The 285285-nt window shown below is 39.2% G+C and overlaps 2 protein-coding genes across 2 annotated transcripts; both read right to left on the bottom strand.

The window, feature by feature from the left end:
• Positions 1 to 37496: 37496 nt before the first annotated feature.
• SP5 (Sp5 transcription factor) lies at positions 37497 to 39171 on the bottom strand (the record flags this gene model as incomplete). Its single annotated transcript, XM_082484157.1, has 2 exons — positions 37497 to 38549; positions 39121 to 39171. The coding sequence occupies 2 exons, from the start codon at positions 39169 to 39171 to the stop codon at positions 37497 to 37499; spliced, it is 1104 nt and encodes a 367-aa protein (XP_082340283.1).
• A 23873-nt stretch (positions 39172 to 63044) lies between these two features.
• MYO3B (myosin IIIB) lies at positions 63045 to 277535 on the bottom strand (the record flags this gene model as incomplete). The annotated part of the gene is made up of 37 exons (XM_082483458.1): positions 63045 to 63180; positions 64489 to 64535; positions 64910 to 65016; positions 105172 to 105310; positions 106193 to 106256; positions 115882 to 116002; positions 125976 to 126056; positions 126773 to 126935; positions 127874 to 127985; positions 137479 to 137684; positions 139602 to 139679; positions 140706 to 140726; positions 143858 to 143937; positions 158884 to 159013; positions 160521 to 160609; positions 162573 to 162726; positions 162967 to 163114; positions 164213 to 164423; positions 164571 to 164697; positions 165091 to 165205; positions 165830 to 165928; positions 166305 to 166507; positions 167134 to 167217; positions 169653 to 169757; positions 170618 to 170734; positions 171610 to 171706; positions 183172 to 183327; positions 196641 to 196706; positions 226057 to 226202; positions 239376 to 239452; positions 243099 to 243198; positions 243461 to 243565; positions 246928 to 247062; positions 248566 to 248749; positions 271364 to 271559; positions 275071 to 275205; positions 277169 to 277535. The coding sequence occupies 37 exons, from the start codon at positions 277533 to 277535 to the stop codon at positions 63045 to 63047; spliced, it is 4701 nt and encodes a 1566-aa protein (XP_082339584.1).
• Positions 277536 to 285285: the final 7750 nt, after the last annotated feature.

Genomic DNA, 285285 nt, shown 5'->3' with positions numbered 1-285285 from the left:
ATTCCCCTTGTAAAGAAAATGAAGGTCGCGGTAACGAACGAGCGCTTTCTTTGTTAGCCGCTTTTTTCAAGTCGGTAGCTACCGATTCATTTCCACTGCCGGGCGGGTTTACGCCCGCGTGTAAACGTAACGGATCAATGATTTCAATGGAAAACGGGTATTTCGCATTTTTTAAGAGGAAAAATAAAACAACTACAAAGCAGAAGAGATTCTCTAGACAAAGCCTGGAAGTGAAGTAACAGGTTAACACAATGTCTAAGACGCTGGCTGTCTCAAAATACCCGTTATCCCTCTATAGGTGCGACAACGACCAAAACCGATTTTAGGGGGAGAAAAAGCTCCAGATCCTGAAGGAGGTTTCCAAAGGTTTTTGGGGAAAAAAGGATGCTGTTTAGAGGACACTTACCGAGGGGGTGAGCGGACCACTCAGTGCCGGAGTCCAGGCAGGCACGGCGACTCCAGCCTGGGAGCGACCCGCCGCTTATAAACTCCGCCAGAAACGACGTCGGAATACCAATCGCGCCGCGGAATTTAATGCGAGATGACCTTTTTTTCCAGAAGTGCTCGGATTTGCTTTTTTAAAAGCGTGAATCGCCGGTTGATCTGCTTCGACGCAGGCATGAGTCACAGGGCTGCCGCCACCCCCTCCGCGCCGCTCCGCACGGGGGCTGGGGACCGCCGGGGCGGCCGGCTGGGGCGGGGAGGGGCGGCCCGCCCGGTCCCGGCTGCCTCCACCGGTCCGCTTCGCCCCGGGGCGGCGGGGCTGGCTCCCGCGGCGGGTGGGGCTGCCCGGCAGCGGCGGGGGCGGCAGCCCAGGCAGGGGTTTCTGCCTTGCGAGTCCCCCGTTGAGTCCCTTGTGCGGGCGGCGCCGGAGGCTTTCCCTAGAGAGCACTGCCTTGACCCGAGGTGGCGGACTGTGCTAACAGGCGGCGGAGCACCGCACACAGCAGCCTACCGGCAGAGGCAACGGGGCCGAACTCCCGCTCGGACCGTCCCCGGCACTCCCCCGCGCACGGTGCGGACCACGAATGAGCCGGGCCGGGTCCGTGTGAGCTGTAGCTTAGTAAAACCAGTCCCCCCTCCCCGCGCTGTGCCAGGGTTCGTTGCGCCCCGCTGGCGCACTCCCGGCCCCCGCGGCCAGCGCCGGTAGCGCCCGCAGCCCCGCTCCCCGCCAGAGGGTGACAGAGGCACAGGCACCGCCGCGCCTTCTGTCCTCCCGGTCACAGGGGAACACCTGGATTTCTGCGACCTGCCGTCAGTGTTGCCGTTAGATTACGGTTTCATACCAGACATCCTTTTGCTAAAACGAGAGATACTAAGACAACATTATTTTTGTACCCCCGACAACCCCAAATCTGTGTTTCTCCACCCCACACTCCACCACTTTGCGGTGGTGACCGTGGTGCTACATTTCAGCACGTCGTCGTAGCTACGCAGATGTCTAAACCAAACCCTTCTCACAAAGATGGCACGTAAGGGGCTGGGAGGAATCTGCAATGAGACGGGAGGAGGGGAAACAGCCCGATGGAGCCTGAGAATTTCATCCCGTGCGGGGGGTGCTGGGCAGCGCAACGAGCAGCAGGGACGTGTCCTTCTTGAAGGACTCAGGGGAAGAGCAAAAACTTACAAGCCCTTTCTGGAAAGGAGACCGGCCGACTCACAGCATTAAGTAGCCAAGAGGATTGCTTTGCCAAGCACACCTACTGTCTAGGAACTGGAGGCGTAACAAAAATACCGACAGCACAAAAGCCAGCTTTTAAACATAGTTTTAAAGGAACTAACAGCCGTAGCTGACATGACCTTTTGCCATCCATTCCTGGCTATGGTTTTAAAGGTGGTTTCAACCAACCGGACAAAATGTTTGCTCAGCGCAGAGCGTGAGAAATAATAATATAACTGTAGCTAATTGTCTCTATAAACGTAAACAAACATTGATAGGAAATCGTGGCAGGATTGCAGTGCAAAGAGTCAACGAAAGACCACGCAAAGATCTCCCAAGCCATCAGTCACTGCAAGGCGCGACCCGGCTGGGTCTGTGCCCGGCAGGCACACAGCGTGCGCGCTCATTCCTTCCCCTCTGGCCTTCCAGAAGTGCGTGTGCTTGGAGTAAATAGACATGTTTTAACATAAACATTTACATCCTCGGAGAGGCTGAGGCCCGTCAGGGGAAGGAGCCAGACAGCGAAGGCCAGCAGGCTTTCCGTGCCACGCTGCAAACAGGAGCACTCTGGCACCTCGGTTCCGCCCCCTCCATTGCCCGGGCCCGGCCCCCGCCGCTCCGCTCAGCACCGCGGACAGCGCCCGCACCTCCCCGCCCGTCGCGGCGCAGTGCCCCGGCAAGGTCAGCGGCACGGCACGGCACGGAACGGCACGGGGGGAGGCGGCGGGGACGGCAGCCCCGTACGGCCCCAGGTGGGTCTGCAACCCCCCCTCGCTCCCGGACTGGCAGGAAAATGTCGAAACCAAACGCCGCCGAGCCCGGCACCGCCCCCCCCCGCCCCAGCCCCACGTTCCCTCTAGGTGGTGCTGTATCTCAAGCCCAGACGCGCAGCAAAGCCGGCCTGCACAGAGCGCGCCCGGCAGCGGCTGCGGCTGCTCGGAGCCTGCGCTGACGAGGGTCTCTTCGTCCTGACCCCGCAGGCGACAGGAGGAACGGGAGGCGGCAAACCCCGGGGGCTCCGCGGGTCTTCGCCTCGCTCCGCCCGCTCGTCTACAGCGCTGCTGTACACCACGCAAGGAAACGCTTCGTAACTCTCGTTTGCAACGGACCCCCTTAAAAAGTCCGACCTAAACCTAAACCACTCCAGCTCCAGAGGCTTCGTTCAGTGCTCGCCACGGCAGCTGAGACCTTTGAAACACCCTTGCCCAGGCGGGGCCACTCAGGTGGTACCGGTTTCAGCGAGAGAGTTCAAAGCCTTCCCTCCAGCTGTGCTGCCCCAGCTTTTTGCTCAACCCCTCTCTGCTCTTTTCTCTCTCCATGTGTCAGTCCCTTCCCTATAACTATTACTCGAGTGCACTGTAGGCACAGGTCACAGAGAATCTCTTTGCAGGCTGGAGCTCCAGAAGACTTGGGTTTTGCTTTGAACTCTGACATTTACTGAGGATGTGAAACACAGGAAAAACCACTGACCCACAGTATCAGCAAGGCAGCAGGACAAAGATGTATAATTCCCTTAGCTGAAGCTTGCAACCAGCACATCAGTTAGAACTCACATAAAAAAGCCAGACCGTGGGCCCTCTTTCAGCTCACCCCCATCCACTAACTGGACATGCTAAAATCTGAATCTTGAGTTCCCCTGGTGTGCACAGGAATGAAGGTGATGCAATAAATATGTTTGGCAACAAAGACCAGTCAATGATTATACAGTGTTTATAACTGTGGGCATACAAAAAATGCCTGTTAAGCAGAGGAAAATTACTTATTATTTGTATTGCAGCCTGTGGGTTTGAAGAGCCATTGTGCCAGGGGCTGCATACAATGTTTTAAGAGACAGGAGTGCCTCCTGCTACCTTGTGATGAGTTCACAATGTAACTGCATGCCAATGGGAAAGAAAATAGGGGACAGGCACTGTGCCATAATGTTTCTTGTTTCTTCATATGACTATGGTTCAGAATGTTATATATGCATTTATCTGCAGACAGGGAAGTGAATTTGCCTTCTGGTGATTATGATGATTGTTGTTTTTTCCTCCAGGAGTATTCACTCTCTGTTGCCTCCTAATTGTTGTTTTGTTTGGATTGTGAATATTTTAGTTGGTTGAGATCAGGCACGCTCTTTCCTTAAAAATTTATACAACAGTATGTACACTGAACATCTGTGATATTTGTGAAATTATGGTTTTGTATTTTCATCTTTGCAGCATGGGATTTTTTTTTTAAATCACAGTTATAATTATTTGTAACCCAGTACATTATTACAAAATATATTCATTGCATCAGGTAACTGTTTCTTTTCCCACCATTTCTGGTACACAATCATGTCTCATTTACCTGTATCTTTGATAGAATAGTATAATTTAAATGACAAATTTCCTTATCTCTTGGCAAAGAAAAAATGCAAACTGTTCAAAACTAAGTATTTCAGAACTTTTCTGGCTATCACCTGCAGTGCTAAAAAATACAGATATAAACTACTATATATTTGTAATAAAAAAATTATTAACATGCCAAGAGAAAATAACAAACTATTACTCTAATTATTGGCACTGTCCAGAAAATTCTACAAATGGAAATTTGGTGAAGACTACGGATTTATACTCCTATTCTACAGATAAATTTTGCTGATTTATGGCACTTGATAAAAATGTATTGAAGGCAAGCAGTATGTTTGCTTTGGGTTTTATGATCAGTCAGTCACCGATGTACCCAACTGTCCCATATTTAAGAATCATGTCCATCACTCAAATTTCAAAGACAGCTCAAGATGAGCTGCCAGCTAGAACATTTGGCACTGCTGTGATGAAGGGCATTCAGAAAAGTCTAATCTGAAGCACATTGTTTTTACATACTTTGTGGCTTCTTGCTGCAGGATGTCCCCTTCCTGATCCATGCTGGCACGTGTTGCTGTCCGTTTTGATCTGCTTCATCTGAAAAACATCCCAAAGAACAACCCACATCCTGAAACAACAGCACCAGCAAATCCCAACTCTCAATACCCCCAAGCAAACATGGAAGTAAGCAAAGAACCCCCTTATTCCAAACTGTAACAAAATAAAACCCAATGGAAAACCTTATTTATCTAGATGGATCAAACAAAATTACTTAAGTTGGGGAACTGTGATTGTAGCATGAAAAAATGATAACAAAAGTGATAGTACACCCACTAAGTCTGCTCTCTACCAGTTTTAGGGAATTGCAACTGTTTAGCATGTGTTTGAAATAAAATTTATTGCCTGCCTCCCCCAATAATCCTGTAGAGGCAAGACAGCTAATGCCTGGATTTTCCCCTTGTGATATGTTGTTATAATTGTTACACGTCTCACTGAATTATATCTTTTTATCCCATAGGAGGGCATCAGTTTACAATGAGAACATTCAGTAATTTCAGTAACACTGCTGTAGGAGAAAATGCAGTTTGGCTCTCCCATCTCCGAATGAATTTGGAGAGTTGGACTCTGGGAATTTTCATACATGATTTATTTAAATCAAGCATATTTCATAAAGAATCCCCAGGAAACAAGAAACATGGACTTTTTGGCTACTTTTAAAATCACTTCTCAAATCATAACTCAGTCTTAGGCATGGGCTTTCCTAAGTTTCAAAAGTTTTCAGGACCATTATAGTTGTGAGCTTAACTAGTTTGTTGTGGGTTTGTTTGTTTTTTGGTTTTTTTTTTGTTTGTTTTTTTTGTTGTTTTTTTTTTTTTCCTCTTTTCTCTGTGGTGGATAGGTCAGGTTTTCCCTTGATAAGTTTGTCAGTTCACTCGGAATAGTCATCAGTACCAGTGAAATAGCAGGCCTTCTGCCTTAAACCCTTCAGCCTTCTGGTATCTTTTAGCTACTATCTTATAGAAATTGAAATAAAAACTTTTCCAAAAAGGAAGGTTAGTACACCTGATTGAAATAAAAGTGGTTTAAGCAGAAAACCAATACCTACATTTTATAACAAGGCGCAAATGTAGCACAGAAACACAACCAGGATGATATGAACAGCTACAAAAATGGACAGCCGGCACACTGTACTCTGAGAAGTTATATACCAAGTTTGTCTGCCAGATAATAGAGATGGGCAGGCAAGAAAAAACAACTTTCTGTTTGACTGAGTGGTTCATGTTCCCTAATCTGAGCGGATTTCATTAGCACTCTCACAATAAACAGATTCTTATTCTGAGGTAACAGAGGAGCGCATGAGCTTTAATCAAAGCCATCAGCTGTTACACATGCCTCTCTTTTCAGTATTAGTATGGAAAATTATGAGAGCATTGAGGGTCAATTTTAAGGAAAAAACACTTCTCCCAGATCAATAGAGTGATCAAGTGGTGATTCAAACTGAGGACATCGGCTCCCATGCAGAAAATCAGATTAGAGCTGTCATGTTACAGACACATATTCAAATCTACGTAACAAATTCGTGTCCTCTACTTTGGCCCTTCAAAACTTCTCTGCAAGCCCACATTTACCAAACGCTCTTGCCTCCTCTTGCTGGCATTTTGATAGCTGCACCAGAAGAAGATGACCACAGAAAAAAGCAGAGCTGCTGTCATCTTGAGGGGTGTTAGCAACTCAGCACTAGAACAAGAGACACAACCTAGCCACTCTATCTTTAACAGCTCATATTCAGCCACAACAAAGTTTTTTAAAGTTTATGCACATCACATAAAGAGCAGCACTGCTCTGAACAATTAATTGAGCATAACCTCTCTCTGTAATCTTCAGGGATACTTAATGGTTGCAAGGGTTTAAAGCAAGTGTCTGGGAAGGGATTCAAGAGAGTACAGTGGACAGTGCTCTGATTTCCGACAGCCCTGTTTTCTACAGGACAGGTAACAGGACTACTTGCACTCCTCTCCAACTACAATGGGAGAACACTAACCCGGGACTTCACTCCTCAGCATTCTTCTAACAGTCATCTTTTCACTTCAGAGATTAATAACCTCTTTAAACAGAAGTCTAAACTAAACTACACTGACAGTAAGGTGAGCTAGCAAAAATTCTGAAAGATTTGACAGATGTTCAGGCTCACACTATTCATGCCATACAGAAAATCTTAAAGTTAGAGATGTAGTTCCACTGGCCTCTTCCTTCACAGAAAATTCTGTACAAAGGCTTTAGGGACCTGAAGACTGCAAAAAGACCAACACATAGCTTTTCTAGGATGTAAAAGAGTCCAGAATTTGCCCCTCTGGTATCTGAAATGTTAGACCTGGAATTTGGCTTGTGTATTGGTGTAAGTCAGCCCTTAGTGCCTTCAGATATTAGCGTGTCCATTTCTTGCTAGAAGCAGGCTATATAAAGCACTGCAACAGATTGCACTCTGCAGTAAGAAAGACTGGTACGACTGCATTCTGGTTACTGTTTTTTAACATGTTAAAACAATTACTGTGTTTACTTGTAAGTGAATAGGATCTTCTTCAAGACATATACAGCATGGAATCTAGATGAGTGACGGGTAACTGGAAGAGCTGTATGAAATTCTTTTTCAAGTGAAGGCATTACAGATTGATCTGCTACTTTAAAATGTTTGTTGGTCAAGTGCCAGTTTGAAAATGCAAATTTTAAACCAAAAACCCCACACAAGACGCAAAGCCCTTTCAGAAACTATTAGACCAATTCCAACCACTCAAAAGATTAAGAAACAAATGTTTACTAATGAGGTTTAAAAAATTCCCACATTCAGCAAAGACTGAAAATTAATTTTATGTTTTACAGTTATATTTATAACTTGTGTCATTAGACATAAGAAATGAGATTCGAGATATTTAATTGAATACATTTCCTTAAAAATGTAGGTAAAGACAAACTGTTTTTTTAAAAAAAAGTCTACTCCCCAGACAGAGAGGCCCTGCAGAGCATCATTAAATGCCTTCAACGCTTTCAGCCGAGGAGGTAAAAATCTCTTTACTATGCTTTGCAGTTTGAGTTACTCAAAATAATCTCTATCGTGATCAGAGTCACTAGGTTGATCCTCCCTACAGGTTCCTAATTTTGATTAACCGGAGAGGATTAGTTTCAGTAAAAGTTCAGAGCCCTTCAGAGACTCTCCGTATTAGTCCATCTGTCTTTACTCATGCTTTTCTGTCCAATTCCTCAGTAACAGTATGTGAGTTTCTCCTAATCTCATTTATGGACATTGTATGAAGATAATAACAAAACAGTTACGGCATTCATCCAAACTTCAGAGCACCTTAAGCACTCCCCATTCCCAGAGGGCCACCTCCTGAGTACTGACACGTACCTTGTTTTCTTTATAAGCAGGGAGCTATGAAAGCAGATGACATGCCCATTTTGCAAGTAATTAAAAAAAAAACCCACCACAATTATCCTTCTCTTTCACTTTGCAGTAATTCTCTACAAGAAACATGAAGAACAAGAATATGCTGCTAATGACAGGGACTCCAGGAATGACCTTTGGATGCTACTGAGATACAGAGACATTGTACCTTGTACCACGATGAAGTACTGGAGAACTGCAAAAGCACCTCTGCAACACAGGAAGATCTCTTCAAGTAAAATAAATTAAGTCAAAGATCTGTGGTTTCATGTCCTTTATGCTGCTGGGATTAAACGAAGAAACAGACACCGCAAAGCTAAGCCCTGTTAAGCATCTTCTCTGTCATATTTACCCAAACAGATCTGCATCAGGAATCACTGAAAGAAAAATAACACAACACAGAGATACCACAGCAGCTAAAGGCAATAAGAAACCAATGAAAGTTTTCTTATATAGGCATAATCTATCTAAGCATGAGAATATTAACCAATTATTTCTCCAAGACTTACAAACTTAGATAGCCTTAGATAGTTGAGCATTTATTTTTCATATGAAAAAGAACACACAAAGCATTTATTCAATAACATTTAGACACATCATTGGTAAACATAGTTTTTTCTTACACTGAGGTAAAAGGGAACTATAACCTTAAAATTATAGCATGAAATGGCTACTATATAGTCTTAAACATTAAGTATAAATATCAGGCCTTAGAATTTCTATAGTGAAAAGCAATACTAAACTTTAATGTACTCATATGTTTAATAAAATACAATAAAAGTATCTTTTCTTCTGCCTACCCCAGAACAGTATGTTAGCTATGTTTGGTTTTCATTAGTTGACTTTACTGAATGTGATTACACTCAGTCAAATTCTCCATCCCCATATAACTTATGGTGTTGTACAACAGAATTTTTTCTATTTTTAAAAAATAAACTGTAAATACAGTAAGAGTTGGGTACATGTCTTACCTGTAGTAGCACAGCTTAATCAAAGTATTTTTTTGTCATTTTAAAGCAAGAGAATTGCACCATCCGTCGAGTTAGATGCACACCTTTTTACAAACACGCAAGCCAATTTATATCCAAACTTTTAAAAGCACTTAATGTATTATCTATTTCTTTCAGCATTGTAACATGGTTCATTTAGTCCCCACCATGTGGACACCAACTGATTTGAGATAAAACATATGGCAGACATCCCACATAGATGTCTGCGTTAAAAATGGCAGAAGATATTAACACAAAATGGAAACCATCTTGAGTTTATATATCCGATCTATTCTTGATATACTCTGCTAAAAGGGAATTTGACTTTCAAGAGCTTATCTGAATCATTTTAAAGTTTTAATGCCAGTCCAGAAAAATCAGCATATTTATAAAGTAGGAAGAATGTCTATGATTTTTCCCTGTCATTTTTAAAAGCATGACTATGAATTCATTTAGGTCTTGAGCAAATATCTCCAAATTGAAAAACAAGCAATAGGAGCTGAATAATGTGGACACTAAAACGAACATTAGTAATTCAGGAATCACAACCTCAAAGAGGTTTATCATTTTCATTCCTTTCAATTTAAGTGAGAAGAGAGGTGCTCCACTTCTCTCTGGAAAGCAGCTGGCTTACTTATCTTCTATCCATTTCTAGAAACTACACTTTTGTTCTTTCTGCAGCCTAGCTGCGGCCAGAGAAATAGCTGAATATCTGCGGTAAATTTACTCAAGAGTTTCAATCCTATAATCTCTTTATGCAGACCAAACTCACCAGGAGTGTGAATTGAAACTCCCCCAGTTGAGGATGAATATTTTACACCACAGTGGCACCTACCATCACTACTGTGGTTTGTGCCATTTCAGTCTATAACTTTCATAAATGTTAACAATAACTGAATACTAAATTGGTACAAGTCACAATCTTATCAGTTATGTAGATTTTCTGATTGGTTTTAAAACTGGCACTTATTCAACAGTGCTATAGGGTTTATCTCCAAATACGGACAGGAGACTTTCGCTGAAGCTATACATTTTTACAAAGACCTCAGGTAAGGCTTTTCAGCTGAAACATTCTTAACTACAAAAATCACAATAATTTTGAGCAAGCAGTGTTTTTTATTTTAAGGCAGCATTTCTGTCACTCAAAACTACATCACCATTTTTGCAGAATAGGTAGTTTCATATAATCATGCTGGAAGATTCATTTTCCCCTGTTCAACCGGTACAAAGGAATGTAGCAAGTCTGATACTCCTAAAATACTACGTTTTGCTCAACTGATAATCTGTATCACAGTTTCCATGTGACTTGCTGTTCCAGTGGGAAAATACTTTATCAATTACTTCTGTATACATCAAGTTCGTAAGTGTTATCAAGTTATAGAACAAGGTAATTTTTGCAGGAATAAGTTTGAATCTATTACAAGGACTACAAAAATTCTAACATCTGATATTAATGTTATTTAAGGCTACTGAAATTTGTAAGAAAAATTATGATCAAACATTATACTTCAACACGGGTTGGTCTCTTCTTCCAAGTAACAAACAATAGGACATGAGGAAATGGCCTCAAGTTGCACCAGGGAAGGTTTAGATTGAAAATTAGGAAAAATTTATTCACTGAAAGGGTTATCAAGCATTGGAACAGGCTGCCCAGGGAAGCAGTTGAGTCACCATCCCTGGAGGTATTTAAAAGAGGGGTAGATGTGGTGCTGAGGGATATGGCTTAGTGGTGACTTGGCAGTGTTAACAGTTGGACTTGGTGATATTAAAGGTTTCTTCCAACCAAAATCTTTCTATTATTCTATGCCTGTTGGAGAATCAAAATCACCAACTGAAATACTGTAGAATCTGCAAACTAATTTTCCTTGGAATCATCAGAACTTTCTTCATTTTCTTCATTGTCGCTATTTGAACAGCTGGTACTTGTGTTGCTGTCATTGCTTTCATCACTTGTTTCTTCATCATCTTCACTCTCTCCACTGGCAAGTTTCTGTGTTTCTTCTGCCATAAAAATACACAAGATCGATCATTGCTACACTGCATTTTGTATTAAAAAGAAGTTAAAAAGAAGCAAGCAGGGGAATTAGTTTCACCTATTTTCAACTAAATCATTAAGTACTGATTAATCCTTTTTAGCAAGTAAAGAAAGTCCTGTAATGATTGTGTGGCAGACTGCAGGGTTAAAACTATGAAGCCAGCCTGTATCCTGAAATGTGGTGTGACCACTCCGCACTTGGAATTGGCTCAACATAGCTCTAAAGCCAGCACAGCTGGTCACCAGAAAATCACTCATTTATAGGAGAATGCGCAGATGAATTAAGCCACTGTTTAAACTTGTTTGCTGTTCCTGTTTCCTGTAGCTACACCGCGGCAAGAGAATGGAAGGTTCCTCCCCCTCTCTACCCCCTGCCCCAGGTATCTTTGTATCCTAATTGATGCAGGACTAGAAAGTCTTGATCACAAATAAGCAGTGTTAAGCTAAAGTTAATATGCAAAAGAAGAAAACGTACATCTAAACCGGGCTCGGGAGTATCCAAAGATGGATTAAACTAGTGTTTTTAATTCTTCCCTTCTCATTATTTCTTTCTGACAGAATTCAGAGGAACTTCATGAAGGTTAACATCCTTCAGCCCGATAGCCATTTCATGACAAACACAGCTTACATTTTGGCACAATTCGATTGCCTTGATCACAGGTAACATCTCAGAGCATTATCAGATGTCTTTTTGTGAATCTATCTGGGTTAGTTTAAAAAACAATTTCCTTTACTAATTTTACATGTTCTCTGCTGGAGGTTGCCTGCCCAAATACTAAAAGTTTTCTTGAGCATTCCTCTTCCACTTCAGTGCAGATTGAGCCAGATTAGTTTAAGGTCTTTATTGATGCTTTGGAGTAAGCTAGTTGATATTATATTGAGACAGAAGATGGGAGCTCGCCTGGCCCATTCTGTGTTCTGAGTTTAGAAGACTGTTTCTAAATTTGTAAGATCTTTTCTTCCTCCCATAATACACTGTGAAATGAATACTTAAAATTGAACATTAACAACCAGATAACGTTTACTCTGACATTTTATAGACCAAGGCAGCCTATTTAAGATGTAGGAAATCCAGACATAACATAAGTATGTTCTCCATTACTTGCTTTCTAAACACCAAGTGAGGTTCCTATTGGTACAGTAATTCTCAGTGTTTAACAGTGAAAGGCATGAATGCCTCTACAATAAACATTGTAGTTGCAATTCTCAAACTTACCCTTCAACACCTTTTCTTCAAGAAGTGGAAAAAACTGCTTGGCCTCAGTATTTTCTGGTTCATAGATCAGAACTGCAATCTGACAACATAATACATTACAAACATATACATGATGACAAAATAAACAAACCAGAAATAAGTCTCCCACTTATGGTTCATGAAAATGCAATTATACCAATGAAAAACTTTACATATACACATATCAAAAATGGATGTTCATAACTTGAAGAATATCAAGCTTGCTGTTACAACCTGTGCTCTTGGGTAGTATCACAATTTTAAGTAAGTGTCTGCAATGCAAAAAAAAAAGATTTCTCAGCTTATGGCATTGATAATTTCAGGTAAAACTTCAATTCTAGAATTAGGATGGAAAGAAGACAGATGACATTTAAAAGCAATAAGATCATAAAGATCTTAAATAAAGATCTTAATTGATATAATCATTATATCATAACTAAGAATAACAAACACAGAAAAATCAGATACCAGGTTAAACCTGAAAGAAACCCAAAACTAGTAAGACATGAAAAAGCTTTAATATTATTTTGCATACCACATGCACACATGCATCATAAAGTGAGCAAAAACAATCAAAATCAAAAATTGCACATGGAAGAATAATTTTGAGGTGAAAACCCTCAAGATTCAGTTAGACAGTATCTGCACAATTGTAATTTTTCACAAGATAGTACAAAATTCACTGCTCTTGTTATGGCAAAGTGCCCAGTATTTTGTGTTTTGCCACCCTGCCTTCCCTTATCAACCTTCCTTCCATTGCATTTTCTACAAAAAACAATTAAATCCGTTGAAATGAAGGTTCCATTCTCCATCCTAAAGAACACTGCATGCAGGAACTTGTGACCAACTAACAAACAGGAAGCCAGCAGAAATCAGCTGAGGTCACTTGGAGACAACAACAGCACCAGAGATCCAAGAATATAATACTGAAGCCAACTACCCAATTAACTGCAGGCAAGAGAGAAATAATTGTAACCCAAACAACGATGTGTCTGAGGCCTCCAAAGCTGTGCTGCCTGGCAAACATAGCAAAACATATAAATATATTTCTCATCAGGAGTTGTTGCTGAGAAATCATGGTAATAACTGACGCAATGTATCATTTTCATCAATGAGTATTTTTCACTATAAGCCAAAGTCACATGTACACCTAGACCTGGGAATGAAAGGTTGGGTAACTAGGTAATTAATACTGCTAACAAGTCTTGACAAGAATTAAGAAGTATTCACTGCAGAATTGGTGCCCAAGCTTACCTGAGTCCATAACACTTACTCATGCTGTTAATTCGTTATTTTAATAAAGGAAAATTGCCACTCCCAACAATTCTGTGCTGTAAGTTTTCCCTCTTCATTTTCACTTTGTTCATTGCTACTTTTTCCATTATCATCTGATATTTCTCCCAGTGGCTCATCATTATTTTGGTTTTCAATAGTATTGGGCTCAATGTCAGCATCAAGTTTCAGCACATCAACTGGGTGCTTTCTTTCATAGATTCTTTTTCATCTGAATTAAAAAAAAAGTAGAATAACATATTAATGACAACAATAGTACTTGCAGAGCATTTTATATGTTCAGACATACTCCCAAATATTCTTCACTAATGGTGATCACTGATAAGGTCAGACAAAAATAATCTTTTACTGCAAGAATGCAATGGGACTGAGACAGTACCTCCCACTAGTAAGAATTCAAAATGCTAGGTAAGAATTCAAAATGCTAGCTGTCTAAACCTCTCTTGCCTATACACCCATCTGACTTTAAATGCAATCCTACTGTTGACAAATAGGACAAAAAGCTGAATGAATATGTTCATCAATTATTAAGTTTTTTAGTTTAAAAATCATTCTTAGGCTACAAACAGAGTCACATTGGACTTGACTTTGTCTCAGTGATACTAATTTTACTAGCTTTGCCCCATAAGATTCAGTTGCAAAGAAATTTTTGTAAAAGTAGGTATGTAAGAATATAGTAGCAAGAAGTAAAGAAAATTTTAAATTTTATATGATACGAAAAAGTCAAAGAACTGATGTAGACCAGAACCTCTTTATGGAAACATCAGTTGCACTTCCAGTGAACAATGAGTTATACAGATGTAAAGGAGTGAATTGACATCTTTAATTTAGATGAAAACCACACATATTGTTCACAAATAACTTTTTTCAATCATACAATTCATTTCCAGAACACGTAAAAATATATTGACCAATTCAGAAGATAATGCTAAGGTGAAAACAGATCACAAGAAACTAAACACGTACTTAAGACTTTCTTTGTTCCTAAGATAACAATGTATGTTTTTTCAGACTTCCAAGATAGCTTGAATTCACTGAAATCTTGTGGAAAATTCCGTATTTCTTTCTTTTCTTTTTAAGAATTCAATCTGCTTGTTATTTTTCACAATAAAGAGTTTTGTCTTTTGTAGACTGCATACAGCCAAACCCTTTTCTTTGAAATTGGTTGTCCTCTAGCCTTGTTCTCAATGGAAAGTCACGAGCTAAATTCTGCTGTTTTCCCAAGGAGCTTCTTTTCAAGAAAGTTTGGCCTCTCGTTCCTTGGAAACTATAGTGAAAGGGAGCGTCTGCTGTCAATTTTTAAAGACAGTAATTTCTCAAAAATTTCTCTGAATATTTTGGGGACAAACAAGATGGTATTTCATGTAAGAAACCCAAAGCAAAGTCAAGGCAATGAGTCAGTAGTATGTATTTTAGGCCTATCCAACTGGTAAGGCACTAGGAAAGAAAGAACTAAAATATGTGATTTTGTACAAGCTTGCACACGTGTGCAGAGGTCCATGCAGACAAGGGAAGGCATATAGGAATGAAGAAAATAAGAAAAGGGGGCATATGCTCAGAGGGGATTATGCAAGAACAAGATTGGATGGAATTAGAATTGGAGGGAGAAATCTGATGCATTTTCCTCAGGAGCTAACCACCTTACTCTCCCATCTATCCCCTTAATTAATACCCCTTCTATTTCAAAAGTACCAACTATCTTTTCTCTTGCAGTCTAACTAACAGATATCAATTTAAACTCGGACCACCGTAGTCTTAACTTACACTTAGCTTTGAAGTCTTCTGTTCCAATATTAGACCTGAAGATGTGCTTCTCTGTCCAGTAGTTATCTACTTGTCCTCAGATACACAAATTGATCCAACAAAACACATCACGTCTGTCCTCACACCTCGCCTGTGTTTAGCTCACTGCAAATATAAAATTGCTGTCACAGAAGCCATTCTCACACTTGTTCTTCCCTTGCTGGCACAACAAATATTTAATAATATCATGGGAAAAGGAATAATTTCAGAAAAAAATGTCCAACACAGCCCCTCTCCATAATGGCCTACAATTTGGTTGTGGTGGGTTTTTTTGTTTGTTTGTTTGTTTTTGTTTTGTTTCCTGGGGAGAGGGAATTGATATTTAAATCCCCGTGCACAAAACGAACTGAGTTTCAAAAAACCTCAGCGTTTTCAGGAAGAGGGAGAATAGCATTCTCCCTCCCTCTTTTCCTCTGTGCTGGGAGATAGTATGGGTGCCTAACTCTTGGAAAAGGCTCAGGATGGAAACTCTGCTGAGGAGACTTAAACTCCTTATTTCCAATTTACTGGCTTGAGAGGCTTCTCAGCTCAGCACGTTGAATTACAGGCATCCCTCCTTGGGCATCTAACCTTTTCCTATAGTGGCTATTTATTCATCATTAATGCCAAAAAGGAAAAATTTGAAAAAAATGGAAAAGAGAACTCTGCAAAAGACATTTGCATGGAGGAGTAACAACAATTCAGAGTACATTTCACTTCAAACATTCATGTCGAACTTCCCTGATTTTTGATTTCTAGATACAAATAATATAAATAAGGTTTTAATAACTGATCACGGTATTACTTAAAAAAAAAAAGTAATTTATTTCTATAGTCTGTTCAGATATAAAATAAATTTTTCACTGAACTCTTCTGTAGAATTCCTTTACAGTGGCCAAATCTTCATGTCTGCCACACAAAGTTATCGATACAATCAGAACTTTAGACTCTCCAGCTCCAGAAACTACAAACTTTATTTCGGAGCATTTATTCTGTAGTCTGCCTGCCATCAGGTGTTAGTTCCATGTCAATCTAGCTAGAGGGCATCCACCATGTATTTATTAAACTCTGTAACACAATGGTAAGAGCCAAATGTTTTCTTTTTGTTACTACATAAAAGACTATTCTCTACAGAGCTATATACAGGAGATAACAGAACTAAAAAACATGTTCCCCATAGCCTGAAGTATGTTTACAGGCAAATGCTTTACAGAGATAAGCACTCATCCCACGGGTGAAACCTGCTCCATAAAGCCAGATAAAAACAGGTGCCAAGACAGCATATTCAGACCTGAGGGAAAAAAAAAATTCTTTTGCACAACTGAGCTGCACAACTACAAGTGGCTTATAACATCTACTATAAATCAACCCATCGTGTCTCCGTTGAACAGTCGCACCTGCAAACCATAGGTAACTTTAAGTAAATACAACTTGTACCTCTATTTTCTTATATATCCTGGGGAAGAATGCTGGAGGAATTCTTATTTTTTCACACTTTTGGATGAAACATCTTACATATATATTGCAAGAAATTTTCCAGTAGTGGGGAAGAAAAAAAAAGAAAAAAAAAAAAAACAAACCCCAAGCACATAAATATGATAAATACTAAAAATTGCATAGTTATTCACCAAACTGATCTCTAATGAGGTTTTACAGCAAAATAATATTTTGATTTGTGATAATCCTATACTAAATTCTAATTCTCTACAGAAAAATGGGTTGATTGAAAAATGAACATATGTGAAAAAGAAGGACAAAATAGTTGAGATATAATATAATATGATGCATTAGTACGTCACTCTTGAAGCTGAAAATTCCTCATTTATTAAAGTATCAGAAAAGATCAGTCATTTAGCTTGCTACCTTTCTCCTTTCCTGCTTTCCACAAAAAAAGAAGAGATTTTATCTCACATTTTAACAAGCCTTCTATTATCCAAGTTTTTTAAGAAGTATGATGAATAATGAATTTTTTCTTTGCAATTAATTTCAAGGCAACCCAGATCAAAGTTAGGTTCACTGGCAAAAAATAAGGTTTTACAATAGCTCCAAATTTTAGAATATATTTATTTTTAGGTCATGTCCAGCAGACAAAACCACGCAGCTCAAACCTTGTTTTCTCTGGCTGCCTGAGAGGCTGTTTTTCTCCCCTCTGTTTGTGTTCACCCTAGGCAATGGCAGATCATGCTGACTGCAGCTGCCTCGTCTGTGCCATCAGCTTCTTCAGGACATCTACTGTGTATCATAAAAAGAAGCAGGGATAAAAAATATATAGTTCCCAGCCCATCTTGCTAACCTGCAGTTCAAGCCCGTGGTCATGAACAGGTAAAGGGAGGAGCCCCAGAGGTCGGTGTGGCAAGATTCCTTCCTGAGCGTTTCCTCCCAATGGCCATCAGCCACCTCCTGTTGACAGACCTCCCACTGACCAACCATTAAAAGAACTGGATACTACCTAAATTTGGATTCTACCTAAATTGTTCAGAGGATTTAACACCTATTAACACTCCACCCCCCTGGTAATATTTACATAGCACCTATTAATCAAAAGTAGATAAAGGGGTGAAATCAGACCTATTTTTCAACAGATATTTTAGAGATTTGTTTTGCAGGGGAGACACCATTCCAGTCTGTACCATAGCAAAAAAAAGGTTGTGATTTGAACATGAGTCCCAAGAAAAGTTTCTTTTGCATGTTTATTTTTCACTTAAATATAATTTGTGACACAGAGAGCTCCCACACAGAAAGTACTCATCTGGGGTTGACAGCATCATTGTGTTCTTTGACACATACTAAATGATGGCAACAGTGGAAGTCATATTTATTGACTCTGCGGTCTCTCAGCAGTTCCATTCACTTACTCGAACTTTTTTGTTTACAACCTACAGATATTTGCCTCCCCTTTTTAATGGTTCTTTGAGAATGACACCGAAAACCTATTTAAGCAACTGAAAGTGCCTCGGTGAGTGTTTGAAGTAACTATGTTAAAGCATAAGGAAAGCTTATTTCTGCTTATTGGATCTAAAAATCCCCTCAATTATTTGTCATTGGAAGTCTTACAAATAGATCAATAGTATCAGTAATCTCCAAAATCACACAGTATTTTTGTTGTTGGTTATAAGGGTGGTGAAAATAGTTCTCCAAGAAATGAACCCAGAGACAGAAGATTCAAATGTTCATGCTACAGCAACAGAGTATTTATCTAGTGTTCTACAAGGTTTCCCTTCATCTTTCAAATTCAAACCAACAATTTTAAAAGTTCAATTAAAATAGTATAGGGACATCACAGAAACAAGTTTCTTTAAACAGAGTTTAATAACCACCCTCAGAGTTTCTGCATAATGGTGCCCACTCCAGAAGTTTATACTACTTCCAAACGACACAAACAAACATTTGAATCACCATTTATGTCCAGAAGAGGTATTGCCTGAGCAGTTATCAGCCTCTTTCAGTGTCACATGCAGCCCCAAGCAGAGCTGGGAGCTGCTACTACTTTTGCCTCTGCATGGGAGAAAGCAGCAGGACTGGAGGTTCACCTTCTCCTGGACACGTTCCTGGTGCTGCTTGGTTACACATTTAATGTGGCACCCGAGCAAACTCAAGCTGAGGAACCCTTAAGCAGTGCAAGGTAGCAGGGGTCATGAATAGAAAGGCAGTAGTCATTACGTGTCACAACTTTAGTAAACTGCACATATCGTTTCACATTACACTACAGGCAAACTCTGGGTTTTTTTAGTCCAGAACATGCTTGTCTAGAGCAAGTATTCTTTTCAAGATAATCCAGCTGGAAAGCCATACAAATATAATAAGCAATGCTAGGTCTGTAGTCTTAAGGGATACAGAAGTTCCTTGACTTGGCAAACAATTTTAAGCTTCAGCAAAAATACAGAGGTAATGTGTATAAATGGAAAATACAATTTTTAAGAGAGTCACAGACCAAGAAGGAGAAGAATACAATGTTTTCAGGTTATTTGAAGCAAGACAACACATATTACAGTTGATTAGATATTTAGGTTAAATATCAGGAAAAAAACCCCACACATGATCATTATGAGGGTAGTCAAACACTGTAATAGGTGGCTCAGTGAGGCTGTGAAATCTCCATCCTTGGAGATACTTGTTTCTTTACTGGATGAAGCCCTGAGCAACATAAGTTGGCCCTGCTTTGAGTAGGACATTGGACCAGATGACTTCCAAAAGTCTCTTGCAACATACATTATTCCCCAATTCATACACCTCTTCTCAAGAATACAAAAATCTGAGCCAGGGTTTGCTATGCATGCAAGTTCAGTGCAGAAATTCTAGAAATTAGGTCTCAGTACACTTTCCGTATTAAAATTTTGTTTACTCTGCCTCTCCCAGGGAGGACCAGAATCTTGTCAGGAAGTGGTCTGATGCACTGAAATAACAGGATATCATGACTTCAAGAGTAGAAGCATAAAAAAAAGCACAGGATCTGGTTTATTTTGGCATGCCCATAGCTTTCTCTTAGCTTTATAAGAACTTTAGCTTCAGTGCTTAAGTTTTTCAAAGCTGTTGAAGATAATATAGAGCAGAAGGCTGCACACATGAATGCCCTTGATAAAGTTTCTGTTGATGTTGGGGTACAGAATCAGCCATGGAGAAGAATTTTCACAAAGATTTTTTCAATTATTGTTTCTAATTGTAATGAATCTACATATTCTATACAAAACAAAAACAAGTTAAAATTATTTATCCATATGTTTATCTATAGTAATAGTAAAAATATTTTTAAAAATTAAATAAGTCACAGAACATGAAGATGTTGAGTTCCTATGATGTAGCTTACCCAATACTAATAATTTTTTTTTATATGATCTAAATAACAATGGTGCCAAGTGAACCACAGGTTAAAGAGTTCATCCATGTATTTCCAGTCTTTCAAAATTAATTGGGTGACAAATGATTGCATTATCGAGCTTTAATTGCTTAAAAAAAATGTAATAGATCAGCTGCAAAACCAAAGAAATCTTCTTACCATGGTACTGCTTGAATTGATTCAATAGCCACTTTGAACAGCAAATACAAAACATCTGTTCCATATTTTGGTTCACCTGATGCAAATTTTCTTCCTCAACTCTAAGATTTCTTTAACTTGAAGCTGTACGGTGATCTTTTTAAAAGTTCCACTTCAAATATACACTACCGAATTGCTCAACCCCATGCTTACTTAGATCGCCTCGATTAAGTAACAAGTATTTTAAAGCAAGTACCGTTTTAAAAGTTAGCAACTGTCAAATAATTTTTTTGCCCCCCAAACCCATAATTTTTCATTTTGTCTGTTTTCTCCCAAAATATAACAGTAACTTTAAAAAGCGTTAATTTTCTATTCAGGGTATTTCTAAATTCCTGAGGCAGTAAAAATTTTCAGCAATTTCAACACAAATCCACACAAAGATACAAACTGAAACTGTGACATCATTTCATCTACAGCATGAATATTCACAGCAATGGAATTTAAGACACCATTCAACAGAATAACTAAATAAGAAATGAAACTAATCTATTGCCATAAAGGCAATATATATTTAAGTTCTGGAGTAAGCTGAATGCTTACCTTCTTGATCTCTGTCCTTTTTAAACAACTGTACCTAGTAGAAAATAAAAAAAATAAATTGAAAATCTGTGTATTTCTTTTTCCCTTTTCTACAGTAGACTACTGTCTAAATAGACACACACCATCAAAACAAACAGAACACCTTTTTTTTTTTTTTTAATCTTGGGACAGCATGTTTTACTTAGCTTCAGTTACTGAAGCAATTAATTCATATCGACTTAACATCTAACTCAAAAAAAAAGGAAAAAACCCAAACAAAACAAACAAAACCAATCAGGACTTTCCCAGTGTTTTTTACATGGTCTTAAGGCGGGCTTCTTCCCTGGGGTTTCTATCTCTGTTAGAAGAGATCTATACAGCAAATCACTGATGCGCGTGCTCACGCTCTACCTAATTATGTAAACAATCACAGTACGTTCCTAAGTCCTATTGAGATCACCAAAACTTAAATGTGTGCTTAAATGAATTTCTCTGTGGATTCCTTAGTAAGCAAACCACATGAATGCTGCTATTATTCTCTTTAGCATTTATGAGGTGCTAGAATTTGTAATTATCATTTCCAATGGCCTTGATTTTCCACTGTTGGCAAACCTTCATCAGTACAGACTGATTATATAGTACTGGTGGATCATGACGACACAGCAATATAGAACAAATGTATAAAGATTTTAAAAATGTGTCTAATGTATACTCTTTGTCATTAGAGAAGCAAAAAATTCAATCTTCTATGTTATAACTTCCACCTATCTTACTCTAGAGCTTTGCTACATCTTATTAAAATTATGTTTGAGCCTACGACAGTTACTTCGCACCTTGCAGAAGACAGGTATCTTGGACCATCCCTTGGATAACAGCAGTTTAAAACTTACCTGGGAGAGAACAGACAGTATACAGCCTCTCCCGATTCACTGAGCTATTGTTGGCATTCAAGGAGAGCAAGTGGGAACAAGAGAGCTCTAGAAACAAAGTAAAGCTGTAGGCCACCCAGTCCCTTTTCCGCTGTCTAGCGGATCCCAAACCAGGTAACTAGGAAGGGTTGATTAACATTTTATGACTGTAATATGGTGAAGTTTTTCAGCATGAGAACCAACAGCAGTATCTAGAGTTGTACAGCAGACAGAGACCCAGAAATTACAGTGTATTCAAAGTGACAACAATTTATTGCACTTTCACAAGGACCTGACATAAAAAAGCCTCCAGTAGCTACAAAAACCCTACCTTTCCCCTCAACTGCAGCTACAGCATCACTTACATAACTAAATAAAGTCAAAATACAAAATTTGAATGTAGAAGTTTGAATAAATGTTTATGAAAAAAGCCTAAAATTTGACACATCACAAAAATGATGCCAAGTGCAGGAAGTACGATACTTAACCTACTTTGCCCTTCAGAATGTGCACTTTTTATTATAATTCTAATTTGGTCCACTGGGTGGATTGCTCCTCTTTTATCCACTAGGCTTGATCAAATCAGTGCAATAGAACTGCTGATGCATGAAATGATAGGTCAATGTAACCTTGTCATGGAGTAATATCCCTGCAAATCACAGTAAACAAATAATTCATTTTATATGCTCTAGGTATTAGGCATAAATTACCAAAACAAAGCAGGAACATTTTTACTTCAAATATAAGATACTGCTGCATACTACTATATGAAAAACTCATTTAAATAACTTAACACACAATAAGGGGAAAAACATTTACAAATAAATGATGGTGGTAGCGGCCATTACCAAGTCCCCTTCATCCACCACCAGACTTTCCCAGATCAGTATAACTGATTTCTTCTTATGGCCTTCACACAATGAAGGCTTTCTAAAAAGTTTTGCCATCAAGATGTATCTGTCTTTTCTTGCCTTGTCTATTAGAGATGTCTCTAGAGTAAGTTCATCTAAACAGCAGGCAGAGTACATTTAGCACAATTTTTACATATAAAAGTTCCTTTTTGTTGCAATTGTATTTTTTTTCATTTTTAATTAGTTTACCACAACAAAGTTAGCATTAGACTGCTAATGTTTCCATGTACTTAAAAAGAGATTTGTCTTTGAGATGGTTCATGATCATATAAGAAAATACTTTGTAAGACAAGTGTAAAGGTAGTAAAAAACTGAACTATCACCCCAGTAGTCACATGCTAAGACATCATCCTTTAAACTATATTAGAAATAAAATGTGTGATTTTATTCTTAACAGTGTTAGATGTTCTATAATGATCTCTGCTGTGCATTACTATTAATACAAAATCTTTGTTTAAAACTTTTAGAATAAGCTATGTACACGTTTGTGTGAGCACATACGCACATTTGTACAGACTAGGGTTGGTAAATACAACTTACAGGAGCTTACAAGGCTGGTGGTGTGTAATTCTGAGAGTATATGCTCATGTTGTTTTCATGTAGCGACAGTAAAACGTAACTTAAAATTTAAACAGTATTTCTAACTGGAGTCTCTAATCTTGAAGGGTTTGCTCTATGTAACAACAGTATAGAGGATAAATTATGTGTACTGTGTATCTAATATGTGCTGAACTTCTGAGGTGAGTGGGGTTTTTTTTCTTTCCAAAAATATCCTAGGTAGTCATAGGGATACTTTTCTTAATTAAAAAGTGTTTAATTTTATAAACAAACACAGAGAAACTATTTTAAACTTTAGGGATTGGTAAGTGGAAAAAAACTTATATGATTATTTTATGTTAGACAATAAATTAAAATATGCGTGTTATACATAACTGCATAGTTTAACATAAAAAAATCATGCAAACCAATTTTTAAATCTGAAATATATTTTTTACAGTTATACATTTAACATGCAAAAGGGGTGTTGGAAACAGGTGTTGAAAAGATTTCACTTTTCATTTGGGACATGAGAGGGAATACACACGTGTTCTCATGATAGATGTCTCAAGTAGGGTACTCTTGTCAGAGTGAGTTTTCAGAAAGTGCACGTGTCAACTACACAGCAAAACCAAAAGACTACGCTACAATGCTATTACTAGTTTTAATCAGGGTCTGCCTGGCCACACGAAAGACAAGATACAAATGTTAATAATTTCTTTAAAACATGAACAAAAATTTCAAAATAAAAATATTATCTATTAAAATACAGTATTTATGCTTTCTTTATTAGCTTAATAACAAACACACTTTCCAACGTTTTAAGAAAAGACTTAGAAATTAGAAACCCTTCACTTAAAAAAACCTTCCGCATTATCTGTAGTCACAGATAGCTCATAAGAAAAATACCTCTGGACTAATCACTTCTGGGCTTCCAAAATCGTGAAAAATAAAATATAATTTTTAAGCAAATTTGGTGACCATATCCACTATAAAATGTAGTAGTTATCTGAAGGCTCCTATAAACAGAATCAGCTGGTTTTCCTTTAATCTTAGGCTGAAAGGGCCTATGACACAGTAGCCATATGCCAAAAAATATATTAAGAACATTCAACAAAAAGATCTGCAACTTCTCTGGGTCAAAAATAAAACTATCTATTTTGTGGTCAGTCTTAAGGATAAGTACATTTTCCTATAGCATACAGATCAGCAGCTCAGAAGCTCAAAACCAAAAAGCAGAATTCCTCAAGACGCAGTAGCTGTGCATCCTTGAAAGCACCAGAGCAATGTCTCTCTGCTCTCCTCGCCAGCACTGACATTTATAAACGTTTTCCCCTTGCCACTATCTCACTTTGAAGCAGCCAAAGCAAGCTGTATTCTGTTGCTGGGTTTTGGCCTCCCCTCACAGAAGGCACACAGCTGTCAGGGAAGCATGATGTTTTATGTCTGAATTCCATTGAAGGGCCAGACCCTGCTCCCTTAAAAGTCAGAGAAAGTTTTTCCTTTGACTTAATTAGGAGCAGAAAGAGGTCTCGAGTAGCAAGTTTCTTCAGTAATGTGTGTATTTCAATGGAATAAAGTGATAGGCATAAAAAAGTGTTGCCACCTGAGGAAGTAGCAGAAATTCAGACATCTCATCGACACCCCAGATCCTACTTACCCTACTGATGCTGTATGGGAAAGGCCACTGAGATAACCACAGCAGCACAGCATAGATGATTAGCAGGCTTCCTTATGGCTGCCTGTAACTATGCCTATACTTCAGAGTTGCTCCACATACTACCAGACCTCTCCCAGAGCCCCAAGAGCAGGCAGCACTACCGCATGGCTGCTGCTCTTACTCTTGCCTCATTCCTACCTGCTGTTACTTTTTGTGCCCTGGGAACTGATGAGACCCAGTCCTCCCTCCCCCTCCCCCAGGTAGGTTATTTTTCAGTTGGGTTTACCAGCTGGGTCTCGTTCAAAGACACATTGCAGGGGCTGGTTCAAGAGCAGGAACGAACAGCTCAAGCAGGAGGAGGGAAGAAAAAAAAGAGCAGCAACTACTTTGCCTGGCCGAAGTAGCACAGACTCTGAATCTTGAACCATGTCTCTTGTGACAAACATCCATCAGCTGAAGCATACAGGAAACTCACCAAATATTGTACCTTGTCTTGAGAATATATATGTAAGACTATAAAAACGCATTAGGAAATTTATCCTGAGAGAGATAAAGTATCAGAAGGGCTATCACTTTTCAGGTGTTAACATCTTAACCATTTTCATCTTTTTGTACAATGCAATAAAGGGACAAGATAAAAGTCAGGACTATCTGCTTGTCAAATCACATTTTATTCTTTAAATTAAATCAGCTTTCATGTTATACAGGCATACAAAAAGATTTAGAAAGCAGTATGTTTTAACCCACTCCTTTAACTCCCCAGTTTTTCACCAATGGGAGAAAAGCTTCCCTGGAGTTGGCATACCACACTTCAGCCTACAGTGACGTTTTACAGCCCAGGGACAAGCTGTGGGGAGCACAGCTCTGAATGGAAATGCCGGCGTGTATCTGACCTTTGGAAATGACAATGGCAACACAAGAGCTTACACCACTACAGTGAAATTTGAACAAGCCACTGTACAGAAATAAAAGCTAGGAGTCTCGATACCCAGTCACTTTTTTTTTGAAAAAAATGTTGAGGGACACGGCCCTACAGTTCTCCAAAATTAGTTTCAATTTGCCGCAAAAAGGTCAGAAATATGCCTAACATTCCCGTCAGGTTTATTTTCTCATGTCCCCACAGCACCCTCCTGCAGTGGAATGTCGCCTGTGGAACAGGGTGAGCCCACCTGAGGGAATGGTGCCCGGCAACCGCTGCCCTGACACCAACCCCATGGCGGGTGAATTACTCTGCCGACAAGTGCTGTGCAAACGGCCGGGCGAGCCATACCTCAAGCACCCGCCTCTCACCTGAGGGCAGTAAGGGGTGGCCGTATCAAAGGGGCCTGGGCCCTGGAGGATGGTGGGCTGGCAGCACCCCCAGGCACAGGGCCTGCACCTGCCACTGGCAGGGGGGAAACCTCCTGCTGCAGGGCCAGGGGTAGGGGATGGGTGCCGGGGGGCTCGGTGCCCCCAGGGCTTGGTGGCCCATGGCTGCCCCAGGCTTGGGTCAGAGGCGAGGCCCCGTGGCTGCTGCAGCCCGTGGCTGCGCCAGGCGGTTGTGCACCCGAGGAGCACGGTACTGGTCTGGTACCAGTCTGTGGGGTTCGGAATGGTCTGGAGAGTGGGGAGAGGCACCCCTGTGCACCATTCCTCAGTGTTAAGGGGGATCCAGGGAAAACTGCAATGGGTACAAAGCCATCATGCTCTTTTGTTTCATATAGGCCATAATCCAGCTGCACAAATGACTATTGAAAGACGTTGATGCTCCATAAAGCGTAAATCCAGTCACAAAGGGATGAGACAAATCAGTGATGGATCGGCCTATCTGTGGCTATTAAAGACAACAAACGAAATGCGATTCCAGCTCAGGAAGTTTCTGAAGCACTGTTCCCCAGAAGCTGAGAGGCCATGCCAAGGGGAATATCTGTTTTATATATGCCTTGTTTTTAATCCACTTTCCTTAAGCATCTGTTACTAGAAAACAGGCTCCTAGGTTAAACAGACCTTTGGTCTGGCTCATGATAGTTATGCGTCTCCATTATGTTTACCATTTCCCCTGAGAAAACCATTTCAAGCTTCTCTGTTCCTGCTTGCCAAAGGAAGCCACGTGTAGCAGGGACTCTTCCTGCATTCTGGGACTCTCTAATGACTGTTTGGTCAGCTCCTGGGGCATGTGCAGTTCTGCAGCTTCCTTAAGGTCTTACACACACACACACACACACCCAAAGGCACTGAAATGATTTTAAACAGATGTAGCTGGGATACTGTTAAGTCTTTCCCGAGATCATTACAGTGACGTGGGTAAAACACTCAGACCCCAGAGGCATGAATCAGAGCCCTCCGAAGAAGCTAGAAAAAGCTGCATCTTGGTGGTAGAGGTGTTACTAAAAACCTGATCACTGAGGCCTGAAAGCTGAAAGTGGCAAGACAGGATCCTAACTACACTGTTGTGTTGCCACAGGCCACAAAAACTTACGGGCATTATCTGTGTTAGCTAACATGCCACCTACCCCTGGGCAGTTCTTTAGGGCTGACCCAATCTTTTTGCAAACCTTTTGAGCTGAAGTGTTGCTTATTGCATTCTGGTTCAAAGTGATGCCCTAATGACTTATTTTAAAAGAAAATAAGTTTGATAAAAGTTAAAATGTGAGAAGTGTGACTTTACACACATAAATGTTAGAATTTATTTGTAGAATTCAAATTGCAAAAATCATTGGTATCAATCATCATTAATATCACTCCAAATGCATCCCACACTAGTAGGCATTACTGATATATTCAAATTACTGGGTTAGGATTAATAGAGGACTGGCTTTCTGATCAGCAATTAAAAAAATGTTGCACCTCTCTAAAACCAAGTACTCCTTTGTGTCAGCCGAGATGCTGAAGACAAATCTTTTCTTTTTAAAAATTCTAATTTTGATCCTGGATTGTAACCTTTGCATAAGAAACTTCTATACACGGAAAAGGAGAACAGAAAGTCAGGATGGCCACTTAGTTTGTCTCTGACTGATGTAAGACTTCATGGCTTAACCAATGAGAAGGACATCTCCTGCAGGCAAAAATCAGATGAGATTATTTTATGCTTTTGATTTACTTTTTTAAATAAACGATGATAGATAAAAGTGATATCACTATAAAAAAGTGCTTTGGAATCAGCAGCAAGTCAAGAGGTTTGGTTGCTTTGATTAAGGTTTTTCATGTGGCACTGAGATGGTAGGAACTCAGTCATTTCTGCAGCAAGATTTCATGAGAATGCTCTTACTGCTTTTGAGATCAAGAGCAATACATTCAAGACACATTAAGGATGGTATATTACATACTCTATTAGTTTTAAAGGGGTGAGGCATGTCTATAACTGGAAATAATCTTAGTTGGATCATTTATTTTATTCTATTTTATAAAACGTGCTTTGCTGTATGCTGTGCTTTCCTCATACCTTTTAAACAGGAAGAAATGTTTTCTGAACCGAAATAACAAATAATTAACGCATAATTGGCATACGCTCCATAGGTAGAGGCTCTGCTATGATTTAACAGTCTGACCATGGGAGCAGGATGAGGACTGCAGCACCCCTAGAATACTGCTTCCCCAGCAGGAATTGCACAGTGAGGAACAACTCCGTACCCAGAAGCAATGGATAACTGCAGCAATTCCCTTGAAGGGTTAAGCCCCTGCTGTCAGAGTACCCACTCAGCTCAGGGAAAACAGAGCTGTGTCCCAGAGCATCCCACCTGCTCTGGGGTCGCTCATGTCCCCATAGGTCGCACAAGTTCTGCAGCTGTTTCCAGACCTTGTGCAGAGAAGGAAAATTCCACGTGCCCATACGTGTCTTGCATATCTGTACAAAAACCATGGGGAGTCTAAGCATACATCATCATTCTAATTGTTTTTACCAATATCTCAGTTTTGCATCTTTGATAGTGTGTGTATCTTAATTAGGAGCTGGTTCTCAAGTGTATTGAAAGCAACAGAACAACCCAAATAATTGTATAATTCTCATACATCATTCTGAGTATTCAAAATATCTAATTGCTGTAGCTTATTAAAAACAGGCCTAAACTTACCCTCCTCCTTCCCCTTTCTTGAGCATGCTCAGTAAGTTACAGAGGTTCTAACATCTAGATCAGAATCCAAATCTGAGTATTATAGCTGATACCTGACACCTATTTTAAATTAAGTCTACAATGAATGAATGCATATAATAAAAAGACAAATGAGGTTCTATGTACTTTAGGCACTTTATAAAGAATTATTTTAATGTAACATACTATTCTGATTTACTGGCTGTTTAATATTTAATATTTCTTAGCTGATTAAAACTGTGGTTCTAATGAGAAAAATAATTGAATGGTTGAACTAGAAGGTAATTCCCACATTTAAGTCTCAGTGATTTCAGCACTCTGCAATCACCGAATTTACCTTAGGAAATTTTCTTCCTCGTGCCTACTAAAGTATTTCAAAATAGCATAATTATGCACAATGATTTGGTTTTTTGGGGGCAGGAGAGAGAGCAAACTCCACGAAGGCAATGCAATAGCTGCATACCGGAACAGCCTACTACTCAGGGGCTGTACCACAAACTCTCATGAACCATGTGGGGAAACTGGGGGGAGTGACTCAGCTAAAGGCTTCTAAAAATTCTTGGGTTGCATGTGTCCCCTCCGCATTCAGGGAGTATAGAAGGGAACTAGGACTCTTTCTTAGTGTTGATATTTGTGAGCATAAAGCAAATGCAGCTCGTGAAAAGGAAAGGTTCCCTAGCTGCTTTGTCTCTGCCTCACCCTCCTGACTGATAGAAGAGTAATAATCTTCAGATCCATCAACCTCTTTTTTCCCCTTGTGGGAAAAACTTTTACAAGCCCTTCCTCTGATGAGAAAAAAAAACACTTCCCTGTAGACTGCCGGGATGCGCTGACCGTGTTTAGTGTTGTAGTTCTTTGTATATTCAAGATCCCATTGGGGTAGCAGAGTTACAGTTCCAGTGTTTATGTGCATTTGCTGAGCTGCTCTGGCCAGTTTCAAATAGTATTACAGAGAACCTATTTCCTCTAACAAGATTGCTCACGGTTCTGGTCTCTCTAACTTAACTATTCAAGCACCCAACATAGCCTTGATTACAGTACTTTGCAAGTAGCTTCTCAGCGTCATTATACAATTTATTCAAGCATTTTATTAAGAAGCTCAGACATAGCCTTAGGTCTCATGTAGGCACGTAAGAAGATTTGGTTAATATTCTGGAAAATATAAAAGTGTAATCTTTGCCTGCTTAAAACTATTTCTTTCAGTTCTTTCAGAGCAAATTAACAGAAAGAAGTCAGTGGAGCCACACTGCTGAAGGATCAGGTAATGCTGAGAAGAATGGGCCTCCTATTTTGGGCTACTAAGGTGAAAAAGCAATGTTTTATAACACGTAAAGTAAGCAGGTGTCAAGTGTTTGGCTGTTTTTTTCCAAGGCTCAGCAAAAGCAAAGCACTACCAGTATTCTTGGTCAGAAGGAAAGCAAATTATTTAGATGTGAGGGGCAGAAATTAAGCTGTTTCCACACTCCTTTGGGATTAACATACGGTAGCTGAGAACACCTGACATTCTCAGGCTGTGTTATCTTTCCTATCTAATCTTTACTAAGTGAATAGTGCACATTTTCCTTTCTCTTCTTCACATGTGCATCATGGACTTGGGGAGAGCTGTCGAAAATAAGAGGGAATGTGGCAGCGTGACTGACATCTCCCTTCCATACAGATGAGAGATCTGCATGTGGAGATCACAGGCACACCATCTGATCCTGAATAAAGCATGTGGCGTATGACCCCAAGTGAAGATATAGGCTTTGGTCTAATAAAATTTCTTTTAACCTGCTTTGTAATTAGAGCCTGTTTTGGAAGTGTTCTCTGTGATGGTTGGTTCATCTTAAAAAGGAAAATGAAAAATGGTTTTGAGGAGTATATAGATTAACACTGGAACTTTGTTTAAACAGCTCAGTATTGCTGCAAGAACAGGAACTTACAGATAAGAGGAATACTTTGTTTTCGCAGACAACCCTACCTTTGATAAATACAAAAACATAGGCAGACACTACTGTTTCTGATGAAGCTGGTGACATGGGTATTTGTAAACAGAGCATTTACCTTGTGAAAAATACCAGTTTATGGCATTTGAGCATTATTTTTCATTTCAAAGATAAGCACCTCCTAAAAAAAAAAAAGTGTTTTTCTTGTATTTCATTTTCCCCCTTGTGGTTCATTGTTCCTCCATACTAAATGCTATGGTGATGTAACACTCAGTTCAGGACATCTCAGTCACTGTCATGGTAAAAGTCTGTGATTCAGTGTCAACAGGAGATCATAAATATAAAAAAAGACCACCTTTTATGATGGGACAGGTTGATGGGAAGGGCAAATTATGATGTTGCCTAAAGTGAGTTACTTGCGCAGTACTGGTATCAATGGCCAGCAGAAGCCAGTGACCAATATCCTAGAGAAGGAGGATTAAGATAAGCTAGATGGGGCACCCTACCTTAAGGCAGAGGTTATATTATATTGTTGGGCTAGAGAGAACAATTGAATCCAAAGCATAAAAAGTCTGTGCTCCCTTGAGGACGAGGTAAACCAGGCTTCGACCATGTGCTGCTGCAGGCACGACTATGCCAATTATGGGGGAGAAAAAGAAGTAACCCTAACTGAGACATCTGCACCAGCAGAAGGCTCTACTGTCCAGCAGGACAGACAAGACAGCACTTTTGCTGCTACGGTTTCTTTTTCACTCTGGAGGAGGGGAGGCAAAAGTGCAGCAGAGGAAGGGTCGCTAGAGTGATGTACGCATTAAAATGGCTTCTAGTCTACAATATTCCTCCACTGGTAAACTGTTTCTTGCTTAAGCAGAGCTACAGGGGATCAGGTATCATAAAGTGGATTATTATTTCTTTGGTAGTTCAATTAGATGAAAGGGAATTCTAGCCTTACTACCGCTAATGGAGAAATCTGAGCCTATACAGAGACTCTGTGCAAGGCCTCTGCACCATTCAAGGGTGCACTTAAATCGTTCAGCAAGTAGAGACTCAGTTCACACCTCAGTACAAACTCATCACTTCTTCAAGAGTTCCTGGCCACTAACTTCAGTACATCACAGCATGGGACTCACCGCACAGCTGCCTGCAGAGAAGGTGGACCCCTACTATATACCTACGTGCCCTTGAGTGGATATCCCTAACCCTTCTCAGTGAGCACATGGGATTTGTACGCAGCCTCTGGCTGGGCTGCCTTTAACATGGCTAAGCAGTGATGTAATCACCAGACCTGGGTCAGGGACACGCTGGGATTTTGTGCGTACTTAAGTAAACGTGTACGGCAAAGAAATTAAGAGATGATGAAAAGAAAAACAGGACTGATGGTCTCCAGGTTAAAGGCCAAGTCTCACTATCCATAATCTCCCACTGACTTGTCACAGTCACAAGGTCAAAAAACATGTTTTCTTTGGTTTTCATTATCCATAATGAAACACCTATTTGACTTCAAATCTGTTGGGAGTAAACACTAACAGGGAATAAAAACAATAAACTTATTTGAAAGACCCTTTGAATTACACACACTTCTGCTGCTTTTCTCTGATTAAGACTACTCATTCAACCAGCCCAGGCCTTGGATCCTTCTTCTCTATGCTGCATGTTAACACTTACCTGACAATTGTGAGCCTTGCTGGTTGCTGAACACTTCCAGGTCCTCGGTGTCTTGGATGCTGTTTACCTGCAAAGTTATTGAAGACACCTGCTAGGCAATTCCTTTGGAGGAAAGCTTTGCTTTCAAGCTCAGTAGTCTCGAAGACTTAGGGAGCCTGTCCGGTAAGTATTTTTAAAAAATTTGGCAGGAATATCCAAGACGTCTTTTGAGTTGTGCCAGAGCAGCAGACCCCACATCTCTACCAGAGAACTCACAAGAATCTCATAAAAAGTGTAAAATAATTGGAGAAACTAAAAAAGAGAAAAAAAGGTTCTATGGCAAACCATAAGATCTGACAACAAGCTAGGCATTACACTTTTGTTTCTCATCACTCAGTACAGGGATAAGCTGACAAGATCTATCAAATGTTACAAGGCTCATTTAAAAGTGCCTAGATAATTGTGCAACTACTTGCACAGAGATACACATTTACCCTTTTTATGAACTTCTGAGTGGTCTGCTAAAATCCTTGAATATCACTGAACAGTAAAACACATCTTGCGTCTAAGAGTTTCAAGACATCAGCATTTTACATTCCCTATTTCTTCAGTGTGCAAGACTAACATTAGATATAGGTGAGAACTTACAAACCGAAATAGTCAAGTTGTAGTTACTTACATAAAACTTAATGCAATCTCTCAAACTCTGCAAATAATTTAAGATTAAATAATTCTTTCAAAAATTACATCCATAATTTAGTATGGAAGGAAGAATTACACGGTGATGGTTTTAGGATGTCTCCCAATACAGTTTAAAAAAACCTTTATCCTACTTTTTCTATAATAGTAGTTGAGGAGGTATGAAACATAACTTTATAAATCTGTTGGATTATTGCAGTGAGAATCTGGTCAGTCAGGACCAAAAGCTGAATCCTGCAACCTTCTCCCGGGTGAAAATTTTATTCAAATCAGTATGAAAGCTTTGTTGTGATAAAGCCCCAAATTCAGATTATGTGATTTGACCCTTAACTAAAAACAATTTGATTAACAACACATTAAAAATAAAACCCCAAACTACCTGAATAACAATGTTGGTCATTTTGCCTTTGTTTTTTTTTTTTAAATATCCTCTGCTTAAAAGTTTGTGCAAGTGTGAAAGTCACTTTTCAACACAGAAAACATGCCCGATCTCAAGTTTTTAAACCATATTCTGATTTTTGGTAGGGATTAATTAATTTGAATTAACTACAAAATAAATCAGTTTATATGATGTGTCTATTATACCAATCACATTTAAGTTTTAAAATTCAGAAATGAATTGACCTTGAGCAGCATATGTACTCAAAATGTATAATTAAAAAGAATATTAATCATTTAATTTTATAAAATGAACAGCTGTTCTAGTTGATTGGAAACAGCTAAAAGTGTAAAATGTATTTTGTGAATGCAAAATTAAAAGTTAATTTTATTATAGCGTGCAATTTGCCAACTAGAAATAAATTCTTGAGATGTAAGCAATATATTTTTGTAACGCTCTACCCATACATCAGAAAGGTCACATGTATATTTAAATGCCATATTACTATAAAAGTTTAACGATTTCAATTGAAAAGCTATCATATGATTTAGCTATTTAGAGATGAATATGAAACAGTTATGATGGCTATGCCCTTTTTTTCCAACTATTTAAAAGCTTTAGAGAGAAATAACTTTTCATTAAATATTTTTTATATTCTAAACTTTTACTTTTACTTACCTTGTGTCATGAATCCCCAATTTTCTGCCTTTTTATTTTGTACTATTCTCACAGATTAAGATTTTAATTAGCATTTGACATCATGGGTTTTTACTTAAATGCACCTCTCTCATAACAGGCATTTAACTAATTTTGTCTGTACATATTTTTAACCTGTGCACTTTCATGCTTTAAATGTGGTCATTATACAAGGTCCATAGGCTACAACATGCCACTGGGTTTTTTTTGGTTTGTTTGTTGGTTTGCTGTTTGGTGGTTGTTTTTTTTGTTTGTTTTTTTTTTTTTTTTAATTAGATACCACCATCCCCTTGACATGGTGCTGGCACTGCCTGGGCTACAAACTTTTGCTTAAAACGTAAATTACTTGCAGGCTCATGCTTAAGTAAGTGGTAAAACTTTCAGTATTTCAGTACAAGTTGTGTCTTGAGGACTGAGTAAACCAAAATAGCCTGGCTAGACCAGACGACATAGATACCGGGTAAATTCAGTTTGTCATCCAACTGGAGAAAAATCTTCCATAACGGTCCAGCTTAGAAACCATCATGTCTATGCTTATCGGGCTATTTTCTGCTAGTTACATCTGCTCTAATAGGAACGGTTCTCTAGTTCTTAGTCAGGCTAAACTGGTGCCAGAAACCATCTAATACATTGCTTCAGCTCGCATTAATACTGCATCTTGATCTTGGCACTTACTTAGCAGGCAAGAGCCATTACCGTGTGGCAACATCCAGGTCCATTATTCTATCCTGTAAGTGGACCTTTCGTACCCTGGGGTACTGTCGTTTCTCCTCTGCTGCTACCAACAAAAGCACTTTCCGTTACTGTCCATTTTATGTAGGTCTGATCCGAACACAGAAGTGAAAGACTATTTAATGAAACAAACCCTCTTTTAAAGCAGTTCTGAATTCAGTAACACTATGTTCTTAATGAAACTTAATATCAAAGAAAGGAAGCAGGTTGCCACTGTGTGCCATGAAACGTTTTAAAAAGCAGAAACATTATGTTACTCCTGATGACATATTTAAATCATATGGCAGTAGCAAGTGGGATGTGCTTTTGTCTCCGACTTTTTTGACTAAGGACTTCTGGATCAGGTCCACCAGTTATTTCCTCCATTGCTGTCGCTCATTCTCTTCTACTTAATATCCTTCAACACCACCCTTCTGGAGCCTAAATCTTAGGTAAAAGAATGCTAGCCAATGAAGCTAAACATATTTTTCACAAGGCTTCCTATAATAGGACAGGTTATAGAAGATTCTTCAGTAGTAAAGAAGATAACTGCTTGGTTATTAATTTAATAAGTTGACACTAAGAATATGGTGTGGGAAATTAATTCAGAATGATAAACATTAAAATATTGTTGAGGAGCTGTACCATGGTAACTCTCCATTAACTTCTCATTATTTCAGATGTGAGGGTTCTGGTGGTATTGTCTCATCTCATTATTTCCTGAGAGAATAGATTCTTTGCAGTATTTGACACACGTACAAACACATCCGTTTTACACGTTCTGTCATTATAAACATTTATCGAGCTGCTGCTTTTCTTGATTCAGCAGTCCATGGCAAAGCATATCTATATCATTATGGTTGTGCCAAAGCTTGTTTGACAACTGCCACCAGAGGAACCATCTGAGGCTGAATGGTTCCAGATTAGTCCCAGTGAAGTCTTGATGGCACTTTTTATTTGGCTCTCATTAGGTAACCAGAAAATAAAGCTGACTTTGTAAAAACATAAGGAGCAAATAACCTATTCTCAATGTTAAAATGCAAAATTTAGCAAATGACTAATCAGGTTCCCCATTTGTTTGTTCTATGCAAATTTCAGTTAAAAAAAGAAACGGAGAACTTGCTACAGAAAAAAAAAGGTCATTATTTCAAAAGAAATTTGCCAAAATGAATGTATGCCTGAACTCATACTTACGTGATGCCCAGTGAGACGTAAGGAACCTACAAGCTGTCACCAAGACCATTTAAAGACAGTTTTGTGCCAAATATGTTCCCCTGTGCAGGGCTGTGACTGCCATTTCCTCACACTTGGGAGGATAACAAGCATCTCACTTTTAAATTCTGCAATTTTACAGAAAGTTAACATATAGGAAGCACGTTTTGGCTGTGCCATGCCACTGACACCAGCAGGCCGGGGATGGCTGGTTGTCGCAGGCCCTGTGGCCTGGACCTCTCTGAGAAGGGGCGTAATTACCTGGTGACTGACTGCCCACCTCTGCTCAAACGCATATCCCAGTCTGTAGGACTCCACCTGTACGTTCACTCCTGGTACAGGCACTGTGCCTTTCTCTTTCCCCTCACGGATTCGGGTGGAGCAAACAAAATCATGACAATAATTAAAAAAAAATATCAAAAAAACCCACAGACCCCAAACAAAAAACAAACCCAAAAAACCAAACCCAAACCGACAGGCCAACACCAGTCCAAAGAAGGGATTTTAAAGGTGTTTACCATGAGCAGCTGCCAGGTCACCGTGCGCTGAGCTCCGCTTGACCGCGGCGATGAGGCGGGACCCGGCCCGGCGCCTCCGCGGGAAATGGCGGGAAGGCGGCGGCGCGCGGCGGGGCCCGGCGGGCAGGGGTGTGCGTGTGTGTGGGGAGAGCCCGGGGGCCGATCAAATGAAACCGACGCGGCGGGACCTTCCCTGCGCCGACCCCAGTGTTAACGTGTTTATTTCACGCTGCAGTCGCGGGTCGCTTTACAGAAACATCTCATGCTGGAGCCCCGCAGGGGGCCGAGGAGGAGGAGAGAAACACTTGTATTCAAACAGAACTATTAAATAAACTGTACACAAAACTTCAGTCTTTTCCCCTGAAAGCACCGAGGGCCGGGCCCCGGCATGGCCGCACCGGCGATACCGCCCCACCCCCGGGCGCCCACAAGCCCCGACCCCCGCGGCGGCGGCGGGGGCCGGGGCGGCCCCGCTCCCGCCCCAAGGGTCGCGGCCTCCCCTCAGGCGGGGAAGGGCGCCTGTCCCGGGGCGAAGGAGCGCGGCGGCGGCGCCGAGGTCCCCCACCAGCGTCCAGTCCCGGGCCTGAAGGTCCGCGGGGGCCGTGGCTCCTCCCGGCGCCGCCCCCAGCCGAGCTCCCGCTCGCAGGGCCCGACGCGAGTCCGAGAGCCGGCCGCCCTCTCCCCCGCCGCCCTGCCCCCGGCTGCGGAGCGGCCTCAGCCCGGGTCCCCACCGCCGCGCGGCTCAGCTCGGCCCGCAGGTGCGGCGGTGGCGGCCGCCGCCGGTCCCGGGGCGGTCCCACCCCGCCGCCCGGCGGTCACAGGTCGCGGCCGTCCTCCCGCTTGACGCCGTCCGCCGCCGCCTTCAGCTTCTTGTTCTGGTGGGTCTTGACGTGCTTGGCCAGGTGGTCGCTGCGCATGAAGCGCTTCCCGCACTCGGGGCAGACGAAGCGCTTCTCGCCCGTGTGAGTCCGCAGGTGCCGCTGCAGCTCGTCGGAGCGGGTGAAGCTCTTCCCGCAGAAGAGCCAGTTGCAGACGAAGGGCCGCTCGCCCGTGTGCCAGCGCAGGTGCGCCTTCAGGTGCGAGGTCTTGCCGTAGACCTTGCCGCAGCCGGGGATGTGGCAGATGTGCTGCTTCTTCTTGCCCGGCTCCGCCTCCGGCGCGCTGCCCGCGGCCGACTGGCAGTTGGGGCAGCGGCAGCGGCGGCACCTCCTGGCCGTGGCCGCCAGGGGAGACTTGGTCTGCAGCAGGGCGGCGATCTGCGTCTGGTACTGGGCGAAGTCCGAGTGGCCCAGCACCAGGCTCCGCGGCAGCGCCGCGGCCGCGGGGAAGCGGTGGCCGCAGCCCCCCGGGGCGCCGGCCTGCTGGATGCTCCACCAGGGGATGTCCTCGGGCGGCGGGTTGGGCGAGAGCTGCCGGCAGGGCTGGGCGGGCGGCAGCAGGTTGGAGTAGCCGGGCGGCAGGGCGGCCTGGGCGGCGTAGGGGACGTAGGCGGGGGGGCAGCTGGACGGCAGGGCGGCCATGGAGGAGGGCAGCATCTTGACGGGGGAAAACTCGTAGGGGTAGGAGGGGTCCGCCGGGGGGGTGAGGGGCAGTTCGTGCGCCCCCCCGAAGGAGGGCTGCAGGTGGTTCTTCTGAGGCGTCAGCCCCAGGCTGGGGTGGGGCGGCGGCAGCCCCCCCGGGGAGTGCGCCGGCATCTCGCCGCTCCACGGGTGGAAGATCCTGGAGGGGGATCCCAGCGTCGGGTCGTAGGAGACCTGCAGGAAATCCGAGGGCGCTGCGCCCGGCTGTCCGATCCGGCTACAGGTGGCGGCCAGAAGAGCCAGGGGCGAGTGCTTGGCCAAGTCTGGGGAGGCGCTGGGGGTGCGGTCCTGCGCGGGAGCGGGGGGGGGGGGAGGGAGGGAGGGAGGAGAGCGCGTTACTCGCCGCCCGCCGCCGCGCGGCCCGCGGGAAACTTTCTGCGCCTCGCGCTGCCCGCCCGCCGCCCGCGCGCTGCCGCCGGCGACCCGCCGCTGCCACCCGGCCCCGCGAACTTCCCGAAAACGGCGCGCGCCAAACGGGCAGGGCGGGCCCGCCCCCCCTCCACACCCCCGCCCCGCCCGGAGACCGGCCCCGCCGCCTCTCCTGGGCCGGGGGCGCCGGGGAAGCGGCCGCTGCGGGCAGTCGGCAGCCCCCGCCCCGCGTCCGTCCGTCCGGTGTCCCCCCGCCCCCGGGACGCTGCCCGGAGTTCCCGCCGGGAGAGGGAAGCTGCCGGCCCGAGGAGCCCGAGCCCGGCTCTTCGCCCCCGCCGGGGGACCCTACCCACCTCTCCCGGGCCGCCGCGGGGGTGAAGCCTCGGGAAGGAGGCGGCAGGCGCCGGTTGCCCCCGCGCAAGGCGGGTGGCGGCTCCGCCGCTCCGTGGGACGCGGCGCCCTGCCAGCAGCCCCGGGCGCGGGTACTGACCTGGAGGAAAGCCTGGAGGGAGTCGTTGCGGAGGACGGCCACCGCGGCCATGGCTACTGCGCCCGGGGCGAGGGGAAGGCGCCGGGGCACCGCCGAGGCATGGATACGCCGAGGGGAAGACGAGGAGCTGCCCAGTTTCCTTCCCTCTCCCTCTCCCTCTCTCTCTCTCGCCTTCCCTCTGATCTCTTCGCCTCTGTGCCTGTCCCACCCCCCCCGCGCTGCGCGATCTCCGCGGACTGTCTGACTGCACCAGGATCACCTCCAAGAATTTGATAAGGACTTTGCTGGGCCGCCAGCCAGTCAGAGGGAAGATTTATGGCTTTGAAGTTTGCCGCTACCCAATCATCAAAGAATAGCGGCTCTTTCAGAAGCGAAAGCAAATCCTTTGAATCCACAAAGCTCCTATGGTGTGTTTGTTGGTCTGGATAAAAGAACTGATTATTAGGGGGGATGGGAAGGGAGGAGATAAAGGCGGGACAATTAATGAAGTAATCACTATGTGGGAAATGTATATACACAAATAATTGGATTTTCTTGATCAAAGGACCCCTTACCGCCTGGAGACCCTCGCATTGGATGTGCAAGACACTGGATTCCCCCCCACCCTTTTTCTTTTTTTTTTTTTTTTTTTTTTTTTGCAATTAAGGATTTGTAGCAGAGCCCTAAAGTGACAATGTGCCTTTGTTATCGCCCGAGAAATCTGCCTCCGGATTCCGCTGATAGTGTTTGATGACTCGAAGGAACAGGAGCACAGCGAGTTCACCTGATCGGGGCCGGTCGATCCCCGTCGTAAAACTTCCCTGGAGTAATTGTCGGTGGTTCCTCCCCGCTCCCTCCCTCCGCCCGCCCTTCCCCCGAGGCTGAGGGATATGCCCTCGGTGTGACTCCGCAAACAACCGCACATTTTCCCCCCGGTAGCCGGGTTTGATTTCGCTCCGATCAGCCGGCGCTAACCCTGCCTTATGCGGAGTCCCCGCCCGGCCGGGCTGGGAGGAGGGACGGTGGGGTGCCACCGGCAGCGAGCGCTCCCGCAGACGGACAGACACACCGACAAACCGAACGGAAAAGTTTCCTCTTCCCTAGCGGGAGCCGGGTGTAAAAGACGTTAATTTCTTTAAATGAAGACAGGAGTCTCTCTCGGCGGCGTTCCATCCAGATGGCGGGATGCGCGACCGCGGCGGGCGGGCTGCGCCCGGCGGCCCTGCGGAGCCTGCTTGGCCCGGCCCGGGGGCGGCAGCGGGTCCGGGGGGCTCCGCGGGAGCGCGGGGCCTATTACCGGCTCTGTGCCGCCACCCTCTCGCCCACCTCCTGCCACAGAGCCAGACTCGGCCCCGAGGGCTCTGCTCCCTCACCCCTCACCTTTCGGCCTGCATATGCATACACATATAGTTACGGTGTGTGTATGGAGTCTAACCTGCTTTTCTTTCGCCCATGTGCGAGGCTATTTCCCCGGTAACCACCACCACCACCAGCCACATCTGGGGCACGGCTTAACGCCACCGCCCGCTGCTGCGCTCGGCGGGCGGCGGAGCTGCCGGCACCCCTCCTCCGCGCCCCTCCGCTGAGCACCGCGCTCCGCCGGGGCCCTGGAAGCGCGCTCCTCTCCTATCCCATTCCCCATCTGCTCCGAGGCCGTCACAAAGGTGTAAGCCGGCCTGTTTGGCCGGGTAACAACCGAGGACGTTCAGCTCTGTGTTGGGGCGGGGGGTGCCCCTTTCGGGCAGTTGCCGGCCGGCTCTGGCCCTCCGGAGCTGCTCGCCCAGGTAACTCGATCCTCCCCGCAGTCGCTGGGTTCAATTGTATTCACACCGCCCCTGAAGTCTCTTTAAACGCCAGCACACAGAGATCTTTATCTGGCTTTCCTGTGGAAACAATCACTGTCCGCTCAAAGACTTCCAAGAGTTGTAGGGCTTGAATTAGATCGGTTTCTTTGAAGGGATTAAAGTGCCAAGTCCTCTCCCACGGCTCCATATTGAATCCTGGGGAGAAGTAAAAGCTCGACCCCGTGTAACACTGATCCCCTACGCAGCAGCCACTTCAAGCTCTTCCCCTGTGCCAGGTAACCGCCTCACCAGGTCGGTAACGGGGATAAGCGCCCCGCACCCAGCGCTTTTACCACGCACTGATGTATCGCCGCAGGGCTCGCAGCAGCCCGGGGCCCGGCAGCAGCCCCCGGCAGGGCGTGAGGCTGCGGGCGGCGGGGTTCCCCGTCTGCCTGCGAGGGTGCAGGGCCCGCGGGGTCCCGCACCTCCATCCACCGCACACAAACGCCCCCCCAGCACCGCCGGTGCGCGATCCGGCGGAGGCTGCCCGGCTCCACGCGGGACACGGCGAGGGCCGGGAAACGGCAGGGAGCCCCGGGGCCGGCAGCGCAGCCGGGAGGGCGCGCACACCCCCGCACACCCTCGCCGGGGGCCCCGGGCTCACTGTCCAAGCTCCAGCCGCGCCACTGGAGCCCCATCGGGGCAGGAGCGCACCCGCCTTCCCCTCGCGTCTGGGCTGCGTCCAGGGCAGCCGGAGCCGAGGGGGGACCCCGACCCGCCCCTCTGGTCCCCGGAGGAGCAACAACCCGCCAGACAAGCCAAACCGCGGCGCTAGCACTTGCGTCGTCCCTAAATTTCTACATCCTCAAACTTGTGCCAACCCCGGACTCTTACGAGGTGCCCGATTTAATTCCTACCTCGGTTTTTGATAATTCGTTTTATCAAATAATTGCTAGGAGAATAGTCTGAACAATATTTATAAACGAAATGAGAGTCGATAGGTAGTTCAGGAGACCCTGAACATCTCGAGGTTCCCCCCAACCTTTAAGGTACGTTATTTCCCCGGCTATCTCGATGAACCACAATGATTTGTCACGTTACAAAAGAGTTAGTGGAAAGTTGGGTAAGTTTCTATATAGATGCCACACTACAAATGCCATAAATCTGCATCCAAGAAAGCACATTACTTAAAAATCGAGAATAATTTCTCATTTCTGGAAGAAACCAATGGGCTGAATAATGAAACGTTGCAGTCATAATTTTCTGTACAAATAATTAGTGTTCAAACTCGGAGCATTTCAGCCTGCTGAAATGTATTCTTAATGAAGTGATGTTCAGAGCTGTCATTAAAAATGCAGGGCTGGAAGATCAAAGTACAATATTTATTTTAGAAATTTGTTTCAGTTATCAGGAGATACAGGTATCAAGGCCAAATGTCAATTCAGTTACACAAAGCACTGTTTCCGTGAGAAATGGGCTGCCGCTTACACGCCACTGTAAAGCAAAGAGACGCCGGAGCAGCGCGGGAGGCGGCGCAGCGCCCGCGGAGGGGGCTGCGGGGGGCGCAGCCGGGGCCCGGGGTCGCTCCTCCCCGGCCAGGGCCAACGAGGCCGGGGCGGGGGGGCACGACGGCGGCGGCCTGGATGCAAGAAGAAGAGCTGGAGCCTGGAGAGCCCCAGCCGCGGGGCTGAGGCGCGGGGGGAAGGGGCTTCCCCAGCCCCGCTGCCTGCGGGGGCCCTCCCTGCTGCGGCGGGAGGGGGTGTGGGGGTGCGGGCGCTACCTCCGCCACTGCCTCCGCCACGGAAAGCAACCTGCAGCCACGGGGGCAGCGAGGCTCAGACGGCGCTGGGCTGGATGGTAACTGGTGATTTAAAGACAGCGGACATAAAATGTGAGCCACCATCGTCACGGACAGGTGTCTTCAAACTCTGGATTTTTCAGATTCAGGTATCCCTGAGTGGCTGTCCGGCTGTGCAAGGCTCTTTAGGCCCTGGTTTGAATGCACGTAGCATTCAATGGTACTTGGGAATAACAGCTGCTTGGGTGCCAGTGGTCCCCTCCATGGTCTCCGCTGTGCCTCTGCCTCCTGGTCCCTAAGCACCCCATCCCGGAGCCTACCCCAGAGCCTGTCCCAATGACAGCTCACATTGCCACAGCCTCCCACGAACCCCCCACCCAGGACCTCTCACGACACCCCCAGTCCCTCCCAAGACCTTTGCGGTTCCCTGCCATGAACCCCCTAGTCCCTCCTATGACCCCCCAGCTTTTCCAGCACAGCCATGAATGACCCTGGGAGCCTGGAGGGGCTCTGCCCACCTGCCTGCCCCCAGCTCGGGGATCTGGCGCTGCCTTAAACAAAACACTGTTCTTAAACAATTGTGACAAAGAATCAGAAACACGAGCATTTTTAAGTGAACAGCTGCGTTAACATTCAGCAAAGCCTCCTAGTCAAGTTCTCCATGAGAGTATGGCGGGCTTTAAGCCTGAACAGGCTTTAAATAAGCTTGCTCCAAAAGGCAGTGTCTTCACACCATCCTTCATCCAGACCACAACTGTCTGGTTTAAAGCCTTACTAAAAGAAACCATCTATCCACAACAGCAAGAAGTTTCACCAGAAGTAAGGTAAATTAATCTATGTATATAGCTGCAAGCATGTGTGGATACAATGCCAACTGTTGAGTTATGTGCCATTAGTATTATTATTATCTACTTCAGCATATTGAAATTTTTATGCTAGGCAACATGACTGGCATAAGAGGAGTCACCAGTTCATATTTTTAACATGCTAGTGTATATACTTTGTCTATTGGCCTCAGATGACCAACAAACAGTCTTAACACAATTATATCTCCTAAGTTTTAACAGAGCTTAATTTGAACATCAGTAGATGAAAATAAAAGAAAGATTAAAAACTGCTATGGCACCTCCTGCATTTTTCTGTGCATAAAGGAAAAACACAACCCCCTCGATGAGATTGGCACACGCAAAGGCATATTTAGGATTTAAAGGCTTGCCTCAACATTTCCCAGTCTAGGTGTGGATTTCAAAGATTAATAGAGGATTTCCCAAACTTCTGAAAGCTGAGCTGCCCTTTAAGAAAAGAAGAACAAATTTTATGCCTCACTACAGTTTTACTGCCTGTTGTTAAAGGTTTAAATATCTTAATGTATTCATCTTCTGCTCCTTCCTTGGCTGGCCCTTTGTGACTCCTCCTCCTGCCTTAGGGAACATTGGTGAACATCTTTGGATATACTTCCTCCCCTTGCTTCCATACTTTAAAAAGGACTTTCCATACTTTAAAAAGGACTCTTAAGTATATCAATATTGAAAGTGTTATTCTTGGCTCCACGTGGAATGCCTGGGACACCTTTCAGTTCAAAACGATCGTTTCAAACTCTCTGGCATACATGGCTGCGTTTTCTTCACCACTCTAATAGCTAGAAACGGACTTTTATAAAATGGAAAGCAAGCCAAGACTCTGGTGAGCAGCTGAAAAGGATCTGCTGTGTGCACCCTTCTTGTCCTCTCATTTTGGGAAACATTAGGTAAAAAAAGCCTGTGTATTTTTGGTGGAATGCATTGTTTGGGGAACACTGGATGGAAACCTTTTATTTTATGAGTACAGATACATATAGTCACTCTTTTCTTGCACTATAATTATTCAGTATGGAATGAAAAGGTAATTAAACTATTATTTCCCTTCTTTGAACTACAGAGAGTATATTATCTAAAAACTGGGTCTCATGGTAATTGATTTTAGTTACTTAGTATATTTATTGACAAATTAAACAGCTGTCTGTGTCTATAGTGTGTTAAAACTGGAAACAGCACAAAGTTTAGACAGAAAGATCATTGTTCAACCTACATATAAATATTGGATGATCATATGGCTGCCACATTGCTATTGATTTGGCTGAATGGATTAATCCAACACTGTAAAAATACAACTGTTACTTAATGAACTTGTGTTGTAATCTTAGAACATTTCGGTACAGAAAAGATTAAGTATTTTCTAACGGCAATATTTTTCAATATTTTAAGAATCCCTTTTGAAATAACCCATTCTTCAAGGACTACTGAACAAGAGTGTCTAAAAAAATCCATAATCTTCCTTACGAAGTGCAAGTGCTCTACACAAAGTCTTCAACAACTCCAATTTAGCTGGGGGAGGGGAGAGGGGGAAGAGACAGGAGGAAAAAGCCCAATAGTGGGAATGTGAGGGTCAAAACAGGGACACAGATATGGGGCATGACTATGGGATTGAAGGTGTTTTGGGTAAGAGATACTGTCTTCACACCAAGCGAAACAATCTGAGGACCCTTTCTACAGCTCCTCTGCGTACAATGCTTTTAAGGTACCTTGTTCCAGTAATACACACACATTAGTGAAAGGCAGTCAATGCCTTCTTGTGCCTATCAACTACAACGCAGGCCAGTGCCCCCCAACATGGGGAGAGTTTTTGAGAGGTACCTAGAAAAGCCAAATTTCCAAATTAAGAAAGGATTTTTTAAAAAAACACCAGTCGCCTTGGCTGCCACCACAGGCCTGGAATCCTCAGGAAGATTAGGGAAAACTTCAATTACAATTTTGAGATGACTTATCTCTCCTTAGCTGAACATAAAGACTTAAAAACGCTGCCCTCGTAGACTGACAGAAAAGTCTTTTTAGGAACGCAGCGCATGCTGTGTTTCTGTGTCACTCATACCTCGATGCCTTAAGCGATGCAGAATAACAGATAAATAGGTAAATGCATAAATTATGTGAACTATTCAAACGCAATTTTGCCCCTCTCCAATTCTGAAAATAAAAATACCATCAATAAAATTATTTCAAATGTATACAACGTTTGTATTATGCTTTCCATCCGCACAGACATAGAGAAATGTGAAGTCATTCTCTCCATACTCTTATGCAGCATAGTCAGCTTCCTTCCCCTTCTTTACGAAGAGAACAACTGTGGCCACACAGACAACTGCTCCAGGCTTGGAAAGAGGAGCTCCTTGCCTCAGTCCTGCACATAGATCACCAGACTGCTCATAGATTACCAGACTGCACATAGAGACTGCTCCTCACCAAATACTTAAACAAATTACTCCAGCTCAGCTCAACCCTCAGGAGCACTGGCCGAGGCAGGTACCTCCTGCCGGCTGGCCATGCCATGACAAACCAAAGCAAACAATCCTAATCTGGGAATAAATTACATTTCACTTCACTGTTCAAGCAGCCCCTCAGCTGTTTGAGAACCCAGGACAAGAAGAGGAGAAAGGATAGTGCCCCCAAAGACAAGGGTGTCAGCACGGCCGTGACTCCTGCTCCAGTCTAATGAACAGCGTCATTTTTCTCACATTTCTGGAACCTGTGAGATGGAGGGCAAAAAGAAATGACCTTCAAATGGGTACACTTTTTGGCTTCTCTCCCTCAGTAATTCTCACAACCCTATTTTTCCTACTACATGCAGGAAGCCCCCATATTCTACTAGAATTGAGCTGAGAGAATCGTATAGTACATATGAAAGAGAGAATGGTCCATGGTGAAGGACAGATAATGCAATACAATGGAAATGTATCCTTAGTCTAAATTATCTGTTTCTTATGCCAGTGAAAGAGAGAGAGACTACGATGCTGCAGTGCTGGGACTCCAGTGCCCAAATGATGCAGCTCTATCACATGAGCTACTTTTAAACCCTAGGAAGTGGATTCAGGAGAAATCTGTGATTGACAACCACTGACTGCTTCTCAGAAAGCCACACTTAACCACGAAGAACCATTTTTCCAAATTTTTCATCTTAAAATAAGAAAGTCTGGAGAAAAAACAAGTGCAAAGTCATGCAATTTCTTCAGCGTCATCAGACTAACTTTATAAAATGCTGTCATCCTTATCAATGCACTAGAGTATGGGGTCAAAAAATAATATTATTTTTTCTGTCAAAATTCTTACAGAAGTCAGTGGAATAGATGCCCATAAAAACTGAGCCGGGCTCCCGATTTGCTACTTTTTTTTCACTTCCATCGCTACACACGCTAAGCGTACTTGGCACATGGAGTGATTCAGAAAGAAGCTGCTCTATAGTGCCAGTGATTCTCTTTAATGAGATATAGTTATCAGTTGATTTATGAATTTCTCCTGCCTGTTCTCATTTACTTAGCTCTAAATTAAGGATAAGATCATTTGCATTCTAGAAGTAAAACAGTGTTTATAAGAGAACAGAGTAATCAAAATCCCTCTTAAATCAAGTTTTAGAAATGTACACAGTGAGGTTAGAGCTAGTTCTGGTGATGTGCACAGCCTTATCCATTAAACTCTACAGCAAAGACTCAAGAGAAAGCATTGCATTTCCAGTTCTATCTAGTTTTCCATATTAGTATAGCAATCCCTTATCTCAAGAATTTAATGTAGGGAGAGACAAAAGGAACTTTCTGCCTCAGCTTTCTGATACCCTGATGACCTCCTCCTGGGAGATCCTATGCTCTCTGTTAATTTAGATACCATATGCCTCGCTGGTCATCAATTCAGTTGCTGCTCTCTATTTTATAGCCCTCACAGGGATTTTGATCACACTATCTATAAAACTAATCACTTCCTCTGTTTACTGTTGCTTTACCAGTCAGACAAGCCCCAGCTGATCAGTATTTTCTTATACATACTTACAAATAGCACAATCTAAACAGCTTTGCTCTTTCCTTAGGTATATGTTGCTCCACCATCATTTATATGCTATTTGCAGTGCTCCAAGTAAAGCATTAAAAACTGGAAAGCAGCAGAGAAGGGATGTAGGAAAGAGGAAACAGGACTACGCAGACTCTGAACTAAGACTACTGGTCAGACATCTGGAATTGGGAGGGAGTAGCCTGGAGACCAGGACTTTCTTGTTACGTTACAGCAGAACTTTATCTCCACTGACATTCCTGCAGTCCCTTGATTGACCAGGATCTGAGCTCTTACTTGTGTGTGTTACAGGGTGGATATGTTTGATCTCCATTTCCTGTGCAAGCCAGCATTTTGGGAGGGGTGAGAACCGAAAGACTAACCCTCTAGGTGGAGAGGCTGAAAAGGTAACCTCCAAGAAGGCAACACGTTAGTGCTGAGAATGGCTGGAGAAGCTAAGAATGAGTGTGGACTCACCCACGCTGATGCTGGGGTCACTGGTAATGAGAATACCAAGATGAATGGAGCAGTTCACTGTGCTCTGAGTGATTGATTGAAGCTGTTTTCATCTCTGTGGGGTGTTCTTTTTTGGCTAAAATAACATTTCACTCAGAAGTCTCCTACACAGGCATATACAGCCTCCTCTGACACTCAACCCAGATAGATATTCAACCTAGATAAGGGGTCGAAACTTTATGTCTCCACTTCCCTGTTCCCTCCTGCCACCAGCCAGTAGCGCAATTATTTTTCACAGTTCACCTTTCTTCATCTTTTTTAAACTTTTTTAAACTTGCCAAGTTTACCAGTGACAGGTGTCGTGGTATAACCCCAGTCAGCAACTAGGACCACACAGCCGCTCGCTCACTCCCCCCATTTGCAATGGAGGAGAGAATCAGAAGAGTAAAAGCGAGGAAAAACTTGGGGGTTGAGATAAAAGTCAGTTTAATAGGATGTACGGCTTTGCACACGCAGGCAAAGCAAAACAAGGAATTCATCCACTGCTTCCCATCGGCAGGCAGGTGTTCAGCCATGCCCAGGAAAACAGGGCTCCACCATGGGTAACAGTTATTTGGGCAGACAAACACCATAACTCCAAACTTGCCCCTCTTCCTTTTTCTTCCCCCAGCTTTATATATTGAGTGTGACGTCATATGGCATGGAATAACCCTTTGGTCAGGGTCAGCTGTCCCAGCTGTGTCCCCTCCCAACTTTTTGTGCACCCCCAGACTACTCACTGGTGGGGCGATGTGAGGAGCAGAAAAGGCCTGGACTGCTTAGCAACAACCAAACCCACCAGTGTGCTATCAACACTATTTCTCATCCCAAATCCAAAACATAGGCCCGCACCAGCTGCTAGCAAGAAAGTCAACTCCATCCCAGCTGAAACCACGACAGGGTACGTAGGGAAGGAGAATAGCACCCAAGTGTCCGGGGCACATTCAGGATATTTTTCTGAGTAACAGGAGTGCAGCTATGCAGCTGGGGGGAAATATGGGAATTAGATCAACATCTTGGGACAGCCCTGAGTAAGAAGAAGGTCAATCTGTGCAGTGAGTGTATTGGGAGGAGCTTTAGTCAATGTGAGCACGTTGTCTTTAAACCATGTATCTTCACAACTTCTCTATAAAGAAGTAGTACATTTATTCCATTCTTATCAAAGGAAACACATACCTTGTCCTATGTCACATGTTAACCCTACTGAAGGGCAGGGAGTTGGACTGAACAGCTCTACTGAAGAGCAGAGGCACACAACTTGGGACCTATATATAGTAAGATGTTCCACCTCATTTCCCTTACAAAATCCAAACTCTTTTTTAAATAGCTTCCCCCCCCCGATTTCATGTCAGTCTCTTCTGACACTTGTACACTCTCTCAGCAACTCTGAATTATGAGCAGATATTGATCTTTCTGTGGGAAAGACAGCCGAGGAGTAAAGCCCAGATAACCTAGGGCAGGTAGAGAGGCAAAAACAAGACTGTGTGAAGGCAGTTAGGAGACAAACATGCAGCCTATGCAACTACAGCAATAAGCCAACATGACCACAACCCATATATTTCTACTTTTCCTGGTGTACAGTGATTAGAGCATATGTAAAAAGACAGAGCATAACACCTTTGCTTTACAAAGACAAAATATATATTAGGTGGGCTGTACTGAACAGACAAGTGTGCCTCTATAACTCCAACACCAAACATCTGAACACTGAGCAGAAATAACTAGATACTTGCTAACTTTTACAGCCCATTCTTTCCCTGCTTTAGCAAACTCTTCATCTTCACTACAGGATTCTGTCCAAGGCTCTAGTTTCATTTGTCAATCATCAAAACAACTGCTCTCAGTGGTGACAACCTCCCCTGCAGAAAGACGTGCAAGCTTTGCTACTGACACAACTTCTGGAATTCAGTAACGCTACCATCTAAATTTCCTAGATCTCTCACACAGGAGCAGTCAGAAGAGCTAATTTTCCTCCACCTCAAGTAGATCCTCTCTCTATGCCAGCTTTCTTCTCACCTCAGACAGTGTTGTACCAACCTTTTCCAGTGAATCCTTCTGCCATCGTGTATATCAATCACAGTGAATCTACAGCACGTGGTTATCTCCAGTACCTACTGCTGACTGCAGAACAGCTGAGCTGTTCTGTATATTGTTACATACAATGCTACCACAGCATTGTACGTAACACAGATTTCAGGGTTGGATTTAAAAAAAAAAAGTAATAGCTTTGTGGTCATCTATCTGTTTCCTGACAATCAAGAATCCTGGCTATCAAGAATCCTCTGCAAATGCATGAAGCATCAACGTACAGCCATATTGCTCTATCAGCCAAGTTTGGGGGACATTGTTTTTTTCCCTTACCAGCTCCTTGTTGATCCATGTTTGGCTGGTTCCCTCTAACAGTTTTACAGGCATTATTTATGACGTAACTGGCACGTTCACATCATTGAAGTCTGGAGAGTTCAAAAGAGCAATAAAACTTTGGGGTACTTTTAATTCTTGGCCATTCAGAAAATTCAGAGGAAGCAGAAAATTATTTCTATCTACCCCTCGTTCAGCACCCTTCCTGCATGTCCTAAGTTTCAATCCAGGTTTTGTTGTCATTTACAGCCATACATTGATATACAAAGAGCTAAATGAAGACTCATAGGATATTGAGAACAATCTCGTAATCCTGCCTCTCGGAGTGTTATGTGAGCTATTGTTAAACACGATTTTCCAGCGACTGATTAATTATTTTGTCAAAAACAAAACCAGTGTGATTTTAATGAAAGTACCCAGATTTAGTCTGGCTGAGCAGACAGATTATGTATTTAATTGTAAACGGGCTGTAAACATCTGAGATCTTTACGTATGGAGAAAATAATAGTATCTATATTTAGATATTTGAATGAAGCTTGGGTTTTTACAGGATTGAGCTGGAAAAATCAAAGTGATATATTTTTATCTCTTGGTATTTTTGTGATATCTCTTGATCAGCTTAATTTGAAGGTGAAAACACAAATGTATGTTAGAGATATCCAGAGACATCCATCTCTGCACAATTTGTCTGAAAAAACAAATAATTTTTTGCAACATAATGAACCCCGGAAAAATAAGGGGAAAATAAGTTTTTTTTAAGACTATATCATTCATACAGAAGAAAACAATCGTCCTCAGATGAAGGATTACGACTATTTTTGCTACAATATGCTTATAAATCCGAAGGACAAATGACAGCAAAACTATTTACATCAAGCCATCTAATAGCATATTTATGGCTGTTTGTTTGGAGAAGTATTTGCTAATTAAATATACTATTTATCACCTACCTGTGATTTTCATCACCTACCCAGTAGGCCATCTTTCTGCAGTTCCAACTACTAGATTTCTAGCATACAGAACAATTAGTATTTTTGAAAATGAATAATCCCAGATTTTATTTTTCTATCCTTGTGCTGATATTTTCTGTAAACTTATGACAGGAAAGATTATTTCCAAAGCTTATAGTAGATTTATAAAAAATAATGGGTTTAATGGTTTAAAAACCTGATTCCTTGCAGTACTGCAGGCCTAGAAAATAATTTTTACTTTGAACCATCAAAAAGTGAAGGTTTCTTGTGATTTTCGAAAGGAAAACCAGATCCCAAGACGTTGATTTTAATATCATGGCAATTTCCTACTGTAGAAATGCTAGGAATTTTATACCTGATACATTTTATTTGTCTTTGCTTTTGGAATTCCAGTTACTAGTCCATTTGCAATTTTGTATTCTAAAAAAAATTTACTTGGAGTCACGGTAACTATAGCACTAGACTTCTCAAGGACCTTCCAAAGAATCTCAAAGTGGTTTTCTATCGCAGGTGTTACATGCATCTTAAGATGCTCTGCAAGGTGATTTAATGCTTTATTACAGTACATGACGAGGATAATCTTAAACATTTACTAAAGGTTGCCTCTTCCATGAAACCTAATGGTTTGTATCTTTTTTTTTTCCCCTCTCTCAAGTACCTTCCCCTCTTCTAGGTCTCCCTCATCATAGTTTTCTACTCCATTGTCCTCAAGTCCATTAATTTTTCCCTTCATCAAAGATCATTAATACTTCTCTCTTCATGTCCATCCTTTAAAATCCTTCTTCCAAGCGTCACCCAGAAATTGGATACAGCAGAGGAAGCCACAGGGTAAAACAGGAAGGCTTTGCCCTCTCAGAAATAACAAATTACGTGCTCTCCGTTTGGTTCTGTGCAGCAGTTGGAAGAAGCAGTGAAGCTGGCACCTTGTCACTGTAGTGTGGCAGAGACAATGAAGAATCAGCCTCTAATTCTTTTTGACACAAAAGAAGACAGGAGAGAGAAAAACCACGACCACCTCGGTCTTCAGTTCCCCCTTCCTGGGAGAGAAGGATGACAGCGATGTTTCCTGCATGTTGTGGCTGAGCAGAAGAAAAGTTAGGGGTATCTGAAATACCAAACATTCCCAAGAAAATACCTAATAGTCCTCAGAGTATTGTCCATAGCTCAAAGATGCCTTAAAAGAAAGAAAAGTAGCCTTTAACCCAGACGAATCAATACCTGTCATAAACACTACATTTCCTTTGAAAGTTTATATCACTGTACTTTTGGCTTGTCAGCAACATTTCCAAGTACTAAGTGTACTTCTCTTATTATCAAAGCAAAGAAATACATATATCCTCAGGACTTCCATCTGGAAATTAAAAAAAAAAAAGAATTTAAAAAATGTAAACTATAAATGAAACAGTGACTGGAATTTCTTTCTGAAAGCACTGTATTGAGTTGCTAACGAGTTTCTAATAGAGAAAGTTCTTTCAAATTACTTATAACTACTGGTTTAATGATGGGTAGGCTTACCTTCTTGAATTTTACTGTTGCACAGGGAGTCCAGAGTGTTGTCCCTTTTGCACTTTACCTCCTCTTTTCTTCACAACTTGCAGATATACTCTAAAAATCATCGGGAATTTCCAGCTTAAGTGAAAAAACATGCAGATCTAAGTTCAACAAAGGTAGCTGTTCCTAACAATCTCTAGCAAACACAACACAGCTGACAGCTGAATGTTACAAATGGGGCCTCATAAACAGGGCTTAACAATTTTGTTTAAGATCACAAGTTCCCAACCAACACTTGAGCCACAGAAGAATGTCCATTAGCTGCTATAAAAGCAAAATTGGTAGGGCTTTGTGATTCAGTGGAGGGCCTGAAAGGCACACACAAGCAGACACACACCAACACACTGGAGAGTAGTATAAATTCTTCAATTTGAATAATTTCCCACTCTTTTTTCTTCCTCTCACTAATAAGAAATCACGTTTCGTTTCAGTTAAAAACATTTTTCTGCTCTACATTTTAATCGTGGTCACACTTCTTTCCGGTTTAGCTTCCACCGGTCTCTTTACGTAGCATCCAGTATGATTTTATATTGTGAAGAAAAAAAAAAAATCTGTAGCTAGAGCTGTTTTGTCCCACTGTTGCTTTCTTTAATCTTTTGTTCGATGCATGGAAAGATGCTAACCTTTCCGTGCTATCTTAACAGCAGTGATCTGGGAGTAAAGCAAATGAGATTTAGTAGATATGTTTCTGTTGTCATTATTAAACTTCATATGCTTTGCTATGTAGGCAACGTGTTTTATTTCTCTTAACTTGAAAGAGGTTTCTGTCTTATTGTTGCAATTTATTAAGGGCAAACAATCTAGGGCTTATAATAGGCCTGTAGGCAGAACAAAGCCCTTGTCAAATGGAAGGGTTGGCTGCTCAGCTGGGTAGCATGTAAATGCGCAAAAAGAACTGTTCTGTTCAAAGACACTAGACATGCTTTTTAAATAAAACATCTCATATAATTGAGAGTTGCCATTTAAGTGTTGTGTTGGAAATGTTAATTTTAAAAAAATTAATTTAACTGAAGAAATAGAGTTGCAGTGTATTTTTTTGTAAACTCTCATAATAAGCAAAATCCCACGTATCACTAACATTTTTCTTAGAGCCCGAACACTGTATGTTTCTAAAATGGCAGTTTATTTTATAACACGGTGTTATGCAAGGCAGGATTTGACTGCTGTGTTCACCTGGGCAGACCGTGTAAACTTGATCTTACCCAAGGCATGTTTTGGGGTTTGTTTTTGATATGAGACCACTCTGCCTGTTACTTGGACATAGTGTCATGTCTCAAAAAGTAAGACAGTTTCTCATTCTGCAGCTCATTTAAAATTTCTCATTATGTGCCTCCTTTGCAAGAGCTGAAATTAAAATGACAGATAAAGATAACAACATAATAGGCATTTTTTCCACGCACTGGTCCACTTGGGCACAGGCAGTTCCTTTTTTCCTCTTCTGTTGAAACGGATAATCAGGACAGTATCATCAATTAGATTTTTCACTTTAACTTTTCATAATGTTTCCAGACTTCGCTATTTGGCAAAGACAATTGGGACAGATTTCTTTATTTTTTCCTCTGGCCTAAAACTCAAAACCCCCCACTTCCCAAACTGTTACCACCGAAGAGTTTATTAAATGGCTGAAAAAGACAGCTGGTCCCACCATCTGTTAAAAATTTTCAGGGGCCAAATGAAACAGGTTACACCTTTAGCCATGCCAAGTCTTCCAATACCCCCTCCCTCTCACAGCCTGTGGAGGGCTAATCTGAATTTCACGCTCTGATTTTGCTATTGCTAATGTCTGAGCTTCTTATGTGTGCTTCTTGTAGTTGCTTATATTAGTTCTCTAGCAGTAACAAAAGCTCCCCTCTCCTTTCAACCCAGCTCATTTGCAATCAACGGAATCCTGGGTCTACAGTCTCCTTCACAATAAGATACTGTACCTTGAAGGAAACCCACAGAGAACCTAATATCTGACTTTTTGGAGCAACAGAGAAAACCAGGGGTACATTTCTGTTGTTTTGCAGCCACTTTTCTATAAATGCTAATGGAAGTAATTCAGATGTGCCAACAAAGACAGAATCTGCAACACACTGCAGGTGTGAGGGGGCTGAAACAAAAGGGATGCTAACCCTAATGGTATTTCTTGTCATTAACAATTCTTTGATGTTCATACTCGAGGCTCTCTTTTATCTTGTAGTTTTTCAGCCATCTTTGTTAACATGCAGTGCAACTAAATCTTTTTTCCCCTAACCTTTAAAGACATCTGCAAAATGTTTATGCTAAGTTAGTTTCCATAGCCTCTTTCTGTAACACACATTGAAGTAAAATGAGATAAAGCTTGCAAGGTTATTATTAAAACATCAGTAAGTTCCTATCATTAAGTGAAAGGAGCAGATCAATAAAAAGAAGCTCTTAATGTTACTTTAATAAGGATGAGTTTCTTGCAACGGGGCTGGGGATTAACTTCAGTGTAACAGAAGCGGTGTTTATAATATAACAGCTCTGTTGATAAGCAGCAGTTTGTTTTACTTGTAATAGTTTAAAAAAGAATTACAAATATCAGTAAGTTCCTATATTGAAGAGCCTTTCACAATATCACATATTTAAGGACCTTCTAATTTTCTAGAAGGGGTTTCTCTACCACTAAGTGGGCAATGGCATTCAGTCAAGGCACTGTAGGTGGAGTTTCTCCGTATCCATCTGTCTTTCCATGACTTACAGATGGAAAAACGCTGTGTCTTTTAAAATGTTCAACTCAGTAGGATGACAGTAAAATGAAATGAACAATCAAAGCACATACGATGCCAATCCGAACTACTGCACAGCACTACCAGCAGACCCAGCGTTTTGCTCTCATCCCATCGGTCACGTCCTGTTAGATCACATCCCATTTTATCACAGTCTGTTGCATTATTGTTGCAGCATGCTGGAATGTTGAATGAGCAACATAATCAATCAATACCAATTTCCAATTTGAATTCAGCTGTAAATCTGCACTGAGTTAAAAATGCTGGAGATTGCAATACAAATTATCAAAACATACAGTTTTATGAAGCCTCCCATTTTGTTTTTCTTTCAAAATTTCATTTCTAACAGATCAAGTTAATCAAATAAATTAAGTCTGTGCCTGCAGTAAGTACTTATCTTTGAATTTGGATGTGAACTTCCACCATACTAATCCTACAGAAAAAGAACACAAAGAACAGTGGTTACATTCATACTTTTCTTCTTTTACAGCTTACTTCCACCTTGAGGCATAAAGGCAAACTAGGAGCAGTGTAGTTAGTATAGTGTCTTGTCCCAGGTTTCAGCTGTACAGATTGATGGACTGGGCTGCTTCTCTTGTTTCATCTACAGCATTCTGCAGTCTTAGAAATGCGTATGGGAATTGGGGATCTTAGATCATTGACAATTATATGACATTAACAGATTGTTTTTAATTATTTTTCTTGCAACAACACTGAAGAGTGCTCATTCCTGGGGTGACAGAATTTACAAAACTAAAAGTTTCTGTTTCAAAGATTTTGCAATCTCAGTAAGAGCCATTCTGCCATAGAAGCCTTTACGTAATCTCTCCCATTGCATTAATTTGTTGCTCATAACAGGGAGCAGCAGCAAGAACACAAACCACCGAATAAACTATGTCACGCAATTTTGTGGAAGTACCTCCTCTGCATTCCTCTCCCTTTGCTAAAGGCTCCCATGTAGCACCTCCATATCGTTATTTCCCAGCTATACAGCAATGCCATACTCCAGCACCCAGCTTTCAGAGGATCCCTTCCACCAGCATCACAAGACCCTGTTACCCCCATCCTGGCCTCACCCATCCCCACCAGTGCCTTAACCAGCATGGCACACCAGTTCTGCTATTCCAGTTTTAGATAGGTCTTCATCAGAGACTTGCCATGATCAGTAGCACAACAATTTTTGGAAACAGCCCTGACAGGCCTCCCCTCCCTCCCTCCCTCCCTCCCTCCTCCCAGCACTGTACTCCAGCCCAAGGGAGGGCATCCAGTCTTTTTTGTGGTGATACTACTTTCACTGAGAGATCAAGATGAGACTTTCAAGCCTACTTTTCACTGGCGATGGGTCAGATATTGGGACTTGGGTCTTTTGCAGCAAAACACAAACATGTTGGTCTACCTACTTGCTATCTCGATTTGCCAACTATCTTATGAAATACTATTTAAATTATTGAAAAAATAGTGTGTCTCTGCAATTTCATTAAAAAAATAGGCCTGCCAAACAAAAGCAAGGAATTTAATCTATTATTGGCCTGATCAATAATATGTAATCTAGTTTCTGGAAACATTACTCCAAGATGTGTTTTTCACTCATCTGCTCCTATGTCCTCTAGCATCACCGCACATGACTACTACAATAATCACTCCCCCCATAACACAATGTATATATTTACTGTTCTGACTGATACTGGATTTATGTATGTAATAAAATAATTTCCAATAATTCTTGAGAAATCCATTAGGACGAGCCAGGGCATCAGCCTGTGTTTAAAGATACAGCGCGCTAGTATTACAAATTGTCAGCCTCCTCCCTTACCAGTTCCAGTGACCAGCACGAAGGAGACACAAAGCCTCTCACTGAATTCTGTAACCTTTAGCTCTGCTCCCCGGCCTTTGGTTTTCATAGCATCCTGTGCTACTTTTGTCAGTCGCGGAGTCATGCCTTGCTGTCAAGCAGAAACATTTTCCGTTCACTAAGCATTCTGTGAATGTTAGTGAACTCCTAGTGAACTAGTGAACTCCTCCCAGGGTGAACAGTCTTAAAGGAAAGGCACATTAACGAAATGTATTTCTAATGTTAACAACAAAACTGACATTATTTCTCATATTTTGTTGTCAGAGTTAAAAGCAGGATGGATAAGTTTATTACATGCCATGTCTTGTGCATATATCGGTACTAAAACTACTTACCTGTTTCTTATAGGATGTTACTTTTGTGCCATATGGCTTTCATTTTTAATTGTATGTACTATATGTATCTGGCTAACCATAAGACATTTAAAAATGCCAGAGCTGCATGTCTCTCAAAATTCTCCTTCCATTTTGAGAAAAAAAAAAAAAAGGAATGAGAAATAAGAGTATGGTAGACTTCAGTTATTTATCTCATTGCTAACTATTTGACAATAAAAAAGCAATAACCCAATACAATCACAATTCTTACAAAAGGAGGGAACAAATTATTCAATTCTAACATTACTTTAAAAAAATTAAAAAAGTGAAAATTTTAAATTGCGACTTAAATCCCATTTTACATCAATTTAAATTTGTTGTAAAATAGCTAGTATCACCACCCAGACATCTTGACCTCCAGCCATTTGCTTCCACCACAAAACTACTTTCTTAGTGCCTCTCCATTAAATCATATAACTTTTTCCCAAATTAGGCATTTCCTAATTTCACTGTGAAGAAAGTCTACTTACAGTGATGGACCCGAGTTCTAAAACTTGAGATTTGATCATTTGTCCTCATACGCATGAAATCAAGCAAAGATAAATGGATACTGAAAAAAGACCATTGTGTATTAAAACTGCACGCTTTAGGCATACATGGCTTGCACTATCAGACAACCACATAACAAAGTATATAAAACTCATCCTGTTTTCCTAGTGTTTATTGAGCTCAACATCAAATAAGAATAGACCTAAAGACACGATATATCTTCAATTTCTTATTTATTTTAAGTTTTTAATATCTTCTGTATTTAAAACCATACCCATTTTTCCATGATTAAAGAAGATATAAATAAAAAATATTATTTCACAATAATGTATGTTGGTTATGACAACGAAGGTTAGAGATTATTCAATCAAGACCACCTTGAAATAAAGTATAGTAAATATTGAAGGGATCTAAATATAGAAAATAGCAACACTAGAAGATTCCTTACAAATCTGCATAGTGTGCAACCATTTATATTGACTGAGAAGCACACCAGGGGTATGTAAAAAGTCGTGTAAAGAAAGTAAATTGGTAGCTCCCTTTTACCCTCTGACAGCAAAAGTCAGAAGGTCTCCGACTCAATTAAAATTTTTTAATTTACATTACATTACAAATTTTTTAGTTTACATACATTCCTTTTACTTAAAACTGAAACAAAAAATCCACTTTGTGTTTGTGTGCATGTGTGTGCCGTGTATAGCATTTAGTACCACAGTGTACCAGAAGTCAGGAACTTAGTGGAATTAAAACACAATGAGACAATTGGTTGGAAGTATAAACATTCACAGTTATACAAAATACAGAAAAATATCATATAAGTATATAATTATATAAGCATTATGCTTACATTAGCAACTATGCTAAATGACATAAGGTAATCAGTAGTTGCCTACCGTTAGGAAGAAATTTTCCTTCCAGGAAGATGACTTTGTAATTGTCCAGCGTGGGTTACTTTCCGTACCTACCTGAAAATTTGGGTTTTGATTGCTACCACCAAAAGGAAAATCAACTTTTAATGTGATTGGACTCAGCAAAGTCTTTAGCTTTACACTATTTATAGCCATATTTTATAAGCTTCTAAGTAACAACAGCTCCTTGGATGGCCTGATAGGGGCCACTTAAAAGACCTTCAGTGGACAAAAGCCCTTTCCACCACTCTTACAGTGTATGGGTGAGGGAGGTCACAGTGGGGGCAAATTTAAGATGGCTGCAATTTACTCCTATTCTAAGGTCTCTTTATGTTACCAAAGTGATGTAAATGTTTAAGTGAGAAGCACGTTTAAAATTACCAAATGAAAGGGGCTAATCTCCAAAAGCTCCCTGCCCGATTTTTGTTGGCACAGAGAGAAGTTTTTAAGCTGCCATAACTGAAACTGAAAGGCAGAAATTGTCCTCAGCAAGAACCGGTTTCTAGTGCCATTGAGGTCTACAGAAGAAATCTACTGAAATCCCTTGTTGAGCTTCACCCTTTTCTCTCCCGTCTGCTGAAAACTGTTTAATATATTACACACTTCTAAGAAATTTTCTTCTTTCTAATAGGATTTAAACTCTTCACTTTTATAAAATATTAAGAACAGGATATGTTATGAACTGTTAAGCAAGATACAATGATATTTCAGGATAATACACGTGAAAGGAAATAAATCAGAACAATGCTTTAATGGTATCAAAACCAAATGAGAAAACCTAAGCGATTCACGTTGATACGCTCCCACTGACCACAATCATCACACTGACATGTCTCCTGTACTCCTTTTGACGCACAAATCAATCAACCCAAGCGCACCCGTCTATCAGTGTGGGAACAAAAGTTCAACTCTTTGGCCAGTGTTAATGCAACTGCATGGCTCTAGAGCAAGCTGAAGATTGGGCTTTTAATAATCTAAAGGCATATGTGTGCTCTAAAAAGAGGATGAGAAAAGACCACCTCACAGGGTGGTGAGGGTAAAGTGAATTGATCAAAAACAAATGAGGAAAGGGGGATAAGTTATGAAATAATAAAATGCACAGACCGGCATTGTGCACAGTTTTTAGCCAAGAAGGAGCAATAATGAAAACATGATGAAAATAATAATAATGAAAACAGCACTCAACAGCAGCTTTTAGATAGCAACTTCAGTATAAAAAATATTAGTGATATTAAACTAATTTGAAAAATGATAGCACATGTAGACAGTGGCATTCCATATAACAAGGAAAATACTGTATTTTAGCCTTTCCATGCAATGAAAGACTGCTCAGAATCTCTTTAAAGTCCATTTCCGATGTCTGAGATTGATCGAAGCTTAACAATTGGGAAGAAAAAAGAAGAAACCTAAGGAATGTACTTAGGGAGTGTTTGCATTTTGCTTGAGCTTTACTGTTTAAGGTTTGAAGCTGCACTTGTTAAATCAGGCCCCCATTCAGCAAAGTACTTAATCACGTGCTGAAATTTCATTGATTTAGTGGGACTTAGGCTTTGGCTTAAGCGCTCCACTGAATTATATATCATTTTTCTCTTTCCCTTGCTTCTTTTTGAAATTAATAGAACTACTCAAAGTGATGTACTACTCAGTGTAAAGTAAACTGTTGGTTTTTAGACAGGTAACACAATACCTAACTGGAAACCTCACTACCATTTAACTAAAACAATTGATAAACTGTAACTACGCATAATAATGATGTGAACTGCAGTAATAAGAAAACTTTATTTTCCCAAATAATTTTCAAAAAGGAAGGATGAAATCACAAAGCCTTGATACTGCTGAAACTCTGTGTGATCTATGCCAACATAAGAACAGAGGAAGTCATTTAACTCTTTTAAAATAATGTTATTTTCCATCCAGATACGTCACAAATTAATGGAGAAGTTATACATTGCGTAGGAAAAGAAAAGTTATATGTTATTTTTCATGAGGTATCATAACAAATACTCATTCTTTTACATTTTGATAAAATGTAAAGCAACTGATCTGCACATATGCATTCAGACTAGTTGCCATTCATATTTGCACTGCATTTTTGAATATCATTAATTCATCTGCAGCTACTCACCAATTCTCCATTGTTTAAGGAGTCCCTAAATTTTAAGGACTCTAAATTGCCTTTAAAGTACATCTACCCAGATGTACAGCAGAGGAGAATGAGGAGTGAACTGCAGAACTTCAGTCTTTGGCAAGATTTTAACTTTTAGTTTCAACTTTCTGTCACATTTTGGGTGAAGAATGAGTGAAGGATTCCTGTTCCTGGAACAACCGAATCCTTCTCTCATCCTCATCTGCCCTGCCTGACTTAATTTCTGTTTATTAGGAGGGGCAAAGCTTTTGCTGAACTATCTATTCCATTACCTTTTCTCCTTTCAAACCCTATTTTGGCTTAGGGATTCCCTGACTGTACTTTGGTCTCATTTCCCACACCATCTTTCCTTGTCCTGTGGTCAAATATATGGTGCCACTGAACCCTGATAGTAAGAAATTCTGTAGCTTAAGGAACAGACGTGAACTGTACCTCCACAAGAAGAAGGTTTGTTAGCACAGATCAGGGTCAATCCGTTGGAGGGGAGATAAAAACAAGCATTATCATTAGATCTATGTAACACATGGTCACATTTAATCAGCATGGCTTCTCAAAAAAACCAAAAATTTTGAGCAAATTTGTAAGGCGGTACACATGTGAACATTTTATTTCCAGAAGTTTTGACAGGAGCTCGTATGGAAAAGAAGCAAAGGATTGTCACAGATCAAAACTGTCGCTCAGAAACAGAAAGTAAAGAGTAAGATGAAATAGTCAGCTTCTGTCACAAAAATGGTTACCAGCAAAACATCTCAGCGTTCCATAGAAAGATACATATTGTTTCATTAAGGATTTGGAAAGAAAGTGAAAAGCAAGTAGAAAAAATTGCAGGTGACTTTTTTTTTTCCTGCTACATACAAGAGGGCTGTAGAAATGTAGGAATCACTGGAGCCCAGAGATACAGATTAAGAAAGAAATTAAATACTTGCATGGATAACAAGAATAACAAGCCAGAATGATGGTTCCAGTCACAAGGGCTATATGAAGCAGTGTTCACTTTGAAACTGTTTTACTTGTATTTGAAAGAATTCTTCAAGTTAAACTTATGGTAAACTAATACTTTAGAAGAAAAATATTTATGAGGTAAATCGAGACACATTATTTTAGATGATTTTACCCTGTACATTTTTGTAGCATTAAAAGTCAGCATAGAAAGTTATAAAGGATAATGTTTAATATCAGTCTAATGAAAACCAAAACATTTTCACCCCAAATGAAAGATATCAGTACAGAGGTCTTTTAATCCAGTTCAGTTCCTTGATCTTATTTTTCACACAGCTCTACCAGCAGTTGTGCCAGCACAACAGAAGGGATGGCACAGGGTGGGAACAGCAGCTGAGGGGAGCAGGGAAGAAGGGGTCGAAACTGTCTAAACGACCCTTGCTGCTAAAGAAACGTGTCGGTTACCAACATCAACACATACAGGTAGCGCTGCTCCCCTTTACTGCAATTGCTTATAGAAATAGAGCTAAATGGGACAATTTACAGCTGCACAACCAGGTCTAAAATAGTGAAAGTAAGTTACTAGCTGAAATTGTATTTTTAATATATTATATAAACTCGCACGCACAAAGTTAATTGGATGAGATTACCAGCATGAAGATACTCTTACCAGTATTAGTTAATAGAGTAAGTGAGGTTCAGCTTTGAGCAAAAGACACACTTCTTGAAGAAGGAGGAGATGGGGAACTGAGAAAGCTGTCATCTTCAGGGATAGATTCAACAGCTGACAATGATTTGTAATACTCATCCTCCCCGTCAAGCACTTTGATTTGGCTTGAAAGAAAACAAACAACATTTATTAATTTAAAAAATGATTTCTGCCAATATCTTCAGAAATAGAAACTTCTCTGTGGATATGAAAATGAAAAGTGCTAATACAAGAAAGGAAAAAAAAAAGATGGGATGATTTGATGAGAAAGACATAGCTTTTATACATACTTTTACTTTGCTATTACTTTTTTATGATTATACTCTGAACTGTTCTGAGGATCAGTGAAATGCGATATAGTCTCTCAGTTTGGGTGTACAGAATGATACACCAACTATTTGTATCAAATGGGCACTTCATTTGAGCAATGTGACTTTTTTGTCTGTATATGTTCCACAAGTAGGGTATGATTTTGATAACGTATTTCAGCTGATGGTTTGCTGTGAATATGAGTCAAAGGGCACATCACCAGTTTTGGGGGAAAGCCCTATTGACATCAAGGGGCTTTCATTTTCCTGTGATGTATGATGAGCGCTGCAGTCCCATGTTAGTGTTTTTATTCCCTGAACAGGAATACAGACTTTTTTAAACTAGGGGAGGGAGAACAAACAAAACAAATCTTGCACAGTCATGCAAAATTTTGAGGTTTAATCTTGACTCAAAGACCTCCTATTCATACAGTTATATTCAGAAGGTTAATTAAAACCAGAGGAAATAATACAGAAAGTTCTTGTATATTTTTGGAGTAGATGCATTTGCAAGACCAGCTCTCTCTGGCCCATGTGACCAGTCAATGAAATATTTTGGCAACTGTATAGTAGCCAGCCTGGCTTTCGTTAATTGTTTTCAGAGATTTCTACCTATTGTCAGGTGATAACCGCTCATGTGACAATGACAACTGACGTGGTTCAACAGAGAAGGAGCAAGTTCCTTTTGGGCTGAGTGGCCTCTCCGTTGGTTCTTAAAATGTGCTCCCCCAGGAGGGCTGAAGCCCATTGCGAGTGTGGTGCTGCAAAGCTGGCAGGGCTTCTGTCCCTGTTCTAGGTCAGAGAACTTCAGTTTCAACACCCTTCATCTGGCACCTTTCCCTGGTGCTAAATGCACTTAAAAACATGAAAAAAAGCTCTATTTTTGTACTAGTAGTGGAGAGAGAGCTGTGGAGAGTATTTTGTAAGAATCAGTTCTAGTGTCTGCAGACAGGAATACATACAAGTTTTACATTTGCTTCTGCAGAAAACGTCCAATGTCAATGCACAGAAATATGTTAATTGTTTATTTTTAGAAACCTCTCTAGAAAGTTTTGCATATTCTGTAATATCACAAAGGACTTCTTCTGTTTACAGTTGCTTAGAACTAAGAAGATAGATATTTACCCAAGTTTTCTTGGCTTCCTCTTGCTCCCTTGATATTCTAGAGTTCCCTGTGGAGAGGGCCAAGAACACACAGTCAAAGCAAAGCAGCAAGTCGTTAATTTTTAATTCAAAGTGATTTTGTGTTGAATGCAAGCAGATGCTGATAATATCAGAAGTCACAGCATAATTTTTTTGATCAAAGGGCTCAAGTGAGCCTGATGAAGCATGCATCTTGCTCGTCTTTGATAAACCACATCAATTATTCACCGTGAAGGCAGACATCCTGACATGAAAGCAACAGATAAAGAGCATAAGCACATGTTCAAGACGAGAGCAGAAGAACGTGGGGGTGGGGCTGGAGGGGCTGAAACAGGTATTAATAACAGAATTATTAACTGGAAACAAAGCCAGTAAAACAGCTTTATTGCCACTTTGAACTCACATTTAACTGGTTATAGTACATGTTGTCCTCAGGGCTATTCAGCATTTTGGGCTGCTGACATCGTCGACGAGGTGTTCTCAGCTTCTGTTCAAGACAGTTTTCTGAACCTTCAGTAAGATAACACAATTTAGTTTTAAGCTGTGCCAGGTGCTGTGTATGTCTTAGCGTATTTTAGTCTGTAAACAGTCTTTTCTTCTGTCCTATTTGGTCCTGGAGTTATTAGCAAGTCTGTCCTATCCAAAGTAAGCACACAGAAACTTAGGGATCTTTGTTTTCTCTTTTGAAACTTAGTTCAAACACAAGTTTTTAAGCAGAACTTCAATTTTACTTTTATAACATTTTTTATTCTTCCATGTATCTATATCACACAGCTCCTTATTCCTTTCACACTTTATCGTAGTATCTTCTGTTATCTAAGCAGGAAATGAGGTATATTGTGACTAGCTAGGGGTATATCATTCAGCAGCAGCAAAACCGTTTTTCTACAGTAGACAGTAATAAAGGCCTTTGACTGATGAGACTTAGTCTATTATAATCACTTTTATTATATAGAGGCTACCTTCTTGACATGGCTCTCTGTTTAATCAGAGCAATAGGACCGGTTTGGAATTATGCTTTCTTAATATAATTTGTGATGTACTGTAAAGTAACAGTTGCTTAAAGTCATCTGGAAAGCAGAGTTTAGAGATGAAGGAAATCTTTCAGAAGGGGTGGATTCTGAAAAGAACTAACAGCCTTTTTATTCATTTTTTTTTCTTATTAAGAAAAAAAAAGACATTATAGTGTGCTTTATACCTAACCAGGCGTTTTCTGTGGCACATCCTCTAAACTACCAGAACAACTATTTCCAGGATAAATCAGAATTGCTAGGTTACTAAAAGACACTTTGGGGGGGCGGTAAGGAAAGGTCATTTACTTTTCAAATAGTTCTCCCAATACCTTTGACTTTTCTGATATCTCCCTGTTAAAAATTATTTTAGTGCCACTATGAATAAAAACAGTTTTTGATGGCACCGGAGGAAAAATATACATCTTATCACATTCGCATTCCATACCGCACAGGAAACTTGCTCCGATACAAAAGACCAGCACAAAGATCAAGTAGCACATGAGTTCCTTTAAACACTTCAAAACTGAAGTCAATATGGCTTGTGTGGATGCAGGGCTCTAATCTCACAAATCCTTTTGTAAGATCTGGCCTTAAGGAACAGGTAATATTACAAAGGAGGTTTATCATACACCCAGGTTTACGGTCTGCAACTATTGTACTTTCCTGCAATTAGTGAGTGAGGTAGAGGAGGTGGTTGAACTTCGGCCTTTTCAGTCAAATGACTGACTGTTCTGGGAGATTTTCTCTCTTTCACTGTCTTTCTCCCTCTCAAGAGTGAAATTTGAAAGATATTAGTTTCCTCTCAGTGTGGGACTGCAATGTCTGTGTGGGAGGGGAGCACTTGTTTCGTGCCAACTGTCATGTTCCCTCACAACACCTGGGAGGGAGAGGGGGGTTAAATGGCCACCAGCGAACAGGCTGCAGAGCTGGGTCTAAAATTCAAAACCAGTTTCATAGAGAAAGGTTACATTTCTCCAGTAATACAAAGTAACTTTTAAATAATACGTTCATGCTGCTTTAATTTAATACCCCAAGCTTCAATGCTTTATACTTGCAAATTCTGTAAACCTTTATGTTTTTGCTAAAGAGAATGTGACAGCTGAGCCTGAACCTTTGCTACTTACCTGTATTGGATAAAACCAGAGAAGGCAGAAGCTGTTCCAGAAAACACTTCTGGGGAAATTGGCTGCCCAAGTAATACCTGTGCCTTTGGAAAGCTTTTTCGTTAATATTTAGATAGGACGTAGGTGCAATTTTGTTCTCTCTGAAATCCCTGGAAGTTTTGCGGAAGACCTGCCATAACTATATTCTACTGTCTCTATGTTTGGTCTAAAAGTTACTCAAATTGATCTCAGAGCTTTCTGTCTCAGGACAGCAGTGTCTGCAATTTTTGCAAGCAATGTTTTCAGTCACAAGGCCATAGGAGTTCCTTTTTACAGCAATGTAGTTCTCAAATACCTCTCCTCAAATAATTTTTTTATTCTAGCAAGAGGCGGGTATGAATAAAGACTCAGGTCCTCACAGTTCTGCGTAATTTCACACCTCTCTCACACACCTTTCCAGAAGTAAAAACACAGCACGCAAATATTTAGAAATTTTCAAACAGTACGATAATATGACAGGGTGTTCTTTTTTCCTTTCTCCCAAATGCTGTTATGGCCTTAATGTCGTTTTTTCAAAAGACCTAAATGTATAGTCTTTGTTTTAAAATCGTCTTTTGTTCATTAGGATTCTGAGACGCTAATATTTTGCTCCAGCTTTTTATCCCGACACTTAATTATTTCTGTGTATTCTATGGGTGGTCCGCAGCTTGTGTCCTCCAAAGGAAATACCCTTTCAGTGGGCCCATTTGTCTTAGTGTTTAGTAGCATACTACACGAACAGTACAAAATCTGGTAACATTTATCATAAACTACCATATCTGGAGAAAACAGTATTAACATGTGCTCAACACTCAGCAGTTGAATAGGCATTTTAAATGCTGTTCTAAAATATTTTGCTTTGATGACTACCTTAAAGCCACCAATAAGAAAAAAAGTCACTTGTCATTTTAATAGCAATACCAGCAGCACCAGTATCATTAACAGGGTATTGTTTACACCATACCCAAATTGTGCCACGTGCCTCTGGCATGTCCAGGCTCCCGAGTTTGCTACATGTTTAGAGACCAGATGAGGGAGCGAGCACATGCACTTCCTCCAGGTTGTCCTGTAGCACCGTTTTTTTAAGAGACCTGCCTCCCTTTTTTTCTGGAAGAAAACTTCTGCTTTGTAACTCTAAGAGCAGAAATTCCTTAGGTGACAATTTCTTTATTAGTAAATTCCTTACTTCAATGCAGAAATAACGGAGAGTAGGCAAAAAGCCTTCGGCCAAGTGCAGTGTGTCGGCTGATGTAGCAATGGTAGGGTAGCGGAGGTTCTGGGAGTCCTCCTCCTCTCCTCACTCAAACCCAGAGAGGCTGATACACATGGGTGAGCAGGCTCATGTGGATGCTTCCCTAAAGCTACCACAAAATTGATGTTGCTTACAGTGAAGGGAATTAGAAACTGGCAAATGGGTAAATCTGTTGGAGTACACAGTATTTATAAGTAAACAAAATGATGGGGTTTCTGTTTACTCCTCCATTACCACTATTGGCTATCTTTTTTATTTCTCTGGTACATAAGAGCCCAAGCCAATAGACCAGGACCTTGCAGCGCTCAGAGAGATTAAAAAGATCTGTTTTTTCAACTAAATGCAAAGTCAAACTTTCGAGTTACATTTTTCATAATTGGGAATTGCATAATTAGAAAGCAGTGTCTCCAGCAGAGACTTGGGAATCATCACAGATACTCAGCTGAATATGAAGCAGACTGGGTGCAAAGCAGAGGGCCACTCAACAGAAACAGGAAAAGAGTTTTATCGTTGAGTGCAGAATTATTTTAAAGTGGGAGCTGTAAAGTGCAGAATATTTTGAGAACGAGATCAATCTGAAATCTGGAAAATCTGCCATACGGTGAGAAATTTAAAGCTGTTCTATTTCATTTCTTTTGCAAAAGAAGCGTAAGAGGTGATTTGAAGCAAGTCTAAACCCCTGTATAGAAGGTGGAGCGGTTTTCACCTTAAGTAACAAAGGTCTGAATTGTCTAATGGTCAGAAGTGGAAGAACATTTCAGACCAGGAAAACAGCACATAGTGAAAACAATGAGTCAGGAGAAAAAAAAAATATTTAGCAGTATGATGGAAACTCAGGTTGAGATTGGAAGCTTTTAGAAAAGGTATGTTTTGACTCAAGCTACAGTTAAAAACTATTGAAGATATGACACAGATGTCTTCGAGCTTAATATCAATTAATTATCAATTCATTTCTCTAATGCGATTTTTAACACGAATCTCAATCTGCAGAAGATTTTGTATTGATCTTTTGATTTCTGGGATATACTTTCACCTCTGAATTTTCATGTGTTTCTTCTTTGCTTTCTTATGGCTGAAACGGAAACATTTTTCTTCATTTAGCCATCACATCCATCATAATGACACCTTTATGACATCTCTTGGCTTGGAGATGATTAGCATATTTCTTATGCCGTATCTTATTGAGATGATTTTTCTGTTTAAAAATCCATCCTTTCCATAAGCTGCAAAGGACTGTTTCAGAAACGCACAAAGTGCCAAACAGTAAGATTTAATGAAAGACTTTAGAATGCTCTTTAGCACTGACACAAGGACTTTTGCATCTAGCATTTGGGCCCTGACCAATATTTTCAAAAGAGTACCTGCAAAAATGTAATTTTCTAATGATTTCCCATGAGGCAGATGATTTAACTTGATATTCAGTGAAGATCTCATCTTAGATGTCCTGTTTGTCCTGCTTATGTTGGTATTGAAAACTTGTGGACAGGCACTGGGCACGCTCTTCGGAGGAACTGAGAATCATCACATTTTCTCTCTGAAATGAAGCTAGGGTCTTCATAAACTGTTCATGATTAAACGCTTGCTTCAGAATTCCCTTGACGCTGATAACCTCACCAAACATTGCTAATTTTTCCTATATGGAGAATTCTGCAGAGAAAATGGTGACGAGGCAGCTACAACTGCGTTTGGAACTTGTAAAACCCACTGATGCGAGTCAGATTGTTTTAAGGTCGGTGCAGCACAAAGAGGGCTCTAAACTCTGGATGACATCTTACTTTTAGCAAGGAATGCACAGAAGGGATCTTTGCCAATGTGTCCGTGCCACAAAGCAGGCTGCATTGCCGATTCCCGTGCCGAAGGGACTCCAACCACTACCACACGTATTGCAGGGTGGAGCTGAGTACTCTCACATTCCTTCTGAAGCCATTTACGCAAAGCAAGTTTGGAATGGGTTAGTCTTGTCTCTTTTTCTGTTGTAGGTGAACAGACACCTAATATCCCAGGAAGGGTAGTTATTCTCTAATTACTCAGAAGGGGAGATTTAGAGTACGAGAAGGGGCAGCCTGCTAAAGGAAAGGTAATGGGGCCATTTAGGGGATCGTATATATTAGTAACAGAGTAAGCAAATAAAGTAGATAAATCAGTATGACCAAGAAAAATAGTAAGCATGTGGCTGATTTCCAATCTATAATATCTGATGAAACATGAAAGTGCAACCCTTAATTATAAGCAAATATTAGCACAGGCTCATGGGATCTCATCATAACATCTCAAGGTCTACATTCATGAAAATTTAAGCAATGTTTAAAATCATGTTAATTTGTTCTTTGTTTGTTTCTTTTCCTGCCAGTCTAATTTATTCCAAAAGACTTTGGTTCTCAAGCCTGGATATATTGATCATGCCTATGTAAAGCATTGTTATAGCCTGGGGAGAAGACTTTTGTGGAAAAACTTGTCTTTGTTCTCCTTTGATAATTTATATGTATTTTGATGTTTTCAAGCTTTTCCAGTTTTGAATCATTTTTCAAGGCAGCAACTTAACTTCACTTTTTCTCTTGAAGTCTTGGGCAAACGCAGAAATGACCTCACAGACAACGATAATATACATCCTCCTCCTGGACTGGATGTTAAGTGGATAATTATGTGCAGCATGTTGATTTCAAGGAACAGCTACATTTTCTTCTGTGCCATACAAGTCTGTTCAAGCAGAGGACTCGAGGGGTTAGTGATTCTGGTCCCACTCGTATCAGTGTCAAATGGCAGTGACTGAACGTCACATGCAGTAAAAAATGCTGTAAATGCACTAGGCTTTACGATTTTAATTATTTCAGCTTTATTTTAAAAAAGAGAGATTTACGAAGGGCACATAATGCTGTTTGGCCATGTGTGTTCGTACAAACGTGTTTTCCTCCCTTTCTCATTCCCATGATTCTCCACCATTTGCACAAATTTGCATCACACCATAAGTGCAGAATGGGAGTAAAATGAAAAACTTGCCTGAGAAACAGAGTGAATACTCAGGCAGTTAGCTCCCACTGAGCTCCTGCTGCGCCTGCCTGCCTGCCGTACTCAAACCAGTTAACGCAGATTTATCTTGCACACCCCTGTACCAAACTGCGGTCAGTGTGACTTCAGTATGAGCACGCATTAAGAGATACCAGGCCCACAACACAGAGTATTTGTACACTGCCTGTTAAATGCTACCAACTATAAATGCACCAGAAACAAGGACAGGATAACGGCTGTAATAGGCTTCACAGAACAAGTACTGTAGAACAATCTGTAGCTTCATTTGGGAAAAATGAAGTTATCAGGTCTATGCTATATACTATACATTTAATTATATTATGGTAGTTCTGCGAAAATGCTGGAGGCTGATAGAAAATAAACACACCGTCTCTGAAAGATTTTAATCGCAGTACAGGCAAAACCACACCAAGAGACAGCAACATAGGGTAGGAGAGAATATAGAGCAAGGCTACTCGGTGACTTAAGTAACGAGGTATGTCTCTAATATCTTCTTTTCCCTTCTGAGGTTAATGAGAGGGGAAAGAGAAAACAACAGGAAGGAGAAACAGACAGGAAAAAGACAAAAAAGGAAACAATCAAGTAAGATACTGAGAAACTAAGGAAGAGAAGAAAAGGGAATAAACAACCATTAATGGTGAAGCAGTAGAATCTAAGTTCTGGCATCAGAGGACTTGATTAATCTAGTAACATCGGGAGCCTGGAGGCATATTGGCATATTTAATACTATGAACAATTGTAATTCTCCCCAGGATACTCCATGCTTACCTAGCAGTAGCTTCAGAGCTCTGCAAATGTTCAATAAGGCCATCCGTTCTGTTGATATAATGAGCAATAATATGATGGGAACCATTCTTGCCACCAAATTCCCTCAGTCCCTTCCTCTACAGAAGAGCGTCCAGGAATATTTATAGCGGCTGGTGCTCTTCATGCTGCTAGTGACAAGCAAGCATGGAAAGAACAATAAATCAGACGTCCTTTGAGGAGTTACAAGGCTTCAGGCCTTGCTAACTCTCACAAAATATTTTACTGGAGCTCCACTTAAGTGTTGCTAAGGGAAAGGATGTTAACTACTTAAAAAATATATATATTAATGCTTAGAAAGAGTGATTAATCCTCAGCAAATCCTGCAACTCAAGTGTACTCAAAGCTCTTACTTGGATTTGGTAGGTAAGAATAATAAGTTAGATTTAATTATTTTCAGCGTCAAGTGCTTTGTAGTCTAAGTCTATAGCTCCAAATGTAGGAACCAGATTCACCGAAAACACAGAATCTGGAGGGGTAAAAAGTCCTATAATATAAAGATCTAAAATAAAACAAAATCAAGCTTCATGATCACCTCAGATCCCCCACACAACTGTGGTGAACTAGAATTCTGTTTATTCAGATGGAGTGTGCTCATAGTGCCAAGAGCCATAGACTGCTAGGGAAATTAGTGTAGCCTCTTTGATGTCATGTGCATCCCAGAATCTGTAACACACTGCTAAAACTGTGAGTATAGCCTTTTGTTTATAACCCTAAACAGAACCATTTGAATACACACACTGAAAGAACTCCTAACAGAAGCCATGCATTTTCTTCCACCCAGTGATTCATTACTTACGGCTTCATTTTGGATACTGCAGTTCTATGCAAAGCCAGATGCTTTAGATTATAAAGCACACTAAGCAAATCATAAGTTTTTCAAGATGATATGTAAAGGCTGTTTTTGCATCTGTTTGTTGCCAACGACCCAGATGATACTGTAATTAGAACAACAAATATTTTATGTGAAATCAATCATTTAGCTGTCTCTGAACTCTGAGACAATGGCATTTAGGTGCACTTTGTTGGGAAACAAGATCCATAAATAGTTAGAATCTTGGCTTTTGTTGTTTTTTCCACTTCCAACACAATTCTGATCCTTCAGTATTTGTCAGTTCTTTCAGTTTCTATTGTGAGTGATTTAACTGTCGAGGGGAAAGGCAGAGATTAAACAAAGCATACCAAAGAACTAAACTGTCAGTGACTAACACGGGTAAGATTCAAACCTGTCAGCAAACAGCATGCTTCTACAAGTACGGTCCTAAAGACATGTCTTCCTATACTTGTTGAATGTACACAACCCCTCATACACCTCCCATGTAATAACACCTAAGAGTGGGTTCCAGAGGTGTGGCAACTAGTCAACTAACCAGTCAAAGCCCAAGAGGTTTACACAGCTACAACTTTAACTTCAGGAAAAAAATCAAGCCAAACCATCCTGAATGGCAGAAACTAATTCTGGACAATGCAGAAAATTTAACTGATGATTATTTTTCTTCCCCTCCTTAAACTTGACCCAACACGGTTGTGAAAGCTTCTTTTTGGTTAATTCTTGTGAAGTTTTCAGAAGAGACAGTTATTGATGAAAACCAGGACATTCCAGGTACGCTGGAATTACTATATATCACAGCGTATTTCCTGGTTTTAGAAGACCTGCTTAATCCAAGAGGCACCAGGTGATAAGAAATATCATGTGAGGTAAGTGATGTCTCTCTTGCTGTTTGAGTGATGCTGTATAATCAATACAATGAAGAACGAAGAATTTCGCAGGGGAAAAACCTACTGAGAGCAATTAAATACAAAGAGATCACTTCCGGATCCGGAAATCCCTGAGCTACAAACCATACTAGGCTGGAGAGTGTTCTGGGCAAATATCTCTGCTTGCCCTACTTTTGTACTATACCCTAGGCTTTTGCTCTTGGTTATTGTCAGAGAGAGAAAATTAGGCCAAACAGACTTGGATTGGACTGGAAATGCTCTTTCTTATGGTGTTGGGCACTGTACACCCAGAGCCTTGCCATGATGCAAGCTTGTCCCATCAGCATTATGTTGTGGTTGGGACTCAGACTGGTGGCTCAGTTTATTTATTTAGTGAAGTTAAAGAAAATAGGATTAGAAAGAACCTCAGGTGACTATTTTGTCCTTCCCTGCCTTCCAAAGTAAAAACCACATCTCATGCTGGAGGTATGAGAAATTTTCAAAATTGCTCAGAAACAAAAGATATCCAAAAAATCCTTACAAACATAGCATCAGCAATGGAGCCACTCATTATTACTTCTGCACCATAAATGGCAGCTGTTCCTTCAAAGAAGAATTAGGATGATGACTTAGTCAATCTGATTGATTAAATAGCTTTGGCAACTTTAAAGGACAAATCCTAAATATCACGACAGTATGATCAATTTTAGAGATATTCTCCAAAGTACATTTGGACCTGCTAATGCACAAATTTTTAAACTGCAGATTGTGGATCTCAAGAGCTGCGTATCGTGCTAATATGCCTCAGAAAACTCACTGGACACTTGGCACTGGTTCATCTTGTGGATTCTAGCTAAGAAAAGCAAAGCATATGGGGAAAAAAGATGAAACAAACACAAAAAGTAAACACTGCGATTAACTTTTAAAAATAAAAAGTCAAAACATTCAGTGCATTAGAGAACAGTAACAAATCACAAATACCTTTCTAATACTGCTTCTCTGCAGAGCCAACTACGGAAGTTGCCAAAAATGCATCATACAAATGTGGGGAGTTTGTGCAATCAAAAGTAGGGCAGGAGGCAATCTGTAAGTTCACACTCAGTTAAGATATGGTTCATAACGGGCCCATGTTTCAGAGTTGCTGTCCTAGCATATAGCCTGGATGCTTTTAAAGGTAAGCCCTCACCTTCTTCCAAACTGTAATAATAGCATTTTTATCCCATACCCTCAGAGATTAAGCCACTTGATTGACTTTGAATTCTGGACACACAGGAAATTTGTATTAATTTAGCATAATGATGAGGCGCAATAAAGGCTCTGTGGAACCACAACAGCATGGTCTCTAAGGTTTTGTTCGTTACAGAAACACAATTTGCATATCTAAAGGCTTGAAACCATGGGTCCATATTGATACAAGTAGTATCTCAAATTTGAGTGTAGCAGATTCAGCATATATTTCAAAGAATAAATGGTAGAAGCCCAAGATAAAACTCTCAGTAGATTTCTTCATTAAGAAAGAAGTTTTTTTCTGAATTCAAGGTATTTGGCAGCAGTAACTTTTAAAGGAAGTATTAAAGAAAGCTTGACTGAAGCCTGCAAAAATGCCACTAGTTAGATATTTGCTTCCCAGTGTTGCCACAGTGATTTGGTCTGCCATTTGTAAATATTGGAAGTAAAGAAGGTATCTTGGCTAGATAAAGGAAACTAACGCTGCTGACCTACGTGCTACAGTGATACAGTCCTTTAAGGCGTTGTTAATTGCCACTGGGACTCCTAACATTAGACCTACAATTAGTGACAGTTCACAAGTGATCTACAAATCAAACTCAGGCCCGTAAATTCTGAGGGAATATTTTGAAGCTGAAGAAGCATGAGCAAACTCTTCAGTCTATGACAGAGTTAGAAAAATAAGTAGGACTAGAAAAAACCTTCAGGCTTTAGAGATGTCTGTATCCTGTGAAAGACAGTGTAAGTTTTTTTCCTCCTTCCAAATCCAAGTCATAAACCTTTTATTGACAACTTATACTATGAATCTAATAGTAGAATGCTAGACACGTGAAAAAATAAGGGGTTATTATTTCCAGAGGTGTCGTTCATTAACTTTTATCCTGAAGAGGTAGATGGGAGCTTCCAGTAGCAGCGAAGCATATTCAGAAAATGTAGAAAAGACGTTTAAAGAAATCTGAGGGAGGTCTGCAAAGAATTTCAACACGGGGATCTTAATCCTAACAAAGTAATTTTAGGCTACATATTTCATGATACCTAGTCACACCATCTGCAGTAAGAGTTTGGGAAGTGCAAGGCACGTGGGATATGTGTACTTTTCATCCAGTCCTTCCTAAAAGTCCTTAAAGAAAAATTTGGCAAAGACTTCAGCTCATGGGAGCAGAGGAAGACATACACGTATGTCCACATGTATGAATAAAGTGAGTTGACTTTCTGATATTATAGTGACTTGCTTATGTGACAATATGTTGTTTTGTTCTGAAATCACCTGTCTCGACAGGGCACAGCTTGCATTAGTACATTAGCTCACTGTATCATATTCCCCCCGAACACAGTCTTTGTACTTGAGTGTCACTTATTTTAAATTGGTAAACGCTACAGAATTAGTTGAATTTTTTATTTTTCTCATAAATACGTGACTAATTCCAGTGACTTTGATGGCATTTTATTCCTCAGAGCTTAACAAACCCTTCTTTTACCAAAGTGAGTGGTGATCTCAGGGTTCAAACTGAGGCACTAGGAGGGCTGATTTTTGAACCATTACAGCTCACCCCTTCTGGAAAATCAGGCTCCTTCATGGTATCTCAGTGTAGGTACATGGAATTTCTTGTCACTGCAGAAAATGCGGACTAAGTAATATCAGAAATTTTGGGGGGGAGTTGATTTGGACGTGTTTTCCACCTCTTATCTACTATAGATCTTTGACATTTTTTTACAAATCTGTACCAGATTCTTGGCTGGTAATTGAATAATATATCCCTACAGAATAGCTTCTGATATAGCAACATCAAATTTTGTTTGTGTCCTCATTCTGTACTTGGGTCTATGGGTATTGCAGAGCATGCAAGTTGTGAATTAACACTTTATTAGTCACTGTGCACTAATTCCTTGAGTGCATGACCTACAAAGGACCACACAGAGTTACAAGATGAATAAACTAGTGCATTGCAAGCGTACCTATTGCCCTGGAATCCCACTTCTGATTTATCTGTTTCGGGTTGCCGAGAAGTATGGCCATATTAACATAACTCTTTTCTATAACACATCCTGCTTCTCAGTAGGACTAATTAGCTTAGGCACGGCACTGCACCGCACTCATCCAGCTATACTGCCTCCAGGGTCTGATTCACATCTAACTTGAGCAGCTTTGCAAAGCACCGGCATGCACTGAGTCGCTATATCATAAATTTATATTATGGCTTATTCTATACCAACTTTCCCATAGAGACAAAACCTAAAAATCAGTTTTACCGCTGTGAACAGATTCATCAAAGTCTCCTATTGCAGTAATGCCATAATGACAATATCCTGTCCCCAGCAGAAAGGCTTATATCCTGAAAACGCTAACATTAATGCACACCTTCACTACTAGAATTAGTTCCTCTGAAGCCAGCCACCCAACACTAAGCATATGAATACAAGGGAAAAAACGGAAAGTATCAGAAAAACACGTTGATATTAACACGGTTTAGAGAAATATGATTAAAACGCAAATGTATAACAGAATTTTTCTACTCTTCCCCTTAGAAAGGACCATCTTAATTATTTCAATTATTAAAAGGCCCTATGAAGTAAAAGGCTATGGGCAGAGAGAAATACACATTTCTCTTCATTTGTATTTTAAAAGTTCAGCACTCACTCTATCCACATGATACTTGGATTAGCTCATGCAACAGTTTTAATTCAGAGATAATTGAGAGCCATACACTTCCTACAAACACACAATAACATGTAGGAGTACTTAAGCTAATCTTTGATGAAAAATTCTTCTGTTAGGTTCTTCAATAAAATAAGCACAGGAATAACCTTTGCTTTCATGGAAAGTATCAATTCCACATGTAGCTGCACAGCATTGTCTAAATTAAATGAATATGAAACTGGTGGGTGGACAGAGGCAAACTGAAGATAATCAGAAAAATTTATGTTTTCAAATAATGTACAAAACACATAAATCACTTCAAAGAGGCCCATAAAATTATCATTTAAAAAAAATATTTAAATTCTAATATAGCAAAAAGCAATGAAACATGACTTGTGGACCATAAGTTACAGTTCATTGTTTGTTTTCACAGGGTAGAGTGGCAGGAAATTATCTCCCTCTCGTCACGCATTTCATTTTTGATTAGGTGACTTTGCATTATTTGTAACTTCAAAAAGCAGCCACAAAAAAATGAGGTGCCAAAGATATTTCTTCTTCTCTGAAGATGCAATTTTCTAGAAGAAAACACTACACACAGCAAAACAAGATTTTCAGGTTTTATTGCAAACACTCACTTGTTCCCGCAATCTACGTGAAGTCAATCCGTTATGCCACTGCATAATGATGGATCATGTAAGGCCTTGTAGAGCAGGACCAATATTCTTTAAAATATATGTTACTATTTAACGATTAATCCCTTTTTATTTCTGTCTACCAATAACATTTATTCAAAATGAATTACTGTTCTTTCATCGTTATGTTGACGTCATTTTGTTCAGAACAATCCACAGTACAAAATGGAAAACATTATTTACACAGAACCATAAGTCCTTATTTTTATTTCTAAAATACATAGTAGAGGTTAAGTACACTTACACTTTTTGGCATTCTGCATGTGACTCTGCTATTAGGACTTGATCTGGAAAGTTTATGCGGAGATACAAAACATCTTAGTTAGCTGGTTTGGCACACAGTCTTAGCTTTATGTGTTTTGTGTATTTATTTTTCAGAGAAAGAAGGCTTTAGTCACTACATCTCAAAATAAATCCTCGCAAGGTAGGATGCGAACAGGCAGGCTACACAGCTGCTGCGTGGCCTGTGCTGAGAAGGTGCCCGTACCACCTGACAGCGCCAGCAAAGGGCTAATGTACTCATTGCACCCGTCCTTCTTTCTCTTTCCCCCATGGCTGCAGACAGCCAGGACTAGGATAACAGTTTGAACATACAGAGAATTTGCAACATCGGCCTTATGAGGGATGAATTTCCCAGTCATCTCTGCTGAAGTGTTAAATTCAGATGTCTCATGATGACATTCTAAACACCATCATTACTTATTTCACTGGAGCTCAACGCACACAGAGGAAGAGATAGTCAATCATATTATGAAGAGCTACATGATTTATTGCTCTTCTTACAGAAGAAATAGCAGTAGCTAGTGCCACTATTCGAGGAAGACTTAAGTCCCCAGACACTAGCTGTGAACCTGGGACCACAGAAAGGAGGCTGAGTCCATCAGAGTTCATCCTTGTACTGAAACATCATGGTAGGAGAGGGTTCAAGGGGACTAAGGAGCCGAGAGAGAACACCTGATTACTGTTTCTACTTTTATTTGTGTATAGTGACAATTGTTGGAAGTAAATCTTTCATGTCCTGTCATGTATTGCATCACTGAAGAGGAGGCAAAGCTTGCACTTCATGTAGAACCAAAGGGACAAACCCAGTAATCCTGCCTGCAACTGCACTTTTCTTATCCTTTTAAAAAACTTACGGCAAACCTGTGGATAAGAAGTGCTCTGCTGCTGCCATGTGTAACTAAGATGGCATCCAGCCATTTTTAACGTCTAGTAAAAGCAGAACTATGGCAATTTAACTTAGTATCAATCAGAAAAATGTGCTTATTGTTGATACTCAAGGGGAAAAAAAAGTCAATGACATCACAAGAAGTGCCTATGCTTTTCTTTTTTTTATGGTATCAAAAAGTCTTTTCTAGATTGCTGGCATTTGAACACAAAAAACTATTAAAGTAGCACACAAAGTCAATAAAACGATCTCACTAGAGTTGCCAATATGCATAAGGGGTTTTATCTTTCAAAACAGCCCAGTATTTTGTTGTATAAGCTCCAAATGGTGTTTAATGGGTGAAAAGGTTTAAAGATTTCTGAAAGGTGTTCGCACTTCTTGGCCATTAGCATGCCACACCGGGATAATTTAAATCTGTTTCAGTTCAGGGTACTCAAGATCACAGCCCTCCTTATTTCTAAAGGGGAGGGATTTCCACCTATGTGGAAGAGAAGCATCCCAATAAAAAACTATAAAGCACAGCCACTAATGGGCCCTCTTCAGGAAGCGCCATGACCAGACAACTGTAACTGCATCTGAGTTAGAAGTTAGTCGGGCTTCTTTTTCATTCAATTACTTCTTCACTAATACTGGAACTTTAGGGCAACAGAAACTTTTTTGTGAATTCAGGTCATATTAGCTAACAGTTTCAGCTGAAATAACATGAAAAAACTTCAGAGATGTTGAAACAATTCATTCTGGCATCTCAAAAACAAAACATTTTGATTTTGTCACAAGGGGACTCCTTTCCCAAAACAGAGGAGGTAGTGCTGCCACGCCTGATATCCAAAAACTCCGTGATTAGGCCATGTTCTTAGGATGGGAAAGATGTAGCTTCAAACACCTCCTTTAACTGATTTGGTACAGGGACTTGAACCCAAACATCACGCTTCTCAGGAGAGCAACCTAACTGCTGGGCTAGAAAATATTCTTAGGTAGGTTTCTCTCAGCCTCATTTGTTGAAAGTGTCCCACTTTGCATAAAGTAGTTAAATATTCATTGAAACAGAGATTGAAAGCCAGGTGCTGGCCCCCTTTTCCTCTGACTGCTCAAATTACCAGGATCTCAAGTCATTCACATGCTCTCTGTTTCTGTGGCCTACTTACTATTTAATGTACATTCCACTGACGGGAGAAAGGGGGGAAAGAGAAAATGCTTTCTTCTCTGAACTTCTGTATCAGCCTTGGGCATAGCCCAGGCCAGTGAAAGTATGGGTTGGTAAAAGTTTTGAACCTTACCTTTGCAAGGACAGTAGTATGGAAGGTAAGAAATTATCACTTTCCAACATGTAGAGTAGTTAAAAATAAAGTAGTTTAACGACAAGAAATAGTATTATTTAAAGGAGAATGAAGTGAGACATCTGCATCTATTTGTATCCGGCGTTTATCCCTACTGGCACAATTAATAAAAGCTATGCATAAATCACACGAAGTTCATTAAATCCACTGGCTCAGGCTGCTGACTAATTGGTAAATACACACTCGATAAAAATGTAAAATGTATGCCAACTCCACATTTTAAAACTGGTTTCTAGTTAAGATGTCTCTGCTTCCCAGTTGCTTTTCCAGCAGAGCTTGATTTTCACGGTTATTTCTCTTAGGGAAACAATAATGCCCAGAACAGTGCCAAAAGATCTTAGGGCCTAGAGTACGAAAACAAAAAGCAGCTCTATTGAGCTTACAGAGCCCAAGGAGTTAGCTATCCTGTGTCTGGAGTGATTTTCTAATGTACTTGTGAATGTAAGGTCTGCTCATGCCAGCTGTGCACATTTCAGAGCGCATTTCAGACTCTTTCAGGCACTTCAACCCTTTTACGAATACGGCCTTTAGCACTTGCTTCTGCAATGTTGCCTTCAACTAGTCTGATGTGAATGTAATGTTGCTCAGCGAAACTTTGATCAAGTCAAATCTGACGATTCTGATAAATTAAAGGTCCAGGAACTATGCAGGCCTGTGCAGACAGAATTAGACACAAATGAAAACTAATTATGAAAAACATGACGAGTGTGAAAGTGGCTGAGGCTGGAGAAATCTACTCCAACACTCCGCTCGTTCAGACAGGGTGAAGCCTCTGTACTCCCCAGCCCAGCACACTTTCCTTTCCAGAGGAGGCCAGCACCCAGCCAGCCACAGATTTTTACAGATAGGGAACTCTGCAAAATACTTTAATACTTCCAGTGCCTTTTAGCAAATCCACGGAAAGCCTCATCTGAAGGGTCTCTTTTCGCCACCATCACTGATGGCTCTGATTGTGGAGGGCCTTTCTGACATCAAACAATCCCAGATGCAGAGAGGCCTTGGGAGCTAGCCCAGCGCTTTGTCTGGGCCTGACCTCAAGTTTTCTGTATTTACATTTTTTCCAAAACATGATTTAGAACAGATGTCACTGGACACCAGAGCTCTTCTGCGGGGCTGAAGTAGAAAATCACAGCAAAAGAGGGAGATACAGAGCAGCTCAATTTACATTACATGAGGATATTGATCTGCATAGCAAGGCGAAGGCAGAATCCACCCATCTTCAATTTTGGTTTAATTAGACTCACATTCAACCATCAATTCTGGTTTCCCTCTATTAAGGCTCAAGCAAAATGCTTGGTTTGATTGTGAACAGCCTTATAGCTAAGTGGAGTATTTTGGGTTTAGGACCATCTCTGCTTGTATTCTCTAGCTCTGCCATTGACTTCGACAGTGTCTGAACAACACATTCAAAGCACTTGCCTCAAACCACACTTATGGCGTGCATGTTTGAAACAAAGGATGAAATAATGTTGACAAACAGTATTACGAAATTGATACAGCTTTAATAGTGGCTTAATGAAACAAATGGGAATATGAAACTCCCTTCTTCTCTAGACAATGTGTGGTGAAATAAGCTGTCCGCAATGGAGGGAAAAAGCTCAAAAAGAAACATTTGGAAACAATACAATGACATATGGTCCCATATGTTGAATCTATAATGCTTCCTAATTCCCTCAGGGTAAAATTCACCCTTCTCCTGAACAAATTCCAAGTAACTGGGATTTGCCTGTGAGGACTGAAGGAAGGAATAAAATCTGCCCTCCATAAACAGACAGGAGATAGGGCTATGAAGCAGCTTCTCCGCAGTTGCCATTTTAGCCCTGGATTGGAGCAGCGCTGGTAATGTTTTTTGATCCTTTTCTAGCTATTTATAATTGCTGATCCAAAGGCTCATCCTCATCTCTTCTCCCTGGGCAAGTCTGCTCAGGGAATGCTTTCCCTGTAGGGTGCTCCACAGTAAAGAGGGCATGCGCTCAGCTTTCTGAGTCATGGTAGGACAGCAGAATAGCTAGAGTTGCTTTAGAAGTTTCATATACAGAAAGCTGCATGTTGGTGCTGATAAGGCATGCCCATGGCTCCAGGGCAATTACGTTCTGCAGCAGTTTTAGGTGATGCCTTTACAGCCCTTAGTTTTTTGAAATACCCAATTTCCACTCATAATTCCTATGCACTTCACCAGTCCCTGGATGTGGGAGTGGGAGAGGAAAAAGCCCGCAAAATCTAGCAACAGTTTTTATGCTCTCACAGAGCAGATTTTGTAAGTATGCTGAACACAAGTGGTCAAACATCTGTCCAGCAATGAAAGTGCCTCATATCTAAATGCTCTGAATTAAATTGTGATATAATAATAATTACTGGAATTTTGGCACATTTTGGGTGGGTGCATTACTCGCAGGCACAGGCAACTGCCTAGGGTAACAAATTACCGGAGATACTGAAGTGGCCACAGTCCTGTTGAGTCCTCACAGCTCTGGAAAGCCAGGCTACTTAGAGCTAAGGTACACCCTTGCAGTTTTCATCACTTACCCTTATGGACGTACCACTGCACTGCAATACCTCTGTACATGAAAGGGAAATTTTTGTCACAATCCTTATTCTTACACTCATTATTGATGGGATGTTCCAAACTTCAGATGCTCCAAAGATGACATATACTGCTATTTGTCTGGTCATTAAAGTGCAGATCAATGGCCATTTTATAGGTCATTTAAACTGTTTTTTAATTTGCTTCTTTGTCACCATCTCTAGTCTCTTTCAGGAGCCAGTAATTAGCTGTATTCATTGATCTAATGTCTTTGTATATGAATAGTTTTGAAATTATGTTGCTAAAAAGTTATGAATTTGAATTCTTGTACATATCTTTCTAAATTGTGTTAAATACCATGCCCTCACCAGCCTGCCTGTTAGGAAGATGCACTTTTGCATTTTGTAAATGGGTATCTCTACAGCCCAGTAGGACTATCTTTACACATTCAGGCAAATTCAGCAGACTATGACCTCTGCTGCTGATTCTCCTGTTTTGGCTAGATCATGCAACTGACCTGGCTGATGTATAACTTGGATTGAAAAAAGAAAAGACGATTTTGTGTTTTACCCAAATGTGTTGGTAGTAATAGTAATGACCTGTGAATATTGCAGGGAGTAACACTGCAGTAACTGGCACCTCCACTGAAAAATTACCTGTGAGATGATGTCTAGATTCTTCAGCTCAGCTGAAGTCCATCAACAGGGCGGGGGATACAAATAGTATGTTCATGACTGGTATCAGAGAAAGATAAAAAAAGTGTGGCAAATATGAAATGAGATTAATCAACTCACTAAAAAAGTTCACTTAAGAGAAATCCTGCCATGAAATGGGAATAAAGGTAGAAAAACCTTTGTCCCCAGTTTGGTATGTCGAGGGAACTAAGGCAATGTGCTGAAATCAAACCAAAATTTTTGGTTTTATTTCCCCTTAGCTGTGACTAAATAAAGCACAGGCTCATTATTTCTTGCATTCCTGAAATATACCTTTGTTCTTTACTTTTCACATCAAATTTTGCATTAAGAGAATTTTCTGGGGAACTGGTATTCTTAAGCATTTCGTCCTCCAGAAATCAATAAACCTAAACATATGCAGTGGCATCTTGCAGAGTGCAGGCACAAGATGAGGAGTCTGAAGAAACTGCAAGATGCTTCTCTAAGCTGCTAGTCTGGAAACTGGCAGCGTGCGACACCTGGGAAAAACATGTCCCAGTACCATACACCAGCTACAACATCCTCTGCATTTAGCAGGACAGCACCCGAACCTCAGGGATCCTTCAAGACTTTAACATTCAAAAAACTCTTTTATGCTCAGAGATTTCTGAAAAGACACTCACACTATGGCTTGCACCTATTGAATTCTACAAATGGTCAGTAATATTTGTATCACACACATGGCTACCAACTAGCTGTCACAGACTTCTACAAGTTTGTTTTCTCAAAGGCAGAAAAATTCACATGTGCCTGCGCTAAGCATCCTGGCTTCAGGAAAGGTGCAAAAACGGCCAATAAAATGATAGCTGCAAAAGATCTGGCTGAGTATGGACAAGATGGTCGTATCAAGCGCTGCTTTGAATGAGTTTTTGTTCTTAAGTATTATCCGAGTTGATTCTGAGATTCTGTTTTGCTACCTTAGCTGCCCAGCTGACTCAGCTCAAAAGTGCTGTCCCAGTGACGCTGATCTACAGCAAATACTGGAGCCTGGCATGCAGACCTCTAAAGATGAGGTGCTGCACAACCCAGGCTTTCAGAAAGAATTTCTACTACACAGAGATGCCTCTTCAGACAGAGTTGGAGCTGTTGGGAGACTACCTTATCTTGCAACCAGGCTAAAAACCATAACCCTCAGACAGGCACCATCCTAGGGAAACAGGGTGTGCTCTAGGATGAGCATCTTCTCAATCCAACTCTACTCATTTGAGTTCAGCTCTACGTAGAAGTCCACCAGAATGCTTTTTTATTTTTCTCCTGGAAGACAGTTATAAACCTGTCATAAACTCAGAGACGGATATGGTGAGGATGAAGTCTTCAGATCTCTGATTCCCCCACTAAAAGCAGCAGAGGTCTTTTAACCCCATAGGCAGAGATTAAGAAGTACTTGACTTTGCTTCTCCACCAAAGGGACAAGGGTTATCCAGACAAAAACTACAAAAGACAAGGAAGGATGCAAAGAAAGTTTTTAGGTCCAGAACCACAATAAACTCCCAGAATAAACTTCTGTCCAGTAAGTTTCTAGAAGGCACTAAGCTAACATTAATGCTGATCCAAGCTGAGTTTTATTGTCTGATAGATACAGAGCCAACAGTACATCCTAAACATATCCACAAAGTTACTATACACACTATGCTACAGGAATGAAAAGTCTTCCCTCTTCGGGAAATCATCCTGTCTTGAAGGGAAAAGATGATTTTCCCTCTTCCAGTCACTATCACTTGCTCCTCCCCAGCTCTGAAAAGAGCAATGAAGGCTTTTCCATGGCTACTAGAAACCTTTTCAAAAGCTAAACCAAGATGGGGCTGAGGAAGGAATGGTACGGGGAGGGAAGGAATGATAACTCCTGTATACTTATCTCCGAAACTACTCATTGTGTTAGTTATTTGCCTCTTTTTGGTTCTTGCCTCTGTAGGTCAAAACACTTACCGACAGACACTCCCTCTGTTTATTTGGTGTCTACAGCACCTCTATCAGAACGTGAATCAGCATCAGCAGTGTGTCAGCCTGTGCTGGTGATAAGAGTGATGCCTGCCAGTCTTCCCCTCCCCCCCGCCCCCCGTAATGTTTGCACTACTTTTTTGTTTTAAAAAAATACGTGAACTTGACACTAGATGCATTAGACCATCACCAATACTTGGAAAAGTCATCTCTCTTCTCATTTAATATTTGGAAATACTTAAAGAGTTTGAGGAAAATATTTTCATGGAATGTTTGATGTAAAAAGTGCTCCAAGGCAGATAGATTTTTTTCAGTTAACATTTCAAAATTGCTTCAAGACTGGATGAAGGATCTGATGAAATACTTCTATGTATTAATTTTCCAGCTGGAAAAGGAAACTCTATTTAATATTTAAAAGGTCTTTTACAAAATACACAGTACTATTAAAAACACTACCTGGGCTATTCTGCAGGAAAGGGAACAGAAACAAACATGCCTGGACTAAAAGGCCCTGCAGCCACTCGGCAGTCTGGAAAACAACTTCAGTGAGCGTAAACACATCTTTCCTTCCTGGGGAGGCCATTCCCCACACAAAGGACAGAGCCAACGCACTCTTGCCAGATATTGGAAATTATGATTGGGGAAAAAAAGCATCCACTCACCCAGCAGAAAGCTCAGCTTCTTCTAGATGGACTGGGGCTGGTACTTGTGTTAAATCATCCCTAGACTGGCTGTAAAGAAGGGGCGCAGTGTGCAATTACTGCATCCACCTAGTATTTCCTGGAAAAGGACAAGAAGCAGATGGGTCTATATCCCCACTCATAATCTGTCTGATTGGCTAAATTGGCTTTACATGTATGCAGCTGGGAATGTTTTATAGCACTCTCCTTCACATTCTTTCTCTTGTCACTGCATTTTTCCTCTTACGTCCAATTTCCTCTCGCATTGAGAAGGCAACTCCTGGATAACTTTGCTCCATGTATGTGTGGAACAACTGGTACCAGCTTGATGTTTTGCTACACCATTTGCTCTATAATGGAGTAGCACTTTAAAAGTGGATGAAAGGTTGCAGAAGAATTGTGTTTTGTTGATCCACTGACAAAACTTTGTCCTGACCACTCTGATCTGACAGAAGGGAACACAGGAGCAACAGTGGAGTTTTATTCAGTCTTCAGAGTGTTTTACTGCCTTCTTGAGCAGAATCACTATCACCTTAAGCTGGAAGATGCCCACTGATCAGAACCTGTTTTCTCAACCTGCAGACGGCAAGATTTGCTGTATAGTGATGACTACTTGCTGTAGTTACTATAGAAACACATAGGAACCATTGACCTACAGGAAATAATTAGAATTTGAGTAGTGCACAAGACTGAGCAAGATACAACATTTTAGACTTTTCACTCTCGCAGGCTCAGCCGTGTCGCAGACAGCTTTGGTGTATATATACCCTTCAAGGCAGAAATGAAGAAAAATCATTCTTTGTGTTATTCTCAGGTCTCTTTCAGCCTGCTACAGCAAACAATGCAGTTTATTCTCTCACTTACAAGACTCCGCAGTACTAGCAAAACTTGTTTTAAGCTCTCACTGTTTATTTTTTCTCATATTTCAAAGGTAACTCTTCACTGCAAGCTCACTCCTCCTCTACTAAAAGTGTATCCCCTACCATTTAATATTTATAACAAAGACTTAATGGAGAACCGAAGGTCTAAATCTTTAGCGATCATGATGCACTAAATGGATCTCAAATGTTTTGCTGGGGCTAATTTGTCTGCATGGTGTGTTATGTCGACACTGCACTAAAACTTCTAGTTGCAGTGCATCCTTAAGTTTTTCAAGTACTTGCTACCCTGCGGGGAGCACACATCCCAAGGCACTTTCACCTGTAAATTCCATAATAGTGAAATACAGAAATCTACTCTAGCCTGAGGACATGACAAACTTATGAGTCATCTCATCCACAGTATATTATGAAGCAGATGACAATATTTTCTTCACCTACTGTTGCAATCTGCGCATGAGAGTTGATCAAAATCCAACAGGGTTCCCATGAATCGATCTAATTTAGGGCCTAGCACTCTTGCAGGCACGTATGCTTAGGCAAGTTGGAAACTATCTGTATTTCAGCTTCTTGGATAATGAAAGAGAATTTCCATCTTAAAAGCTGGTAGTAGAGCTGGTGGTAGTTTTCTGTTTTAGAGTCATCTGAGATGCTTTGACAGAAAGGGATGCTGCAGTGATACTGTAAAGCGCTACAAAACCAGAATTTGGCCTTGCATATGAACTTAGTCTCACAGTTAGAATCTGTGGTTGAAAACTGTTAATTCTTAATTTCTTTAAGAATCAGATCTTAACTTTGCAATGACTTCTTTTTCATAAGCATGCAAGATTTTAAAAATAGGACTGGTGTTTCCTTTAATTAGTATTTGATACAGTATTAATATTCCTATTTATCTTCTACATGCCATATGGATTAAATTCTCATTACTTTTGATCTTAATACTTTTAAAATATGTAAATCAGCAGACAGACACCCTCTTTAAAGCAGTGTTTGCACACCACATCTATTATTGCCTTGGGCAATAGGAAAATATCTGCATTGCTAAAATTCCAGAATTGTGAGGAAATCTTCAAAAATCAGATATTAAACTGATCAATCTAGATGAATTATATAATGACTATGTAAACTGCAGTTCTTTAGATTCAGCTGTACCTAAAAACGACATTAAAAGTGGCCAAAGACCATTACGGAACATGTACTTAAAAGGGATCTACTAAGTTCATTTCTGGAAGGAGAAGAATGTTTTCACAGGTTGAGCTAATTCCAGATGCAATGCCTTAGAAGAATACTATACTTTTTTGAAAAAACTTACCTCTACTCTCAGACATTAAAAATATAATCATTTGGTTTCAAGTTTACAGAAGATACTGTTATCTTAATTCACCTCTTATTTTTCCAACACTATAGTACGCTGCTCATAAATAGATTTGCATGGGCATGTATTTTAATTTATCTGAATACTATGGTTAAGCAGAGAGGAGAAACTTATGGAACTTATCAATACAAACAACAGGCAAAGAGGATACATGGGACTGACCTCTCTGTTCCCACTGTAAGTAATCTCCAATGACATGGGAAGCATTTGGATTTAGTGTTGAATGAACATAGTTCATGAATGTGTTAGTCTGAAAACAAAAGCCTATGCAATCATTTTACATTTGATCTTCCTATAATATATAATAACGTATTTGTAGCTAGGCCTGTTAAACCTCTCTGCCCACAATATACTGCTGAAGTGTATGCCTGAAGGCTTCCAGAAGAAATTAAGAAAATATAGCTGTGAAAACCAGGGCTGATGCCTGCCATACTCTGACTGAGAGGACACTGTGCAGCTGCAAGCACACTGCATGCCCCAGAGCTTGTGTGCAGTGCCTGCATGGGGTATCCGTTCCTCACCTTTCAGCCCTGGAAAATCTCTCTGTGTTGAGAAATACCGCAGGAAAACTAATGTTATGGTTAAAAAAAAATAAAAATAAAAAATTGCTCTTCAGTACAGAAAAGGCATTTTCAGGGAAATTGCGCACTGTTGGGTCCATTTAGTCCCTCTTATTTTTATTTTTTCTGATCTCATCTAAAATCCACTGAGTTTGTGGGACCTTCTCCATTGTCGTGACTAAGCTCCAAGTACAGGCCAGCAGCCTTACACCCTGATGTATTTCTAGCATTTTGCTTTTATCTTGGTTATCTTAGGAAGCTATAGGACTAAATATCGGTGTTTATTCAAGTGTCATCTAAGAGAAAAGAGCACTCCTCTTTAAATTTATTCACATGAGGTCATGTTTGGCAGGGTTCATACCAAATGAAAACCTGAGCCTGAGCTCTTTAGTCCTACGGTACAATGCTTGTGTATAGACAATGACTTCCGGGGTGCACACAAAGCAGAAAATCCACAGCTTGCTTCCTGAGAAGGCAATGAAAGTTTCATAAGTAAATGAAACAGAAATTTGGCCCTTGCTCTGAACAACAGTTTTGTTTAAGGCCTAGTCTACATGAGCAAATGCTACCAATGCATTTATTTCTTACCATCATCTGGGTTAATAAAAGTCCTCAGCTAGAAATATTGCTATTTTTTTAACCAGAACAATTCATTCCATCTGGCAAAGTGCTTTAAGAACTGCTTTACTGTGATGGGATGCCTTTCCAGCAAGGAGGTTTGCTGGCATACATCTGCAGTACAGTTACATTTTCAATGTCTTCTAACTGCAGATACAGCTGAACTGGCCAGTTCTGTGCATGGTAGCTTCTCCAATAAGGAGACTGCTAACTCTGATGAATTAAAGCAGACTTTTTTTTTTTTTTCAGATGCCCTCCTGCATGACTACAGTAAAAATACAAGATCTGTTTCACAGAAATCTGCAGGCTGTAGTCATACACATACACCAAAAAGAAGGGACATCAGTCTCCTTAAACTTCCAGGAAGCTCATAAGCACCACAAATATTATTCTGAAATTCCTACAGAACTAAATTAAAATGCTTTCTCATAGTTATTTGCAAAGGCATCATTAGTAGGGTACCGCTTATCTAAAGAGTAATTGTACATCTACAGTTGTGTTTAGAATAACTAGGTGGGAGAATGTCTTAGAAGTAATTTAAATTTCCCCTTCAGGTGTCTTAATGACACTGTAGGGGACAATACAGCATTTAGTCATTGCAGCTTAAATGCTTTATGTACTTACATCACAATTATTGCTCATTACTGTTTGACAACACAGTTACTGTATATTATCTTTGTCTTAAACATGAAACATATCAAAGAGGAAAGGCTGTTCACAGCCATGCAGTTGCCTATACTGTTCAACCCAATTTACTTTTGAAGTCGTACTATAAATTTCTAATTCTAAGCAGTCACTTAGAATCCACATTTCCATCTTTTTTCACATTGAATGGTCTTATTTCAGCAATGATTGTTATGAACTTTAAACAAGATGTGTGGATAACCACTGCTACGCCCTGAAGTATTGGGCCCTTCATCATCAACCTCTGCCTCTGACTGCTGCATTTGTTATATGCAGAAGGAGGAGATGTTGCATACAAGCCTGTGAAACTCTATGTTAATAAATCAAGGATCTCTTGGATACTGAACTCACAGCTCTGTTCTCTAGTTAGTTCACAAGTATTTCATATCAAAGGGATGCAAATGTGAAGGTTTAGAAATAAGGGAGTAGCTTTCAAATTTGAGGCTAAATAAAAAAGCCTGACAAGCAATACCATTAATAATCTGTATCACTTTTACCTAGTCTCCCTTCCTGAAATTTAAGCACAATGCTCCACAGTGGGAGCAAGTTCTCTTTCACATCTGCTCCAGGTAGGAGACTTGCTTTGTTCAATGATATAGCACCTACAGAAACTGCATCTGAGTATTTCATGAAAGTGACCCCATTAAAATAAATTCATGCAGCTATTCCAAGCAAAACTTTGCCTCACTTCCCATTTTCTTCATCACTCGGATGTGGAAACCTCCTGCTTCCTTCCCTGCAATCCCATGACACACGGCACATTCACGTGAAAATAATCTCAGACTACCCCACTGGAAACAGCTTCGTAAGTGCCAGCTGAACTCTGTAGGCTTTGTGTGATGGTGGAGTCATGCTGAACAGCTGGGTGGGCTATGACTTATTCCAGACTCTCATGGCTGGTCAGTTCTCCTGGTAGACAAGCGCTGAAGCTAACCACTTCCTCGTCTCCTCTGTGATGTTGTATACTCACACTGAAGCAGATAGAGGGTACAGCAATAGAATATAAACTACTTTCATGGGCCGTACAAGGGAAAGAACAGTTCTCAAAAGCTCTCACCCTCCTGACCCGGCAACACAGGCCGCACATTCACATGAGAATAAGGCACAATCAGGATATCAAATTAACAAAGTCTATTGTTTTGAAACAGCTGAACTGTTTTAGATTAGTGATGACTTCTTTTCCTGTGTCCTAGTAAAAAGGGGGCCTTCTTTCAGTTCTAGATCACTCCTGGCAAGTCAGCTGGGAACATGCAGAACACAATGTACACCAGATTCCAGCACACTGCTGTCTTCCTGCTCTGAACTTTGTCATCAGCTTCCATGAAAACAGGCATAGGCCCATCCCACCAAAACTTGTTTTGCTCAGTTTGTTTTTGTTTCAAAAGGTCCTTCAGGGGAAAGAATCTGGTCAAAAATCCAGCCACAATTCAAACTGTTTATACAAAACACACTTGGGGCTCCAATCTGTGGGAGCAATATTTTTAAATGTTTGTGTTTTTTGTTTCTGATTTGTTGTTCTTACTCAATGTTCTGATGTTGGTATGAATAAAGCCAGACAAAAACCCAAGTATTAGTTTAACAAATGTAATCCAGATACAATGGGCTAGATTTACAGACTAGCCATGCTTATTCATGGTGTACTGTGAGGATGCATGACGAAGTTAAGTAAGAGGCCCAATTTACAGTTGCCCTGAGGCCTCTTCAGAGAACACCCCTAGCACAGAAGGCCTGTTTGCTGCATGTAGAGCCAGCTCTATGTCTTTGTTCCTACTTGTCCCAGGATAGGACTCATTCTAAGACAGGGCAGCACAAACCTGAACAAAAGCCGCTAAGATAAAAAGCTGCAGTCCTCGAGAAAAAACCCCTCTCTCTTCTCCCATACCCTCTCCCAGTTTCAGTTATTGATGTCGAACTGAAGAAACCTCTGCAGATATGGGATATGCTACAGCTTTTCAGAGGTTATGAGAGGCATTTGCCCTGGACCAACCCAGTGCCTGCAATCTTCCAGTTAGCTTCAAAGGAAGTGGTGGACACAACCTCTTCTACAGTTAGACTAAGCTCTCCTACAGATCATATACACCAATGACAATTTTCTGAAGAACTCAGCTACCTCTTGAGCACCAAACTCAAAGTAGCCAGGTTTCCAAGGCAAAATTTGAAACACTCACCAGGAAGTGATGGTCATTTAGGGAGTTACTGAATACTTTGGAAACTGTAGTTCTATTTTTCCGCCCACAAATGACTTTCAGAAACTTAGTAAGCTGACCCAAAGTTCTACTGAAAATGCATCCTGTAACGTTTGCTTATTACTTTGCTAGTAGGAATGTTCCTCCAGTCAACCCAAATTTACATGCCTTTACCTTGCAGTAAAAATTCAGTATTTCCATGTTAGAGAACCTCTCCAAGCTTTCTTCGGCTCAGTTTTATCCCTCTCATGACTCATTTAAAGCATGTTTGCTGTTCTGAGTTTGGCCTTTTCTAACTACAGTAAATGCAACTGCAAATCCAAAGGCAGCCAACGATGTTCTTATCACTGAGAATTCTTATTTGGAGAATTTATTTGACAATATTGGGTGAATATGCATGTCATCTGCCACTTATTTCATTTTATTTTTTAACAGAGCATAAGCAAGAACACAAAAATATGGTTTCTTCCAAAGTCATCTTCTGTTATTTCTTCATGAGCTACAGGCTCTAACCAGAGACCAATCTGGGACAGGCTTCCTCTTTCAGCAACAAGGAATAAAAGATCTTGATAACCCACTGATAAAGGCTGGTCTTAAACATTCATCTCAGATTGTCTGCCAACTCAAAGAATAAATCTGGCCCTGGTTCTCAGAAGCAACTATCAATTCAGTTGAAAGTTGTAGTTTTAAAGAATCACGTCAAGAAATCAAGGCACATCTTGTTCTGCCTCAGATGACCCTGCATAGTCACAGGACTTCAAGAAGAGATAACTAGCCACCATAAGAAGCTCTAGGAGAGTGTGAACTTGATTTAGAACTCTTGCCAAAATTCCAGTACATTTGGAAAGGTAGATAAGATGCAGAAAGTCATACATTAATGAATTCAGGCCTGACTCTAAACACCCCTAAATTAAAATATGTTAAGCTCTTGCTTAGGTCTAACATTGAATAAGGAGATGGACGCAAACAAAGGAAAAAAAATTAACATTAGGAAATAAAACTGAAAAATTCTTCAGACCTTTTCTGCAAAGACAATAACTGCCCGAAAGCTAAGCTTGACTCACTTAAAACCAAACTGTTTAATTTATGCTCTCAATGACCCTCATACAATCCACAAAGAAAATTATGGCAGAATTTAACCCAGACTGCATTAGCAGTTTAAGAGTGATTTATTTAGATCCTGTTGAGTTCATCAACAATTTTACAAGTGTAACTTCCAAAAGGTAGAGGGTATTATAGTTGTATGGCTACACTGGATGGGACAGGGAAGTACAGAATGTAAAACTCTAAGTGCTAGAAGTCCAGTGGGGGTGTCCATTTCTCCTGTCTCAGTTAACTTCCGCAATGTTGTTCTGAAGCTTGAGTGAATTGCTTAACTGACTGTGCTATTTGGAGTCTCATGTTTTACCTTGTCTGTTCTCCTGATGTGACATTACGTATGGACAGACTTTTCTTTTCTTTTTTTTTTTTTGTTTGTTTGTTTTGGATAGCCTCCAAAGTTCATAAATAAGAAATAAAAAAGGGTCACTGAAGAAAATGTTGTATTACACAAGGGAAAATCTCCCTTATTTCATCTGGTCTGTTCTTTAACTTCAAAGATTTTGGACCAATTAATGCTCCACCCTTTCAGAGACATAAACTTCCTAAGCATAATGAAAAACTATGTTGCAAATGATGATGCAAAATGTTGCAAACTAATGATGTATTGATATGGCCACTACTGCAAGGAAATAGTTGTTTCGTCTGTCATGGGCAGTGTCTTCTAATACTCACCCTCCAAGAAAAGGTTAGGCTGGTTCTTCTCTTCCTTTTTTCCCACATGCCTTTTTTTTCTTTCTTTTTTTCTTTTTTTTTTTTTTTTTGGAAACAAGCAGTTAGAAGTAAGCTGAAGAAGTCAGTTGCCCATCCTTGCAAGTAACACCACAAACCACTACAATTCTACTAACAAGTTACAGAATTTAAGCTGCAAAATGACTGATACTGCTTTTCTGACTGTGCATGTTTATTTTGCGGGTGGGAAGAGGGAGTTTTGTGAATTAACAGTGATTTTCTTCAATGTGTGTCAATGATTAGCTTGTGCTGTGTGGTACTACCATGTAGACAATCTCTGAGTTAAAAAGTTTAAGGCTGCAAGTTGCTTATGATGATGAAATGTGATAGTGAAAATCCTGCTTCGTTTGCAATGCCCTGAGACGTCTCTGCCTGTGGCTCTCTGTGATGATTATGTTCTTCCCAGGAAATGTTTTAAAACAAACTACAGTTTGCAACTAAAAATATCTAATCTACTCATGTAAAATTTCATTTTTCTAAGCAGTTAAGCTCCTTTGGATATGAAGCTGAGGAATTCACCCTTTTTGGGCCCTAAATCAATGATCAAAAGGCACAATGCATGAGCCTTGATACAGCAGACAGAAAACTGATAGATACTATAGACTTGACCTAACAGCTGTTCTGAATACCACTGCAAGGGGCAGACCCCTATAAGGAGATTAAGAGCAGTACTACTTCCAATTTATCAGTTTCTTATGAATGAAAAATTAATTGGAAGCACGTGGACAACAACAGATGAAAGAAATTGATATCACTTCCTCTCTAAGTCTGATGAGCAAAATATGAGGGGTGAGCCCAAACTGGAATCTTATACCCGTGCCCTTTTGGGACATTAGGGGAGACAGGGTGCAGATTTGAACTTTATATATATTCACCTGTCTCTGAAAACAAATCAACAGCTCAAAGATTTTTGTTACTGGTATATACCTTTTACCGATTTTTAACTATAGCAGCTGGTTGTTCTGAATTTTTAGAACTACATCCATATATGTTGCTACCCAAATCAGTTCACAGGTTTTTTTTTTGTACAGCTGCAACAAACTTTTTTTTTTTTGCAAATAAGCCTTTTCAAACCCACAAGCTTACTGTTATTCATTTGATAGTCATGCTCTTTATCGTAACTAAGAATATGCAGTAAAGAACAGCATTAAAAGAATATAGAAAAAACAATCGCACCACTTTCCTGGAGGGCATTTTTGGTGTTTGCAAATCCCAGTACTACGGAAAGAGGCTGGAACAATGTAATATTTTTGTCCTTATTCTGAATGTGACTTTTGTGTGTGTGTGCATGAGGCAAACATAAGCACTGGTGAGAGGGACTCTCAAGAATAGCACTACAGTCACAAAGCCACAAAGAACCAAAGACGTACTTCCTAGCCTACAGAGAAAACAACTAACTGCAGCTGAAGGTAAAGAGCTGGTATAGCTCTCCAACCTAAATACCAGGCAATCATACATATTGCCTATATTTAATTCCTAACAAAATGTAAGAGAGTCAGATGAGCAAGGACGTGTTAAAGATGATGAAGTCTTCAACAGGCATTCTTGATGCTGTTCAGCTTGTTAGTTATCTCTGCATTCTCCCTGTGAGACTTAGCCCCGCTGCCAGGGCAAGTGAGAGGCCATACTTAGTAATTACATAGTTTCACACTCTTCATTGCTTATGCTTCTATGTAAAACACTAATTTGCACAAGGCAGGACAAACCTTAAAGACAAAGAACGGGTACTAAGACATTTTTAGGAAAAGAAATAATAGAATTCACAAAACTGTTCTTTCACATACGTTGTGTTATGACTAAGATACACTTATCACCTGCCTGAGCACACATAGGAAAGCAGCTTCTCTTTCCCCCATTGGCAGCGATAGCAAGACTTCCTGTGATTTTGATATTCTTATCTTCCCTTGGGGGAAAGGTGTTATAAGCAGGGAAGGTGGGAGTGTAGCATCATTTTTCTGGTGCACTGCCAATGTCAGCCAACGCATGAGCACAACTGACTCCCAATAATTCTCTCCATATGCAAGGAAGATCCTCAAGAAAGATTATCCTTGCCTGGGGACAGAAATGAGCTCTGCAAGCTCATAATTATTGCTACAAGCTAGTATTTGCTATTGCTGTATTCAACTTAACCATTATCATCAACTGCGGTTATCCGTGAGAGAACCGAAATATAAAATGCTTCTAGTGAGTAGCTAGAAGTAATGATGGAGAGCCAAGGAATACAATCATTGTCATGAGCAGAGCTCACGAATAACTAAGGTAATTTTTTTCCACCCAAACACTTCACAGCCAGTTCAAGACTTACTGAAAGGAATACTTTCAGTATCTATACTGAAAGTAACTGTATCTATAGTAACTTATAGTATCTAGCTTTCACATATGTAGTTGCAAATATTTTGTCATGAGTACCTATCCTTTATTTGTGAGACTTTTTTTTTTTTCATTTACATTGCTCAACCATGCAAATTATATACCATGGTTTGGGTTTCTGTTAAGCTGTATATGATTTTTGGCAGCTATTCAAAATCCAGTAGAATAATTACCCAAACTAGAATAGAGAAAAAAATCCAAACACATGCAAACTATATAAGATTTTGAAATCTTTTTTTTTTTTTCCAGAAATGAATTTGTTATGGTACTTTCTGAGCTATCCCACACCTCGTACCATTCCGTCACCATCACATTAATTATGTTACTGCTTTTACCACCGTGCTTTCTCTTCATAGTATCTGTGAAGAACTGTAAAATGTAAATAATTCAGGAAAATATACAGTGTCTCCTAGAAAGAAAGATACAAAATCTACTATTACTACTTAGCTGTGGGGAATTCAGCAGAGTGAATTCACATTTTTAAATATCAGCAAAGAACCAGAAATTAGTTGATAACATAGAGATAGTAAATGAAACCATAGCTCTATCAAAGCCAATAATTAACTGTCCTAGCCTTTTTCCTACAAAATAACCTGAAACAAAGACACGATCCAAAGTTTTCTGATAGTGGGGAGAAGTTAAAAAATTCTGAATTGTCTCTTTCTTTGCAAAACACAAAATATAATTTGTGAAAATATTATTATAGTTGTTCTCTTAGGAGAGAACTTTGTGTGCACCCTCAAAGCTCAGTACCTTCTGTACTTATTCTTACAAAGTTTACTTAGATAAAATGGTGTGGATTTTTTAGAAACAGAAGAGTAATGAATTAGGAACCACACTATTTGCCTAAGTAGATCAGTCATCTGCGATTCGCTGCTGGTTCAGACTAGTAACTGTGGCAAAATAACAAAAATAAGGCTGTTAGACAATACTTAGAGAAATTCCAAGCAATAACAACAGAATGGTCAGGTACTGCATGATAAAAAGCTTAACTACCAACAAAGAAATGGCAAAAAGGAGAGCTTTGACAAACCTGTATGTCATGGATAGAAAATTAAGAAAGAAAGAGCAGGTGAACCACAGCTTGGATCAGAAAGACAGTGGTAGACATTATGTGTTAAGAGGAGAAACAGAACCCCAATTAAAATTTGGGGGATTTGGCACAGCATTATTGTGTATATATTATTCAACTTTATTAAATTGCTCATATTTCTTACTATTATTTTTCAGTATTTCAACGAGAGCTCTCTGCAGTCTCTTTTTATTGCAATGCAGCCATTATAAGCTGAATTTCAACTTGTTTTATATAGAACAAGTACTGAGCTGTCTCTGGAGAACTTTATTGCAGTTTATCTGTACAGTTTACTTGCATCTTATTTTATCTCTCACCTTTGATACTAATCAGTCATGGCTGCAGGTCAAATCTTTTTGCATTGGGAAACAATCACAATAACCAATCCAGAAGTAAACCAGCCTGTAATGAAATTCACTGCCTAGGGCTAAACATAGAGCTAACATGTGTTTAACAAATCGAAGCTTGTATTTATCACTTGTCACTGTTTGTGTCTTTGTCTATTGGAGGGGAAAACACAATTAAGAAGCTGAGCAGTAAAGAAAAACTTAAGAATGGCCCAATTCCTTTTCAGATTTGTTGGTCTCTTACTTTGGCAAAATGCAGTCTGCAGATCATGCCATCACAGAATAGCAAAAGGTTTAACAGATAGTGTCTATGGGTGAACCAGTTCAGAATACAAACGTCATCAGTACAAATCTCAGCTGAAAACTTTACACCAGGCTGAGAGAAGTTCAGATGACTCCAATTACATTTGCAGTCAGATTTTCTGAATCCAGACTGGAACTATATGGTGAAGAACTGAAATACTGAAACTGAGGTACTGTGTTTTCACCCTAATGGTTAGCGGAGCTAACAGGCTTCTGCCCAGCACAAATCCGTAAAGTGGAAACTCAGGTTTTCCATGGGATGGGAGGCGATGGTCCCTCCCAGGGCCTCCTGCAGCATCCCACCACGTGCAATGCAATGCACAGTAACAGTCTTACTTGCACCAACAATTACTCTTTCTTATAATGACAGAAACAATAATGACTGCTTTGAGACAGCTTTATTTTCATCTTTTTTTCTCAAAAGACCTCCTAAAATAAAAATCTTCTTCCTTTCTATGACTTCTGCTTATAATTTCTACTTATGCAAGGTAAAATGAATGATTTGGAAACATGATTTCTGTTTCCTAAGCCCGAAGCCCAGCATTTATCCCAGATATGAAGAGGTCAGTAACTCAGTGATACCCTTTTAAAGAAAAAAGAAAAAGAAGCTACTTTTTCTCCTGCTCATGCCCAGTCAGATTTTGGCTCAGAAGCCACAGAATGCTCCTGTAGCAGGATTCTTTCAATGGAAAATCATTATACAACACACCACATCAGCCACTCCTCTGCCTGATCCTTCAACCGCAACATGGCTAATAGTAATTCTGCTGCTATGGTGTGGTATGTAGTAGGACAATACTTTGGAGATCTCATAGGCCTCATAGCTACAGCATGCTGAATACAATCAGATCACACTATATAATGCTACCTTGGCCTTTTCAGTATTTCCTGTAACATTCAGACTTTTCCATGACCATGCTATTTTATTTGCATTTTATTTGCAAAAGAACGACCAACTCAAACCTGACCCACAAAAAAAAAAAAGCCCAATCAAACCCCCAAAACCCCACCCCAAATCCTCTGCCCCCCTAAACCCCAAACCCCAGATATATAGAGAATTTTTCAAGTCAATTTTTTATAACCAGGAGACCCAATTCTGCTCACTGTTATGATTCTACTGACTATAGTCAAGTTTTTCATGATTTACATTCCTTCAATGTAAAATTAGTCTCAGTGGGGGGCTTAAAAATGATGAAACGAAACTCCTGATTAAACAACCAAAAATAATTCTAAATAGATTACAAATTCTTTCACTTAAAATCCTGAATGATAGGATTCTGAAATTAATGGCATCCATGTGTCAGTGTCACCCCATCTGCCAGTGACAACTAGTTGAAAGTCCACGCAGCATTTCACACTACATTATGTAGCAGTGGTTTTGTTCTTCATTTAGAAAGGAAGGTTTGCTATAAGGGAATCAAACAGGAGGCTGAGTTACACAGAGAGAAACAGCTGAATGCCTTGGATTGATCTCTCTCTTACTTGCAGAAAGTGAAGTGGCATCTTTGGTTATAAGGCATCCAGATCTTGATACCACATCTTGTGTGAGATACTGCCTGTTCTTTACCATAATACCTATTAGAGTCATGCTGGGATATTGACTTTCTGTGAATCAAAGGATAAAAAGTGCCCCCATTTCCAAATTACCAATGATAATTGATTTGCCGTAGCTGTTATCTTTTTTAAAACAATGTACAAATAGGAATTAAATGAGATCAGAATTAAAATTATGCTATGATGTTAAACTACCATGTAGAGTAAAATGGTTCCCTATATTTAAGCACCTTTCACTTGCAAGTGCAAGACACTGAATCAAGACTGTAGTCTAGGGCTGAGATTGAGGTAGCTTAAGAGTATTTTCAATAACAAAGTCTGACTCAAAGAAAACTCTACTCTTAAGCAAAGACCAATAATGTAAGTATATTCTCTGTGGCTTGGGTGTTTTAACATGATTGTGGTCCTGACAGAATTAAAGTTGGATCGCTTCTGTAAAACTGTAGTTAAGCCTTAAAAATTAATGAAGTCATCATTATTTTAAATTTCCTGTTTAGGGTGATGAACCTGTAAGTATCATCTGTGTGATGACAACCACAGAGTGACTTTTGGGGAATAATGCCTCCCATGGCCACAATTCCCCTTACTAAACCTTGTCCGCTGTACCGTCTGAGGCGGGCCACAGCCTTTGTCCCCATCAAGCAATAACAATACTTTTCATTAGCTACTTGCCCTCCATCAGGGTGAAAAACAGTGATTACCTTCACATGTTCCTCCAAACCCAACACAGCTACATTCACCAAATCACAGGTTTACCAGAAAAGAAAAGAAAATAAGCAACATGAAAATAGAAATACATATTGCAAGGAAAACATTCAAAATGGGTCACTGACTAGTGGGAGTCTAGCTTGGAACACACCAGGCCCTAATTTCCACTAGTTTTGAGAATATAAAAGATAAAGGAATCTAAAAACGAAGGCTATACTGGAAATGGCCTATTGACTTCGCTGCCATCCTGTGTGACCTGGACAGGCTGGAGAGCTGGGCAGAGAAGTTCAACATGAGGTTCAACAAAAGCAAGTGCAAGGTCCTGCACCTGGGGAGGAAGAATGCAAAGCACCCGTATAGGTTAGGGGCGGACCTGCTGGGAAGTAGTTCTGAGGAGAAGGATCTGGGGGTCCCAGTAGACAGTAAATTATCCATGAGCCAGCAATGTGCCTTTGTTGCCAAAAAGGCCAATGGAATCCTGGGCTGCATAGGGAAGAGTGTGGCAAGTAGGTCAAAGGAGGTCATTCTGCCCCTCTACTCTGCACTGGTGAGGCCACAACTGGAATACTGTGTCCAGTTCTGGGCTCCCCAGTTCAAGAGGGACAGGGAACTGCTGGAGTGAGTCCAGTGAAGGGCAACTAAGATGATCAAGGGATCGGAGCATCTCCCTTATGAGGAAAGGCTGAAAGAGCTGGAACTCTTTAGCCTGGAGAAGAGAAGGCTGAGGGGAGACCTTATTAATGCTTACAAGTATCTAAAGGGTGGGTTGAAGGAGGATGGTTCCCAGTGACAGGACGAGGGGTAATGGGCACAAGTTAGAACACAGGAAGTTCCGTTCAAATACACGGAAAAACTTCTTTACAGTGAGGGTGGCAGAGCACTGGCACAGGCTGCCCAGGGAGGTTGTGGAGTCCCCTTCTCTTGAGATTTTCAAGACTCGCCTGGATGCAGTCCTGAGTAATGTGCTCTAGGCAATCCTGCTTTAGCAGGGGAGTTGGACTAGAAGATCTCTAGAGGTCCCTTCCAACCCTGAAACTCCGTGATTCCGTGATTCCGTGACTTTTACAACTACAGTGCGAGTTTCATTATCTCAGCCTCAGATTGTGGCAACATACACCCAAGATTACATAATTCCAGACCGCTCAGAACCCTGGCAAATTTCTCTGCCTCTTACAAAGTTTCAGCATTGCAGACAATAGTGTGAGGTGCAAGGCATAAATTGAACATTATCAGAAGACATATACTGTTCTCCCACAAGAGAATGTCCATGGCCAGAGACTCTTCATGCTTTTTCTCACCTGTTCAAAATGTCTGTGTTAGCATTAAGAATTATGTCATCCTCTGGTCAATGCAGAGACCCTATTAGCTTTCCTTCTACCAACATATTTCCTTTGCATGTCAGAAAGTCTGTTGTATTTACTTTTGAAGCAAAGTTACATTGGTCAAGTCCCTATGAAGCACTCACTTCTCACTAATGATTTCAAACATTCTCACTACCTGTGTCATCTAAGGGAATATCACTACTCGGCCTCTGGAGATTATATTATTTTGATTCTTTCAGTACTACTTTATTGTGACTAGAATAATTAACTTCTGGCTTAATTGTTACTCTTGACTGGACTCTTCCCTCCGCCCCAGCAATAAAGGATAGGACCAAGCAGCGTGTCAGAGCAGAGGCACTGGGGGGAATCCTTGGCTTTGCTACTAAGTCCTGCCCCACCACTCTGGCAGAGCGCAGGGGAACGTCTGGGCGGTGCAGCGCCAGCCCCTGTGACTCTATGCAACCATAGCGCACGCATGTACTTAACTTGCACTGCATGCAGTTTGGCCATACTGCTCGGTCTTGCTATGACCCTGTGTAAAGGCTTTTGAAGTGAAAAAGAGGCTTTTGTTCCTGCATTAATTACAGAGCACAGTCTTCACAGGATCTTTGTGGAAATTTCCTGGTCTATTTTCCCTTTGCTAATCTACTACGGAGAACGGGCAGCCTGTGCTATTAGACAGCTGGATAACAAGATGTGAGTGAATAGTCCGCTCGATTAATACAAAAATATGTAAACTCATATCAACCATTTTTTTCCGTTTGTGTTCTGTCCCCCCTTGACTGCACTAGAGCCTCACCTACGGAGGCCTCAGGACAAATAAGCAGCCTGTCCTTCCCTATGTGCTTAAGCCTGGATACCGACTCCCTCCTTCAGCAAACATCAACACTGCTTCATAACTGGGTCATAGACCAGTGCAGAAACCTGTCACATTCTCTTCCCTGTTGGCCTCTGTGTTCCAGGTCCACGGCACTACCACCAGGCTGACAGACCAGTTCTGCCTGTAATGTCACTTAAAGAGAATTCAAAATCAATCTGTAACATTGCAGCATAATGTTTCACCATGAAAAATAACAGTCTTTGCATTGTTTGGACCGCCTAGTGCACACCTTTTTTTGTGTGTGAATAACAGCTTATGTAGCCCTACATTATAAAACACATATATTTTACACGTGTTCTTATTCAAAAAAGATATTTGCTATTTCACTTGGTTTTCACAATAGGTCTAACAATATTCTCTTCTGAATATATGAAAGGTATATATGAAAGGTATACTTCACACAGTAAGACTGAATAAAGGTTGAGCAGTGTGTGAAAGCATCTGAATTCCCGAATGCAAGCCTTGCTTTTAAAAGCACCCAAGAAAATTATTATTATTAAGCAGGTTTACTTCCTTAACATAGTTACCCAGTGATGTGTGATTTATACGATCATCTATCTGAATATCTTCATGCTTAACTAGGAAATTCCTTACTTCTCTGTACTTGAATGCTTATTCACTTACACATATATGTTTCTTAAATAGTTCAGATCAACGCTGCATTTATCTCTTCTTCAAATTCCATTCTCTCACTTCACATTTTTTGAAGTCTCTCTAAATTGCTGGGTAATGGCTCTGAATCACATGCTTGCTAAGGGTGTAATTCTGCCAGTTTTACTCTCTCCAATTGTTTCACCTCAGACACAATGTCTTTCATTTCAAGGAGACTAGTTGCAGGGTAATATACAATATCCAGTGAGAGTAAGGATGACAGATTCGGGCCCTGACTGCTTTCCTCAAAAGGATTTGCTGCAATGAAGATATTTCTGTTTGACAGGTTTATTGTTTAACATGTAATATTTTAAGATAGTAATGCACACATCCCCTGCAGTACCACACCATGGATTCAAAACCCATATGGACAGAAATGCGTGAAGAGAGAATAATGGATTTCTCAACCTGCTGTGTTTACATACTATTCTGTTTTTAGCATGGAAAACACATTATGCCTGTGTAGAAGACGAAAAACATAGAATCTGCATTATTTCCTGTAACAAAAGGATCTTCCTATAAATACTTATCTTCTTACCCTTATGCTGTAAATTGTTTAACTGAGCTCTGTAAAGTTTAACCACATAAATTGCAGAATTAGGGCTCAAGTATTCAGATAATTTTTATAGACTTAGAAGATGCAAGATGTCCCATTAAATATATAAACAGAAATGTTAATGTCTAGCACAAAATCATAAACAACTAATTTTCAGTAATAACCTGGAAATTAATGTATTATCATTTATATTTTGGCTGTAGGTACAGATATCACATTACCAACCTACTTCATCTTAAACTGTGGAAGGTATTCTATGATCCAGTATTAAAGTCTGTATGCACGGATTTGCAAGGACACAATGACCATAATAACAGAGAAAAGTATTCTGATAGGTAACGATTTCCTGGAATATTCAAAGCTAAACCAGTGAAAACTCATCAAATGTCATAATGTTTTACTTCAAGTTTTTAAATCATTACTGCCCATGGCAAAAATAACATGTCAGCAAATAAAATAAAAAACCCCATTGCATAGATTGTAGAATTACTGCAGACTTTCCTGTGTTGCTGACTGAATCTTTGTGCATGTGAACAAACAAGTTGTCTTTCATTCTGCCAAACATGAGAGACTTCATTACTGTCTTCCACTTTTGAGGCTGGAAGGCAAAAGAGAGCTGAAGCTCTTGAAAGTCAATTTGATTTCATTAAAAGGGTAGTTTGAGATTATTAACCACATTTTTAATAGTAACTATATTTTAAAAATCTTTATACTTCTGCCCCTGTAATTCAGGTACTTAAGGGCTCTTTTATATTTCCAGGTTGAAAATGTGTAGAAGAAAGTTAGTTCCTTTATATTTCCTGCTTTCCATGGGATTGTTAAAAGACCTCATCAATATATAAAGCAAGTTACATGCTGACAACATGTAGCTTATGTGTAGTAAACGAAAGATCTCTGTTACTTTACTGTATTTCTTACCTCCTTTTTTATGGGATCTCAAGGGACTTGACAACTGATGGTCTGCAACTGACTGGGATTGGCTAATTGATTGTGAATCATTCACTTCGAACGAATGTTTTAGAATAAATGGAGAAGCAGAAATCTCATCCAAATCCTTCTGGAATAAAGAATGCTTGTTTAGGCACATAAGAAATATATTAATTCCACTCTGCCATGATAACTTATAGTTGTGATCTCACAGAAAGCATCTTCTTATTTCCTATGAGTCTGTGAAACGTCTAACACTAGATTTAAGTTACACGAGTTCACGTGGCTTTCAGCAACACCGACTTAGCACCCATGTCACAAACATTTGTTTACTTTTTCCATTTAACTTATTTATCCCCTTTCCTCATGCAGTTAAATCGTAGCATGCACTGTATGCTGATTTCCTCTCATAGTTAATTTGTATCTTTAGAAAAAAGCTATAGGAAGGTATTAATCTGCTTAACATTTCTAAGTACATCATCCAAGGGATTTTGTTTTTTTAATCTTACATATGCTCAGCAGAGTTACTGGCAAAAACTGTACATTTTCTCCATTTCATCCTTTCAACATCAAATGGTAAGCAGCAAAAATTGGATCAGACTTCAAAGACTATGCTGTGCTCCAAGTCACAGAGCGACTCCTCCATTTCACATATTGAATTCGAGCAGGATATCAAAGTGCTACCAAAGAACCTCAGGTCCTTACTAAAAAAGAGTCTCTAACATCTGTAGAAAGTGAAGTGCACAGACAAATCACCTCAGGGAGCAGCTAGCATTTATTCTCAGCAGCAAATTTCCAGCCTTTTGATTCTCTTATTCACTGTACCTCCCTGTCTTTCTACAGAACTAAAGTTCTTAGCAAGCAGGCTTTTGTCTCAAAGACTTCAAAACATCACTAACGGTTTCATGTTCAGATGGCTACGCCAAGCAGCCACGAACACATTGCAGAACTGTGGACTCAGGAATTTGAAGTTATAATGTGATGTTATTTTAGAATATAAACTTAGTAGTACCTTTTTTGTTTGTTTGTGAAGAAAATCAGGCACCACAGGAGAAGACTGGTTACTGGTTTGCTGCCTAAAAGCAAAGGAAAACAAAAAATTTAGTTTAAATATTATAATTTCTTGATTCTTAGAAAAGGTTTACTGGCATACACATTTCTTGTTGATTTTCCCTTTTCCCCCTCCCCCAATTTCTAAATATGCACATACGATCAATTCAGAGAAAACACAGACCAGTCCCATTTCCTCTTACAAGGAAGTGCATATTATTAAACACAGTAACAGGCTATGAGCAATGAATTTGTCATTAAAAATTTGTGGATACTTGCATATGTGTAAAATGAGTTTATGAGAATTCTATGAAATGGAAGTCAGGTATTAAAATTAATTTGACAAGATTTTACATGAAATTTTTTTTTCCAGGGCTGTGAAAACCTGTTTTCACAGAATTCAAACTCAAAATTTGGCAAATGAGGAAGAATTGAAACACGTGGCTTTGTGTGCTCCTATAGCCATCTGGGTTAAGCACAGAGCAAGGAGTAAGAGTTCTTGGATTCTTTGTCTATATCTGTTATTATTTTACCATCATGTTATGTCACCGCACAAATATTAAAGGCCAACTCCTGCTCTCATTAATGCTAATTAAAGTATCGTAAAAACCTTCTGTAGGCCCTGATCCTTGTTGGCAGGCCTTTGAAGTCAATGCATCTCTTGAATAGTAAAGTCCAGCAGACAGAACTTGCTCCAGAATCTTTAGTTATGAAAACCAAAAAAAAGACGCTACCAATTTCATTTGGATAAAAAAACTGAGGTTCACAGAGATTATTTGATACGCTCACGGTCCTAAAACAGGATTAGAAGTAGGATTTTCTGATTGTCAAAACACGCCTCAGCCATTGCAGCATTACTCTCCAACCCCCTCACAACTTTTCTGAAAATACAATTAATGGCCGTTGTATTTCTACTTATAGATGAAAACTCTGGAATCTAAGTTTCAGTCACAGATTTTGGTTTAGATATATATATCACAGCTTTTTTCATAGATGAGGAAAAGCTTTTCAAGGTACTGAGTAGCTCATTCAGTTTTACACAGTTATGACAACTGAATACATTTCAGCACTTTCAGTCACAGTGGGAGGGGGGACTATAAAGAACAAAAACTGCTTTACTGATTAAAAAATACAATGTTATCTCAAATTTCATTTTCTGTCAATACTTATGTTTCAGTCAGCTATAATAGTTATAAATTACTCATGTAACAATAGAACACCATGTTGGACTAAAAAAAAAAGTCTGCCCACGTGTATTTTACATTTCAAAATACACCTTTAAAATGTACCTTTTAAAAATACTTCAAACTAAAATAACACTACTGAAGGACCTGAAACACTTTAGACTATTATATATTGAATTTGATAGCTGTATATCACCACACATATGTATTAGATAATACATTTATTCTGTGACATCCACAGAGGCTACTGAAGTGTTTCGAGCCTTATTTGCAATAGGGTTTAGGCTCTGGGTTAACTAAATTTGGCTGAATGTGATAATCCAGCTCAAGAGCATTGTCTTGAATGGTTTCAAACAAATCACAACAATGACAACATCACAGTTGTCAATAAGCTATCTCAGGGTGTGGGAACAAAATGAAGCATTCATGAACATGGTAAACATTCAACTTTTCTGTAATGTTGCAATTTCATGAATGAAGTTTGGATTTCCTTGTCAGTTTGGGGGAATTTAAATTCCTCTTTATTATTTGACCCTAAGAAAGAGAAGGAAAACGTTCTGACTAAACTGTGGTTTGAATTTAAACTGTTGTTTTCCTTGGAGGAAACAGAGGCATCCATTTAAAAAATGCATTCTTATTTTATGCTGGCACACTCCTTGTACAGGAACGTATAAAGTATGTCTAGGACTGTATTCGACATTGCACTTGAGCAGTTCTATAAAGTTCTTTATTACTATTTCTCTTCTATATATATTATTTTGATAACCATTTATTTAGTGGTATTAGTTAGATAACTTGCCATTTTTCCCCAAAATTACTCAAGCATCTGTTGAGATGAATCATTCCCCCACTCCCCAATATTGCAGAAAATAAACCAAATATGAGCTAAAAATCATGAATAATCCTCAAATATCACTGTGGTGGATGTCAAAATTAAAATCTGCTATTAGATCAGTATGTTGCAAATGGCCTACAATGCCAAGATGGACTGAATCATCATCTACATTTAAATATTCAGATACTGGGGTGGTTTGGATCTGGATCTAAATCCGCAGCGTGAAATAATTTCTACCTTCTATAAAAAGAATCTAGAATTTAATATGGTTTTGCCATCACTTTAACTTTGCTGGGTCTAGAAAATTGTCTAAATATTTAAAGCGTGAAGGTAAAGTTTGGCAACTTGCCTTCTGTAGAGCTTAAGCTAACAAAAATCAGCCTCTGGAATTCTGAAGCTCTTAGACCCTGACTCTGTCAGGATCCCAATTATGCTGTGTTTCCAACTAGAACAATCCTAAATTGGGTTCTATTTGGCTCAAGATACCCCATCCTTCCACAGAATGTACTGTTGCTGATATAAGTATGTACTTCATGATTACCAGCTTTTACTCATGAGCTTTTTGTTGAATTTTTCCCACCCTGTCCTGTTGAGAAGGGGGAGTGGCAGAGTGGCTTGGTGGGCACCTGGCGGGCAGCCAAGGTCAACCCACCACAATGTCAAACCAGCAGAGAACACTTCTGAAAACATGGCATCAACTGTAGATGCTGATCACCTTGAAATCAGTTTCTGAGCTATTCTGAAAATCTGGCTAGTATGCACTATGAAAAATGCAATAGCAACAGGAGGGCAGCTCAGCAGTAGTTAGTCCATATAAGCCAATCAGTGATGATAACTAACATTTTCAAAAGTGGCACCTGAGGCTAATTTTGAGGTGCAGGGTATTTTCAGGTATCTTTGAAGGAACTGCTTGTCCTATGGTTTCCAAAAATTTTTATTTTCCATGTTTGCAGGAAAGCAGTGTTTGGATCGGAGTGATGAGATCCAGTCAGCACACTTACCTAGGAAGGATGCAAGAGATCCAGGTTCATGCGCCTGGTTTCAGTTGGGCAATACAACAATTTGCTGCTGAATGTTCAGCTACTGAGCTGTAATACGCCTCAGTCTTCACTTATGGGCTGTCTATAAATGACTCAATTAGCAAGAAACATTGGCAAAAAGAGAAACACTGATTCTTAGGGTTTATCTAGACATGTATATAGCATATAGTCACACTATCCTTCGCATAACACTAGTAGCACAGACTAATTTTTGCTGGAGAAAAATGTCTAGTTTTGGAGTTACTCCGGCCATTATGAGTGTAAGTCATGGAATCTGGACTTTTCGTCATTTTAATACTTTCAAAAACGTTAGAAACACTCCTAGATATTACATTAGAAAGAATACAGATCATTTTGCACAAATGTATTCCTTAACAGAACAAATTTAATCCTTCGAGCTGGGCAGATGAAAAATTCCAAAGGGATGGGGAGGATGACGGAAAAAGATGACAATGAAAAATTCTGCCCAAATTTCCATTTACATCTTTATAAAACACGAGTAAGTATTTGAACTTATGAACTGTAAAGTAATTAGAAGCTCTATGACAGCAGAATCAGGCCCAGTGGGTTCCACTGCATGCCACAGGAATTGTAGATCCCCTCTTTCCATCACAAGCAATAACCTTAATGTTTTCTATGATTACAAATAGGAAAGTGAAGCAATTAAAGGAAAGCAGAATATCCTTATACCAGCTTTTACTGTGGAAAGAAATGAAGATTCATATTCAAAAGATGACTTATACAAGAAAAAATAGTGTGCTTTTGACAGAAACTGAAATTATCCAAGGAGGAAATTATGGGGCAATCTGAGAAAGGTGTAAGCAGTAAATCGTCAGCATTCATCTGAAGGTTCTGAAAAAAATTAAGTTTAAAATGTGGAGATGCAACCCTTTCAAGCAGCTATCCATGAAGAACAGAAGCACGCTAATGTAGTGATTTTTTTTCTTTTCCTTTTCCTCAAAAGAATCCAAGGAAGGTTTTGTTACTGACTGACTGAGTGAACCTCACTTTAGTGAGAGGCAAGCTGCAGATGAAGTAAAAAAAAGCATAGCGAAAGACAGAATAGTTTTTATATGGAACAGTTTAATTCACTTTAAGCTAGTTTCTGAACTAATCTGTACTCGTGACTGAAATCATGTTTATTCTCCACTCTTAGTGATACACAGATATTATGTTTATGTGCTAACTCGCCAGTGTCCATGTAGGTGAAGCCACACTGCATGCTATTTCATCGGGCCTCCAGCTGTTGCAAAACATTCAGAAATGAACATTGTTCACTTTTCAGGCACACCAACAATGCTGTTGCAAGTAAAGCTGAACCAAGGAGAATTCCTCTAGAACGATTTTTATACTCACTCCCTACACTGATGCAGCAATGGCTGCTGGCACTAAGATGCTGTAAAAGTGGTTGACTTGCAATGCCAAACCCACTGGCAAAGAGATGTTACATTTCAAGAAGTCACTCTGTATTTACAAATCATTAAAAAACCTTGGCAAATAATCTATGCCATCTCCATTTTCAGAGAAAAATCAGCTATACCTACCCCTTTTTTTTGGGGTCATAAGTTTGTCTAAGCTGATTTGTAAAACCTGCAGTGAGGGAAATGCAAAAACTTCCCAAGGTAGCCTACTCAGCTTACCATCAGTGAGCTTTTCTTCATGTCTAACCTAACTCTCCTGTGCCGCAATGCAAGCCCATTATTTCTTGCCTGATTCTCAATGGAGAATAGTTAGTTCCTCTCCTCTTCACATCAGCCTTTTATGATTGGAGAAATGATACCACATGTACCCTCATTTTTCCATCTCCCTTAGAGATCATGGTTTAAAAAGATGCGATCATTTTTGTTGCTGAAGGACTTGCTCATTCTCTTGAAGCGCGCTGTCTAATACACTACACTAACTGAGGTCTTGACAGTGATGAGAAAAAGTTATGATGCACATGTGAGGTAGAATGTGCCCTCATTGCTACTACCCAATGTACACTTTGGAGCAGGGTGCCGTTACTGACTGACGTTCATTTTGTGGTTCATTACAGTCCATGTACCTCTGTTTTCTAATTCTAATCCTGTCCTCTTAAACCCTTGTAACCATCACTCACTTAGTACTGGTACAAATTTAGTAATCAGATTCTGCTTCATCAGTCAAGCCATTAATGAGTAAAAATAGACTCATTTCTGGAACTTGACTTTCAGATGCACACTTCCTGTAGAACAGAGAAACACTGATAATTTCTCTTTGTCGATAACTTTCCAAACACCGTAGTTGGTATTGCCTGTGTAGTTTTGTTCAGACTTTATTATCCAATCTTAATTACCCAACTCTCATGTGAATGTCAAGAGTTTTACTAAAATGGATGGTTTCTGAGAACCTGTGCTGACCAAAGCATGAATGTGATACCAAATAGCTAAAAAGAGAAAGATGTAAGGAGAAAAATCACAATGAATTCAACACTGGAGTGTAAACTGCTATTGATGTCAAGTATCTTCTAACATGCATCCTTAAGCTCCATAAGGAAGCAAAGGAGGAAGGGATACTCACTGTCATGCAGTTACGGTTACAGACATAACTGATGTGTAACAGTCACTATGTGGAAACAACCCTTTCTGCTGTACTACGTAGTACAAGGCCACCGATCGTGTACATACAGCTAACTTATACTGTGATATGTAGCACTCAGTGAGCTACGGTTCAGTGAAGTAGAGGAAAAAAAGAACAATAGAGAAAGTATTTTCCAGGGTAAGTATCAGATCAGTATTATTTAACACCATTTTCATTTGGGAGGGAAATGGATAAGAAGATGGTAGAACATACAGGTTACAGATGCTTTGACGAGATTCTAAAGGGATTTAAAGATATTTGAGGATGACAGCTCTGTCTGAACGAGAACATGAACAATGTAGCATAGATTAAGGTCCTTAGTAACTGAACTGTAGATTATCCTGCTAAGAACAAGAACATTTATCAAAAATATATTTACTAGAGATCTGTCAGTCTAAGAAGTTAAAAATCACAGGACGTTTTAGAAAATTACTTCTCCCTTCTCCACAGATTATTCCTAATTAGCTGAAAAGATCCCTAATACTAACTTGAAATTGCAGCCGTGTCATTGCAAAATGCAGCATCTTTGATTTCATACAATAATCAATTGTAAAATGGAGGCAGACGTAAGGGGAGGCCGGTGTCTGTGCCGGCCTCGTAAGAGGGGAGACCCTGTCGCACTCCTCCCTTCTCTGCTGCCTGTTCACCTCTCTCCAGAAGGGTAAACCTGCTATTCAGCAGGGTTGTAAAAAGGGCTCTGAAGGGTTTTCACTTTCCTCATTTGAATTTAGTTTTTACTGTGTTTGGCTCTTGAAAATAACTCTGCCCTTTTTAAGTTTTGAATGAGCTACTTTGGGAACAGGTTTGATTGTGATTCAGTTCCTTCACGCCATGCAGGCCTGTGGGTTCCTCTCAGTGGCTGATGATGTCACGAAAAAGCTTGGCACTGACTAGGTTTTGGGGGATAATTCAGACTTCGTGTCAGTCTCCCAGGTGTACAATTAATCCCATGACCCTTTTTTCAGTAGGAGTCACAGGGCAACTCCACAGCTCTGTGGAACTGAATGGAAAAACATTTTTTCAATGAGACAAAGCCACTTCTCTGCTAATGTTTACATTATTTTCCTATACCCATTTCTATTCCTATCAGACAGATTTGTGAATTCGCAATGTGTCTGTAGTTACTTGTGACATCAGCTTCATACAGGCAAGATTTTTGCATTTGAACACAGTTAATACTGGTTTTCAAGTCAAGCATATAAATGCAGGAAACATTAACATGCAACATGAAATGAACGAATGCGTGCATTTAATTAGCATCCTATATCATTTATTAGCTTGGGTTTGCTTATGTCCTGCATTCACTGACTGAAGAGTGTGAACTAGTTGTAGAGATTCAATTTTCTTGAAGGAATTCAATTTTTTTAAAGTGTCTTTTTCTTCTCAACACTTTGAAATTCATTACTGAGTAAAACTGTGTGATTTGTATATATTATAATACTGTAACTTCTTTTTTTGACAGATCTTTGAAAAGCAACAGGTTGTCACTCATCTAAATGTATAGTTGTATTCCTGTGCATACAACAGAAGAGTATATGATTTTGCTTTCTGATCCTGAGTACCTCTAAGCTCATTTTTCATTTTCCAAAACTACCAGTTAGAAAAGAAACAAAACAAAAATGAAAGAAATGAAAATAAATTAAAGGAAATAAAAAGAAAAGAGTATTTTATTATTCTATACTTTAGTTCCATGGTATGTGACACCACAGTGAGGCTGTCTTCTCTAGGGACAGATTACCAGCTACTGTGTTAAACACCTGCACTATTATTCAGCAACCTTCCTGTTTCCTACAGGTTTCCTGTATGACTGAACAGCCATATGCTTAAAACACAACAGCCCAGTAACAGCTACCTGTAGAAGTGAGCCTTGATTTATGGGAAGTAACTTGTCGGATTTGGTCCCAAGATTCTGAACATCACCTGTGAAATGCTGATCATTTTCAAGTCTCACTGAAATCACTGGAACCTGAAGCCATTGCTGAGAAATGTATAGGATTAGGCAAATAACCTGCAGTATTTATTGGAGTTAAACTTGAGAATTGCCAGCAGTAATGGCAGTTTAGCAACTCCAGGCAAAAGAAGGGATGCATTTATTTATCTGTCTGATTATGCATAGCAATCAGGACTGGGTGCAAGACCTGGACAGTCAATGTATTTTACATAGGCACCTTCAGGCCAGGTATCTAAAGGCATTTAGACATTGATTTCAGTGTAAGTTCAGTAGCTGAATATCTTTAAAGGTCTGTATGTTTGTGCTTCACAAAGCCCAAATTCACCTCGACAGTTACTGACCCATAAAATCCTCGTGAGCCTCAAGGGCTGTACAATTAAGCAAGCTGAACCTAATCCAGAAAACACATTTGCTTGGAGAGCAACAAGGAATTCCAGAAACAATCTAATGTAAAACAGGAAGAAAACCACTCCTGGCTAATTATACGTAAAACAGATGAAGGAAAAGGTTTAAAGAGGTTGTGTACCTCCAAACGAGTCCAGGTGAAAGCTCTAGATCACTTAAAAGAAAACAAAAGTCTATTTACATTGTAAATAATTATAATTTGGGATGCCAAAGAAAACTGATAATAGGCAACTTATTAGCTCTTGCTTTTAACCATCAGTGCAGACTGGAGAACAAAATGACCATGTGATCATCAATAGTTCCAAAGAGATCACAAGATACACAGCCTTAAGTACTTAAGAGACAGAAGGAGCTGCATGCATATGAAGGGAATCATAAACTAGGAAACTCATTGCCCCAGTGAGCTCTGAGGCAACCCAAAGACAGACTGATGATGGTAAACTGCAATGCGCTCATTTGTTTCCCTGAAAATCATGACCCAAACAATTTATTTATTTATTTAGTACTCGTCCAATGGCCTGAACCTTTTTCTTGCTAAAAAAAGAATACAGTAAGGGAGAGATTCTGGACCACTATTAACCTACAAGAATGGAGGTGGTTACACCTGAACAAAATCCTATAATAATGCACCAGAGCATATAGCAGACACTATTCAATTTAAATCAACCAAAGTTAGCATGGAAATTAACATAACTCAATTTTATGAGCATACACAGAAAAAGAAATACCATTCTGGAGAAGTTAATGGTGATTTTAAAAAAATACCTTCTTAACAGAATAACAGTATCTAGTTACAGTCAAGCAAGTCATTGATTTCCTCAAAGAACTCTTAAGAGGTGTAACAGAACCTGCATTTATATGCTATATAGGTAGCACATAAAATAACAGAAATAAGAACTGGAAGAAGCACTGAGATGTCCTCATGCCCACGCTACAGCAGGAGAGATCTCATAACTCCTAGTCACTGAAACTTGCTAATCAAAGGGATTAATCCAGCAAAAGCAGCCATCTCTCCTAGAACACTATTGGAAAGACAGACAACGGCTATAGATGTAACAGAACCCCCTTGCCTCTCATACTCAAGAAAGTGCCATAAGGACATTTGTCTGGAGTGACTCCATTGGTAAGGAAGGTTAAAATACCCTCCTCTACAAAGACGAGGGCACCACTATTACGGTTTACAGTATTTCTAGGCTTTCTGACAGCGACTTGCCCATCTGCTTTTTACAACTCTTTTCCCTATCTCATTGCTGGTCTGCATGGAGCTTTACAGACACAGAAGGGTAACTTTCTACTCTTGAGAATTTAATAACATGCCCTGCAGTCAGTTCTGAAATGCTGAGCACTTGCAATCCTGTCCACAATCTACGGTGTTCTGGGTACTTCCGAGAAGTGCACAGAAACAGGAGAGCAATCCAGGACAAACAGCACAGCAAATAAATCTAACTCCACTAACTGGGAGAACACTGAGATGACTAAGCTGGTGGGGGGACTGGCTAACCTACAGGTGCTCATCCTCAGAAAATGCCAGATTCCCTAAGAGCTGGCTGAATCATGATGATATCCTGCTCCTTTCAGATCTTATTGTGTGGAAAAATGACTTCTGTTAGATAATAGACAGCAAAGGATTCAACTCACCAGTGCTCTTCACCGCCAAAATCAGAAGTAGAACAGCTGCTCATAAGCTGAGGATCTGCTGCACAGGCAGTGCTGTTTTTCAATCTTGTGTAGTTTTTACGAACGATATATCCCCTGAAAGCTAAAAAACATAGTTATGAATCAGAGAAAAATTCTGCAGAGCCTGAAACACAGACTGGCACCTGGCTCTGCAGTGCAGAGCTGATGTCCTCAATTTCTACTGAACCAGTGGACAGAAAAAACACTTAGCGCCTCACACGTGTGGCTCCAATGTTTGCAATGTTTACAACAGCTGGAGATTATACAGGGCCTTATACTCTCACTGTTATAGTGACCACTTGGCACAGCCCAGGCAAGGAAAACAGGCCTCAAAATGAGAACATGCTTAATTTAAATAGGAATCCAGCTTAGAAAGTATTAAAATACGTAGTAGAAAATCACTTCCAAAAGACTTTCATCACAACTCCCATGATTTGAGCTTGTCAGAATTTTACAGAATCAGAAGTTTTACCTGCTTTTATTGTGGGGTAGGGGGGTGGGGAGCCAGGGACAGATACATTAAATTAAAACCAGAAAAATAAATCACATAATCACAGAATGGTCAGGGTTGGAAGGGACCTCTGGAGATCATGTAGTCCAACCCCCCTGCCAGAGCAGGGTCACCTACAGCAGGTTGCACAGGACAGCGTCCAGGCGGGTTTTGAATGTCTCCAGAGTGGGAGACTCCACAGCCTCTCTGGGCAGCCTGTGCCAGTGCTCTGCCACCCTCAAAGTAAAGAAGTTCCTCCTCGTGTTAAGATGGAACTTCCTATGTTCAAGTTTGTGCCCATTACCTCTTGTCCTATCCCTGGGTACCACTGAAAAAAGACTGGTCCCATCCCCCTGGCACCCTCCTTTTAAGTATTTATAAGCATTAATAAGATCCCCCCTCAATCTTCCTTTCTCTAGAATAAAAAGACCCAAGTCCCTCAGCCTTTCCTCATAAGAAAGATATTCTAATCCCCAATCATCTTCATAGCCCTTTGCTAGACCCTCTCCAGCAGTTCCCTGTCCTTCTTGAACTGGGGAGCCCAGAACTGGACACAGTACTCCCGATGTGGCCTCACCAGGGCAGAGTAGAGGGGGAGGATGACCTCCCTTGATCTGCTGGCCACACTCTTCTTGATGGACTCCAGGATGCTATTGGCATATAAATAATGTCTTCTCCTATTTTTCAATTAACTATAACCATAATAAAACACTTAAAATACCTCTCATACAAATAATCAGGAAAAAATATACAGAGATTGGAATGTATACCATTCATAAAAAAAGGATCTGAACAAAACAATCACTAGAACTACTAAATGAAGTAGCAAGCATGCAGTGAAATTAAATGGTAAAGAAAATGGCAATGAATAACATTTTGAAGATCTCTGCATCCTTTATTTCCATGGACTGTCTCTGGATTTGGGTATCTAAATAACTTACTTAGTTGTATAGTTTTATCTGACATGAATTCGCTTGAATTCGCTTGAATTCTCGACACCTGTGAACATTTAGTAATAAAGCTCCAGCAAGAACCACAGATAGTGATACATGCTGCACTTGGGACAAAAGACTAAAATGCATTGCAATGTACACTTCAACTTACAAATTTTTAATTTTTATTTCTTGTAGGGTTTATTTCAAGCATGATTTTAAGCAGAAATACCTTGATAAAAGGGGAGAAAGGGCTGAATAAGGAAGAAAGTAAGTACAGTATCAATGCCATAGTTGAAATGTACAACAAGCAGCTGCTGAATAAGGAGGCTGAGGGTTGTGAGGGAAAGGAGCTGTTTATTAGTCTAGCGGGACTGCAATTTAAACAGCGACACAATAAATGAAAGAAAATGGGAGCTAAGATTGGGAAATACTATGCTTTTGAGGAAAAAAAATTCCCTGTCCAGGAAAAGCTTTTAAGTACACTAAACGTGTGCAAAAGCGGAGTCAGTCTGGGGACTAATTACCCACAGGAGGAGAAGAGCCCTCTCATTGGGGTTCCTAAAGTCCAGTGTTAAATATTACAGTGGGATGCAGGACAGGCACAGAAATGAGGTGTAGGGCAAGCTCATGTAGGCTCAGGGTCAAGATAACAAATAACATATAGACAACTATTCCCTTTACAAAGGGAAATCAGGAAGTAGAATAAATATAGAATATAGAATAAATTGAGAACAGAGAAGTTGATCAGAAGATTAACAAGTTTTCCCTGTATCTCATGCCTCTGATTTTATGGCAACACTAGAAGTAGGCATTACCTACACAACAGAGAATAAAGACTCTGTAGAATTTGCAATCCCTCAATTATTACCAAATTATGAGGTAATTGATTGATTTCCCTTTTCTTCCATTTAACTACTCTTATAAATTTAGCTCCCCATTCATGGGGTATTTTTACATAATGGGAAGACGGTGGAGGAAACAAAATAGAGCTACCTTGACTGCATCTGCTCTTTCCCTTAGGAAAGGGCTGTAACTAATCCCTTCTCTTCTAATTCCTGTATAGTGTTAATGGTCTTCTTTTCAGCCACCTACCTCCACAAAAATATGTGGTGTCGCACTTATTTGTGCAGTATAAGAAAATTAAAACCATCTGAACAGTTCAAGCTGTATGCAATGCACCATAACAATCTAAGCATTTCAGTGCTACTGAGGTTTCCAGGGTAAGAAGCAGTAAAAATTGCCTTTTAATGAGAGGTTACTAAAATAAATAACCATTCACTTTACAGAAGGCATGACAGAAGTCGGGCCTGCTGAGGTGTTGTGCCGAATACAGAGCTCAGGTATCGTGAGGCTGAGGAACTTTGTGCCCTTAATAATCAGACTGGAAAAGTCTGCCTGTCTGGCAGAGACGAGGCAAGCATTCACTTGCCCCATGTGATCAGGCTTCCAATCCTTAACTATCCCCTACTGACCAGACAAGAAGCCTACTCCGATATTGGCAGCAGAGACAGCTGGCCAGCAGCCACCTCTCTGCAGCTGAAACATGCTGAGTATCAGGCAGTCGCTGGACTACCATAAAGATAAAGAAGCACTGAAACAAATGAACTAATAAGATAAACTTCAGTTTTATCCTTAGTAATTTCCCAACTTTCAGCAGTTCTTTGAATGTGTGTCTGCGTCTATACAAGCAATCCTGACACCTACTGTGATTTTATTTTTTAAAATTCTTTTTCTTTTTCCCAGAGACTCTTGTTAATATCAGTATAACCATTTTGGTCTTTCCCTCATTCCCTACAAATACCACGCTATACCTGATTTAACAAACATAGTTTTTACCCTGCCTTTTGTTTTCGTACATATTTTCAAAATCAGCTCCTCTCCAACTTCACCTTTCTGCAAGGTGGTTTCTAACATTCTTCTAGAATACCCTGAATCTGACAGGTAAATGGCTGTATTTTTCCTACTTTCCCTTTGACTTGTGGTATAACTGAAGTAATAGGATAAACAAACTTGTCTCTCTCCCTCTCAAAAGCTTCATCGAGCATTAGTAGGACTGCATCTTTTCAACATTTATTAACTGGATCTATAATGTTTCAAAAGAAATGCATATGCAGAGAATTCTACTGGGGGAGTCTGAGAGGCTGGGAAGCTGCTCCATCACAGCAATTTGCATTACTGACTGGTGCTGGTTTTGACACTAAGCACTTGGCTCAAAGAGTGTGAAATTAGCAGACTCATGTTGCTACTGCTCCATGAACAATCACTGCATCATTGAAGAAGAATGATTACCAGCTGTCACCTCATTTTCACCTTATCCAGTCTATATTCCAAACTTTCCAGCAACAGTATCTTTAACCCTGATCTTTACATAGTCAAAGACGACAGGATCTGAAAAGCAACATAGGAACTGAACTTAATTTTAGCAATTCTATTAGTAACTCAGTGTTAAATGTTTCATGTGCCTCAATTTAGGACATGAATTTTTACTTCTTGTACTGATCAGTTCTCACACAAAGCAAGTTTTCTGTCAGCTTCAGCACCTAGCAAACCGAGAATATATTTACCTCAGGGAGTCTGAAATTTGGTGTCTTGCAGTTAAAAATCTGTATTTTAAGGTCTCAGTACCAAGGCATATACATTACACACAATGTCGCACAATTCCAGATAGGAAAAGTCCAGGCATTTTCCCTCTGATTCCCATAGGAAATATATAGTTACAGAGCGAATTATGAAGCACAATGTACAAAGATCAAAGCTAAACAATCACAGGTCTATACAAGAAGACTAAAGAAAGGAGATGAAGTAGTATTTTAAACAGCAGAAGGATTCATTCTCGGTAGTAAAAAATCATGTTCAGCAGACATTTTCTACATAGACACATTTTTAATCTATAACATCACCTAAAATAGCATATAACAGCAACTCGGAAATGAAAGCTCATGCTTGCTGAAGAGAAGATATCATGTAATCAGAAGTTGATTTGCTACGAACAGCATATCACTTTCTTAATTCACCTAGTTAAAAGAGCATTCAGCAGCTTAACTAACAACATCTGAGAGGATTCAGAGCCCGTGAATCTGATTCTTCACTCCATGCCAAATTATTTCTAATCAACAGTAAAAGGGATGGAGAGTCACATCCTTTGCTGGGTCCCATGAATACCTCCCCTCTTTCACCTCTCACTCTGGATGGATATTGGGTGATGCCTGTTTAACAGCAGAAAAAAACCCAACTCTTGTCATAAGTTCTCCAGCAGAAGCATTATGAGAAGGCAAGTCATGAGTTCTCAGGCACAAGCAGTAACTACCAGTGACAAGCAGTGGCTATTTGGAAGACTCACCGAGGCTGCCATCAGGACTGGTGTCACTGACGCACATCACCACTTAGACATATGGTTTTTAATTACCGTGCATTACAGTCTCTGATCCTGAGACATGGTCAAAGAAAAAAAAGCGAAGATGACTGTGAAACTGTTTGTCAATATCAGCAAGGGAAAGGAATAGGTTTTCCAGCATATTGTTGGACAACGTGCATTGTTGTCCTTTTCTGATTTTAGCAAGGGCATGAAATCCAGTAAGAATGATCTCCTTTTCATCTTGAAAGCAGGAGAGAAAACCAAAAGGAAATGCAGACATATTCACATTGACAGAGCTTAGCTCAGAGATGAAACTATAGGACCTCACACTTCAAAACCATGAGGCCTTCCCACTTTTCCTAACATGTTGCCTGCACATGAGCAGCAAGCTTTTAATGGTTACAAGAGACAGATACTAAAAGTGAAGCATTACTGGATGCCCTAAGCTAGTACGGAACACAGAGAGATGGAAGGATAAAGTTAACCAAAGCTGTGCAACCTGTACAAACCAGTCTGGTTTACCCTGAATGTGAAATCAAGTCAATCTCTTCAATGGTTCTTACACTGACAATGTAGTTAAAAGGAAGAAAAATTAATGACAGAAAAAAAGTAAAACTGAATCTGTTACTTAGTGGCTGTTATTTTCAGGAAAATTAAAAAAAATATATATATTTTTAGATAGATTTATAAAGTCCTTAAAAGTTTTTGGAACATTTTACTTGTGTAATTCTTAGATCTATATAACAGTATTAGCCGAATATACGTACACACACATGTACACAGCGATATAAATAGATGGATGAATATAGGGTTTTCAAGAAATACTTCCTTGTCTTCTATTGAAGCCAACATTAAATCTTTGCTGTTGAAAATTCCAAAGGTAACACTTTTATTAAAAGCTTACATTTATTATAAATGTAAAATACTAAATTACAGCTGTTCTCAGGCCCTTTTTTTTTATTATGATGGAGTAAATTTTGCCAGAAGCACATGTTACAGAAACGTAAATAGTGAGCAACATTGCATGGGCAGAAGTTACAGAAAGAAAGCAATTTACAAAGGGATGCTTCATCTGGTTTCCTTCTGAACATCCACCGCTTTTTATTTAAAAAAAAAAAAAAAAAGCGCCCAAATCTTGAGTTCTTGATAAAGAATTTTCCAATGCAACGTGACATATGGTGAGTGTGCGAGCACGTGTTGGAGGAGGAGATGGTGGCTCAATGGATTAGTCATTTGCCTTTCACCTCTGGAAGCATAGTTAAACTCAGTCCTGACCAGAGCTGCACAGTATATTCCAGATGGCTAAAGTGGGCCTAATTAAAATGAATTCAGTGATGTCACCTTGGATCTGAGTGAATCGCATGCACCACTCATTTGGTATTTTGGCAATGTCAGTTCACAAATGAAATAACCAGATTAAAATCCTCCCTTAAGTCTTTCGGGACAAAAGTCACACTGCATGGAAATACATGCTATCTATCATAACTAGAAAACGTACTTTTATAATTGTATTATCTGTTGTTTTAAATTCTAACTAATTCATTAGTCTAATACAAAGAAACATTAAATGAGACTTGCATGTGAGGTAAATCAGCGCAGCAACATTTCAGTCAGATCATTCAGTGGATATACACCGATTTAAACCAGCTGTGAATCTGGCAACATAATTTTTAAAAATTGTATCTTTTAAGAAAATATTTTTCCTTTTATTCAGATGTAAATCAAAACAATACAAATCCCGATTACAAAGAAATACTCAGAAGTGCAAAGTATTGTTAACACAAACACTTTACACAAAATCATTCTTTAAAATTCGCCTCCAAGTTAAAAATTAGCATTTTCTAATGTTCACAGTTTGGGAAAGTGTGACTGGAAGAAGTAGGAAAGACCTCGTGTACCCTGTGTACCATTTTAGCCATGAGTCTGATAACATCTGTGTATTCTGAGAACCCGTGATGTAGATATGCTGAAGTAGGGTAGCGTTTTCTTCCCCACCTAATTTAAACTCACAAATACTTTGTTTCCTAGCAAGGGTGTTTTCCCCCATCTGAAATAATGACTTTTTTCATGTAATATAATACACTCAGGAATTGTATCCTCATGTATATTGGGAGGCTTGTTTTTTTCCTAAGTTTGTTTTTTCTTCCAACATTTCTTCAATGGATAGTGAACTGCTGGGCCCACAGAGATCTCCAGACCACCAGCTCATGTATTTGAAAGGCATCTGTTTATTTTTAAAATGCAAATGCAGCCTACCTCAAAGACTGACTTGCAAGAAATGAACAATCTGAACAAGTCAAGAGGTTTCCAATCAGGAGCTGTGTTCCTCCTTTATATCAGGCTATGATCACTTGCTGTCAAAACCACTTAAACAATATCCTGGAATCTGAATGAAGTCCCCCTACAATTAAAATGAGCAGGATAATCCTGCAAGAATTATTCAGGCAAATCATTTTTCACACAGTTTAAAGTAATGATAAGGTCATTTACAAAAGAAATCAGCGCCTTTGAAATGCTGACTTGTAGACAGAGGACTGCCTGGAGGAGGGCCATAGATAACAGTGAAGACTGGCCTCCTAACACTACCCTTGCAGTCTTTGGAACTGATTCTGATGAAGAGAAGGCCCAATAAGGTTAATACCCCTACTTTGATCTCTGTCAAAGCGTACCAGCAAGAATTAATTTACATTTCAGATGAAAAAGGTTGACAGCATGAAAAGGCATCTTGTTTCTGGTATGTGAATGTGCTGTAATAGATCGGGAATTCTGAAAGGAAGTTCTGAGGAAGCTAAAGGGATAAGCCGAGCGGCTGCTTTTATTGGGAAAGAGATGAAAGGAAAACAAATTTCAATATGCGCTGTTCTGTAGAAACATGTAAGCCAAATGCTTCCTAAATTTCAAGGCCTGCTTGAGTTGGGGGGGGGGGAGGAGTGGGGGTGGCGGGGAGGAGAGGGAAGTACATATATTTTAATTATATGGCTTTGCTAATGTCTGGATGACAAATGCAAACAGTCTATCTCTACTGCCTGAAATGGCTCATTTAAAAAAAAAAAAAAATACAAAGGTGATCATACTCCATTTTACCGAAAAGCTGCCTTGAACTACACACTCACATTATAAGATGTGCAGGGAAGGGAGAGATTTGGAGTTGCTTTTGTCTCCATGTCACTAGGCACTTGGACAGTGTAATGTAAACAACAGAAAGACTGTCAGTGTATTTTAAAACCTGGAAAATGGCCACCATTAGCAAGCATGAGCTTTGATTTGAAACACAGAATAATTAGCATGTAGAGAAGAGAAAATGTGCACAAAAAGAATTTTCAAATAAGAAGTCCTAGATATAGGTTTCCAAAGGCAGACAGAAATGTGTTGAGAATAATTATTATTATTATTATACCCCTTCGAATGCAGTGCCAAAGATAGGAGGAGCAGACAGCCTAATTAATACAAAGGTGCACTGTGTCACTCTTAGCCCTACAGTCCTAATGCCTATTCACCCAGACTGATCACTGAAACTGTCAAGTGCCAGGTTACAAAGGAAGACTGTGTGTGTGTGTTGGTGGGAAGAGTGCTAACAGCATTCCTCCAGCATTAGGTCCAGAGGGCTCAACAGAAGTGTCCAAATTCAAGGGTACGCGTATGCTCCCACTGCCTCCGCTCTGCCATGTTCAACGCAGCATCATAGAGATGGCAGGGAAGGACACAGCTCTGAATCTCTCTCATGTGTGCAAACAGCAGAATAGATTAGTTGCTTTCTCTAAAGAGCTAGTAATGAGCATGCACCTCCTACACGCTGAAGAAATCTGGCTGGATAAAACTCTAAGGCAGAATGTCCCCTACAGTCTCCAAGTGATACTGCTACACACCAGCTTCCTACCAAACCTGAGATAACACTCATCTTAAAGAACTGGTAATAGTGGGACAGTGGTGGGTCAACTGTTTCACTTTCCTTTTTATGGCAAAAGGCTGTCGTAAAAGTTGGGAAAACTAAGTTCAGATATGACCAAGTGTAAACGTAGCAAACACTCCAGAAAATAGTTGCAGGGGGTACTGTAAGATCTCCTCTCTGTGCTGTCATAAAAACAATAGAAAATGACAACACAAAGGAGAGGAGGAAGGGGAGAGAGTGCTTATGCAGTCCCTCAGTGCTTGTTGTAATGGGAGAAAAAAATTCTCCTACACAGTTCTCCATTTAATAGAATATTCTGCATTTGACCCTAGAGCTATAGTTCATGACTCTACATAACAGTATGCATGCAAAGCTATAAATTATTATTTTATCCTAATGATACTCTGTTCCTTTCTGTAACCAGAGTGGTATTCCGTTTTCTGCTGAAAGTCACAGCAATGCCTGATTTCAGAGTAGCAAACTTAGACAAAAGAAAAACAAATTAATTTATTGGAAATGGCTTGAGAACAAAGTAAAAGAATATTTAGAACACGTCTTTTCCAGACTGACTTTAGACTACATGATACAGAATAGAGGGGCGACAAAGCTTAAGGAATTATAGCACAGGAAGGTGGTAGAATAAAGGTGGTACCTTGGTTTATCTGTAAACACATTTGCTACAACCCATTTTTGATGGACTACAATCTTTCCACCTGGGGTTGGACAGTGAAGGTGTATTACACTGCATCATATGGAGGCTGCTTCATATTGGCAGCATCTGAAAACACCATTGAGTTCACGGCACTGGTTCTTAGATTTCTGTGCCATATGGTACCCTGCTCTCTACTAGAGACCTACACAGCCCTATGGGCCTGTTTCTCCAATAATCTCTTTAAATTTTATTCAAATTCATATTGATATGGCTGCATAGGAGTCTGGCAGAGAGTCAAAAGATTGGCCAAAGCTGGCAAACCCAGCAAGCAGTCAAAACAAAAACCTGGCAACCTGCCAACATTAATGCTTGACACAAAGACAGAGAAATGCATGTCTAGTGCCTCCCATCCACACTTTTAGTCAAATCAGTCCAGTGCTTTACACCAGCTCTATGCATAGTTGAATCATACTGACCATGCTCAGACAATCTTAAAGAACTAACTCAACAGCTTACAATCAGTATCTTTTGCTTCCAGAGAAGTACTTAGAAAAATCCTAAAGTGCCTGATACCTGTCACTGATGTCATTTGATACTGAGGAACAAACAATCAGAAGTAATGTTTTTGATAGCTTTAGTTTGGACTGCAGGTATTTCTCTTGGCTATAAACACTGACACATGAAATCACCCACAGCAAAATAGGTGTTGGCAATTGAAATAATGTTTTAATTACCTGCTTGAATATGTATAGCAGCATCAGTTCTTCTGTTCCTTATTTCCTTGTACTTCCTGCGAGCTTCATATCCTCTCCAGGCTAAAAATACAAAACCATGTGCTGGAAATTACATTTATTTAAGGAAGTGCTACAGAGTCTACAGAGTCAGAGATGTGCTGAAACTTTCATCCCTCCTGCCATAACCACTCCAGCCCCCACCCCCAATACCTCTTCCCCATCCACCCACATGTTGAACTCCGGGTTCACGACTGCAGTATTCACATCCCCACAACTTCAAACACCGCTTAACTCGTCCAAATTTTAATTGTCACCATGTGCTCACTGATGTCCTCATCCAAAAGGCAAAGGTGCACGATCATGTCAGCACAAGAACTCCCCTCCTCACACAGCTCCACAAATTGGATCTAAGGAAGCCTGCTAAATTACTGATAATCAGCCTCTCAGGCCCATCCCACGATGTATGTCGCCTGGAATTCTGGTATGCATGGGGGGGGCACGGTACTGCATTTCATTTATGTGCTGCACGCTAGCGTAGACATACCTAACAATATTTTCATTTTGTGCACAAGCATGACATCTAAAATATTAAAATATTTAAATAAAGACATTACCAAATACTAAGATGACACCTTAGAAGTAAATTAATAATATTTGCATCAATTAGCTGGAGAGAAAAGCACCTCCGGTTATTTTGATTTAATAATAATCTATGACGAATGAATAAATAATGTACATGCAATTTAACAGCTTGAAATGCAAAGACACTCAATGAAATAGGGAATGCAAACATTTACCTGACTGTATGGTAACAGCACTATTTTCTCTTTTCTCTTTGACTTTCTTGTACCTCCTTGCTCCAAGCCATCCCTTGATATAGGCTTGCATGGCCACCACCCTCCCTATAACTTCTCGCAGGAACAAATTTAACTGCTCTATATGGTAATACTTTAGAAAAACCTGAAATGGAACAACAACAAAAAAATCAGTATTACACGCAGGCAGTAACATAACCTCTTATATTCTGCCTTTTCATTAGTCTTGCATCAGCTTATTTTAGGGTACCATCGCCGAGAAAACTGGTAAAATACTGCTTGCTGATATCATAGCAATCTTGTGAATTAAATATTTGCTGTCAGTACACTTGTGGAATTTCATTATTCCACTGATTATAATCACCCCATTGCAAAATAAACCACATATTTACCCCCTTTACAAAGTAAATTGGCCAGGCGGTTATTTTCAGGTATCAACAATTTTGAGATATAGCCTTTCCTGACAGTGGGAAGATAAGTCCTGCATTGAATTTGTTCTTAGACATAATATTGTCTAACAGGATTCTGCTTCAGGAGGCAAACCCTATGGGGGGTTACATGCACTTTATCTGGGTCTTGAGCAGGAAAATTCTCCTTGTTTTTCTTTTGTGCATAGTAAAACAACTCGAGATACTGTATAACATCCTTTTTACACAAGTCATCCACTCCATTTTAAACCATGAACAAAGGCTCTTGACAGAGCCAGCAAGACCTCACCTAAAACTCCACAACTGGGCAATGTACTAACCAGGCTCGCAGGATGGGCCAGCATGTGAAGTTTCAGTCATGCCATGATTAAGAGCAGGAGGAACGTCAGGGAGGCACTGCCACAGCAGGCACTGACAGATGTACTGTCCTAATCAAGGCAGCCACGTGCAGAGTGTCTTTTGGGGAGGTACCCACTGCATCCCTCCTCTTGCAGCACTGACTCAGCTGGCTTGGGAGGGCACCTCCATAACCTGGGATGCTAAACGGAGTGACTTCCTTGTTCTTTTGTTCGTTCATGCAGTACTTTTCAAACCACTATTAGACATGTTTTGCTAAAAAGGTTAATATCCTTGAGAAAATGTTAGCACCTCCTACCTTGGTTTTCCCGAGAATCCAGTTGTCTAGTTTAGATTTCTCCAAAATGGCAAGACAGTTTTCTCTGCTACCAAGGGGAGTCTCGTGTGCCTTGAATGCAAGGTAGTAATACCTGCAAAACCAAATGACATGGAAAGAATTGACTTCACCATCAATATGTACTTTCACTGCTCTTCTCTAGCTCAGAGCGGCATCTCTAGAACTCATAGGCCAAATTCTCCTTTATGCTCCATCCTCTTCATAAATCACGACACAGCTGTCATGAACAGATATATACAGAGCATATACATGACAAGGAAACTAAGTGGTACCATAGTGGTGACAAGAATCTGTTGTATTCTAGAAATCCCCACTCAGTGTAATTATCCATAAAGGTCTTTCACAAACCAGTGCAATTTAGGAAATACGCAAGGTTGCTCTGAATTTTTCAGGCGGACAAGTGAATGAATGACAGGGAGAAGAAGGAAAAGTGCTAGAAATCAGAGTAATAGAAAGGAAGGCAAAAATAAAACCTTCTGCATAACGTGTAAAATAAGTACGCTGTCTACAGAGCTACGTAACACACTTTGGCACAGTAAAACCTCACTGCGAGTTCTGTTGAATAAGCAGGTGCTCCCCTAAGTGTTCAATGGACTTTTACAGATTTCTGAGTGAAAGAAAAGTCAAATACTAGCATCAAAGAAAGAGAAAGGCACCAAAAGTAAGTTATCCATGACCCGATGCCTGTTTCTTATGAGAAATGCCAGAAAAGGCATTTCGGAATCTTTCAGTATTTTAGTTACTGTTACTTTAGTTATTGGTCATTTTTCCCAAAGAAATATAAATGGCCTTGTCGTTCTTTGGGAAGCATAAATCCACATAAGAAGTCCAAGGCTCTTGAGCTCGTAACAAGATCACTCCCACCAGTGGAACTCAGGGGAGCTTCCCATTTTCAGTATGCCTAGTACAAAGACTGAGGATTCTTAATCGGTGAAGATAAAGGCCAGCACTAGGAGGGTAGGCAGCGCAATGATACAGTGATTCTGATTGATTATTGAAGCTGAAAGGCTGCCACTGTGTGCGAAGAATAAAGATTAGTTTACAGTAAAAACAACTCTCGTATCAATCTTAATTTACAGAGAGCAAGATGCTCAGACTGCATGAATACCCACCTGTGTTTCACACCTCCAGAAGAGGTCACATATATGCATAATTTTAAAAAAATGGCATTACTATCATATCCGCAAGGATTGTATTGGTGCTGACGGTTAAACAGAAATAGCAGCTATTTTAAAGAAAAAATAAGTAAATTATTCCTCATACAAATACAATTTTCTTTACTCACAAGGATTTCTGTGGTTATGATGAGGTTTGTAAGTCATTAGGCATGATGTCTTTTTTCTGTTTGATTGGGATAAACAATTAATTGGAACGATTATGAACAATTTTAGTAGCCTTTGAAGCAGGCCCATACTAAACAACATTGACTTTTCTTTTGTCCACATTCCCTTGCAAAGAACGGCTTCTAAAAATTTTACATGAAATAACATTATTGTGCCAATAGTTAATGCAAAAGGGATGCAAACATGTTTGAACTAAACAGACATTAAGAATGAACAGACCAACCCCTACCCATAAAGCCACCACGCATTAATGAAGAAAGGTTTTGTAGTATTTAAGTAACTCTAGTTGCAAACAATTATGCTAAGTAACAGCAAGAACATGTGGCAGTTAGTTTACAAATTTAAGGTTATTTTAGCACAAGTACAATGTTAGATGGTAGCAACTGCCACCTCAGCTCTCATTTATGAACCGCCATGTGTTGTGTTGGTCTATTAAGTTATACTTCTACAGGTGCTACTCTATTTACATTGTGTTTGAGAGGAACCGGCAGGCTGAGCAAACCATTCTCCTAATTATTAGCATGGGAAAGAGCCATCACACGTTCCTTAAAACATAAAGAGAAGAATCCAAACAGTGAACCTCAGAGACAGATTGCTCTGTAGCCACATAGCATCAAGAAAATATGCCACCTCATACTGAAGAAAATATGGAGAAGCAATTACAAAGAATGGAATAGCACAAGACTTTTTTTTTTTTTTTAATCAGGAGAATACGATTTTCAAATATTCACTCCAGTTAATCTCTACATATTAGCTCCAGTTGTCACAAGAAAGAAAAAAGAACCACTAAAATAGTCAATAAAGATCAAAGGGGAACAAAATGACATCTGAAGGCAAAAGCACTGGAATCAGTCCTGGACCAGAGACATTCACCCACTGAACACATTGCCCACTCTGAATAATGATAGGAGATTATGTATCACTGAGTTATTTTTAATGCAGTTACTTTCTCAATAACATGATATTGCAAATTCTTTAGCCAAGTGTTTCGAAATACTACAAGTCATGCTATTTAGTAGGTCTGAGACATATGGTGTATTGAAAAGAAAAAAGGATGTTTCTTCCACCTTATTACGGAACTTAATGATGCTCGTTTTCACAAGACAAACAGTATTACGAGTTGCACTAGTAAACCCCAGATTTAAAATATTCGTATCACAAACAATTTGTGATAGTGTGCAATTTCAACACATACTTGACACATACATCAGGGAAGTTGCACTAATAATAAATTGCTGCTTGCTTCAAAAGCCAGTTCAGATAGCCATGTTATTTACACACGTATGTTAACTTAAGCATTTCCTTTCCTTAGAAGAAAGGAAGGATTCAAGTAAGTGATAATATCAGTTTTCTGGTTGTTCATACATCTTTTAAGGCATGTTGTAGTTGGGAATCTTAAAACCAGGAAACAGTTTTTAGATAGCACTGATGCAATAAAATAGTAAAGGAGGATCTCATAATTTTTGAATCTTACTATCTTATCAATGACATTCCAATTACTGAGAAGTTCACTTTTTATTTGTGACAAATACCTGACTAAAAAGTATTTTTGAGCTATGCAATTTACACACCTGACTATACCATTTTGTTTATGACAAACTTCAACATTTTTCAGATGTAGTACCCTCTCCATTAGCCCTCCTTCATGATCTGGAATGTAGTTGCTTTCAGTACTCAGAAAAAAAACCATAAATAAAACATGGCCCATTTTTCTTACCAAATCCCGTTTTAACAAATTATTTTATAAATTTAAATGAATCTGTCTTCTAAGAAAGCAAGCCATCCAGAATGACAGTAACTTTATAAACCACGGGAATAACTTCGGTTTCCGTATGTAAACACGTTTTCTCCCAATATTTCATAAAAACTTCATCTAAAAGGTGTTTTTCCAAATGTTTTGATTGATCCAACCACTGCACAGCAGACTCCTGTAACTGGTTAAACGCGCTGGGATATCACATTTTCATCATCAGGTCTTCCATTCCTTTTCAGTTATGTCATCAAAAATAAGACAGGAATGACTCTACTAATCAGAAATAAGGTCTAACAGTATGACACTGGCAATTTCTTTTTGATTATTCCTCCTCCAGAACTGCTTTTGGAGTTTGCATTCTGCACAGTAAAAAGGTCTCTAAATTTGTGTTCCAAAGCTCAAATCCATGTTGGTTTTTTTTTAAGCAAACACTTTGTTTTCTATCTGGTGCCTGTTTTCATGACTGAATCACATAACTACGGATGCACAAATAGTTTGACTTGATGTGCTCAGGGTAGCCGTATGGCAGCACAGTGTGTGCCACATAGGGTCATCCAATTATTTTACCTCATCTAAAATCTTAGTACAGCAATGGACCATATGGAATATTTTGGAGGAAGGTAAAATGTTTCACTTCAATGCATCCGGTAAAAGTGTGCAAATATGGTGAAACGGTAGAGAAAACGTCCGAGAACGCACCCAAAACTTTGGGGTATATGCAACTACAGCTATTCATTTTGATTTATTGACCTAATTTCATCTGTATCATACTTATGTAAACCTACTCTACAGAGACCACAAAGTGACCTCTATTTACAACATTTTACCAAGAAAAGAAACCAGATACTTAATTTCAGAAAAGTAGAGCTAGAAATCATGTTCCTTTCCAGATGAGATGAAAATTTCATAACTCCACTTTTTTATTTCCATATTTGCATTTGTTATTCCAGCAGTAAGTGCAGTAGTCTGGAATACATCAGTGCTCTTCTGTGTTAAGCCAATACTTTTATTTGTATTTTTAAAACTATAAACTTTATAGTCCTTCATGTGTTGTTTCATAAACATGCATATATTTGTGCAAAAATACATTACTTTCTTGGGTTATACATCCTGCTTGAAATTTTCTACATGCGAGACTTATTCATCTTCGTGTTTCCTAAAAGTACTTAGTTGCATTCTCAGTAGCAGTAAGACTAAGTAAGAGAAAAGTAATTTGCCCTCAGAAAGATTAATTTCTCAGAGCTGATGAAATTCTGGAATGATGTATTTCTTAACCAGTGGTTCTTACACTGCACTACAAACTATCCTTCATGGACATAAACAGTATTCCAGACAAAACATACATTAAAACGGGATTAACTGTACTTCATAGTCACTAGGTATAAACCAACATTTTTTAAAAGTTAAATTTATCCCCAGATCAACAACTGCAGAGCTAGGACATGCAGACATAAGGTTAAACGTTAAAGACATCCAAGTAGGCTAAGGTATGGAAAACTTCAGGATGATGCTATGCATTAACTATCTGATTATGGCCAATGCATTTTAGTGTTGGTGGTTTTAGATTAGGTAAACTGATTGTAAACAAATAGTTCAATTTCTCTCCCCTCCTTAAAGGGTGAACTGTGGAACTATTCAATAAATAGCATTTAAACAGCACCATTAACTACTATACCGGTGTCTCTTACTAAAGTCCCTTTCACATTCCAGACTTAAAGACAGCATCAATTCTACCCAAGTAATGATTAACCCTTTTACTCTTTAAAACAAATCTTTGTACTAAAATATACAGGTGTGAGGTGGAGAACGGGCAATGATATGTGAAAAGCATGAGGTGCAAGAGGGCAAAATCTCTTTCTAGCCAGAGCCCCAGCAATAGTAGGCAGATTCTCAGCATTCCAAAAGACGTTTGTTCCTTCTCAGCCCAGAGTTGGAAAGTTTAAAAAAAACCCATGTTTTTAGCACTGAAAGAGTTGTTAAATGACTTCCAAAAATTCCTAACTTGCATTGCTTGTATCTCACCTCTTTCAAAAACTTCTGCATCTGAATTCATACAACTAATTACATTTGACACTGTATTGAGAGTATGAATGAAAAAATGTAAATGAATAATGAAAAAACATCTAAGAAGCTCTCGAAATTCGGTAACAGATAGCTAACACTTAAGCTGTAAATCATCAGATAAACATAGAATCACAGAAATATCCTCAGAAAGGCATAATTTGGTTCATTCTGCATACACAACTCAGAAGGGGTTATCAGACTTTTCACTCCTAGAGGTTTTGTATCTTCTCCATCCTGCAACTGTTTACCAGTGTTCTGTGAATGACAAGTGTCTAGAAAGTATGCGTGAAAGGTACAGCAGTTTACCATATTTAAAGTGTACAGGAACATTACACAGATCTGGTGAAATCTTAAAGCTACTGAAACAAATAACAATAATGGTAAAATCAAAATATGAGGGTGGTTATAATTTTGTTTCCAGAAATCACTTAGGGACTTTGGTACAGTGCAGACTCAGTGTTAAAAGTAAGTTTGCATTAAAAATGCATCACTTCAAAAGCAAATATTTCTTTTCTCTGTAGCAAATCTGTTGACTTTTAATTTAATTCAGTGCTTCCCTGATTTTGAATAATAAAGAAGTCTATCACCACTTAATTTCGGAGGTTAGAAGAAAGCACATCCTGAGGTAACATTTTTAGAGGATTTTGCAATATTTGACCAGTTTTTATTCTTAGCACCAGTCAATGCAGAATGTGACTCATTAAGGTCAACGAGGCTTTATATGGTCACGAGAAATGTAACACTGACATTTTAGAGACTGTCTGTATCAGGTGTACCAACAGTGACCTTATGCAAATTTGCACTGCGATATTGAAAAAACAGAACCAGCCTCACTGGGATCACTGTTAAAGTAACAGCACTGGTATTGCCATGAGCGTACGACCTGAGTAACATCATCTCGCTACTGTGGAGTAGGTAGCGCTTATGGGAAAAGTCTATCCTGCATCCTAATGCAGTACAAAGAACTTAAATGCAGAATGTAAAGGGGCAGAGAAAAAGAACAAAGACAATCCTAAAACGCAACTTGTACAAAACTGCTCAACACATTTCTATGTGCACTTCAAGCACGACAGCATTTAGCACCATTAGACTCTCAAGTCCCTTATCTTTCAACCCGTGGCATAGTATATGCCACATTACATAAAAGGTGTATACAGCTGGGGGGTTTGTGGTGAAGAAACATCTGCACCACGTCATGTGAAGCTCCACGGGCCTGGGCACTCGGCTATAACAAGGAGCGTCCCATCCAGGGGGACTTTCTGTGCAGGTCCCTGCTAGAAAGCACACCTCCCTTAGCTGCTGTGCAGTGCACACTCATTATGCTGCTCACAAGCCAGGCACACAGATTAATAACCTGTGTATGAAACCTGGGATCCCAGCCTGAGAAAGAGCCACGCCGCTTCACTGCAAACTCGTAAGACAGACACGTGATGGCACGGGGTGCGAGACAACGCCAATGGAGACAAAGCGCCCGAGACTTGACAAGTCTACAGTGTTTACAGGGGCTGCAGATTACATTTCCCTGCTTTAAGTAAAAGAATATGTGTATTTATATACATAAAATAGATGGTTGTATACTTGGCTGAAGAAGCATTGTGTAAATGAGTTAAAATTAAGTCCTCTCCTCACCATCTGTTTTTTAACCCAATAAACTACCACCAGGTTTGCGACACTAAAATAATCTGTTCTACATGAAAACAGAAGACAGTAAAGAGTAACATTAGACAGAGCTTTATCTTTTGTTTACCTCCCACCTGATAAACCCTGAATGGTTCTGTTCCCTGCCTTTGATTGTTTTGTCCTCATATTTCCTGCTAAGAGTTTACAAAACAGCATTATTGAACAGGCAGATAAGAAGCACACCTATTTGTTTAATAACATCAAGGGAGAAAAAGTGCTGGCTCATCCATTTTGTTGTTAAGTTGCTCAAAAGGATCAAAATACCAATTAACTTGCTGGCTTAGAAAATCTTTGATATCCTCACATTTACTGACATTTTGAAACTCTTGTTCATACTTGCCTAATGTCTTTTTGATTATGAACAAAGAAGTGCCAATCTGTTTAGCATTTGACCTGTTTTCTCAAACATTTTTATGTATTCAAGTACTTAGTTCCTAAAAACACTTGACTAGTCATGGCTGTAAGTTGAAGAAAAATGTTTCTTGTTCCATTGATAGCTTTTTTAAGCATTGTTTAAAAACAAAGCATGAACTGAACAAAGGAGCAAGAACATCCCCTCTCCCGCCCCCCCATTTATATTCTGAACTCAGGAAGTCTTCTATGCTGTTGGGCAAATTGCTAAATCTCCCCCCACTTCCCTTGTCGTGTTGACTTTCTTTCCTGAAAGACTTACATCAAGTTGGACTAAAAACTTGGGGAGTATCTGACAAGATGTTAAACACAACTTGCCCTTATCTGCAGGAATGGAAAGCTACAGTCGGCGCTGCTTTTATTACCATTACTTTTCAAGGTTGTACTCAAATTCAGTGCACTTTTGAATGAAAAGAATCTACTGATAAGAGGAGGCCTAAATTCCTCTCAATTTACACTAATTTCAGTGCAGTTAATCTTAGTTCACTTACGTGTAAATTGGATAAAAGTTAAGGTTAATAATTCTGCCTTCAGCCTCTTCAGGATGTTGCAAAGATGTGTTAGTGAGCACAAAAATTAATCTATTTGTTAAACCTGCTTTAGAATTGTGTGACCTTACTAAAATTAGTCACATAACACAAAAAAAAAGGTGGAGGGAAATCAAGTCTGAAAATTAAATTGCTTTGATGGACAAACGAACACATTAGTTATCCTTCCTGGGATATATATCTCTAGTGTTCTCCTATTACATATTCATTCCTAATACTAATGTATTACAAATCAGAAAAATTCATCATTGTTCAGAATGAACCGATGAAGCTATGGTTTACTGTTCAACATCTCTCAATGCAAAGACCACAGATTTCCAAGCCCAAATGACTGATTTACACACATGTAAATTCACCTGATCTCTGGGTTTTAAAAAGACCTGGGAAACTGTTTATGTCTTTCCTGTCTCAAAAACATAATCAGTTCCTCCCCTCTAGCATCATGAGAATGACTTGCTTTCAGTAGATTCATTAACTCTATATTGTCTGGACGAGCAACCTCCGGTTCAGAAAATACCACTAAATGCTTGATTTAGCCATTCACTACTTGTTCCTACTGTTGGCTAGTTGATGGCTTAATGTTAATGCTTTTTCTCCATTAGTGAATTATCAATCCTACAGACCGGAAAACAGTAAATACTACACAAAACCATATTTTAATTCTAGAGGAAACCATAATGATCATATAAACATACTGTCGTCATAAATTCAATAGCATTTCCTGAATTAAATTTATAACTTTTTGAGATTGAGAATAGTATTAAAGCTAATAATAGTAGCCATGACAAGGGTTCAGGTGAACAGAGATCTGGTTATAATTCATCACACCTCCAAGATAAATGACTACAAGGCTATGAAGCCTATTACAAGGAATATTTCTAAATCACAGCTTTCTTGCACACGAATGTTTTTTCTAGTTACACCAGTGCACTGCATTTCTTCATTGCTAGGCTTACGCCAATGTACGGGCACGTGCTCTTGACCTCCAGAGCACAAGTAGCTCTTTTCAGTTGAATTGCTGTGATGACAAAAAATGAGGAAAAGGGGAGGGAGAAAGGTGAAAAGGGTATAAGAAGAAGAGGTGTAAGGGCAAAATGGGTAAGCAATGGCAGATTTTTTTTGTGTGAAGAGCCTCTACATGGGGAACTACACCAGTACAACACCACAGATTTGAATTCATGCCTTAAATGTTTCCACTATGACTTCTGTATACACTAAAAGATGTAATGAATCAAATTTGATACCTTATGCATAAAAATGTTCTACATCACTTTTTACAATGTATTATGTCTGAAATAAATCGATGAAAATTTCCCTAGAATATTCCTAGTTTTTTGTCTAACCTAAGTAAAGTTTTCAAGCTTGAAATTAACATTCTCCTCAGATATTTATTTTTTTTAAAAAACAAAGCTTGTATATCAGTTCATTCTTCAGCATGCACACATTCTTCATATGATGGCTGAAGGTCACTGACCTTCCAAACCCTTGTATTATGATGCATAATTTCCACTTGTTGCCTCTGCTGAAGGAACCACGGGGACAGGGTTGCTACTGAATACTAAGTGCTCACTGCTGGTCTCACGTTGACTTTTCTCCATTAGAGCTCAGATATTTCCTCCAGTCTTTACCTCTGCTAGTCACTGCCCTCATTAGAGAATTAGACCATACATGTACAAACCAACGTTTGTAGAACTTTCTGTACTAACACACAGAATGTATTTTATTGAATGGAGTTTTAAAACAACCATCATGTTATAGAAGTCTGACCTTTTCACAAACTCTTCAAAGAGGATGCGATGAGAATACCCTTTTTGACGTATTTTGACTGTTTCCAGAATTCCAGTGTATCGTAGCTGCAGTAGAACTCTCTCATGAGAAAATGTCAGTGCTTCTCGATCATCATTAGGTTTAATGCAGCGGATAAAGTGAGGCTGTCCAACAACCATTTTGGATAAAAGATCCATGAGGGAATACTAGTGAGGAAAATAAAAAAAGATGCACAGACTTGACAAAAAACTGCCATGGAACTACTTAAGCGGGAGATATGTATTTGTAAACAGTATGTAATGCTTGATCACATTTTAATCTATAATGTTAATCTGCATTGACAATTTATTAATTTTTAAGCTTTAGGTTAAAACCTAGAACCTATTAAAGTTTTCAATTGTAAAAAAATATTATTCTAGTTCTTATTTCTTACACCTTTCTCTTCCTCTGTCCTAATACTACATTTCTGTAGTTGAAGGCGGCCCACATTAAAAAAAAATAAATTGAAAATATCCTAATTGTAATTCTACTGTGGGCACATTTGACCAATCAAATATCCCCAACAGAAGAACAAGCTTTACTGTGAAACAAAAAAACCACAGAAATTCACAGAAAATCATGGGGAAAGGGTTGCAAGAAGTCATTGGTTCAGTCCTCTGCCAAAGAGAACACCAGATGTATCTGTACCTTTTCAGGCATATCTCTGTTTAAACAGAGTCACGGAGGGTATAAAACTGCACAATCTCCCTGGACAATCTACTGAAGTGCTACATTATCTTGACTATTCATAACATTCTTAACATCTAACCTAAATCTTCCTGCTGAAATGTAGACCCATTACTTCTTTTCCTGTCCACCCTGGACATGGAAAACAATTTATTCCATTGCATTTTAAACTAAAATGAAAAAAGTGTGACCACATCATACATATCTACTTTTCCAATGATTCCTCTGAATACTCTGATACAATTTCAAGCTGACTGTGGTCACTTTGCTGTAGGCTGCATCTGTATTACGGTCTACTTTCACACTCACTCTCCCACTCCACTTTCTTTTTTTTTTTTTTATTAAGTTCCTACACAGCTGACATTTGTGTAGTTCTTCACGGCCAGGCTGGACGTGGCCTTGGGCAACCTGGTCTAGTGGGAGGTGTCACTGCCTATGCAGGGGGGTTGGAACTCGACGATCTTCAAGGTCCTTTCCAACCTAAACCATTCTATGATTCTATGGTTCTATGCAAGAACACTCTAAATCCATACTCATATTACTAGACACAATGATGCCTCTAGGTTCCCAAGTTTGGATGTGTGTCCTTGTACCCTCCACACTGGGGCAACATCTCAGTACCTATCAGTTTCCTCTATGCCTTTCCTTAGACTATTTTGCATGACAAAGAAAACACAGCATGAAGCTTTGACCCACACTAGTGAGCACAGCGCTGTGAACCTCCCCATTCTGCATAGTATAAGCGCAGACCAAGGACCAACTGCTCAAAACCTTTCCACTCTGCAATGAGCAACCGCAAGAAAAAAACATTAATCAACAGCCTGGGATTGGTGTGTGGGTTTCCTGAATCCTAACCTTCCAGTTCCAACATTCTCAATGCCTTTTCCTTACCTGTTTGATTTAAACACACATGCAAAATATACATTACCCCAGACAGGATTACTACTGATAAAATGGCAATCTGTATGATTTATAGCAGTACTTCCAAAAGATGGATTCTTTTTACTTATTATCACAAACGAGAAACCTTAATCTTTAAAAGTAGGTATGCCTGAGCTTGTGAAAAAATATGAAGACTTTAGTAATGACAGCTATTTTATTTGCACAAAATCAGTTTTCTGTTCATAGAGGCCTGTTCTAGACCTCCAGCATTTTAGACAGAAATAGTCTAGATTCTAGATCCTGTTATAATATACTCAGCAAAATTATAAAAGTATATGTATGAGGAAATAGGAAGAAAAGGAGCAAAAGAAAATTTATGAGGCTACTAAGGCCTCACAACAGAATAAAAAAAAAAATCTCTTATTATTGTCTTTGATCTCACAGTCCCACAAATATGTTAGACATATCTATTATTCTTATCACCAAAATGTTTGTTTACAATTTAACTTCTGTACCCTAAAATAGGAAGCCATAGTTTGCCGCTTCATGTTAGTTGTTTCCTCAGGGTGTCGCATAACCTCCATTGTGTCAACCTGGAAGACAAAACTCAGATGTTAGAGCTGTTCCAGAAACAGGTCAGATCCACCCCACCTCGCCCATGAATGCTGGGTTCGGTTTTTGTTACGGTCATTCCTTCAGGTGTGAGTACTTCAGAGTACTTTATCAGAGGTACGAAGGCCAGCTTCTAACAGATGCGGGACATGCACTTATTTCAGAGAGATCTGTAGGTGTTCCGAATTTCACGCTTTTGTTCTGATAGTGTGACACTAGGCCAATGGAGCAGCTGTCAAGATGCAATACTTTATGAACTGACTTTTAAAAAGCATTCCTCTTATCACCACTGAACTCCATCGGGTCTTATTTTCTATAGAAGAGGAGGTACCATTTTTGTAATGACCAGGAAGCAAATTAGCAAAAGGCTGCCTCATTTAGCTCACGAAAAAAATGTTGTTGTTGGATAACAAGTGGCAAACAAAGTAGGTAATGTCAGAATGTCTTTTCCTTTCTGCTGTTGTGGTTACTATTAATTACTTTACATTGCCATTTTGGTGCCAAGAATTTCAGCAATCTTACTCTGCTGAACTACCATAGCTTCAAATAACACTTTTTCAGCATTTCAGAAGAGTTATTTTTAGAGGGTATATACGGACAGCAAACATATTGCTCCTTGTATATTTTAGTTATATTGTCAGTACAGCTGTTCTTATCAAAATGAAACCAGAATTTATGAATGAGTATAACCATGGTTACCAATCACAAGCAGATTGTGTTGCTGTATTACAGCTCAACAAAATTAAAGAAAATCAACCAGCATCCTGTTTGCATGGAGCATTAACAACGTTTTAGCATTCACTTGCTTTGTGGCAGTTTACCATCTGCTCTGACCAGGTGGCATTTGTATAAACCAGATAATGCTGTTGTCAGCACCTGTGCTACACTTCCTGGACTTTGCTCCACACGATCGTTTCCAACACTCGCTGACTTAAGACCACTCTTCTGAACACTAAAAGTAATTGCTGAAAGATTACAGTTCTCAATAAAGTAACTGTGTCTCTTACCTTCAGGAGATATTTAGGAGACTGCATGCAAAATATAAAGGAAATGAAGCACTAAGTAGTAATAGATCAAGAAAATGGTTTTTATGTTGGGGAAGAAATCAAAAGAAAACTTGCGAAGACAAGATGCAGAATACAGATGGTGCAAAGAGAGAGATATTTCCATGAGGGTGAGCATAAAAATTTCAGTATGTTTTTGTAATCTGTGATATTTTAGCCCAGAGTGCTGTACATGCATTGGTACACATCTCAAAGTATCCCATGAGGGGAAAAAAAAAAAAAGAAAAAAAAAGATGCAGTTAGGTTTCAGTTTTAAGGATGTTAACAGAAAACTCTAATATATCCCAGGAAAAATGCCTTATCAGCACAGATAACATCAAACATCTTAAGAAGTCACCTGACAAAGTAAACATCAATGACCTAATGAGAACAGCAGGCATGTCCATGGGGAAAGATAGGGGAATGTTTCAAAACTCTCTTGTCAAGACAACTGCTTTTTGAGGATTGGTATCTAAATCTCTAGTAAAGGTCAGGTAGAAGACCAAAACCGTACCAGTGAATATTGACAGTAAGTTCAGAATAACTGGTAATGTTTAATGTTAAAAGACAGACAATTTAATTATAAGGAACACCAAATCAAAAGCAAAAGCAAACGGTTTGAGGACTGCACTGAAGCCCAAATGCCCATGAATCTGAGCTTCTAAATTGGACTGTCTGTCTAGAAAAGCAGAGACTCTTAGCAATATTGTTATTGGAGGTTCAGCACTCACAATCTCTCGGTCATATCTGGAATATCTGCTGGCCAATAAAGGGTGAGCTTATGCTCTGCCTTTTGGGCAGTAGGATACTATAAGCATCTCCTTTGCACAGCTGCTTATTTTCACCAAACCTGTAGAATCTTACGATCTTTCAGACTGCTAGTCTGTCAAATATGGTTTACTACAGCCTGCTGGGTTCAAAAGGGTTTTGCTTTGTTTTGGGGTTTTTTTGGGGGGGAAGGGAACAAACACACAGAAAGACAGATGGTCAGAAACATTCACAGAGGAGATGTAATACACTTTTTCTCAAAAAATCAAGGTAAAACCAGTATCACGAGATTCCTTTTTCAATGGATGGTGTTGCAAATTCAGATCTCTGCAATCTGTAAGGACTAGGATCAGTTTCCAAATCTTTTTGAAAAGAAATATTTGAAGTTTCCATTAGAAAAATTCTGATAGACCTTGAAGCTAGGGAGACTTTCCTGTAAGAATTTTTAGAAGTTTTGTCGCTGGTTAATTCATAACATTGTGTGTCTATGAAGCCGTGCAGTTTTATGGTAGGGCAATAATCACATGTACAACAGGCAATAGGCTTTATCACAACTGGCTTGTCCGAAAATGATAGAACATAGTAAGAATGTCATGATATAATCTTGCGTTTTAAATCACAAGCTACTCCTTTTAAACTAAAATGAAGAATATTTCAACTGTTGAGTCACATTTTTACATGACAGTAGTAGTGACGTACAATATACATTTATATGATTACAACTGAAATGGAAACCAGCTTGGCCTAGAAAAGACAAACTGTTCCATCACTAAAAAAATTACTTATAGTAGTTTTGAAACAATATTAAAAGAATGATTTATGACATCATGTCACCTTATGAAGTCACTGGAAATTATTACTTTCACATATTGACCACACCTGCTGCTGGCATGGTATGAAATACTGTAAACCCAAAAAATACTTTAAGCAAAAAAAAGCTCATAAATTAAATAATAAATGACAATTTCCAAACGTCCAAACAAAATTATGTTTGGATTTTTTTAAAAAAAACTATAAAACGGTAATTTAAAATCTTTGCCCTGAAATTGTTTTAATTAGAAGTTTTATGAAATTATAAGAAAGATATTTTTTTCAGCTAAAATCTACTTCAATTATCATTTTCTGAATAGTGCTGCACTTACGCATGCCTTTTAGGTCCTTCTTTAAAAATTTGAAGGGTGAGTAAAAGCCACTTAAACACTACTTAGTATAACTGATTGTGTTTATTGAAGCTTTAGAAGAAAAATGCTCTATTTTCATTCCAGCTGTATCAATAAAATGTATGCTTAGAAAGCTTATGCTGAATATAGCTAGATGTGGAAGACAATGTGTGTATAATACAAGAAAATTGGAAAGGCCATTATCTGTCCTTCAGCACCGAAAGTGTTTATACCAGAGAGGAAATAAATCTCTGAAATCCACTTCTGTATTTGCAGGCACAGTGAAGGATGTAGATGTCTGGGTGACATGAATTACTGTAGCAACATTTGAGCATGAGCTCCTAATAACAGGAGAGAATGAAAAGAAATAGAATATCCAGAACATGAAATTTTGTAGACTTTTGAACAGTTGCTGTTACCACATTTGTTTTTAAAAATTACTGTTATTTGCTCTGGAGGCAAAAGCAAACCCCAAACTCTTAACTAAGCTAACTCTAACCGTACTACTTAGGAAGCAGGGAGGGTATCTACATGCTATAAGATTGAGGCACAAGAGTTTTCCTCACAAATTAAGTGTACGTAGTTAGCAACACATCCTATTAACTGCCATAAAATTATCCCATCCTTTTGCAAATAGGCCACATACTTTTATGGCAAAATCCAGCAGCACTTAAATTCTATAGTTCTTTTTGAAGTATAGTGGTTTTGCCGAGTCACTCTTTTCTGGTCATCTATCAGTCACAAGTGTCCCCTGTTTTTTCACTTGCAAGTTGAATAAAAAAGGAATCAATAATTTTTTTTTATTTTATTTTGTCTTTCACACTGCTACACACGCTATTCAAATTTCACCTAATTAAATCTCTTTCTAGGCCAAAATTGCCAGAGGAAAACCTTGAGTCCGTTGAAAACAAAAGGAATACGGCTATCAGTATCAATGTAACTGAGATTTCACTCCATGAGTTTAAAGATTAAGCAGTAGTAAATGGATTCTTCACTGGATTCTACAATAGGGTCCTCACTCAAACTGCAAACAGTGCTCCCAGCTGAGGTGCGTGTTTTCTGATATTAAGGCAGACTCTTATTTAGTAAGAACCTCACTATACACCCACGTCAGCTAAGCATCATGACCATAGTCCCACTGTAGTATTTTATGAACAAATGTCTGTCTTGAAAGGGAACACTACTAACCTTGATACGCCCAGCACTAAGCTGTGGAGGCAAAGACCTAGATGCTGCTGTCACTCTGGCTCTTGCCTGTGCCAAGTTACCTGTTCAAAAAGAAAGAAACACACACTACACAAACTGTTGAAGAAGCTTAGCAGGGAAAAATTTATACGGTGGAAAACCAGCTTGTACAATTGTACTAAAAATAGCAGACACCACCACACTTCTTCCACACCCCACTCATTACCAATTGTGCCTGGAGAGCATTCAGCACAGGCATGACAGAGTGTGGCGTTGATTTAAAAAGGAGGAAAAAGTCAGTGATAAGGTGGTATGTCACTGACCTTAGCTACTGAGCTGAGGAAAACAACCGCAGCACAAAGGCATACAGCTCAATCACTAGTAATCAATTTCTCTGTGACTCATTGAGAGATTTAAAAGAGAAGACAACAGCAGAAACAATCTTGTTTCTATGAAATCATGTGGATCCTGAAGTGTTTAGACAGCATCTTAAGCTCATACACTAATGAAAGAGATGAGAAAATGATAAGACGGTATCTTCTTTTGACCTTTTGACATATAGGCCTGCTTAATCCCCAATCTTATTGTCCCTTGGGGTTTTTACAGACTGACTCAATTCCTCAGGCAAAACCATATTGTGGTGTCAACTGAAAGACGAGTGCCTTTTTTTCAATGTACAGTATGACGTGTCCTAAACTTTCTCCTCTGTACTTGTAGAAAGTCAAAGTCATCACAAAATAGCTTTGCAAAATAAAGGCTCAGAGAAGAGAGAGGAAGCGATACGGGACTGTGCATATGCAAGACACTCTGTATATTTCAAAGTTTTAGCAAGTCTAGCACAAGATGTCCAAATGTTTTCTCTGGCTATATCTTCAGAGGCTAAACTGTGATTAATAGCATTGAAAGAACCCTTTGAAGCAGGATTGGTGACATCAAAGCCCTAATCCATGGGTGGCAGGATTTTTATAATGAGTGGGAAGCATTTTAACACATTTCAAAGGATTTACAGCATGAATAAACAATAGGCCTCTGCAGATGTACCACACACCTTTCAGAACCAGAACACATAAATAAGTGTCCATTTTAATTTAAATGTAAATAAAGTGTTAACACTTCTTTCAGATGCTAAGTGCCTTGTTTGCATCAACTCCAGTGTTTAGCTGTTTGCTTTACAGAAAGTCAGTAACTCCAAACAGTCTTCAGAGTTTTGCTAAACTATATATTACATAACTGGTAAGGAGGCAGGATGGGAAAAACGAAAACCGAGAACACTTAATCGCTGGTAATTATTCCATAAAGCAGCAGAGCAAACCCAGTGTCCACAGAACGCTGAAAGGAACCCTTGCTCTTGCTTTCCTGCGAACAAGAAAAATACCAGTCCCCCAAAAACTCAAACACAGCAATGACATTCTTTGGAGTGATTCAAACATTCTGTATTCATTTTAAAAAGTATTTCTCATGTAAGCTACTGGCATTGGGATTGACACAATGCTGCAAAAACGGCATGTCATTTCCAGATCTAATAGCATGACCTGACAGTCTAAATCACAGCACAGAACACAAGGTACGTCCACGGTTTTGGAAACTGCTTTAGGCTATAATGTGTAGGTTAATGAAAACTTCAACTGTTCAGAAAATCTTGTATACCTTGTACGTATATACATACATGGTACACACAGTATGTACATGTATCTCTCTAAAGGTAAAATGAGGACTTTCATGAGCAGGTAGTTGGTGAATTTATTTTTCTCTTAGCTGTAATTTTGATATTTTTGCATGTTCGAAATTACTCTTTTGTGCCTTTTTTTGCCAAAAGTAGATAACCTGGAAAGGTTGTTTTTGGCTAGGCTTCACATTAGAAAGTCTAAAGCTTGAAAGCCTCGCACTGGAAAACTGATGATACAACATGGGATAAAAGAAGACAGTTGGGAGAAGAAACAAATTTGAATCAAATTGCTTAAAATGACTAAAATTTTGTGGCATTTTATAACAAGTTACAAAACTCTAATAACCAAATAAAATTTAGAATGATAAGACAGTTGCTGAAGGTTCACTACACTCACCGCTGGCATTAGGTTTTTAGGTTTCATAATTAATATCCCTGAGCTCTCCGTTAGTTCCTCATGCAAAACTAAAACTAAACATTTCTGATCTGAGAAACCAAGCAAATAAATAAACCTTTTTCTTAATCAAAAATCTGTAATGAATTCACAAACCAAAAAAACACCAGAAGTGGTTAGTTCCTACTTCAAAAAAGAAGCATTTAATATATCGTGATTTTGTTCTTTAGTTACTTCCTTCTAGGAATGGATACTTATCAATGCTTATTTCATGTGTCAAGTGAATTCCTATGTAATTACTAACTACTGAATCGTGGCATCAGATGAAACCCATATAAAAAGTGTTATTAGGATTTTCTTTTCCAGATCAAACACAAAATGAGGCTTCAATAAAAATTTGTGAATTAGTCAACTCAAGTAGTTCATGTTCAGGAAAATAACTACCTGTCTTTAACATTTCTAAGCCATTATAACTAATAAACAGAACAAATGCGGGTTGAAAATTAGTCTACACAGTAAGAAATGTTTCACCCAGAGTTAGCGTGGTGTTTATAGTCAGTAAACATTTGGTACCTGTCCCTGCATTCAATTTTCATTTACAAGGTCATTTATTGCTTTACACACCAAAAAATAATTAAACGTTATTCCACTTTGTGAAGAGCATCAATATTTGAAGAACAAACGTTTTTAGATAATACCGTAGCCAGTTAAAACTGCCATGGGTTCCTTGAAAGGTTAAACTGGTTAAAGGTTAAAAGACTGCACTGTGCCTTTCAGAACTCTAGCTTCACACTTATATGGTCAACATTTTAGAGAAAATACAAGTGACATCCACGTAGACTTAAATAAAATACTACCTGTATTGAAATCCAACCAATTAAGCAATTTAAAACCCTCTCAAAATTTTCTTCATTTTTTTTGAAAAGGTATTCATGGGGGGGGAGAGAAGTTAATGGTCAAAATTAGGATTAATCTTTGAAACATGTACATGTTTAATTTTATTCACATGCATTTCCTTTTCAGTTCAAGAGGACTGCTCATCTGAAAAATTAAGGCTCCTACCTATGTGTCTGCCAGATCAGAGACTAAGGTCTCTGGGATTCATTTGTGTCAGTGGGGGAGTCAGTCAGCCCCAATGTTTCTCTTTTTTTGCCCTCTGTTTAATAAAGTTAGGAATGTCATTAATGCTTAGAGAAGTTTCAGTCATTAAAGTTTGTGAAATTGCTCTGAGAGCTTCCAACAGAAAGAGAAGTAGCAGCACAAAAATCTATGCGCTCACTGGCTAAGAACAGCGTGCCAACGCTCAGCAAAACTTTTGTCTTGAAGCTGTACAGGAGATCTCGCATCCCTGCAAACATATTCTTCACTGATGCCTCATTTCAGCTAGGTGAGAAAGACCATTCTGTCAAAGTACATTATCTCTTCTATTATAAAGCCACGCAGGAGAAGTTTTGAAAGTATTTCAAGTATTTACACAGCACAGAAAGAAGAAATGGGTTGTCTTGTTTCAGCTTGGACTTTGCCAGTGCTCTCTAGATCTCAGAAAGGACTAGTCAGCATTCCTGGCTTCTCACTTGCATCCCTGGCACTTACGGTGTGATCTGGCCAAATTAATGATTTGTCAAGCCGTTGACTTTCCACACTAATTAGGAAAAGTACACTCTCTGGCTGGATGTTCTGATGTTACTTACAGTTTGTCAGTGCTTCATTATTCTTAGGTGATGGGTTCTATAAGTAGTATCAAGCAAATATTAGTAATATTAGCACTGTATTTATAACCTCATTTTGGTTATGTCTGCAATAGATCACTCCTCCCAAAGTAAGAGCATGCCAGGTAAGAATTACATTAAGCTTTGATACAACCTTTAGTTTGGGAAGTGACTTACAGAGAAAAAGCCTAATGACAATGTCACCTTACTGTACAAGCTGTACCAGGGATATTACTATTATATAGAAGGCACAGTACAAGCTCTTTCCTTATCCTCATATATTTTATTAATTTCTTTCATGCTTCTGGTTCAGATAAAGGGGAGTTACTTGAAACACCATGTAGATACAGTATAATATGGTCAGAAATGCTACAGTGCATTCATATTTCATTGACACTACCTCTAATCACAGCTAAGCACTTGCACTCCAGAAGAGGTACAGACTCAGACAATGTCTTTGACATACACAGATTCTTCTCCGTCTTTCCTTTCAGTACATTTTATCTAGCCTAAGGAAGTCGACTGCTTATCTCCATAATGCATTTTCATCTTCTGCTACTGTAAGACTAAGCTTTTCTTAGCTCGACTATAAATGAATACATGTACTTTTTTTATTGGGTACTAATTTGAATCTGGTCACTGACTATCAAAACTCTATTCTTTTGAGTCACTGAAGTCATTTAAGCTAATCTTGTGCAATAAAAAGCTAGGAATCCAATTTTCTCATATACTACACATTTTACACAAGAATATATTTATAAAAATACTGTCTGTAGAACACAACTATCAATACAGACACACTTCCACTACTGCTTATTCTGAAAAGAGAATCACTTTACTTCCTATTCAGAATAAGTAAATAAAAAACGAGAAATTGTATTTCCAAAATCAGATTCACATTATAAAACAGAATCTGATAACCATGAAAACTTACTAACAGTGAGGCCCGCTTGGGAATAACCTAATTATGAGTAATTGCCTCAGGAGTGAAAAAGATGGACTTTTTGGCCCAGATTAGTTGAAATTAAGAATCCATGCCACAGTGAACTGGCAAATTCTTTACAAAAGAAATTTGCAAAATTTTACAAGAGAATTTTTACTGGCAAAAAGCTTTACATTGCTAGACTGGGATTGGAGAACCTGAGCGTAAATTCAGCGCTGCTATGCTTTCTACTGCATACGTCGCAGATACTTCAGAGGTCACTTCCCACATTAGTGAGGCACACATTGGCAAACACACAGCATAAGGTTTACAGCAACAAACAAAACTTTGCTTGTGAGAATCATGGATGCTATGTTTAAATATTATTCTAACAGAGTAGGTTAGCAGACTTCTTGTAGAATGCAAGGGACGCAAGACATTGACAGCAGCTGAGATGAAATGAAGGTCAAACTGCCTTCTATATTACAAGATGTGCAAATGTATGATCTCAGAAAGAAAGGTCTTAACTTTTACCCTTACCTAGTAAAGAAGAACCTATTATGGTATATAATTAGTTGGTAGAAGTGCCCAGGATATTTCTAAAACACAGCCTTGGGTATTAACGGCTACTTTAAGCAACATGCTCAATTTTCCAGCTGAATTGAATCAGATGTGTAGCCATCTACTTGATTGGGAGTGTGTTCACTGAAATGCAAACATTTCCTGAAATATCACAGACAATTAGAAAACTCCAGCATTGTTTACACTATAACTTCTGCTGCTTGATGCCCAGCATTTTCTTCAGTCAGACCTGCAGCCTGACTAGCTGGAGACCTGACTAACTGACTGAAAACTGACCGACAGGACGGCCACAGCCTGATCTGCTCAGTATCCCAGCTGTTGCATTACAGAGAACAAAGTCACTCAGCTTTTTATGATTTATACATTGTCAGAAGACACAGGCCACTTCTTTCAGGTATGGATCTTAGCAACTTCCATCACACAGAATCATAGAAAGGTTAGAGTTGGAAGGGACCATAAAGATCATCTAGTTCCAACCCCTCTGCCATGGGCAGGGACACCTCCAACTACACCAGGTTGCTCAAAGCCCCATCCAACCTGGCCTTGAACACCTCCAGGCATGGGGCATCCACAACTTCCATGGGCAACCTGTGCCAGTGTCTCACCACCCTCACAGTAAATGATTTCTTCCTAATATCTAACCTAAATCTACCCTCTTCCAGTTTGAAGCCATTACCCCTTGTCCTATCACTACATGCCCTTGTAAAAAGTCCCTCTCCACCTTTCTTGTAGGCCCTCTTCACATACTACAAAGCTGCTATAAGGTCTCCCTGGAGCCTCCTCTCCTCCAGGCTGCACAACCCCAACTCTCTCAGATTGTCCTCGCAGGAGTGGCGTTCCAGCCCTCTGATCATCTTTGTGGACCTCCTCTGGACACATTCCAACGAGTGCATGTCCTTCTTATGTTGGGGGTCCCAGAGCTGGATGCAATACTCCAGGTGGGGCCTCACGAAAGTGGAGTAGAGGGGCAGAATCACCTCCCTCAACATCTTTGGAGGTGTACGATTTGATGCTGTTGCATCTACTCATGACAACAAACCTTGAAATATCTGGGGAGCAAGAGACAGTACAGAATAACGCAGTCTGTATCATCAGCAAAGTACCTCACCATCAACACAAGGTCTTCTGTTGCCCCAGCACATTGCCCCAGTTCCTGTACCATATCTGCAACTGAGACTAGAAGAAAACTACAAAGGTTTATTTTCTGTGAAGACTTCATTGTTGAGGAATTCTCCATTAATTTTCAGCATTAGCCAAACCCCCCTTATTCTAATTACCTCTATTCAGGAGGGAAACAAGTTTATTTCTTCTTCCAGAGGCAGGTGGAAGAATACTTCTAAAAACATACACAAGTTGAAAATATGGTTACCACACATGCAGATTCAGCTCTGGTCTCCCTCACTGTTTTATGTAGTTGACATTCTTTCTCTTGCACGTTATGCAAGATTTCTTTTTTCCTCAAAATCACATATGATTTATCTAGAAAAGTAAAAGTTTGATTATGAAGAACATGGTAGTTATCTCACTATTTTATCTCTGCTCCCTCACCAACACGAACCAACAGCAAGCTTTCTGGTAGCTCAGACCTCAGAATTTTGTCTGTGATGATCTCAGGACTGTCCTCAAGCACTAATTAAGCTTCACAGTACTCAGTTTAACCTGAGGCCAAAGTAATTTTCTACAAGAACAGTGAATACACAGGAAACCCAGGAGAAGTCAAGAATTCACACTTCCAGCCCAGTGTTTGTATTTCCAGAGTATGTTCCCTCTCCATACAATAAAGCGTCTTATGGTATATATTCCATCATTTAGGACCTGCTGCTGAAGCTGCTCCATACATATGCAGTCTGATCAAAATCCTACTAAAGCCCATGACAATTCCCAATGAATTCAGTGGTAAAAATTCCTATGTCAAGCAAAGTCAGGTTGGAATATGTAAGACAAGGTCAAATAATAAGTGACAACGTAATGCCGGTTTAGTAAAGTACTGACCTTTTCAGTTTGTTGTAGGGTGAAGGAATAAAGGAAATGGATAAAACAAAGTACAAAATCATAGTAAGACAGCACAGTGAGAGAATGAAATATTCTAAAACAAACACACAAAATCCAGAACAGACTCAGAGGTTTGTTTTCCACCAACTACATTCATCTTTTACATACATTAACCCCTAATTCAATTATTTTGAAAGAGTGGGAAATATAAGCATGTTCTTTGTAAAGGACACACCAAAAATATTATGGATATTCAAACCAGCAAGGTTATCTGAATACTCAACAAATTTATCTGTTCTACAAACTCACTAGCAAATTTAAAAATAATTGCTCTTCCAGGATTTGATCTTGAGAGCTACTGAATGCTTCCAATGACATACTGAGCATGTCTGACAGTTTGACCGTACAGCTCATAGTGCCTGTAGAAACTGCTTAGTAAATTACTCATTAAAACAACTGCTGTATAATGTTCTCTGAATATTTCTCTCTTTATATTTTGTGTATGCTGCACAGTGAGATCCCACAGTCTACTAGTCAATATAAAACACAGTAACGTCTTCTGTGCAATACATCTTTTGCTTCCTCAACATCAACACATTTTGAATTTAATTAGGATATAAGGAAGTGTTAAGATTCATTATTGTTCATTTCCGTGAGATAATGTTCATTGTAGAATTAAGAAGTTAAGCTAGACACAAGAAAATTGAAAAGATAGCCCCTCTCTTCTGAGAGAAAGGTAAAGAAAAATTATTCTCAAGATTTGTTCTACAGAGAATAGCCTATTATGAATCACATCAGGAAGCTCATCAAGTTCTGTTCTTAAACCTGCTCATTCATACATTTTTAGGGTTCAATTTGGAAGTGCTTGAAGACCAAAAAAAATAATCTATGCCCTTTGCCCATTTTCAGTACAACATAATCTGTGAAGTCTCATATTAAAAACAGCACACTTCTGCTTGGGCAACACCCTTTACCAAACATAAACATGATAAATCTAACTTGACCCTTCTCAGCTGTTGTGTTTACTGCCATGTGCAATTCCAGAGATTCACTGACACTCTTTATTTATAGGGAGTTATTCTCTACAGTAAATAATTGTTATGCCTTATACAAAGCTTTAGGAGGACCGAGACCTTAACTTTGATCTGATTGATGACTCCCATTTTTAGGGCTATTTTTGGGCATGTTTTGAATCCTACTGCTAGCAAGTCTTTTGAGTATCTGTGTACTGCATTTGTCCCGTGACACAAAACCTTAGGATGTGAAGAAAAAGTAACACTGAACTGTAAAATGCTCAACTGAAAAACTAAATAAAAAGTAATCCAACACTCTACCTCTCAAACTCAGTTAAGCTACATTTAATTCAGTTTACTGATGTCCCACATCTGCAACCCAGTAAAGTTCACAATTGTTACATTGCACAGCTGTGGTTTAAAGCCTCTCTTTGCACACAACACACTGGCAGCAAAGCAAAACCGATTAACTTTTATATGCTTTTAACATATGGAACAGTTAGAAGTAGGAAAGCCTTGTGTCCTGAGTGAAAATATATAGCTTCCATTAAATTGACTCAAATTCTTACAAAATATAAATTCTGATTCATCTTTAAGTAGAGAGATTATAATTACAATAGCTTTGTTTCCAATTTATTTGACTTAGAGTGCCTGCAGTTATCTCTTAGAGGTGAAAATACTAACACAAAAGTACCATTATAAAAAGATTTAATTGTAGGGCAAATTAGTAATATTAAGATGTATTTGAGTCTTTTGCTCTATTGTGATGTGTGGAATTAAGAGAAAAAAATCCGCTAAGCCCAAATGGAAACATGCTATATTTCAGTGCATAAGTATGACACACACCAAGCCAAAATACCTGCCACTACAAGACGAAGGGCTTGTGCTCAATAGGACTGCAGGGTGACAAACATCACAGGTCAAATCATGGTTCTTTGGAAAACAATGGCAAAGCACCTACAATTTCAATTGGCCAAGGTTTCACTCTATGCCCAGTAGTATCTGTTCATGGGACTGAAATGCAAGAAAATCCATTTGTTTCCCTCAGTTTCTGACTCTTCATAAGGAAGATCTTCCTTGACTCTAAATTGGAGAGGCGTGGATTTGATGGATGGAACACTCGGCGGATAAGGAATTGGCTGGATGGTCGCACTTAGAGTTGCAGCCAATGGCTCAAAGTCCAAGCGGAGAGAGGAGACCAGTGATGAGTGATGTTCCTCAGGGTTGGTATTGGGACCAGCACTGTTTAACACCTTTGTTGGCGACATGGCCAGTGGAATTGAGTGCAGCCTCAGCAAGTTTGCTGATGACACTAAGCTGTGTGGTGCAGTCAACATGCTGGAGGGAAGGGATGCCATCCAGAGGGACCTGGACAGGCTTGAGAAGTGGGCCCATGCAAACCTCATGAAGTTCAACAAGGGCAAGTGCAAACTCTTGCATGTGGGTTGTGGCAATCCCAAGAACAAATACAGACCGGGTGGAGAATAGATTGAGAGCAGCCCTGAGAGGGACTTGGGAGTGTTGGTTGATGAGAAGGTCAACATGAGCCAGAAATGTGCGATCGCAGCCGACAAGGCCAATCATATCTTGGACTGCATCAAGAGAAGTATGGCCAACAGGTCAAGTGAGGTGATTCTGCCCTTCTACTCCACTCTTGTGAGACCCCACCTGGAGTACTGCATCCAGCTCTGGGACCCCCAACATAAGAAGGACATGCACTCGTTGGAATGTGTCCAGAGGAGGGCTGGAACACCACTCCTGTGAGGACAGTCTGAGAGAGTTGGGGTTGTGCAGCCTGGAGGAGAGGAGGCTCCAGGGAGACCTTATAGCAGCTTTGTAGTATGTGAAGAGGGCCTACAAGAAAGGTGGAGAGGGACTTTTTACAAGGGCATGTAGTGATAGGACAAGGGGTAATGGCTTCAAACTGGAAGAGGGTAGATTTAGGTTAGATATTAGGAAGAAATCATTTACTGTGAGGGTGGTGAGACAATGGAACAGGTTGCCCATGGAAGTTGTGGATGCCCCATGCCTGGAGGTGTTCAAGGCCAGGTTGGATGGGGCTTTGAGCAACCTGGTGTAGTGGGAGGTGTCCCTGCCCATGGCAGAGGGGTTGGAACTAGATGATCTTTATGGTGTCTTCCAACCCAAACCATTCTGTGACTCTATGAATCAGCTGCTATCAAAGTTACAGACAAATTAATATTGAGACTGTACTCTTGTCACCAAGGAGTCATGAAAAGTCGTTCCTTAAAGTGATTTTGCAAAAGGCCCTAATTCTTGTGTTCTTTAATGTGCATAAAGAAAGCCTGAAACATTTTTTTCACATTCTCTCTCAGCACATGGTCTGTGAGCTGTTTGTATTTTTATTTTTTTATATGACACATATATTGTTTATAATTACTTTTTGTCTGAAGACTGTAAGCAGGGCTGGAGACTCAAAGGCACAAAGAACACAGACTGAAAATCAATATTGAGGAGGGAAAATGACCTTTAGGCAAGGTAATTATAATTAATTTGTTTTTGAAAAAAATCTATTTTCCTCTCATTTTGGACAAAAAAATCCCCTGTTAAAACATCACTGTCCTAATTCTTAATTGAAGGTTGCAAAAACTTTCATCCCAGTTCTTTTTGACAGATTATCCCCAAATATCTAGCCACCATGAACAAGGAGTGTTTATTAGCAATGGATGATATATTGATACTGCATCACTGAATGTATGAGCAATACCCAACACTACCATAATTATTAGACATGATATTGCTGTAGCAGTAATGGTAGCCAGCTCTGTATTTATTCTGTGCAGCCAAGCCCAGCCCCTACAGATCCTCAAAGCTAGAACAGGGATGTTTCCCTGCATCTCTACTCTGATGGTGGGAAGGCTGGATGATTTCCCCTTCCCTCCCTCCAGATGGCAACTCTCCCCGCTCTCTCCAGCAAGGACCAAAGGCAGAGCAGAGCATCCCCGACAAAAGCTCTAATGGTCTGTGAGTCATAGAAGGGGAAAAGGTCTGAAGAGACTGTGTTTCAAGAGTAGAGAATTATGTTGTGCTGCAGCTTTTCTGAGAAGCTGAAGGCCCTCTGGCACCCCTCCCTGTCCCGCCAGCATGATCTGGTCAGCAGAGAAACGTAAGGTAAGAGAGAGGAATAGTGGAAGAGGGAGCTGCAGTCTCAAAAAGCCCCATTGGTGCTTTGCCCAAGCAGTCCAATGGTACCACAACTTAAAGGTGATTCTGCAAAAATTCTTGAATATCAGGACAGTGAGTCAAATAATCTGATTCCTCACTGATACCACTAGTGAATGTACCAAGACTCTCCTTAATTTTCTAATTAAAGCCCTCTTCTCTTACAAGGGAACTCTATTTTCTAGATCGCATGATCCCTTTTCTCTCCGATGCTGCAACAAAATTAGAGACAAACAGGAATGCACTATATCTGAATGGGAACATGCATATTCAACTGGAGTAGTGGCAACTTCTTTGTTTGGTTGGTTGGGTTTTTTTTAAAGCTCTACATGTCTCTTGTATTTGTAGTAAATTCTATTTTAATTTCAGAATATACATAATTCTTAGCACAAGAAGCTGTGTCCGTAGAAAAAAGTGACAAATATGGAAGCAATTGAGAGAATTGGTAGGTTAAACCAGAATACGTTCATTCAGTTTTGAGGTTAAAGGTCCCTAGAAAGTGGAAACAGATTCCAAAACGTGCCGAACGTGCCTAAGTTTCCACTGAAAGATGACAAAACATGCTGTACACACTACAAAATTAGTGCCAGAACATTTAAGTTCTGCTGTCTCGTATCAGTAATTGTGCACTCTCTTAACCATACATTACTATTACAAATGTATATTTAATGCCCTGCTGTTAATTTCTGGCTCTTTAAACTACACAGTCTGCTACTGTGAAATACAAGCATTTGTTAAGAGGGGATAAGTATATTTGATAAATTACAGGGATTAACATGATCTTAAATTAGTAAAAGAATTTAGCCTTTTTAATATTTATTTTCTTGCTGCTGCTCAGTTTTTGACAGAGGAAGACATCACAGTTATATAAATATACTTCAAACAGAGGATCTTCTCAGGGTGGGAAAGGCATCTTTTTGTTCTTACTGGTATTCAAGAACTACGTTTTCAGTAATTGTCAGACCCACGTTACCAGTCTCAAATTCCCTCTTGCTTCTGGGATAGCACCACCTAGTGACTATTACACATACTAGAGATTGCTGCTTGGCAAAAACCACGTCCGCTGCAAATTCCAGAGCTAGTTGCAAGCAGATGTGAGAATGTGCTGTCACTCATCTTCAAACAAAACACCAGAGATACCGGCAGAAGGCTCATTTCGAGTCAGGGTTACCTGGAGAGATGCAATATGGCTTCCATGTAAATTATTAACTTTCGCACCAGTCAGTAATCTACAAGAAGCTGGAGAAAATTGTATCAAGACTATGAATCTTAACCTGTATTTTTTTTCTGGTGTGCTTTAGGAATGAAGCATACGTTGAGTGGAGGGAAGAGGGCTAAGAGGCAAGGACAGAGTATGATGGGACATTTACACAGCCACTATGATTTTGTTTACAAAAGCCTCTTCGAAGAAAGTTAAGAGAATAGCATTATCTTTTTTCATTGAGCAGAGATGGAGCAGCATTGCCAGCGATACCTTCTGTTCTCAGCCAAACCTTTCATTTATCTTGCAAGCTGCCAAAACTAAACCTGGCAACAATCTGATTTTAGAACACAGAGGCCCCAACACAGGATGTGAGTGCCAATTATACTAGACAGCTGGAAAAAATAGAGCAAAATCACAGACTTTTAAAAAATAAAAATGACATAAGGGTTTTAAGCTAATCTTATAAAACCATGCACAGGAGCATATGAATAATAATTTTTTTAACAGGATGTCCTGCACCAACTTGACAGAAATACTGACAGCACTCAACTTGCTGTGTGCTCTTTGTGGAAAGGTAGATGTTCTTACAAGGGGAGGCAGAAAGCAGGCAGATCATGTAAATAAGAAACAAGGAAGGAACGTAAGAGACAAAACAAACAAGTGGAAATGCACCAACACGGTAACTATACATTACTGCAAAGAGCAGTACCTTCTTATTGAACCTTTCATACATCTTGGGCAAAATACCCAAGTTCAGCTCTGCTGCCACTGAAAATATCTCCAAAGAGACAGCGGAAGATGAGTATGCATGAAAGCATCAGCATTCTGATTTAAAAATAGCAATAAAATCAGAAGTATAATATTTACAATAATTAGGACTGATAGCTGGGACAAAGCACCTAATCCGTTTCAGTCTGACAATAGCCCCAAGGTATAAAATGCCCAGTAAAGAGAGGTGTGGAGACACATTTGACCAGATGTGACCTTTCTTTTTTGCTTTGCTTGATCCATCCAGCATGAGTAAAAGAATCTCTTTTACCAGTTTAACACAGACTCAAATGTCAGAAGCAGACACAAAGATTCTTTGTTCCCCACTTGGGCACAAACCAATCCTATTCCATCTTAAACTATAGCCCCTTCCATCTAAGCTTGTCGTAGCTGAAAGGTGAAGCAGATTCCTCATTGGAACCTCACCTCTCAGGAACTCTAAAAGCATAATTTGAAGGGGAGTAATCCAGAGCCTTCTAATTACAGGAAAAGAACAGAGACATTGTAACAGGAATCTATCCTACGTAGAATATAAACAGGTATTTTGCTATCAGTTTTACATGCGCAAAGAAGGCTCCAATATATGTTTTTCTCCTGATGTTCCTTTTCTACACAGAAATCTCAAAAGAGGTTAAAGGCATCACTAGCGGCTATGACTGGGCTACTGAGGTTCCAGAAATTCCAGAGAGAGCTGTTGCACAGGCAGAGAATTGCATCTACAGCCCATGTACAATAAGCCTACACAGCACTACCCAATGCATGTACACTAATTTCTACCTGAAAATACAACAGCCTCATTTGTATATGTCATATCTGATAACAATAATTTTGCAATCTAATACAATCCATAATATTTAGATTATTCCTTACTATTACATCTTTTTCTTACCCATTATGGAAAAGATACTTTAAAAACGTAGAAAGTATTGAGAGACGTGTACATTTGTTGGCTTGTTTGCATGTGTACTGCAGAACTACAATTTGTATAGGTTACTGGTATTCTAGCATCTATACATGGAGTAATCAAACTTCCTCTTGCTGTTTTTTTAGCTACAGATCTCTGCACTTTCATGTGAGTCAGTGTCAACAAACTTTAAATCAACTGAATTAATTAATTCTAGCAGATTAGTATGTGGTTTTTATAATTTGTAAGAAGCTTTATGTAAAGCATCTAAATAGATAGATATTACCTCCAAAGCAACTTGATCTTCGTTACATGATTTATGAACCGTAAACACGGTACACAAGAATCTATCAGCTGAATCTATCAGAACTGAACTTAGTAAAGGACTAAGAACCAAGGAACAACCACTCCCATATTCTCATCCTGCTCTGAGAATAAGCTCTTGCCCTACAGGTCAGATAATCTGCCATTCTACGGAGTGAGGGATGAATCTCGCTCCTTGGGTTTTTTAGAAGAATTCATGTCCACATATTTAAAAATGAAAAAAAAAGATCATAATATTTTAGATATCTAGGAAACTTTAAACAGCAGAGCTGAAAAAGAATTTAAAAAATTGTCCAGAAACAACTAGAGTTTTAGAGGAACAGGTAGCTGAAGAGATTCCAAAGTTAGCAAAGCCGTGTAGAAAATACCTGTTTTTGTTAAAGGGCTAGAGAACAGCTGCTGAAGAAGTTTGTTCTCTGAAGTTCGCAACACCACCACTATGTCAGCAGGAAGAGTGTCTCTGTTCTTCTCGAGGAATGCACTGGCATCATATAATACCTAGCACGGGAAACAGAATCAAATATGTTGCCAAAAAGGGTTACCCAAAAACTACTATGTTCTTTAAAATGTGAACAGTCAAGATGACCTGGTAGACCAGTTAGTTTGGCTCTGACAAGCCAATGAATTATCTGCAAAGGACTTAAAAATGTACAGCTACAGCAGTGTCTTCTGGTTACAAACAGCACCTATATTCATAGCACGTCACTGCACGTCAAATTGGGTTAAATGGTTTAAATCATGTTGCATTACACTTTGTCATGTCAAACTGTGGTATGCATGAAGCCATATAACAGAGATAAACTTTAATGAGGTAAGTTGACAGTTTACGTGCAAAATAAGAAATGGTTCTCGGGTGGTCATCATCTATTTGTTGTCTGCACCAAACTTGTGATCTATAACTAGATCTTGATGAGGAACAGGTGTAAGTTGCACCTCTAGGTACATTAAAATAGGCTTCTTGCTGCTTCGAAAACGATAGTAGGAAAACAAAACATTCATCTATTTATTCTATTTCAATTATTTTAACCCTTTTTCTTATAAATTAATGCCTGGCTATTTGGATTCATATAAGAATCAGTTAATTTTGCTTAACTTTTTTTTTTTAAGTTGCAGTAATTTTTAGACCTGTTTTATTATCACTAGCAATATTCCTCTCTAGCCTAATTCCACTGGAGTCCATTAGTTTACACACAAACTGAATGCTTTCCTGCAATAGAGAACTAGCCAGTTTTATGACTTGGCCATTTGGGTACAAAGAATTTACTAAACCTGTGTGAAATTTTACAGTTATTTTTAACAAGCCAGAAAGCTGGACCAAGTTTACTAGAACATATCTTAAAATTTTGAGGTCTTATAACAAGCCCAGAGATGAGACTTCATTGATAACTACATAAAACAGTTATTTCATTTTGATTTGTTTATAAACAAAGATTTGGACCTGAAATCACAAGCAAAGCTCATGTTATGTGAAACAACTGGACCGTTATGCCCCATATAAAATAATACATGGACTGCTGAGAACAAAAGTTAGGTGCTGCAGAGTACAAGAAAACACCTCTGCTAGCTAGCTCCAGTCTTTCCAATGCTACCTATAGGTTTTTAACTTCTATTACAGACGCTGTTTTACATTGCATTTTATCTGTATACTTATACACACTCACACACAACTACTGTGGCATTCACATGATGTTAGCAATCGCCTAGCCTGTTTCGGCTCAAGAGAGTTGCTCCTTTGAAATGCCTGTAGTAAAGGTGTTTCTAGTGCCAGATTTCTTTCAGAATAAAAGGTGGTTATTGTCTGCAAAATTTGTGAAAGAGCCCTACGGATAGGTTCTAAAATGCACTGCTACATATGAAAATTTTATTGTACGTTCTATGTTTCCATAATCTTTGTCATTTTGTCTCTTAAAATGAGAAAAAAAAATCATAAAACAGAACCTTTGGATAAAACAAATAATGATCATACTGCTGTTATTTGAACGAAATAAAAATCACGTGACCTTACCTTTCCAGCATAGTGCTGAATACCAAATGACAGTTCTACTCCTTTTGGTCTCCAAAAGTATTTGCATCGTAAGTTATCTTCAAATTTATCTACGCATTGAGAATAGACATTGATATAAATGGCTTAGAGTGACTAAGTGAAATCTTCATCTTAATTAGGGACAGTTGGCTGCTCAAGAAGCCAGAACCACTATAAACACATATATTATCAGATTGCTCAGAAATAGCTGTGTGCCAGCTTCTCTGTGCTTTCTTCCAAGGTGCCACTTCTGAATGGAACAGCTCATTCTAAACTAGCCCAGTAAGACTGTTTTTCAAATCCCACTGTTAGTGGATAATTTTGTGCATGGAAAATTATCAAACAAGAGGGTCTCACAACTTCTCATATTTTGCTATGAATTTGCTTATATGTATATATAAGGTTTGGAGTGGGTTTATTTCAACTATGTACATTCAAAGCTGTGCATATATATTGCTTTCTTAAATGCCTATTATTTGTATTTTCTCTGTCTTCCTTTCCCCACTTATTTAGCTTTGTGCATCGTGTTTGAAGTACATGTTAATGTCTTCATGTTGGGATCATCTCTCATTTACCTTTGGACTTCCACAGAAAAAGAGGCTTCTATCTAAAACCTCTTCAAAAGAGGCTTTCTGTTTCCCGTGACTACCTCTAAAAAGCTGACAAAAAAAGAATCACCACTTTCTAAGAAAAATGTCTTTTATGCCCTCTGATATTTTGTATGCTTTTTAATATTTTGTAATTAAATTAGGCTGACACTGTAAAACTTGCTATTATATTTCTTTATCTGAACAAGCAACTAGAGACCTGAGACTGGAATCAATTGACAGAATTCTCTGTCATGTTGCGTAGGTCAGAAAATATTATCAAAATGTTTTTTCCAATGTTATAATCCATTAGCATTTTGTGTTAGGTTTTATTTTCTATTAATATTTAATCAAGCTTGTATTTAAAGCAAAAAGAACTAAGTTTGGAATTTCGGGGAGGTGAGGGGGAGGGTGACAGAATTAATGATTGGCACATCTGGAGAGGGCAAAATATCCCACTTTGCTGTCTCCTTGAGAGATCCTGCTGTACTGTGTACAGAGCAGCAGTAAGACTGATTGGTGCTGGACCAGGAACGTGCCTCTGTGAAACTGTAAATTCAGTATTCAGTATTAACTGATTTATAGGACCCAAAGGAAGGCACACAGCTTTAGTACACAAATGAGGGCTGGAAGAAACCATAGCATTCATTCTATCTGTGACCTGAATTCAAGTTTCAACTCAGCCTAGCAAAAGTGAAAAATCTTGTACATTTATCGTGCAATTTAACAGGCAGCTGTTATTTTTCTCTGACTAACAGTTTGAGTCTCTGCTGCACATTCCATTGAAGGAACCGGAACTCTCTGTTTCATATTGCAGGGAAAAATGTAGCTCTAGTAAACAAAAGCAAGACAACAGTTTTAAACATGGCATGCACTGCATGCTTTCAAGTTGGCACCAAGACTTGTTAAAATATACGTAAAATATGCTTGAAGGAAAGGAAATATTCAGCCAGATGGCACACCAGAAATAACACACACTTTCTATTTATGATGAGATAATCTGGAGTGAATCAGTATTTTCTAATTGGATAAACATGGGGCTAGGAGCCTGGGAGATCTAAATTTTACTCTCAACACTAATGTTGCTCACAGGGTGGTCCTAGACACCAGATTCTACAATGTCTCAGCCTTCCCTTCAGTAAATGGGGATAAATGCTGCTTGATGTACCTCACATACAGGGACAGGACACAGGTTATTTCCTTGTAACACTGGAAAGACAATAAGCCCTTGACACTTGATATATAAGATAACTTTTGCAATATAAAAAGAAGAGAAAACAGGTAAGCAGAGAAAGATGATGAAGCACAACGACAAATATACTTAAAATGTCAAATGAAATGGCAGAGTCTCAGCAGGACAACTAGGCACGTAAAACTTGAGTAAAGATGTCATTCCCCCCCTCTCAAAATATATTTGTTATTTCCCAGAATTTTTGTTTGCACATACCAACTAAAGTTAGGTCTGTTGCCTGAGGAAATCGACTTTCTTCATCTAGTAGAGACAGGAGACCCATGGGTTTCTGGAGGAACATATCTAGAAGTGGACGGTTATCCTCATACTCCACTGTAGTAGCATCAATTCCTTCACTCTGATATTCCATCTGCAAAGTCACCAGCACAGTTTTAATACTGAACCAGTAAAAGCAACATCATCATTAGGACATTTATGATGCACAGCAATACTCTATAAGCCCCAACAACATTATTTAAAAAACTTCAACTGAAAGATGTCATTATCTTGCATTTAAATCACATACCCATTTTATAGTTTATAATGTACTCCAGAATAGGATCTATGGTTCAGGACAGCTGATTCAACTAGACCTCAGAGCTGAATTTACCTGCTCAAGTGCAAAGATATGTTGATTGAAATAAAACTGAATCTGTTCATTAGCAATATTTATGCACAACTGTTCAAAGGAATTTCTTGCGAAGTTCTCAAATCCGAATATGTCTAGTATCCCAACATTCATCCCATTTTCAGCATTGCTGCATGTGAAAATACAAACAAAATTCATCATGAGCAACATCAAGTTAAAATAAAAATAAACATGGTAACCAAGATTGCGTAATCAATTCAATCTGCTGCAAAAAGGAGAAAAAGTGTGTTTAAACATAAGACAACTCGTGCATTTGTTCAACACTGTTAATACTTCTGTTTTCCATTTGCTTCCTGCAGATTTCCATGAAGAAGGCAGGAGAATCATAGGTACATAGTAACAGACATTTGGCAGCCATATTAAAACAAGTGGTTTCAACAGGCAGATCCCAAATAAAATCTATTGTCTGCTCCTCCAGGTAGACAAAAGGTGTCAAGCTTTAATAGCATGTTTTTGCTATACTCAGTCAGGAGGGTAATTGCCAAGTCTGCTGCTGCTACAAGCTGGACTGTTAAGAGCCCATGCGCTAACTCAAGTATACTGTTACCAGAGTTACCACTAGAACTGCAAGTATGGATGAGGACATGTGTATATGATATAGTGAAGTGCCAAGTAGAGGTCTCAGATCAGAGGCATTTTCACAACACCCAAGTGGTTCTCTTGTTTCTAAAAATCTCTACAGCTGCTTGAAAAGGCCAAAGCAGCCAGATCAGAACTCGGCAATGAAATCATAAGGATGCACAATGTGAACACTTCTGTAATTATGAAAAATAAAAAATCATCACTTACATCTAAAGCAGTAGCACAATAATAATCCAAGATCTGTATTTATTACTTGCTTACAAAAGCAGAAGGACTGTAAGGACTGTGAATACCTACTAAAGTTTTTCAGCATACTCCAATTGTTTACCAGCCTTTGGTATAATTTAATGTTCACTACACATGAAGCGTATTTTAAAAGAACTGTACGGCATTTTAACCACCCAATTTGCAGTGACTTCAGTAGCTAAATTTCACTCAGCTCTTTGAAAATGTTTGGGTTAATGTCCTGGAATCAGAATTCAGTATCAGAGCATTAAAGCCATTTCGAAGCGTTAGCCAAAATAAACACAGCACCCTTTCTGCAAAATCAAAAATATACAAATGGATGAACCCATCAAAGACATATGCACAGTAAATACACACGATTCATTGATGTGTAACTTGCCATATATTTTTATCTGGCTGAAGCAACGTATTAATACGATTTACGATCCAGCTAAAAAGCCGGCCATAAAGTGCTTTAGACATGGCATCTCGCACGTCAGCTGCTTTGTCCACAGTGTTTGTTCGGATAATAGTCTCCCCTCGTGTCACAACACAGTGGGAGGTTAGGGCCTCTTGAAGTTCTTCTGACCCAATACTTAGGAGTGCAGCAGCTAAAAGACAGTGGAAAAAAGATACATGACTGTGATTATGCAGTAGAAATCACCAGCATTGTGCAACTGTTACCATGACTCAGAGATTCTTACAAATACAGTCAAGTCGCATTTACAGAACTGACGATGTTGTTAAAATGTATTTACCATTAGCTAAGGCTTCTGGGTTGGGAACCTCACTTTTATCTGTTTGGTGTTGTGAAGAAATGGCAGCAAACTCAATATTTCCAGTATTTAAGATTCCAGTCAGAATTCTGTACACTGAGTACACTTCCTGTAAAAGATGACAAGAAGCACTTTTAAGGAATCCAATGAGATATACAGATCATATGTAGGCTCTTAAAGAAAAAGCTGTGCACTGGAATGGCTATTAAAGCTTGTAGCTTGCTCCAAGACCAAGTTCTACAAATTCAAGTAAGCTCCTAATGATACAGAAAACAGTGTGATACACAATTATAAATGGACTTGCCTGAGTACCAACTGACACCTCAGGCTTGTCTTGGCTTCCGAGAGTGTGGTTATGCTTTCACAGTTCACTTCTGTCATAAGAGAGATTCTGTGGCACAGGTGTGTATCCACAAAACCAAACAGCAGCCTGTGCATAGGCAGCACTGGAGATGGTTTTTATACAGAAAGTCAACAATGGTTTAGCAACTGGATCTCTTACCTCATCAGTGAATCCTATAATTCTAAAGCAATGCTGAATCGCTTCAAATTGCCTTCCATAGGAATCTTTAGTAACAATATCATGCATTACTCTTCCAGTTTCATTATCAATATATCTAGAGTGGGAGAAAGAAAGCACCATACTAGCAGGTATGCCAGTACAACCTCCGGTGACTTCAATACAAGTACCTCAGTAACTGGAAAGAAGGTTTATTTCAGTATCTTCCAATTGAGCACTTTGGAGCCTTTTATCAGCACTTTGGTGCTAATTCATAAGAATTAAGTTTTTGTTTCTGTTGCACTAACTTTTGCTTATTCTTTGTTAATATCTATCATAGTGTCACCAATACTTCACACACATCCCTCACCCAATACAGGTCAGATGCACCCAAAATACAAATACCAATTAAAAAACACAACTCCAAAGCATATTCTGGGTTCTTACTGAAGCATTACAGTAAGAAATCATAAGATGATTGTCCTGATTTGAAAGTATGGCAGAATAACTACATAATAACAAATTTGATTCTACCTCCTCCTCTTCAAATAGTTCAAGTTCTCAAACAAATACAAATAATGTATTGCCTTATTGTCCATCCTCTTCTTTCCTTGGGAGGATTAAAAAAGATCCTTAAGGGATGAAGAAGGATTAAGAGAGATTTTTAAGGCATCATACCGAAAGCAAGAGCTGATCAATAGCTAATTACAAGGAGCAGTTAAAACAAGTGAGTGATAGTTACCTAGGAGGCTTTTTATCAGGAAGTCTATATTCAGAAAGTTTCTTCTGATGATAAAGGCCAGCATAGATATAATAAAATATATGGAAATTTTTCTCTCCCCTGGAAAAAAAAAAAAAAGTATCCTTTTAAAGCGCACGTGTTTATTCTTGCGGCATCTTGTACAATGTAAAAGTAGAAGTTCTTATCATGAGCTCACTGAAGTAGGTAGCAAATCTCCCACTTGTTTTAATGGTATAGAATCAGCAACTGCAAAACACAGAAAACCCAGCCAACCACAATATTTCTCCAAAGAATGGAGCAGCTCTGGCTTCAACTCAAAAAGAACCTAACTGACTATTCTTGTCATCATAGCACTGTACAAAGGATGACTGCTTTGGCAGAAGAAACAAAAGCATTTAAAATAAAGAAATCTGGAGAATTAAACAAAATCCGAACATTATCTAAATTTGAAAGGACAGACAATTAATATACCTACACAGCCTGTTTTATGACCCTTGATTTTTCAAGTAGATATTCAGAAATCTTTGCCCCCATTACTGCTCCTGTGGGTGTAAACATCATCTCCAGGTATTTTCCAAAGCGACTTGAGTTGTCATTGATGGCAGTGCAGGCGTTCCCAAATGCTTCAACCAGAGGATTCACCTGAAGAATTTTCTCTCGCAAAGTACGGTTATTGGCCTTGACAGAACAGACACAGATCAGAAGGATCATTACAAGAATATATTGCTTACCCACAATCCAGTTCTTGCTTCAGAAGCATAGCATCCATTTCTCATGCTTGTATGGACGCAGATACCGCATTAACCTTTCTACTTAGACAACAACAGGGCCAATAAATTGATGAGGAAGTTTCCCACAGGTGGGAAAAAACAGATACTTCCTTCTCTGAAATTGTTCTGCCTCTGAGACGTCATATAATTAGTTAAAGTACCAAAACCATCAAAAACACATCTACTTAAGGTTAATCTTACACACTACATTTTCCCATCATTAGCAGTAGTCATAGCAGTACTCATAACATTTAAATGTTTGAGAGCTTCTAAGATTAGAGCCACAGCAAGATCTGTCATTCTTTATTGTATAAACGAACAACGGTATACGCGATAAACGCTACAGGCACTGAATACTTGGGATCTGACACCTTCTCTTTAAGAAAATATCGAATGGCTCGGTGTGGGTCATACTCTAGCATCGTGGGACAATTCACGCGAACAGCTTTAAGTATTAAAAATTAAATAAAGTGGAAATTGGGGGTGGGGTTGGGAGGACTTGTTCAAAGTTTTACATGATTGGTTAAGAAATACCTTTCCCAAGAAGGTCAAATGTTGGACAATCAGATGGGCGCTTTCTGTCTTTCCAGCACCACTTTCCCCACTGATGATAATACACTGAACACACAAGACAAAACAGTTAAGTGCACAGCTCACCACGTGGTCGATTTCAGCTATTAGTGCTCCTATCTGTTACTTAATATTTAGTACCAAGCTTATGAAATATTTTAAGGGTCAACTCCCTTCTGCAAGGTAAGATCAGCAAAGGCTCAGTGTAATAATTTATTCCCTAGGTTACTAAAATGTGTCTCGCAATGCCCAATAGCAATGTGTACGCGTGTGAGGCAGTAACTGAGTAACTGACACATAAACAAGTGACCATGTCTACAGGCTAACACACACTATGCGCATATACGGCTTGTTTCAAATGCTTAAAACTCAGAAAACTGCCACAGCTCAGCTGATGTGACATAATTCAACAGTGCATCTGAGCTTACTGCATTGACTTCATATAAATTAATGCTGAAACACAGGGTGCAGCTGTATTTAATACACTGGCCAAAAGTCTGCTCCCGGCTTTAAAAATAATCTTAAATAGTTGCCACTGTGCAGAGAGACTATTCTGTCAGTGACACTGATATTCAAGCTAGAACAGCAAACTAGCATCTAAACATTTCAGAAAAATATGCATCTGTTCATTGGATGATTCTGGGAGAACATATCCATCTTCTTCCTGAGTCAGCAGTCCTTAACACATGGTATTTTATGGCCTCTCCAAATGGCTTCCAGACTCAGGGATTAGCCAGAATGGTCTAAATCACTTGGTATCTTCGTTTCTGCTGTTATGCTTCATGGATGAGATGGAAGTAGAAGGCCAGTACACCCTGAAGGCCAGTTCACACCTGAACACTGAAGCGTTAACACTTCAGGTCATAGCAAGTAAGAATTCTAACAGCATTTATTATTTTTTCATTTTTCATGTGTTCTACAGATCACCAGTACAAATATTAGTCTACTTAAGAGACAGTATCAACTGACATATTAAACTGATATATTAATTAAAATGTTAACACTGAGCAGTTGCATAGATTCGTGTGTTACAACCCAATGATGGATTTACAGGGTTAGGATAGCTAACTTAATTGTCTTTGCGTGACTAGAGAAGTCATGTACAACAGTTTATACAGTTAAAGCCTGTGAGTTCTTGTAGAACTCGCAAAACTCTTGCAGAATTGGCCAGAACATGACTTTAGCTTCAGGAGAAATGTTAGAGCTGGAGTCAATTTTCAGGCTTCACAGGAAAATACAAGGGAAAGCTCAAGGGATAAAACAAACAGAATCAATACATTTTTGATCTGGCTACAGTGTTTATCTAATGCACCTTTTCCTGAAGAACCAACATAACATTCACCAGGTAATGGGGATAAACATGCTCTTGTAATCCTTTGCAAACCGAAAATAGGAAGCTGATTTAGATCTAAATGCAAATTCCTAGATGTGTATGAAACATATAATATTAAAGATGTACAAAGTTAGCCTGACAGGCTGATGTCAAAACTAACTTTTTTTGCCAGATAACAAGTTCGCACATAACTTATTCTACATGAGTACTTGTTTTGTTTAAAACCTCCAAGAAAGAGCATATAAGCCATTACAGAAGTACTAGCCATCTCTCAGGCCAGTGTACTTCCACATACTCAGTAGAACTCCTTTTCTCTTCATCTTCAATGTCCCTTTTGTCTTCTTAGCTTGGCATTTTCTCATTGCAGGTTTTTTTATTATTTTATTCTGCTTTTGTGATTTTAAAAAAGCATTTTCCTATGACTTATTGTGTGACGTGCAGGGTAAAATCAGGAGGATTTTATAAACAGAAATAATATTCATGTACCTACAGCACATCAAATTAGAAAGAGTACAAAGTTACAACCTTAAGAACATAATAAAAAGAAATCTAGCTTCTAGAGCATAATCTTTCATTCTCATTAAAATCATTGCTATATAATTGGATTTGTGTCCTTATTACATTTATATTAGACCTATCCTTAACATATTTTATTAAAAAAATTAGTTAATGGTTCCTGTATTTTGTGACTTGTAGTTAAAGAAATTGATTATCCATTGCTTGATAGCATCTTTATGCAACGGAAAAGTGGTTCAAACTCTGTTAATCTGCTGTGGCATTGAGACCCTCCTTTTTTTTTTACAGGTGTAAATTATTACAATACCTAGCGCAAGACAAGTTAGACTCAGAGTGCGCAGGCAACACTCTGCAGCTGCTGTAAACTGCCAGAACTTCATGTTGGTCCAGTAAACTAGATTGATCAGGTAACCCTGTCATCTTATTTGACCTTTTAGTCTCTTTTATGCCACTGTCCCCTCTTCAGAATTCCCGAATCTGACTAGATTTCTACTCCAATTTTCCTGATGTAGAAATAAAATGTTTAAAGAAAATTTTTCCCAAAGTATAACAGAACAGAACACTAGCCATAGCCATGTAGCATAGTGGCAGTATGATTAATATGAAATTTAAAGCAAAATGAACAGATTCTTACCTGATCTTTGCTGAATGTAACCATACTTTGGTAGGCAGCATCCGCAGAAGCAAATATGTGAGGGGGATTTGATGAACGCTTCACACCATGGTAAAGCTTGGAGAACTAAATTTAAAAAAAGAACATACAGTAGTCAAAATACGCAACTGAGCTACATAATTAAGAACTGAAAAGAGGATAGTCACTATCTTCTGGCTGTTCAACAGAAGGTAGTTGCCTGTTTTACTGCAGAATTTCCACTGAATCACCTGGAAGAAGAGTGGGAATTCTTGGCACTGCCCAACTTCTAGAATACAATTTACAACACCTAAAATGCACTATGATGTTTCCCGCACAAGCCAGTGAAGAGAACTGTATCACAACGAACAAACTTTTAAACACAAGCATTCAACCAAGGAAATACTCAACTTACACGTAAGACATTTCAAAGATAACAGTGAATCTGAAATCTGGCCCTGCAACCCTGACTTAGGCACCCATGGAGACTAAGATTTATGGCTCCACCTCCCTTCATATTTGTAGGGAATTAAGCTGCCTCTATCTTTACAGCATTTGATTCACTTGTTTCTTTTTAGCAGCAGCTGATAGCACAGGACATGTAATAACCCAATAGTCAGTGCAGTTCTTCAGGAAGCAACAGCCTCACCATGAGGAGGTTCACAGAACCATCTTCTGTTTCCCAGAAGAAAGCCCTAAATGCCAGGCAAGAGGCACAGCTGTGGCTGGGGTAATCTTCATCCTGCCTGAGGAATTTGTGCCACCAAGCAGAAAGGAACGAAATCAAATGAGATGGAATTAAAAATAAATAAATAAATAAATAAAATCGTAGCCACACTTTTCTGGAAGCAGAAAAGGCTGGGGTTTAGTCTGTGCTCCTAGCTTCCAAAATCACTTAAGTATTTCAGCCAGTGGTATTAAGATAAAATATAAAGTGAGTACTGTCCACAGCTTGGAATATCTCTTACCTGGGGAGAATAAATGCTGAGATTCTGGAAGGGGTTTAAGGCTATTAAAATGTCTCCAACATAAGTATAAATTTGTAAGTCAGCATAGCGTTTCTGCAGCTGATGGATAATTGTATCCTGAGAAGATTACAAAAAGTTTGATAGTTAAACAGCATTTTCCCAGTGAGGAAGACTTTTGTAAATATACTGAGCACACTGATTAAGAAATACTTATTATAAATGTTACTAATTATTTTTCAAATGCCAACACCACAAAACCAAATACTTTCAAAATCTTGCTAATGCCATAAAACTAAGTTAAATAGCAACTCTTATTTCCAGATTAGTACGTATTTTGTTATACCAGCCTGAGAAGCAGACCTTCTGAAGACAAAATGGCCATGCACATTATTGCTGCACTTCATAGTACACTTCCATTTAATTTTTTATTTGACCATGAAACAAGGATAATAATTTTTCAAGGACTAAATTTTAAGCGGTAGTAAGAGATTGTTTTAAACAGGACACTAGCACAATTTAGTATTATGTCTTTTTCTTGCTGGCATGCAATTCAAGGATCATCAAAACAAAAGTTTATAGATACTCTGCATATGGGTGATATAGTGAAATATGCAACTGATATTGTTTTATCACTTTTTATCCAGAAGCTGTAGATACCATATTATTCTATATAAATTCATCAATTTTATGAAAAATCACCTAAATCTAGATCTTCATGACTAAACTTCACATTTCAGGAAACTCACAAAATAATTTAAACTAGCATCACTCATAATTAAATTCTTCCACATAAGGATTCACTTTTATGTCACTATATAGAGTATTAATGAAGAGATGTTAGCAGATCAGTCACGTGACAATTCCTTTGCCATGGTGAGACAAAAGCTTGCAAGAAGGAACTCTTCGCATTCTGTTAAAAGAAGCCTAAAAAGCAGAAACAAGCAAAATGTGAGGCACAATTGTCAGAAATTGCTACTTAGACAGTACAGTACCTCATCTAGAACTTCTAGATTTACCAGATCGTCATCTAGAGAGTACTTGTCAGCTCCATCCACATGGTAAGGTCTTCTAGTATGTATTCGTTCATGCCTGGAAGTTGGTTAGTAAAGCACCAGTGTTATAAAACTGTATTAAAGACAGCAAACATTAAGAGGCAATGGGAAACCACGAGTGAGTGGTTTTGCCATGCAGAAAACACAGACAGGCTCTCCGAAATACATATTTTTGCTTGAAATATCCTTTTATAAAAGCAACAGGCCAGCTTGCTGTCCAGTGTAATATCTGTTTTCTCTTTCACAATATATAAGCCTATCTATTTATCAATGCTCAGAGACGAATTTATCTGGAGGCTAACTACTCCCCACTCACATAGTAAAGTACAAAAAATTGTCCCTCTTTTCCCTTCCCTTCTCGCTCTAAGTTAATTACCACTCTGTTTAATTAAATCTTCCCCCCACATAGCCTAGTATTGTCATCTGACAAAGTTACAAGAAGCGATAAGTAGTATAAAATCTTCCTGTTACCTCGGTGTACGCCAATGCACCTCCTCAGATGACCCTAGGTCTGGCCCAAAACAACATTTTTGAACCACAGCTGCCATCAGACTCTAAATTGCATGGATGTTCAGTCAGCTTGTCCTCAGAGATTTAAGCCACACAATAAGCAGCAGAGACAAACTGTCACATAACCCCTTTATAATCAGATTATACTGAAGGAATCTTTGAAAATGCTGTGTATATGTTTTTAAACAACACATCTTGTTGAAACAGGGACAAATCAAGAGGCTGTAACTTGTCTTCCACAGAGGGGGTGAAATATGAATGCTGTAAGCACAACCAGGCTTTTCTTTACAACAAATATAATCAAAGCACAGTAGGAGGACACCCACCGAGATACAGTCTGCATCCTGCTGAGTAACATTTAGCATTGATCCTCAATGACAGTCCCTGACAGATCGTTTCTGCATTGGTTGCCATGTAGAAAGCAGGAATCACATGATCACACATCCCGAAACAACACTAAATATTACATCAAGCACTAACAGAATGGTACTGTGACTTGACAGGAAACACTGTTCAACTGTAATGTTGAGGGTGAATATGAAGATGTAGTAGGTCTTTTTTTCTTTAACCACATCTTCATATGTTCGTGGAATCCTGTTTCAAAAAAGAGCGTTGAGGCTTTTGCTTTTTTCCCCTTTATGTACACTTCTACCTTTGAACCTAGTCATCTTTCATTCAGTAAAGAGAATGCTTTCATATCCGAGAGCTATTATATCATCAGCAGAATTATTGCATGGAAAGCATCTAACAAAGAGGAAGGCGAAGAGCATTAGCTATGAGTACAGCTTCACAGATAACTGCGAATCACATTTAAAGATCCTAATTTTTTTATGTCTATTTTTGTTCATTTTCCTTATTTACTTTTGGCTATTCTATGAGTTCTGGAAAACTATTCTGTAATGGTTTATTTGAATTGTAACTAAATACAACTGTGCAAGCTGTTTTGCCAGCTAGGAAATAAAATCACGGGAACGTCGCAGGTTTTGCTGACGGTCCCCCACTTACATTTCACATCCTACATTCCCAGGGATGGTAGTTTGCTTGATGTTGTACATATGAAGAAATGAAAGAAGGAGAACACAAATAAGAAACTATGAAAGAAAGATTGTTACAGTGGGTATTATTTCCAGTGGGCAGCATGAAGATTGTGTGAATTTGTTCACAGTTCCACTCAATTAAGTTTTTTATTTTCAGATCTTTGATTAGGTTGTGGGTTCTTTTTGGCTATTTTTTTAAAGCAGTCATTTGAGAACATTACACTTTGCTGACAAGCCAGGTCCTCAAAGGAGAAGGAATGCATGTAAGTGGACTAACATACTACTGTTGTTTCTAATTGTTTCTGCTTCAAACCAGAATTCAACCTCTTACGTCACTGCAGAGAAAAATGCTGTTATAAATAATGTAAATAATTTTGAGGTAGGAGCACCCCTCAGTCTACAAATGAAGCAAATATTTCAACAGTTACTTTACTTCACGGAGATGTAACTAATAAAGCGATGGCTAGACATTATAGCTAACATAACTCATCTGTGAAGCTTTTTCTTCCTGGAGCCAAACATCATAGCCACAATATTAAATTGCAACAAGCTGCAAGTATGGATGTATCTACCAGAGGTGCTGGGAGGAGGGGGAAGGAGGGCACGCTCAAACCTAAGCATCTCTAATTGCAGAATGGCTTTGTAAACTAATCTGTTATCTGATTGTGTATTAAAGTCCTGCTGTTTGTTCTCCTTAACTGATAAAGGAATCAATTTTTTTTCATTGGAAAGGGTTTTTTTTTAACACTATGTAAATAAATAACTCAGGAAACTGGTCTTTGTCAAATACGAGTAAAACGTATATACCTTTGTGCATGTATTTTCTTGTGCTTAACTCATTTTCCTAAGTACATGATTAGGAAGAGGATATTAGGAGCATAACATCACATTAGCTTCAAATCTCCTGCTGGCCTCATCAGTTTTCTACTGACCCTATGTCCTGCAGATACATTGACAGAGTGGGAAGCATACAGACACTAACCTTTAATTATTTCCACAATTATACATCAGAAATACAATCTGCTTATAAAATATTTTTTTAAAAAAATTCTTAAAAAGCAGAAGGAAACACTCTAAATTGGGGAAATAACTGTTGGTATTTTTTTTGGCATAAAAATTAGAATTATCAGCTTTTTTTTCAATTACGCCTCCTTTCTGATAAAATGTATAAATTCTAAGCAAAAAGAAAATCAAAGTTGTTAGGTTATTTGCCTTAAGGTTCTGAATCATGCCCTGGAGGATGTAGTCTCTTCACTGACAAAAGAAGTGGCATAAAGGGTCAGTCACTCAAGGTACCTAACTTTATCAAACCTGAAGAGCAGCATTATTTTTATTACAGAATTTTAGCGATGAGCACTGTCTGTTGAAAAAGTTTCTATCCTCCTAAGCACCTTCCCTTTGCTTTTTTATCAGGCAGGAATAGCTGGAAGGGACAGAGTTTTCTTGGATTTTGGAGGGGGGGGAAGGTGAGAAGCATTTCTCCCTTGGGAGAACGATTTCATGAAGAAGGTGGAAAACATTCATTTATTCTACTTGCGGAGAAGAGATCGTTTGAAAGAAAATAACCTCTTTTTGTACTACACACCGGCCATAGTAATAGAAGTGCATTGTAAATAGCTATATGCTTATATGACCCCACTATCAAGCTGATGATTGGGAAGGAAAAGCTAGGTGGACCACATAGACTTCTAGATTGAAAAGTCATCTTGCTGGCAGGTCCACCCTGAGGGAGAAAGCAGCATAGACCAAGAATTTTTATGTTCACTGGGAAGCTTCCTCTCTGATTTCTCTCTCCTCCACCCCTAACATTCTTTTATGAGTGCCTTTTACCTTGGCCTCTTGGTGCAGTTAAGCACCAAGTTTACTGTTGTTTTTTTTTCTAGGACTCACATTGGGAAAAATTGTTTCTATACTTGTTATTCCTTACATTATTGCTAATTTTAAAATGAATTGCACCCAAACTGAGATTTACATGAAAAATACTTAACATGATGAGAAAGAAAAAAAGAGTGGAGAGTATGCTACTGCCTCACAGAGAAACACTGCCTATTTTCTGTGCATTGCAAAGAGTGCACTTTGTGAATTTTGCTCCTGTACATCAAGTTTCCGCCTGGAGTAATTTGTTGAAGCAAGGTCATAATAGAAACACCGGCACAGACTCAATTACAAAAAAATGCTGCAACTATAATGAAAATATGTGCAACCTCCAGTAAAAACACATACATTATAATCAGCCAAGGGGGGGCTACAGTAGCTTTGTGATTTAAAAAAAAAGAAAAAAAAAGAAAAAAAAGTTTTTAACTCAGTTGCCTAATATTCATATTAGATGAACGGTAGAAGAATTGCATTAAATTACATTGCGTACAGCAGCAGAGGACTCTTTCTGGTTCTGTTTCTGTTATTATCTCTGAGTCCAAAGGAAATTACTGGCTGGATGCAATCAAGTTCCTTGCAGTTAATTGCTTTCAAAACTAAATGTGAGCTGGCAGAGAAGCTAGATATCTGGTTCTAAGAATTACTTCCTTGGATGGACTGCTGCTGTAATCCAGCTGGCTAATAAGAAGGGGGAAGCTGCCTAGCTACCATAGTTTCATCCTAATATCTGACAAGGTAGCCTGAACATACCTGCCCTTCTCAAACTATTAGGTGCTTAGCTTTCTTTTTGCCTTTTTTCACCCAGCGTGACCCAAAACAGTAAACTCTGAACTCTTTACTGTCTACAGTAAACTTGTTTAAAACCTTATCCACGCAAATCCACATTCTTTTAAAATCTGAAACCAGAGGTTGGTAGAAGACCTTTTCTGGTTGATTCCTATGAAGAATCCTATTCCCAGACAGGAACATAAGCTGCCCAGATGCAGGAAAACATCCAAGAGAAGAATGAACCACGTCTGGAGTTGGCCTCTTCAAAGCTGCTGATAACTGGGAAACTGCCACTTTGAGCCATATAACCAAAACCATTCAATACTTGATCAACATTAACTCTCAAACATCAAATCAATTATAGAATTTTCAGGCCAGGAGTTAATTAATCACTCGAGGAAATATAGAAGACCATGGTTTTGCTCAACATCAGCTACTGTAACATTTGATAGACAGGGCTAGCGAAATAAAGGTAGATGGCAACTGGTGATTATTAAATATTTTTGTTACCTTAAAATTATTATAGACTTATCTGCTGTATTTCATATAGCTGCCCCATATTAACTCCCCCTAAAGAAGAGCCAAATGCCACATGGGGACCCACAATATCTAGAATTTTGGAAGATGGCTTATATTACCAAAGGCAAAATTTTTAGAATGCATTCTGTGAAGGCTCTCCTTCCCTGTTTCCAATTCTAAGTTTTTAATAATGTATTTTATTCCTTGATGTTCTGCTCCTCCACCACAATCAAAAGGCATTTAATAGATCTGCTAATACATTTTAATTTCTCCATCTCACATGCTGTTGTGACTTTGCTTTTTTAGATTTTCTCCTGCCTGCTATACTGGATAGAGCAACCTGTTATTTTAACATCGTTCATAAATAGATAATTTCTTAATTGTTGTACATTCAAAAGCAGAAAAAAAAAAACAACCATCCAGAACATTTTCATTTCATTCACTTTTGCTGATGGTCAGTACATTTCAAACTTTCCGTTAAACATCAAAAATCCTTCAGTTTTCCACTACTTCTACTCACGAGCTACTACAGCATTTTATATTTTGGGGTTTTATGCAATAAAATGGAAAGTTTACTTTTTTGAGAAAGTGAACTAAAGGATGCAGGATTTTATCATCAAAATTTATACAAGGAAGGGCCGGGAGAATAGACAGAGAATACTAGGTTCCAAATTTGAGTTTCCCTTTTAAATGTCTCCATGACAAGCTCCGTAGTATTTTTTAACATTTCTTACAGAACTTGAGATACTGCCTAGCTTAAAGGACTTTGGAAGTTTTGCAATATGTTTTTCAGCTTTTTCAACACCGAACCAGCTGCCATTTTATTGAATTATCAATAAATTATTGAACAAACAATAGTGTACAATTTATAATATTTCCTAAATGATAAATATAATATTAAATAAATACATTATTGAATAAATAATGAAGCAACAATTATTAATGAATAAACAATAAATTATTAATTAACAATTAATTATTGAATCAACAATATCCATAATCTGTAATGCATCTTTGCCTAGAGTCTTCCCAGACTCTAGAGCAGAAAGAACGGAAGGAAAAATGGCTAGAGCTTCAGACATCATGCATGTTTCTCTTCATCCACAGATTTACAGAGACCAAAAGTATAGTACTGCTTTATATAAGAAGTACAAGACGAAGTTCTTGCATCAGACAAACTGCTACCTGTTTTTTGTAGGTATCATGTATTAAGTAAAGCTAATAACTATTTCGTAAGTGGAGGAACAGAGAAACACTGAGGGCAAGTGATATAACAGAGGTTATAGAGTAATTCAGAGAGAACGAGGAATAAATCTCACAGCTCTACCTTGTTTTGTATTATAATTCAGAGGGTGCCTAACCAATCTTAGTATTTATTGACATGCAATTGCATGAATCTCTATCTTGAAGAACTTATACCTGAAATACAGCAAGATTACTATCAACTGGACTTGTACACCCTTCTTTACTTCGAGAATACAAAATTAGCCACAAAGTCTTTATCAACATTCAGTTATTATTACTGTACCAAAACCATTTTATAATTCTGCTTATCATTCCTGACTAATGTTTGCATGTTCCGTTGTCCACACCTTACTGTGAGTTAGATTCCTACTTTTTCCAGTTCAGCAATTTAATGTTACATGAGGTACAAGTCTTTGGGAATTAATTACATTTCTTGTTCTCACAATGTTATTATGCACAAGGACACTACATGAATAACCTGAAAGCATTTCACAGTCTTTGCATGAGTACAGGACTGGTAAAGTAAAAAAAAACCAAAAACCAAACAAACTAAAAAAAAACTGAGTGAGAGCCTGTGACAGCATCCTCTCTGATTTTAAGAAATGCTTCCTGCCTAGAGGCAGCTATATATTGATGGGTGTAACAGTGCTCTGGCTTCCAAGACAAACGACAAATCTCTATCCATGTGTTAAAAAGTAATGATTTATTTGACTTTAGAATAGATAGGGGAAAAAATTCAGCCTTGCTGGAATGAATATATGTGAAGCAATGTTCTGATGTACTAACCTCTATTTTTTAAGGATTAAAGAACTTTTATAAAAATAGAACTAGTGGACTATTTAGCACCGAATAAATTTCTTAAAATTAAACTTCACATAACTGCTTCTATGGCAAAGCTGTTAATGAAAAATATATTGCTGTTAATTAGCATTTATGTCCTGGTATTGCTGGAAACCAGACCAAACATACACATAGTTAACTGATAGTTTATAAATGGGATATGGAGAAGAGATAAAGACAATACCCAGAGCTCATCCTTATGCAGCCATGACATTGGACTTTCTCACAAAGTTCTTCCCCATGACAGTATAAGAAACAGGCAATGCAGGAGTGGAGTGCTGATGCTGAAATTTCAACTTCACTCAAGACCATGGCAAAACTCAAGGATTTCAGTCTAAAAGATGCCAACAGATTTAAAAAGAACCTTCCTCCTCATTACAAGTGTGGAAAGAGGGGTACTCTGGCTGGGTTTTCTGAAACTGAAAGCACCTATTTGTATAAGGATAGGAGACACCTGTACCCCAGTGATGCAAATAATTTATGGAAAAATAAAGCTGGTGAAAAAGTTTCAAGGAGCATTTTTGTCAGTAAAAAAAGCAGGATCTTCCAAAAAAATTTAATTTTAAAAGTCATCATTTATTAGCATAAAACTTTTCTTTATATTATTAATTTCTAACCTAAAGGAAATAATGGAGTATAAAGGTCTCTAGTAAGCTATCTCCTGGCAGAGTGACAACAATATGTTTGTTAGCAACAAACTGATGATGACAACAAACGTGTATGTTAGTAGGCTCCTTTGAGCTCAGCAAAGATAATGAAGTGCCCCTTCAGTCCAGAGGAATGAAGAACTGTGCTGAAGTTAAGCCTAGCTATACTGCACGCAAAGAAGTTCATAAATGAAGAATGAAAGAAGGTGAATTAAGGAGATGTTTCAGTCTGTGGCTCCAGAGGTCGACCCAGATGATCCTGCCAAAAGGGGACAGCTTGCTTCTTTCTACCCCTCTCCCCCTTTTTCCTGGTCATGTGAAGTATTCCCTTCTTTACTTCAGCTACATCAGTTGAGGTATCCCCTCTGCAACCACCAACACAGTGGAAAATTATCTGTGTGTTTCTGCTGGCTTAGTTTCTTTCGCTTGCTTTAGAACCTCTATCTCTATTTTGACAATCACCGGAGCTGTAATAAAAACAGCACCATGAGCTTGTTCCTGGGAGCTCTGGGAAAACGAGAGAAAGAAGCCAGTCCTTTTCAGTAGCAGTGAACTGCTAGGTCAGCTCTCCACATCTCTCCATCATACCCTCTAAATCAGTAGTACTGACTTGCTAGTTTGCAAGCTTGCTCTCAGGCACTATAACCTTAAGCGATGCCCCAAAATAGGCAAAACTGGCACGGCTCAATTGGAAAGAGAATCCTATTAAAAAAACCACAGGTGCTGAGTCAGTAAAGAATCAAAAGATGCAAGTGCAAAGCACTGATGCTGGCAGACTTTCAAATGAGACAAAACCCAGATACCTCCTGATCAGTTGTCATCACCAGTGACTCCCTGAGTTCCCTCACAGTAGAAGTGCTGTTAACACCAGCATCCTGATGATTTTCCAGTTTCTGGAAATTTTCAGCCTGTGCTCTGAGTGTTCTATGGCAGTATAAATGGGAGAACATTTTCTTTTACTTATCTTTTAAATGATGGACCTGTAGTGTTGCTGTGATCCTAAATAGGGGCATCTACTTTTCTTTATCTCTGAACACCAGGGAATTAATGCCCATTTCATTGTACCTGTCATGTGCACACCAACAAACAGAAAAAGCATGCACATATATCCAATGGTATAACAGAAAGTTTTAGTCAACATGGGTTTTAATTGGTCTATGTGCTTTGAAGTGGTGACTATACATTCAGATGACTGCTACAGACCCCCACAAATGAACGCCAGTGAATTTTTTTACAGTACCATCTGGTCATGTGTTCTTCTGCATGTCAGATTCTGTACTGAAAATTATTTTATAAACGCATTACAGAGTTTTTAAAAGCTTTTAATTGGTACCAATTTTCCTAGGGGGTACTTTCTCCCTATTACAGAGCCGAGCTCTTTACTATTATGAGACTATGTCTATGCCTCTGGGGAAAATTATAATTAGATGCTCCTGGTGCTCGGTTCTCTTGTAATAATCTGATGTTTGTAGTCCAATATTAACTGTCTGGCCCACAGACTTGGGTATTTTGCAGGGTTATGCTTTTGCAATCTCATTAAGGTTTGTACCAATTTGATCAAGTTTCAAATCTTTGGAAAATCAGCACTTCATCATTCTGAACAACATGTTGTAGATTTCAACGGTAAATGATCACTAAATTTTTGTCCTCACCGACCATGCTCTCAGCCCTGATCAAAGTGGGCTGGTGCTTCAAAGAACAAGTAAGGATACCATAGTATAAGGCTACAACAATCAGACATTCTTTAATAGCAGCTAGGCCCATTGGCTTCAAAGTGAAGCCAATAGCAAGGTCCAACAGCTTGAAAGTGAAAGACAACTATTTCTCCAGCAGTCAAATCATGTCTCCCCTCTTATCGTTCACTGGCAGAGGAAGAAGCGATCTAATTCGGAGGCATGGCTAAAAGCAGACCAAGATTCCAGGGAAGAACAAGATGGGTACAAGGGAAGAACAAGATGGCTGCCCAGGGAGGTTGTGGAGTCTCCTTCTCTGGAGACATTCAAAACTCGCCTGGACGCCTTCCTGTGCAACCTCATCTAGGTGTTCCTGCTCCGACAGGGGGATTGGACTAGATGATCTTTTGAGGTCCCTTCCAATCCCTAGCATACTGTGATACTGTGATACTGTGAAAAATCTGCTGGGAGTAGACCTTTAAGAGTAGAAGAGAAACTATAACAGACCTGGGAAAGGTGAATTCAGTGATAAGAAACAATAAAGAGGGCTGTGAGCTACATTATCAGATGAGGAGGAACACCAAGAACAGAGAAATGGCTGGAAAAATAGAAGAACCTGGACTAGGACTTGCTGAAGGAGGTGGAGATTAGAAACAGAAGTTATTGGAGTGGTAGAGAACGAAGATACAAGAAGCTGACGAACAGGAGAACAAAGCCTTAGAGAGAACAGAATGAACAGTGAATGGAGACTGATGGGAAAGATGGGTCAGATAACGATCTGGGAACTAGTTGGCCAAGTAAATTTGGGGGCATCAGGGACAATAACAGGACTTAGACTGGTAGGGAGCATAAGATTAGGACTAAACCCATTACAAGAGAGTCCCCTTCACCACTGCAATCTGCAGGTGCTACTGCACACACGTTGCAAATAATCACCCTTGGCAAACAAAATATTTAAGATGGGTTAGGTGGTGACAGGATGGAAAAAGAGTTAAACTCCCTTAGGTGAGCACTGACTCATACTGGGGATGCTGTGAAGCAAAATCCTTCCTAAACTCTAGTAATGCAAAAGCAAAAGGTGCAGAAGCTTGTCTGTCACAGTGCTCCCAGTTAATATATGGAAAAGCTTGAGGAAAGAAATGCTATCTTGGTCTTGATTCCTTCTCACTCCACATTATGGAGACAGATCCCAGAATTGGTATTGGAATACCATGAGGAATCCATTTCAGAGCTCCTCTTAGTACAAGGATCATTTCACTCTGTCTGTATCTTCTATTTGGTCAACAGCTGGGAAAACTCTGATATCGTTTAGGCCAGCCAACCCACAGCTATAGGTAATCTGATCTGTAAGGTGTTACACGGGGGAGGTCTGCTTAGTAACACTGGCATAGCTCCCTCACCCACAGTAAGCAGTTCCTGGTATCTTTTTGCAGAAAAGAAAAAAAATTAAAAAAAAAGAAAACCTCCTCAGAAGTCAACTTCACCTTGAAACTGTACTTACAACTATTCCTTTATTTTAACTTGCACATTTTTGTTTAGGCTTTTAGCATTTAAGCTACAGAGTCTTATGGCATGTAAGTATATACATGTTTATGACTTATGAATCATGACATTTAATTTTCTTCATCAACATTAGTAGGTGTTTGTTTATAATAATGGGCCAGGGCTTATCTCACTCTTGACAAATTTCATATTACAGAATGATTGCTGAGCTTGGTAAGGTGTGTTCATTTGCATTTAATTCTCTTTTGAAACAGTGAAATTCTGCCACCCTCTGGACGACAACTAAACTAAGGCATATTTACAATTGGCCTTAAAAGTAAAAAAAACCCACTGCTGCTGATAAACATTCATTGCTTTTTAAGCACATTTCAAAATTAATTACTAGGCTGAATGAAAAATAGTAGTTACTATTAAACTACAGACAAAACAATTACTTTAAGTACTGAATAACCTTCTTACTAATAGTATCTAACAGCAAACGTTACTGCTCTGTTCTTAACCTTTTCTAGTAGTCACTTCATTATTCACAATTGTATTTTTAAAGATCTGAAACCAAAATACGATATAATTTTTCATCATGACAAAATGTATTTCCACAAACCAGAACGTTTTAGAATTATTAGCATCTCTGTGACTGAGCCAAAAGCAAATACATACAGAACAGAGTTCAGTGGGAGAAAGAAGGCTAAGGAGAAGGTTGCATAATGGCTGATCAAATCAGCTTTAAAGAGTATCAGTGGGAAAATATGTCTCTTGCATTCACATGGCATGCAGCACTTATTGCTAATAACATTGCTAGTCAATGTCTGTGCGTTTGAAGTTTCAAACTGTGCTTCCAGGACTAGTATGGGCAAGGAAGGCTGCAGCATATATGTTGTACGGTACCTTGTTTTGGCTACGGAGCCGAGCTGCTGTTGTTCTTGGATGAGTTCAGCCAGCTGTTTTTGCAGAGGCATATCTTTACCATGTACTTGTTTAATAAACGGATGCTCCAAAAGGTGGGTGACTGAAGGACGCTTTTCAAAATCCTTGATAAGACACCTGTGACAGAGGAATAGTGGTCTCAGGCAACGACGTTCTTTCATTACAGCATGATTTGAGTTCGCTTACTGTGTAGCTGTCATTGTACAGTAGCTTCTTCTTCCACAAATTTGAGTTCCACAGTATCCAACAAGACACTTGCTCTACATTGGAATAAATCTAGCAAAAAATACTTAACTAAGTGAATTCACCCTACAAGTACTTTAGTATAAAGGGTATGAATTTGAGTTTATTTAATCTCTCTTTTTAACTGTAAGTAGCTTACTATGAAAAAATGGCACTGTATCTTGTAAGTGCTGTACAGTTAATATACATTAAGCATAACCTAAGATGAATAGACAATACTTAATTCACTTTAATTTTCTACCTATTCTCCAATGAGAATTTTGACTAAGAACTGCAGGATATAGCCTAATAAAAACCACAAGTGAAACTTGTGACACACTAGTCAGGACAATTTGATATAGAGCTCTGTTTTGTTTTTAAAATGAATGTTTCAGGTAGATCTTCTATATTGGAGTGATAAGTGTTAGCATAAGAATAATAGAAAATTCTGCCAACCTGCATAATTTAAGACTGGAAACAAAATGAATGAATCAGAAATGTTAGCCAGGGTACCAACGTTTTGTCTGTGATAGGAACAGGTGATCTAGTAATGAGTACAGAGATACATCCTATTAAATTAGCATAAAATAAAGTATAAGGCTAATTTATATAATTGAGATTTAAAATTCAGGAAGCCATGTTCAAAGTTGAATTCTTTTCTGTACAATAAAGCTGAAATAATACAGTCCAAACAGAAGAATGATCTAATGGGATTAGACTGCTTTAATGTACACTCTAATTCTTTATATTAAAGTATTCTGTTTATCTTGCTCAAACAATAATATTGACATTATCTGAGAATGTGAAAAAGAAATGTTGGAATTCAGTACATACCTCCCTTTTAGCACATATCATTTCAGTGAATTATAGCCCAAGATGAGTTTATTTGATGAGATGCATTCATATTACATACTTCACAACTGCATCTCAGATTTGCTGATATTAAGTGATACACCTAAAGTATTCCCTTAACAGGGCCAAACATCACAAGTAAAGATTATCTTTTCAGCCAAAAGTTCAATGAAACTTTAACACCTTTTAGAATAATTTCTATTCTAGCAGTATCAATAACAATTTGCAAAACTTAAACTGCATTAAAAAAAAATCCTACACATTAATTGTTTTCAAATACTACCAAACAGATTAGCAAATGATTAAAATTTAGCCTCACCTCAAGTACTTTACTGAAGCTTAAAGTCTGGTCTTAAAATTATCCTGAAATATCTTTCAGCGTAACTTTAATACTTTAGGTTCCTGAAAACCATTTTCCCAACCTCTTCTTGGTACATCTACTCCAGAAAAGACAGTCTGTAAAATGTGCTACCAGTTTTATAACTATTTTGGTGAATGTTGCTCTAGGCTAGAACCATAGCCTCCTGACAAAAAGGCTAAAGTAACAGAACCTGCTTTATCTCCATCCCTCTGAGTGCAAGGCTATAAATACCAGTCCTTTCCTCCCATGAAGAGATCCATCATTAGCCTTCAACAGGTTCCGACCCCCCCCCCCCACACACACACACTTTTCCTTTTGTGATCCATGGTTTTTAAAAGTCAATACACCCACACAGACAATATGGTCCATGCCAGTCCTGGTTAAATTTATGTGTTTCCTAAGAAAAAAGAAAAAAGCATTTGAAAAGAAAGATAACATTAATCAGGAAGGCAGCGGAACAAAACACAAAACAACAAAAAACTATGCAGCATACAAAATCACAGATTGATGGCAAGTATTTGGAGATTTCAGTATGAAAAGCTTGCGCACTCATGATTTTTACCATACTAACAATCATTACAAATTTATAGTATTTATGCTATATTTTTAATATATAAATTTTCTTGTTAGCTTTGACTACATCAGGAATTTTTCAGTAATGTAACAATACGAGTGCACCTATGTCACAGAATCATAGAATAGTTCAGGTTGGAAGGGACCTTTAAAGGTCATCTAGTCCAACCTCCCCTGCAGCGAGCAGGGACATCTTCAACTAGATCAGGTTGCTCAGAGCCCCTTCCAATCTGACCTTGAATGTTTCCCGGAATGGGGCATCTACCACCTCTCTGGGCAACCTGTTCCAGTGTTTCATCACCCTCATTGTAAAAATTTCTTCCTTATATCTCGTCTGAATCTACCCTTTTAGTTTAACACCATTATCCCTTGTCCTATCGCAACAGGCCCTAATGTGGAGGCAGTTACTTTTCAGATAACAACAACATTGGATTTTAAATGGATTCTCTTCAAGAAGTCACAGTTCCTGACACAATATCTTGTGTGTACTAAAAGTGTGAAGAACATATAAATCTTTTACCTGTTGGTATGCAGTTATTAATACAAATTCTACCTGAGCTCTGGAACAATTTACCTCCAAAGACACTATGGACAAGATCCAGAAGTTGCAAGAGAGATTTTTCTATATAGATGGCCCCTAGGTGAAACATTCAAATGTCCAGGATACTGCATTCATTAAGGAAGCCCAAGAAGAAGAGACGTAAGGAAAACTTTTTATGGAAAAAAGTTCTTAGCTTCTCTATTATGTTTGTAAAATGCTAGCTGATCGCGTCTGGCAGGTGTTTTAATACGCATAGGTAAGTTCTGTCAGGGAAGCAGTCTTGAAGACTACCTTAAGATTACCTTTGTTTCTGTTGCATACTCCTGCCAATCCCCCACTGACTATTCACTCTGCCTGCATGCTCCTCTTCTGCCTTGCAACTACCAAAGTTTATATGTTGTTTCATCTATATGCAGCATTCGTTCTCTGGTAGTAGGATATTTTTGCAATCTGTGGTCACTTAGGATTTCACTAGAAACACAAGTAAAACTTCTTGAATTCATAAGATGACCAAGCGAATGACACAAGACATACACGCGATCCTGTGATCAAAGACTCTGTTCCAAGCTCAGACAGAGCACACCTACTATTGTGCCAAGTCTGTGCCTATACCGGAAGAACAGAGCCTTTTCAGATGGTTAGTGAGATGCCACAACAAAGCAGGGAACTAGTAACTAACAGCTGTGCAAGAGTGAGGGACAGCTGCTTAAATTCACATCTGTAACTTCTTGTCTCAGTACTTCTACTCCAGTTCAGGGAAGAGACTGACAGGAGAATGTACGTTTCCACCGAAGTTGGTTTAATCCATCAAGTTAAATGGCAAGTTCCTAGCACATTAGGAACACAGCAGCAGAAAGACCAGGCAGGCCATAGGAAATTGAAGCCTGTATGGCATATACACTCTCCTTTTGCACTGAAACAGAGCAGAAGCGTTGACACAGTCAATTCTAAAAATTACTCATTATGTTTCAAGTGCCAGTAACTGGCTTGCAGCTTAGTCCCAGTAGATACTGTGGGCTCAGTGCTTACTCAGGTATTCAGTGCCAATTTGGTGTATCACCAGGCCTGCTGAGGTGGAGTGCGGGGCGGAGAGCTGGCATGCGACACTGAAAAGATAGTCCTTAAATTTCTCCTCTTGGTGTGTATTCTTTTGTCCTAATTCCTCTCTGCGTAGACAAGACCTATTAATATTCTGAGGTATATTTACATGCTCTGCTTCTACACACTCTCATTTCAACTGTATTGCTTTTCGTGCCACACTGAATGTGTGCTGCTGTTGTTCTTAGTCAACGTTACCTGTAAAATAACAATTCTTGGGCCACCACTTATGTGCTAGTGAAAAATGATGCATCTGACTGCCAGTGTTACTGCAGGTGTTCAGTAAGGAATCATCTTCTGCACTGGAAGCAGTATTGACACTATACTGCTCTTCAGAAAAAATAATTTAGTATAAAATATCAGCTGCATGAAGGTGAGCCTTATCACAGTGTTTTCTACGGATCCGCATCCTGAAATAGAACTATAATGTGTGAAAAAGTTAATCATATGGGTTCCTGAGTCCAAAGTTGCCAGTACATTCAGTCAGGAGATGCATTCCATGTAAAGGCCAGAAAAAAAGAAATCAATATTAACATTTGAAAGAGGAAGAGTACAGTAAGAAAACAGCTTTTATAATGTCACTTATCAGAAAATATTCTCATTTAATGCAGCCAATAGAAATCAGTGTATGTGTTGTGCAAGTAAAAAACAAAATTAAGAAGTCATAGCACCGAAGGATTTTCTTCTGAGGAAAGCAGAAAACTAAAATATCTTCAGGTGCTCATCTAAGCATTTGTTTAAGACCAATTTGGACAGCTAGTTTAGGCTCTGTCAAACATCAACCATGCTGCAATTACATATAAAACCAACAAATGTGCTGCACCTGCAAATTAATACAATTTGTTTGGCTGTAGAAATTATTTAAAAAAAAAAGTGGTGAGACTGCCTTGCATTGAGCAAATTGAGTAGCAAATCTGCTACAAGATGGGTTTCGTAGCAGGTATGCTGAAAATATGATTGCATTAGGTGTGCTATTTTTTGGATCTAAATAATGTGAGAACTAAGCAGAGACTGAAAAGGAAACAAACATTGTACACGTTTGCCTTGATGAAAGTCAATCCATAACCTAATTTGAAATTCTAGTATCTTCCACCATGCTTTCTTAGCTGAAAATTAATTCTCAGAATTCATTAGTGTCACAACATTAAACATAGGTTGCAGCCATTTGCTGCAGTCTCACAGCCAGGCTCCTAAGCACCATTTCCATTCTGCCACAATTACAGGCAAAGATGAAGCATTTATTAGCAGGGGATAAGAGCAGACTCCCATACACACAGGCCCATCTGAGACAGCCGCTAAAAATTCACTGGCTGCTTGCACTTGGACGATAACATTGTTGGAACTGCTACCTCTCAACAATGTAAACTGCCATTTTGCAAGCAGCGAATCAGATGACTGAAAAGGGGAGCTATTTATCAGCATTCACGAGCTAATATTTACTAATGAATAAATGGAAAGAAATAGATTTCATAAGAACTGCAATGGAGGTCTAAGTCTCCTGTGTGTTCAGAAATAGAAAACAATTACTAACGTCATTCAATATTGCAGCTAAACCTAAGTAGAGCAGCAGCAGTTATTTCTTTCAGAAATTCTCTTTCATCAGATCTATTATGATCCACTTGGCCTCAAGTACTTTCTTTAAAAATAAAGAAACTAAGCAGGTCCAACCCTTATAGCTTAGTTATATTATGATGTATTTTGTACAGTATTTGTTTTCTTCAATTATTGCATTTTGTGAATGCTACATTTTTTTGATGATTTCTCATCTGCTGGCAGTGAATTGCTGGAAGTCATTTTGTCCCGTAAACCAAATATTCAACCAGACATCTAGTCACTGTTTATCATCTACATGCACAGAAGATGCATAGGTCATTATTTGGAAGAAATGATGACTGTGTATCAGACTCTGTATTAGAGCTGGGGAATCCACACCACAGCCTCTGGGTGAGAGAAATATAAAGATTCCAATCAGGTCAACAATGGTTAGATAAAGTCCTCATTGCCACTCTTCTGGACCCTATGTCTCTGCCGCTCCCTGGCCCACCAGGGTGCTCTCCCCATCATCTGCTCCTCACACAGCTCTACACCACTCTCTCCTGCCCTCCAAACACTTCACTACTTGCACAAGTACCTGCTGCCTAGCAGTGAGGAATCTTCCCAGGACTCTCCTATTGGGATAGAAGAGCTTTCCAGGGCCTTGAACAGGACTTGAGGTCATTCTGAGGTGCTCACATCCTCTCCTCCCGATCCCAGAAAAAACAGTTACCAGGTTGCCCCCAAAGGTAGGGACTGCTCAGCTGGGGATCTAGAATGGAGATTTCCAAGAGGACAAGGAAAAAGAGCAAGGTCATATTCTCTTGATCCTCTCCCTAAGCAGGGAGAAGGAGGTCTCTAAGTTCTGACACTTTTATTTTTTCTTCCCCATACTTACCCAGCTACTTCCATCAGAAGGTTGATTCCCGGTGGAAGATTAATGAAATCAAGAGCATGACCCCAACTGGGTTGAACCCCCTGCTTCGAGAAATGGAAGGACAGACACTGACAAGCAACATCTTCTAGGCCAGGTACATTAGGTCAGAAACTTTCCAGTCAAGGAAGGAAAAATAACAATCTCTAAGATTGTTTTTAACTGGTTAAAATGCTCCGTTCCTATCCGTGACTCTGACTGTTCTTTCTACCTCTGTGCCACGCATAGCTGTGTCAGACACTGGTCAGTCACAGGCAGCAGAGAGGTGGAGAAGAAAAGACAGTTAATTACATTTGTAATAAGGATGCAGGGATGTGCATGCCTCCCTGAAGCCTCCCTGCTTCCTATTTCCAGGCCTGCCCATCCCCCACTGCTGCAGGTCACTCATTTGCAAAAATAAACTAAAAAACTGTGACAGCTTTGCCAACAGCATTTCTGCTTTCAGTCCTAATTCAACAGGACATACCGGATACAAATAACCTTATCTTCAGAACTATATATAGTTGTCCCTTTGGAAAAAGGAAACACTGAGCACTAAGGGCATGTATATAGGTTAAATAGGCCTCCTGTCTTGAACTAGCATCCCATGATAAATAACAAGGACTTTACTGTTCCTTCTGCTACAATCAGATATCAAGATGAAAGAGTGAATTTATGACGAAGTAGTCAATCATCCCATGCGTAATATAAATTTTGCTGGTCAGAACACATTTATATCTTTATTGATCTGCCTTTTGGTAGCAAATGCCATAAATTACTAATCTTCCCTAACAATGAGAGAAATCCTCTAATACTGAAATGTCACCAGCACCTGTTTCCTTAATAAATCTTGCAGCTTAATTTTTAGCATCGAGCACCATATAGTGTAATTTAGAGCACACATCTGAAACTTAACAAAGGTTCACTCACACTGACATCGTAAATTTAGATGTAGTAAATAGCTTCACCTCTTCTAAAACTTCAAAAATTACAACAGGTTTCCAAGCCTCCTTTGGGCTGAATAGACACAACAATTTATTCTGGCTCATATACATGGTTTAGAGAACAAAAAATGGAAACTCTGTGGAGTGGCACATCTTGCAGCTCTCAGAATGGGTCAGACTTTGCTCATGTTGAAACCCTTAGAATGTAACAGAGACAACAGAAATTCAGTCAGAACAATTCTAGGGAGTATCTCAAAAACAACTAATTCATTTATTTATTGTATGATGAAATTGGGGTGTTTCTAGCCTTGTACCAGGAATGGGTATGCTCTGTTTCTTTGGCCTGTCCTTGAAGACCCAGGAACACAAAGAGCCTTCAGACCCTTTTACAACTGAAGCTTTTTATTAGAAACAGTATGTTTTGCATTTGTACCAAACATTCTCCCTTAGGTGTCCATCCCCCTTTGACACTACAGCTTGCAGCTGATTTGAGGCAGCTGGAGCATAGAGATCGTAGGAGATAAAGAAAGCATAATCTGATACTGACAGTTTGTTTCTTTTCCATCTTTTGTGATAGCTGGAAAGGCAGCTAAGGACAGAGATATTTTTCTCTCCTTTGGTGTATAGTGCATTCTTTCCTATCTTCCAGTAAATAAGGACAGCCACTAAAAAGGCAATTGTAGATTCTCTGTGCCATAATCACTTATACACCATTAAGCTGACTGCTTGATGCCTTCTGCTGTGAAACCCCAAATCCAGCCATGCTATGACGTCTTCATTTGAAGTAATTCACAAACATCTGGGCAGATGAGATCGGGTTAGTTCTACTAGTTGGGAGTCCACAGGCAACAACAACATTCTTCCCATTACTGTGTGCCAGACCTGACCTGTACCTCACGGCCCACAAGAGGACAGCAGACGCATCTGTACTTCCTGGAGGTTCTCTTAATCTAAAAGTATGCTGGACTGCTTCATTCCCAGCTCGGCTATTGATTATTGAGTGACCTTGAGCAAGATGCCCTTTGTCTCAGTTTCTTCTGTTGTAAAAGAAGGAATTGAACTCTTGTCTCTATTCTACAAGTACAGACGATTTAAAAATCTACTGTCAGGAATAAGGCTTTACTATTCTACTGTGGCTTCATCAGCCCAATGCAAAGGTACTATTACCAGGCAGAAATGCTGGATTATTATTTGTTTCATATTTTTTGCAACTCCAATTTTTACCACTTTCCTATTTCTGTACTTCTGCCTTTCATACCATCAAAAATGCATTCCAAACAAACCTGGATCATCTGGAACACATCCTTTCTTTGAGAACGAGAATAATTTAACTGGAAGCATTAAGTCCACCCCTGAAAACAAACTACTACAAGATCAGCACAGACATATTTCACTTGTCTTCGCTCCTGCCATCTTCCTTCCTTCCTACCCACCCTGCATCTTAGTGTTTGTCTATCATTTCTGTCTTACTGTCCTCAGTCTTCTGCCATGCTCAGTCTTTATTTTTACTAAATATTACGGAAGTGAAAACCACGTAGTTACAGGTGGTAACATCCTGCCTTTAAATTTCCTTTCAAGTGAAGCAGAAAGATGGCAAACACTAGCTATTACAAAAGGCTTTCCTTCCAATAAATGGTAATAACGTTAGAGCTTCAGAAACACCTAAGCTTCGAATCAAACTTTTAAAACATCCCGGTGAAAGAGCAATAGGCAGAGACTACTTGAGAAAATGAAATACTGGCACTTAATGAAAATAGGAGTTTGAAGAAGGGAGTAAAGAAACTTTGTCTCATCAGACAATTACTTTACGTGCTCTCTCTGATACTATAATCCTCTATGCAGCATACTATTCCCAGAATTGTGAATGCGTCCCAAATAGACTTGTCACTCCACCATGGATACAAATCGTTCTCACTACACTATACTTACTACTGTTAGTGTTTACAATTGAGAATAGCAAGCCAATAAACCCACACACCATGGGAACCAAGGGAAGAATGAGTGCTTATCACTAATGCTAAGGAACTCAACAGTATATTTTACTGAGTGAAAGATCTTGATACTATGACATTGGTAAAATCTAGCACGATCCTTTAGAGGGTCAGGACTTCAAACCTACAAAGGAGTTTCTCACCTCTACCCAAAATTGCAATTTTTTACTACAACTGCTCATTAGAAAGCTGAAGATAATTGTATCCAATATATTTGCCCATTCAGCTATATAAAAATGTCTCATGAAATACTCAAAAGTGGTGGAGATCTTTTGTCAGGTACTACAATTCAGTATTTCAAGCTCATCTGTGGACAGATTCTCAGAGTCTATATCAATGAATAAAAGGCGAAAACTTACAGATTTAGTGGTAACCTTACACATCACAACTCGTATCTTTCTAACATTTGCAAACCTCTTTGACTTCTTAGACACTGTGAAATTAATGAGTTATGTCAAACGCATATCATGTTCTCAGTGACAGAAACAGTAAAATGTTCTTTATGTAATATGAACAGAATGTCACTAAACAATTGCTTAGATTGTGAAAAAAATTTCATTCAGAGAAGTTAAATCTAAATGGAGCGCTTAAAACCTATATAATCTAGATGATATATTAATTGAATAACTGAATGTAGACTCATCAATATGAAACTAAGCTTGTGAGGCTGTGTTTAAATTGAGTAAAAAAATTAAGTTTATCAAGACTAAAAATTATATTTGTATTGTATTTGCAATGTCATTGCTGCAATAAAAGTTACATTCTGATGATAAATGTGACCATAAACTCTGTAACTTCACATTTTGACTTTAGTACTTCCTGAATTTCTTAATTCTTTAATTCCCTCCAGCTCAAGAATGACTAATTAATTCAAAGAACCATAATAGCTAATCATTGGTTAAATAAATTTAAAAGGAGAATGTCTGTCCCTGGAGATACCATTGCTCATTTTAATTAAAATTACCATTTTGTGATGTAATGTAAATAAAGGTTATTGTATCCTTCTGCTCCAAGAACATATTAACTCTTCTATTTACCCCTAGAGATCAGTCAAGGTTTAAACTGCCAAGAAAATTATTTGCAGCATGAGAGATAACTGTAGTGAATGGACTTTTTTTATTCATTTTAACATATAGCCTGTATTATTTTATGAATTAACTCTGCAGCACTATATGTCTAAAATGGTGGTGGAAACAAATTGTTATCTTAAGAGAGCAATGTCATCTATGCTGTAGCTATCAAAAAAAAGCTTCATAAACATTCATGGGCAATGAATATGGTGAACTCTTCAAAACTGATATTTCATTTCAACATAGAAATAAACATAGGTAAAAGTATATTGTTTTTAGGAGCCAATCCTCCAACAACTGATGTGTTTACATAGCCTTATAGCAATCATAAGCCTTATTAATATGCAGCTAAAAATAAACAGACAATTAATTCTTTTTCACACTGTGAGCAGAGCAGCAAAGTTCTTTGTGGACAATTACAGTAGTATAGATAAAGAAGCATATAAAGAATTTTATCAGATTTTAAAAGTACATATGTGCTGCATGTATCTCAGTAGATATCAAATACAAAATTAGGCTGCTGCCAGGCTTGGCTGAAATTGTCTTGTCTGTATTTCTTTAAAACAAAATACCTAACTCAGATTAGCTAATTTATTGTAAAAATCCTTATGAGGACAACACGCTAGTCTTCATCTCAAGTCAAGGTCAGCAGTGCTGGGAATAGAAACATAAATTCACCAAGCTAACAATTATCTTGACCCTCTCTCCATTCAGATTTTGTAAATAATGCATCTGACTTTAAAATGCTTCTGCGAAATCGTACCTCTTGGGGCAGTAGGACCATAGTTAAAAATACAGACTTAATATAAAAAAATATATGATTACCATTTTAAGAGTTTAAAGAGTTACCTACAAAAGTACATTAAAACTCCAGCTCAGGCATGTTGTAAATCACTATAATATGCGAGAGAATTCTTATAACAAAAAAGCCTTTTGAGACAGTGGCATTTCAAAGAATGAGAATGGGAGGTGTAAAAAAGCTACAATGACCAGGTTTGGCAATCTTGGCATAAAAGAAATTACTGTGTAAACAGAACTGAAGTCAAAAGTATGCTTAGCCAAAGCTGCATGCTTCGTTTTTGTCAGTATGCTGGTCTGGCCCACAATTTGAACCAGATAAGCTTGTTATGCAAATGATGTTAGCCATCAGGAAGGAGGTAGATAATGAAATTATTTGAAAGCTAACCACTCATCACAAGGGTGACAGAAACATCAGGCAAGGTCCTAACATATGGATAGAAGGCAGTATGGAATTTATACAATCACTGCTTTTAATTTATCATAACTAAGCTGTCACAAGGTGAGCATCAACAAATGCATAACTAACGCATATAAATGAGCCAATTATCAGTAATGGCTAAAAGGTCTGCCGTTATGTGATCCAATGTTTCATTATTTATTTTTTTTCTAGAAAACACACTAATGTAAATCCAAGCCTCCATAAAAATATCTTGTAACCTCTGCATCGTAACAACTTACTAACACATGCCCAAGAATGAAGCAAAGTCACAGAGAATTCTGTTTCAGCGTTCTCTTAAAGGTAGCTATAAACCCAGCATATTTTTGACAAGTTTTGAATTTCTCCATGTTAAGAGACTGCATATAAGCACACTTCCTTTCTTCATTGTGTGTATTACTGTAAAAATTAAAAGCAAGATTTGAGAACCTGCAGATGTTGCTGGTGAGAGGAAGTAATTAAGCAAAAGTAATTAAAAATTGATGTGATTAAAAATATACAATTTAAAGATATCAAAAACCCCAAAGGACGAGATTAAAAACAAGTATAGCCATTAAGTACTTATGACTGACTTCTTTTATGAACAGTGCATGCTGAACTAAAGGACTGAACAAATGTTAAGAAATGTTATATTTAGGTTTTTGTATTGTTCTCAAGCTCAGCAGGGCCTTCTAAAAAGGAAGTACCAAGAAAGAAAAAGCTGTATAACAATGCTGAAGGTTAATGCACGATGTTTCTGAGAAAGCAATGTAATCTTATTTACCAGGTGCACTGACTCTCTGAAGTGCAAGTGGAATATAACCCACCAGTGCTAGAGTCCCCCAGAATATAGGCCACTGTCCATAAATACTGTAAAAACAATGTTTCTCTATAATAGAATGGAATTCGTCTACCACCCAATGAGTTTTGCAATAAACACCGATTTGGGCATAGATCACAATGCACACTGCTGTGTAAACAAGGACATGCATTATGGAGAAACAGAACTTGGATCAATCTGCTCTAGACGAAGGTACTTCTACTGCCTACATTGGAAAAGATTATGAGTTACATTGCAGTCATGATAGTAATGGCCTTCCTCTGTAGGCCAACCATACCACACCTCCCGCCTGATTAAAGATCAGCATAGTAAATAAGAATATTTTTCCTGGATTATTAATAAATTTCGCATTACTCTTCCTATTTTTAACTTCTAAAATGGGAAGACACTAGTACACAACTGACTGAAGAAGGTATCAGGTAGGGATATAGTACTCCTTCACAAGTAACTAGATACATTAAGGAACACAACAGATTCAAAAATGCAGATGTGCGTATTTTCAAACCTATCTTGAAAAGTCAATACTGAGGGGTGGCGTTCAAAATATTTGGCTAGTTGAACACTGTAAACTTCCAAAGGGTTCGGTAATATTATTCCCCATGTTACACAGCTTAGGCTGTAATAGGTCACAATGAAATCCTGAAGAACCTTAAAAATCACTCATAAAAGTTGCTGTAAGATTTTTGAATATAATGCTAGCAACTACTAAACTGTGAATTCTTAGTTTCACTGCAAAAAGAAAAATGTAAAGCAAAAGCATATTATAGTTCAATGACAGCCGCATCCAGAAGGTTGGTACCATCTGCGTAACATATTACACTCCCGGTACAACGGGTGTTCAATTACATATATTGGGTACACAACCAACTGAATATTAGTACTGTGGAAAAGGGCAACTATTTTCTTCCTTGTCTTTCAAGTTCTTACATTAAATTGACCAGCAGTCATTGTCACAAACCCTTTTGCCCCCTTGACACAAAATTTCACTGCAAAACCATCAAGGAAATCAGGTATATTTATAAACCCGTCCCAGGTCCATCAAAGTCAAGAAGCAAATCAACTAAGGAGTTCAGAGAAGCTGTGAAACAAATTATATGAGAAGATCAAACTGTGCTGTACAGCTTTCAAAAAGTGAAGCATGGTCAAGAGTCTATGAAAAGAAAACTGAAGTTAAAAACCTGCAAAAGCAACAGCTCCATAAACCAAATTCTGTTTTCAGATTGACACACGTAGGCCTTGCTGAATAAGCTGTTTTTAAAAGAAAGTAAAACTCACTGTGAAATGAAATGGTTGAATCCTCTGCACCATTTTTCAGGATGTAGCAAAGTAGGAGGAGGATTTCTGAAAAAAATACAAAGTTTGGGGGCTTAAAATGTAAATGTTTACTGGAATTATCTCACAGATAGTTCCTCTAGGAAGAAAATTATCAAGAAAGTAATGCTTAAATTGTCTATATGGTCCCTTTGCATGCCTGTTGGGTTTTTCGTGCTGCTGCTTGTTCACTGACAGTTCTCCTCTTTTCATGTCCTTTTCCTTTTATGTCAATACCTTTGAAGTTGGTAGTCAGTATGGCTCACAGTGCGCTTCCCAACATTTCCCTTTCAATTCACCCTGACTCAGGAAGGATCAACTGGAACTGGAATATTAACCAAACCATGACACCACTTTAGCCCTTTACCCCAGATTGCTGACTTTGACCAAAACTTTTTAAGTATGGATATCTTCATCATAAGGACTACCAAACTGTCAACAATCCAGGATTTTCAGTCCGGATTTCAATCTGTATTCAGTTTGGATGACACTGTAAACTCTAAAACTATTAAAACTACACATCATTTTTAAAATTACATTTAGCAGACAGTATTTTTACATTACATAGTAAGATGGCCTTCCGTAAGAATAATCTTTTAAACCCTGATGGGTTCCATGTTAATTGGCATATAACTACTTTCCTTTCTGACTGTTACTGTTACAGCTAAATTACATAAACATACAGAGCAAGGCTTACAGCTCATATTAAGCAGACCAATTTTTAAGCGGCTCAAATTTAAGTGGACCAATCTATAGCAGGACGTGTTCGTGAATCACATATTATATTATACTATATTATTTTCCAGCAGCTTCTTCTGCAACTTAGGACTTGGTAAGTATTGAAGTCTATTTAACTTTTTAAGATTAAACTTGTGTTTTACAAAACCTTAATGATTTGTCTTTTGCTGCAGTTGAGGGCTCAATGCAAAGGGTCACATATTACTGAACTGGCAAAAAAAAACCCATCACAGTAAGACTTATTCTACAACAGAAACACTCACTAATATTCTGGATTGTATCATGAGTCACTGTTTATACCAGGGCCACATTCCACAGCATGACACTGCTTGGAAACACCTCACAAAACAAAAAGGCAAACAATGTAAATTAGTGCTGATTGGCTTAGTAGTCTTGATTTTTTCATGCATATTCATTCAAACAGTAGTTCCATTTAACAATTACCTTCAAAAAATTGAAACAAAATGGTTTTAAATAAAATTTACAATGTGGCTTTGTAATACATGGACCATTTTTGTTCATCGTTCAAAATAAACGGAGTCATCTAATTTCACTGCAGGCTGACATGTTTTCTGAGATGAATATGTTATTACTTTTCTCTCTTGTTACAGAAGACTCAGGGAACACAATTTTTTTCATGAAGTGAAGAAATCCGAAATGTTTGAGTGATTTTCAGTGACAATAACATTTCAGGTACCAGCCTCATATGTTCACAGAATCTGATTTTTTACAAGCATAAAAAAACATAAAAAAGTATTTCTAGAGATAGTCCCAGAAAATAAACCTGTATCAAATAAAGGTAAACTTTAAAAACCTCTTTCTCTGTAATGAAAACGTTTGTTAGTCCACACATCCCACATGCATGAACTCTGCAAACAGCTTTAAGGGACAGCCAACTGGGGTTAGTATATGTTTTTATTTTGCAGGAATGGTACTCCATCTGACAATTTGGATTCTGATAAGACCAGCTTTTATTGTACTGTGAAGTACAATTTCTTTTTAGAATAATAGCAGCACTGTGTACTGAATATTTGCTGTGAAATTTTGAATTTCACTGCAAAGTAATTTGCTTTTTCAAAAGCATTCATGAAATACGTAGTTTTGTCCTTTCTGTTCACACTGTCCTTTCACGTGTTTCTGTGGTGGTAACAACGGTGCTTACAAAAAGCATATGGCTTGGAGGGTCTATTAATAATCTTGCAAGGAACTTTCTGAAAAGACACAGAGGTACTTACATTACTTGCAGATGTCATGATGGAAACAGGTAGAAAAACAGACCAGCAGAGCAGATGTCATTCAGGAAATACATTTAGTCATTCGCAGGTTAACGATCAATGGAGAAAGTAATGTTTTTAACCACACAGAATATGTTTTGTCCAGCAAATTACTAAGCAACTAAGCTGTCACAGATAGCTACTCTCTTAGAGGTGGCTGAGCATGCCACGTACCAAATCAACACAACCAAGGAACCTGTAACTCTACAGATGTTTGCTTGAGCTTGAGCTTGAAGTTTTTGTATTTGTTGCCAGAAGATACTGTTATTCTTAGTGCCTTTGTAGTAAAAACATAGAACTACTAATTCTCTGTATTTAAGTCACTAAATTGATGCTTGAGGTACCCATCTATAAAATTGAGCTGATAAACACGAACGGAACCTTAATTCATTAGCATCTGTAAAGTACATCGGATCCCCTTGATGAAAGACATTACTTAACTACGAAGCAGAAAATCGGCTCACCCTTTTCTGGCATGACAACCCATAAAGGATTTCCAGAAAGGGGCATAAGAGGGTCAGCTTCCTACCTTGGCTTTACCTAAACCACCACAAACTATTTCATGGTGACAGCAGAAAACACCACTGCTTCCATGGCACCCCCAGAGGTGGATTTCTACAGCGAGGACTCAAACTCAAGGTCTAGGATAACACAAAAAGCCAGATATGCAAGGGTAACTCACTTTAAGCTTTTTTGCAAGCACACTTTTGCAGTTTGAAATTAATAGTCCGTTAAGATATCTGCAATTCATTTCCTGCAATTCATATCAGATTAAAGAGAAAAGGTAAAACAACTCACATACGTTATCAGATGCTGAACCACAGAGATGCAACACTTGCCTCACCACTTCAGCTCAAAGATCAAACTAGGGCCAGTTTTGATTCCAGACTGTATTAAATCCAACACATAGAGTTCTATGGCTTGTGTATACTTGCACCAGCCAGCATCACTGCATTTCACCAACATCTGGCTGTTTCCACAGTCCTCAGAACACATTCGTAGAAAAACCAAAAAGCTACCTCTTGTTAGCTTGCTGACATAACTTTACTCTTTTCATATAAAATTAGAATGCTCTGCATGCAACCTTTCAATCACCCTTGCCACATATATAAGAAGCTGAAGGAAAATACTGTCTTATTTTCTTCTATAAGCGATGGAAATTGTGAGAAGTAGATATATTATTGCAACAGCGCGTATATTTGGGCCTCTCTTTTGAAAACGTCCTCTTGATGCAAGATGAGGTATCAACCATTTATTTCCCAACTTTGTGTCTTTTTTCCTCTAGTTCTTTCTACAATTCATAATTAGTCACAGAACTACACGCTCTATTTCCTTAGGCAGATGCATTGCTCTTGTGAGGAGTTTTTCTACCCTTGTATTCAGTGTTTTCCATGGTCATCCTGATGCTGTTTTTCACTGGGAGTTTTGCTTCAGTGAGGACTGCAGGACTGAGCCTGTGCAAGACAGCCCATACAGGAGCACAATGTTCCTTAGCACATGAAGACATTAGCAAGCTTATCAAGCAAGAACTGCTGCTGAATTCTGAATTATACAAACACAGTTATGTGCTGGAAATATTTTAATCTGTCGAGCTTTATGTGTTCCCTGTCATTCAGCCTGCCTCCAAAGTCACAGCTGGTAAAACAAAATCGGTCATTTTACCACAATAAGGCCAATGATGCAGCTCAGCGAGCACCACTCGTCATTACGTTAAGCTGTGAGCCTAATTACAGATCACAGATAATAGATATTTGTTGGCAACAAGAAAACAAGTATTTTCATCTTAAAATTCTTCTATAACAAATTTTAAAAAACTGAAAACACGTCTACTTTTTTTTTAAATTATTTCAGTAAACATACCCATATATTTTACAAACAGAAATCAAGACAGGGCCTCCAATGACCAAATTGCATCATCAGCCTACCACATTGTTTGTAATGAGAAATTAGCAGATGAACATCCAACACCTGTCACCATGAACAGGCTCTGGCAATCACAGACCCGTACACACATGTGAATTATTTTTCTAGCAGACTGAAGAGACAGTAGTTCTGTTGACAGTTGCCTAGGTTTATACATAGACAGTTTTTACATGAAATTAAACCATTCATACATATTTCAAAAAAACTACGTGAAACAGACATAGAAAAAGCAGGACAACCACACATAATAATGAGATTTCCCTACAAAATGTTAGATAAAACAAATGCTTTCTATTAAAATACGTGAATAATTGACATTAATTAATACCTGACAAATACTCATACAAGCTTAAATTTATGCCACTCCAAAGCATCCCCACCTTGGGTAATCCTCCAAAAATCATAGAATCATAGAATGGTTTAGGTTGGAAAGGACCTTGAAGATCATCGAGTTCCAACCCCCTGCCATAGGCAGGGACACCTCTCACTAGACCAGGTTGCCCAAAGCCACATCCAGCCTGGCCTTGAACACCTCCAGGGATGGGGCCTCAACAACCTCTCTGAGCAACCTGTTCCAGTGCCTTACCACCCTCAAAGTGAAAAACTTCTTCCTAATGTTTAATCTGAGCCTGCACTCTTCTAGTTTAAAGCCATTTCCCCTCGACCTCAAACCAGGACATCGCCCTAGTAAAAAGTCCTTCCCAGCTCTCCTGTAGGCCCCCTTTAGGTACTGGAAGGCCGCAATAAGATCTCCCTGGAGCCTTCTGTTCTCCAGGCTGAACAGCCCCAACTCTCTCAGCCTCTCCTAAAAGGAGAGGTGCTCTAGCCCTTGGATCATCCTCGTGGCTCTCCTCTGGACACGCTCCAGCAGGTCCATGTCCTTCTTATGTTCATCCAGTTCATCCACAGCTAGATGCAGTACTCCAGGTGGGGCCTCACGAGAGTGGAGTAGAGGGGCAGAATCACCTCCTTTGACCTGCTGGCCACACTTCTTTTGATGCAGCCCAGGATACGGTTGGCCTTCTGGGCTGCGTTCACACATTTCTGGCTCATGTTGAGCTTCTCGTCAATCAGCACACCCAGGTCCTTCTTCTCAGAGCTGCTCTCCAGCCATTCCCCACTGAGCCTGTATTTGTGCTTGGGATTGCCCCGACCCAGATGTAAGACCTTGCACTTGGCCTTGTTGAACTGCGTGAGGTTGGCTTGGGCCCACCTCTCCAGCCTCTCCAGGTCCCTCTGGATGGCATCCCTCCCCTCCAGCCTGTCTACCTCGCCAAAGAGCTTGGCGTCATCAGCAAACCTGCTGAGGGTGCACTTGACCCCACTGTCCATGTCGCCCACAAAGATGTTGAACAGTTCAGGTCCCAGTACCGACCCCTGAGGAACATCACTCATCACTGGTCTCCACTTGGACATTGAGCCGTTGACTGCAACTCTTTGAGTGCGACCGTCCAGCCAGTTCTTTATCCACCAAGTGGTCCATTTGTTGAATCCATGTCTCTTCAATTTAGAGACCAGGATATCGTGTGGGACAGTGTCAAACACTTTGCACAAGTCCAAGTAGATGACATCAGTTTGTCTTCCCTTGTCCACTGCCACTGTAACCCCTTTGTAGACGGCCACCAAATTTGTCAGGCATGACTTGCCCTTGGTGAAGCCATGCTGGCTGTCACCAATCACCTCCTTGTTTTCTACGTGCCTCAACAGAGTTTCCAGGAGGATCTGCTCCATGATCTTGCCAGGCACAGAGGTGAGACTGACTGGCCTGTAGTTTCCTGGGTCTACCTTGTTTCCTTTTTTGAAAATAGGAGTTATGTTTCCCCTTTTCCAGTTCGCAGGAACCTCGCCAGACTGCCACGACTTCTCAAATATGATGGCTAGTGGCTTAGCGACCTCATCTGCTAGCTCCCTCAGGACCCGCGGATGTATCTCGTCAGGTCCCATGAACTTGTGCACCTTCAGATTCCTCAGGTGGTCTCGCACTTGATCTTCACCTACAGTGGGCCGTTCTCCATTTTCCCAATCCTCATCTTTGCATTCTGCGTCATGGGTAGTGTGGCTGCAGTCCTTGCCAGTAAAGACTGAGGCAAAAAAGTCATTGAGTACCTCAGCTCTGTCTCTGTCCCGGGTAACCAGTTCTTGCGTTTCCTTCTGGAGAGGGCCCACAGTTTCCCTAGTCTTTCTTTTCTCACTGACATACTTAAAGAAGGATTTTTTTGTTTGTCTTGATGTCCCTGGCCAGATTTAGTTCTATCTGGGCTTTTGCTTGTCTAACTGATCCCTGGCTGCTCAAACTATTCCTCTGTATACCTCCCAGGCTACCCGCCCCTGTTTCCACTCCCTATAGACCTCCTTTTTCCTTTTGGTCATGTCCAGGAGCTCCTTGTTCATCCGAGCAAGCCTCCTGGCTTTTCTGCCTGCCTTCCTCTTTGTAGGGATGCATCGCTCCTGAGCTTGAAGGAGGTGGTCCTTGAATATCAACCAAACTTCTTGGAGCCCACTTCCCTCCAGCACTTCATCCCATGGCACCGCACAAAGCAGATTCTTCAAGAGGCCAAAGTGAGCTCTCCCAAAGTCAAGGGTGGTCAGCCTGCTGCGCACCTTCCTTGCTGCCTCGAGGATCTCAAACTCAACCATTTCATGGTCACTACAGCCTAGGCTACCCTTGAGTTTGATACTGTCTACCAGCCCCTCCTTGTTGGTAAGAACAAGATCCAGCATTGTTTCCTTGTTTGCTCCTCAAGCACTTGGAGAAGGAACTTGTCGTCAATGCAATCCAAGAACCTCCTGGATTGCCTATGCCTGGCTGTGTTACCCTTCCAACAGATGTCAGGGCGGTTGAAGTCACCCATGAGAACCAGGGTCTGTGAACGTGATGCCGCCCCTATCTGTCTATAGAGGGCTTCATCCACTCGGTCTTCTTGGTCGGGTGGCCTGTAGCACACCCCCACTGTAATGTCCCCTGCTCCCGATTTCCCTTTAACCCTGACCCATAGGCTCTCACTTGGCTCTTTATCCATCCCTAGGCTGAGCTCCATGCATTCCAGCTGCTCCTTCACATATAAGGCAACACTGCCTCCTCGTTTCCCTTGTCTGTCTCTCCTGAAGAGCCTGTAGCCTTCCATGGCAACACTCCAGTCATAGGAGTCATCCCACCAAGTTTCTACGATGCCAATGAGATCATAGCCTTGAAGGCATGCACACATCTCTAGCTCCTCCTGTTTGTTCCCCGTGCTCCATGCATTTGCATAGAGGCACTTCAGCCGTGTCTTCGTTGAGGCTGACTTGGCTGGAGCAGCTGTAATTACTTTGCGCTGCTCTCCAAGCGGGATTCCTGTGCTGTGTATTAACGGTGCCTCCCCATTGGCTCCTGTTGGTCCAGGAGCTCCTGGCTTGTCTACATAAGACTTTGAGCATGACAAAAATAACTAGGCAATTATCAACAGGGCTCAGAGGATTTCATAATGCACCCAGTTTGTGGCCCATTGGAATCAATAAGGGGTTTCCACTGATCTGAATGACAAATTCAGATTCTTAACACTCTCCCATTCATCTGTCTCCTACTAAAGGCTACTCAAGTTTGAGTGACTTCCAGCAACATATTGCACAAAAGTCCACTCAGCAGGAAGCAGGGTACTGTATTCAGCCCTGTAAGGTTAAGAGAGAAACTGTAGACTTTAGGTGCCTGCAGGAGTGGAGAATCAGCACAAAATCCTCCATGTATACAGAGAGAGGCCTTTGAAGTTGCCTTTTAGGTCAGTGGAAAGCTGTCATTGATCTGAATGCTGCTGCATAAATCCTCCATGGTTGGGAACCGCAGTAGCCCATTGCCTCAAGAGACCAGAAGATCAGAAAGAATACAGGGCCTACAAGAAAACGGAAAGCCATGTCAGAAGCATGGGATCTGGGCGAAACGACTCCAGGTCTAAAGCAATTGTCTGCCCATTGAGTTGATCTAGGGGATTCCAAAGGCAATTGAACATCCTTTCCTCAAAACGCCTGGAACTGTGTATACCGTATCTCCCATAAGTCTTTTTAACCAGCTCTATAAGCAAGGCATTCCCACGCCTATCCAGCCTACAAGGCATGAACCGTATGTTGAGACTGTATGTACCAAATCACAGCAAATGAAACAGCTGGAAAAGGCGGTAGCTCCTCACATCATCTTTAACTTCTTAGGGCTCAGCACAGTTACATAAACCTTTCTCAAGCAAGGGAACAGCCAAATGCCAGATCATAGTACTGTCACTATGCTATTAGGGGCACCAGCAAAATTATCCTTATTCTGTGAGAGCAAAGGACTCCTGCCAAATTCACTCTCTAGACACCTTCTCACTGGCAACTGACTCACTTCAAAATAGTTTCTCCACTCCTTCCCTTTTCTCCGAAAGGACTGCTTTCCTTGTGTAAATGTTCAGTTCAAAACTGTTAATATACGATTCAATTTCTTACCTTCTAGAATATCAAAAGCATATATCTATTCAAATCATGTGTAAGTGCCTTAATTCTAACACGGGTATGCTGCTTTAAACCAAGATCAAAACCTACTGAGGGAAAAGAATCAGTTAAGAGGAAGCAGAACACAAGACATTACCACCTCATTGCTGAAACAAAAATATTCTTCTTGCTGAAGTATTTTACTGTCTTTTAATCACAGAGACAGAGTTAGCTGATACTTCCCTCTTTACTGGCATGGATGCTCTTTATTTTCCATAGGCCATACGCAGTTACAGAAGTCTGGACTGAATCCAACAGCCTATGATAAATTTATATTGAGTTGAAAGTTAAACAGACAAATATAACTAAGAGACTGTAAGATCCTAATTACTTGAAAGGGTTGAGAGTCCCAATCCAGATTTTAAGCTTTTTTTTGTAATACAGGGTCCTGATCTAGTAAAATACAAACTGGGTATCTGTTTTCACTCTTTCTCAGAAGAGAATGACGGCTATATGTCTTGTAACACATAAATACACATTTGTCCCCTTTTGCTGGTGATTTTACATGACTATTTATTTATTTTGCTGCCACTAAATAGGTGACTTAGCAGATTAACAATGAGACATGGGTTCAGCTACAAAACAAATACAAATCCACAAATGAACAAAATGTCAACTACTCCTTTAAAACATACTAAAACCAAGATTTATTCTCAAGTCTCCAGCTTAGAATATTTCATCAGTCAGCATAATAATGAGCAAAAATAAATGGTAAAAGGTAGTCAGTTCCAGAATTATGCACAAATCTCCTTTTGATTTTCAAGATTCGCTTTGTGCATCACCAAAAGAAAAGCGCTTCAGGAAGAATATAAAGAGGCTGTCAAAAGAAACCTTCTAAGAAACCTCCTTCACATGAACAATCCTGTTTCAAAATGGTATATATCTGACAAATTAAAAGTCACCTTTAAAGTAATGAGTATGGACAGAAATAACGTGCTAAGCACATTAAATTATTTTGAAGGTCAAATAATACCCTTCAGAAAATGTATTAAAACAAATCTCAATTATATAATTTTTTAGCTCATACACACAGAAAGAAAATGGATGAAAAAGTATTGCAAAGTGTTCTGCTTGGGAACATCTGGATTATCTTTGACTTTTCCCTTGAACACTGCAATTCACAGGCCACTGGTTTCAGTCAGATTTGGCAGCTGCAAGGTTTCATTTGCCTTTTTCAGGACTTGACAAGGCATCATTTATTTCTGTCATTTACTCTTCAGTTTCCAGTTTCAGTTTCTGGCTTCACTGAGACAGAAACAAGTATTTTATTTCAGAAATATTTTTGGATGGAGGTGAAAACATACAGCTTTGCATTCCAGTAGTCAAAAACACATTCAAAACAAATATTTAGCATAATCAAATTATAGTTATGCTTTTTCATCTCATTTATACACAAAAGTTGCAGAGAGCTAAAGAGGCGCTAGCAAATTAACAGCAATTGAAACAGAGGAAGTAATATTAGAGATTTTTACTTATAACCAGTTCACATCTTTACTGCAATGTAGTGTTTTGCTTTTCTATTAAAACCATTGCTCTGTGAATTCGCAAAGCAGGAGAATGTCAGTTGCCAAAGAAATAAAAATGGGGCAGTAATACTTCTGTGCCTGACTGAAATACATATGGTGTTGTCTAGACATTACACTTCTGTAGCCGGAATATTAAAATACTGCAATTACACCGCATATTTGTAGAGTTGTATAGGAAAGTAAAATACCTGTTAAAATCTGAAAGGGAAAATCCCACAGACAAATTTCTAAGGACAAGTCCTGAATCATACCTTTCGAACTCCCACTGTACATCAGCCAGTTTAAGAGGCCTGAGTACGCCACCTGCCCGAAGGCACTGCCCAGTAGAGCAGATCCACTGTTGGACAGCTAATAGTTGGCTCAGCAAGAGGAAGACTTAGAGGGATGACGCAAACTATTTCTTTTAAAAAGTGGAGGAAGATTGCCAAGGGAAGACCTAGACAATTTGGAGTCTGACACAGACCTTGGTCACCCTAGTTCTGTGCTCCTGATGAGACCTGCTCCTGCCCAGGACCCCCACAGCAGCAAAGGCCCTGCCATACCACTGTAAGTCGGCCAACAGGCTTCACATTGCCCTGGACGCACAAGGTAACACAGGCTACCCATGATTTTCCAACTGGCTGGGACATGCTTTTTGGGGCCCTTCTCTCAACCAAGTGTAAAATGAGTTAATCACATTACTCCCACGAAAAGGTGGACTTGCTTCACAGAACCACAGAAGTGATTTTGTCACTTTTGCTTCTTCTTTACTTTCATTTCTTTGTCTGACTAATTTAGCTCTTATTTTCAAAGAGGAAGACACCTTCTTATCCTTCCATTTCACAGGGGGCAGCCTCTTCTTAGTTGAGGCCCTATAGAAATACAAATAAACCTAACAGTAACCCATAAAAGAAGTTTATTACCATATGCTTGATGTGGCCGGTACTGAATATGAAATTCAATCATTACACTTGACAAAAGCAAGCACTTAAACTCTGCATTCTCAACGGAAAACAAGGATTACTCCTTATTTGTACTTTATGACTCAAAGCTTACTTACTGTTTTCAGTTTAGTCTGGTTTATAGCATTGTAAGAACTGATATTATTCTGATAGCCCTACCAGTCTGGTTCAGAAATGAATGCTTATAGAGGGAATACATTAGTTAATGGTGGCATATTTCCAATGGACCATTAGGAGGATCGTTATAAAAATTCTGAAGTAATAGACTGAATAAATGCTGAAGTGTAAAGAAATGTACAAGATGTGCAAGAGTACCATTTTTTTTTTAAAAAAGGTATTATCATTTAAGGTAATATGCCTTCTGAGCATGAAGACTCTATGTGGATTGGAATTTCTTTGTTCCCTCTTCTATTCCATCCAATAAACTTTATTTTAAAACACTTGAATTTTTGTCTGCTTTTTAAAAAAAAAAAAAGAAACTTTGGAATCTCTGTAGATTATAATTGGAGTTAAGACTAATAAACACAGTATGATAAACATGAAGAATTTATTCATTATAAAAGTCCTGTGACAGCAATTCAAATAAACCCTCTTTTATGCAGAACTAAATGATGATAATATCAATAAGACCATATTCCAATAACCCTGTAAGACGTTAACTTAAAACTCACGTATCTCTTGAAAGAACTGGGCAAGCTATGGAAAATACCCTGGAAAAAATATTGACCCACACAAGCTAGGGCATTTAGGAAAGGATGAAGGTAATTAAAATAAATTTAAGGCAAGAAGCACTAATAGTGCAAGTAATGTGTTACACAGCAATTAAGTGATGCAATGAGAGAAAAAAATAAACTAAACAACTACAAAGCCAAAATATCCAAACATCATGGAACGCATGAAAATCAAGAGGGGTGATTTTTTTAATGCAAGATGCATGTTGAATACTCTAGGGTAAGCTTTGCAAAGAAGCATCTCATAGATAAGTTAACACATTGAGAGAAAAAGAAGAGTTGAAAGGAGCAATGGTAAACGACAGACATAGGACAAGGGATTGTTCTGAATGTAGAAGGGAACATCTTGGCAAAAGGAAAGACAAGACAATGCCAAGATTGAAAAAAATATCAAAGGAGTAACACAATGATAAGAGCAAGAAGTAAAAATGAGAAGTAAAAAGTAAAAATGAGAGACAAAAAAGAAGATGAAGACAAGCAAACCAAAATCCCCAAAGGCAAAAATACAGTATTCTCTCAAAAAAAAACCCCAAAACCCAACCCCACAGGCACCATTCACTAAACACTTAGAGAGGACCAAAGAGGACAGAAGTGAGAAAGTAAGAAGGTTAGCAGAGAGATGATTAAAATATTTAAAGTAGGATAGTAATGAAACATGGAAGAAAAAAGAGCTGACATAAATCCTTCTGTGTGGGATACACACATTTTTTTAGCTGTCTTTTTCTATAGTAAGGATTAAGACACCGAATAAGAATCTGAATCATAGCACTGTTTTACCTTTAAAACATTCAAAACCATTAGCTATGTATGTTCAAAATAAAGTCAGGTGGTATCAACAAGCAATCACTCTATTTCCTCAACAAATCTGGGAAAAAATGCATTTGTATCCTTTTGGAAAGACTGAAATTTTCTGGCACCTACCAACAATATAACTATACAGTCGTGTCTTCCCTGCTTTTTCTGAAGTGCAGAGTTCTGACAAAGCTCTACTGAGATACTCCCAACTGAATAGACCAAGAAGTTAATTTTTTCTGAAAGGGAGCTCTCACAAAGAGCTTTATGGTTTGTTTGAGTTGGGTGGGCACTATCTGCATCTGTGGAGTCTTTAAAAAGTCAAGAGGAAGACTTGAATATCCAATACAGGAAACAATGAAATTAAACAAAACAAAACAAAACAAACCCCAACCGAAACTTTAAAATAAACCAACGGTGAAGTAAAATATATTTATACCAATAAAAACAGAGGTTATAATATGGAACACAATTCTTCCTTCCTTCCTGAATTTCCTCTCAGTAATTAATTATGAGAAACTAAGAGGTGATTATATACGTGTTGACATGACGTGAGCACTCAATTTTAAATAACACATAGAATAGCTAAACACAGAAGAAAATGACACTTTCATCAAATCAGATCTCTGTGTTTTTTTTCCACTGTAAGATGTTTTCTATTCTTTTTGTTTCCCCAGACAGTTCAAGCAGATGCTGCCTGTAAAAGTCTGACGCGTTTTCATGCTGGCAACAGATCATGGATCATCAACTTGCCCAATAAAGTTATCTTATTGTAATTCAGAACATCCTTACCCAGCACTTGTTCTAATACGGGAACAGTCTGATAAGAGGAAATCTGATATAATCTATACTGTGAATGAAGGAAACCTAGAAGTTACATTTTGGCTAATTTAACCAAACTAAACAGCATAAAGTCAAATCACTGTAGTCAGCCAGGTAGAAAGACGAAAGCTGTTACTAATATTTTTTTCCCCAATGTTCTCAGAGACTGTGGTGCTGGATGCCAAAGCACAGATACCAACTCTCTCAAGAGGAGAAATGTTCCTTTCCCTTGCCCCCTCAAGCTACTGAAGCAAGATTTGCACAAAAAAAAAACCCTAAGTGCTCCCTTTCCAAAAGCACAAGAATTGCCTCCCCTGTTCCCTTAGACGTATCTTTTAATTTTTTTCCTAAATACAACTTGCAGTCATTTGATCTCATAATTTATTTGCCAAGTAGATTAAAGTGCCTGTCTTAAATACCTATATTAACTGGGGCTATGCTCAAGCTGCCTGTAACTTTCTTTTGGATATATTATAAAAATACTGACACTCTTTTTCAATAAAACATAGTTCTCTTTAAAAATAATTACACCTCTCCCAGAAAATTCACTTGGTTTTGATCAGTTTTACCAGCTTCTTTTTCAGTCTTCTAGCCTAGTTTTATACCTTTTGCATATTTTCAATGCTGTTTTTGAAGGGTTACTAACAACACTGGACAAATTAGTCCAGTGACTGTCTCATTCAGACTGTGTAAGTAAGTGAATTATCCTGTTTATTATTTGAATTCCCCTTTATACACCTGAATGGATGAAGTGAACCTTTTTACCACAGCACAGACTAATGCAGACTGCAAAGGACCTCAGGAGGTCTCTGCTCCAACCTCCTGCTCAAAGCAGGGTCAGCTATGAGTTCAGGTCAGGTTTCTCAGGGCTTTATCAAGTCAGGTCTTCATTTTCAGTCAATTTTCAACAAGGATTCTTAAGATATCATCAAACTCGGTGCTTTGAAACCCACCCCTTGAACATGGCCTTGTATCGCTACATGCCTAAGATCACATTTAGCTCCATATAAATACTGATGCTATTACAGAACCGATGTACAGACCAATTCACCATGCCTTCATCATTATTTACCACGTTCTTCCTCCTCATTTTCCCTTCTCCATTCCCTGCCTGCTATTTCTTCAAACACCACCACTGTAACCTTTGTGAACGTAGCATCACACAGTCATTTAATCTGCCTACATTTCAGTTTGTTCATATGTAAAATGTGGTCTCCCTGCACAGAATGCGGTATTTGATGTATTTCCTGGGAGTTTTTCTTGGCCTCAGAAGGTGGTGAAAATGTGCATCTCCTGGCAGAACTCTGGAGAGAAGATGCACCACAACTGTAATCTCAATGGCCTTTCATTATCATAAAATAAACCCACTGAAATCATTATTAACTCCCTGAATACTGTAGCTATAAAGATTTATAACCAATGTCTACTCCAATAAATATTTCTTTGTAATTTTTTATGAGTTTTAACTTATGATTACACCTGTGATAGGAAAGAAATATAAGACACTAATTGCTAATATTAAATGTGTAGTTATGCATAGTGCATTATTACTGCATTAATCATGAGTAATGATGAAATATACTGCTTAGAATTTAACATTCATCAAAGCGATAACTGTAACAAGCAAATCAATAATTTTCAAAGCGCTGCTCCTTTTCCCCAAATATGTTTGCAAATAGTGTGATTACTTGTTATTGCATATTTCTCAAAATTACGTCAGAGGGCAAAGCACATAGGCATTTGGAGACTTTTTATTAGAAAAATAAAATAACCAAGGCACATTCATTACAATCCTAAGGATAATTACAATCTTGCTAGAATGTGACTAGTATCTAAAAAGTTTGTCTTTCTTTTTCTTCTGCTTCTATCAGTCAGTGAATTAATTCCTTTACAAATATGACATCAATATGCTATTTCTGAGAAAGGCATCTGTTTTTCAATTACATCCCATGAAAGTCTGTGGTACCATGAAATGTACGAGGTGCCTTATTCTCTCTGCAATACCAAACTATGTGAAAGGATTATCTTTTTTCGTGCAAAAATCTAATTTAATTTACTTGGATCAATTCATTCTGTGATGTGGGCTACTGAACTCTGACATAAACCATAGGCTATAAAGTATGTTTTGGAAACCCACAGGGCTATTATTTTCCTTCAAACATCAAGTTCTAACTTGTATCTATAAGGCACAAGTATGGCAAGTTGCCTGCACACCGACTGCCCTGCAAAATCATAAGCTGAGCGTGCAATAGCTCAATAGAACACAAGTGTGTATTTTGCGTGTCCAGCAAAATGGGTAAAGATGAATGCAAAAGAAAAAGGAAGTGTTTGGCAAAGTAGACATCACAGGTAAAACATGCAAGTTTTAGGAATGCAAATTTATACATGCATTTCTAAGTTGCCAACTGATGTGGCCTTAACCTAAGATAGTGTTCCAGACTTAAACTAAAACACAACTTTTTTGCAGCCCCCCGCCCTCCTACCTCTATGAATGACAGATAAGGGTTATCACTATTTCATAGTAAAATACCTCTCTCTAAAATTGAGCCACACATGGATGAGAAACTGTGAACATCCTCCCTGTCAGCATTATGGCTCCAACCCCACATAACTTTCCCATCACAGAGCAATTATGAAGGGGACCACAGGTTTTTCTGCTATGCAACAAGGCTTCAAATGGCACCTTCCCCAAGACCCACAGCAGAAAACAAAACCCCAACCTCTCTGGACATGCTTGACCACTCTTGATTGGCACAACCACAAGGTGAGCTAGGCTGATTAAAGATGTTTCATAGCCAGGAAGTCTAAGGGAATCATTTATCCAGCGTACTCCTCAGGCAGCACTGACGACAAGTCTCTTATGAACCTTCCCTTGAGGAAGTTAGATGTGGGAACACCATGTGTCCTCAACCGTGGGCGAGTCCTATCCCCCAAAACAACACAGTGCAATTTCCAGCCTCTACATGCAGTTTCAATACTTGGTATTTGTGGCCAGCAAAAGGAATTCAATGAAGAATTCAATTTTCCTTCTTTCCAGTATTTGGAGAATTTAACACAGTGACTAAGGCTTCATTTACCTTCAGCTGTTTCAGAGAGAAAAAGGAAAAAGAAAAAGGAAAAAGAAAAAGGAAAAAAAAAAACCAAACGCAAAAGCCATGAGTTTACACAATTTAAATCCTGATGGACCATTTTAAAAGGGAAGCAGAATGCAATTTTAACAGACCCTAAATAGTCTGCTTCATGCATGCTCACTTAATGCCGAATCACGACATTCTTAAAATTTCAAGCAGGGAAACCTGCTCTGGTTACCTTGGTGATAAACTAAAGACAAAAATTGCACATAATTGTTGCTGATGTCACTGCTCCCAATTGTTTCCAAGGTTACAGAGTACCTCAAATAATTGTGATGTTTCATTTCTCGACTGTATTGGAAGCCCATTTTCTGTTCTCAGTAAATTGTTTAGTGCTGCAGGTAATCTATCTAAACCTTATCTAATAGGCATCAGCAGCCTCTCAGCAACCTTTGGTAATGATGTAGATTTATATGTTGAAAACGTAGCTACCTAGTTCTTTACTGAGCAATTTGACTACTAGATTATCTCAATTATTTTTATCCTAAGAATCTATTTCCATAACAAAGTATATTAATCAATCATATAAAAATATCTGAACAGCAAATGTCTTACTGCAAAGCAATATTACATATGAATTATCTACCTGGAAGGAAGCTGTTCTCTTGGCTGAATGGTGGAAAATTGGCTGTTAACTATTTATAACTGACTGATTTTTCCCACCGTCTTCAAGCTCATTTTAAATGCAAAGCACAAGTATTTTGCTGTACTAAAAAAATTCAGCCATGCTACATCTTCCCTATTGCAACCTCCAGTTTACCATGCACCATAGCATGAATCTCCTTTAAAATCAGTAACTACTATATGGAAGGACTACTCTGCTACCCTCACAGTATTACTGCCTCAGGACAACTACAGACAATGCTGTTAAGTACTGTAGTGTGTATGAATTGACAAGAAATAGGGAGCAGTTTTGAAAACACACTAAACACAATGTATTTTTAGTCTACAATAATAAAAGCAAGACTTTGTAGCTCAGATCTATCCCCTAAATCTAACTGAGCCACATTTCAAATCCTCACTTCTGAAGGAGACAACGGGTAGCAGATGTCCATCTCCCACCTCTCCTCCTGCTGGATGTGCCCTTCATCACTTGACTGTTCTCAGACTGCAGGGCTTGACCTTGTCAGCATGAAATTTTCCACTAGAGCAAAACAAAATGGCACTTACTGTATCTTAGCAGTCTGTTATTACTTATGCAATGGATTTTGAAAAGTAATAATTTACTTTAGAAACTGGTTGACTAAAACAGTTTATGTGCATTTAATGCATGAAATTAACTCCATACGGAGTCACTGAAAACATCTGTCGGGCATCTCAGCTTCTACCTAGAGTTCAGAGAGGGTTAGAGTGCAGCACAGAGCATATAACAGAATATCAGAGGTGTCTCTTTTTTGTTTGCTCAGAAAATGGCTGAAAGCTAAGCATGTTTATTTTCATGATTATTCACTTGAGTTTCTCAATGAATTCATTTCAGCTGCATCCATTTTAGCTCTTCGGTGTGTAATTCCCATGAATGTTCTAGCAACAAATACACTGGCAGGAATGTTTGCTGAAACAGCCTGTTTTAAATAAACACCGAAGAATATACATATAAAACAATAGCGTTCTATTTGTAATTGCATGTATTCACAAGAAAACCAGTTGGAGGAGAGACTCTTAACAAATCAGAAACCACAACATACTATGCAGGCAGTGTCCTTCCTAACAGCTGAAATAGTAAATGTTTACAACAGACTATCCAACAACAAGCCGCAGGGCATGAATTACTTGATGAAATTAGGCTATGAATCTGAACATCTGAACAAAGAATGCATCTGCAAAATCAAATTCTATCTGTACACAACTTACGAAAAGGAACAGAAAGACAAAATCAATGAGAAACATGTAGTTGTATCTAAATTATGTGATAACCGAATACCAAAGGAAAGAGAGGAGGGAAATTGCACAAAGATGATTTAGTTTTAAGGCTGATTCTCTACTGTCTTATGTAGTGCATAAAAACTTTTATAATATCTTACCACTTTCTCAAATATATTAAAATGTCATAAGGTAGTGGGGAACAGATCCCATTTTGCTATGTTATGGCTGCTAATTGCATACGCTTCAATTTTTAGATCTACTGCCAGAGTTAAAAGACTACTTATCAGTACATATTTGGTACGGTCTTGGACACAAACAGCTCTCTGCTTTTTAGACACAGGTGATGGAACAAAAGTAACACTACTCCCAGCCACTCATTATTCAGTTCAACACTGGCACAAATCTAAATGTGATATTCAAACCCTAGGATGATGCATTTTACTTTTACCAGTTCATATACCTGTTGGAGATGAATTAGTAATGAATAACTCCTATACATCTTTAGAAGGGCAGAGTCCCTGCCCCAGCGTGTTTTGGCACTGTTGCAAACCATGAGACACTGTGACAGTAACAACATTAAAATATCTTGTCCTCACAGCACAAAACTCTTTCCCCATAGAATTAATACACGCTTTACCAGCTTACACAAACAAATGCCAGGACATTCACCCATAACTAGGGGTGTACCCCAGGGGTCAATACCGAGTCCAGTACTGTTGAACGGGACATTCAACATCTTCACTAATGATCTGGATGACGTAGCAGAGTGCACCCTCAGCAAGTCTGCTCATGTTCCAAGCTGGGAGGAGCAGCTGATATAGCAGAGGGTTGTGCTGCCATCCAGAGGGAAGGAACCTTAACAGGCTGGAGAAATGGGCCATTGGGAACCTCATCAAGTTAAGCAAAGGGAAGTGCAAAGTCCTGCATCAGTATATGCTGGGGGCTGACCAGCTGGAAAGCAGCTTTGCACAAAAGGACCTGGGGGTCCTGGTGGACACCAAGTTAAACATGAGCCAGCAATGTGCCCTTGCAGTAAAGGCGGCTACTGGTATCCTGGGGCTGCATTAGGAGAGGTGTTGCCAGCAAGCTAAGGAAGGTGATCCTTCACCTCTGCTCAGCACTGGTGAGGCCACACCTGGAGTACTGTGTCCAGTTCTGGGTGGGATAAATACCAGAGAGACATAAAGCTACTGGAGAAGGATCACTAAGATCAATTAAGGGACTGGAGTACCTCTCAGATGAGAAAAGGCTGTGACAAGGTGGGACTGTTTAGTACAGAGAACAGAAAGCTCAGAACGGATATTATCAATATATATAAATATATGAAGGGAGAGTGGAAAGAAGACTGAGCCAGGCTCTTTTCAGTGGTGCCCAGTGACAGGGGAAGAGGTGATGGGCACACACTGAAACTCAGGAGGTTTTGTCTGAACATCAGGAAACACTTTTTCACTGTGAGGGTGACGGAGCACTGGCACAGGTTGCCCAGAGAGGTTGTGGAGTCTCCATCCTTGAAGGTACTCAAAAGCTCTGTGGACATGGTCCTGGGCAGCCTGGTACAGGTGACCTAGGTTGAGCAGGAAGGTTGGACAAGATGACCTCCAGAGGTCCCTTCCAACCTCAGCCATTCTGTGATTCTGTGGAAGAAGATATAGCCAAGTACACACACTTACTGACATTTTCAAAAAGACATCAGTGGTTCACTTTCTGTGAAATCAGTGATCCTGGACTCTTTGGAAAAATCAAACACAGAAAGGAGATTAAAAGAATTTCAACAAAAGTGAAACACAGAAGTGCTTCTCAGAAATTCCACTAGCTACCTCACAACATATTTAGGGACCTAAATAATTTTGAAAATCTGGTCATATTTGACTTGTTCAAGATTATATGACGAGTCTGTAACCTGCTGAAGAACTAGTAGTGGTCTTCCCAATCCTCAGTCACATCTCTGTATTCTTTTCCATCTACAAATAGACTCTATCCTTGAATTGCTTTGCTATTCATATACCAACCAAGGAGGATCCTAATGACCTTGTATTATATGCTCATAAGATACTTCCACAGTACTCTTAGATGTAATGGTTCATCTTACATTTTCAGTATTTGGGATTTTCTATAAAAAGACAATCACAAAATAATGAAAGTCCAGTGTATCGGACAATAAAATAACATGTAGAAGTCAAATTATTCCTCCGAAAAGTATACACAGCTTTTATGGATATCATGATGCCCTACCTATAACCAGAGGCAGAATCTGGTCTTTGGAGGTAGTTTAGTCACATTGATGTGACTGCACTTCACATTCCTATTAAGAAATAAATACTGTGCTCCGAAACTTCTATAGCTGCTGTCAAATTATTCATCATAAGACTACATTAAGCATGTTCTTTTAATTACTTTAAACACTTAATTTTAAATGTAATTGTATTAATTCTTTTGGCTTCTGTTTCACAAAAGCAATCAAATCTAAGCTTTATTGTCCTGCAACACATACTTGTATTTCTTTACTGTTCCAAGCAACAGCAGTAAAAGCGTAAGCTACCTGATATATCAGTATCATGTCAGTACCAATGCAGATGGCAAAATTACAAAAAAGTCGGTAAAGCCAGCTGCAATATGAAAGGCTATGTTAGAAAATGTTAATATTTAAATGTTGCCTCCAAAAAATATTGTCCCCACAATGGTTCTTTCTTGTTCAGATGGATGAAACTACCTGTAGTACACCAGATGCTTCATACTGGATACAACAAAGCAAAGTGAAGTCACAAATATTTTGGCTCCTCTACTGTGGAGGAATTCCTGAGGGAGAGAGGTCATGATTTGGTTCCAATGAGCAACCCAGGATTTTAGCCAGGCGGAGAGGCCTACACGTGCTGTCCTTGAAGTGTATTCTGAACAACGTGGGAACAAACTTGGTCTGGGAGCGAAACTGCAGAAGGGAAAACAATCAGCGTGTGCTATGTCCATGGGCATAGCACACGGCTGATCAGGTTGGGGGGTGTTACATGTAAGCAAGAGGGTTAAACCAATCACCATGTTGTTTATGTGTGCTATTTCTGGAATCACATATATATTCACCATATTGTTTGTGTGTGCTATTTTTGTAAGCCTTTATATACTCTGCTACTAGCAAGCTTATATATGCTCTGCTAAAACACCTAATAAACAAGAACGACCATACTCACATTGAGGCTACGTCGTTACTCCGGGACACAACCCCACTCTGACACTCTACCTCATATGACTGGCCCACAGTCACACTATATATTGAAGTGTAACAGGTCTATTTTTCTCTCTTGACATGATCATACTTTAAAAACGACAACTGTGTACTCTTACAGAACTTCTTCAAAGATCATTAGCAACGTTAAAGATGAAGTATATGATACATTTCATTAAAGATACACTGTCCCACACCATATCCTGGTCTCTAAATTGGAGAGACATGGATGTGACAGATGGACCACTTGGTGTATAAGGAACTGGAGGGATGGTTGCGCTCAAAGAGTTGTGGTCAACAGCTTGATGTCCAAGTGGAGACCAGTTACGAGTGGTGTTTTTCAGGGGTTGGGGCAATCCCAAGCACAAATACAGGCTCAGCGGGGAATGGATCAAGAGCACCCCTGGGGAGAAGGACCCGGGGGTGCTGATTGACGAGAAGCTCAATATGAGCCGGCAAGGCGTGATCGCAGCCCAGAAAGCCAACCTTATCCTGGGCTGCATCAGAAGTGTGGCCAGCAGGTCAAGGGAGGTGATTCTGCCCCTCTACTCTGCTGTGGTGAGACCCCACTTGGAGTATTGCATCCAGCTCTGGAGCCCCCAACACAGGAAAGACACGGACCTGTTGGAGTGGGTCTAGAGGAGGGCCACAAAGATGATCAGAGGGTTGGAGGACCCCTCCTATGAGGATAAGCTGGGAGAGTTGGAGTTGTTCAGCCCGGAGAAGAGAAGGTTCTGAGGAAACCTTATAGTGGCCTTCCAGTACCCAAAGGGTACAGGAAAGATGGGGAGGGACTTTTTACAAGGGCATGTAGAGATAGGACAAGGGGGAATGGCTTTAAACTGGAAGAGGGTAGATTTAGATTAGATATTAGAAAGAAATTTTTCACTGAGGGTGGTAAGGCACTGGAACAGGTTGCCCAGAGAAACTGTGGAAGCTCCATCCCTGGAGGTGTTCAAGGCCATGTTGGATGGGGCTTTGAGCAACCTGGTCTAGTGGGAGGTGTCCTTCCCCATGGCAGGGGGTTGGAACTAGATGATCTTCAAGGTCCCTTTCAACCTAAACCTTTCTATGATTCTATGTTTGCACAGAAAGTACAAAGATTATTATATTGCCTACCTGCAAACTACCAGGAAGCTGAAATTGTGATGGGGTAGGAGGCTGAGACACTGGGTTTGACTCTGCTAGAGAGCCAGGTCAAGTCCTGAAGCAGTCAAGCATCACTAAACTCAAACTAATAAGCACTCCCAAGAGCTTTAGGTCTCAACACAGTACGACATAGGTGAAGAACTACACCATTCAATCAGTACTCACAAGCTCAACTCCATTCCACTCCTGGCTATTTAACACGAATTAATGAGGCATAGTAATTTTTATTGAAATTTCATTTAATTCTAGGTTTTCATGGGTTAAAAAATTAAATAAACATTTCTTATCACCAATCAGTTTTAAAAACAGTGCCTTATACTGCTTTCAGAAGAGCAATATGTGACTGATACAGGCACAAGAGGAGAATTTGGTTCAGTTTCTGTTAGTGTCAGCTGCCATTGTAACCTAGAAATTGCTCTTGATTTACCACCTCCCTGTAAATGGGAATGTAGAGACAGATCCTGAACGACACGATCTTTGCAACATGATCTGAAATCCTCACTTAACATGGGTATATACACTCACCCTTTCCAGACTACAACAGACAATCTTTATCTCCCACTTTGCCACACTACTTTTCACAGCCCTCACCTTTCTTTCCAAAATTTCAAATCACTACTACCTTAAGAGATAGTACTGATATGATGTAACATTTCTCCCAAGATAACATGGTTTGAAGAATTTATGGACCTATTTTACTTTAAAAAGCTTAGGTGTAATGGTATTTAAGAATTTTTTACTTTGTAATCTTTTGCCAAAACAGACACACCTAAGTAGTGGCAGCAGATGGAAGAGGTTGAAAGTATCAACTCCCAAATTACCAACTTTGCTAGGCCACCTTCCCTTCATAATTTAGACCCTTCTGTTGGAGATTTGAAAATATATTCTAGACAGATGACATGTTAACAGAATCATTTCATGGTTCAGTGTCTTCGCAGTATGATTTATCTCTATCTCTAGGCACTGGAGGTCCCTTTTCAGGAGATTTATGAGTTAGATCCAGGAATTCATTTTCATGAAGAAGAATGTGTGCATCATTGCAAAACAGAACATTAACATTTGATCTAAGATAACGCTTCCTTCTTATTAGCAGTTTTAAGAATGTCATATGCATGTGGTATCACAACTGTTTCCAAGACGCTGCACATTCATATAATAAAACGTTCATGAATGAAAGAGGTTTTTAAAATTTGCAGTAGTGCACGAACATGTATCACTGCACATTCATACAATACAATGGTCATGAATGAAAGTGGTTTTCAAAATTTGCATTAGTTCATGAACTTATATACCCTTCTCTTCCAAATTTTCATAATACATACAGAAATAAGGTCCAGGAGACTAGTGTCTGTCTAATGAAACATCTAATTTAAAATTTAACTGGCATTTTCTGCTTCACTCTATTTTTGCTACAGACACTACATTTTCGGTAGGACAAGAAAAATGGTTAACCACTGGACGATGGGTCATCTGGCCCACAGCTCAGGCCATATTATCAAAAGTACAAAGTTAATAGTTACACACCTTTGAAAACACTGTGTGTTTTGAAGTGCTCAACATACAGTGTCTCCTGCTGTGAAACACTGGTCAGGTTTTCAGGGGAGTGCAGTACACTGGGATCACCTATTTTTCATGCCCAACATGAGACACTCAGTGAATTCTGAAGGTTCACCTGCCCTCTGCTATTTTGTTGAGATAAATTCAATCTCTAATCACATTTTATCTTGCTCAATCAATGAAAGGAAACCTTTTTACTGTCCTGTTCAGAGACTTCTGGTAGCTGCAAGACAGAACTCTAGATGCGTAAGTGTAAGAATGGAAGATAGGGACTAACACTTCTGTTTGCAGCCTTTCAACTAATGCTACTTATCTAACAGTAGCATTTATGGGTCTTTCACTAGAATCTTTGTAATAAAATCCTTACCCTAAACAAGATGGGGGAAGAGAACTGCTAATAAAGAAGGAGAAGTTGTGATCTTTATTTAGAAAGGCACAGCAAACAGACAAGACTGCTCACATTGAGGAGATGAAGGAGACAAAAAGAGAGACAGAGAGACATGATTGAGGCCTTGTTATCTACAGTGTCCTGTTAAGAACTATATTCAAACAAAACACTTTCAGCAGACAGGATCCTGATCAGAGACAAAGTATTTGAATTTTTTTCCAGCAATGCTGAAAGGACAGAGCTGTTAGAACTATAAAAGAAAAACAGTTACAAAAATACAGAGCTAGGAACCTCAGAGCACTAATAGAGAATGGAAAAATCAAACATCTGAGTGCCATCAGAATTTTCCATATTATGAACTCCTGCCTTATGGACCAGCCTCCCGTCTTATTTGACAGCTCACAGGGCTATCACTACAAGTTCTGTCATTTCTATATAAATACTAGACTACACAGAAAAGTATGACTGGGAAAATCCCAATTTCAACAGTTTTCCAATGAGATATATACCTAGGATGGGGTAGAGAGAATGTTTATGGCAACTGGAATGTTTTCTTGTGAATATGTTGTTTTCCATCAATGTCCTCCAAAGAGGAGAATGTAAAATACTTCAAATAGAAATGATGAAGACAGATGTGGATTTAAATGGGCATAAGGAGCCTCCTCTTCCAGCAATGCCATCTTTGGGGTCTCACACTGTATAGAAAGTATAGAGAAGCATAATTTCTTATCTACTGAAAGAACATTTAGGCTTTGTAACTAGTACCATCTGAATTTAATACCTTATTTGCTTCTTGTTTAGACAACACAAACAGTGTAGCATGTTTGGGTACTGTTAGCTTTTCCCATTTTCCTGCTTAAATTAGCACATGAAAACAGTAAAAGCCTAATTCTTGACTTGAGTTCTACACAAGACAACATCTCCAAAGATCTCAGCGGTATGTAACTGTTGTGACTTAGTACAAAACCATTCATTCAGTGGTTCATTCAAACCCTATAAAATGAAAGTAAAAACTCAGTGATTTCAATTATATTCACTTAAGCCTAAGGCCTAGCTCCACAGCTCACTACGTTGAAATTCAATGCCAAAGCCAATGGCACAATTACTGTCTGTCTCTAGAAAAAAAAAACAATGGCTAAACTGACATAGAAACTTAACTACTTTATTCCCTACTTGAGAATGGAAGAATTCTGTGGAATCACACACACAGATTTCTGTATCTAGCTTTGGCAATTTCGCCATTACTAACATTTTTAAGTACATTCATGACAACAGATTATTCAGTGCTTGATAAAAAAAACCTTGAAAACTACTGCAAAGTTTTCTGATAATGTAAAGAAATCATCAGCACAGGAAACAGACCAGCCTAGCACACAGAAGGCAGTATAAATAGAAAGATATGGATCAACTGTAGTCAAGAATGAAAGGGAACAAGGAAATAATTCCTGGTAACTCTCTGCCTGAGTAATGTCCAAGCGTCACTCGCTGTGAATAGCTATTTCACCTTTTCTTCTCCAAACTGAAGGCAAATCAGCCCAATCAATAAAAATTATCCTGGGACTACATATATAGAAATCAAATATATGCAGTAAATCAATAGCCCGTTCCATTTATTGCTCATTATTCACAGTAGCTTTTTACACTTCCAGATAAAATGGAGCTTGACTGTTGGGTACCACAGTCACACCATAAATGCAACACACTTTGGTGGTTTTTGGTAGTAGTAAACTTAGTACATTTAACAATAGCTGAAACCTGATTTGCCAGTTTCATGTCAAACCACAAGAAACTACAGCTGAAAGAAGAGCTGTTATCAACAAATTAAATTATGTATGTCTGTCAGAAATTAGAGTATAGGTATAAATGCAAGGCTGGAGTTATATAAGGTTATATTTCTTCCTGACCCAGGTCTTGAAACTACCTCCAGAATCCCAGAATTAGAAGCGTGTACCTTAGTATTCAGCTCCATTGTACTCCAATAGTAATGTGTTTTGAATAGCAAATTACAGTTGTGAGATAATTTCAGAAACTGCTAACCTCCTGCTAGTGGCCATTTTCCAGGTGAAAGCAAAACCTAGCTGGATGAGTTCTTTCTCACTATATCCCTCAGGAGCAGTAAGCTTCAGACTTCCCTTGAAAGCAGTGCTGTCATCATCTGTGAACTGAGGGCAGTCAGCTGAGTGAGCCTTTCCTCCACCTCACCAGATGTGCAGAATCACATCTTCATTTAAACAATGGGTGGAGCAGAGGCCACTGTAGGGAAAGCTCAGGCAAGCAGCCTCCTATAGAAAGCAGGAGGCAGGACATGCTAGTGATTACCACCCCTCTGCTGAGACAATATTTGAGCTGCATGAATACACTGCCTCTCATTCACTCTACCATAAACAAACTAAGCTGTTTGATTGCAGGTATCATCAGAGCAATTTTAAGACATGAAGATCCCTGCGTACTGCACAAATGTGTCTGGAGATGTGACAAGTGCTGGTCTCAGTTAAGAAACTTGTTGAGTCCAGAGTCTAACTGTAGTCTCACCGAGCCAAAAACTAGGTCTGAGAGCTTTGGCTCAAAAGCATGATGGATGCAGAGAAAGTCTTGGGCAAGAAACTGCAAAGCAATAATGAAAGAGAAAAGGAAAAAAAAAAAAAGAAACAGCAGGGTTCCTTTTCTTTGATTGGATCTTACAATGACATTAAGTCATATGGAGAGAGGAAATAGGGGTTGATTGTACCTTTTCTCTTCTCATAAGGCAACTAAGGGTTACCAAATAAAGCTAGCCAGCGACACACAAAAGGAGAGAGTTCTTCCAATAAAATATAGCTACTCTGTAGGCTTCCCTGCTACTAGGTGTTACAGCAGTTGAGAATTTGCATCGGATAAATTCACGGATGATACTCAAGGACACTAACTACCGAAAAATGACCAACTGGCTTAACATTTGCATTTATAATTTCAGACACAGATATTATCGTGAAAGCAGAAAGTGTAAAGATACCAGATCCCTGAACTCGGAGTATTTTGGATTGAACAGTCTCAGAAGGGGAACTGCAATGCTTCTGCGTGTTGCTGCTTGAGCACTCAACAACCAGTGCTTGGAAGAACTGTTTTCAACCTGAGAAAAGCCTCAATGCTGATGTTGAAAATGCTGTCAAAAATGTGTGAATTGCAGCACAGATACCAGGAACTGCACTAAGATTACCTGTAACCTGTCCAACTACTACAAGAGGGGAATGCACCTTTTGGTCATATTTGCTATCCCTCTGAAATGACTTCAAACAAGTACCAGGAGAGAAGCTCTATCTCCTATACCCCAGGCCCTTATGCCATCCAGCACTCATCATCATCTGCTTTAATATGAATGTATAATTACCAGCAGCAGGGTTATAGCTCATAAAATGCAAAGCAGAGGGACACATCTCAACTTAAAAATCGCTACCATTCTATTTAGTAAATGTACCCTGTATTTAATTCATCAGGCACATACCTTACCTTTGGTTTGTTAAGTCATACAGAGATGCAACAGCCAATAGGGTAAGGGATAAACTCCAAATAGAAATTTAGCTGCTGCTTTAGCAGGGGAGTTGGACTAGATGATCTCTAGAGGTCCCTTCCAACTCTGAAAATTCCGTGATTCCGTGAAATCCAAGCCTCTACATGCCCTAGTCTATGTATCTTCCCATTGCTTGCTGTTACTTTCGGTATGACTTCTGTCCTTTTAAACTGTTTTGCACATTGATAAAATTTATAGATATTGCTTTAGTAACCTGAAGCCTCCCTTGTTGCCTTACTTGCCAGGACCTGTTTTGCACTTGTGCAAAAGCAAGATGAACTGCTGCTTCAGTATGTATAATTTTGGAAAGAGTGGTGGCAGGTCATGTCTGAGCTGGGTAGGAGATAACTATATGACGCAGAAACCAGCACAACTGCATCTGCATATAAATAGGCTTAATCAGAAATGCAAATTGCAATCAGAAGACATTTTAAAAGCCTATGATAACTGTGCAGATAACAAAAGGTCAAACGCTTGTATTGTTGAAGGTTTTAAACTGTTATCAGTCAGTGGCGATGCCTTCTTTATGAGTAAAATGTGGAAAAGACAAGTATATGCCAGTCTGATCAAATGACGGACACTTTATATATTTCTTCTATTATTACAACTGTTCTGTTGTTAAACTCTGTTTTACACTGTCAATCTCAACTTGCTCAGGAATACTCAATGAAATGAAAACAAAATGGAACCAAAAATAGACAGCATGAAATAATACAGCCAATGGCTGTACAGAGGGAATTTCTACTCCTTTTTCATGTCCATATACAACAACCCAAATCTTCACATTTCAACATCCTTGGGTAAACAAAAAAAAAAAAATTACTACAGTTTGCTGAAACTGCCAGACTGATTCAGAGCATTGTCAAAATTGTGTGGTTTTCTTCCACAGTAAAACAAGGCCAAGACTCATGGGGATTAACATTTAAATATGCTATTCAACAGCTATAAATGGTGGCTTCTTCCTCTTTTGAAACAAATATTTTCATCAATAGTAGCTAAGAAAAGTACTTTTGAAGGGAGGTACCTTGATATTATATGATTTTATATACTAAGATAAGAATAAAACAAATGCGTAAGTCTTCATCATTTCAAGCCATTCTAAATATAAATTATTGTAGAAATCAGGCTGAAAAAAAAGTCTTTAACATTACAGCTTTTTAATATCTTCTCCTATGACAGATTCTTAGCATTTGAAGCACAAATGTTTACCAAATATTTCTTTCTCCTTTCACTAGATTGCCTTTGAACAAACTAGTGAGGGAAGAGAGCCATCTAGTGCCATACCTTGGAATTTTAAAAAGGGTTTTCACCGGATGCATGTCAAATAAAGGAGGGTCTCCATCCCCCAGTTCAATAGCTGTTATTCCCAAGGACCATACGTCACATCGAGCATCATATGAGTAGTCATACTGTTGTTCACAAGCAATGACCTATCAGAAAAAAGCAGAGAAAACAATGCTTTAACATAATGTACAATTCACACCATCTAGTGTGACAGGAACATACTTTTTGAGTTATGTCTAAAATCCTATGTCACATTCAAATCCATATCCTTGCCTGTATATCCCAGTTATTAAAAACCCCACAAAAATGTAACAGTAAATTAGAACTTCTCTTCGGTTTGTTTTCTTTAAAAACAATCTCCCTCTTTTTTAAAATACATTAAGCTCCATGGGATGCTTCAGATATCTATACAAAAAACATCACTCTACTAAATCCTGGTTTTGAAAGCACTTCTTTCAGAAACCTATTACAAGAGCAGAGAATCCTATTGATGTCAGTCTTGTTAACTTCTATGACTATTCATGAGGATAGACTGATTTGCACAGCTGTTCTTTAGATATTCTGATATCTAAGAATATTCTATCAGTCATTTCTGCCATTATTTTTGGTTTTAGTTTGCATCTACTAGATTTGAGTAGTTTAAAAAAATCTTAATTAACATACCATGTACCTTGTCTAAGAAAAACTGAAGTTAACAGGAATCTCTCCTTGGACATCAGAACTCTCTTGCATCGCAAACTTGATGCACACTTCAGCCAAGCCACTGTCTGCATTCTAATCATAAGCTAACTATTCATGTAAGCTGGAAACAATTCTCCATCTAAATGTGAGAATCAAACTAAAGCTAAAATTTAGCCCTTATCTATGCAAAGAGATGAGACAAAAATCACAGCTTCACTGTCTTTTATTCTGTCATCCTGTCTGAAGTTTGTCTTCCCAAATGTCATGAATTAGACCAACTACTTTGAAAATTTGTCAAATCCCTGCATATTGATAGCATTGGCTTTCGCGATTTTTCTTGTACTTTTAAGTATTCTTACTAATTTGTACTTAAGATAAACAGAATTTCTGACAGCACGTCCTACGGTGGCTGTATCTTTTTGCTAGAAGAGTTTGTTTGTTTTTTTTTTTACTGCTGGTGACAGCTGGTGACAGCCAGCATGGCTTCACCAAGGGCACGTCATGCCTGACAAATTTGGTGGCCACCTACAAAGGGGTTACAGTGGCAGTGGACAAGGGAAGACAAACTGATGTCGTCTACTTGGACTTGTGCAAAGTGTTTGACACTGTCCCACACGATATCCTGGTCTCTAAATTGAAGAGACATGGATTCAACAAATGGACCACTTGGTGGATAAAGAACTGGCTGGACGGTCGCACTCAAAGAGTTGCGGTCAACGGCTCGATGTCCACGTGGAGACCAGTGATGAGTGGTGTTCCTCAGGGGTCGGTACTGGGACCTGTACTGTTCAACATCTTTGTCGGCGACATGGACAGTGGGGTCGAGTGCACCCTCAGCAAGTTTGCCAATGATGCCAAGCTCTTTGGCGAGGTAGACAGGCTGGAGGGGAGGGATGCCATCCAGAGGGACCTGGACGGGCTGGAGAGGTGGGCCCAAGCCAACCTCACGCAGTTCAACAAGGCCAAGTGCAAGGTCCTACATCTGGGCCAGGACAATCCCAAGCACAAATACAGGCTCAGCGGAGAATGGCTGGCAAGCAGCTCTGAGGAGAAGGACCTGGGTGTGCTGATTGACGAGAAGCTCAACATGAGCCAGAAATGTGTGAACGCAGCCCAGAAGGCCAACCGTATCCTGGGCTGCATCAAAAGAAGTGTGGCCAGCAGGTCAAAGGAGGTGATTCTGCCCCTCTACTCCACTCTCGTGAGGCCCCACCTGGAGTACTGCATCCAGCTCTGGAGTCCCCAACATAAGAAGGACATGGACCTGCTGGAGCGTGTCCAGAGGAGAGCCACGAGGATGACCTGAGGGCTAGAGCACATCTCCTATGAGGAGAGGCTGAAAGAGTTGGGGCTGTTCAGCCTGGAGAACAGAAGGCTCCAGGGAGATCTTATTGTGGCCTTCCAGTACCTAAAGGGGGTCTACAGGAGAGCTGCAGAAGGACTTTTTACAAGGGCATGTAGCGATAGGACGAGGGGGAATGGCTTCAAACTAGAGGAGTGCAGGTTCAGATTAAACATTAGGAAGAAGTTTTTCACTTTGAGGGTGGTAAGGCACTGGAACAGTTTGCCCGGAGAGGTTGTTGAGGCCCCATCCCTGGAGGTGTTCAAGGCCAGGCTGGACGTGGCCTTGGGCAACCTGGTCTAGTGAGGTGTCCCTGCCTATGGCAGGGGGGTTGGAACTCGATGATCTTCAAGGTCCTTTCCAACCTAAACCATTCTATGATTCTGCATTATTTCTGAGTTCTTGTGTAAGCGCTTCAATTTGGGACAATGCTTTGCAGAGATGCTAACATGCAAGTCAACACCCCAGATAGCTGCTGGCAGAGAGCCACTCACCGCCTGCTGTAAGAAGACTCTTCCTGGAGAAGCTGCTTATTCCAGCCTAACCTCTTGGTTACTTTCTCCATAAGCTGCACCTAACAGATGTATTCTTTACCTGTATCTGGTTGAGATTCTGTCCAACAGGCCCATGGGACCTGTCCATCTCTTACTCTGGGACTCACGACCCCATCATACAGCGCTCATCATTTCTTTTATCAGAAATCAGGGGTGTTGAACATACAAGTTAAAATAATACTAAAATGTCTTTTGTTTTTTTCAGCAGTAAATTTGGACATAATTCCTTTTTTATATACCAATAGTTCAGTTCTTTCCTAGAGCAAATCAATCAGAATAATTAAGACCTTTCCTGAATTTTCTATCAGTATTTTGACAAGTCTTGAGATCTTTCTCTTCCTCCTCAATTTTTCCAGTTTATTATGCCAAAGAAATTTCTTTTCATATTCCACTGACAGTAGTATTTTCGCTTTATTGCTGTACTGTCAAAGAATCTTCTGATACAGCATTAGACCAGTGTTTCTCAACTATTGTCTGAGCAACAGTGGTGATCTGCAAGACATGATAAAGCAGTCAGCAAAATGTCTGAAAGCCATCTGAGAAAAACATACATACACATTCCCCCACACATCAAGGATCAAATAAACAAAATGGGGAAAAAAAATGAAAGTAAGCACTGTAAAAGAGGGTTCAGGGATTTTTTTTCTTCGACTTGAAGAGGCGGAGTTTTGTTAGCTAATGCAGTATTTTTCAAAGTTGTCACATGAGGACCATTTTCCCATCTCCCTTCTCTTCAACGGAATGTCTTAAGTTAAAGCTCTGAAATATTTCTTAGTTCTTCAAAGAGTTCATTATAGCCTTTATCTCATCCCAGAGAGCCCTCTCTCTCTTGAAAAAGATGAGTTTTACTGTGCAGTAGATAGATTCTACACAACTCAAGCAGAGTACTTTAAACCACCACCCTTATTTCAGAGGCCTATATGATATATGATAACTTCGTTCCCTTATACCTTGCCTTAGAGAAAAGGAAAGAAATCAAATTTGATGTAGAAACTTGTAAGAAAGTCAGTGATATTTAAATAATATATTCTAAAGAGGCCATACTTGGTGTTGGCTGGAGTTTCCGTCATTGCAGTTTTGCTCAGAGACTGAAAGGGAAGCTTATATTTCTTGATTATTTTTGTTTCCTTGTACAGTTCCCCAAATGATCTGTATACTCAAGTACACTCTCTCAAAAAAAAAAAAAAAATCATGCAAGTCAGCTTCCAAGGTCATGGCTCAGAAGTTGCAAGTAGCTTATCTGTAGGTGACTAATTAAATGCACTGTTCTTCCTTTTTTAACACATGAAAAATATTTATCTGCTTGGATAAAAAGCTGCTAGAGCCAATCTCCTGAAAGCGACTACCTCAGAAGTTGCCTGGTTCTCATCAGCAAATACTTATTCACAAATACTTGTCTATTTATTCTCAAACTTTATGATGCAGAGGAATATATTTTCATTTTCAAGGGAAGGAAAAGAAGGACCTGCTCAAGGCCACACTGGACTTTGTCAGCAATGCCACAAACATAGCTGGTCTCCCAGATTTAAAGACACCACCACGTTTTCCTCTGTAAGTACATCACAATTCCTTCTAATTACAGGCCAAGGGCAAAACTTGCTGTGTATCTGTCATAGGAAGTTTAACAAGGTACACTGAAATAATGAGTACCAGAGGGCTTTGCACTCATAATGGATGAAGAAAAGAAAGTATACTGCAACTGTTGTTTTAAAAAAAGAGAAAAGTCTCTGAGCTTTTCTCAGTGTCACAATGTATTACCTATCACACAAAGAGAAGGAACGTATAATGTATCTTTGTATGTCTTCTGCTCCACAGCTAACAGCTACACCTCCAGTAAATATGGTACATGGCATTAAAATGACACTATGGCAAAACACTGGCACTCTAACCAAGGGGAATTAACCACTATCAGATTCTCCTCCATTCTAATATCACAGTCTGCAGTGATTCTTTTAGAAAACTATTCCCCTTAACCTGCATTCTCTTTGTCTAGAAAAATTCAGCCAGTGGACCATGCAGCCCAGTATGTTTCAGACAGTTAGCTTGCCTATAGTGAGATCAGCCTCACAGAAAACATGCAAAATGAACTGCTCTTCTGACACCAAGTATGCAGCATGTATATAAATTTAATGATCACTTTGGTTTGAAACAAGTTTTCAGTTTCTCTGGGATTTATTATTAAAATCTTACCAAATTACGCACCACTTAGAGAAACACAAATGCCACTCATTTTCATTTTTAAAGCAAGAATCAAATTTTACAGCTTTTTCCTGGCAGTTTGCTTTATATGCTGGCTAGCAAACAATACTCTGCCTTGAAATCTGAAGAAGAAAGAGTTCTCTCAGTCATAGTTTACAAGCTAAGTCCTTGGGAATGCCCCAGTACTGTTTTGCCTCGAAAACTATTGTAACTACCTGCAGAGCAAAACTCTCTAAAAGACAAGCACAAAAAGGAAAAATGCCATTGACTTAGCTTTTGGAAACACCTGCCCCTTTCAGTCATATTTCTGGAGCTGAGTGCCTCTCAGCACTGCTGATGCTTGCTCTGCCCAGTAGGGCATGAAGAGAAAAGAGTCCAGAAGAAATAATCTGAAACTGAAGAAAATGCTACTTCCTTTCTCTACCTTGTGCAATCAATGCACAATGTGACATCATCACATCTGTACCTATTTTATATCCAGCAAAATCCTCCCCCGCTTGTTCAAGTGAAAAAGAAGTAGTAGTTTGCTTTGCTGCAAACACTATGTTCATGCCAAAGCATCAGGGGGTGATGTAGTTAACCTTGAGATTCACCAGTAAATGCCATGGGAATAAGCACGAAGACTTTCACGTCGGCATGGACTGGTTACGTGCACACAGTGGCCCAGGTTGCTAAGGAGACAGGCTGTCACCTTTTGTATAAGTTGTAATTTCATCACGATTTCATGCCCAGCCGTACTGCCATAGGGTGGAAAGCACCTAAAAGCCACACAGAGAAACAGACAGTGTGATGGTATTTGTCAACACTAATTGTGCTGAGGGTCACTCTGGGACAGGGTGAGGTAGGGGGTAATTCACTGGTCTGACAAAGGCAGCACATAAACATATCAGTCACAGTAACTGGAGGGAATTTTGAGAAGCCGGTGATTAGGCATTCTGTGTGATTTATCACTTCTACAGAAACACAAAACTTCACAGAGATACACAAGACGATTCATGCCCTGACAAGAAGACTTGATATTCAAGGATATAATTCTACTTGTTCTGAAATCAATGCAAAGATTTCTTTGAACTTCAGTAAGCCCATAAGCAGATCACAGGTGGATTTAAAAGAGGGAAAACAGATAATACAGAGAACTAGCAATTATTTGTACAGTGGTTGTACTGACTTGTGGGCAGAGAGGAAGCTATACCTATGTTTAGCTGAAACAAAATACATCAAACGCTTTTAAGTTTACCCAGAATTATTAGAAGTGAACTTACTTTCATTTTGCCTCAGTATATACAGTGCACATACAAAGTATAGCTGCAAGCAAACACAATACCGGTGATAGCAGTACAAATGTGCTACCTGGAGGCGATTGCTACGCAATTAGCACTGGTGACCCACCCGACGAACAAGTCTGGAGTTAAAAAGCTTGATGGTCCTGAAGAAAGGCGGTGCTGTACTCAGCTGACGTAGCTAACTAAGCAGCTTATGAGGTGTGTGAGCACAATGCTGAAAAGCACTGCGTATGTAAAATGAACGTGGCACAAAATTGTTACCCTTGCTGCAAGGGGAACAAAAGTGCTAGCTATGCAAGTCAAATGAAATAAACGAACTGAACTTCTGTGCTCCACCTGACACTATGTAACCCAACTTAAATTGTCTACATAGGAAATATAATATTAAATTTTCTTCTAAGTTCTACGCACTGAAAAAGTCTTTCATGATAACATTTAGCAGCACTAGGAATACTGAATTATCCAGACCAAAGCGACACCTATCTATCTCTGTCCCTCCCTCGCTTCCTTTTTCCCTCCCTGCCCTCATGCACATTCACATAATAAGAGCAAATTTTTGATTGAAATTGGATCCATATTCCCCCATTTTCTTATTTGGATTCCAGTTCCATATTTATTATCATCATATAAATTTTTCTATGGCATATCAGAAAATTATTATATTGTTAGAAATGTTACCAAAATAAAACATAATGAATGTTTTAAATAATTTTTATGAGTAATTATCACAATTAATGTTGATTCATTGAAAATTAATTCTGTCAAGTGGTCAATTGTGTTTTAACAGCTGCGAGTAATCAATTTTTATTTTTGACTCACCCAAGTGAAATATTCCTGAGACCATTAGACTGATCTGGCAGCAGGCTACATTTGTAGGGAAACATAATACCTTTTATTAGACCAAATGATATGGTGAGGAAAAACAGATAAGCTTTCGAAAACACAAATCTATTTTGCTTTATACCACAAGACCACGGTGCTTCAACACTACTAATACTAATGTCATTGACACATTTTGTTTCTGACCCACAGATTTACTCCTGAGCAGTAAGGATATACACTACACAGCTGACAAAGATTTGTAAACGGTGTATCACAAAGAAACTGAAAACTCAGAGGCAACTCTAGCCTCATAAGTAAACATATTTCACACAGGGTTCTCAGAGCAGGGCAGTGTGGTACTAAAACGATTTTCTCTGCTGGTTTTGGTTTTGTGTTTTGTTTTGTTTTTTAAATCTTTAAACACCCTACATGAAAGTTTTACAACCCCCCCATAGCTGCTGTTTAGGTTAGAACAAAATAAGCATCTGCAACTCCTCCACAAGATTATGGCCACGTTATCAAGGTTACTGGCAAGGTTCCTTCCAGCAGCCACATCCTTTTCAACCCCCTCCTGCCATACTAGCCCAGGAGGTGGTCAGCTCTCCTGGAGGCAAAGGAGGAGGTGATGCATTCTGCCAGACGAAGGGAGAGCTGGCTGGTGGTCTCCTGCTGCACTCTGCCTCTCGTGTGCCCTGTCCTTTAAAGAAACTTCTGTATTCCAATTCAGCTTTCTGAATTTCACTGCTTTCCTTCTGGACTTTAAGCAACTTCAGTGTAACTCCTTACTACTGTAGCTTGCTAAAGTTTGGGTTTGAGAGCCACAGAAAATTAAGAAAGTGGGGAGAAAAAAAATAACAGGGCAGAAATGGCCATTTCTTTTATTTCTTTTATTTCTTTATTCAATTCCTAAAGATCTGTGTTCCCAACAAGATAACTTGGTTTAAATCATGCCAGTAACTCTCAGAAGGTGGTATCTCAGAGTCACAGGCATTTTAGTCATATGTGGACATTTAGAGAGCTAATTCTATCCCACATTCTGCCAGTGACCTGCTGTAAGTCCTTAAGCAAGTCACTTCACTTCTATGTCCCTCAGTTCTTCCACACAGTCTTGCCCCATCTATTTAGAGCAATGGTTCCCACTCTTCCCCTCCACCTCTCCACACCTACACTGTCATAGTTTCTCTCCGGCATCCCCATACCTACTTACCACATGTACCACAGGACCGCACTCAAACCCAGCGCTGCATTTCAAGCGAACAGCTAATATTCCCTGTAAATAATTTCTAACACACCACGGTGCCCCACTACTTGAACCTCCTGAAAGCAGGGATGTAATTTCAAAATGTACACCAAGTAGACAAGTCCTTTACACCCTAGGCTTAAAATAATGTCATACATATAGTCACAAGCGATTGTTCAAATCACAACGTAACAAAAATCTGTTATGAATGATTTAATGGTACCATTCTTTATCTTCACCATTTATTGCGTTTATTATTTTTACTTACTAAATGTATGAGATTTTCAAGTATTTCACTAATAATCATGATGCCATATAAATATAAATTCTGTAAAAGAATTCTCTCTATTCTCTTGTGTGTAGTTTCTTCCTAAGGACAATCAGTTATTTTTTTGTAAATTATGCTTTCAATATTATCTCATTTACTGTAATTCACGAGGTAAAAAGAAAACTGTAGTAAGAGCTAATTCAGCAATCTATCTTATCATTAGCTGTGAGAGAATAGTTATTACACCTTCATGGAAGATGTTCTAAGGAAATATTTTCAAAATTTTCCTTATTAGAGAAGGTACATAGTTCCTTATGTTTCTTTATCACAAAATACACATACTGTTTCACTGTACAACTGTTTTTAAATGGCTTTCAGGCAGAAAAATAAGTGTATACACATTCTTGAAATCTATATCCTATTTATACTAAGCGGTGAATTCCTACAGCTCATTATAGATCAGCATTTACAAAATTCCATGCTTAGATGGCGTTTAAAAGTGCAGTGAAAATGTGCATATCAGAAGAGCTAATTTTAGCTAATAAGGAATTAAAGGGAAGAGACCTGGAGCTATTAACAGGATGCTGACCTTGAGTCCCATGATGTAAGGAAAGGCCTGGCAAATAAGTTAGGTTGAAGTGTGACAAAATGAGAATATATTCAACAGTTTCAGGGGAATGTATCACTGTACTTGTTCAGAGTTAATTAAAAACATAAGCCCAGGTTAGTGACAGGGTTATCTTTTCTACGCTGTTTCTCCAACTCAGTATTTAACTACACATGAAATGTATTTAGTATTAAATAGATTTTTTGTAAATTTTTCACATCTCCTACAAGAGAAAGGTAAATAAGAGAAATCTACCAGAAGGAAGATTTTTTTTTTTTTTTACCAAATTCTAAGTCCTGAATACAGGTCTTAATGTAATGAATATTAACTTCAGTGGGAAGCTGCTGTGAATCTTTGCAAAACTAGATTTTTCCCTTTATATATTTTTCAACTACATTAATGCAAATTACAGTTTTGGGCGCTTTTTTTACCAGTTTGGTTGATTTTTCTTTAGATTATGCAGAGACACAGCTTTGTACTGAAGCAACGCAAATATTATTCATTGTTTTGGGATTAGACTTATTACACATACATGATCAGATTTAAAGTTTAAAAAAATACAAAGGAACATTGGAAAAAGAAAGACAATTTAAACTAGTCACCTATTGTTCTAACACTGCAGAAATTTATTCTGATGCTCAGATGTACTGAATTTTATCCCAGGAAGCATGCCTTGATTCAGCAGGGGGAAGGAAAACAATCTATTGTCTCCCGGGCAGTCTTACCGGTGATCACTTCATCTCGGCAGGATGGTAACAAATATCCAAAATACAGAGTTGACACAGCTTTAAATAATACTGTGACATCCAAAATACCTCTGAAATCAATAGCAAAACAGAGCCAAATTTTCACCTCTGGTTAACTCATTATTATAGAACTCTCATGAAACCTTTACCAATGTCTCAGGCTTTCCTTCTGTCATGTGTCATATTTCAACACATAATTCTTCAAAGGATCCACTATGTTTTAATTACGTTCCTTTTTAAACAAAAGTGCGTGCTACATTGTCATTTTATAGCACTTACCAGTAAAATATACCAGCATACTCCCTGTGCTTTTAAATTACCTTCAGCACCTCTCCAGTTCTTCCTGACTTCAAGTATCTTTTTCTTTTTCTATTTCTGTTCTTAAAACTAGATTTGGGCCAAAGAAAACATGTACAGATTCTAACTGAGCTTGTTTCAAGAGTCAAGTTTCCAGCTAGATCGTGATAATATGATTATATTTTAGAAAAAGGAAAACTGTAATTCTGTTACAACTAGATTTTCTTCAGTTCTCACTGGAGGTTCAAAACAAGACATATTAAGGTTTAGAACTAGAGATGTAAAGGCAGTTCAGTTCAAAAGTTTCAAATCTGATTTCTCCTGCTAGCATTCAACACTATTTCAGCATGATAGCAGATTTTAGGTAACTTAAGTGTTTGTCAACAGGCAGCTTTAAACATCCACCATACTTAAAACTATCCTGCCTTATTTATCTTTTTTTTTTTTTTTGGCATGCCTGTATTCAGTGTTGCAGTTTCTGCACGTCTATGTTTTTAAGTGTACGACAATACTAACTAGGTTAAACAGCAATGATTGATTTTCAGTGAGTCTGCTTTGAAGCTGCTCACAAACTGACTCGTCCTTGTGAAGTTCTGTTGCTTCCACACAGCCCTGTATTTTCATTTTTCAGCAAAATTTTTGTTAATCTCATGCTCTGCTTAAAACAAATGCTCAGGGGCAAAGCTTATTTGTCCTGTTGCTGCTAAACAAGGCTCACAGTCATCAGAAAAAAAGAGCCCTCTAAGATGTTCGAGTTAAAACTGTTAAGCTGCTGCTTTTCATGCTAACCAGTAAGAACACTGAGCTGAACAAAACACCTTATGCCACCCTCGGTCACTGCTATTTTCCTACGAGCTTTTGCTATTGCCAAGTACCATGTCATATAATCCTTTTGATACATTTTGCAAACTTCATTTTAAAACATGACAGTTTTCCTCATTATACAGACTGTTCCTGATCCAAGCTGATCTAGTGATTCTAGTTTCCAGTATATTTGTCTCCTGCTTCTATCCAGTTACTCCTATCTGTCAGCTTGAAGAATCTTGCATCGTTCTTCTCCGGGTTTTATTTTCCTGGGGTTTACCCTGGAAAATATTCCCTGTCAGCTTCATTTCAAAAGATTCATTTCTCTGAAGCACTCCTGTAGTCTCTTCCTCCAAGGCAAGATTTTTTATCTCCCCTCTCTTTTCATCAAACCCTCTCCCACGATTGCCTTATACATTGACTGAGGCTCTTATGTTTCACGTACAGATAGTAAAAGTCCAATTAAAAAAAAAAAAAAGAATTAAGTCCTAATCTTCACGCTTTCTATTTCTCTGATTAGTAACCTTTCCTTCCTGTCCAGTTATTTTATGGTATTTTTGGGTTTGACACAGATTCTATCCTATGTCAAAACCTTTAGGCAGCAAGATTTTTGCAACTGTTAAGTGCTTTTCTAGTTTTTACTGATCTCACCAGCAGAAACACTGTTCCTAAAAAGTTGTTACCCAAGCAGAGGTTTTCAGCCTATTGCAGTCCTATTCTTTCATCTTTCACGTAAAATTTGGCCACACATTTTAAAAATACCAGAAAGTTCTCTCCCAGAAGTAAGGTAAATTGCACCTCGCAGGTCAGTTGAAATATGTCATTCATATGAACACAAAAAAAAGCAACTGTAGTGACTTGAGCATGAGTGTTATGCAACTTGTCATTTAAAAGCCATTTCAACAACAGCATAATGGATATCTGAGCATCTTACAGCCGTTTTGCAGGTTGGTACATCTATGAAGCCTGATCAGCATGGCTCACACAGGCATGCAAAAGTGATATGAGTTACTATGCTTATGGTACTGGCTTGGTTATTTTGACAAATCTTTTCAAAACAGGAAGCATTCAAAGCTACTTCTGTTCCTGTTTTGATGTGCTGTGTACATAACATACCTTGGTTACATGTGTGTTGTATTTTCAGGTCAAATTTTTTCAGATCAAAATCTCTGCTTATTTCTTTGGCTTTTTACCTCAAGAATGAATATTTTCAATCAGGATGGGAAAATAAATTTGGTACGATTACTGCCTTTGATGGCAATTATTCAAGCAAAACAGTACCATAAAAATAACTTCTAATAGCCTGAGTTCAATAAAATATTTCATAATACGTCCATTATTGCCTAGAGGAGTATTTTATAAAGGTTTCAGAATGTCTTCAACCAAGGTGATTCCACAAATAATGCTTGCACAGTGGTTTCTAAGGTATCTTGTGTCTCCTTTGTGACGTAAACTGGTTGTTATGGAGATGGTAAAATATCAACCATTCTTTGTGAGACTGTGCAAGATCAATTTTGGATCCGTTACAGCAGCTTCTTTTCTCTGCTCAGCTATAATCAGCTTTCCATAGCAACAGAAATAGATGTATAAAAAAGTCTAAAATGTTTTAAAACAAATGTTTGCTCGATACTTTTAACTGTTTGGTATACAGAAATAGATCTGTGTGCATTTGTAAGACGCAAATTACATCCCAAATTCCCCAAATTTCAACAGAAATGAGGCTACTACTGTTGTTAAGGTTTAACAACTTGCAAATAAACAGACCATTCCCTTTTCATTCCCTATTTTTTAATTGCATAATCTATACCTTACAAAAGTATTTTTTGCTTTTTAAAGTGGGGAGGGTAAAGCTTAACATCTTTCACCCTAATTAGGGAAATTACATAAGGGACTTCTGTTCAACAGTGTGTTAAAACTTCCTAGAGCTTCATGAAATAGAAGGAAAGGGGTTATATCTGGGCAGTAGTATGCAAAAATACGGTCTAAGATACTTGGCTAGGCCGCCTATAGATTTTTTGTCTCCTTTTTTAATCTATGCTAGTCCATGTGTCTAACTGTGTAGGTCCCCAATCAGTGATTAAGGGTAAAGAACACACAGCTGAGTCAGGGTTTTGCAGAATCCTATAGCAAGACAGGAATGTGGAAATTCCTCCTTCTTCTCCTAATCTGTATTAGAGGCAGACAAGCACACCAAAACAAAGCATTTGATTGGAAAGTCATGACCCTCAATTATTTCCATAAAAGTACAGATAATCTGCAAACATTACGGAGAAGAAAATAAAGAAGACTATTAGAAATCTATTTTGTATATATTCTAGTAGTACATTCATTTTACTGAACAGGGGCCTAGATGTAAAGTAGAAACACAGCCATAGGGGAGGAAAGAAAAGATGCCCTTTTCTCCTACTATGTGAAAGCGGCAACAAAGCGTACGTTGCAATGAATGGAGACAAGCCAGATAGGAACATTTGCGTACCTCAGGTGCCATCCAAAAGGGTGTTCCCACTGAGGTGTTTCTTCGCAGCCGTGTGCTAGTGAGTTGGGCTGAAACACCTGCAATAAAACAGATCCAAAAAACCTGGCTTCAAATTCTTTCTGTCATTTCAGTTTTTTTCAAGTATCTGGAAAACATCCCCCAAGCCTAGGAGTACAGCTGCAGAATGCCTGGCCAAAGTAGGTGCGGCATTTGTACCACATTCTTTGATTAATTTTGGCTTGCTGTTTTCTTTCAGAATTGCTGAGAGATTTTTTTTGTGAATGACTCTCCATTTGAAGCGCTTTCATTCAAACTCAAAAATTCAATTGGCACCTAAATATCACAGACTTCTTTCTGCCATTTTCATGAGTATAAACAGAAACTATTCAAATTACATCTTGACTTTAAAACCGTTTCTGAAATTTACTCCCTGAAGACCGCTAGCAGGAAACTTGTTCACTAGAGTATTGCAGAGGCTTCCGTTCAACAAAACATTTATGCACTTGCTTAAACTTTCCCTACTGAGAAAAGCACAGAAGCTGGAGCTCACAGTGCAGCTTGTACTTAGGGAGTTAAGCACATGCTTAAAACAAAGCCTGTGCTTCAGTGCTTTGCTGACTGGGGCTGGACTACTGAAGCACAGCTAAAAAAAGGAAGAACTAGACTGAAATCAGACAATGTTAACAAATCAGAATGAACTTTCACAGCAAAACTTCTTGTGTGCTCTGGTCAACATATAATTGAATTGTAGAGTTCAGGAGCATTCCAATAAGCTGACACAAACCCAACATTGACTTAAAAAATATTTCACCTGAACATGGTTTAAAAACAACCAAAAACACTGTGGTCTGCTCCTGTGGCATTACCCAGAAACAAAGCAGGCAGAAACACATTATCATACACGTCGCTTGATGCCAATAAATAAGAAATTGGGGCTCATAATGCAGACGTTAAGTAATTGGATTGCTGGCTCCAAGATTCAATTTTGTATTTATTTTTCATTTTTCAATGGGATTGCAAGCCTTCAGTGATTTCCTCAGTACTGCTGTGAAACAGTTACTGGCTAGGGCCTACAACAAGCCTCTGTGCATTTAAACCTGATCTCTCTTGAGCTAGCTTAATTTGTACCTATTACCTATGGACACTCCAAAAGAGTGCAGAATACCAAAGGGCAGAGATAGTGGTACAGAGTGAGTGAGCATGAGCATAAATGAATGATAAATTGCAGAGATTTGGGGTTGACTTACACTGTGACCAACGTTTATTCAAATATATCACGTTGTTGAGAGCAACTGAGGGAAGAAATGCGTGTAACATTGAAAGAGCAAGTTGTAAAGTCATGCAATAAGGGCAAAAAAAAAAGGCCTCAATTAAGGATATCTGGGTAATCCTTTTTGTGACATAATATGTATATGTACAGCCTTGATTATGAAGTTTTTTTTTTCCTTCAAGATTCTGTCTCATTCTAGAGAATGATAGAATGGTATAGAATGGATAGCATTCACTGAATAGGTAGTCATTTAATATTTTTTTATCCCCACTGATTTGAGTTCTAGTTACTTATTTAGTATATCCAATCCTATACTAAATTTTAAATTATTATTTTATTTTCCTTTTGACATGTTTCCTTCTCTCCTCATCAAACAATAAATCTCACTTAACATTCCTGCAAAATGGGAGAGGAGTATTAGTTCCAAGGATTAACCTAAAAATATCCAAAGCATCCACTATTTTGGGGTAGTTAATCTGAGATCTTTCAGTTTTCAGGCACTCCACATGCCTCAAGTAGAGCTGTAACAGCTCTCAGCTACAGTTCAAGAACACTTAGCTCTTCTGCAAAGGACAAGATGTTTCAAACTGGCTATCGGGAAAATGAGGAACAGAGAGGCCACTTCTAAAAAGTATGACGCAAGTGGCCTGCCAACATCACAGAGAAACACTGGCAGAAGCAAGAATAGTCTCCAATTTGATGCCATTCAACAGTCTGAACTGTGAGTCCCTTCTCTTCCCGAACTCCTTGCATTTTTCACGTCTTGCACTTTCTGCAGCAAATGAGAGAAGCACTTCTACAAACAATATCACTTGTGACTCAGTCCTAATTTGTTCCCAGATCCCTTCTGTGAGTATGGCAGTGGGCTAGAGGGGATTACCAGCAACTTAATGAAAGCTTGGTGCCTGGTGTTTCTTTAGTCAGGAAGCACGCAGATATGTGGGCATTTCTTGCCATTTCCTGACCATTAAGTGTTAACACTCAAGATTTAACTCACATCTTTTTCTGAGGTAGTCATATTTGTTGTAATTTTCTAGTATTACTGTTGTCACAAAAAGTAGAAAAAAAAAAACTAAAACCTAAACGTAGAATCAGAGACACATGGGACACCAGGAAGGTTGGGATTCTCAGCTTCCTTGAATGTGCCACTTGGAGTTTCAGCACACAGAAAGTCATTGCAGCCTTTGGAGGCCAGAGCTCCAAACTGAGATTCCACTGCAGCTAAGGCCTTTGATACATCTGATAAAAATGTTTTGCTTTTGCCAGCTTTTCCCAGAATAGAGTAGTTACAAACAAAGATCATACTGCCAAGATTTCCCCAAATGAGAAGGGATCTTCCTCCCTTGTACTAGGTCAGGGACTCACTCCAAGTTTTTCTTCAGGCCATACGTTTCTCCCAGCACTATTTTAATTGTTGCCTTTACCATTCAACAACATGAATTTCTGTCCCTAGAAGATACTAAAGAGTCTCCTATTTCACAACTTATTTTAGCGTCTTCAAAAGATTTTTATGTTAAATTTATAATACCATGACAACATCAGCATTTTTTCTACCGCATAAATTTAATATTTTTGGATTTTTTTAAAAAAATTATTACTATTTGCTGGACTTTTTGGCACACCATTTTATACTACTCATTTTGTGAACATTTGTCTTTACCTTCATGCACTGCTAAGCAACTATTTCTTATTCACACAATACTATTCTCAATAATGACTACCTTATGCATTATATGGCTTCATTAATAAACCATATTACTAATAACCTGGTTTTGATATCTTTAATAAAATTGTCCATTCCACTGCATATATATCTGAGGGACTACAGCATTTCCTTATTTTTCTAAGCGCACATTTAAAGGGAAAAAATTTGCTGAATTGTGTTAAATTCTATTGCCATATCCCTTTCTATCTACCTATCTGTCCCTCTACCTCTCTCTCCTGTTTCTTATGATGTTTCCAGACTGGCAATGCTCAAATCTAACAGCAATAATCACAAATTAAATGGATGTTGGGTTTTGGACCCAAGGGACAATTTTACCTTCTGCTCAGAGGGAAAAAATATGCTTAAGGCTAGCAAAAGCCATTTCAGAGAGAAGAATGTTTCCTTTTCATATGCAAAAGATAGAACATCTGAATTTAAATTAGGAGGACAACTGCCCTGAAACTGACATTCCTTGTGAAATGCAAAAGAGCTTTGTAAATAAAATGGTACCTTCAGAACTATTTTTAATTATTAAATTACAATTAAGCTTTTAAGTTGAAAGTCTTCTACTGATTTTTCTGTCAGAATTGTTATTCTTCCTGTATCAGGTTTTTGCTTCTTAAAATAACTCTGAGTATCCTTCTGAAAAAGTCTCTCACTATGGCATTCTGCCTTCCCAGGGGAAAGTAAACAGATGCCTTTGGCGAAACTGCATGTATCAGGAAAACAAATGTGAAGTGGTCATTACCAAAGTCAACGAGCTTGACTCCACCTTCTGTTGTCAGGAGAATGTTGTTCCCTTTCACATCACGATGAATGATCCGGTTATTGTGTAAATGCTGAAGGCCCTATATACCAGCAGTAACAAAAATAAGTTTACTCCCTTATTTAAAAACAATTACCCTACTATTAGGGAATGTAATGAAGACAATCTGCACATACTCTATAGAAACATCTGTCCACCGGATTACATGCTTGATACAACCCCTGCTGCTATAATAGCCCGCATAATATTGTCAACATTACCATACTTTATTACTGGAAAATGTATGTATGAGATGAGTAAATTGCACCCTCTGCTGTCATTACAAGCCCAATGAACATCCTTACCAAGAGAGCACCATATAAGATGTATGAGATTATAGCTTCATCCAACCGTTGGCCACACTTCAGCAGGCCTTTGACAAGCTCTGTGACAGAACCTCCATTGCACAGCTGTGAAGGGGGGAGTTGTGAGAGGGGAAGAAAGCAAGACAAGTCTTCAGTTACTCAATATACTTGTTTAGGCTGTGAAAACCTACCGTGCAAAACTGCACTAGAACACAAGTCCGGGAACAACTACACTTTTACCTTGCAATTATTTATGTTGTCATCCTACCTTAGAACATATTTTATCAGTAATGCTAATAATAAATCACAGCAGCCTGGGTGGGGAGAGGGAAGTGAAAGTTGAAGTATAAAGTGTAATTTATAAAATGTAACTAAAAATCAAAACATTATGAACAGGACTGCATTTTGTTGTTAAAAGAGGATTTACAAGTCCAATTCACATTATTTGAGTATTTTCACATGTGCATTGTCTTTTTGAAAAACTGCTTTTGTGCAAAGAAAAGGCCAGACAGAAAAGACTAATGCTCTTGATAACTGGGAGGCAACAAATTACAGTCATTTTAAACTTTCGCTCCATCAATGCTCCTGCTGGCAGGCAATGTAAAGAGGACAGAAGCCATATCTCTATACTCAGATGTGATGGCATGTGCTGCCAACAACTGAGATGAAACATTCTGATCCAGAAGAGCAGCTTCTTGCAAGCATTTCCCATTAATGGGCTGCCATGCATCAAAAGAGGAGGAGAAAAAGTAAAATTAGAATCTTTGTAAGTATGTTTTCACCCACACCATTAGTTTACTGTCCATGCCCTTCTAAGCAGCTGTTCCCCTCTTTCCTTTCTCATCTTTCTCTGTCCTTTTCTTACTTTAATATTCACAATTGTTTGATCAAACAAATGATGGGAGAATTGATTGCCTTTCTTCCGTTGAATTTTCTCCTCTAGACCTGTTTTTGTAGCCAGTACCCTTACCAACATTTCTGACACACAGAAATCACATGCATTTCAACACAAGTTCATTTTACATTATCAGTATTAAGTTTCAAATACTACAGCATGAATCAGGAGACTGGTATGAAAACAGAATTTCTAAAAACTCTCAAGTTTTGCATCTCTCAAACAACTTCTACCGATTGTGTAACAGTTCAATCACTAAATTCTGTGATATGTCGATATTTTCCTTCATTAATTACTAACTTCCCCTTGCATAAAAAAATTCACTAGACTGAAAGTTTTAGTTCATGGAAAGGACTAGATCACATGATAAACAAGACATCCTTTATGTAAATAAATTCCTGAAGCAAAATTTCACCAATGAAAACACTGATGAGTTCGGCAGGAATTTTACCTTACGTTTTAATTAATTAGTAGGGAATTCTATATATACTTTTTTAAAATCAACTGGGTAGGAGCATTCAGTTCAATATCAATCATCAAATGTATTTACAAGAGAATTTCATCATCTCAGGAGAGAAAGTACATGTTTTTCTTTCCATGCTTAACCATTTGCTGACAAGCCATTAAGTCAAAGATTTTTGTTTATTGCTTTTATTGCACTGAATGTTCTACTGAGACAGGCCATACTAAACTTATCTCCAGCCTGCAAATAAAATATAGAAAAGTATGCCCTCACTTCAAAAAAAACCCAAGCTGATTGTGACTGAAAAATGATACAGACTGACAGCTGTTTGATAGCATATGTTAAATGAATGACTGACTCTGAAAATAAATATAAGCCACAAACACTACTGCAGCTGTCAGTGACACTGTTCTTGACAGTCAGCAAAGATCTGGGACGAAATTAATTTGTAAACTTCATTGCCACTTTGTACCTAATGGCAATACCTTAAAAAGCGGACTGACTCACATTTAGATGGAAAAGTAGGGAAGCTTGCTTTCCAGTTGTCTGTGCTACATCTATCTGAGAAATAGAAAATGCTTATCTCTAAAATTTGTTGTGTAGTAAATTGCATCACAATAAAAATATTTAAGGTGTCCACTTTTGCCACCATTCCTCATCCTAGACATTTATCGAAGTAAGTTCCTGCTCGTAGTGAGTGAACATGGCAAAATTGTGCCTAAAGGAAAAAAAAATCCACCTTTTTATTACAAATTTTAGAAGTCACACATCCAATGAATTCATCAAAGACTCAGGGATCAAAGTCTGAGTCCTTTGTATATTCCCTTTTACTGAAAAAGTGTCATTAATTTATAATATAAAAAGTAACTGCTATGCATATATAAATTTGCATGTAAATTCCAAGGCAAGAAATAGTTTGCCTTGTCTAGTAAATTTATCCGTATATGGAAAATACAATTTTTTTAATGCCAAATTTCTTTAAAACTTTGGATACTGTTCACGAAAAACCACCTGAAATTAACATACTTAATTGGTAAGGTCTATACAAACACCTAACTCTCTCAAATTCTACATTCAATTTTGTTACATAGAATATGTCATGATTTTGCCTTACAAAATTTTGTTATATGGATTACCATATGCGATGCATCTGTTGGATATGCTACACTTGTATTAAAAAAGAAAACACATGGGAAACCCAGCCTGACCTCAAAGCCAGCAGGCATACAGTAAAAAACAACAACAATATAAAAATACTAAAGCTCCTTTTTAAATAGTTACTGAAATTTAAGGTGAAACACATCCAAAAGTTTTCACTCAAGCTACATAATTCTGCAGTGCATAGAAGTTAGATGTATTTTGGGGATTCCAGAACTTAAAGCGGAAATAAAGATTCCCTATTCTGATTTCAATCACCATTCAAGAACAGGGAGTGGAATTCCTAAAGTGATCAGTAATTAAAAAGTGAATGCTAACTTTTCCTGGTCTAGTTAGAGAGAAATGTTTGAACTCTAACTGCTCATCAGTCTGTACAAAGCTCTGTATCCATTAAGCCTAGAAAACATCTCGAACAAATCCTCATCTTGCAACAGCCTTTGGCAGTCAGTGGACTGGCAACAAGACCACAACAAGGCCACGAAAATACATTTTTTATTGCAAGAATACTGCCTGCCACTAAACAAGAAGAGTTAATAGAAGGCATTTCTGCTGCTAGGTTTTCAACAACTGTCCTCCATGTTAACTACTTCATCATCTTTTGCATTTCTCTCAAGTGCTTGAGCTCTCCAAAAGTTTGTCTTATCTAATGTTTCCTCTAACTTGAAAAAAATCAAGCTGTTTTTAGGCAAACCATTATTACCAAAAGGATTTGCTTGCTTTAGAGGCAGAATGTAGCAACTTGAACAGGAAAAAAAATGCAAGGACACTCCCTATTAAACAAAGTTGGGATGTGATTTTCAACAGTAGGCTACTACACCTCATCTATCATCAGTCCTTTGATTAATGGCCCCAATCACAGAATCATGAAAGCCTGTGACTCTTCTAGCAATAAAAACCAGAAACCAAACAACATTTGCTAGTTAAGATATAATGTTATCAAAATGTTTTTACCTCAAGTACTAGCCAGAGCTGTCCTCCCACATATTGATCTGCTTTGTAAAACATCCCATAAAATCTAACAACATTAGGATGATTGGGAAGAAACTGCAAAATATTATATTCTGCTTCAATTTCTTCATCTACATCCTAAATAAAAAACCAGAAACACACAGAACATATAAACACTGTAGGTCCCTAGAAAGCAAGAACAAACTCTCATCGATAAAAAGAACCATTTTTTTTAGTTTGTACTTTTAAATAGTTTTACTTCAATGCCACTGAAAGTACTCACACGATACCATGAGTTTAATCCACAAACCATGCCACTTTCACTATTTTTACATATGAAGTCTGTGTAAAGCAAGCAGTTGTTGCTCAAGGATTCTTTCAGTGCATAATATACTTAACCAGAAAAGTAAAAATTCTACTTAACTTTGCTCAGTTGTCTAAAAAAGAAATTTACACATGTATTATTTTTTAACCCATTTTTACATACGCATATTTTTTTATTGTGTAAGCTAAATGTAAATACATGAACCTTTGATTCACTTCTTTTTTTTTTTATGGTCATCAGATGGGACTAAACAGAGAACAATTTCACAAAACCTCAAAGGGGACATTAGTAAAAACAAAGACATGCTTATGAGGAAAAGACATATACCAGAAACAATTAAACAGAGACAAAACAAAACCCATGAAATAAGCAAATGTTACTAAACATTTGTTAATGAAAGAATTCTGTGACAATTACAAAATACTGTGTAATATCAGCACACAGGCCACAACTCAGAACAGTACGTAAGCATGGAATCTTTCCTTGTTTTTGCACAGACTGTGACTATTAGAAAATTTAAGCTCTTACATGCATTTTCCTTTTTTTTTTTCATTTTGCTAAAAAGCATATAATCTTATTTATTACCTTCTTCAGATTTATACAAGAGAAAACCAAGATGAATTTCAGTAGTGGATGACAGAAACATCCTTTTTTAGTCAATATTTTAGCCCAACTGTCATGATCAAACTCCAGCTTGATTCAACCTGAGCAGCTGCCAATTAAATCTTCCATTGAAAACTAGGGCCTCATTTCCCAAGGGAAGCTAGGCATTTAATACCCACTAAAACTGGAGCTGGCACAGAACTACCTCTGAGAATTTCTGCTGTGCTCTTCTTTTGTTTTGATCTTTACTGTTGGCTTGCAGTAATCCACTTTTGTAAGTAGCTACTTATAAAAGATAACTATAAAATATCCTAAAGTTCACAGTACTTCTGTGACGGGAAAAGTAATTCTTTTAGGGGGTACACAGAATAAAATACAGCATTTTATATTTTCCCTGCTATAGCAGGCCCCTAAGAGGAATGCCTCTGTGCCTTCTTTTAATTTGCATGCTCCAAGCACAGATATCTAAATTTGTATCAGAAGAATTACATAGACCTAAAAAAGAAACTAGGCAAATGCTGTCTTAAAATAACATACAAGATGACAAAATTGTAAGTTGCAGCTTTCAGGGGCTGGTACCAAACTCCTCCTGTCGATGCATTCTGCAAAATTGTTCCCTTCAGGACGCTTTCAATACACATTTGATTTACATTTCAACTCTGAGAATTCTTTGAAATTAACAACGAAGTTACAGTTTAATATTTTTTACTTACACTGATAGGATCCAGAATCTTTACTGCTGCCAGGCTCCCATCTTTCTTATTGGCAACCTTATAGACTTTACCGTAAGTGCCTTTCCCAATAGTCTCTATAATTTCCCAGGTATCTGAGGGATCGGCTAATGATTCTAGTCCAATCATACTGGAATTATATTGAAACAATCCATACAATGGCTTCCTGGAAAACAAAGCAGACACACATACAGTGGGAAGCCCTAAGTAACTCTGTACTAAAGCAGGTGTCTTATGATAAGAAAATAAAATATTGGCCTAATTTGAGAAGAAATACAGATAGAATCACAAATGAAAACCAGACAGAAAGATAAGATCACTAAATGAAGGAATGGAAAGAAAACATTGGGGAACGCTTCTCTACACTTTGCTGTAAATATTATTTGCTTCAAACATTGCCCAATACACTGCATCATTCTGAACACATTTTAAAAAGTTCTGACAAAGTCTGATCCCTCCCTCTACTGCACGCTTTTTTAATGGACATTTTACACAATTGGTTTAACACAGCTCATGAAATGAGGCCCTATTTCTTGTGCATCAAAAAGCCATGTCATGCTTTTAACATATTTTTGTCTAATGCTCCCTGGATAATTGCCAGACAGGCATTCAGTAGGTATAACACTTCATCACATCTAATATATCTATAACAGGGCCGTGTATAACTAGTTTAATAAAAGTTAAGACTGGGCTGGCTGGTATCATAAAATACAAACCAACTTGATACTAGGCAACAGATACACCACTGGTGTGACGTTCATCACTGGAGACGTTTCTCAACAATTGCACTTGTCGCTATCTCTGTATTCCAGTCACAGTGTGTTATGGTCAGCTACACTGGCTGACTGCATCTCCACTTTCAGATCTACCCATCAGGGGAGTCGTTTCCCCATGCACTCCTGAGTGATGTATGGATCACTGCAGCCTAAGCAAAGGGCTCCTTCCCACCCTTGGAATTACACAGATGGCAAGTTCTGGTGATGAGGAAAATGACAATACTATTTTAGGATTTCATTTCAAGATCTGGTGAGAACCCAGATCTTGCCCCTGAACTGGAATTAGAGAAAGGAAAGATAAAGTTTAAGAGGAGATTAACTTAACCTTCTTATCTAACTCATCATTAGGGAAGCTGACTGGTTTATGGTCTCTCTAAGAGCGAGTATTATTTGCCCATTTGGTGGCTGTCAGTAGGTAGACCACTCCAGCTATCTGTACACTTAACTAGGAGATGTAAAGTCTGAGATCCATGAACAAACTGAAGGAGAAAACTAAGAGAGTGATCTTGACAAAAGCAATTGAAGACACCACCACAGCTGACTGCAAAAGCTCTCAATTTTTGGACATAGATCAACTAGCACCTCAAACATACACTTGCATTTTAAGGTCTGAGTAATTTCTTTCTAAGCATGTCTGATATCTGCAAACGTGCTTGAAGTAATTTCAAAAACCTGCTGTCTTATTTACCTCTTCGCTATTTCCAGCATCAGTGACAACTATCTGGCATGAGAAATTTAGTCAGAAAGAAATGTGAGCCTGGCTAGGGAAACTGATAAGTTAATAAGGAATGAAGCAGCAGCTCTTCAATCTAATTAAAGAAATAATTGTCCTTTCTGTTCATGATAGAGAAGAAAACCTGTGTGCGAATTCACATGTGGTACAGATGTGTATAGCAATATTCAAAATGGAAGCCTGCGTACCAACTCATTTACGTGCTTTGTTCCTTTCCAGAAGAAATTTTTTAATTCCTTTAGACCCCAAGACAAAATGTTTACATGCTGTTGAAGTAATTTACCATACAGCAGGCACAAAACATCGCTGTTACCAAAGTCAGGTTAGAAGAAGTATAATCCTTTTTTAAACAATGTCAGGCACATTTAGAGAAAACCTCTATTTCCCTCCTTGGTTAAAACTGTATTTGCATCAAAGATGGTACCAAATACGATATCAAATTGCTTTGGTCTCTTCACCAACAAAGGTAAAGAAAAGAAGGAAAAAGAAGAAGAGAAGGAAGAGAAAAGCTGGAGTCAATGTCATGTTATCTGCTGTGGGGTCAATAAGGTAAGTTATTAGGACAGCTTCTCACTACAGGGATCCAATACAGCATGTTGCAAATAAAGAACTGTATTCTGAACACATACAGTTAGCACCTCAACAGAGAAACAGGTCACGTGAAAGACTTCTCTGAAATCAGTGAACAGACTGTACTACATGCACTGAAGACAGCAGCCACAGACATGTAGCTCCTGATAAGCCAACCTTGAGAGCAAAGCTTGCTTGCAGGGTGGGAGGTGGTGGTGAATACAAACATAAGTTGGAACAGTTGCATCTCAGGTTAAAAAAAACATATTGAACATGTGTGACTTTGATGCTTTAGGAGAAATGGTACAGACATCCATGTGCAAAGAAACAAAAGAACAGACTGCAAGCTCTGATGCAACCTTACACAAAAAAAAAGAAAAAAAAAGAAGAAAAAAAGAGACATATTTATTTCACTGTCACTATAACAACTACCCTATCACACAGAAAATGATGCATGCCACTCTTTGTACCAATGTAATATTTATTATGATGCCTCCCTGCAAGCAGCTGTTGTGGATAAATATGTTTCATTGCCTGCTTTTGTTCTGATTAATAAGTAACCACTAAAACGGTATCTCCAAATTTTCAAAATACATTAACATTTCTTTATACCAGAAGACAACATGCACAAAATAAAGGCTAATGCACAATTGTTACAGGTGGAGTCCTGGTGGAGGACTGAAGAAAAATTTTAGTGAGTGAGTACTTCCATGCATCGTGATAACAAAGCAGCATTTACAGGTAGCATGTTTATGAGTTACATAAAATCAGATTTGCCAAATATGTACCATAAGCATCTTCTACTTAAAATAACACAGCCTCCTCTTGAACTCAAGCAATACATCAGTGAAAGTGCCCATAGCACACAACAAGTAAAACTTATGACATTCCTATGATAGTAGTGAATGTTTCACAGTACAAAAAAGCAAAAGAAAAGTATCTGCTATTATCTTCAATATTGTAAAATCTGGATTGTTTTTCTAAACACAAAATGTAAACATTAAAGGAAAAAGTTGTAAAGTGAATTTGTGCTTTTCTTTTTCTATTTCTTGATTTACTGACCTTCAGAAAATAGAATAACCTTGGTTTAGCAAGGGCTGTCATTTACTTTTTATTACTACAGTGAAAAGTTAACATATGAATGCAACCACTTTCACAACAACCCCATGTCCAGAAGACCTTAACGCTAAAAAGCTGAAATTTCTTTAGGAAGAATTTTCTCCTTTCACTACCCCCACATCAGGCCTCACACCGCTCTGGGCTTTCAAATGATGTACAGAGAGTGGCTTCTAGCTGTGAAAAACTTAGCAATGCCGATCCCCAGAGGGAGCCTCAACCTATTAGAGACCTACTGACTACAAGCATTTCATGATTTCTGCCACCAGCTGGAGAAAACTTCTCAGTGGTTAAATCTGTTCCACACAGGCAAGCAAAATACCCCACGCCAGATGCCAAAAAATTACACTTTGGCAGTTAACTCTACTGGATAGGGAACATCTTTCACAAAGCTATTTGGGACTGCACACTCTTAGGCTATTTGAGGAATGACTACATGCTACCAACAAGCGCGCAGCACTCTACCAAACCCTGTTTTGCATACTTGGGAAGAGACAGAATGCAAAGCAAAAGTAAAGACAATTTGATGGAATCCAGTCAAACACTCTCAGGCTGAAGTAGGGGCAAATAGCACGATTTTTTTTTTTAAAGCGGGGATTATACACTAACTTAAAATAAATCTTGTAACAGCTGACCAACCACGACAAACAATAGGGTAAGACAAAAAATTATTAATAGGCTTCAGCCATTGACAGGGGTTCTTTCATTTATCCATGAAAAGATATATTCTCCATCAATAAAGTAAATTTCATGGCTTTCCTCATAACACCTGCATTTTTCTATTTTGAAAATCTTTAAGCAGTCAGAACAAATTAAGTCAACCCAGGCATGACAGACTAACTTAGATGGCAGTCAGGCAAATGTGCAAATAACATTTATCTACATTTAAAGAAAATATTGCTCTGTAAGAGCGACGTGAAAATCAATGATTGTACATTATCATCCCTTAACGGTATGCCTAGCACAAACAGACTACAAGTATTGTTTATATAGAACATTATGTAAAAGAAATATAGGTTACGGACAGTGTACAAGTAATTTTCCCCCCTGTGAACTACAGTCTTCCAATTGCATTCAATGGCTCTAAACATCCCCAAAATAGCCATCTGGAAAATTATATGGTGTTCCAGAAGTTCTACTGTGATCTTCACCTATGTTGTGAAAAGAAAACAAAACCCCTAAACCCTAGATAGAATAACTACATAAAGTTTTTATGTTGTTATTATTATTATATAACCACTTCTGGAATAAAATCAGCAACTTTTTCTTATAAATTTATTATCACAACTATCTTTCTCAGAAATTAGAGAGACAAGAGGGACTCACAAGCCAGAAAAACAGTGCCAGAAATAGCTTTACAGTTACTGTTCTATTTGCAGTACTGCCTTACTCAACTTCTACACAACAGTGCTTTGCCTATTGCCTTCCAACATGCACCTTTTTCTAGCTCACAGTAAAATGGGACATCCCTAGAGGTTTTGAAATTAGCAAGAGCCTCACTCCAGCCTGGTGCTTTCTAACAGTCATGGTATACAGTACAGACAGTTTTGAATTCTAATATAGGTGGTAGGGACATAATAGCAATACCAGTCAATACGAGTGAAACAAAATTGAACATACTGTTTCCATATGAACAATTCATGCACAGGGCTAATTTTTGCAATGTTCTGTTTGTCTAACCCCCCTTGTCTCTCTTGTGAAACAGTTGGCTCATACTCCTCTGGCATATATTCCACACGTACTGTGGAAGAATAAGAATGCCATATTCAAAATTTCATTATTCGTAGGGAGCTCAATATTGCTTCCATTCTAAATGAATGACTCATAGATACAAGAATTCAGAAGGCAAAGTTCACATTACCAGCTATGGCTTCACTCAGCCATGACAGCCCCTATTCTGCTGGCTAGCAGTGGTCACACCCAGCCAGCTACCTAAGAAGCAATTGTTAGAGGAATTAATGAACCTCTGAAAGGCACAAGAAAATCAATAGTCAGAACAGCTTCCCCTGCTAGTCTCCTCCTGCTGTTTCTCACTGGCTAGGTTAAAACAAAGAGGATGTCAATATACTGAAATGAAGCATACCAAAGAATCCATCAACACCCCATCCTATAGATGTTCTCAATTGGTCTCAGAAAAAGAGACCGCAGAATGCAATGTGTGTAGTTCTTTCTGGGACAAAGGTCAGAGATGGAATGAGATGAAGGAGAAGGATAAAAGTATGTTCAAAAGCTGTTATTGATGCTATATACCTTACAAACAAAAAGAACCATGCTGTAACTGATCACATTGTTTCACTAGGCCAACATAAGGGAAAAATAGGACAGTCAGGAATAGAACTGCTATTACTCATAGATGAAAGGTAGATCCCTGAAAACAATCCTGCTAAATTCAGTTCACCAAACAAGTCTCTGTTGAATATACAAACCATGAACCTGACTCTGTGGGTATTCAAGATGGAGAGAATGTAACTGGGAAACATGTTCTCCCTTTCCATGTACTCCAACTTAAAGTTTTTTAATTTTTTACTAATTGTGCTTACATACACTCTCTCTTTCTCTACATGAAGTCCTCTAAATTCAGGAATATCTTTGTTACTTTCTTCTGCTTCCTTTATATGGATGGACTAGATAATCTAAGCTTTTAGACTTGTATTATCAGCCACAGAGCCAGAATGGAGAGATGACCAGTGGGAATGGATTGTGTTTGGACGCTAGTTCTGAGGCAGTCATTGTGAATGTTTGCTCTATGTCTTGTCTGTGCTTCCAGTTCATGACAGCATGAAACACAACCCCATTCCTAGGATCAACTATAATAAACTGCCCATAAAACAGCTACTGACATCATAGCTGAGAAATCTAAATGTGACCTCCTTCTCTAAAGAGAAAAAAAAAAACAACCTGATTTTTGAGGACTTTAGTCAAACAGTGAAAATTTCACACCACCCCTCCTAAACCAGTTCTGAACCACAAGCATTTGTAAAATTATCATTTTAATACAAATTCTTGGATCAAACGTTGGAGTCTAAAGCAGAAAACACTCCATTAATATCCTGGAAAATGCATGGTAGGAAAGACGTATGTGCCTAGTCCAGACAATCCAGTTGCATTTTTTCATTTAGATTCATTGCATCATAATCTCTTGCATTACAAATTTTTATACGTAAATTCTTATTGCACCGCCATATTTATGAGTAAAGCATTAACCCTTGTCCAATAATGATTGATTTTTTCTGTATTGTTCACATAAATCAAACACAAAAGACGACTACACTGGGTGGGCTGATACATCCTCATTATCAGCCAGTTTCATAAACAAAGAAATCTAGGATGCATGTAGGCAAAGGTAAAGTACAGCTTGGCCCCTGACCAGATCCCCTGCAAATCTAATGCTCCTCTTACTCGGTATTGCATTTACAGTCTTTCCTGAAGGCCTTTGTCAGATCAGGAGGCACTGTTGACTCTGCTGACGGGTCACAAAGAAGTTATTTTACTCCAGAACTATTCAGCACCTCATCCTACAGTTCCCAAGCAAGTGTCACAACACTTCTGATAAACTTCCATCTTCCACGGTGTCCAGGTAGTGCTGCTGGCATCTTGGGTCCTTCATAATTGCAGCTCCCTCAAAAATCAGGTTTCTTCTGCTTCCCAGGAATTCATTCTGAAGTTGCTTCTCTATTACCACAGACCCATGGCATCGTGTCATCTGCTGTCTACAACAGTCATACCGGTTTGCTTCACCTCAAGCTATTTTCTAGTTGAATGGGAGCTGCAAACAGTGTAATATTAGCCTTAAAGAGATCTGCTTAGCATGCACAGAACGGGGTCATGCACTTTAAGTTTAATTAAACACTGCCTCAATCTACTGCATAATCAAGAACAGAACAAGCAACCACTGGGATTTTCTAGAGTAGGAAGGTCTTAAGGATGAGTTTGAACTCAAGCCACTCTATCTTTTTTAATAAAAATGATAACTAGTACTTTAGAAAGTTTCTTGGTGCTTTGATCCTTCTATCTAATCTTCATTGATGTCAATGGTGTTATACTAGCAATCAAATTTATTTCTCTTAGAATCATTCAATCCTACTCATTTTCATAGGATTTCATAGATACAATACGCTTTATTCTGGTCTACCATAGCTGAACTTCTCTAATCGGATATGCACAAAAGCTGAAATGAGACTAGAGTGAAAAGATTTGTAAACAGTAATTCACAAAACTTAGAAAGCCACAAAGCAAGCTGTTTCATAAGCAGTGAAACTAATGAATTTCATAAATCTGCACCTTTTTAATTTCCTACCTTCATCATAATTATCATTCATTCATTCTTCTAATACCTGCAAAAAACAGTATCTGCTGTAGCTAAGGGGGAATTGTTAGCACATGGGTGGAACAACCAAAGCAGAATGTATCACGGACAAAAATCAACCTGTATCCCTCTCAGAGGGGACACTGCTTATGGTGCTTTCCTCTAGCCTGACAGAGGCTTTTATAAGAACTGTAGGAACGTATTTATTTGGAGCATTTCTACTTCTCTGTCAAATCTGGATGCAATCTTCTGTGAGAAAGGATTTTTTCACAAAACACCAAAAGACTGTTTCACTAAGGTTCAGCAAAAATATCCTGAGATCAGTCTAGACATTGGAAGTTAAGCAAAAAAATGGTCAAGCCAAGACATATAAAGATTGCATAATTGTCAGATATGACTAGTAAAGCAAACCTGCACTTCTTACTAACATGCAAGAAATATATTTTTCTTTTGTTTTTGCAAAATTAGCTAAATGTATTATTAATGGAAAAATAACACTTCCAAGTTTTCTGGGAGATACTGTGTATTTAAGAAAACCTATAATGTAAGCTGGGACCAACTGACCAAATTGTAGTCAGTGATGAAAAGAGTGAATGCTTTGCTGAGATTCAAATTAGTGCAAAAAATATCTTCCTGCACATGGTAAACCAAGTATTTTTGCAGAGCTGCCTTACCCTGCAAGGCAAAGGGTACCTTGCTACTAATATAGAAATCAACAGAAACTTCTAGTGAAGTTCCAAGTACCACTGAAAATAAAGCCCCTGATCACTTATGAGGAACTACAATACATTTATTTGTCTGACCGCCAATTAATCAGTTCCATAGCTACAACTCCGAGGACCAAATGTTGAATAAAATTATGTACCTAGTCAGTTACCATTATATAGTTCACAATTATTACATTATAAACGTAGCAACGAAAACCAGAAAGACACAATAAATATTAAGCAGAAATGATTACCCACGACCAGATCCAAATATCTGAAAGCCAGTTAAGATCAACAATTCAAACAGGAAGTTCTGATCAGTGGCATTTCTATTGCAAAAATGCTATTTATATTAGCCATCTAAATAGAATTCCAACAAGCAAAATACATTAAAGCAGTTACAAATGACTAACAGCTAACACACCAGTTTCACCTCAGGCTGGGAACTCAGTGCTAAAATGAAGTTTATAAACCCATGAGCCCATTCAGTTATAACCTGCAGGTGGCAAATCAAGTGACTACAAGCTACAGTCCCCATGTGTAAAACATCAATACCTGAGAAGGTTTTCTCCGCCTCCTTTGGCAGCAATTTAACAGGGCAAACAAAACGCATGCGTTAGTGTTAAAATGGAAGGATGAAGGGCTATAACAGAATGATGTCCCTTAGACCAAAACCAGGCTCTTCACTGCAGTCTAATCAGAAAAGCTTAATATGCTTTGTGGACAGATGAGGAAAAAGAAATCTAAGACAAGATGTAGGATAAACCTGGTAAGAAAATAACTGCAAACTTACATTAGCGACCTATTTTCTGAAACCAGCTTATCTTATATTGGATTTTTGTCCCGCTAAGTATATCGGAATTCTTCAGGACTAAGATAGCTGCCTCACCAGGAGCGCTTGTATCGGCCAGTGCTGCACAGAACCGTGGGTTCTGCATACTTGTTCCCATGCCCTGTACTAGATGGACAATGCAGTGCGTGTTAGCTTAAGGTGCTGTCATGAAGGGTACAGATAAACTGGTTCAATCCTAGCAGCTTCACTTCATTAATACCAAAGATCATTGTGACACTAATTGATCCTGAGCCTGATCCATTTATCAAGTCTTTTACATGCAGGAGCTGAAGAATTAAAGCCACTTAGTCATTCACAGAGAGTGAGCAACAACTGCTTAATTTTTTGAAGAGATCTTCCTATTGTTTCGCAATATACCTTAATTGTATAATGTAATCAATCATAATTCATCACTATAGTTCTCCAGTATTACTTTTACAGCAGTTTTATTCTAATGAGGATTTTTAATAAGAACATTCTCCTTTATCCATGAGAAAAATAATAATAAACTGTTAACCATGATACAAAGAACATCTCTTAGTGCTGACAATGACTCTTGCTTAAGATGAAGTATTTTCATCAGTGAGCTAGTTGTTATGCATTACCAGCATGTGTGCAGTAGCCTAGCGTGACACCAATTTGCATAATTTCTCTTCTCTAACGGGCTTCAAAAATAATAATAGGCATACGAGATAGAATCCATTAATTTCAAACTTCCTTCAGCAGCTATCTTCATGGAGCGGTTATCAAAAGAACCTTTAAAGAATTAAGTTTAATAAATTATAAATGCATTATGCGGGTTATGCTATCTGGGCCTATAACCATCTAAGTTGAGTTCAGTAACAAAGACCAAGGCAAATCCACAAGCAATTGGCTTGACACCTTCACAGCAGAAAAGACTGATAAAAAGTGGCAGGACAATGCCAATGTCCATTGCTGCTCACAGTTAATTATTGAACTTGAAAATCAGGTAGGGATTTTGGGGTACAGATAGGTAAAAGAAAAGGACAGACTGTGATACACATAGAAAGTGCTCAGAGCTGTTATACCTGTATCTGTTATTTAAGAATGCCTTAATCTACAGAGAGGAAAAAAAAACAACTTTGTTTTTTGCTGATCTGAACCCAAAAAAGACCTTACCATTACCTTACCATTTGTTAATATTTAAGGCAAGCAGAAAGATTAATGTGTTAGCAAACTCTGATGGGAAGCTAGTTTCAGGAAAAAAAAAAAAAAAAAGTGAAAATAGCTTTCCACAGTATAATATAATAATAGATGGAACTTATCTAATCTTCATGACTTATGCATTTGTATATTCTAACTTGAATAGCAAAATACATTGCTGCAATACTCAATCTCTCAGATATTCATCTCGTAAAAAGTCTGGCTTTGTAACTTCAAAGAGTAATTTAGACCTTGGTACGTTTTGCTATACATTCTGATATATGGTCATTAATAAGGAAGATTTGATTTGTCTTTATCGCACAAGGGAAGATGCCTGAAAGTCTACACAATTTACATATAGGTCTAATGTCCACTAATAAAAACACACATTACCAAGTTACTCAGCTATCCCACTGGGAGAAAAGGTACAAGTACCCCAGGAGAAACAACAGACACCAATATGGACACAAGCAAAAATTCTCACAGCTTGCTCCTGCCAGGTATTTCACACTGAGAAACACTAATCGATTTCAATTCCTACCGATTCAGGGGATTTGAGGGAGATTAACGCGTCCAAGAACTGTGATCTTGAAGAGAGAACAATTTAATAACAACAACAACAAAAAAATCATCCATGAACTTTCAGAGTAGAATTTAAACCCAGAACAAAGTAACAAACTGACCTTTTTTTCCCAGATTAACTCTTGGATTGCTGCAGATGCTCCTGAAGAATGTTAAGAGGATGGCTGAAGTTAATTTACAAAGAGAAAACATGACAAGTAAGGATGCTGTACCATGCACCAGGTACAGTAACTATGACCTGGAATAACCAGCCTTAGCAGTTCATTAGCAGCTGTTCAGTTTTCTTTTACATATTGTTCAACTGATGGAACAGCTCTGCGTTCACTACTGTGGGCTTTCAGAACTTGAAATAGGAAAACATTTTGTGATACCATTCAACAAACAAAAAAAAAAAACAACCAGAGAATAGACAATATACTTGTATGTCACCACAAGCAGCACTGAACTGAGAAATCAGTTAAGGCTTTCACCATAAAAGTAAGTAAATTACATTGTACACACAATACAAAGCAGGATCTAACAGCACTATGTTTGCAGCAATTTTTTTAACAATGCTTTAACTTACAGACATTATGTTCTATGATGTCACATAGCAACGGGTCATTTTTCCGCACTGAGAATACCCTCTGCAAATAAGCCCAGTTCCTACCTCTGTTTAAGCAGAGTACCTACTAAAAGAGCAAACCTTGAAGCAGAATAAAAGCATGATGAGCAAAATAGCAACTGACATCATCCATTCAAGAAAGACATCTTTATAGGGTATGAGTGATGTGGTGTAAGGATTTCACTGTCTTATTTTAAGATGCTCCTTTTACTAGGTAGCATTATAAAGAGAGTTTACATTTCAAATACTACCCTAGGAGTTAGAACTCAAGAGATACTCTTGACTGTAACTCACTTCCTGTACTGCAGAAACTGTATTTTATACATGCTTCAGGTTCTCCATTTACATATTTGATGAACTAGTACCTTTCACTAGTAATACCTTGTATTGAAAGTGTCTCCTACATAGGCATCCCCCAGCTACAGCTCTCTAAACATTGCAGCAATATTCTGTTGCAATAGCCCTCACAGAAGTCTCATCAGCTGTCCCCAGGTAACAGTGCAGAGGTAACCCTGTGGATTGCTAGGTTTATAAGTGTGCCTTGAGGTTCAGAGCACGTTTATTTTGGCTTCTCGTCTGACACGTGACTTTGTGGACCAACCCAGCCAGCCACAGAGGTATGCTGGCAGCTCATTCTCCAGTGCCTTGAAACCCTGTCTCAGAGCTCCACAACAAGGGTATTTTTAAAGATATGTGTGAGGTGAAATATATATATGCCCAGACAACAGGGGTTCTGAAAAGCCCTTTAGTTTAGCTATTGCAAGGAACATATATGAACAGTCACAACAACAAACATCTTGTTTAAAGACTTTGCTATCTCAGCTTCCTGACATCTCAAGCTCTTTCAGCTTCTAACTCACTATAACCAGGAGTCCTCAATCTCTTCTTCCAAGCTTGCACTATTTACTCTGAAACACAGTTGCTCTTTTCTAAGTCATTCCTCTGCAGCAAGCACCCTTTTTGTGGAAAGGGAGGCTGATTTTCCTTTAAAATGGCTGATAAGTATCCCTCTCCTTTAATCTTCCAGCCTTCCTTGTTAGGTGGTTCCTCTTCAGACCCACTATGTGATCAAAACCTCCCACTGAAGTCCAGCCTTCCAGTTCAAGTTTAAAGCCGGATAACTGGCTTGTCACACAGAGTATTCAATCTTTTATTTAATGCCATTCACTCACCAAAATTTATTTTTTCCTCTTCGTTAGCTTTTGGTAGGTGCAAAGTCTATTTCAAACAACCTACAGAACCAGAAGTACAACAGACAAGGCAAACACACCCCCATTCAAAATGATGCTTCCAGTCTATTAGACTTACACACAGAAACTTCCCAAACAGAATTCATATATTGTATATAGATTCCTTATATTGTCCCAACTGTCAATATATTATATGCACGTTTCTGTAAACAGACATTCTCACATCACTACTATGTACACAATGGAAGGTTTGTTACCCAGCTTAGAACAGCAATGCTTGCACCAGAAAGATCCTCACTTCAGGGTGTTTCAGCAAAAATAATATATTGTGCTGCCTTTTTTTTGGAAATTGCCATATCTGATTCATATCCTTGTGGTATCAATTGTACAAAGGTAATTTTCTATAATGAATTATTTATTTTCTGTTGTAATCAGACATCTGAGATAGTCATAAATATTTATATGTCCAGTTAATTCACTAATGAAAACTGAACTAATTCTAAAAATGGGATGTTATCTCAGAGGCATGCTGACCTAACAGTCTGTTCAACCTTTACATTAGTGAAGGCAACCACTATATGGGAAGCAGCTAACAGCAGCTGGAATCTTGAAAGCATGGTATAGGAATGGGCTAAGGTATCAGGATGGAAGAATTTTGTGCGTACCCTAGAAATATTATCTCACTTTTCTCTAATTTCCCAATTTGTAATATTTGCGTTAACGTCCTCTACCCTTATATTCCTTTGCAATCCTTGGGATTCTCACTAGCATTCCAGAGAGAATTCCTCTTCAGCAATGGAAATATCTCTTCTTCCTAGGCACTGAGTTATTGGCATGTGCATTGGCCTCTGCAACTCCACTATCCTTTACAGCCTCTAAGAAATGTTTTGGGCTGCTGGCTGTCTGAGAATAGTTCAGTACTGTCTATGGATTGCAAGAGCCTGTGGACACAAATTCCTCAAAGTTAGATGGCTGTTGACTGTATTGATATCATTCCTCACTCAAACCAGGTCAATGTAAACAGCTAATGAAAGGATTTATTTACTACATTGACAATAGACAGTTTACTAAGGTTTATAAAGTCACAAGAGAACAGAAATTAAAAGAAACAAGTCTACATTCATCTAGACTCAGATCAGCCTTGAAGGGTCTTCTTACCTAACAACCTCACAGCTCTTTTTCAGCTCATATTCCCCCCACAGAAGGGAATGCTACTTTTGCTTTATAATCCATCCCCATCTCTGGGGCAATTCACCTTTGTCCGCTCCCCTAAAACACAAACTACTAGTCATTTATCTAAGAAGAGAGTAATCTATTCCTCCATCAAACTATTGCTTGCTACCTTCTGGAGCAGCTGATGGCTTTAGGCCTGACTTGGAGAGTCTCACCTGCCCCATAACACACTTCAGTGATTATTCACATTTGGCTCAACTTTTCACAATCTGTTAGTCCACTGTGAAGCATAACAGTAGCTGGAAAATGGTCAAACCTCAGAGACAAAGCCTCTCTGTATGTTAACATTTAGACTTTTATATATTTGCCATGTTGCAAATTAACAACGATACTTTAAGCAGACACATAAATGGGATCGAGGCATGTGCCTCATAACTGAGTCTTTCAATAGAGGCTGCATGTGATAGTAATGAATGTTGCTGGAATTAGAAACTGGTTTAGCATGCAATCCTGTTTTTGAGGGATACTGTAACAAAGCATTTCCAAGATCCCTTGTCTGGTTCAGTCCAGAACACAGGGGAAACACTGCTCTCATGAGTCCGGAAGCAGAGGTACTACTGAAAAACCTAGGAAATAATGTTACAGACTATGAACACTGCTTTCCTCTCATCACTACTGAGAAAGGTCAGCCAGAAAAAGGCTGGTGATTTTGAAAGTGCAAATTCATATATCTTAGCTTCAAGGGCAAAAAAAAAAAAAAAAACAACCATCTGACAGGGACAGGTTAGAGAAAGTCATGTTCTGCTGGACTTGTTCTCTAAACAATAACTCTTTCTTTCAAGGACCTCAGACCTATAGTGATTTCAGAAATTATTCACCAACCTCCTGGGCTCCAGGAACAAAAAATGAGGAAGAAAAACGAGGAGTTGTAAACCACACTGCTTTCTGTACCTTCAACTACTGGATGTCAGTGAAAAAGGAAGAAAAACTGTCAGATGACAGACAGATTCTGAAGCAGTTGATGTATTTGCTAATACAGATGTAGAAAGGAAGTACAGTGTAATGTCACAAAACCAGAATGAATATGGTATTCCATATAAAAATTAAATCCATTAGAGGTTTGGTTTTCTCTATGTGTACAAAGAAAACATTTTAAAAATGTGACTGTCAAAAGATGAAGAGACAATCACGCAAGTTTATGAGTTAAATAAGTCTCTGATGAAAGATCTTATCACAATCACTCAAAAGGAAACTACCACAAAATCCACAATTAGTCCTTGACAAGACAATTAGATTGTGTCAGGAACTGAAGTCATCTATGTCAGAATGACTCTTATCTTGAGTGGGCTGTACTCTGACATAACAAAGGTGTTCAGGAACCCAAAATATTAGGAGAAACAGACCTGCAGCAGACAGGCATGTGAGCTCTGACTCAAGCAAAATCAGCATGTAAAACTGCTTATCAACTGCAAGAACCAGAACCAGCACAGAATAATGCCCAGCACATGCAAAGAGACATGAACAGGATCATGGGTTACAAAATTTTGCAAAAGTTTGATATGTCAGGGCATCTGCTTCTATTGGGAGCTGCATTTAACCTGAGCCCATCAGCCTTGGTCCCTGCCTGAGCTATCCTACAGCCATGCCTCTAACCCATGGACTTGATCTCCTGGCCAGACCTTGAGTCTGCCTTGTTGCAGAGATTCAACGGTCCTATTAACAAATAAGCCAGGTCCATTCTTCTCATGGCTAATATTTCACCTGCTTAAAGGAAAACAGATGAAGATACACATGCTACAGTATGTCTGGTGATAACTGTAAGGGTTCACAGACTCTTAAACTAAACTTTATGTCTGTATCTTATGCTAGATACTGTTTACATAGAAAATGTCCATTGAAATCAAAAGAGGTGTGGAACTTGTAAGGCAAAGGTTACTTTTAAGGTAAACAAATTATTTTTTGTCTTTTTTTTTTTCTTCCTTCTTTCACACAAACATTTGAGGCCATAAGAACATAGTGTTCTTAATTAACTGAGTAATTATTAGGACAACCAATATTTAAGTATACAAAACCCCACACTGTAAAGCAGAATTTCAAGACCTGCTTTAAAAAAAAATCCTCTCTCCCAAAACCTATTTTCAAATTTAATTATTTTCTTCCTTCTATTAAATAAATAGCTTTTGCAAAATTCTGGCAATTTAGTATTATTTAACAACATTAGTCTTTGCCACAGATTATAAAATTATTCTGATTCGAAAGTCTCTGGAGTTCATGAAAGAATAAGACTAACTTTGAATGGTAACAAAGTATTCTTCTGGCTGATGAAATATTCATACCCATTTGTCATCAAGACTTTACTAAGAAGGAACATAGCCTTTTAACTTTTGTCCAGTAAAGAACTGGCAAAGATCTTTCCTTCATTTAATTTTGAATGTTAGAGTAAGATGCCTCCTGAAACACTGCTCATAATTTCCCTTTCTTGTACAACACAGTACAGGGGATATTTAAAATTAACTTGGAGAGATGACTCCATATTTCACGTAGACAAATAAGGTTTATATATTTGCACCATCCAAAGTTTACACAAGTTTTCATCATTAAAACTTCACACTACTACTATGTTTTCTGCATGTCTCCAGATGTACCATTGTTAAGACTCAGAAAAGTCAGATTAAAGACAGAAAGCTACAACACAGGTCACCTTACAACTATTAAAACCAGACTATAATAAATGTCTCATAGTGATAGTACAATGCTCTTGACATTCCTTACAAGAAATAGTCCAAGCACCAGCAATTCTTGCAACTTCTTTTTACAAAGATATTGGTGTAACTTTGTGGCAGCACTCCACAAAGGTTTTACTGATATACAGTATAACCGTATGTACTTTTTCCATTCATTTTCTGATCTTTACTGAATTATTTGGTTTAGGAAAAGCAGAGTATGTATCTGTACCTGATGGCATTCAGAACAGACAAGAAAGCATGACAAAAAAGCTGAGTTCTTGGAGGAAAAGACAAAACTTGCTCTCCAACCTGCTTCAAAAGTACAATGAGAGTGTAGGTAATGGGGGGGGGGGGGGCAGACAACGCTCCAATGAACGTGGTCCATTTTATGAAACATCATGAGCAGGGAGACAATAACCAACTGGATGATGAAAATAAAGAGAAAATATAAGAGAAATGCATTAACATACCAGGAATGATATGTTACGGTAAGAGCTTTGGTACGTTACTGTAAGAGCTTGCTACAGGGCGGTGGGGGTGTGGGGGGTTGTGGAGACAGCAATAAATCTGTTTCAGAAGAAAAGTAGAGCATGACTTTTCACAGACCTAGAAATACACCTGTGTGCAGTGAATTCTTTCCCTCTGTGCCTCTCACGGACTACAGTACTTAAGGCAAACACCTCCTTCAGAGCCCCACCAAGTAAAAAAATCATTTATTGAGCCCTCGCAACACTGTGGTGCTGATTGCTGTGTCCTTCTCCAGTGCTTCAGGAGGTCCCACCCTACTGCCAGCTTCTGACTTTCAAACACCTCATTTGTGGCCCTCTGTTGCTTTACTGTGCGGTGCTGATTGCTGGCGCTCGGTCGCAGGGGGTTTCCAGTTTCACTTTGGTTTAAGATTATACTACCAGTTTCCTGCCTCGTGTGCTTCTTATCAGAGCTTCTGTCATTGCTCCCTGAGGAGCGGTTTGTAGTCCTTCCTTCCCAAGTGGTTAATATTCCCTTTATTCTCTTTCAGTCAACTCACACTAAAATGCAAATAAGAGTTGAAGAGAAACTCTGTCGCAATACCTGATTTTGTGCAATGCCTGAGTTAGTGCGTGCATGTTATCAGCAGGAAGTACGGATTAATCAGATGTCAGAGTGAGCCGACACTACCAATCAAAAGAGACACTCGGATTAACTATCTCCCAAGAACTCTGAAAACTGGAACTTACTACTATTTGGCAGCTACAACCACCCCATGACTTCCCACTTCAGAAACACCTTGCCAGGAATCAGCAGGAATGACCACAGCATGTGGAGGCAAATATGAGGAAACTTTAAGATAGCTGTACCAAGAACCACACCTTGAGGAAGTAGCAGCATAGCAGCCTCCTGGTCCACAGCGTAGCTGGTTTTCCCATTTTGATTCTCGTGGAGCTAACCAGTTTGCAAAAGATGTGCCCCTGGACACACAGACTTTTACATGTGGAAAGATCGCCCTAATTTATGAAGGGGAGAGTGGGGTGTGGACTCTTCACCACAATTGATTACAGCTGAAAGTATATTATCTGATTTAACAAGTACTCTAAATCGCATTCTTAGCTGTTCCTTGTACATATTGCATCCCCAGTCTTTCAGCCTGTCATGAAGAGCACTTGCCTTCCAGCTCAGAGAGGGGATGAATTTTCTGTTCCAAATGCCTTTTCACAGACTGGTCAGAAGGAGGTGTTCATTTCGCAGCAGTCAGTTCGCTGCTATGAGGGAGCGTGAAACCAAGCACATTTCTCAGCAGGGCTGCTGAACTCTGCTTCACTCTTAGCTGAGCAACCTTATGCCATCACAGATCACCATGCCACCACCTTTTGTCCAGCTATTAAACCAGCTAGTTTCTCTGTATTACGACATATACATGATTACAGTCAGTCATGATAGTCCTTCACTCTTGAAACTGGAAAGAGGTCAAACTACCACTGGTGAGAAGCAACTTACCCTACTTACATGAGTCACTGACATACTCCTCTAGTATATTGTTAACTGACTTCGGCAGACCCTCCAAACCTTCTGCCAGCACATAAATTGCTTCCATTCCCTAGAGCTACGAAAGGAACACCAGCAAGGGAGCTGCACTAACATCACTAATTTATTATCAGTTGCTAAAATCAAGTCACTTTCTTTGACTAACACTGGTCCTTCCTTTACATTTGATTTTCAATACAGCAATCAGTTTAGTTTTATAATCCTTTTTCACTAAGATGGTGATCTTGCCACAGAACGAGGCATCATATCAGATACATTTTATAAGCAAATTCCCTACCTTTCAGCACATTCAAAATATTTGTTACAAAAGAATTTAAGACCCACAGCTGAAAAATATCCTTTTAATTAAACTAATGGAGGATTTTCCCTATAAACATAATTGCACATGATTTTTTAACACTTTTCCAAAAGTACAAAAGACAGGTGATTTTCAAATACTCTGTAACTGTTTGAAGATACACTCTTCCTTCTTGAACTCATTTTTAATCAAAGGGATTTTTTTTTAATCATGTACCATCTCCACCATATTTATCTCATTTCATAATCTTTCCTGGCTTGCCTCTCAGAGCCATTAATTCAATGCTCCATCTGCTACAGTTGCTCATACTGCAGGTGACATTTACGTTAGGTTTGTTTGCTCAGAAGAAAATGCATTAGAAAAGGTAGTCTGACAGGTCTTTATATCCACTTCACAGGCTACACACAAAATATAAAGATCACCCATGTAACTATTGACAGAAACGATGAGAGAACAAGTGAAGACAACAAGATGTGCACCAAACGTGCCCTCTTCTTACAAGTGAGATGGAATTAATCACATCTATCATTCAGCCCTCCAGCAAGTTTAAAATGTAGTGTGAAAAACGTACAAGGATATGTGAAAACTGCCATCCCACTCTACGCTTTTTACTACTCCTCCTGGTTTAATGCACTCAGTCTGAGTTTATTCTCCACACATCCAGGAAAACTGCTAGGAACGGTGCTATACTTTTAATACCAGAAAAGGGCTTTTAGTATTTTTTTTTCTTTTACTTTGGGAACAGTTTTTATACCAATTCTTTAGACCAAATGCAACCACGTAACAAATAGCTCTGTGATAGGTTGTTTGGACATGCTATAAACATGACAGGACTGTCCCATGGCAGAGTGAAGTAACTGGATACTGCTTACATAGGTGGTATCTAGATTGCCTAGCTGACATATCTAGAGATCAGGAACCTGAAGGAGAACAGCTTCTGCTCGCCCTATACCTCCACATTTTGCTGGCTAATCTCAAAGTTTATGTATTAAGAAGCATGCAATAACTGGCACAGGGAACTTTCCAATAATTTCTCCTTTTTCCAAATCAAAGGGCAACTATACTGGAGAATAACTGTTAAAAAATTGGGTTTTAAAACAAATGCCTTGATAAGACGACAGATCCTGGAAAATCTGTGGTGAGCTGCTGAGCATTTGAAAGCAAACCACTTTCTACCATCCAGAGTCTTGGTGTGTCTGTGGACTGACCCTCAGGCCTTCTTAACCCTACCGGGCAACCCTTTCTCTGGAAATCATTGCACCACATATCCATTTTCTCTCTGTTTACGGTAATTCTTATTTCATGTTAAAATTTACTGCCAATTAGATAATTTTGGATACATTTACTCAGGAAAAAAAAAATGAAAAAAAAAAAAAGGAGAGATCCTGAAGAAATAAGTGTTTCTGAAACCTCTAGCCCTGCCTGTCTTTCAGACCCAAATCAACTACAGTTCCCTTCTAATGTTCAGTTCATGCTAGTCTGGATAACAGAAGAGTAGAAGTATGGAGACCATGGAACAGACGAGAACTGGCAATAGTACTGGTCACCAAAGAATAGCAGAACAAATTATTCTTACAGCTCAAGCTTTCATAAACCATTTCTCTCTTTGTCCCCTGACATTTGCTCAATGCCTAAGCTGAGGATAGAAGTAGCAGAGAACACTGAATCAGGAAACTCTCCACCTGGCAAAGTTTAATAAAATTCTGCTTGTGCCAGGAAATATTTATGAAACAATGGATGGGATTTTTATTTTTCCAAGTAGTAGTCAAACATAAAGACAAGATCCCCCTTGAGATCAGCATCACTCTTCTAGTTCTATGCCTACCCAGAAAATTAAAAAGAGCAGAGGCGGCGCTCTTTCAAACAGTTTTAAGCAGCTCTTTCAGACTTCAATGCCAGGAAGAAGATTTTCCCTAAATATTCCTATCTTTGCCTTTATTATCCACAAAAAAAAAAAAAAGAAAAAGTGCCAGAGATGCCTCTAACTTCTTATATCTTAATAAGAGCACAGTCTATTTTTGCGTACAACGCGCTATTTCCATATGAATCTCAAATCTATATTTAGTGTCAGCCTTGCAGCTGGACTCAAGCAGCCCATGGAAAAACAAGTACCCTCCTCCTTTGCAGGATACCTCCCCCACTGCAGGATATTATAAAGACTTTACCAAAGCATTTACAGTACGCTGCTTATTAGTGACACAGGGTCCTCCTAAAGGATTGTTCTGCGAAAAACTATCTCCTGAAAGCTGTAAGCAGAAAACAGCACACCCAGAAGAAGGAGATGCCGGACTGCAGTTAGCAAGCTCTATCTGAGAATTGCACACCTGGGTCTAAATGCAAGAAAGAGGAAAGGCTGGGAAGGCAGTAAAGATAAGATGCAATTACATACCCACAAGCTCAGTACAGCCTCCATGGTAGAGATGGAACTATGTAAAGGACAGAATAGAGGGTTTACTTGGTACTACGGCAAATCTGATACGCTTGGGCCTTAGGGCAGCATTACCAGATGAGGTATGACTGCAACACTCCAAGATCCTCCATCAAGTCCCTAACACATTTATATATTTGCAAGTCACAAAGCATTCTGGAGAGGAAACCATGGCATATAGTACAGATCACTGTGCATTCTATAGAAATATCTATCTTGCAAAGACAGCTTTGTCAAGGACACAGGCATCTGCTGGCTAATAGGAGTCAAATCTTTTATACACATCAATAACTGCATATCTCTGCAAAAATGTGCTAATCTAACTATATTTTGTCTTGCAAGAGTGAAGATCACCTTAGCACAACAGTGCCAACTGTCTTGTCATTAGCTCCATTATCACAATGACTTAAAAAGAGCTACTCTTGTTACTATACACATACATAAGAAGCCCATGGAAGAACAACTTTTTGTGTTTTTTAAAGAGCTAACACTTAGATATGTAAATCCTTAATTGGAAACTGTTACCTATAGCATTAATATTCTCAGTGAGCTGATATTTCTTTTTACAATTTTTGATAATGAAATCCCTGGTTTTCATTTCACAATAGGTTGACACTGATGGGGCCATGAATCCTGATGAGAAAGAGAGCTACCATTTTATTTTTTTGGCAAAGAACCCAAGCAGGAAAAAGTATACCATGAGTCAATTCTTCAGACAGGAGTTATAATGAAAGAGGTACAGGCTGCACTCTTCACAATCCATTCTTTCTTACAGTATCAAGGTTGTAAAAGCTTATTTCTCTTCCAATACTGTAGGCATTGCCCATCATCAAAACCATCAACACTACAAACTCGTAACTCAAGACTAGCAGCTTTTAAGGTATGGTTTATAACAATCACTCTTTGGAAGGAAGCTAACGGGTAAGGCCTGTAGAAACTAAGCACTGTATTTTCTTTCAGAGATGAAGCTGAAGAGTTCCCTAACAAATGTAAGTTTACCAGTCACAGAGATGTGTGTTTCATCATGCTGTGCACCACTCAGTTCAAAGGTCTCTCTCTAGCAAGTAGTTTCTGAACTGCAGCAGAAAGAGAAGTGGCTGAACAAGCCCACAATCACAAGGGCAGTTCTACCCTTAGGAAATGTTTGTGATGCAATTAACACCCATAATGCAACCTGAATTAAATATAACTGTGCTGCTACAAATGTATGAAGACCACCTTGAGAAGCAACAACAACTAGTAACTGTTAATTACCTGTTTTCAGTGAGTAACTTACTGTTCTTAGTGTTATGGTGAAATAAGGAGTCAGCTATTTTGCCTAGCTTGATAGCTTTACTTTCACTTGAGAAAGAAAAAAAGCAAAAGGTTAAGAAATACAGCTGCAAGCAGAGCAACACTTCACAGCTACTAGCTGCCCATCTGTAATATAATTATGACGTGTTAGCAGAATGAGACAAGGATTTATCTATTTTGTGGGAAGGGAGTCAGAACAACACATTTATTTTTTTTCACCAGGGTGCCATAGAAGATGACATTTAAAAATTCTTTCTTACCTAATCCAGTTTGCTTCAGGACTTGCTGTGTTCTCAGCTGCTGCAACAACAAACATAAAAAGCAAAAGCTTGACAGCCTTCAAGACACTTGAGATCTCTGGCATTTCTCCAGCTGTTTCAAAGTAACAGGCTACCCAAGCTAACAGCTGTTGACATATAAGAACCCGACTGCATGCATTATAATTCTGTTCCAAAACTGATTAACAACAAAAGAGAACAAGGTGAAAAATTAAAGATTGCCTTCCTTACCTGACATAGCTCCTGCTGGCCATATGCTGGACTCAGCCAAAGGTACTGTCTCTCTGAGCAATAAACCTAGGACAGGTAAAGGCTGAATTATTAACAAGAACATGAGGAGGTCTCAAAAGCACATGATGAATGAAACAGAAATTCAAAACTTACAGTCTGATTTAGTTTGTAAAGGGAACTTAGAGAGTTTCCTGAACTCTTGCTTGATTGATCTATTTCAAACACTAAATGGCATATGGAAAGAAGCAGGATGATGCTTTATTGCAATGCAGGGGAATGATGAACAGTCCCTTAAACTGCCTTCATACCAGTCTGTTACAAAGCAGAACTTGACTAAAATGGAAATACCTGTCTTTTATCATATGGTAGTTGCATACATTCCCATTCCACTGGGAATTCCCATTCTCTTTTCAGCCATTAACTGCTAATGTGCTTCCAACAACTGTGTTTTGGCCTCCAGCTTTTTGTACCTAAGGCCGTAGATGTGCTCTTCAAGCAACTTATAATTGCACTGATACAGTCTCTAAGTTCATACAGTATTTCAGGTTTAAAACTGGGTCATCCAATTAACTTTGAATAAGGCACAGCACAGCAGGAATGAAAACTATGGATTTCTGGGCAAAGGCTAGAACTTCTTTTACATAACTTTGTGTCTTTTGATACTGCTGATAGCAATTAGAAAGTACCAACCAATGTAAGAAACCTTGCCAGGATGAAAGGAAAAATTGACATCAATTTCTCCTCTCAAGAGAGAACTTTCTTGTTCCTCTGTATTCCGTTCTGCAGAATTCTTATTATTACTTGCAATGCCATGCAGCAGACGCTAATGATTAGGACAGCATTCAGAAAATGACATTTATTTGGACACTTTGGACACCTAAATGCTAGGTTCCCAATTCTGGGGGTGGGAGACACAGGACTCATGTTAAGTATTCAAATGTGAATGCCAACATGGACATTGGACATTTAAACTGACATTCACAACAATGAGAAAGTAGGACCAGCATGTGGAGCTGGGAAGGGGGCATCACTCAGGAAAAAGACATATCTGAAACTCTTTGTCTGCATGGTGCCTCTGTGAAACTGGGACCGAGAGCCTTAACTTCCTTACTCCACTTAAGTATCTCCCCCTACTTGGAATTCACCTTTCTTTCTTATACCTTGCTCTGAACTCCCTCCAGGTTTGAATCTCAGGCACCCAAGGGAGACACAAAGGAAGATGGACAATTAGTTCCTGCATTCTATGAATAAAACACAGCTAAATACAAGGCAGGATGTATATATTTATTAACAGAGGTGCTATCTGCTTTACCGAGCCGACCTTGCCATTGAATACATAATTTTCAGTCATTGCACACAATGTGGGAATAATAATTCAATGCAGATTAAATACAAACAGATCTTTCTCTCACCAAAATGCTCAGCTTGATATTGTTGAAGCTTTCAGCCATGAACACTGACCCCCTGGAAATTACATCCCTTTCAAGTGTTTCAGGTTGCTTACCACAGAAATCTCTGGGGGTTAGTGCAAGCATTGCTCTGTGAATTGGAGGGGTAAATGATTCGGTATTGTTTCTGCTGCAGTAGTGGCGTGACCAGGAGACTGAAGGAGAAGGAATTTTCTTGTGAATCACAGAAAGTGTGTGTAAGGTGAGAAAGGTCCATGCAAAGCCAAAAAATATAGCGCCCATGCAGAATGTTAGACAGCTGCCCGAATAGAGTGATAGCAGTAATTATACTATTATGTCAGGTGGGCTGAACACATTCACCAGTGCACTGAACACACCTCTATCCACAGCCAATATGCTACCATCAGCACAGGAAGAAGGAAAAGAAAAGGGACTCCAGTTACTTTAATTGTCATCAACCATAACGCCATCAGGATAAGCAGGCAAACAAAGATCCGTTTTCCACAGCCTTACGCTTTCTTTTGATATTCTGACCAAGAAAGTAGTGGCTACAAGGGCAGTGGAACAGTGAAAGATGCAAAAGAACATGTGCTAACTTTAACTCTTGCCTTATTCTGAGATATTTGTACTATTCCTTTCATTAAGTCATATCATGCTATGTCAGGAGACGTGTTCATTTTCTGAATCTATTTCATAAGAAACACTGTAAAATTAACTCAGTCCAGTGTTTTCAAATGTGTAGTTCTACAAACCTCTCCTTTTTCCACATATGATATCAGCACTCCCTCTCCACACAGCCGGGTACAGTCAACGCCTGAGGAAGGAACAACTGGATGAGGGGTGGAAAAGAGGACAAGTCAGCAAGAGGCTACTGACATGCCTTGCTCCTCACAAAGCAGCAGCAAAGAACGAAAAATCTCATACTTCCTCCTCCCTCCTCATGTGCCATTACCACAAGCCAATTCTCAGCTGTGTTCAGCACAGCTTCTTGCCTGCTGTCCATCATTCAAATGGGAAAGCTCAGCCTTACACCGTCAGGCATTTATCCCAGAGTAGCGGCATTCTAGCCACAGCCATCCAGCTTTCCGTCTTTGACACAAGGAAAGCATGTATGGCCTTACACAATGCATTATTCAGAGAACTTCTCTTCCCCAGAGAGGGGAAAATTCCTCACAGAAATTTTACACAATTAAACAACAGCAGTTTCTCAAGTTATTTTTCAGGTTTCCAGTGTGACGCACCCATCACAAGACCTTGCTTTGTTATTGCTGCATCAGGTTCATTGTGGAGTTTCCTTTTGCTGAAGCATGACACAAATCAGTCACATCTCGTCACTCCAGACAAACCACCATTTCCCCACTATTTATGTCACTTGTCCAACTCCCAAAACAAGAGCTGTGGAAAAACATGAAAAGTGCACAAAAGGCAGGAGAAGCTAGGAAGGGAACTAGCAGGAGACGGATTTCATGCATTAGATCACTGTTCCTTCTCCTTTTCTGCCTGCAGAGCAGTCCCTCTCCTTTCCAGCGCTTTCCTCAGCTGCACACTGTAACTCCTTGGGTGATCACCACCACTCTTCTGTCCTTCAGATTCTCCTGCTGCAGCTCCCTTACCTTCTTCCTATATCCCCTCCACATTTTAGGAGCTACAGGGCTTTATCAAACAGCACAGTGACAATCTGTCACAGCAAACGAGTTCACATATTCCTCCTGATAGCACTACGAAGAGCATGGCTCCATATTTTAGTCCGTAATGCAGGAGTCTTTACTGAAAATGCCCACTCTGAACTTGTGTCCTGGATGATTGCCAGATACATTCCAACTTGCTTATTCTGCTGCAGTACAGTTCAGTTCAATCTCATGAGAAGGAATTCAACAGTAACAACAACAAAAGAAAAAATTATAGTGAATGAAGTGCTGATTTTTCCTGCAGGTGCAGAGCATTCCCACCTTCCCTGAAACAATCGAGCCAACGGTGCCTTTCTGTTCTCTGGCTCTACCTTACTGAAGTTCAGCTGAAGAATAGATTTGTTAAAAGTTTAGGGCTCACCTGGCCAGTTATACTCAGGGTTTGTACGAGACGCTTTTCGTCGTTCTCCTTTTCTCTTGCTGATCCGTAGGCTCTCCTTGAATTTCGCTTTCTCCTCTCTTGTATTTCCTTGGCTTACATCACTAGAATTCACTTCTAGAGAAGGGAAGTTTGTAATGAAAGAGAAGCTACAGGCACACAATGTATCACACTAAGTGTGTTCAGATGACAGATTAAAATTAGGGGGGAAGGGGAGGAATAAAAATCACTGACCAGTTTTTTTTTTAAGCAGAACAAAAGCAAACCAATACCATAATTTTCAGTACTTCAAAACCCCTTCCTGAAAGTGAATGTTCTTTGATTACCCTCACAACACCGCACAGTGTATCAGCACTTTGTTCATTATTCCCTTTTCCTCCACTTCCTCGGTGGCAGAAGGCTGGTAAAGACAGTAACTTCTGTTTTTGCGACACAAAATGTTTCTCTTCCTCAGACAAGCCTGCACTCAGGAGGCCCTTGTTAGCAAGCATCGCCAGGCATTAGCACAGCAAGAATCATTGTTTTTGTCCAGTGAACATTTTATTCTGAATGCATTTGGCAAAAACTGCAAAACTGGTCCTGGCAGCTCTCAAAGCAACCAAACAGCCACTGCACAGCTCACTGAATCTCTCTTCCCCATAGTTAGAAAGTCAACGATACACATACAATATTTCTTCTAATCGAGGATTTTGGATGGTACTGGATAAATCACTTCCTCTGCATATACGTCAACAGGGCAGCACATAATTCTGAGGAAGGAAACACAGAGTGGCCCTCACTCTCCAACACGCACAAATGTATTGCTGCAGCTAATGTTCCTACAGATTCATAAGCATGGAACACCAAAAGCACCACATACCAGGAAAGGAGAGCAAACAAGTTCATCTGTGTTTCCAAATCAATCCATTTGCACTTAAACTGACCTTCCATTTTAGAACGGTCCAAAATGGCTTTTAGAAATCTATATCTACTTTGCCTTCTAGCCAGACTACCATATGAAAATCTTAGCCCTGGAGAAAAAAAAAAATCTCTGCTTGATTCAAGTCAACTTTTATTTTTGGAATGAAACTTGGGTGAACTCTTCTGGCTTTACTTTATGTGCTACAATATCAATAATTTACACCAACTTGGATAAACACTAAAGGATTAAAGGATATAATGTTAGAAAAACAAATACATTAGTTTGAAATTGCACATTAAGAACTGAGCTGGACTTCAACTGGGGCGTACAAAAAGGGTCTAAAAGAAGGATTCCGCGTATTTTCAGAACACGTTCCACAAGACCCCACAGTAGGTTAAGATATAACCAATTCACTGCATTCGCCAGAAAAAAAAATGCAGTAACTACATCTGATTTGCTGACACTGAACCAGTAATATTATACATCTTCATACAAACAGAAATTTCTGTACAAGAACAGTTTCCCACTTAATAATTTCAAAATACCTCAAAACAAAACACTGATCCTTGGTTTTCACAGTGGAATGAAACTGGAATTCGAGAGTGCAGATTTTGAGAGGGAGATTGAAATTAAAAAGCTTAGCTTTTAAATATGAAAATTAAAAAACGTTTTGTATTTACACAGAACTGAATGCACTGCTTCAGTAAAATAACTAAAAAGACTTTTTAAGTTAACCTCTTCTTCTCAATTTGTGTGCAGTATCGTCTATGGATAAACGGTATCTTTTCCTTCGTTAATGACTGCACACCTGTATATACCAGGGAGGGAGAAAGGGCACATATGTTTGCTTAAATTAATTTATCAAATATTAGAGTATTTGCAATGTATCTTATGGTCCACTAATTACCAGTAGGTCACTTACAGAAGTATTACATACTAGATCCAGGTCTGTTTTGGTATTTTGGGAACTTACAGGTATTTTTCTTCAGCTATTCATGGCTTTGTCCTGGTATGTCTGAATCCCGTGTCACGCCTATTCACTTCTTGCCTTGTAGTATCTTCTGCCATTTTAAATCACTTAACCATGGAGATTATTTATTTTTTTTCTTTCCTGTTTGAGTATTGCTTCCCTATAGATTTTGGAAAAAATCGGCACAGCTGGTCGTCCCCTGTGGAGACCGAGTACCCGCAGGGCCCAGCCTCGGCCGCACAAGCGGGGCCCAGGCAGCCCTGGGCCCCCCACCTCAGCGCCGCGGCCTGTCAGCGGGCCACAAGCCGCCTCCCCTCCCCTCCCCGCCGTAATCCCCGGGGCTGAGAGCAGACTCCTCTGCGGGGAAAAGACGAGCTCCCGGCGGTAGCGACGAGCCGTGCCAGCGCCGGCTCCCTCACAGAGGTGACAGCCCCTGCCCCGCTCCGAGCGCCAGCGGACTGCAAGGTAAATGGCGGGCCGCCATTTCGCAGCCCCTCTCCGTTGAGGCGTAACCACCACCACCACCACACACGGCGGCGGGGCGGGCCTAACGGCCTGGCGGGAGCGGAGCCTCATCGCGCCGGTCAGGGCGGGACGGCACGGACGAGGCACAGCTGAGGCGGCGGGGGCGGCGCTGAGCCCTGTCAGGCGGCCCGGCGCCGTCCCCTCAGGGGGTCCGGGCGGCTCCCTAGGAGGGCCGGTATCTCTCGGAACGGAACAAAGGCCGGTTAAACACCGTAACAGAAGAGCAATGTTTATTGAGCTTTTAAAGGAATAAAATTAATGCGTATATAGGCATAGTGAGTATTAAATAGCTTTCGCTGACACTTACTAAATGCCTCACTTTTTCTCTCTGTATCCAGTTCATTGTCCAGAGCAATGAATTGCGAGCGCAGCTCCATCTGTGCTCTGAGAAATGGGTCCTAGTGAAGGAAATTATTTTATAAAGCACTTCTGCCCCTTTGGGAGTGAGTGTGGATGAGTCCCCCCCCATCTTTGGGCTTCTTGTGTCCTCAAACCAGGGCAACCTGTTAGTGTTTATTTGAGCTCAAGCATAACCGTTTTCCAGGTTGTTTCTGGTTGTCTCGTGAGCTTAAATTCAGGCAGATTTCTCTGATACAGTTTTGTTTACAAAAATCTCAGAGAAACAAGCAAGCAGGTGCTTTTTTCGATTGAGCACTGTGACACAGGGCTCCTTCCCTCTCAGCTTTCGGTAGCAATCTGTCTAGAAGCGTTTTGCCAGCTCATCATGGCTTCTTCCACAGAGGTTTTTAATTATATCTGTCTCATATAACATGAGACATGCTGATCCGTAAGATAAGCAGACCTCTATTTTGGTAGCCAGAAACCCGCCGTTGGGGTCTGATCAGCCTTGCCCGGGGGCTGTGTTCTTTGCATGACAATTCCTATCATTCTAATTTAATCTGTTACAAAAAAAAAGAGCAACTGCTGTATTCATCAGCTTCAGTGAGGTCTGACTCACTCCACAGCATCCAGTACCACTTCAAAGGTGAAAGCACTAGATCAGTTCTTGTCTATATTTAACTAACAAGTAGTCTGTGAGTCTGTAAAATGAGAAGGGCATTGTATCCATATATCTTTTCACAATTATTTAAGATGCAAACTTTAAAGACTGAGGAGCAATGGCATTTCTTCACAAAACTCTTCCAGCACCAGCTTTATCCATGGCTGCATCAGTTTTGTTTTAACAAGGCAGTAGTTTCTAACTGAATTGTCATTGTTCTGACCAAAGTACAGGAAATATTTTACCTTTCTCTTGATTACTGAACTCTATGTTTTTAATCCTATAGGCACACATTTTATTCTAGGATCCACATTCTAGTAAATTATGTCAAGATAATTCTTTATCAAAACTGAAAGCGACTGAAGGCAAACCTTGATTCAGATGGTCAGTAGGAAACATAAATCCTAAGCATTTTCTCTAAATTTAGCCCATGACAACATTAGAAAGAAAATGAGGTGATACAAGAGTCTCCAGAAATTTTGCTGAGCAAGTGCTCAATTTCATACTATTGTTTTGTTGAATTTTTGTACATGGGAGTATACAAAGTCTTCATCGCAAGCCATTATTTTCTGTGGTTGTCTGCAATTGTAAAATCCTGCAGTACACAGGATTATACAAACACTATAAAACCGAACTGTAATGTAGACAGCAAATAGTAATATAGTATCATAAAATAGTTTCGGTTGGAAGGGACCTTTAAAGGTCATGTAGTCCAACCACCCCCTGCAATGAGCAGGGACATCTTCAACTAGATCAGGTTGCACACAGACCCATCCAACCTGACCTTGAATGTTTCCAGGGATGAGACATCTACCACCTCTCTGGGCAACCTGTTCCAGTGTTTCACCACCCTCATTGTAAAAAATTTCTTCCTTATATCCAGGCTAAATCTACCCTCTCTTAGTTTAGAATCATTACCCCTTGTTCTATCGTGACAGGACCTGCTCAATGTTTGTCCCCATGTTTCTTATAAGCCCCCATTAAGTACTGAAAGGCCACAATAAGGTCCCCCCAGAGCTTACTCTTCTCCAGGCTGAACAACCCCAACTCTCTCAGCCTGTCCTCATAGGAGAGGTGCTTCAGCCCCCTGATCATTTTTGTGGCCCTCCTCTGGACTTGCTTCATCAGCTCCATGTCTTTCCTGTGCTGAGGGCTCCAGAGCTGGACTCAGTACTCCGGGTGGGGTCTCACCAGAGCATAGAGGGGCAGAATCACCTCTCTCAACCTGCTGGCCATGCTTCTTTTGATACAGCCCAGGAAACAGTTGGCCTCCTGTGGCTGTGAGCACACATTGCCAGCTCACGTCCAGCTTTTCATCCATCAGTACCCCCAGTCCTCAGCAGGGCTTCTCTCAATCCCTTCATCCCCAAGCCTGTATTGGTACTGGGGGTACAGACAACGGTCTTCCATGGTGCAGCAGTTTTTGTTGCAGTGGCTTTGTAAGTACAACTGGAATTCACAACTGGCCAATGCATGAATCACAGAAATACCATAATACAGAATTTGAAAAGGCAGCTAAGGATTTAAAATTACAAAAATAAGAAACAACCCCAAACTCCCTTATTTTAATTCCAACTTGCCCATTTCAGCAGGAATAAATTTCAGATCACATAGGCCTTCAATTTTTGAAATATTATACATGTTAAAGGAATAGGATTATTTTTAGTCATGTTCTTTACTGGCACCTGCACTTCAAAGTTTTACACGATTTACACGAACATTGCTTATCCTGAAGCCAAACCAAAACAAGCCATATATAAGTGCAGCCATTATATTTTGTTGTTGCTCGCAAATCTCAGGTAGGAAATAACGACTCTTAATTGTTGTAATATTTCTGATTACACGCGCAGTGATGATTGCCCCATTACACAATGGCTCAACTAATGCAAGCTCAGTGGGAGATCAAACCATTCCTAGCCTTTCTTTAACCTGTATTTGAAAATTAAATAATTTGTCATTTGTATGACCATGGCTAGATGCCAAAAGCTGAAAAGCTATTATTAAATGAAGTGTTATAAAATGCTGTAGCCTCAAGAACTGAATGGGAATGGGGTATTTCTAGGCAGTACATAGTCTACAGTATTTAACTGATGAGCTTTTCCAAAGTGTATTCTATGAAATCGTTCAGTTGCTGAACATTAAGTAGGTCTTTTTTTTGTGTGAATCTTTTAAAGTTTAAATTGGCATACAGTACCGACTTGTAGTGAAACGTAACCAACAACTTATAAATGGAAGTATTTTAATCATAAAACATATAATTATAATGGAATTTACTCTTTCTGTAACTAAAATGTTGAGATGCACTGTCTTACCCTGTTTTATACTCTTAAAATCTCCTTATTTAAATGGTTATACACAAACATTATTCACTACAGTAAATCCCTTTAAAAGTCAGGAGGACTTCATGCTTTTTAAATACCTGTTCATCTCTGTATGCGTTTTTCTTTGCCCGGAGATGGACTTGTGATTACAAACAGAATGCATGATTGCATTAACCTACACACATCATAAACACTGGTGAATTAGAAGTTAATGCAATAATACTAAAGAGGTTTGCCGGAAGGGAAAAAACAGTTGCTGAAGACTTAAAGGACACTGCTGAAATGTGTACTACTTCCGTAAAAATCTTGAGGCAGTTTTAAATTCCGCCTATGCAAATATAGATGCAGCACTCTGAACTGTAAGCATCTGAGTTAATGTCCATTGTGTCATATTGCCTTGTCCTTCCAGGGCACGTGGGTGCTGCTTCTGTTTTCCCTTCTTAGCTTTTAAATAAATGCAAAGGCACCTTGCTTTGCCACCATCTTGGAGAAAACAAACATAAAGAACTCTGCGGTTCCACCAATTCTTTACACGTCCTTTTCTTACCTCCAGAGTTCAGCAGCCTTCTGCTTTGTTAATAGGGAGAACTCACATTAAGGCTTCCCTCCGTCAGTGCTTGCCTCCTCTTCCAAATCATGTCGTATTTTGTTCACGTGGAAACATCCCCCATCCTGCCTGCTATTTCCTTATCTGCATCTCTGCCTAAGAGTAGGCTTGCTGTATTTCTGAGAGCAAAACTATAAGGTAAAGAGAAGGGTAAGGTGTGCAGAGACCATGGTGTGCTGTCATTTCTAATAACTACCTGGGACAATCTCAGAGCCCATGTCCAGTCCCAAATCGGGGCTCTGGCTGCAGGACTGTAGGTCAGGGCCCCTGAAGGAAAGGAAGCTGCCAATTCTCAGCCTGCTGAGCCAAAGCCCAGACTCTTTCTGTCTGCTTTGTCCTGGAGCAAGCAAAATGCTTCAATTCAGAGTTCTTGTCTCTAAATCATAATTTCATCCCAAAGAGCTTCCCGTCATAGTGTCCCTCGTCCCATTCGCTGCCTGAGAGGAAAAGCAGAACACATGCAGGTATGGATAGAGTAAGCTGCGTCCAAGGGATCTACTAGCCAAGGTCTTATTGCAGTTAGGCTTTCATTTAGACATCTGAAACAACAGCTCCTAGCTTTAATGCATTTGTCCATACTTGCATACAAAGGTGGTTGCTCTAGCTGCAACATCTAGTTTTGTTTTCATTTGCACTAGTAGAAGAAAAATCCAGAATATAAAACTACTGCATTAGCTGAATACAGAGGACAGCAAGGGCAAAGCAACTGAGCAGTTTTACAGCATGGTTTCAGAGCAAAAAAAACCAGCAGAGAGGACTGAAAAGGAGAGAGAATCTTCAGCAACGAAGGAAATGTAATACCGGCAATGTTAATGTAAGACTGAATTCCACTGCCTCTGAAATCAATGGAAGTAGTGAGAAGAATATTGGAGCTTTACACATATATTCAAAGATGATTTAAACTAGAAGCCAGCAGCTGCAGAGTACTCAGATAAGAACTATAGAAGTGCAGCAAAACTATACAGGTAGCAACACAGCATTAAAGAGTAATTACACTTGTATTGGGAAAGAGCAGGAGAAGCAGTTCAACAATGTAACAGTTCTAGCCAAGACTAAAGTGCAAGGTACATAACCATAGTCCAGCCCTTACAAATCATAAGCACAAACTGCAGACCTCAGACAGACACCTGGAAACAGAAGGGGGGAGATGGAATGCCTGATGTAGAAATAGCACTGAAATGTAAATAGCATCACTGAATTATAGTGAGTTAGAATTATATTGGATTCATTCCCAGCTCTAAACTCCAGAGGAAAGGTGACTCAGAGGACTTAAAAGCCAACAATAAACAATACACATAGAAGAGCCTACATGCTGTAAATTCTAGATACCAATTGCCAAGAGAAGGATCCACACAGATTCTAGCAAGAGATGTCTACCACAGTTAGCGATACCTCACGCGTAGTTCTTCTACAACAAGTCAGGTTACCCAAATACCATAAAGTTACCCTTTAGTACTTCTGTGGAGCTGGAGTGTGATGCTCCCGAGCGTAATCCTTAGTCATGTTTTGTACAGCTTTCTTCACAGAGGCAGCAGTAATATGACTGGGAGTGCCATTACAACCTCTCAGGGCTACATTAAGAATTATTGCTGGGCAGACTTGGTGTAATTATTACATTTAAATCTCTGATTTTACCCTTAGTGGATGAACATCTGAACCAGAGTGGCCTATGTTACTCAAACGCTAGGACTGAGTAAGTATGCAGGACATTATTAATAAAGTTTGGAAGGTGAACTTATCCAAATAATCATTTCCCTTTCTCAAAGTTCTTTCTCCTTCCCTCTTCCCACACACTCTTTTTTTTTTTTTTTCTCCTCCATAGTACAGAAAATTAAAAGCTGCAGAAGGAAAAACTAAAAAATGAGATGATAGTTCATGTTTAGAATATCCTATGCAAATTCCCAATAATTACCCTGTATACGATTATAATAGATAGCAATGCTGGGTAAGAGAAATCTACAGTTCTTTATTTGCTGCTTTTCTTCTTACAGCTAATGAGTTCCCTTAGTGTTCAAAATCCATCTTCGCTGCCACACGCTTACAACGGTAAATCACTTGAATGGGCTGAGCTTTCTTCTATTTATTGTTGCCAGGGGAACCACCTTGTTGGTATTCACCAACACAACATGTCTTTTGACATGTGTTTCTGAGGACCAGATGCAACACAGCTGTGCAGCATTCAGTGAAAAAAACGTATTGCAGCATCCTTGGAAATACAATCATACAGAAGAGCAGTGTTACTGTAGTACCTTAGCTTGAGATTGTTTTGGACTTCTTACTTGTTTCTTTAGACAGATGAGAATTGTAAAATCATATGTAATAATCTGAGTAATATTCCCTAATTCTACCCACAATTTAAACACAAAGAATCCTAGTCTGTGAAATGCGTCAGTAAAATAGCACCCATCTAATTTATTTTTTTTTAAATATTCTTATCCTTGTATAAGGAAAACTTTCTGTATGAAATCTTGCTATTATCAGTTATGTGACTAAAAAAAAAATTAAAAAAAATCAATCCAAGTAGGGATAGAGTATGAGCCATTTCTGAATAGCCAGGTATCTGAAGGTTATTTGAATGACATCAATCACCTGCTGGAAAGTATCAATTGTACAAATAAAGCACTAGACTCATGAACGGCAATAAGCATCTTTGACTCTCACAATATATTTGTTTCTTGAGATAGCAGTTTCTGGCAGGAAAGAACAGAACAAAAAGTGATGATATAGAGGTACTGCAGAGATATCATTATGTCCAGAATCACAGTTGACTATGGGAAACACACTAATTTTAATTTCTTGGTGATTTTGATTACTTCCAAAATATCTGTGTGGGGAGCAGTGACACTTGAGGTCGGAGGCAGCAAAGCATGAAAACATGCAGAAAGTATGAAAGTGAAACATGGGAGGGCCCTATCTCACTTAAGTGCTGTGTGCACGTTTATATTTCTTTGATGCTGGCAGATCCTACTGCCTGGATTGCTGTAGCACCAGCTGATCTGCCATTATAGAGCAGCACTTAGTCAATTTACTTACTGAACCAAACAGGAGGCACTCCCTGTCTCAAAGGAGCTTACACACTAAGCGTGAGACAAACCCAACAGGCTAAAGCACACAGCTAGAGAACCTAAACAAAACAATACTTAACAGCCCCTTCAGCTGCCCTGAAAATCTTAGTTTAACGAAACCTGCAAGTCTATAGTTTATATGTTGTGTAACTTTACCCCAGCAGTTCTAAGTACTATGTTACAGAGCTCACATTGATTAAAACAGCAGCTCTGTTACTACACTCTCTGGAGAGCAATGGGAAGTTGTCCTGGAACATGGGCAGTATCTTTTAGGGTCTGTAGAGGTACCCTGAAAAAAGCAAACTACATTTCAGGTTTTCAAAGCTGCTGTGTAATAAATCCAAAACGACGAGCACTACAGAGCAAGAAAGCAGCCACAGCCTCTACAAACTAGTTTTCAAGCTGTACCCCCAGCTATTCCTGCAGAAAGAGCTCTGAGAGAATGCGATGTTATTTGCAAAGTATTGTTATGCAGTTGCAGGGAGCTCTCCAGCTGTTTTAGGGTTCTTTTGTTGTAGAATACTGCACAAACAAGGCAGTTGCACATACAATGTGGAGACAATAAAGGCATGAAAAAAGCAGCTGCATTACACAGAGAGCGCCCCAACTTTTCAAAGAAACAGAAGGAAAACGCTGCTCACAGCAAACTGTATTAGTGGCTTCAAGAGCCAGGTGCAAAGGATATTCCTCGACACCTGAAAACCAGACAAAGGCTCATTATCTGCTTTAGGTATTTGCCAGTACTTACATGTAATCCCTGAGAACACGTTGTTCTGATTTGGTAAGTGCTTCAGTACGCAGTTCCATT

Source organism: Vanellus vanellus (genome assembly GCF_965231255.1).
Source record: "Vanellus vanellus genome assembly, chromosome: 5".
NCBI classification, from domain to species: Eukaryota; Metazoa; Chordata; class Aves; order Charadriiformes; family Charadriidae; genus Vanellus; species Vanellus vanellus.
This window is presented reverse-complemented; position numbering and strand designations above follow the sequence as displayed.